This window comes from Lycorma delicatula, chromosome 7 (genome assembly GCF_047948215.1).
Source record: "Lycorma delicatula isolate Av1 chromosome 7, ASM4794821v1, whole genome shotgun sequence".
NCBI classification, from domain to species: domain Eukaryota; kingdom Metazoa; phylum Arthropoda; class Insecta; order Hemiptera; family Fulgoridae; genus Lycorma; species Lycorma delicatula.
Window position 1 is genome coordinate 35,483,839 of NC_134461.1, and position 288,358 is coordinate 35,772,196.

Sequence of the window (288,358 nt, forward strand, 5' to 3'; positions counted from 1 at the left end):
TTTCTTCAGGTTTTTAAACCCCAATCTACATTTCATTATCACCAAATTATGGTCGCTATCAATGTCTGCTCCAGGGTAAGTTTTGCAGTCCACGAGTTGATTTCTAAATCTTTGCTTAACCATGATATAATCTATCTGAAACCTTGCAGTATCGCCTGGCTTTTTCCAAGTGTATATTCTTCTATTATGATTTTTAAATTGGGTGTTGGCAATTACTAAATTATACTTCATGCAAAACTCTATAAGTCGGTCCCCTCTTTTATTCCTTTTGCCCAGCCCGTATTCACCCACTATATTTCCTTCCTTGCCTTTTCCAATGCTTGCATTCCAATCTCCAACTATTATTAAATTTTCATCTCCTTTTACGTGTTTAATTGCTTCATCAATCTCTTCGTATACACATTCTACCTCATCATCATCATGGGCGCTTGTAGGCATATAGACGTTAACAATCGTTGTCGGTTTAGGTTTTGATTTTATCCTTATTACAATGACTCTATCGCTATGCATCTTGAAATACTCCACTCTCCTCCCTATCTTCTTGTTCATCACGAAACCTACTCCTGCCTGCCCATTATTTGAAGCTGAGTTAATTACTCTAAAGTCACCTGACCAAAAGTCGCCTTCCTCTTCCCACCGAACCTCACTAATTCCTACTATATCCACGTTTACCCTATCCATTTCCCTTTTTAAATTCTCTAGCCTACCAACCTTTTTTAAGCTTCTAACATTCCACGCTCCGACTCGTAGAATGTTATTTTTTACTTTTCTGGTGACCCCTTCCTTAGTAGTCCCCACCTGGAGATCCGAACGGGGGACTATTTTACCTCCGGAATATTTTACCAAGGAAGGCGCCTCCATTATTGCTTTTGAAAATGCAGAGAGCCACATTTTCTTGGAAAAAAAAAAACAGCTGTAGTTTTCCATTGCTTTCAGCTGCGCAGTACTCAGAGGACTGAGTGATGTTGATATGACCGTTTAAGTCATTGTGACTCACGCCCCTAACAACTACTGAAAGAGCTGCTGCCCTCTTTCAGGAATCATTCCTTAGTCTGGCTCTCAACAGATACCTATCCGATATGGTTGCACCTTCGGTCCAGCTACTCTGTATCCCTGAGCACTCAAGCCCCCTCACCAACGGCAAGGTCTCATGATTCATAGAGAAGGATTTATTACATAAATAGTATTATTTTCTATATTATATAATAATATGAGTGGGGGGTCGTTCAGTGATACATTAAGTCGAACGAGATCCAAACGTTAATGTATGGATTGGAAATATCCGAGTTCGTCCGCCAGGAAAAATTAAAAAGTTACGCGTCAACCGATAAAATGATCCTTTTTTTGCTTTGGAATTATATAAGATAATAATTTATCGGATTATTTCGAAAAACAACGTACAATCAACAATGAGTTCTATTGTGACATACTAGAAAAATAAAGTGAAACCCACAATAACAGGAAACCTTGGTTTTCTCTCAAAAGGATTTATTTTGTATGATAACGCCTACCTCCCCACCCCATATCGCTCAAAACAGACGGGAGCTATTCAATAGTCAGGTCAGGAGGTCTTGCCATATATCCACCTTACAGTCCTACCTTGCACCATTATATTTTTTTGTTTGGTCCTGTCATAGAGTGTTTACATAGCAATGAGTCGGCTAAAATGAGCGGATCAAGAATGCGTTACAAGAATAGTTCAGACATCTGATTGAAATTCTTTGCTACTGGAATAAGAAAGCTCACAGAAAAATGGTCAAGTACTTAAATCTATCTGGGGTTGAAAAAAAGCGTTATTTTAATTGTCACTAAACAGAAATAATTTTCAACAACTATTATTTAACTCTTTAATTATTGAACAGTCCTCGTAAATAAATTAGATAAAAATTAGAAACTAAACAATAAATATAGAATTTGAAATAAAATAAAAATAACATTCTGATGTAATACATATTAGAAAATTTGTATGCTTAAAAATAAATCAATCATGCAAAAAAATAATAATACTTTTTCAATGTTGTACTACTAATACGTGATCTTAACAAAAAATAAATACGTGGTCTTTTATATTATTATAATCATGACACAGCAGTAGTTATAATCACAGATAATTCAGAAATATAAACAAACAACTGAACATCAATTTTAATAATAAATTATTAATTGATACATTTATTATTATTATTATATCATTCAATCCAATAATTAAAAATTACCTAAAAATGATAAAAAAGATAACGGACTTCGATTAGTTAGAGAACAAATATGTAAAATGTTACTGCATTTAGTCTTATCTAAAATAATAATGTTGTTACTTCAATATTCTCATAGTATATCATCAGCGCTGTAGAATACAAACTGACTTACTACAACTATATAGGCATTTTAAAAATAGTATATCACACAATTCAGTGCTGCCCTCTTTATAAAGACATGGAAAAATATTAAATGATACGGCGCCAAACCGTTTTAGTCCAGCATCACTGACTAGCAACATTTAGTATACAACTCGACCTCAGACCTGTTGCATTAACTGTTAATTTAAACGGTATTGTATATCAATTTATTACTGGTTTTTAACGAATAAAGTAATTAACTGTGCAGTGATAGGGAATAATTTTAAAAAAACTGAATAACTTTTAAAAAAAACACGTTCTGCTGTACCAGAAAAAAATATCCGTCCAGTTTTAAAAGTGAGTTTAAATTTTTATTTATTTTTATTATTACTTATTTTAATTTTTTTTTTCATATAAATAATCTGTTAATTAAGCTAATTTACTTATACCTATTTTATTAATTAATATTAATAAATAATAGTATAAAGAAATTATTAAAATTTAGTTGTTTATTTATTTAGTTAAGGTTAAAAAATGAACTGGTACGGTTATTTAACCTGTATGAAATTAAAGAAAGTACTTTGTTTAATAACTTACAAACAATAATTGAAGTATTAAATTTATTAAGAAAGTAAAATTTATAATTTTTTTTTTATTACATATGCTACATCTGTGCGATTTTTTTCAATGAAAGCATTTTTTGTAATGAAATAAACAGTATGAATTTTTAATAAAAACAAAACCATTGTAACATTTAAAAAAAAAAGCGTATCGTTTACATAACTATTACTCATTTAAATTAAGAGGTTTATTTACTTTTTTTAATTGTATTAATTTATTTAAATAATACAAATAATCTTAAATTAGCCTAATAAAATGTGTTTATTTATTTATGTATTATAAATCATTATTTATATTCTCTTTGTTTTTTTTTCAATTAAGTTAAAACTACAAAATAAAATTTAGTAAAATTATTGTTTGATTTACTAATTTTATCTATAATCTATTATATTTTTAAAAAAAATTACTAATTATTTTTTTCGAATAAAACACCCGCGATTCAATTCCACGTGGTATTAATTGTCTTCAAAACAAAAATGTGTTGTTCGTAAATCAAATTACTTTTTAAAAAAATACACATTATATAGAATTCGTTAGAGCTTTATTCTAAATAAAACACAAGCTCAATTTTACCCTATATATGTATATATACACATATTTTTTTTTTTTTTTTTAATAATTTTGGTTATTTTTTCTAACCGTGTAAAATTTAATCCAAAATTTAATATGTTATTTACAGGTTGTTTTTGGTTATACTGGAATTTATTTATAAAGTAGCTGGTTATCTTATTGTAATTATTTCACCCTCCTCTACCGGTTAATGAAAAAAAAAAATTAGGGTTTTATTCCATTAAAAAAATGTAATGAAAATAGATATAAAACCAATATAATTTCTGATCTTTACCCATAACATTTATTTTTCAACTCCATCTCCATTACTGTTATTGTTATCATATTGTAATTTCATGTGCTTTCATCACTCATAATGATTATGATTACTATTATTTTATTTACTATTCATCTTAAATTATACATCATTGTGAGTCTGGTTTCATTTGTTGCGTTATATTGTATTACAAGTCTATTGATTAGAGATTGTAATGTTGTAGATATAATACGAGTAATTAAAAAAATAGTGGAGATTCCAATCTTCTCTTGCAGAAAGGTATTTTTCTCTCTTACTTGGAGAAGTGAATGTTAGCTAACACTTCAGCACAGCGCAATACGAATTTACGCAATTACTTTAGAAACGGAATTTCAAAATTTCCTTTTTCAAAAACGATTTTGATAAAAATTAAATATATATATATATATTTTTTAATGTAAAGTAATATATAGTTTTTCACATATTTTCAATAGTTATTGAATGAATATATGTTTAATTATTAAAGAAATCGTTTACTTTTCTGACATATCTAAAACTATACTGCAAAAAAAAGGTATGGTAATCGATCAATAAATAGGTTATTTTTTTTTTAATTTCTCGAGATTTCATGACCCAGGGGCTCCAAAAAAAACAAAAAAGATGGGAGGGGTAATGTTCGTACATACACGTATTTGGAGTGTTTGAAGCTTAATAATCTTTGACTGGATAAACCGATTTTGATGAAATTTTGACTAGTGAATACGGGTAATTTGTTGGTAAAGTTTTGGGATCAATATCTCCGGGGGTTGTGGTAGGTAAATTTTCTCATAATTTTGCTAATACTCCTCTTTATATTAAACTCGGTACTCGCGTTCAAGCTTATCTTACCATTTTTAAAACGTTTTGCCCCAAAATGCATCCCCTTTCCTTAAAATAAAAAAGCTACCTTTTTATTTATTGCATATTTTTAACAAATTTTTTTTAATGGCTTTTTTTAATGACATAGTTGTAGTAGTGCACCTGACCCAAAAAAGTAATTTCGAGGAAATATAATGGTTTAAGGGGGAGAGGAATGGTAATGTTTAAAGTATGGATTTTTTAATTTTTTTAAACTTTTGATTTAATTTCATGTATCATTATTTTTCGTCAATATAAGAATGAATAACCAGTGCCAATAAAATATTACACCTTTGTTTTCAGCTTTCTTTTAATTAATTTATTTTTAACAATTCGTGTAACTTAAATTTTACATTTGAATATCTCAAAAACTGTTAACTGCTCATTGTTTACTACTTTATAACTAATAATAATGCCTAATGTTTAATACTTTGTTCTTTTATTTATATGTACAGGTAATTTTCACAAAATTAAATTCGTAAATATTAAAATATATATAATTTAAAGTATGAAGACGCAATTTAGAGCTCGTTTACATGATAGCGTTTGCAAACGCGCGTTAGTGAGGTACACAGAATTGCATGGAAGAGTACGCGTTGGGTTGGTACACGTTAGCTTGGGTACTCTTCCATGCAATTCTGTGTACCTCACTAACGCGCGTTAGCAACAGCGCGTTAGCAAACCCTATCATGTGGACGAGCCCTTTAAAATAAAATTAACCTAAATAATCCAAAACTCTGTCGTTCAAAAATGTCAAATTCTTTAAAAATTAATATTTTCAAAATTGGATTAAAAAACCGTCACATGCATTATTTGTTATTATAAAAAATATGATTATGGGAATTTCACTCTCTCTCACTCTCGCTCTCTCTCTCTCTCTGTCTGTCTGTCTGTCTGTCTGTCTGTCTCTCTCTCTCTCTCTCTCTCTCTCTCTCTCTCTCTCTCTCTCTGTGTGTGTGTGTGTGTGTGTGTGTGTGTGTGTGTGTGTGTGTGTGTGTGTGTGTGTCGGCGCGATCGCATGTGTAATCATGGGTTCGGAAACGATCCGTTTTAGCGTTATGTCTTACGAAAATGTTTCCCCTGACTTTTTGCTCCAGTGGTAAAATGACGTCTTACTGAAATTCAGATATATATTAAGGGATAGATTTGATTGTTTCATAATGTTTTTTAACTAAAAAATTGAATAAAACAAGTCTCAGAACAGTAGTTTTTAGAAAGTTGTTGTAAAACACAACAAAATGTACGAGTATGTCGTAAAACAAACTTTGTTAAGTTTAACCTATAAAAGGTTTGTTAAACTGCCAGTAAAGAAATAAAATTATACAATAAAATTTGTAGAGAATTAAATTTTTCGAATATTGTGCAAATGACGTTCAACTGAACATGAAGAAAAGTTTAAGAAATTTGGCTATTAATAAAAACAATATCGATCGAAACATGAAGAATATTATTATACATTAAAAAAACCATGGAAGGAATTTTAAATCGAGCAAAATATTATGTAAACAGTGTAAAAGGACATTTTGAACAATTATTAGTAAGTTTACAATACTTTATTTATTTTTAATAACTGGTTTTTTTGTTTAGATATTTTACAGTATTGAAATTATTGTTTCTTAGGTTTAAAATTAAGTATTTTTGTACAAAGTGGTGTAGTGAAGATTTATTTTTTAAACACCAAGTTTTTCTATTTTATAATTTTCTCAAAAAGATTACTACAGATTCTGGGACTTATTATTCAGTTTTTATAGTCAAAAAATATTTGAAACCATCAAAGTTAACACGGTATAATCTCTTTTTACCCTTGGAGTAAAAACAGAACGAAATTTTTCGCAAGCTATAACTCAAAAATGAAGTATTTCCAGACCGACATTTATACGAATGTTTTCCTTTATTTTCACTTGTAAAACATATTCTGAATTTTTTTACGGTTTCTTATTTTCTTCGTGAAGTACCTGTGTAAACATATATATAAAATTTGTATTATGATAAATTACTTCATTAATTCACCACTGATGCTTTTGAAGCTTGTATATATAAATATCGAGAATGGAATTTTTTAGCGTATAAACAATGTCATCCCTGACGGGGATCCAAACCCGGGATCTCCCGGCTGAAACCGAGACCACGAATTCTACGCCTCGCAGAACGGCGATTTATTTATTTAACAATGATAAAGCATCTTTTATTAATAATTTTTCTAAACTTGTAACGAACAATTCATATTATTTAGAGTTTTACTATATTTGTAAGAGAATTCCTTTGTTCGAGATTATTCTCATTTCTGTCTCTACTTAGTTGATAATAAAAATTATTCTTACTACGGATATAATGACTTAATTACAATGTTTAACTATTTTTATTGATTCATAACTATCTTTTGCCACAAGAAAACTTCTGAAACTTTTAATTTTATGCTAACAAAGGGAATATTTAAGAGATGGTTTTTTTGTCGAGAAAATATTAAAATAAAACTTCAGTTAAATTAATTAAGTTAATAAAAATACTTGATCCACCGGGTTGGTCTAGTGGTGAACGTGTCTTCGCAAATCAGCTGATTTCGAAATCGAGAGTTCCAACGTTCAAATCCTAATAAAGGCAGTTACTTTTATATGGATTTGAATACTAGATCGCGGATACCTGTGTTCTTTGCTGGTTAGGTTTCAATTAACCACACATCTCAGAAATGGTCGACCTGAGACTGTGCAAGACTGCAGTTCACTTACACTCATACATATCATCCTTTGAAATAATACCTGAAGGTGATTCCCGGAGGCTAAACATGAAAAAAATAAATAGAAAAATAAAAATACTTACAAGTATAGCTTGTCAGTTATATACTGAAAACAATTATGTTTGTATATCTTTTTTTTTCCTCTGGTTAGGGGAGTAATCCCAATTACGGACAAAGTGTCCGGCTCGCTAACAGGTTCCGCAGATGTTACGGCGTATGTACTCTCTTCTTTTTTCTTTTAGCCTCCGGTAATTACATTTCAGATAATACTTCAGAGGATGAACGAGGATGATATGTATGAGTGTAAATGAAGTGTAGTCTTGTACAGTCTCAGTTCGACCGTTCCTGAGATGTGTGGTTAATTGAAACTCAACCACCAAAGAACACAGGTATCCAAGATCTAGTATTCAAATCCGTGTAAAAATAACTGACTTTATTAGGACTTGAACGCTGGAACTCTCGACTTCCAAATCAGCTGATTTGGGAACACGCGTTCACTACTAGACCAGCCCGCTGGGTGGCGTATATAGCCTGCGCTCTACCGACTAAACCTCCACCTCACCAGCCCCCCTCCCAAGGCCGGAAACTGCATTTAAGCATTAGTCAGCCCTAGGAGTTGTCTTCGAGCTAAGTGTGTTCAGTCTCCGTGCGTTATAATTGTCGCCCACCCATGCAAGCACGAACGAGCGCCAGCTCTGCAGAGGGCTGTCTGTCCTCCCTTCGCTCTCCAGTCCGGTATCCTTCACCTCACTTCTTGAGGTTTTCGCTGGTCTGCTGGACGGTCCGAATGTAATTATCGGGGAGCCTTGCCTCCTCATTTGCGTTGAGTCAACCGTGGAACCTTGCTTTACTTTTATATTTATTTTTCAATAGATGTCTGTACATCTGTTGAAAAATAAATATAGTTGAGGGAAAGGAAAGGTCTCTTTGTATTTTAATGCAAAAGTAAAACAAGTTTTTTTTAATATTTCAAATAAAGTTCTACAAATTTCTCAATTCAATTCTTTTGTAATAAAACATCTCATCATTTAAGTACCTCCATTTAAAAAGTTTATTAAACTTTAATAAACTTAAAAAATAAAAAAGCTACCATAAGCTACCATATTAAATTTTATAGGTTTTTTAAGAAAGTTTTTGAGATATAAAAACATTAATTTTGTACATATACTCGTGTGTATATATATATGTATGTATGTATGTATGTATAATTTTTTAAATAAAAATGTTATTAATTTTGAATTAAGAGACGTCAAACGGTGATCAAGAAACATACAAATTTGGAGAAATATATTTTTAACTGTTACCTTAAATATTCAATAACAGTCAGGAATGTAAAAATTAATATATGTTTTAACTGTAGATTAATTTTATATGCAGTTGATGCTCTAAAATACAGTTAAACAGTTTGATTAATGCAGTTGCTGTCCGCTGGGAGTGGTTCAGATTATGTTGACAATACTACCTTTCTGTCGTAATGCTTAAGAACGATTGAGGTACTAATTAACAGAGTTGTTAAAAAGATTTTTTTTTTAAATCAGAAGAAAAAAATGCTAAACAATATTAAAAAAAATCTATGTTAATAAAGAAAAACCAAAATAACTTTTATATAAATCGACATCCTTAAAGGTCAATTTAATCAACGTACATAATTGGATAAATGGATAATGAGAATAAATTGTAGTTAAAATCTAAATTAATAAAAGAAAATGCTATTAACAAACTATTGAAATGTTATCGTTCTCCTGGAAAATAATTTATCCTGAGTCCCAACTTGGACTGCATTTAATTCTAGGGACCCGCATTAAATTTTTTATATTTAAGAACTGTTTTACCAGTAACAGACTGTATTATAATAATAAATACGTAACAACTTTATCTCGAAATCCCTATAAAAAAAAAAATAGCCGTTTAAGTATTATGTTACGTATCCATGTATTAAATTCGGAATTATTACGTCTGGCTTATTTTATGTATCAGGGCGTACGAGTAAAGGTTTGTTCTTCATATGTTCCTTGGTAAATATAATATTGCATTTAATCAGGCTAAAACTTTTCTAAATCCAGAAATACAAAATTATACTTAAGGTTTGTTTATGAAACACATAAAACTATTAGCTAAATGAAACGTAGTCACACATCAACAGAAATTTGTTATTTTAATGTTTTAAATGAGAAGGAAATTATTTGATTAAATTAACGATATTTATTCTTTTAATTAACAAATTCAAATAATAGTTTTTTTTTTCATTTTGTTTTTCTTTAGTTGCTTTTTAATCTGTAATATATATTAATTTTTTTTTTTGTTTGGTAATTGTTTTCACATTAAGTGAAGTGCAATAAGTAGATTTCATTACTGATATTAAAGAAATTTTAACGAGACGCGTAAAAGTTCAGGATGAAGAATGATATCGTAAGTGGAATTTGTGTAAGATTAATTGTTATATCAGTACCCTAAAATATTTATAGCGTAAATTATTTAAATTGTTATATAATAAACAAAACAATTATTTCGGAAAATTGAAAAAAAAATTATAAAATTAGAAATAATTTTAAAACAGCTGACAAAAGATCGCATAAATTTCCCGTCTTCACTGTTCAAGTTAAGTTAAAGTCTGCCTGCCTCCGTGGCACAAGTGGTAGCATCCCGGCCTTTCACCAGGAGGTCTCGGATTCGAATCTCGGTCAAGCATGGCATTTTCAAACACGCTACAAATCATTCATCTCGTTCTCGGAAGCAAAAATTTAAATCGAGGTATGGAATATAATATAGGTGGCAAAGCTACTTTAATTTTAATAATTTTTTAACTGATGAAGAAAAACACAAAATTATTTTTTAATAAAAATTAAAAAAAGTATGTATATTTTTTAGAGTTGGGAAATAAATTTTAAGAAAGATTTTTCTATTAATATTCATTCATAAGATAAATAATTTCGTTTACGTAAAGTTTTCTCTAAATCTAACACTTCCTTCAATAAAGAAAAAAATAATTTTCAAAAACTTTCCTGCAGTTTAGGTCCGGGATCTATAATTTAAAAAAGAATATAGACATTTGTTGATAACTGTATATATGAAGTATTAACTTTTAAAAAAGGTTTTGATAAATATTTACCCCGAAGGATGATACACAAAAAAAAAACGGTACTTGTTTGCCATCGCACCGCCAATTTTTTCACTTTTTGATGAAACTTCTTTGTCAAAAAACAACATATTATTAAATCAATGTATTAAATAAAATATATATCTATTAGCGAGCGAAGCGAGCGTAGGTAGTTTAGATTATGTTAACTCCGTGTACTAACGAATCGTACGTATATAAACGTAACCTAACCAAATATAACCTACGCTCGCTAATCTCGTCTAATTTACGTTAAATATGCATATTTACATTACTTTTAACGTTAATTAGACGCGGTTAGCGAGTGAAGCGAGAATAGGTTATGTTTGGTTAGGTTATTTTGATATACGTACAATTCATCAATACACGAGTCAACATAATCTAAAGTGTTTTGTAATTTTCATTTTTCAATAAAAAATGTAAATTTTTCACTTAAATAAACCTTATTATTCATTTTCTCATGAAATCTGAAGAAGTTGTATCAAAATAAGTGAAAAAAAGTAGTGGTGCGGTGATAAACAAGTACCCAAAAACATATATTTCAATTTTTAGAGGTTGAGGTTGATTTAAAACAATAATCGGATTTATATATGCATTGTCAGTAACAAATTTGCTTTAATAAAATTTCTCTGAAAAGACTGTTTTTTTTGCACTATCGCCCCACTCTCTTTACAAAATTTGAAAAAAATTAATATGATAATATTAATTTTTTTTTTATGTTTTCATATACAGAAATATTTGAATGAAATTTTAAGTAAATCGATTTAATCAATTCTGTTATATAAGACCAAAAGAACTGCGACTTAGATATAAATATTTTTTTGGTTTAGGTGAACTAGTTGGCACTCTAAAATGTAGATTTCCAATAAACCCGATATCCCATCTTTGACGTGATCAATATAATATACTCTAATACAGCTATTCTAGCTAAATTTTCTAGAAATGTAAAATGGAATATAATTAATTAAGTAAAAGTAATAAAAAAGAAAGAAATTAGGGCAAAGAGTATGTTATAAGCAATGCAGAAAGATAGATATCAATTTAAAGTCCAATATAATGTAGATTTATTTGCCAGCCTCTTCAGCAGAAGATAAGGAAGGTAGGAAATATATACCAAAAAACTGATGATCTAATAAAAAAAACCAGAAAAAATCAGATGTGAGCACCACATAACTTCCTTGTACGCCTATTAAATTACATACACACTTTTTTTTAAATGAAAAGTATATAAAATTCTATTTCACTAATAACTTCTGATATTTTTTCATATTATTATTTTTTTTTTTGTTATTATCGAGTTATTATTTATCGTATTTTTATTGTATTTTTTTACATTCAAGAGATTAATTGAACAATATAAATCAATATATTAAAATTAAAAAAAAAAGTTAAAAAAATATATGTACATTAATTAAAATTTATTTGGCTATAACTCTGGAATCGATGAAAATAAGTATCACTTACAATATATCGTTTAAATCTCTTAATAAGGGTTATTACTGCAGTTAAGAAAAAGTAAAAAAATCCACATTTTTTTGTATTTTGGGCTTTTTTGGACACTTTTGGTCACAAATTGATTGCAATCAAAAGGGGAGATGCACAACTAGATGTTACAACAGTCCTAAATCTAAAATTTCAACATCCTATGCCTAATCGTTTTTGAGTTATGTTAGATACATGCAGACGTCATGCGGAAACTAGTCAAATTGGATTCAGGGATAGCAAAATGGATATTTCCGTTGCAATCTGAAAACTAAAATTTTTCATGATCACAATACTTCCTTTATTTGTATAAGGAAGTAAAAAGAGGATTATAATTTATTATTAGATTGTTATACATAATATGGAATATAGTCTTTCTACTTACTAGTATAAACTAGAATGTCTGAGAATAAATTAAAGGAGAAAGTAAAGTAACTAAATTAAAGGATAAAAAAACCTAAGGGGTAGGTAAAAAAAATTAAAGAGGAACTAGGCATTTAAAACATTTTTTTTAAGTATGAACTAGTAATTACAATCACTATCTTTAAAAATCATAAAAAAAGAAAAGTACATAAAATTGATATGCAGAAAGATATTAGGTAAATTATATAAAGGTTAGGAATAAATTTTGAAAATAAATTATTGCAAATCGTACCCAGGTGGAGATATCAATTTTTACCATAATTTAATCATAGTAATAATGAAATGCAGATGAAATTCAAGAAATTAATGAAAATTATAAAGAAAGAAATGGGATGTAGGCAGGCAAAAAAGATTATCTAAAATAAAAATCTGAACAGTTCATAGGTTATGATCAAGAAGTTAGTGCGATGGAAATTCAGTTGAAACTGATTGGTTTAGACAGAAGATATTAGGCAGATGATTGACAGTAGTTAGAATAACAAGGATAATGAGAAATATATATTAAAACTTATGGATAAACACAGAAATTATAAAAACACAATTGATTATGAAAGCAGAAAATTATTTTAACATTATAAGCAATGAAATTAATTGGAAATATAAAGAAATAAAGATCTATTGAAATTGAGAAAAATATTATTACTGTAAAGCATATAGGAAAAATATTTTAAAATACATATAGAAAAATTATTGATAGTATGAGAAAATATTTAGGAAAATGATTCTGAATTGTTTTAAGTGTTATAAGAGGAAAACAACAACAATGATGGAGCTTTGTACCACATGATCTGAATTGGGTACAGCTCTAAAAGATTTAAACAAGAATAACAAAATTTTACTCATTGATATTCTGTATGACAGAAGTAGGACTGAAGCTTTATGCAATATTTATGAGATTGATGAAATATCCCCAAATTTTAAAGAAATTATAATCGTTACTAAACAAAGAAAACAGAATTAGGTAAATGTAAAAACTGATGAACTGTGTAGTTTAACATTTCATACAGCCTAAATGTATAATAGGATATTTTACTGGCAAACAGAGTATAAAATGATATATTTAAAAAAAAGAACAGTTTGGTTTCAAAAATAAAATGGGTATAAGAGAAAGACAGAGGACTTTCAGATCCTCAAATTAATTTTAGAAGGCAAAGAATAAAGCAAACTAAATAATATTTATTAATCTGGAAATGGTTTTTTTTTTGTAGAATTGAATTAAATATTTGAAAAATTTTAAAGAAATATTTGACTTGAATTTAGGAACAGAAGAGTTATTTAAAACAAGTACAAGAATCCACTTATAGTGGCAAGAGTAGAAAATGAAAGATATGCTCTATTTCAGAAACTAGTAAGAGTTTCTGAAATAGTATTGCTTTTCATCTTATATAGATATTGCTTTGACCAAACTTGGTCAAATTACTTCTATATTTGTGGCATTGATGCTATTAAATTTTCAACTTAAAAGGTTAAAGGGGTGAGGGTGTACAGCAATATAGAGATAGCTCACCCTCTTGGATGAGGCTGCAAAGCAAGGTCACCCTCAGTATCTCGAAATTTCTCCTAATTAAGGTCGTATTTTTCTTAGGCACATTTGTTAACAATTAAAAAATAACAATATTTGCAAAAAAATTTTCAAAATCGCACTCCCACCCAAAAAATGTTCTAAATTATTGCCGTGTTGTGACTTCACAGGTGAGTGATAGAATTAAATAAATGGATAATATTTAATGTATGAAAAAGTACTCCTTCTGGCTGGGTTAAAAACTCGATCGCCCGGTCGACACGGTATCTGGTGCGTTAACTCTCGCGGCTACACCAGTCTACCGACCGAACAAGCGAAATTTGTTCTATATAACTATTGAAAATACATTAGTAAGTGCAGACCGCGCCACACCCGCGCGTATTTAGTTAGAATCATTGAATTAAATAAACGAAAAAATATTATATTTAAATAAAATGATAAATATTTTCAATTAAGTTGTATGTGTAAGCCGTGTACAGAAATAACCATACAGTTATCAGCTTTATTTAAAGTCATTTACACATTTTACCTGAGCGTAAAATCGTATCATATAAAAAAAAAGAAAAGAGTTTATAAGAGCGTCGTTTATTTTTATGAAGGAAAATTTTCAGTAATGTAATGCAACTACATGTATTAATAAAACATTGATAGAGGATAAAATAAATCCATCTATTACCGTATTTATGAAAGAGTCTAGTATATTAGAATTGTCATTTTAAGTTGTGTATCACAAACGACCTATCAACAGATATTTTAAGTGTCATATCCATACTGATTGTAGGCGAACTGAGTGTTATGATTGTCAAAATTTACTACCGAAAATGACAGAGCCATTTTCTCGAATAAGAAGCATACCATCCCAAATGTTTTAGGAAAAAATGAGGAGGAAAGTGGTTTCTTGTTGAATTCCACCAAGCTGTTTATTAATGATTATCAGTATGCCAACGCCTACAAAAATACATTAGAGTAGAAAGAAGCATTAGATTCGAAACATGAATGTAAAGGCAAAAGCTGTCGATCAGACCAGGTGGAAAAGGTCTCTAGGCGTGCCTCAATTAACATACTAAACGTCGAGAGTCTCACTATCAAAAACATTTTGAGATATCCGGGGTGGTTCTAGTAAAATCTATATCGATGTAAACGTGTCGTAGTCCCGTTTTTCAGTTTTAACTAGTTAAATATTATTGAATTTATCGAAAAATGTATCAAACAAAAGTTGTAGAACGGGAAATTTTACCCAAAAAAACGTGTAGTAAAATTTTCATAAGTAAACGTGAGAATAATCTCTTATTTACATCAAAAACAAAAAAAATCTCGTTTTTCTATCTTAATTTTTTTGAAAATTTAAAAATAATGAAATCGAAGGTTAACTCTCAATAAAGTATATATTTCTAAAATTTAACCTAAAAATTCGTTTTTGTTAACTTTTTACAAACATTTATTTATATTGCTATTTTCACTGTTTTGTGCGCAGTGGCACATTTTACAAATATTACGCTCAAAAAACTCAGTCAAAAATTAAAATTTACGTAAAACTGATATTACAATGTAAAAGTATTTTTCCCTATCTATTGCTATTTTTAATATTTTAGTAAGTTATGATTGGTTTTTTGTACCTAGTAAAAGTCACTTTGAAGTATAATGATTTTTGAATTACTAATGTATATAAAAAAAAAAAAAAAAAAACATATTTTACTACGAAACTTATTAAACTCATACATAATCACCTTAAGAATATATTCCCGTAGTTTTTTTTTCGATTATTTGAATTTTTATTTCCATATGCAGGTCTTGGATAAACAAATTTGACAATACTTCGACCTGACAACATTATAATATAATATGTTATTCCTAAATGTAAAAAATTCTTTTAAATTTGCCAAAAGTTATTCTTTTGGTATCATCTATCGATGACATTTTTATTTTTTGCATTATCTATGGTAGATCAAAAGTTATAGGTATTTGATCATTGCGCGCGTGGGTCGAAACTGTGCCGTCGGCTATCAGATATCTCTCCGCATAGGCAGTTTATAGAGTGCTACTGTTTATTACACTACGTCATTTATTTATAATCTGATCGGAAATTGTCCATAAACTTTTTTGTGTAGAATTTTCCGCTCTACATTTTTGATAAGAATGATTTTTTTCTGTAAAATCAATATTTAACGACCTACAGCCAAAATAGTGAAAGAAAACATGGTTCCTAAATTTTATTTTGTTTATAAACAAATGTTGGATTGGTAGCGAGACTTTCGACTTACAGTATGTTATTGAGGCATGCTTACGAACCTTTTTCACCTGTTCTGATCGACAGGAAAATTTTTCCTTTATATAAAAAATTTGAATCTAATGCTTCTAGTCTAACAGGTGTTACATCTGTTACATATTTGGGACATCCTGCACTTTCGCTCTATTCACCGTAGGGACTGGGTGTATGGTGAACATTATTACTTTCAGAGAAATCAATCTGACTCTTGTGCTTTAGATGCTTTAGTTATAGCCATAATAAAAACTGAGACAGAGCGTCAAGTAATACGTCAAGTAATTACACTACTCCATTTTGTTGCAAAGATAGAGTACACTGCGCTTCAGTTCAATAGGTGAGATAAACAGATATAAATAATTTCCTGATATATTATTATTCAACATAAATCGGCTAATAAACTTTTATTTGACTTTTTTTTTCTTTCTTATTAATAAAAAACAATTTATTTAATTAATAATAAGGTATCGTATCTTCTTTCTTTTTTTAAAGAAAATTTCTGATAAAATCGAATAGTTTCCTGCGGCTAGATATTTTTCTAATAAATATTCTTTACAAAATTACAGAGTAGTATCATCAATTTGCCATACCGGCTTCATCAAAGTATAAAGTAGGAGTTTATAAATTACAGTTAATTTAAGAAATAAGTGTCGTTATTTTCTTAATTACTTAATCTTTCATTCTTTATTTCTTTCTTTGACATTCATATACAAATAAAAACGTATAAACTGTCAAGAATTTGTTTTTACTACGTAATATTGCAAAATCGATAAATATTTATCAAAATTACACAACTAACCAATAAAAAATATATTTTAACATTGTAAAGCTAAGCATTAATTAGTTGATTAATTAATAAAGAAACAAACCTTATAATAAAATTTAACCCTAATTCACCTCCCACCGCCAAAAATAAATTTTAGATATGTTTTTATTGGTTGTACGTTTTTCAATGGATTTTGTTTTTAGATTCTTCTATTTAATATAGTAAAAGATTGAAAAATCAAAAAAAAATTCTTGAAAGGAAATTTTGGCGTGTAGGTTAGCGGAAAACAATAAAAAATGATGTTTTGAATTTTTAAAACTTTTTTTTTACTTTTAAGGCCGCAAAGGACCACTTTAGTCAGAATAATTCAAGTCTTTTTTGCCGATCTTTTGGCTTTTAAGTTCTTAGCTTTTACTTTCTCCCAATATTTAGTCATTCTTAATGATCTCGCTTTACGATCCTCTTCTGAATAAACCCTTTTTTTATAATTAAAAGTTCTTACCTTAAAGTTGGTATTCGGATCTTTAATAACAAATTTTAATTTTTCGGATTTATTAAGTAAATCTTCGTAAGTCAAATTTAATTCTTTGATCCATAAGTAAATTTCTTTGATCCATAATGGGGGATTTTTTAAAGACCATATTTAATATTACATTTATTATTTTTTTATTTTTTTTTATTTCAGTGTTCTGAAAGATATAATAGTATTAAGAAAATACGAAATATTTGAAACTTACTTAAATCAAAAATTTAAAGAAAACGTATTTTTAAACAAAACAAGAACATTATAAATTATATTAATTTTTATATAAAATTCCATATTTTTAAACGTTTAAGTTACTTTAAAAAAAATATGAAATAATCTTCTTAAAATACAAAATTTTTTTTTGTATATAAATAATACTTATCGTTGTTTTTTTTAATATTTTTAAAAACTGTGCGAATTTTAACAAAATTTTAAAAATGTAATCTTGGTTAAAAAGACTATAAATACAATTTTCCGTTTTTACTAAAACAGTTTATTTAAAAATAAGTAAATGAAATAAAAAAAAATTTCTACCTGTATTACGAATAGATACATCCAATTAACACTAATTCTTTGTAACGTATCCGGGGAAGTAAGAGAGTCGTTGAAAGAACGACCTTGGAGATATACAAAGTGTCCCACGACGAAACGGAGAAACATTTAGGATACATTCTACTGGTTAAAATAATGAAAAAAAGTTCATACTGTTTAGACAACACGAGAATAGAGTTGCGGTGTAAGGCATGCAGAGAGAAGTAGCAGTCCCGGTTGTGAATGTCTCTATCGCAAACACATATGTAACGTCTGTCTCTCTCATACACCCGATAGTAGCTCGCCGCTACTGCATTCTTTAACAGTATAAACATATGACAGAAATAATATAGGTCTGGAAACGCTTCGTTTTCAAGTTACGGTTAGCGAAACATTTCGCCTGGATTTCTGCTCTTCTAATAAAAAGAAACCCTACTGTAATGTCTGGGACCCAAATTAAGGAGTAAAGCTGGTGGTTTTTTATGTAATTTGAGATGCGAAATAGGATAAAAGAGGTCCCAGAACTGTAACTCCAGTAGTTTTTAAGATATCCAACGTAAAACAAAATTCGGTGTCGAAAAGCAAGTGTTTTTAGGTTTTTAGTACAATAACTTTGTTAAATGTGGAAGATAAGTAATAAAATGGAACATTTAACTAACTAATAAATGTGGAAGATTTAGTAACAAAACTTGTAGAGAATTTACTTTTGAGAAAATTAACGTAAATACGAGTACAGCCAATAAAAAGTAAATAAAAATGTTTAAAAATCGGTTTTTTATTGAAGCAAAACAGACAGAAAATCGTATTGTTTTTTCTGTACCTAATAATCATTATTATTAATATAACAAAACAAAAAAAAATAAAATACATAAAATGATAAATGGTAACAAAATAATAAACCTCAGTTTCAGTAATTATTCGAAATTCCTTCCTTCGCATGTACACAGCACTCTGCCCGACGTAAAATATTTCCAATGGCTTTCCGTATCATCTTAGGATCGTTTCATATAAATTCAATATCATTTCGTATTTCAATGAGTAAATCTTTAATATTAACTTTTTGTCGGTTTACTATCGTTTTCAAATGGTCCCAAATGAATTAATCTAGTGGAGTTGTCAGGTGATCGTGGTGGCCAATCGATTGGACCACCACGTCCAATCCAGTTTAAGAAATGGATTCTAGCATTCAAATGGTTTCTAGCTACTAAAGAAAAATGTGGCGTTGCACCATCGTGCTGGAAAATGATTTGCAATCTAATTGGTAAAGATACATTCTCCAAAAAAAGCCGGCAAATTATTTTTAAAGAAATGATCGTATGCATCTCCCGCAACGTTTTCATTGAAAACAAACAGTCCCAAAATTTTGTCCTAAATAATACTACACAGAACATTAATGTGAAATCTTTGCTGGAAATTAGTTTCCACAGTACCACGTCGATTGTCTTCGTTCCAGAAATGACTATTTTTAGAATTGAAGAATCTGTTCATCAGTAAATAAAATTGAATTTACCTTATCAGTGTTGTCTAAAGGCCAATGACGCAAGTTTAACTGTTGAGGGTAGTCTATTGGCCACAAATTTTGAACCTTCTGCAGGCGGAAAAGATAAAAATTTTCTTTCCGTAGGATGCACCACACTTTGTTTTGGTAAACAAGTGCGACAAGAAATTAGTCGTGCACTAGTGCTTTGGTTTACACTGAATATGCTGAATCACACGACGTTCATTAACTACTTTGCGATCAACAGAAAACGAACACGTTGGAAATAACCCTTTCGTTGGTAAATACTGATACACCGAAGAATGTTTAAAATATTACTTCAGTAAAAACCATCTGATAAATAATCTGAAGCTCTCTGACGTTCAAGTCGGTACCTGAGACATAGTAAATTTCAGCTTTTTGAAAAGAATTTCCATTATTATAACTTCTTTTGTTAATTTCTAAATATCAGCTCCTCTTAAAATGTCTACGGTGGAAGAACAGTGTGCTGTGATAAACTGTATATTTTCTGAAGGTGTAAAACGGGCCGAAATTCTCTCCCCAATATTAAAACAGAAAGGTAAAAAGTGTATTAACCGTGTAAATAATTATAAGTTAATGGAACAATTTAAATTGGGCAGAACAAGTGTCGTCGATTTTCATCGCAGCGGAAGATCGGTGGCAGTTTCGACTGGCGCTTTGTGAAATCGCATTAATGAACTTATTCGCAAAACAAACGCATAAAAATTTGGAAAAATGTTTTATTTTTTTAGTGTAACGGTCCTATACAATACATTACCCATAAGCTGAATTGCTGGAAAACGTGTTCGAAAGTGGATTCCGAGATGATCGACTAAAAATCACAGACACCCGAATTCACATTTGTAAGGCATTTAAATGATGGTTCTTGTCATAAAAATGCCTTATTATTTTATTTAATAAAAGATAATTTCATAAAACTAATATTTACAAAGCTATTAATGTTTAAAAAAATTGAAATCTTGCTTTTTTAGAATTTTCAAAGGTAAAATCTTTAAACTTATTTATACTATAGCAGATATTGTTGGGTTCTTCTATAGAAGATCTGTTAATTTCATTAAAATATCTCGATCAGTTCTTAAAATATATTAAATTTTTATTAAATAAACAGAAAATAGCGGATAGAGGCCCCATGAAGACAGATATGACATGTGTCTACATGAATATTTTTATTGATTTAGATGCCCTAAATCAGTCTCTTAAGTTAAATGGAAACTAACAACTCCCAGAACACCTGAGTGGGTGTGTTTGTATATATTTTTTTTTTTTAAATATATATATATATATGCCAGATTTGCTGTTTTAATTTCGTGAAGATCGCCGGTCTGATTAGTATTGTAAGCCTAAATTTTGCATTTAATTAAACATTTTTTATATTGTAAATTTCTTTTGTTAGGAAATTTAATTTTTCTTATCTGGATTTCTGAATTTTAAAAGCTTTATCCAGTTTTTATTGATTATCTCTCAAATGGGTTGTGACATTTAATTTATTTTTCCATACTTACTTTCTCTCTCTAAGTTAATTTTTTTTTTTTGGATAGTCTTCGTAGTTTATGATTTCTGTTTTTTCTTTTTTTTGATCAGATTTTTTTAGATCTCGTTGCATTCCTTTCTTCTTTTCCTTGTTGTTTCCAGTACTTTTTGATTCCTATCAATTTTTGATTCCTGTGCTTATTTTGCCCTTTTGTAAATTTTCTGGAGCTGTTCTTCGGTTTTTCCTTTTCATCTAGTTTGAAATTCTCAATGGATTTTCAAAACTTTAATCCGTTTATTAATAATTTTTCCCAATTTTCATTTAGTTTTTCTAAATTTTGGTTTACTTACCAGTAACATCCTATCTTGATAAAGGTAAATGATTATTTTATACGTCTATTGTCGCTCATTCTATAAATACGGCCAAAAAGCCTCATTCTTCTTTTCCTCATTTACGTTATTGAATTTTAATAATTATATCTAAATTAAATTTTAATTTTAATTTATTAAATTTTAATTTTTTTATATCTGTCAGATATGAATGTATCCGTAACAAAGAGATGATAGCACCTCAAATCGGGACGATTTCTTCAAGGTGTCCAAATTCCATAAATAAATATAAAAAAACTAAAATACTAATATTTTAAGTTTAAAATGGATAAATACTTTAAATTTGAAATAATGTATCCATTTAATAAGAGAAAACGTGTTAAATGCAATGAACAAAATACGGAGTTCTTTAAATAAATAATTACACCTCTAATAACTGATAATAAAATAAATTCAGTTTTAACAAATTGATAACAGTCTTATATGTAATGAATTAAATTTTTTGTATTAACACGATAAAAAATTATTTCATTCAATAAATCAGAAATTAAAGTCAGCCTTAACAAATCTGTAATTACGATAGCAATGGTCACTTATGAATAATAACAATTATTATAATTAATACACCTTTAACTAATGCACATTTGTATGATAATCATTTGCTGTTGCAATATATTAAAATCGTGTTCACAAGACACGATAATAAAATTAATTTACATTTAAAGTAATTTAATAATTGCTAATAAATTTAACATACATGCGTTTTTAAAATAATTGATAAATGAAATGTTATTAATCACGTGACTTAAATCATTAAAAAATGAAATTTTTATTTATATAATCTACAGTCTGTATGAAAAAAATGATAGATAACTAAACAAAATTCTTGTTTAAAAACACGATGCTTATACACAAATTGTTTTACTTAAAATGATTTTGTCTAATTATTCCTAAAATCAACTTAGATCTTAACGTAATCTTTTTTCACTTGTTAAAATGTAAATCTTTAATGAAAGAAAGTTTAATGTAAAAAATGTTTTAAAAAATAAAGAAGAATCTTAAGGAAGGTTTTGGGGCCCCAAAAAAGAATAAAGGAAGCTTATAGGCTAAAATCTAACAAAGAAATTTATCAAAAAACAAAAAAATTAGTAACGGAAGTGTGGAAAAGAAGAATGAGGCTTTCTGGCCGTATTTACAGAATGAGCGACAATAAACGTACAAAATAATCATTTAACTTTTACAAAGATAGAAAACCAATTATAGGGTGTTACTGAGAAGTAAACCAAAATTTAGAAAAACTAAATGAAAATTGGGAAAAAATATTAATAAACGGAATAAAGTTTTGAAAAACAATTGAGAATTTCAAACTAGATGAAAAGGAAATCTGAAGAACAGTTCCAGAAAACTTACAAAAGGGCAAAATAAGCATAAGAATCAAAACGTACTGGAAACAACAAGAAAAAGAAGAAAGGAATGCAACGAGATCTAAAAAATCTGATCAAAAAAAAGTAAAAACAGAAATCATAAACTACGAAGACTATCCAAAAAAAAAAAAATTAACTTAGAGAGAGAAAGTAAGTATGGAAAAATAAATTAAATGTCACAACCCATTTGAGAGATAATCAGTAAAAATTGGATAAAGCTTTTAAAATTCAGAAATCCAGATAAGAAAAATTAAATTTCCTAAAAAAGAAATTTACAACATAAAAAATATTTAATTAAATGCAAAATTTAGGCTTACAATATTAATCAGACCGGTGATCTTACACAAAACTAAAACAACAAATATGGCTGACCTAAGAAAACCCCATGAAAATCGATAGGAAATTCCTAAGGAATATCTACTATCCTGGAAAAATAGAAGAAGGATAATAACTAAAATTAAATAATGAATGAAATTTATAAAACCCAAGAAGATTTGAAAAGGCGCAGTTATGAAATGGCGATAATAAACACGTGACCCTTTGGACATATGATCCTATTGAATCCAAAAAAAAAAATTAAATAAACAAATTTTCGAAAAACTTTGGAAACTAAAAAGCTAAAACAGGATTGCTAATATAGGCGTATTTGGATAGAACAGGCATGGCCAACATACGGCCCGCGAAAAATCTTTCAATATTAGCTTTTTTTTCTATAAGGAATTGAATAATGGAAAATACGAATATTTAAAAAACTTAACACGTCACATTAGTTTTTTTTTTTTGTTAATCTGTTGTAATAAATTACTTACATTTATTCATAAACATCGGTTTTGTATTTAACATTTTTTAATTTTAATATTTCGTTCGGCTCGTGAAAAAACTTTTCTTTCCAATTTGGCTCGGAGGCAAAAACTGTTGGCCACGCCTGGGATAGAATGAAGTTTACAAAAATTATTAATAATGTAAACGTTCTTGTGGATGAAGGAAAACAAATACCAGAAGAAAATCGACAGAAGAAGAAAAAACGTGTGCACTTCGTTTAAATGTAGGAAATATGGAAAAGAAGAAAAAAGGCAAAAAGATTAGCGTGATCCATAGTAGACCGCTTCGAGGAAAAACAAATTTAAAAAATCATTGAGTATTACAGTTAGATTCATGCGAGGACGGTTTGGAAAGTAACCTCCGTTGTAGCATAGCGCTAGAATTAATGACGCTGCCATTGACACATCGGCGTACTTTCTGAATCAGTGCGCTTCCAGCTGTGTCAGTCTGAGCTGCGTACTTTAGCCCGTTCGTTTATTATAACCTAAAAGCATGAGCGCTGCAATAGAAAATCCCGTGAAATGTGAGATTCGTGCTGTTATACGATTTCTTTTGGCAAGAAATGTTTCAGCAGATGACATCCATCGTCAGTTGTGTACTGTGTATGCCCAAACGTTATGAGTAACAGTGTTGCTGTTAAAGACGAAGTAAATTTCAATTTATGGATGTCATATATATTTTTAGTAGTTGACGGGGTGCGCTTACCTGTTTTAATAAATATATGACAAGTGAGCGGTTGGGACACATAAGCCGGTGGTGTATGGTACCATGCTTAATCCGCTCACGCTCTTAGGTAAACTCTAGGAGGTATTTACGACATTGGTGCTAAACTGTTTTGAGGCTCAGTAGCCGTTTGTGGCACAGACATTCGGTCTTACGCTTTAGGGCGACCGAATGGGGTGGTGGCGGGAGAAATGCCAAGCAAACCAATGAGTAACGGTGTAGTGCGGTCCGATTTTTAAAAAATAGGATAAACTTCCATGAAGAAAAGAGTGGTAGACCTTCTGTTGTGAGTGCTGATCTTGTCAGTAAATTGACGAAAAAATGCGTGAAAATCGAAGATTCACCATCTCTGAACTTTCCGAACGATTCCCGCAAATTTCTCGTACGGTTTTGTACGAGATTGTAATCGAGAAATTAGGCTACCGGAAGTTCTGTGCTCAGTAGATTCCAAAAATGCTCACAAAAATCCATAAAAATTAAACGAATGGGCTCTACCTTAAACTTCCTTTTACGCTTCAGTGCGGAAGGAGAAAGTCTTTTGAAGATAATTGTGACCGGGAATGAAACTCAGGTGGCCTACGTAAACGCTGAAACGAAACAACAGTCGATGGCCTGGGGTCATACCAGTTCTCCGTGCAAGCCTAAGAAAGCCCGCCAAACTTTGTCAGCGAGGAAGGTTATGGCTACGGATTTTTGGGATGTCAAGGTAGTTCTAGTCGAGTTTATGGAACGTGGTACGACAATTACTTCAGCAGTCTACTTTGAAGCTTTGAAGAAACTTAGGCGAGCCATTCAGAACAAACATCGCGGTATGCTGCCGTCCAGTATTGTTTCTTTTTCATGAAAACGCTCGTCCTCAGTGCTCGAAGAACTCAAGAACTTCTGAATCATTTCCAATGGGACATTTTTTATCATCCTCCTTAAAGCCCGGACTTAGCGCCGTGTGATTTTCATTTCTTCACTCGCATGAAAAAATGGCTTGCGTCGCAGCATTTCAATTACGATGACGACGAACTTCAAAATGCCATGAAAGGTTGGCTACGTACCTAAGCGGCTGAATTTTATGAAGAAGGTATTTTTAAATTAGTGAAATGCTATGACAAATTCTTGAATTCAAATGGCGACTATGTTGAAAAATAGTTAAAAGCTGTAGTTTTAATTTGTACATAATAAATTATTTTTATCTATGCAGGTTTTTGTTTTTATTTATAGCCAAACGGAGGTTACTTTTAGAACCGTCCTCGTATTTAATGTAGTAATGTAATGTAGTACCTTTGACCACCTTTACTAGTAAACCGTCTTTCGCGAAACCTATGTTACATAATAATGGCTGCATAAAAATTATCTATTGTTAAATAGAAAATTTAGAAGGTTATAATATTTTACTGCTAATGTAAATAATTATAAAAAAACCATTGATGTAGAGTTCAGAACATATCAGTATAATAATTCATCTACTTGATTGACATCTGATTTATTTGATTTGGCCATGACATTTGAAAATGTCATAGCCAAAGAAAAAAAAACTTGTTTGTTTATGCTCGTTTGTAGTTTAACTGGGCTCTAGTGTAGCGCACAATTGTTAAGTATTGTATTATAAGATTTTCCATTTGTAATTATTGCATTAGATTTTTTTTTAAATAGAAAGATAAATGTAAAAAAAAGAGTTTAAAAAATTAATTTAATTTAAATTATTTATTACTTATGTATTAATATAGTATAATTTCTTAAATTGAAATCATAATGTGGCTACAAAAATGAAGCTAATTGTTGATGAAAGTTACTTTTACAGACGTTTATTAAAAATTTACACTGTAACGTTTTAAACATTTTCTATTTTTAATAAATTTTTTAATTTTCACTATTAAAAAATGATTTTTTAAAAAATTTTTATTTGTAATTTTTCAATATCACGGCCGAAATACTGCATACTTATATTTTTTCATTATATATTTAAATTCATACAATTATTAAAATAATATTTTATTCGTATTAAAAAAAAGAAAAGAATATCAATACATTTTCCATATTTATTATTACTATTTTTGATCATTTTGCTATAATATAATGAGTAATTTTTTATTTTTTAGTTAATCTGGGAGTTAAATTATATATAACGTAAAATATATTAATTAATATATGATACTTTTAATGAAAATATAAAAAACTGAAATTTATTTTAAATTATTTCCTCACTAGGAAAGGGTTTATTTTTATCGTTATATTTTTCGAGGATTAGTTTAATAATTTCAAAATTTAGTTAATATTATCCAGTTAAGAAGACTATTTAGAACTATCACTATTTAAACTTCAAAATGTTATAAATGATTACAGTTCACATATGTTACTGAATTGTAATCCGAAAGAAACCCAAATGTAAAAGTAAAGCAGTTGCTGTTCTTTTAAGATAAATCATTTTCAATAATAGAATACCACTGGAACGAAATAAAGTTTTTAAAAATGTGTAGGATGCTACGTACGTATTTCCATACGATGAAATCGTTTTTATAGACGAGGCTTTCGAAAGGGACGATTATTTCCAGGAAACAATAAAAAATTTGAAATTGCATATGATTGAAAAAGCTAATTGAATAAGTTTCTGATTCTGTGGATTGAAAAATTTTAAAATGAGAGATTGTTTTTTAAACTTTGAGAGAATACGAGATTGATCAGAAAACTTTGAATTCATTAAAATCTTATCAAAAACACAATTTCTAAAGTTAAATTTATGATAGAAATAAGGGAAACTTTTCTGGTTACATCAGGGTTGAAAAAGTGATGAGCTATCACCAGTCCTATTCAGCTTGGTTTTGGATTAAATAATGAAAATCTTTTGGTAGATAAATGATTTTTGTTTACAATCAGGTTAATAATTATTAATAAATCAATATACATAAATTAAAAAAATAAAGTTAAAAAAGGGAAAAAAGTCTAATTTGAACCGATGTGCTTTCCCCTTGTAAGATCAGACTATTTCATTAATTAAACTTTTATTTGGCGATAGCTCTTGAACCAATGAAAATAAATACCACTTATGATATATTGTTGAAAAATGCAGTTCAGAAAATTCCAAAATCCAAATGTTTTGGATTTTTGGATACTTTTGGTCTAGTCGATTGTAATCAAAAGGGAAGGTGGACAACTAGATGTTACAACAGTCCTAAATCCAAAATTTCAACAGCCCGCTAATCGTTTTTGAGTTATGCGAGACTTCCTTTACTTCGTACAAGGAAGTAAAAATATCCGCTAAAAATTTCTGGCGGATAAACTTTACGTGTTCAACATAGTCCTGGACTCCCAGAAGTAATGTACACAACGGTAATATAATAGTGCGTTATTATAATGGTTACGTGATGAAATACACAAAGATTCTGATCCACTCCAATTGTGTAATGGCTAAAGCTGCACAATTTTTGTTCTTTCGTTATAATAAAATAAAAGTTGATTTCATTATTAACATAATACCACACAAGAACTCATAACATTTCATATTGTATTATACTTCCAACTTTTTTTCCGTAAAAAACAATTTTAAGCTAGTCACGGCTTGATTCACGCGTTCCGGTAATTAAGAATAACGAATATATTTGGCACCCAACATGAGATTAATACCACTTTGTCTATAATCATTTCAAAATTATTGGAATAATTTTTCCCCAATATTTAAAAGACCTAACTCATATTAAAACAGTGTTAAGAAAGAAATTATTTTGTTTTGATTACCTCTAGAAATATATATCTTAGTAATAATAAATAAAAATGTAATTAAAATAAATTTTTTTTAAATGTAAAAAATATAAATAGAATTAGTTGTGGGAACTCCGCCCATTGGACCCCACTGTTTCGATCTCCTCATGGTTATGATACTGATAAATAACAATTAAAGCCCGAAAAATTTTCTTTCCTCCAGCGTTTCCCTCCTCCTTCTTCTTCTAGAAGCTCTAATACGCTCCTGCTCTAGACGAGCTACAGATCGATTTTGGGCGTAGCACTCTCGGTAAGCAGCTAAACGAGAATCTCGCACTTCAGCTGATTCAGAGGACTGAGATACTCTCATTCTTTTAGTAGACTTTGAATAATAAGGAAGGTTAATCCTTTTTCTTGAAGGAATTTCTTTTAACTTTTGATAATCCAACATCGACAGCTAAAATAAATAACCAAAACCTACAGAAGTGCGATAAATGTGCTAATCTAAGCTTATTACAATAATAATTATAAACAAAATATTAAAATACTTTGCAGTGCCGTTGGCATTCATGACGTTAATATTTTACTAGTGATTGGAAGTCATGCATAAAGAACTTACAAATTTATTGTTAGAACTTTAACAGGTACACATAGTAAACTAAAACAGTTATATAAGAAAATATTATAATTCTGTTTAATGGAGATAAAAATAGTAAATCAGTCTAACTTATTTTCAAAGCCTTATTCTTAAATAGATAATAAAATATTCAGATTTGTTAAATTTTCCCGGATTTTAGTTAGATTCTATTTTAAAACTTCTTTGTAAATTTCATTTGTGGTTTTACTGTCAGGTGCTAATAGTATTAGATTGCAAGGTGTCAACCAACCAGCTTGATCTAGTGGTGAACGTGTCTTCCCAAATCAGTTGATTTGGAAGTCGAGAGTTCCAGCGTTCGTCCTAGTAAAGGCAGATATTTTTACACGGATTTAAATACTAGATCGTGGATACCGGTGTTCTTTGGTGGTTGGGTTTCAATTAACCACACATCTCATGAATGGTCGAACTGAGAGTGTACAAGATTACACTCATACATATCATCCTCTGAAATATTATCTGAATGGTAATTACCGGAGGCTAAACAGGAAAAAGAAAGAAAGATTGCAAGGTGTCCTCTCTCAAGTCAATGCCCGCAAACTTCAATGATTGTTTCTGAGGCTTGTTGTTAATCATAACAAAGCACTACTTAAGACGAAACTATAATTTCTTAAAAGGAATTTCGTAGTCAGATGAGATAAGTGGAATTCGAGGGATAAAAACAGACCTCCTCTTTGCATAGCTGAATAAAATTTAAACAATATTATTCTCAAATAATGCAACTGTTACGCTGTTTACTACTGTGTTTCATTTGCGGTAACGGAAGTCCTCTTAAAATATTTGATGAAATAAATAAAGAATTCATGAAAAAATTATACGCGCGCACACACACAGTTTTGGGTAAAACTGTTGTAGAACTATAACATAAATCAATAAAGATTTAAATCAATAAAACCCGATTGGTGCCACAACTTATAGAGATTTAATTAATTTTGTTTATAATTTAAAAAAATCTCTTTCGGCACGCCGGCAGGTAGATTTCACCGGTGCTAAGAAGGGCATAAAAAAGATTTCCACCTTAAAGTTAAGAAGAGCTTCAAATTTACTCAATACTACAATGGTTACATGTGAAAAAAATACACATGTTTAGCATACGACAAATCCCACCTTCTTACAATTCCAGCAACATTTTGATCATCCCTTACCGTAAGGGCTGGTCATATCAAAAACTGTTTCGGACAAAGATTTTAAGAAATATTTAGAGGACTAACGACCACGTTAAACCGATTCGATACTGTGCCTATTAAGGGAGGTAGGATTTTTTTTTTGTCTTAGAAACCCAATTTTTTCTACCCCCTGGGCCAGTGGTTGGTGATATCAAAAAACTTTACCCAGATAAGTTTTAGGCCCTTATCCAAAGAATTCGATATTTTACTTAATAAGAAAGTTACAGCGATATTCTGTTTTTTCGAAAAAGCACACCTCATTTCTACTCCCGATGGTCCGATTTTGCCCATTAACGAACTCGACCGAGATTTTGGATCGTTATATTTTATGTATCAATTTCAAATTGATTACGGCAGAAATTACGGCAGTTATTTTGTCCACAAGAAAGTGAAATATATATATATACAAATTTTTGAACTGACGGTGGTTTTGGGGTCTGGAGGATGTGAAACGCGAAGATATGTCGAAATTTTCCGCAAGTCGAATCATGAAACCAATTACAATAGGTAGCTTTCTTATGAAATCTACCTAAAACGCTGACAAAGTATGACATGACTACCCAGTTTAATAATAAAAATTAAAAAAGTTAGAGCCAAAGCAAAGAGACAGAATATTTATTTTTTAGAGGTTAAGAATAGATTTTAAGAGTTTTCTAAAAATACTCAGCTTAACAAATTTGCTTAAGTAAATGTTTCTCTAAATCTAATATCTCCTTCAGTTGAAGCTAAAATAAGAAAAAAAAATTAAGAAACCTTTTCTGCATTTTATGTCCGGGATTTATAATTTTAAAAAATTGTAGACATTTTTTGATAGCTCTCTATATAGCATTAATCATAATGTGTACGTTGCAATCTGTGAATAATAAGCAACCGTCCCCAGGACCCAACGAGATGAGGATGATATGTATGACATGTAAATGAGGTGTAGTCTTGTACAGATTCAGACTGACCATTCCTGAGAAGTGTGATTAATTGAACCCCAACCATTAAAGTACATCTTATCCACTGTCTATTCAAATACGTATGAAATTAACTTACTCTGACTAGATTTTTAACCTCCATCCGGAAGTCCCGGGTTCGAATCCCGGCCAGGCATGGCATTTTCACGCGCTACAAAAATTTCATTCCTCTGATCCTCTGAAGCAATATCTAACGGTGGTCCCGGAAGTTAAAAAAAAGAATAAGGTTTTTAACCTCAGAACCTTCGACTTCGAAAATAAACTGTTAAATAACTGATTTGCGATGACGAGTTAACCTCTAGACTAACCCGGTGGGCTATAGTTCTATATATGATGTATAAAACTTTCAAATAATTAAACGAAGGAAGAGAACGAAAAACAAAAAATAAAAATAATTAAATTTTAAGAGGTGAAGGCTGATTTTTAGAATTTTTTTATTATTATTTATATATCCATTTTAGTTCAGAAATTTGCTATAGTAAACTTTTTTCTGAAATACCTCTGATGAAAATCGAAATTGGTTTTTTCACGATATCAAAGAATTTTGAAAAAACTATGCTCAACGCCTCTTATTTTAAGTTTTATATGCAATTAATAAGTAATTTTTTAAATTGATTTAATTAATTTTATTTTGTATTCTTTGTTACTAAAGAAAATAAATTATTTAAAGATAAGAAAGTACTGTGAATGCGTTAAAATAAAAAAGAAAGGAAATGATAAACTATTACAACAAAATTCGATTTTTACTTTTTTTTTGTTTTTAAATATGGATCATTCCATACAGAAATAGATACAATATAAAATTAAATTATCTTTTACTTAATAAAGCAAAATATAAAACTTAAAATATTATCATTATTTATAATATAAGTAATTGACTATCGCTATATACTATTCTATGCGAGTACATAATTTAATATTTATTATTTTATAGAAAACGTGATAATACAAACATTTTACGTTTTACGGTGCGAATAATCAGTGTTGGAAATAAGTAACGCGCAATATCTCTCACTGAAGTAAAACTTTATTACTTAGCACGAAATGTAAATAAGTATGTATTTTATTGCTATTTAATAATAAAAGAAAAATTATAAAACTATTAAGTCGTCTTAACTAATACTTAATAAACATATTAATATTACATTTTTAAAACGTAAAAGAAAAAAATTTAAATTTACAAAGATTTTTCCTTATTTTTAAAATAAATTTTTTTTCTAAAACTGGAATATGGAATATGAAAGCTGGAATATGGAATTAAATTATTTTTACGATCGTTTTATTTTTCTTTAAAAATTGTCATAACACATTTTTAATCGATGATTTATTTCTTATCCCTAAAAAGTAATCTAAGATTAAGTACCGATTTAGAACAAACAAAAAAATCCGAAATTAGTTTAAATCTGTTACAAATAACCTTATTAAATCTTATTGGTTTGTTTGGCATTTCTCCCGCCACCACCCCATTCGGTCACCCTAAAGCATAAGACCGAATGTCTGTGCCACAAACGGCTACTGAGCCTCGAAACAGTTTAGCGACCAGTGTTCTAACTAGATCCTAGAGCTAACCTAAATGCGTGAGCGGAATAAGCGTGGTACCATACACCACTCGCTTGCGTGTCCCACCGCCCGCTTGTCATATATCACTAAAATAGATAGGCGCACCCCGTCAACTACTAAAACATACATGACTATCAATAATTAAATGTATCTTGTCAAAGACAGCAATTCGCTGCCACGCCTAGGCCGCTGAATGCCAGCAAGTATCTGTCCACCATTAAAGCGCTTGGAGCCTTAATCTGGCTGGTAGCCAGCCGTATCTCTCGGTTAGCTGTTACAGCAGCGCGGTAGGAGTCTTTTCCCTTAGGCAAACTGCTGATGTCGGTTGAACGAAACAATCGCATCAAGGAACTTACATACGGTCTGACAATGCTGCTCTCGCCACATTGACTCGCCGCTTGTGAGTGGCCAATTTTCCCCTTGACCTCTAAGTTCCAGGGTGGCCTGAGTTCTGGTCCCCCCTTCTAAGGCATACCACCACCCCCCCAAATCCTGTATAAACTTATACAAGGATCTTCCCTTAGTCGTGGCGTACCATTCTTGCTGTCATGCTTCCATCGCGAGGATGTAAAGTCTCCTCCGCCGGCGGGAGATGGGCAACTGTTCGAAATTATATTATATTATGTTAAATTATTATATTATATTATATTGTATTAAATATTATATAAAAAAATATTATTTTATTACATGACTACCTCAAAAAAGGAGTGTAATGTATTTAGGGTATATTTACATGTTTGTTCCACCGTGGGAGTTCAACGGCTGTACCGATTTAAATGTATGACCCCACGTTAGAATCCTTAGGTTACCGGGAGTATCATGGGCTATATAAATATGTATATATGTTTGTTTACTTGCAACTTAAACGCCACAAAGTCACACATAGGATTCTAAATCGATAACCGTAGTAATTTCAGTTTCGATTTATTGGTTTCGAAAATAGTTGTATTTTAAGATCTGGTACGATATTGAATGAAAGAATTACGGTAGAGTAAATTTTATTAATTTATTTCCCTGGCAGTGTCTTATATATGTATATGTATTATTTTTATATACTGTATATATGTTTTTTCTTTAAATAAATTTATAAAGTTTGAATTAAAACTTTTAAGTAATTAAAGTATAATTTTAAAAAAAAACTATTATATACAAATTGTCACTCGTACGTTCTTTAATTATCATATATTAGTAATTATCCTATATTTAAGAGCAGTGTTTGTCAGTGTTTTTTTTTTTAATTTTTAATATTTTATTTTTTGTTCTAATAAAAAATATATTTGCATAATTACAATTATATCTATCACCTGTTATTTGTGAAAAAGATTGCGTACTTGTTATTAGAAAATTAAGTAAAATACATTTTAAAGTAAAAGTGTGTTTTTTTTTAACGAAATTCTTATAAAAATAAACAAAATATATCTAAACTTATTTAACGGACAGCCAAAAATTAAAATCTTTTTCTATATTTTTAATCCTTTTAAATTCTAATTTATTAAACATTTTATATGATTCGTATTTTATACAACTCTTAAAATCATTAACAGCTGTATATCAACGTAGATACGTGTGTATGTGTGTGTGTGTGCGCGCGCGCACACACACACACTACACAAACCAGCTACGGCGTTCCTAAACTTTTGCTTGCATATGTTTTTTCGTTTATATAAACATATTTCACCTTTGTTCCAATTATTCTGACTGATTGTTTTTAAAAAATCGTACTATATTATGAATAATATATTTATAAATAATATAATAACAGTAATAAATATTAACAGATTAAGATACGTTTGATCATTTGAGTGATGATTTTCATTGAAAACCATTAAAATATGTAATTTACAATTTTTAATTTGTTGCTGTATGAATATCAGTGAAATCAAAAAGTTAAATTTTTAATTAAATATTATTTGAAAACGGTAGGAAAGTATTATTTATTCCAAAATTCACAATGGGATTATTAGGAATTTTGGACAACTAAGCTTCGAAATATAAAAGAAACTGATTTGTAGATTAAACTGTTGTTTACTATTTTGAGATCTAAAATCAAAATCTAACGGTAACAATATTTATAAATATATGTTAATGTACTAAATTTTACCAGAAAACACCAAATTTGGAAGAAGTTGAAAATTCCCGGTAAAATCGTTAATTTTCTTTAATGTGGTAGTAATTTTGAGAAACGTTTTATGGGGAAAAAATTATAAACTATTTATATATCGGCGGCAAAATTAACATATTACCACTCAAACGCATGCTAATCTCAGTAATCTCAAGTAGTAAAACTCGTCATCGTAAATCAGCTGTTTCGAAATTGAAAGTTCTAAGATTCAAATCCTAGTAAAGGCAGTTACGGATTTGAATACTAAATCGTGGATACCGGTATTTTTTGGTGGTTGGGTTTCAGTTAACCACACATCTCAGGAATGGTCGACCTGAGACTGTACAAGACTACACTTCGTTTACATTTATACATATAATCCTGTGAAGTAATATCTTACGGTGGTTGTGAAGGCTAAACAGAAAAATAGAACCCTACCACCAATAAACACCGGTATTCACGATCTAGTATTTAAATCCGAATAAAAATAACTAAATAAATAGTTATAAGTAAATAATATTAGGATTGGAACCTTAGAACTTTCGACTTCGAAGCTGATTTACGATGACGAGTTTTACTACTTGATCAACCCGGTAGATTATTTAATTTATTATTTTAAAAGTATGTTTAGTATAAATTATTATTTTTTATCTAATTAATTTTAACTTGTTTTACTGCATCTGAGTGGGCAAACCAAATTATTATGGTTCTTATTTACATTAATTTGGTTTCCAAAGTAACTTTTACTTTCATTATTCATGAGTGGCATTATTTACTCATTTATTACTACAGAAATAACAACAAGAATTTCTACCAAACCAGACCAATACTATTTTTACATAACAGCATATTTTCACATAGACTGCGAGAAAGGATTTTGTTATGCTTCCGTTGCAATTATTAGTAAATTGCTGATCAAGCTAAAAGATCGTATTATTAAATAATAAACTAATTTCTAATAAAATCTTCTAAATTATTATTTATTTTAAATCTTCATATATATATATTTCTTGACAATTCATAAATTTATTAATTTTATATATAAATATGAACTTTAATCAAATGGGTTTTCTCTTCTTTTTTTTATAATATAAATAAACTCTGAATTTTGTGTCTTAATTCTACAATGGTTTCCCTTGATCCGTTTAGGTGAATACTGAGGTAATTTCTCTATATATAATTCATAAAATTATTTACCTACATAAAATATTTTATATTTTTACCTGCATAAAATAATTTAGGAAAAATGAATGATTAATTTGCCAACGGAAAAACATTTATAAATGAATAAATCTGATAATTTATGACTATGATAAAATAAAATATCCTTTTATAAAAAAAAAAAGATACATTTTAAAATAATATAAATATAATCTCTTCATTGTGCAGTATGACACACTTAACGAGAAATATTTACCATATGTTTTGCATCTGTTTTAACCTATTGTGATAAGAATTTATTAAAAGTTACGTATGTTTATAATCAATCGTGAGTAGTTTTAAAATATCATCAAAACATAGATTTATTATCCTTATAATAAATAACTTTATATTGTACGGGTCTATAACAAAAAAAAAAATTTTTGTAGTAACCTTCTGCTAAAAAAAAGAAAAAAAAACTGTTTTAATGTAGGCTTAATTAATTAAATATGTAATTGGTTCTTAACAATTATCCACTTGATCAGTATCATATAACAACTAACTTAGACCGAATAAGGTCTACCGAATGCCATCCATACAAGATGAAATAAGGATAATTTTAATTTATAAAGGTTTTTTGTTATTAAATACAATGTCAAATTCATTATTAAACTAAATTTAGGATATTTAGCCCTGATTTTAATTTTTTTAAATAGAGCGTAATTGAATATTTCTTTATTTTAATTGATACCATTTCTATTCATTTTCCTCGTTCACTACAGCTTTTCCTTATTTTTTCGTTTTAAAATAGAGCGTAATTGAATATTTCTTTATTTTAAATGATACCATTTCTATACATTTTCCTCGTTCATTACAACTTTTCCATATACTTTCAACTAGTTTTCGATGATGAATTTCAGCTGGGAAAATGTTTTTCTACATTTAAAAGACAAATAATCATATATTGCCCTTTGTGAATGGTATATATATATATATTCCAAAATTATATTTTTGTTAGTGACCCACATTATCTAACTGATGAAAGATTTTAAAATACTTGTTTTCTTTTTTGTAAGAAATAATATAATTAGTAGCTATAAAATCGTCTGTAGAGGTTAAAATAATTTTATGAGTTCATAGAATTGAAAAGACGTATAAAAATTAAAATAGCTGGAAAATTTTATTAGTACTTTTGAATAACAATCTCCTTTTCTTCTAAGATGTGACATTTTTCTAGCAAATTTTACATCCATTATTTTTTTAGGAGCCAAAGATTCTTTTTAATTTTCCTTGTTTAACGCAGAGTACATTGTCATTCGATAAGATTAACATTTGATTGAAATGTATTCGATAATATACATAATATAGTTTCCCTGCAATAAGTTCTTTGAACTGTAATCAACCGCAAAATAGTTTAACATAGAAGTGAAATTTTTTTGTCATACTTAACCAAGGATTTTTTTTTTTATTTTTAAACATTACGTTTTTATATAATCGTGAACATTTTCGTATTATCATGGGATGGATTTATTTTTTTAATTAAATTCAGAAAATTTTTCATGAACGTTTACTTTCATTATTTAAGAATCCAAAAATTCTAAATCACCTGTTTAACATTAGGTTATTGAATGTAAAACTTTTTTGTTGTTTTTGTTTGTTTTTTTTTTATGTAACTGTTCCAGAAGAGTATTTTATTATTTGGGCTTTTATCATTTTATGATTTCCATCTTCTGAAAAGTTACACCAGATTTACATGAAAAAGATATCAAACAAATCGTTAAATTTTACAAATAACTGCCTTTTTATACAATTTTTTTTTCAAAAATATGTTTATCTTTTTCAGTTTTATAACTTGAACAAAGCGGAAATATGGGCAAGCCTACAAAAAAGACTGCTCGTAAGAGAAAAAAAACGTTCTCTTAAAACAATACAGACTTGTTCAAAACGACTTAAGATTCGAGGGAAAGGATGCGATATAATCACAATGATACATCTATACAAAGATAACTCTGTGAGTGTGTGTGTGTGTGTGTATCTTGCTTTATTAAAAAACATATTAAATCACCAATTTTGCTCCATTATTTGTTTATCAAGATTTTAGTAAGTCTCAGTTTATCATTGGGAAAAAGAAATCACGGCGAAATCTTTTGCTATCCGTAATTTGAAAATAAAGCATTTCTAAACCTATGTTTATATAAATATTTCCATTGTTTTAATCAAGGAATACGCCTACAAATTTTGGAACACCCGTATACGGAACAAGTAAAAATTTATATACAAATTACAGATTCATTTCAATTTTACGCGTTTAATCTTAGTCATTACTTTTATATAAAAAGTAATATGTATGTCGTACTACACTTATATTTTATTATTAAGTATTTATACTAAAAATATTGTTTCTTATTATAATACATACAGTTTTTGTTATTTAGACGTCTTCTTACCAGAGGCTCAGGTAATACTAACTATATATATCGGAGTCTTTCGCTCAGTAAATATACATTTTTTTAATGGTCCAGTATCAATCAATAATGATATGAGACGTTCTAGGATCCCTGTATAATTAAAAAAAAGCTCACCCAAATTGATGCACTTACTGAAAAGTTATGTCCGGGAAATTAACATAAAAATTTATTGATCAAATCGAAAACAATTTACTATTCGACATCGAATAAAAATTCACCAATATTCTTATGAAAAACAATCGGATTGAATATTTTCTAACTAAAATAACCAACTTAATATGAATTACATAATTAATTTCATATCTAACCTAATAAAAATTTACATATGCAAACTCTTCAAATTTTTATCTGTGAATAAATTCACGAAAGAAAATTAATTATGTATTTTACATAATATCTCGGTACAATGTGACAATTTCATATAATTAATCTAGAATCAGTTTCACTGTACAGTAAATAATCAACAAAAAAAGTGATAATTATATTTTCTTTTTTTTAGGCTACTTATATTTTAAAATATAATTTTTTTGTAAATAAATTATATACAATTATTATTTCAAATTATTTTTACCATTAAATTTTTTAATAATCATTAAATATGTATTTATAAAGAACAAATATCATGAAAAATGACAAGGATCAGTTACAGTTATATATTACGCAGTAAAAACTACTTTTTTCTGATGCAATTATTATTTATATTGAATAAGTGTAATATTAAATAGCCGGCCGGCATTTGTTATACAATTCTAACTACTTAATAAATATTGTTAAATAGGTTAATATGCATACAATCATACACGTGTTTTACGTTTTACGTTCAAACGTCCTTGGAAATTGAATATATATATATATAATAAAACTTCAAACAAGAAATACGTAGTGAAATTAAATTGAAAAAAAAATTAATAATGAAATAACTTTAAGATTTAACTCTTCTTTAATTAAATGTAAGGACAAATGTACACCGTTGCCAAACAGACTATTATTATCAATTACTAATTACTATGTTGTATTATTTATCTTACTCAACGTTTAATCTATGAATGAACCAAGTAATTTATTCATAATCTTCATTACTCAATCAGTAGTATACTGCTCTAATGTTTCCTCTATCAGGAAAAACCACTAGAATAAGAGTAAGCTTAATGAGGGAAAAAATAAATTTAAGTTATCCCCATATATTTACCCGCAAATTAACAAAGTTCTGTAATATCAAGAAAAAAAAAGAATACTGATAAAATGATGGAACTACAAAGAACGTTTTTTTATTCACTTATTTACATACAATTACTAGATGACTTTTAGCGTGTGAAAAATGTCATGCTTGTTCGGGATACGGACCCGTGACCTCCGGATGAAATGGGGAGTCGCTATCACTCCGCCATGGAGATCGATAAAGAATGAAAATTACAATGATATAGTATATCCGAAAAAGAAGTAACTATTATAAAAATAAGAAAAGGAAAAGAATAAGCAAAAGAAGGAAGAGGTGAAAGAATTTTTTAAAAGATGATTTCTATATGAAAGAGGACATATTGATAAGGTAATAATAGTATGATCCTCTTCAAGAAATGAATGAATGGGACAAACTATTACCCTTTGTTTTCACAAAGTAATGATGCAACTTAATGCTTCGTACGGAGTAAACAGGTATCCTTAATTTAGACACATATTGATGGAGCTACAGCGATATGTATTTAAGAAAAACGGCAACACCGATGTTTCGCTTCTATACCGGAAAAAAAATGTCCAGTTCAATTAGTCTCCATTACTTTCAGCGAAAGCGGGTGTTGTGGATTTTTAATTTTTTATAGTTGTGACAGCTAATTATTTGTATGAGTCATATCAATTACATATTTATACAATTGTCGTATCAAAAACATAAAACTTTTATTAAACGTATTTTAAATATGTTTTCCATTCAAAAGTAATTAAATAAAAATAAAAATATGTGTGCTTAAGACCGCACGGCCGAAGTGAAAATTTGTATGGGATCGCAATTGTTTCGAATTAATATATATTACAAGTACCATATAATGTTTATATTCAATAGCCACTTTAACCTTTGATCCCTAGAACCAATTTGACGCACAATTTGAACGCGTGTTTACCACGATTATCCCCTGTTTGTAGTTAAATTTTCACGCTGAAAGAGCGGGTTTACTGCAAAATACGTACTAAAACACGGGGTTTGAAATGCCCCAAAAATTACAACAAAGAAGTTGGCTATTGAAACTCCACGTCTCTTTTCACGGGTTTATTCGAATACATTAAAGAACGGTTACTTTCAATGATGAATGTGTGTTCACATGTTGAAACAGTTGATTTAATGAAAAATTCATAGTAAAACATATGTTTTAACTACAAACAGCATGAGGAATATTAAATTTATGATGACAATGTAGGTCATCATTACTTTCAGCGATATGTGTACATTTCATTGATCATTATTTAATATATGTAGTGATAATTATTTACGATTCAAACTTCAAAATTATTGTTGGTTTTTATAATCTAACAGCTACTCAGTTAACGCTGTAAATTTATAATGATGTTCTGCATCAGTCACCATTACTTTCAGCGAAAGCGGGTGTTGTGGATTTTTAAATTTTTATAGTTGTCATAGCTAATTATTGACAGCTGATGTTATTTTATTTATATTTTACATAAGAAACGGGATTTCTCAGACATATCTATTGTTAAATAAAATAAGGGCGTATCTAGGTGCATCCTAGGACATTTTTAACGCGATTTTGAAAGGCTTAAACCGAAAGGGGTGCTTTGCGATCACCCGGAACGATAGGTCCTAGTCCCATGCGTCTAGCGGCCACCGTTCTCGAGATACTAGCGCGAACGAAATTCGCCCCCGCAGAATTGCAGGACCAAAATATTTCTAAAGTAATTTTTTAACAATAAACAGCAATCTTTACCGACAATATTTTCAAGGTTAATGATATTAATAACAATAATATTTTCAAGGTTTAATGCATATAAATTAGGTATTGAAAATCTTCACACACGTTATCCAAACTCAATAAAACAATACTATAATATGTTACACTTCCATTGATTTTAAACAATTACTTTTTTTATTATTATGAGCGATAGAGATGGAGAATTATTATGAATCACCGGCAATTTTTTCTCCCACCTCCCGTTCTCTGCTACTACATATTATACTATACACTCGTATATTCTCGCTCTATGTCTTTTATATATATATATATATATATATGTATGTATGTATGCTTAGCGTCTTGCGTTACGTTACAGATTTTGATTACGAGTCGGCGATTTTTTTTCCATGTTCCCATGTAATTCGTATGTACAAAAAATTCTGACGCAACGCGCCTAAAGAAGTTTTCACTTCAAAAATTGTAATAATATATTGAAACCATTATAAAGACGTAGGATTACCATTTTCAAAAATAAATATAAAAATGCGTATTATATATTTCCTTTTGTATATTATACCGGGTGATTCAAAAAGGATTTCACAATTTTAAAAAAATGTAAAAATTTCTTGAAATATCTAACACATTCGATGGAGGTCTCATTTCAAAGAAAAACACATCAAGTTTGTCGCCAAACATTCATTTTTGATTCGATATAGCTTCCACACAACCCATCTGAAGTCGATTTCATTTGAGTACTATAGCCGGCAAGTCGAGCGTTACGTCTGCCTCTGCAGCTGCAGCGTTAATGCGCAGTCTTAGCTCAACAAGATTAGTAGGCAAAGGCGGTACATAAACTCGATCTTTAATGAAACCCCACAAGAAAAAATCTAGCAAGGTTAAATCTGGGGAGGGAGGTGGCCGTACAATTGGACCTTCTTGACCGATCCACCGACCTGGGAATGGAGTATCAAGAAAATCTTGGACTTCTAGGCGGTAGTGAGGTAGTGCCCGTCTTGATAGTAATGGCGTCCATCTTGGTCATCATCGTCTAACTGAGGAATTAGAAAATGTTGAATTATGTCCAGATAAACGATACAATTTACGGTTACCTCCTGGATGAAGAACGGCCGTACAATCTTTATTTGATTATAGCACAAAAGCATTGATCTTAGGGCCGTCATAAAAGTATCGCAAAGTTCATGAGGGTTTTCACTACCCCATGTTCAGTAGTTACGGTTGTTCACCTTGCCGCTGATTTAAATCGTTGAGTCGTCACTAAAAATTACATTGTCTAAAAATGTATCGTCTGTGCATCATTTCCACACAAAATTTCAGCCGAGTAACATTTTCGTCATCTGTAATGAGTTAAACCACGGTTAATTTGTATGGCTTCAAGTGCATTTGTCTATGTCAGTCTCCAATGACGCAGGTCGAGTCGATTTCTTCGAACTACATGCAAAGCTTTCTCTGAGTTGTTCCATAGTAGCTTCAGGGACGCGTGGGTATTCTGGTAATTTTGTGCGTTTAACAAACAACCTGTCCCATCGAAGGTTTAGTGCCAAGAGTAAATTGTATGCCTACTAGGAGCCTTCCTAGAGTACTTTACGAAGATTACGTTGAATTGCAGTTGTCGATTCAAATCGTGAAACCAATAGACACAGCGAGCACGTTCCGCACCAGTAAATGTATTCATTTTTAACAACGCTGGTGGTAAAATTAGCTGCTAAGGAACTACGAGAGTCAAAAGTTGATGTATTTTACTATAAAATGGGACCTTAACCGAATCTGTAAGTTATCTAAATAAAGTTTTATATGCTTTTTAAAGTTGTGAAGTTCTTTTTGAATGGCCCGGTATAATTAGATCATGATATGACAATCCTTTTTTTTCCTGTATGTTTTATAAATATTACAGATTACTCAACGTTTAATAGTTACACGCAAATATTACGTTTTTTTTTCAAAGTTTTGTCACTATCTTACGATTGGTAAACGCAGTGAAAATACCGCTTCAAATCTTACGAGGTAAATGATTTAAGCTATAATAGAATATCAAACAGACTGAGAGATCAGATTTAATTTAATTTCTGCGTATTAATCAAATTAAGAATTTAAGTTATCGTAATAAATTTATGGAAAAAGTTTTAAATTGAATATTCAATTCAAATGAAACGTATCGAAAATTTTGGTCGTATAATTTAGTATCAGTCGTCAAATGTTATTATTATTTTTTTAATCATATTCAGACCTTCTCTCAGATTATTATTTAAGAAACAGCAGTTTCTGACAAAGAATTATATTTTGTTAGCTGTGAGTAAGATCCCAAGCCAAATTTTGAAAAAAGGAATTAATTTATATTTTGGCAGAGTCGTTTATTTGTCGTATTTTACCATCGAAAAATTATGTATGACCCCGAATCATTTCTATTTAAAATAGGTAAACATTCTGAAGAAAATAAAGACTAAATAAGGATACTCTGTACAAAATATTTATAGAAAAAATAATATTTATAAAAGATAAAAAAAAAACTTCCGATTACAAAAATATTATAATAGCCACGACTAATTTTATCTAAAAAAAATACGAGTAAATAGATAAGATTATAATTTTATCTAATTTTTTTTTTTATCTCTAACATAAGATGGTCCAAAAGTGTTTATAGGATTTTGTTTGTCTATAAAAATCAAACTGTACGAAGTATTTCGGGTTTTGTCTATTTAAAATTTATAAACTATTGACTGCAATTAAACATGAAAGGTAATATCATTTAAGTCCACTACGGCTACGTTGGCAGGTATTGTTAGGAATATTGATATTTCGTAGGATATTTTCGAGCGCGGGAATTTCAATCTTCTTTATGGTGGCCTGGATGTTATCTTTTAGGGCTGAAATGTTTGCTGTATTATTAATATAAAATTTACTTTTTAAATAATCCAAAAACAGAAGTTTAAAGGGGTCAGGTAGTAAGATCTTATCGGCCAATACACATCACCATTCCATGCGAAAAACGTCTAGAGAATCTCGTGAGTAATAACGCGATGATTTCTCCTGTTATGTGGCATGTACCGCCATCTTGTTTAAAACAGGATCTTTAAAGCCGATTCAATTTAATTGAGGAAATACAAAGTTTGTTAGCATCTCATTTTAATGTTCTGCAATCCACGTAACAAAATAGACTTCAAAGAAAAATGGGTCGATGATTCCTTAGAACCATAAACCACCCCAAACCGTATATTTTTGCGTATAAGGTGTTTCTTTGTAAATCATTCAAGGGTTTTACTCCCCGCAAAGTTGTTTATTAACTACCGTTTAACGAAAATAAGCTTCATTGTTAAAGATGTTTTTTATGTGCAGAAAGTGGGTTTCGATCTGTTGCTTTTTTCTTTAACATCCAGTTAACAAACTGATGGTCCGTCACCTTCATCTCTTGGGTCAGCTGAATTTTTTATGAGTAGAAATGCAAGTCCTTGCATAAAATTCTATAAACTTGTCCGAGGAAAACGTAATTCTTGAGATCGCAATGAAATTGATGTTGATGGGTCATTTGGGACACTCTTTCTTGTTCAAGAGCAATGTTTTCAGCAGAACATGCAGTGTTTAGCCTCCCTGAGTGAGGTTTATTATGAACAGATCCAGTATTTTCATTTTTTTTCACTAAACTTCTTATTCTTTGTTCAGATGGACGATCGAAAGCTCCGAAAAAATTACGAATTTTACGATGCATGTATTTTACGAACTGATCATTTTCATAAGTTTTTATGATTTCAATACGCTGTTCTTGTAAAAGCGGCGGAAACATAGTTAAATCTGTACACTACTCAACTTGGTGATTATATAAAAGTTTTCTTGAAATAAAGAAAACATTTTACAATTACAGTCATTTAAAATTCTACAGCTATTTTTGGAACACCCATTATTATTATATCCATTTTTCAAAATAATTATAAAGAATAATAAAAATTAAATTATTTTACCATAATATTTGCGATTTAGAAAAAAGAGAAAGATATTTTAAACTTATCTAAATATTAGAGTGTATGTGCATCGAACCTTGATATTTAATTAAGATATTATTTAAATTACTTGTTTTAAATAATTCTTCCTAATTTATCGATAGAATTTTTTTTTTTTTTTTAAATCGTTACATTAATACTGGTAAAAGATTACTTCATTTAATCTTAATAATGTAACCTTAACAATAATATACATAATGAAACAAGAAATTAAATTTATTTCACTAATAATTTCAATTCTTTAATTTAGAACCACCAGTTTTAGAAACAAGTATTATCAAGAAAAATTGAATAAACGGAATGGTTTGGATTAAACTACTATTAAATTAAAAATTTTTAAAATACCTGACCTGAATATATATGTAAATAAATAAATATATATATATATACAGCGAGAGGGAGAAATTATATTGTGTACTACGGGTTCTAAGCAAAGTTAGTATTCAAATAGGTTGGTTAAGTGATTTTTAAATGCATTATGAAAGAATTTATTATATAATACACGCGTTACGTAATCTGAAATATATGTGACATATAGGTACAATAATTTTACCGATTTTAAAGGATTTGAATAAAAAGAACGTAAAACTAAACTTTTCAGGATTATTTTAACGTGTAAAATATAATACTATTTTCAGTGTAATTACATTTTGAAATGATTATTTTTCTCTTGCTTGTAAGTTTAATGTATTGGATCCAAGATGGTGGAAAAAATTATAAGATCTAAATAGGTTTATATTTAAAATTAATAATTTATTGAAAATTACACCAGAATTGTATTAAAAATAATAGTTTTGACGGAACAGATAAATATGTATATAACAAATTTAAAGAAACCAACGAATCTTAGCCTGAAATGCAGCTGCTCTGTTTCCTATCGAAGTAAAAAAAAATATATAAAAATATATATTTTTTACTTATATATATATATATATATATATATATATATAACATAAGAAATTATCATATTGAAATTATATTTATTTTACTGACTTTCGAAGAAATATGATATTATTTCGCTCGCAAGGCGGGATTAGGGGGTAAAAATGATTTTTCTTTACGTTTTGAGGTAGTAGAGGTACGAAAATATAATTTACTTAATATATATTTTCCTTCAGTCACGCTCAATTTAAAGTCGGCAACAGGCAACATGAGGTTATTTTGACGTTTACTGGTGTATTTTTCATATTCGCTTATGCTCCTTCATAAGCACTGTGACTCCCTAGTCACAGTTGTGAATAAGTTTATTTACCAGAATAGATAAGAGAGATAGAGAATCAGATAAGAAAAATCGTTCTTCTTCCACAAGAGTTTTTTTTATTGTTCTACTACTGAAGAAAAACATACAAACAAAATACGTGATGTAAATAGGAAAACTCATAATTTTTTCATTGGCTAAACAATAACATTTTATTAAAATAATGATAATTAATAACACAAAATATGTAATTAAGTGATCATAAAAAAAATTCACAAGGGATAAATATAATAATAGAGGGCTTAATATAATCACAGAGGAGAATAGTGAGAAACGAGCTTAACTAAATTACTTTATAAAAAAGATCTTTTTAACTGAAATATCTCGAAACCTTAAAATACGATAGGTAAACTCATTTTAATGAGTTGAAAAACCTTGTAAAGAAATAACGATTCGAATAAGTAGTAATAGTATAATCTGGTAGAAGTTGGAAATATCAGTTAAAGATTTGTTGAAAACCTTTAAAAATACATCGAATATAATAGCTGAGCTATACTTTATAGTAGAATTGAAAATAAAATCGAGTAGTTTCTGAAAATAAAACGAAATATGAAGCGCAAAAGAAGTACAACCGATTGATATTTTAAAATTCTTTTACAGTATGAGCAGAAATACAGAAAAAGCATTTAATGAGGATTTTTAATATTTTAAGAATGATGCAGGAAAGATAAAAAAGAGTTTTCATTAATTGAAGATTTAAAAAAAGGGTGTAGGCAATGAACAAGATGAAGACTGGCGTTATTTATCTTTTTTATATGCAATACTTCCGCTCAATATTAAAAAACAGTGAATGCATAAAATTGTTGTCAGCTATTTATCAACCTACAGGGCAAAGAAAAAGCGTTTTAATTATTTCATTTGAAAGGTCCCGGCTTTGAATCCTGGTCAGGCAAACATTTCTTTATACTACAAAATGTATATATTCTCACGTTCAGACTTCAAACTTAAATCGTGTTCATAAAAAACCTGCAATATCATCATAATTAAACAGAAAATAAAACGGAGGATACTACCATTGGATCATAAAGCAATCTTACTTTAAATAAAAATTTGTTTCTAACCCTTTCTTTTAGACTAGTGGTTTCAGAGTTTGTTTAAGGTGAAACAAGCGAAGCGAAGCAGACTTGGACGCCGGGTCTTAGGAAAAAGTCATTTAGCCATAATTCAACACCTAATTTTGTTTTTCGAAACTTGTATGTACTGCTCAAAATAAAATATTATAGATGGGACTGTATTTCAGAATAGTTTTTTTTATTAGGTTCTTACAGGCATAAGAAATCTCTTAAAGGGTTCGAGACTGTAGCTCCTTCATTACAGTCCATAGTATACATGCTATCCACCGTAAATAATTTGTTTTTAAGTTAAATATTTACTGTCTTTTCTCTCGGAATTTGGAATAGATAAGTTAAATATTTATAACTGATTTGAAGGAGAGAGTGTCCAACAGCAATTAATTGCTTTATATTCCGTTTTATTCTGGCTGGCAGCCTGCTACAGCTGCCGATGGATGATAATGGAGTTAATTTTTGGTAGTGTGTTAAAATATGTCATGCCTAATCGGGACTCTAATCAAAAATTTTCTAGATGAAAGGCGGAGACGCTATCACTCCTGCCACGTTCGGCTACTGTAGAAATAAACCATTAAAATCTCTTTTTATAATGGTATCGTCAATTTTTGCATTCGTCTCTAGTTAATCATTATCCTTTATTATTATCATTATACTTTACCACGTTCATTTTATATTATATTATGTTTCAAAAAATAACTAATAAAGCTAAGGTAGTTTAGATCTCCTAACACGGAAATTTATCAAAATCAAAAAGACATAAAAAACAGTGATTAGAAAAAGCAGGTTAATTTTCTTGGGGCATGTATGATCGGAGATAGAATTTAACAAATTAAATAAAGAAATCTTTGACAAGTTGTGAAACATGAAAAGCAGATTAAATTTCCTAAATTTAAGAGGATCTCCTAAGGATAGGCTTGAAAGAGAACGCTGCGGTAGAGATAACTTCCAAAGAATTAATATGCAATATAAAAGTTCCTGTGGCAGAAAAAAGAGCATTAGAAGGAAAATGGATAGATGAACAAAAACAGAATCCGTGCTAAAAAATAAGAAACTTATTTAACAAGAGAAAAAAATCCAGAAAGAAATGATATCAAGTTATCAAGTCTAGGACCTGTATCTTTTTTCTGTTTAGCCTCCGAAAGGTATTACTTCAGAGAATGAATTAGGATGATATGTATGAATATAAATGAAGTGTAGTCTTGTACAGACACAGGTCGACTATTCCTGAGACGTGTGGTTAATCGAAACCCCCCCCCCCAAAAAAAAAACCGAGTTAAACAAATAAAACCTATGATCTATTTAATACAAATCCTACTTCAAAAAATATTAAATTGGTAATAGATGTTTTACTACAATAAAATGAGATCTACAAAAATATCCAATAAATTGCGACGTACAAAAATATGATATAATAATACTTTATAGATGCTTAGGTACATGTATTATTACCAAGTATATATGCCTTATCGAACTCAAGATGAGATAAGATCGTGTTGAGACCCAACTTACATGTGGGAATCCCGTTTAGCTGCCTAGCGGTCGTTTGAGGTACTAACGTTACATAATTTATGTTTAATTTTGATTGGCTAAAATAATTATTTATTTTAAATACTTTTACTTTAGATAATAAATAAAGATATTATTATTTGTAAGTTTTTAGTACTATTATTTTTTGAAGTCTGTTTATATTTTATTTCATTATATTTATTGTTGTTACCCACTGGATTTGATTTACTTCAATAATTTTTACTTATAATTACATTTTTAATGTAATATAAAACGATTTTAACCTAAATCCTTCTTTTATTCAAATTTCTGTAACAGATTAAAAATTGATATGCTTATTTATTTATTGCCTAATTTTTTACTTTCATTGTTTACAATTTTTAGTGTTTGCGTCCTAATTAATAATTAATTAATTCCATTGTTTAGGTCACTTAATTCATATAATAAAAAGATAACAAAATTAAAAAAAAAAAAAAAACAAATAAATAAAATATATGTGAAGGACTGCATGGTATAAATAATTTATTCTAAATACGCTAAATTTAACTTTTACAAGTTTTATAGAAAAATATTAAAAATAATGAGGTCTTTAAAATACTTTAATATTATTTTGTATTAAAATATTCATTTCATACCACTGTACGTATACATTTTATACATAATACTTTTAATTTACTATAGATTATATTATTATTAATAAAAACCTTTTGGTTCAGAAATTGTCCTAAAAAGATTACAAATGACATACTGAATTATTATTTTTAAATTAAATATTTAGCCTATATTTGATCAATTAAATACATACACACGTGTTAATTCTTACATCTTCAAAAAAAAAAAAACTTATATATATGGCTATGAATTTGGGCTGCACGCTACAAATATTTAGTTACGCACTAATAATAAAATATAGTACAATAACTGAAAGGAAAAAGTATTAATAATAATTATGATAAAAAAATCTTGTTCATTTATAATTTGATTTGTTTTTTTACAACAACGGATACATACCGTATCATTTTTAAATGTACCGTGTTAACATTAATAAAATACACAGAATGTAGTAAATAAAATATTAATTGAAATAATATGGACTAAAAATAATTTTAAATGCTCCAATTCTCACTGTAATATTTATAAACGATTTTTTAAACGAAATAATATTTAATAATAAAAATAAAATTATTATTACATTTAAGCAATAATAACTTATATAATGTAAATAAAAATACACAGATATCCTTATAAAAATAAAACTTTTACTAATTGAAATGTCTAATCACACGAAGATAATAAAGGATTTACAATTATTATCAGATTTAATTTAAAAATGGTGGGCGGAACTATTAATCACGAAACTGTTGTAATTGGTGCATCAAGAAAAAAAAGGAATAGGGATCTTCAGGCAATAGCGAATGAACAGGCGTAATTGAAGAAGTCACATGTCTTGTATAATAACCAATAAAATTAAAAAAAGAAAACGATGATTTAATCAATTGAATATTGGCATTTGTTATTACTTTAATCAAAACTTCTTCGTTCAATATTGAAGAAAAGGATTAAATACAAGAGTACGGTACAATAAAATAGTAGAAATACTACTATTTTCTTAGCTGTAATAATAAACAATGATCACTCCCAGATTTTTGTTTTAAAATGATTTGACATTCCTGAGTATAAAAAAAAATCTGTTGTGGACACCACATTACTATCTATTAAATTACATATACACAATTTTTTCTGCACTTCATTTAATAAGCTGCGGCAAGGATATAATTATTATTTAATATCTGGCAAAGAAGCGATTAATACATTCCTAGAAAAACTCAAATTATACAGTCTTTATTAAGACTGTATAATATATACAGTCTGTATAATATATGCGTTTGATATATACAGTCAAACGCATGTATATGACTGTATATATCAAACGCATGGCGTGAGATATTTCTCACGCCATGCGTTTGACCGTTTTCCAAACTTTGCTTCAGTTAGCAGCGATTTAAAATATGATGATTGTGTTGTGCTTGTTGATAATTTAAATAAAAATTTATGAAGACATGCAAGTTCGGTTCAAGAACTTATTAGAACTGAACGTCCCAGTTTGGATTCTGATTCCGTTTGAGGTAAATTTTGCTGATGTTGAAATTGATTTACAAGAGACACTTGTTGAATTCCGGTCTGATGAGACAGTTCGAAGTATATTTAAAAATGGAAAGGACGGTGTGCGAATAATAGAATAATGATATTGTCTGTTAATATCCGTTTTTATGTGGAAAAGCTAAGATGCATATCATTGTTTTCCTATCATCTTAACTTGTGGAATCTGGCTTGTCTTGTAATACGTTGTTAACAAAAAATCGTTATCGATTTGTTATAGTAAAAAGAAGTAATCTTCGTCTGAGTCACAAAATTTGAGCCAGATGTTAAAATGCTAATATCGAAACATCAGCCGTTAGGATCTCATTAATCTAGGATCTATTTAATGGGATACTATTTAAAAGCCTTATGAATAAATTTATGTGTTGTTTGAGATAGTATTTTAATTTTTTCTACTTCAGTCATTACAAGTAAAAATAATTCTCAGTTTTATCAATTATAATTTACATTTTTTATATTATATTGGAAATGTTTAATTATAGTTTTTACTAACTTATAAATAAATATTTCATTTAGAAATATTACATATTCGTATATGGTGGTCCACATACGTAAAGTTAGGACTCAGGGGTCCAAAAATTAAAAAAAGGTTGGGAACCCTTGGTCTAGTTGAACCCAAAAACGTTAAGACTTGCAAAAAAATTCGAAATTCCATTTTTGACACGATCACTCATATCAAAGAAATAAGTTACAAATTTGTTATCGTCAAAGGTGTGTATACTTTAGTTACTGTTGCTAATATTATTCTCTTTCGTAATTTAGTTTCTTTTTCAGGTTTCTATAAAACCTGAATACTATAATTGTTATTTATCAGTATTAATCTAACAATCATAAGGATAACGAACTGTGCGGAGGTTCAGGGGGCGGAGTCCTCTGGGTAGACGGAAATGGCGACCGAAGCGAGCTCTGCGGGTGTCCAAGGCGCCGTTCCCCTGAAACACGGGAATGACGAGCGCAGCGAGCTCTCTGCGGCCCGGAGGTAGGCCCCGTAGCCCCGAGGAGCCCCTGCGTTGGCTCCGCGGTTCGCCTGGACCGACCTGGGCCCTAAGGGTCCAGATTTTGGCTAGACGGGCCGGCTAGTAATTAAATATAACTCCAAAAAATTATTTATCAAGTATTTATTAGATTTATTGTAACGTAAAATACTCAGACCTAAATTTATATGAAACTGATTGTAGACAATAAACAAAAATGGCAAATATAATTTAATTATATATATATTGCACATGTATTTTACTTTATACAAAAATCTCTCATTTCTTAAATGAATAACCATTTAAAAAGAAATAGTATCACAATAAATGGTACTTTCCAGCGCAATCAATATATAATAAATAAATAAATGTTTAATGTAGTTTCAGATGTTATTGTTAGGTTATAGTAATGAACAATCAGTTTTTAATATTTTGTTTAATTTTTTTTAACAGTAACCAGATAAGTAAAGACGCAGTTATTGATGTTGCTTTAACGAGAACGGTAAACTAATGATGAACAATGTGGTAACAGTTTTACCAACGTTTCAACGTCATAATAGTAGAAAAAAAATAGTAAATAATTTTTTTTTTTTTTAACATCCGTTAACTGAGACGTATACGTTACATTAATAATGAGGTGCGCAATATCTTAACCACCAACTAGACTGTGTACAGCTGTACAAATATTCTATAATTTATAACGTAACATAAAGTTGAAGTAGGGTTAAATACTGCATTATTCAAACTATTTAAATACAGCAGCCTACACTAGCTGTTTGAATGACAGAATTTATTTTTAACAAAATAAATAGATAAAAAATTATCTGCATCTGAATACGTTGATTTGATTTCATTTATAAAAATGTTTAAAGTTAAAAAATGTTAAAATATAAGTACTTTCAATAAGTAGAAGTAAGTACATAACACGATTCATTAATTAATTTATGATGCGTTTAAGATGTAAATATTCTGTTTGTAACACCTAGTTTTGACGTCAACACATATAATGCTTCATTGTAAAATATGTTAGAGAATTTTTGGTTTAAGCAATTTTTTTATTCCTCCCATTTTTTTTCAAAGAAAATTTCTTACCTTATATCCAAACTTCTAAAATTTAAGTGTGAAATAAAAATTGTGTTTTCTATATTTATAAGATTTAAACAAAATAAAAATATTAAAGTCGCCGTTTTATTTTAAAATGTATTACTAAATATCGCAAATTATTTTAAAATAATATAAAATTGTTTATTTTACCTTACATAAAGCAAGGAAATACTTAAGATAAGTTTGATAAATTTTATGTATAAAACATTTAGAGCGTATTAATTCAAGGTTCAGGACAACGTCATTTATTAATAGATTGTTTGTTTTTTTCTCAAAACGATTCTTAAAAAGTTAATTCTAAACTCAACGAATATTTTTAACGTTATTTGTTACGTAATATCTTACAATAAATAAAAAATTCGGAAAAGAGTGGCATAACTTTTCCAGTTTCGGTAGCTACTGAGGGCTCACCCTTAACAGAACGCTCCTTAGGAGGAAAATTAAGTCGAACATTAAATTATGTAAGAATGCAAATAAAAAAAGATATACTCTGAGTAAAATTTGAGGTACAGGACCCTTTTCTTTTTCCTGTTTAGCCACCGGTAACTACCGTTTAGATAATTCTTCAGAGGATGAATGAGGATGATATGTATGAGTGTAAATGAAGTGTAGTCTTGTACATTCTCAGTTCGACCATTCCTGATATGTGTGGTTAATTGAAACCCAACCAGCAAAGAACACCGGTATCCACGATCTAGTATTCAAATCCGTGTAAAAATAACTGGCTTTACTAGGTCTTGAACGCTGTAACTCTCGACTTCCAAATCAGCTGATTTGGGAAGACGCGTTAACCACTAGACCAACCCGGTAGGTTGAGGTACCGTATCTCCCCGCTTTCTCGACCAATTGTATTCACAATTAAACGACATCAGTGACCCACATTCAGAAGTCATCTTACAAAATTTCGTAAGAATTGGTTATTCAATCTGAATATATCGATCTAAACAATAACTGACGAAAAAAAGAAAAAATGCTTATTCCCCATTCGTAATTTGTTTTTTTAAATTGTTATTTTTTTGTAATTCATTATTTACTATCAGTTGTCTAATAGAAAGCCATAAGTAAATTTTATGTCAAATATTTCGTGAAAAAGGAGCTTCCAGTGATACTCCTCCAAAACAAAATAAAAAAACAATACATAATTAACCCTAATAATTTGATTTGAAAAACAAATAATTGTTAAATGCAGAAGTCCATAATACATAATCGAATATTAATAAATACATAAATAACTGTAAAGTCCAGAAAATAAACAACACATAATCAGAATTATAATAAGCTTCAAATATATTATCATCATAATTAACGTATATCTTATTTAGTTAGGATTCAAGTAAACAGACTGTGCGTACGGCCGGCCTATGTGGCGCGAGTGGTAGCGTCTCGGCCTTTCACCCAGAGGTCCCGGATTCGAATCCCGGTCAGGCATGGCATTTTCACACACGCTACAAATCATTCATCTCATCCTCTGAACTAATGCTTAACTGTGGACTCGGAGGTTAAACGAAAAAAAACAGACTATGCGTACGGGTGTTCAGGTGGACTATTTGCAAGCATTCTGTATCTCCTGATGGATATAAAAGAAACTAATATTCAGTAACCACGCGCTATTATATTTTACAAAAACTATTTATATATTTTACATTTAAATAAGTTAGGACATTTTATTTGAGTTTTTTACGAGTAATGAAATAGTCAACTGTCCACAAACAGTAAAATATCACTAATTTTAGATTAAATTTCTTTGATAATAAACGTACAATAAATTCAATTCAGTTTTCGTCATCTGATTGTGAGAAATCCTTAATGCCAGTACTAAGAGATATAACGGGAGGCTCAACCTTGTTTTCTATTATGTTATCCAATTCGCAATAATTTGGTTCAATAGTATCCGTTACATATTTTATACAGTTTTTCCATTCCTGCTGGTCCGTGCTTCTAAGCATAAATTTTTAACATCAGCTCTTTTAAAAGCAATATTTTCTGATGGTACGTAACTTTTGATTATTCTCCAAATAAACTCAGTTGGGTTGAGTACACAATAATAGGGAGGTAATAGAAGCACAATTTTGCCACTGGATCTTAGTTGGGTTGAGTACACAATAATAGGGAGGTAATAGAAGCACGATTTTGCCACTGGATCTTGCTAACTCATCAGCTTTATACACAATAAAATTACTTTTAATACGCGAAACCCTTTGCCATAATTGGACCTTAAGTTCATCCTCTTCAAAAGTCATTCTTTTTGAACAAAATCATTTTAATATCATTATTTTTCCAAGACACGGGTGAAAGTTTTTCTTTTTTACATGAATGATGAGAGGCGCTGCCTAAAACAATAACCGAATTATCTTCCAGAGGAGGTAATCCATCGCTAAACCATTTCTCAGTAAATCAAATTCGGGTACTGTATTACGAATCGCAATTTTATCAAAATCGTCAACCTTTCTTCAATTGCCTTGCGGGGTTTGGTTTTTTTTTAGAAAACCGTAATTCATTAACAGATTCAAACTCGAGAATCATTTGTACACTGAAGCAGCACAACTTTCACCAATGTTAGCACTTTATTAACGACATCCGAAATCAACTCCGTTGGATTACTCTGTAATTCACTTTCATAAGCATTTAAAATGATGTGTTTTTCGCACGACATAAGGGCTTTTATCGCGGCCTTATTTTTTTGGAGGGGATATCAATAATTGTGCACTAATATCAGCCGAATAAGTATCAGACATGTCAAAATAATGGTATAACTCAAGTCGTACAGACACAAATCTAGTACCACCAGGTTGGTCTAGCGGTGAACGCATCTTCGCAAATCAGCTGATTTCAAAGTCCTTTGGTCGTTCTTTGGTCGTTGAGTTTCAATTACGTATTCAGATTAAGAATTTAATACATTTGCTTAAGTAAAGTTTTCTCTAAATCTAACATCCCCTTCAATAGAGACTAGAATAAGAAAAAGAAAAGTTTTCAAAAAACTTTTCTACAATTTAGGTCCGGGATCTATTTTGGTCAGGCATGGTATTTTCACACGCTACAAATAATCCATCTCATCCTCTGAATCAATACCTAACAATTTGAAGTTAGGGGTAGCTACATCTATTCACTAGGGCAGGAAATCCTTTTCTAAGTGGTTGTTATTTAATTTACAGTTGGGGTTATGGGGTGGTCCCGGAGGTTAAAAAAAAAGGTCCGGGGTCTATAATTAAAAAAAAAAAACTGTAGACATTTCTTGATAGCTTTAAATATAAAATATAACCTTCAAAGAATTTTTGAAAAATATTTAAACCGACATGGAGATAAAGCAAAAGAACAAAAAACACATCTTCCAATTTTAATAGGTTGATATTTTAACAAAACGTTTTTGGATTATTTTGATGTACATTGCCGGTAACAAATTTTCTCTACAATGCCTCTGAAGAAAATTGAGATATTTGTTTTTTCCACCCCCTGCACAAATAAACAAAAAAATATATAATACGATCAATGCCTCATAATATTCGAGCCAAATTTGAAGGAAATCGAATCGATCTATCGTAAGATATTAGTCGCATTACTACGCCGTTCGTCCATACGTACAGGTTCGCATATAGATTTTTTTTTAGATGAATTAGTTCCCTAGTTAGTTTAGATGAGTTAGATACTAAAACGTAAAGAGTTCTAAAAAACCCACAATCCCATTTTTAACATAATCATCATACTTTCCCTTTTAATATAGCAATTCTAGCCATATTCGCCGGGAATATAATTTATTAATGAAAACAAAATTTTAAAAGTCTTATTATGCCTGTCTCTTCCATCTTCCATCTGCTTTCAAGTAAATATTTTATAACTGGTTATGTATAAACTGGCTTATATTAAAAAAATATTTATTATCATTTTATGAAAATTTTCCGTAACCATTACACGTGAAAAAAATTAATTTATCAAGTAACCATAAACACATTAAATTTATTTAATAATGAACAGTTAAGTGCTGCATATAATGTGGGAAAAACTAACATTAAAATATTAACAAAATTCCCACTCATTTGAATAATTTAACTTAAAAATCTTTTATTTGTAATAAAATATGATTTAATTTAAATTTACATCATTTGTATTCGTCTATACAAGAAAAGAACGTAGTAAAAAATATTAATTTTTCTTTCCTTTTATTTTAAGTGGCTTCGTTTGCTACGCTTATTATTCATTATAAATGCCGACATCATAGTGAAACTGCACCCAGATTTAATTAACTTCATTGAGCCACGGAAACCAGTTTATTACGTATATGATTCTTTAACTACTATCGTTTTATCTTTTATTCATGGTTTTTATTTTTAAAATTATTCTCTCAAGGTATCGTCAATTATTCTTGTTAAATATCTGTAAGCTGTTTTTTTACTACAAAAATTTCTTGGACTTATCCATCACGGAAAAATAATAGTATTTTTAAAAATAACTCAAAGAATTAAAAAATTAAATAGTTTTTGTTAATAATATACTTATAAATTATTTAATAATTTATAAATATATAATTAAAAATATATTAAAAATTTAAATATATTATTAAAAATATCCGGAAATTATAGATATAATTTTCGGATATTTTTCCGAATAAATATTTTCGTCAAAAATTAATCTGAGAATATATTATCATACATAATTACTCTTCTCAAAGAAAATATTAACTTTTTTTTTAAAGTAGTAATAAGATTTATTTTACAAAATATGAAATATGACCTTTATTTCAATAAATATGAAATAAAGGTCAATAATTTAAAAAGATTTTAGACATTTCTTGATAGTCTAAAGAAGGAAAGTATAGTAATCAGAAAAATATAGTAAGGGTTTTTTTCGACGTTTCATGACCAAGGGACCCCCAAAAAACAAAAAAAAAATAGTGTGCCGTAATGTTCGAACGTACGAGTATTGCCACGTATTTGTTGTTTATTAACTTTTGACTGAATAAACCGATTTTTATGTAATTTTGTACTCGTGTGTAAGGGACAATTTGTTGATGAAAAGTTTGGGGTCAATATCTTCAGGGGTGGGGATAGATATTTTTGGGCGTTAATTTCCTCAAAATTTTGCAACTTTATATAAGCTCAGAACATGCGTGCATGCTTATAGTATCATTTAAAAAAAACTTTGCCCCAAAATTCCCTCTTCTTCAAAACCGAAAAATCTTATTATTTATTGCGTATTTTTAACCGAATCTTTTTATGCCTTTCTAGACATAGTAATAGTATTAATACAAGTGACCCAAAAATAATACTTCCGTGCAATATTTATGGTGGGGGAGGCGATAAAAGTTTAAAAATATCGATTTTTAAAAAATTTTTTAAAACGTATTTTGGTTTAAAAGTCTAATATTGTAATTTACAATAAATTGTTATCATAATCCATCATCCACTCTCAAAAGAAAAAAAATCTTAGGTAAGTTTCTATTGGTTATACATTTTCAGTGAATTTGTTTTAGTTTCTACCATTTAACATGTTAAACATGGAAAAATAAAAAAAAAAATATTTAAGGTAAAGTTGGAGATTTAGGCGCAGAAAAAAATACCGATTTTTTTTATTTATAAACTTTTTGTGCTTTATTTAACGAGCTAATGATAATTTTATGATAAAACTTCATCATAAATTACTCGTACCCCAAAAATTTAGTAAATTGAGTAATATAAATTAAAATAGTTAAAAAAAAAAAAAAAATTTTTAGAGGTTGGGACCAAATTTTAAAAAAACTTTTCTAAAAAATATTCATATATATATATATATATATATATGTTTAATAAATTTGCTTAAGTAAAGATTTCTCTAAATTCGTATAACACTCCTTCGGTAAAGGGTAAAATAAGAAAACTTTCCTACATTTTTGGTCAGAGGTCAATAATTTAAAACGATTTTAGACATTTCTTGATAGTTTTATATATGAAGTATAAACTTAAAACAAAGTTGAAAAATATTTAAACCGAAGGGAGTGAAAGAACAAAAAACTTCTATTTCAATTTTAAGAGGATGGGGTTTTTTTGAAAAAAAACTTTTTTGATTACTTATATATTATAGGTAATAAATTTCCTTTAATAAAGTTTTCTCTGTAATGCCTCTGAAGAAAATCACATACCCCAACTCGGCGCAATGTATTTTGAAAAAAATGAAATGATCATTGCCCGATTTATAGAAGTATTTGAGTCAGATTTTAAAAAAAATTTGTTTAATAGCCCAGAGATATAAAGCCAAAAGCAGTTCGACACAATACGTACATACGTACGTAAATACATATACTTTTTTGGACTAGATGAACTAACTGGACCATAAAACGTAAATATTTTCAAAAACCCGATACCTGATTTTTGACATAATCACGATATTTTTCCTTCATTCCAGATATATTCGCCGTAAAGTAATAAAACGGTTGTATAAAGTATAAAAATTTAGTTAATTTCAAAACGTTCCGATGTTTTTTTTTATAAAATATCAATTGCATAAGTTCACGTGTTTGTTGCTAAGCAATGATAATTTTACAATACGAAAAAATAATTTCATAAGAATGGACTTCGATAAAATATAATCGACTTTTTTCTTTTAGAAAAAAACTTGTTTGGGAATATAATATTTTGGAAAATGTCCTGAACTAATTCAATTAATCTATTTCTAGTCATACCTAGGTAATTTTCACTTCTGATCGAAATATTTATTAATAATTAATAACGAAAATTTGTCAGAAAAAACTTTTTAATTGTAATTCTCTAAAACTATCACGGGATCTGTCTTATTCCTAAAACAAAATCTGTTGTAGACGCCACATGACTTCCTTGTACACCTATTAATTTACATATACAATTTTTTTTTTACAATCAGAGGTTAATAATTATTAATAAATCAATAAATTTAAATTTAAAAAAAAATTAGTTAAAAAGGTTAAACAAATTTGTTTACAATCAGAGGATTAATAATTAATAAATAAATATATTAAAATTAACCCACCGGGTTGGTCTAGTGGTGAACGTGTCTTCCCAGATCAGCTAATTCGGTACTCCAGAGTTCAAGTCCTAGTAGAGATAGTTACTTTTATATGAATTTGAAAACTAAATCGTGGATACCGTTGTTCTTTTGTGGTTTTTTCTTTTTTTTATCGGTGTTGCGGAGAAATACCATTTACGTAATCCCCACAAGTGGGGGAGTGTCGGAGTCGCACGGGTTCGGCTAGATGTTATTAAGAGCCTATGTGTGCCCGCACCCTACCGACTAAAACTCCTATTTCACCGTCCCTCTCTACCCGGGGTTGGGTTTGCAATTAAGTATAGCACAACTCGGGGGGTGCCAAAACAGGGAGGCCCAGGAGTCCCACAGCTTCACCACCGCCGCCCACCCGCGCAAGCACGGACAGACGACGGCTCCACTGAGGGCTGCCCCCCCCCCCCCATAGCAAGTCCCACCCTTTGGTGGTTGGGTTTCAATTAACCACACATCTCAGGAATGGTCAAACTGAGACCGTAGAAGAAGACTACATTTCATTTACATGTACATATTATCCTCATTCATCCTCTGAAGTAATACCTGAACGGTAATTCCCGGAGGCTAAACAGAAAAAGAAAAAAACAATTAAAATTAAAAAAAAAAAAAAAAGGTAATGAAGGCGGATTCGAACCGATGTGCCTTTCCGTTGTAAGATCCAGATACTTCATTAATTAAAATTTTGTTTGGCTATAACTCTGGAACCAATGAAAATAAGTGTATAAGTGTCATTTATGATATATCGTTGAAAAGCTCTCAATTAGGGCTTATTAGTGCAGTTAAGAAAAAGTCAAAAATGTAATTTGTTTTTTGATTTTCGACTTTTTTGAACATTTTTGGTAATGTCGATTGCAATCAAAATGGGAGGTTCACAACTAGATGTTTCAACAGTCCTAAATCTAAAATTTCAACATCCTATGACTAATCATTTTTGAGTTATGCGAGATACGTACATACGTACGTACAGACATCACGCCGAAACTAGACAAAATGACAATATTGATTCAGGGATAGTCAAACTGGATATTTCTGTTGAAATCTGAAATTTCTTTACTTAGTACAAGGAAGTAAAAAATTAATAATGAAAATAATTAGATTTATTAATCAATGCATTAAAAATAGTTTTATATACATAACTATTTTAAATGAAACTAAAATATCTTGAAAAAATCCACAAATTAATATTAGTATTTATAATGATTCCAATGAATAATTAAAAAATTTTTTCTTTTTTTTATTGACGTCATTTCCCTTCAATCTTGCTTCGGTGAAAGGAGTTCGTTTATTTGCCAATTAGGAAATTTTAACACGCCCAGAAAATTCCCCGGTGTCGAAAACAAATAAGTTATATCCTTTTTTAAATTAAATTATATATTCTGATTAATTTATATATTTATTTATGTATTCTAACAATAACAAATTACACTATTTAATAAGACTTTTAAATAATTACTACTGCTAATTATGTAAATAGTTCATTTAATTTAGTCTTGATATTTAAATTTTATCCGTATATTAAGCAATTAAATATCCTTTTTTTATTGAATTCGGTGAATCGGAGTACATCGTTCTAAAGATTTAATGATTTATTAAATACAAAAAAAAATCCAAGGTAACAGGAAATTCAACATCAGTAAATATACAACGGCAAATAAATATAGAACAATATATCTGGCCGATCGATCTGTTGTTCGAGTAGAAATTTCTAAGGGTTCTGCCAGCAACATTAGAAAGTGTATACGAATCGACCTTTTCTATGTTCTTTAAGGACAACTGACCACGATCTAATATATTACACCCGTACTTGTACGGTATTAAAAAATATGTTCAATAGAGTGCAGACATGTGTAATATTACAAGTCTTTCATTAACCCGATAACTTGTTTAAAAATGCTTGCTCTCTCTCTCTTTCAAATAGTTTTATATCAACGCTGAAGTTGAATTTTTTCTTGTATAACATAAATTTATATTCACAACCAAATAAATTAAAAATAACGAAATTGTATTAAAATATAATAAATTTACAATTTTATAAAAGTAGAACAATTAAATGACATACTAGTACAATTACAACGCGTTCTATCTTAAAATTCAATAAACTTTTTCTTTTCTGTTTAGCTTACGGAACAACCAAATATCAGAGGTATTACTTCAGAGTATGAGTGTAAATGAAGTGTAGTCCATTCCTGAGATCTGTGGTTAATTGAAATCCAACCACCAAAGAACACGATCTAGTACTCAAATCTACATAAAAGTAATTGTCTTTTCTAGGATGATTCAATAAACTGATGGCTTTTTTCCAGTAAATCGATAAATTGTTTATTAATTACTCATTACTTAACGCTATCGATTTTTTTACATTGAAAATTAACGATATTTAATGTGTATACCGAAATTTAATTTAATCTAGATTTGTATTAACGAGCCGGTTTCCGTGGCGCGAGTGGTAGCGTCTCGGCCTTTCATCCGAAAGAACCTGGTTCGAATCCCGGTCAGACTTGTCATTTTCACAAGCTACAAAAACTGTCGTTCATCTCATCCTCTAAAGCAATACTTAAGGTGGTCCCAGAGGTATAAAAACACATCGTATTAATGAATTTATTATCTTTTAAATAAAACTTCTTTTCCTATAATAACCCGTGTAAAGAAAATACAGTTAAAACAGAAATTGCGTGATAGGATTTTTTTCAGAACGACAATTAAATTTTCTCCTTTTTTCATATAAATTATAGAAAAAATGAACAGCCAAAAAAATTTACGGTACTGTGATTATTCGTCTAAAATTTGTTTTTTTCCTGCTTTCCGGAGCGGGATGCATATTGAAGCATCACACAGCTCCGGGAAGTGCCTTCTCTTCTAACCACGAGAGCGGGCAGCCAGGCCCGGCTATACCGTTCCTAGCCACCCCACCGCCGCAACCGGGTCTTGGTCTTTCGTGCCTTCCTTTAACAGGGATAATCCCGAGGGGAACCTTTGCCGGGTCTCGGTCTTAATAGCTCAGGGGCTCGAGAGTCCCCGACCTTCATCGCCGCCGCCCACCCGTGTAACACGTTTCCACGGACACGGGGGAACATTTGATATGTCAATAAATTGAGTATGCACATATGCACACGCGCATATGAGAAAAAATGTAAAATGTTAAAAAAATATATTATTTCCAAAGTAATTACTCATCACTTAATCAAATAACATAATTAATAATAATAATAATACGTTAAACAGTAACAATATTCGTACCAATAAAGAAAATCAAACAAGTGTAACTTTTTTAAAGAAATTAAGATTAAAACACAAAAATAAAGTGAACTAAAAAGCTTTTACAAGAAGAGAAAATCAACAGCATACATAAATTTACTAGAAAGAAAAAAATAACGGTTAATAAAATATTTTAATATAAAGAAGTAATATTAATTAAGAAATTAAATGGAGTTGAAAGTTGAGGAAGCGTCTTATGAAGTGTTATGTGTGGAGTCAATGACAAGAATCATACGAAATAAGAAAATGAGTAAAAGAAAGACTGGAGGTACATTAAAAACATGAAAATGTAAGAAATTTGATTATATTAAATGGGCAGATAAAATGAAAAATGAATAAATAATGAAAACAGAGAACGAGAATAAGAATTATAATTATAGCAATTGAGAGTAGAAAATCTAATTTGCTCGGATATATCATGAGAAGAGTAGGAATGATTAGAATAGTGTTGCAAGGATCAGTAAAATGATGCAAAAAAGAGAGAGCAAGAATTTAATACGGTTACTAATAAACCGAAGAAGAAACTGAGACATGAAAAATATGGTAAAGGAGGAAATTGGAAGAAAATAAATGGACAGACATAATGAAAAACGACAACTTGAAAAAAAAAATTAATGATAATATAAGCTTAATAAGAACACGTGAGAAATGTCGTCAGAGGTACAATAAAAGGCTGATTAAAACAGTGCTAGAATAATGAGTAGAAAATGTAAAAAAGAGGTCAGAAAAGAATAAAAGGTAAAGAGGAAGTAAAAGGAAACGGAGCTATTAAAACTCAAAAGTTTATATTGATGACTAATGTAGAATTTAATAGACTGAAATTGTGTCGGCTAATTAGATGAAGTTAGACTTAAGGAATTGTGTTGTGAAATTTTATGTTTGAAAAGGACAGAGTGATTCAAAACTATGGGGCAACTCTCTTGGGAGCTGATTCTACACCTAAAAATAGGAAAAAAAGTACATATAAACATAGGCCCAAAAACGCTTCGTTGGCGAGTTACGGTTAGTGAAAGATTTCGCCCGGATTTCTGCTCCTTTGCTTTAATGAAGTCCAACTGAAATTCTGAGAAGGTAAATTAAGGGGCGAATTTATTGATTTCTTATGGTCTTTGACCTGAAACTGAAAAGATTAGAAAAATGGTTTCCAGAACTGTGCCTACATTAGTTTTAAAAATATCTGACGTAAAACACAAAAATTCGGGGATATAAAAATAACACGTTTTTTTTTTGGTTTAACGTAAGAAAACTCTGTTAAATGGTTAATTATGTTGTTTTTTTTTTTTAATTAGAAATGTAGAAAATTTAATTCTGAAAAGATTCATGTAAATAAAAATCGTGGCGAAATCTTTCACTACCCGTAACTCACTAACGAATAGTCTTCGGGCCTATGTTTGTATGAACTTTTTTTCCTATCTTTAGCTATACAATCGGCTCCCGAGAGATTGCCGTATAGTTTTGAATCACTCTGTATATCTGTATGAATGTACACCGTGGATGAGTGGAAAATAAAGGTTTGGAAGCATATTTAAATATGAGCATGAGGTGGAAATGATGATGAAAATGAAATAGATAGAGTTAAAAATGGAAAAGTAGTGAGATCAATGAATATAGAGTTCAGAAAAGGAAAAAGCTAACTGGATAGAAACTATCATTACAGATGAAGGAAAAATTAAAACAGTAGTATAAGGATCAGCAAAATGTAATAACGGGAAGAATAAAAATTATAAACGATCTAAAAACAAACACGGCAGTTAAGTAGTTTTGTTGGAATTAAAAGAAAATGTAGGAGGAAATAGTGCAAGGGACCTGCCTCAGAGCTGATGAACTTTTGATTATATTAACACAAATTACTTGTTTTTAATTCTAAAGATTTCTAAAACCTCCCCTCCTCATTTATAAATAATTTTTATATTGTGGATTCATGTTTTTCAAAATTTAGACCGCTCAGAACATAAAATAAGGTTTTCAATTTTCTTCCCCTTTAATGATATTTAAAGTAGCTAGTGTAGATTACAATTATTTAATAATAATAGAAAACCACCAAAAATTATTGCATAATCAAATTCACGTTGCATGTGGACTAGATCGGCATAGCGGTGTGATCAATCTATAGCCTAACGAACTTAATATGCGGGAAAAATGTGAACTAACAGCTTACACCTGAAGAAATTTACCTGTTTTTACCGCCTTATCGAAGAAAAATACGGTATTACCTTCGGTCCCATGGTGGCATTTGGAGATAAAAATGAATTTTTCTTTGTGTTTTGATGAACGAGGATTACAAAAATACCATTAACTTAAATTGGAGTTTTCTTATATATTGAAGATTAGTCAAGTCGTTCTTGACTTCGCTCAATATAAGGTCAAAAAATTTAAGCGGAGCATAGAAGCGTGTGGTTCGTTATGACGCTGAAAGTTTGAACGTAGACGTTTATTTTTATAAATATTTTGAGTATTTATCAATAGGTAGTAGCACAAGATTGTTTAATTTACTAAAATTAAAAATTTTTACCATAGATAATAAATCATTTCAAACACCGTGTTTATTTTATATAAGAAAATAAAATAATTTATTTTTAAATTATTTTATTAAATCATGGTTATAATAATCTAATTTTCTTATAAACGGAAAATATATTTTAATATTAGAAAAAAAAAATTATATATATATACCACTTAGTTTTTTCATTTTTAAAAATTTTTAGATTACAATGACTTGATAACCTTTTAAAACAAAATAAAAAAATCTTACAACACAGTTGTTTCTGATGCACAGCTTACACACACAATTTAATTAAAAATATTTATCATTTTATTTAATTATAATATTTTTTTCATTTATTTAATTCAATGATTCTAACTAAAAACTGCGGGCATACCGTATTTAATTCGCGTGTGTGGCGGTACTAGCGTTGACAGTCGGTACTAACTAAACTAATGTAATTTCAAAACTTACATAGAACAAATTTTGCTTGTACGATTGGCATCTGGTGTAGCCGCGAGGCTTAACGCACTAGGTATCGAGTCAACCGGGCGATCGAGTTCGAGACACCAATAGTTACTTTTTTGCACTCTAAATATTATTCATGCATTTAATTCTACCGCTCACCTGTGACGTCCCAAACATAGCAGACGACTACAACAGCATTTTATGGGGTGGGGATGCGATTTTACAAACTTTTTTTGCAAATATTTTTATTTATTTTTTAATTGTTAACAAATGTGCTTAAGTAAAATATGATCTTAATTAGGTGAAATCTCGAGATATATTTAGGGTGACCTTGCCCTACAGCCTCACTCCCTTTACATTTCAAGTTGAAAATGTAATGCATCAATGCCCCATATATAAAAGTAATCTGACCAAGTTTGGCCAAAATCGGTCCTTAGTTTTGGAGATATAAGGTGATTTAGAGGCCATTATCAAACATATACGCATACATATGAACAAACATTCGAAAAAATTTCCATCCGTTTTTTGGGTTCCTTAGGTGTCAAAACGTTAATATCCGGTGAAAACCGTATATGCCCAAATTGAACCGATTAAAATACTTTCCCTTCTGGATTTGTAACTCTGCTGTAGCGCTATACGGGAAAGTAAGACCAAAAAACGGTCTACTTATGCGCAGAACTGCATAAGAATTATTTCTCTTCATCAAAATATTTAATAAAATTGCTAACTGCATTTCTGCTTTCGTTATGAATATATTGTTTGTTTCGTTATGAATATATTTTTGAGGCTCCTGGGAAAGCCTGATTGTATATATTGTAGAACGGAAGATACTCCGGAACATGTGTTCTTTGTTTGTGACAGATGGAATACTTTTAGGGTCTCGCCTGAAGTAACCAGCTTGACAACAGAAAATGTGATAGAATTTATGTTGAAAGATACTAGACAATGGGAACTGGTATCCATTTCATTTAAATACTTAGAAGACCATTTGAAAAATAACAACTAGTAAACTAAATTTAAAAACAACTGAAAATTCCAAAAATAAACAGTTAGAAATTAAATATTAATATGCGTACTAAATATAAACAACAATAAAAATAAATAATTTAATTTAGACTACATAAATAGCATTAAAAAAAGTTGGAAAATCGTCTGACTTTTAAGCGTATGACTATTTAATAAAATGGCGGTTTAAAAATATTTAATTCATATTTTTTCTCTATTAATATTAACTTGATCGAGCTTTATACGAGTAGTAATAGCTAGTTATAGACATAAGCAAGTAACGTGTTAAATTTTAGTGACATGAGCCAATTTACATTCTAGGGAGTATTTTTATTTTCTATAAATATGAAAAAATTTCTACGGTTGAGAAAAATTATAAGGTATTTCAATTAATCTGGAACCGTGAATAAAAGTTTTTTTTTTAGATTGCTTCTTAAATATAAATTTTTAACGATAAATAATAACCATCAATCAATAACTTAATGTAAAAATACAATAAAACAATTTAATTTATATATTTAACCCGTTTTAAATAAAGATAATTTCCATTCCATTGAAAGAAAAAAGATTCAGGCGATTTTTTTTTTACACTTTGTAAACAAACATCCTCTGATGATTTGTACAATCTTACTTTTTATACGAATAATAAGGTCAAACAGATGAATCAAAGATATTTATTTACTTTTCATGTCATTAAGATTAGAATTGGATTATTAAAAATAATTATATAATATTGAAATAGTTTTGATAATCTAAAAATATTCAAAGTATTTTCACTCCCAATTTTAAGAATATAATTAAAAATTTTAAGGTAAAAAATTATTATAATATATTCCTTCTGCATTCCAGACAGCTTTATCTTACGCTCAATAAAACATTGTTTCCCTGCAGTCATTTTATTATTATTTTTTATTAAGACGGAATTTTATCACCTTCTGCTTCTGCTTCTGTTTAAAATAAAATTAACTTTTTAAAGAAAAAAAACAAAATTTTTTAAATTAATTAAAATTTAAAAAATAATACTCTATAAAATTCTTTGTTTAGTATTTTACTTTTTATAGTTGGCAAATCTTTTTCCCTGTTCCGATTGTGCATTTTGCTGTAATCTATTCAACTTAGAATAAGCAACCCAAGGCCCAATAAGATGAGGATGAGATATATGTCATGTAAATTATGCCCTTTTATACACTAAGGCCGACCATTCCTGAGATGTTTAGTTAATTTTATCCCAACCAGCAAAGTACACCGGTATCCACTCAGATTAAGTTATAATTTAACGCCCTCGCCGGTTACTACGGTAGCAGTATAATCTGAATAGAAAAGCCAATAAAATTTACACCAATGGACAAGACTTGTCCTCTTTCTTATCTCAGATTACAGTTATCATTTAACACCCTCGCAGGTTACTACGGTAACAATATACCGTATTTATTCGAGTATCCCACGCCCGCCACCGAATAAGCCCAGCACCTAGATTTTCAATACATACCGGGCGATGATAATGCCCAAGCGTTTTTGCGTTTTTCGCCCACAAACAACCAAAAAAAAAACCTAGATTTTCCGGACCGAAAATCGAAAAAAATCGAGTATATACCGTTATTTTAAAGTGCAACAGATATGATAAAAAAATACGTAAATACAAAAATATTCAAAAAGTAAAGCATTTAATTTGTTTGTTTAGATTACAATATTAATATTACACTACTAATTAATTACCTAAGTACTAGTTTAGTTCAGAATCAGTAGGGCAGTAAAACGAAAAGATAGTATCATGTTGAAAAGGATCATTTCAATACACTTTTTAATATGAGATTTTATTTTTAATTAATCACTGTCACTGTCCAATATATGATGAAGAGTTACCGATAGTCTCCTCGTCGCTCTGCCAAAGGTGATCGTCTTCACTACCATCAAGATCATTAAATATTCCGCATTTTTTTAAAATTTTCCTTAGTAATTCTGTGAAAATACCTTCCCATGCATCTTTTATCAAAACACAAATCCGGTTAAAATCTGGGAGTTTGATTCTTCCTGTAGGCGTGAGAAAGAAATTTTCATCAGCCATCCATTTACTGTGCAGTTGTTTAATGCAGATTTTAACGGTTTATTAATTCAGACATCTAGTGGTTGCAATAGAGATGTCAATCCGCCTGGAATTATTGGTTGGTCTGTCATACCCTTTTTTAAAATGTCTTTCACTTTATCAGCCGTATGCCCCCGATAACTATCCATTACTAACATACCGGTATTTTTTTTATTAAGTAAATTTCCTGATCGCTTTTGCCATACACACCTGATCCAATCTAAAATTAAGGTTTTGTCTATTAATGTATAAACGTATATAAAGTGTAGTCTTGTACAGTCTCAGGTCGACAAGACTAACCCACCGGATTGGTCTAGTGGTGAACTCGTCATCGAAAATTAATTAATTTCAAGTCGAGAGTTCTAAGGTTCAAATCCTAGTAAACGCTTAGTTAAATCCTAGTAAATTTTTATAAGAATTTGAATACTTGATCGTGGATGCCGGTATTATTTGGTGGTTGAGTTTCAATTAACCACACTTCTCAGGAATGGTCATACATATCATCTGAAGTAATACCTTACGGTGGTTCTGGAGGCTAAACAGAATTATTAACAATATTTCATCAATCTCCTTGTCAAAGTAGTAGGATCTCTGTTTTTCATTCGGAGGTAATGGGTTCGAGACCCGGTCAGCTGTGATATTTTTTCATGAACTACAAAAAAAAAAATCGTTAATAATAGTATATTTCTAATTTCATGCTGCTTAAAAAAAATTCGAATTTTAAATAAAAATTTAATACTTTTTTAAAATAAGTTTTATAAAACTGATTTTAATTGTTTATTTTTATTAATAAAAAAGTAATATAATGTATTAAGGATGAAAGGAACGAACTAATATAGTTAAACTGCAGATATACACTAAATATTGCATGAAAAATTTCAACGTATTTAGTACAAATATTTATAGTATTTAGTTCTTATAATTTAATTAAAAAAACAAAACTTAACACAAAAATAATTACCCATAAATAATAATACTTATTATTAAACATAATATAAAATCAATGGCCTGCTTACAATTAACTTTAATGTGAATAAACAGTAAATCCAAAGTAAATAATTAAAATTAAGTATCTATTATTGATAAAATAATATTAAAGAATAATTAATTGCATTTTAAATATTATTCGTTTCCGTTATCTCCAATTTTTGCACCGTTCTACTTTTTAAAGTATATTAAAATTATTTCCATCAATAAAAGTTTAATAAACGACAAAAGAGATTAAGAAATTAATAACATTTTCATTTTAATAATAAATATTGTGCAACAAATGAATTTTAAATAAATAATCAAGATTTTGAAGGTGAATTAATATTAATATTTAATTAAATGAATTATTAACATTTTTTTTCATCATTTTTTATTATTATTTTTTAGTGTAATTTTCCATTTAATGGTGAAATGGAATCATACAAAGTAGCAACGTAAAATCGAACCCTTATTGAAACCGCTATCCAACACTGTGAAAAAGACTCTCGCACAACTAGCGCGACTGTTTGTGAGGTGGTTACGTGTCAGTGCAGTATACGTTATGTTGCAGTGCAGTTATGCTTGTGTAGACCCACCGGTTTAGGGACGGAAAGGGTAGCCTCTCAGTGGAGAGATGTAGTGGTCGTCCAGAAGGGAAGGCTACTGCATTTTGATGAAACTGGGAGGACCCCGATGGGATGCCACAGGAAAGGCAAGACAGGGAGGGCAGTCGACTGCCACGACACACCGACATTCCTGCGCATAGCCTAACGGCGGTGGCCGGGGATGTTGGGGGTGTTTAACAAGGTTGATAAAAAAAAAAATACCCACCGGGTTAGTCTAGTGGTGAACGCATCTTCCCAAATCAGCTGATTTGGAAGCCGAAAGTTCCAGCGATCAAGTCCTAGTAGTCAGTTATTTTTACACGGATTTGAATACTAGATCGTGGATACCGGTGTTCTTTTGGTGGTTGGGTTTCAATTAACCACACATCTCAGGAATGGTCTAACTGAGACTGTACAAAACTACGCTTCATTTACACTCATACATATCCTCGCTCATTCTTTGAAGTATTATTTGAACAGAATTACCGTAGGCTAAACAGGAAAAAGAAAGAAGAAGTTATGTTTGTGTAAAATGCCTTATCCACCGGCCTCCGTGGTACGAGTGGTAGCGTCTCGGCCTTTCATCCGGAGGTCCCGGGTTCGAATCCCGGTCAGGCATGGCATTATCATACACGCTACAAATCATTCATCTCATCCTCTGAAGCAATATCTAACGGTAGTCCTGGAGGTTAAAAAATAAAAAAAAGCCTTAATCAGTTCAGGAGAGAATAGATATAGTTGAGTCCTGTATTCGTTCTGGATCGTTTGAAGAATCACGTCAAGTATTCGTTGAAAAATTTCCGAGTGCCTGTATCCCAACAAAGAGTAGTATACAAGATTTAGTTAAAAAAAATGGCGTACAAGTTCGGTTTCAAATGTAAAACGAAATAGGCAACCTTCCGTTAGGACTTTACGGCCATTGCCGATATTGAAAGGTGAATTGCTGCCAGTCCAGAAGATGCCATTTTCAAAGAATTCTACGCGCAATTAACTAATAATGAAAAAGAATACAGCTTCTTCCAACAAGACAGATCAACATGTCGCACATCAAACGTTTCACTGAATCGCATTCTTGTAGCTTCCACAAATAAAAGTGGAGGCCACCGTCCTCTACGTTCCCCAGAGTTGTCTACTTGAGTTTTTTTCCCTTGGAGCTACTTAAAGGAAAGAGTTTATGTATCTAATTCCCACAATATTTATGAACTGAAGATGAACATTCAACGAGAAATCTACGCAATTGACAACAACCTTTAACGTCGATGACTCTTAATATGATAAGTCGTGCACAAAAGTGCATCGATGTCCAGGGTGGTCATTTTAAACACCTTTTGTAACAATAAAATAAATAAATGCCCCATTTAAATTACGATTTAGGTTTTTCTTACGTAATTTATACGTGCCATTCATAAAATTTCATTTCAACATAACCTAACGATTCTGCAGCGGTTTCGTTATGGGTTCGGTTTTATGTTGCTCACCTAACAAGCTCAGGAAATTGATAGGGGAAAAAATTTGTAGAATAGTAATAATAATCATATATAAAATCAACAAGAATAGTTTACCATGTGATTTCCATACCATCTTATTATATAAAATAAGGTACAGAATTATTTTCAGGGTTAAATCCTTCATAAACCAGAAAAACCGCTTTTATTATAAATGAAAAGTAATTTATTTATGTATTACGTAAATATAAAATTGCATACTACAATGTCAATCACCCACACCAATGCTACAATGTAAAATATAAAGACCCAGCTTTTTTCTTCTTAAATAAGAAATTTATCATTGACCTTTCCTTTTTTATTTAATTAGTTAATTTATACTCCATGTAAGCATTATATGAGTCTCATATTATAACAATAAATTATATCTGCAATTTTGACCTAATACGTACATATTTTGTAATAATTCCATACATTTTTTAATAATCCGGTTTACCTAGCAATCGTTCCTCAGCAAGTTTACCTAGTATTTACAGTCATTATTATAATTATTTGTTTTTTTTTTTTTTTTAATTTATAGACCATTTTTAAAAAATGTACATTACTTTATAATTACGTAATACTGTTAAATATTTTTAATTAAATATTTACATATATTGAATGATAGTGAAATCTCTTTTATATTGGTGTAAGGTCAAGCCGGATACATGACAGAATTGTTACAAATATCAACACGTAAGAAATTATCAATATATATATAAAATTATCGTAAAATTTCACGTAAATCTCATCTTTTTGGAATTTAATTATTTTATAAATACGTATCACTAGCCGGCTCTTCTAGCTAAAATTTGGATCCTCGGGGCTCAGGTCAGCCCGGGTGAATCCCGGGGCCAACTCAAGAGGTTCCCTGGGGCCAAGGGGCCTACTATATGGCCGCACAGGTCACTTCGCTTGTCATTCCCAATTTGCCATAGGGACCGGCGTCCTACACGCCCGCAGAGCTTGCTTCGGTCAACATTCCCATCTACACAGAGGGTTCCACCCCCTCGACCATCGTATTGTACATTATCCTCATGTTTGTAAGAGTAATACCGATAAATAATAATTATAGTATTCAGATTTTATAGAAACCTGAAAAAGAAACTAAATTACAAAAGATAGAATAATAGTAACTATGGTAACTAAAATACTCACACCTTTGACGAGGAAAAATTCATAACTTATTTCTTTGACATGGTGGTAGAAATATAATAACGATGAAAAGAATTAATTTGTTTTTCTTTAATGAATATATCTTAATTCACAATCACCCTCCTTCGAGGCGAAGATAATTATATCTTAACCTTCAAGGAAGCGAGGGCCTTGGTCGATGGCTTAAAATCTTCCTTGGGATAACACTAATATATCCTGTAAATTTGAAAGTAATCGGTCAGTTGGCTCTCGCGTGATGTGGTAACAAACAAGCAAACAAATTTTATATATAAATATATATAATTTAAATGTAATTATTTAATTTGATTGGATAAACTTAAATATAATAACAAGACATATTTTACTTAAAAATATTATCCTTATTAATATTTTCATGGGTTAACCATTCAACTATAAAAAATTATAAATTAAATTGTATTGTCACCTGAGAAAGGTTATTAGAGAATTCTAAGTGAAACGTAGTGAATTTAATTTATAGGTTTGTGTAGTTGATTGGTTAACCCCAGAGATTAATAAAGATAATATTTTTAAGTAAAATATGTCTTGTTATATATATATATATATATATATATATATATATATATATATATATACGTTTCCGAATAACTGTGATCTTTAATTCAATTCATTAAAGTTTATGCTTCAACCAGCAAATCTCTACTACTGCTTATATATATATATTTTAACGAAACAATCTTGCAATCAGTTATCAAAGAGCAAAATCAATACATCGAACGAAATAAACAATGTAATATAATTTCCAAGGTATAGATAATGGGACATTTATTTACACTGGCCGGATATCTTGTGTTTTTAGTTGTTTTTTTTTTTTTTTTTTGGCAATTGTGTTTTGTAATTCTTAACAAATCTTTAACTTGTCTATTTTTCCATACCTAGTTTTTAAAAAAGTTAGATATTATTGTATTTTACAAAAGATACTTGTAGGCCCTTTCTTTTTTCTATTTCTTTACAATATCTTTATTTGTTTTGTTGCTATTCGGGATCGTTCGACGAAATAATACATCTTTTTTTTACGCTTGCACCAACTGTGGATCATGCATACATAATTTCTTCTAGCTTCTTTTTCTTTCTTCGATAATTTTTTCCGCTTGCTTTGTCTTTCTCTCTTCCGAGCATTTCTCTTTGGTGAGATTCTATTTCTTCCTCATCGTTTCAAACTCAACTTCGTGTAAATTTTGCCTTAATATTGTTCATTTTTTCAATTAAGATAAAGATTAAAAAACAAATCACGAGTTATTTTATTTATGAATAAATATTCTATAAAACTTAAACGTTTTAATTTTATTATTTAAAATTTTGTTCAAAAAATAATGGAGGGAAACGAAAGAATTATACTTTTTTGAAAATATTAACATTACAAGTGAAAAAATTCTAAAAATAAGCATTTTTTGAATGTTTTTCGATCAACACTTTTTCAATTTATTGGAAATCTTCCAAGCAATGATCTGTATACAGGCACGTAGTAAGGATATTTTTTCGGGGGCGGACTAAGGGAGCTGATGATGTTAAAATAATAATAATAATAATGATAATCATTTTATATTGAATCGCTTTTTTATACTTTACTGCATTTGAAAAATACAAAACATACGTTGAGATTTAATACTATTTACTACGCAAGTATGGATCATAATGTTAGTATGGATCATAATATTATACACAAATAATATTTTTCATAATCCACATTTATACTTCACACTCATACATTTACATTACAATAAAAGTTATGAATTATCAGAAAGTTAGTCGTCGACTTTTCTTTCTCGCCATAACATCTAAAACTTTATCAGGCTTAACAGTAATATCTCTACGCATTGACAAAGAAACTAACGAACTTAATCTTCCAACCCCGACTTGTTACACTCAGTTGTTTTGAAATTCATTGTGAAAAACGAGCGTTCATGTTGTTACCGGAAGAATCGTTAAAACTTGCAAGAGATAATAGATATTCGGCAAATATTCTTTATTGTAGTGATCCAATACTTCAGTCACTTCTAGATCGCATTTTAAATTTAATGACTTTATCTCCTCACACTAAATAAGATACTCCGCTTGGAGGACAGACTCAGAACAATTATTATCATAATACACCGCTAAGATTTTTAGTTTATCCACTTTTCCAGTACTAGTTGAACCTGATAAAAGAAATTGAAAACTTTTTGAAGATTCTTGGAACGCCGTCTAGCTGCCTACGCACGTGTTTGGAATGCGATAAGCAAGCGTTGCATTTCTAACCTGCGGGAATTCCCCAGTAATCAATTATTTTTATTAGTATTGCGTCAGACTGAGCGCGGCGCTCACACCTCAAGTAACGGCGTTAGTCTTTCAGGGTCGAGTAACGGCGGGTTAAGGTATATGGGAGGGGATTAATGACTAGGGAGATGATTATGTACCGATTTATTCCCGAATTTTGTAAAAATATTTTTCAAATGTTATACATTACGAAAATGTAAAATGGTAAAAATGGATTTTTTGGTCCCAACTTACTAAATTTAACCCCTGAATGATTGTCTAATAATTGTCAGGATTAATTATTATTAATTGTCGGGCGAGGGGGACTATAGCCCCCTTGGCCCTCAGCTCGTTACGTGCGTGGTGTCTGTACTTAAATTAGGTTGAATTAAATTAAAAAATGTAAAAAATAAAATAAGCTAAAATCTGTAAATTTGTTTTGAATTTTTGCTCAAATTTTACACGGACTTAAGTTCGTACTAGGTTAAAAAAAAATTAATCAATAAATTGAATTTTTGTTTTTTTTGTGATAAAATAAATATCAGTTACAAAATAAAATTGAATGAATTAATAGAATAGTAATTGAAAAATAGATTACTATAAACTTTTTTCGTTATTTTAAAGCAACTAATCTTTTTTTTTTTTAATTTAATTACTTGCGTGATATGGTAATAAAGATAACTATTTGTTGAATAAATTATTTTAGATGACAGAATAATGGGCTATGTTTTTTATCACTTATGTTGTTTTGTTTTTTTTCTAATATGTTCAGAAGATGAATTTTATATATTTTTTTCAAATCTCCATAAAATTCCTTCTATATTCCGTAAAAGATAAGAACAATCTTAGTAACATAATTAATTTTTTTTTTTTTTGCTGAATTCGTTTATTTACAATTAGCTTTTATACTGAAGCTATAAGTAAGTCATTTGATAAACTATCACTTGGAATAGGATCATCCAGTGATTATCCTCGAGAACAAAAGCAATCTATATGAATAAATTCAAGATAAATACTACTAACTATGAAGTAAAATAATAATTGATAGTGCCTTTGAATATAGTTAAATGTTTTCACACCATTAATCAAATCAGATACGCAAATAGAACAAAATAAATAAAACATAACTTGTTTAATAAATGAAACATTAACTTGAAAACAACCATAGATAAATAATAATCATAAACATCCGTAAATTTGACTAACCGAAAATAAAACAAAAATAATTATAAGAAGTGGTATCTCCAAAAAACCGGATCACATAACGGTCCAGATCAAGACATCAACCAGATCAAGCACATGGAGTCTTTTCAGCCTCGTAACATCTCACTGTTGTTAAGTAAATTCAAAATGGTAGGTTTTATTGATTTTTTTTTTTTAATTTTACGGAATTTATTTTTAAAAGAATAAACAATAAAATTATTATCATAAGCAGTAAAAAGATAAATGTTGCACTGATTTATTACACGAAAGAGTACAATTTACCCAACTGGCAATACGTCTTTTGAGACAGAGATATATCATGGTTTAATTTCATGAACAATATTCAAGAGTATAATAAAACATAGTATTCTCCAAGGTCATTTAAGTAACGTAAGATACATATGTACGCTAAGATTAAAACAGAGGAACATATTTTAGTAACTAATTTCCTTTTAACATAAAATACAGAATGATAAATTTATTAAATTAAATCTTTTAATTTTGATGTCTTTTTATTAAAAAAAAAAGTAATAAAGTATGAAAAGAAAAGGTAATAAGATAAATGGATGATAAGGAAATGATTATTACTGAATCTAGTCATAAGGAAGTCAAACTAATTACGTAAAGATAAAATTCCGTATTTTTATTTTTGTTAAGTCTTCCCCCTTAAGTAAGGCTACATAATATTTCAGGACCTCATCATTCTTTTATTATATAAAATTTTAATGAATAAATTCCATTTTTTTTTTTTTAAATTAATTTATATTTTGAACGTGTATTCTTAATATGAAATCGACTGTAAGTTTTTAAAGAAGATTTCTAAACATAATTCCAGTCCGCAAAATGCATGCTTTAGTAAAGTATAAGAACATAAGACAATCGTCTTTCTCATTCAGGAGATCTTTTGATAATTCCGAAAGAAAATTAAGTAATGAAATGGTGCAACTTATCAGAGAAGATAATGGATTTAGAAAAATATGTCTGCTTAAAACAAACACTTCCCTTATGATTTCTGTTTTTTAGACGGAAATCAGTCGGAAAGAAAGAAAAAATGAGATTCAACTTTAGCTTATTACAGTGAAAATATAAGGAAATTTTATCCAGATCACCTTGTGTCGTACAAAACATATTTGTTACCAGAAAGAGCTGTCATCAGCAAAAGTTTATTATACATCTGTATAAATCACCAAAATAGAAACTAACACTAAAAGCAAAATTGGGCATGAAACATATCCCTGTGGTACCCCATAATTTACTTCCGAGAATCTACTTTTAACATTACCCATCCTGACTTCTATTTAATAAATAAGATTTAAGTTATAACAATTGTATTCTACGGATCTAATCTTTTGAGCTTGTCTATCAAAATATTATGTTAGACTTTATCAAACGTTTTGCTGATATCTAAAAATAACCTTGATGTTCTATTGCCGGAATTTAAAATATTGTACGTAAACATCAGAAAGAAGATATAACACCATTTCTGTTTTGAGATTACTCCTAAGGCCAAACTCCAACAAATTACAATATCTCAGAAACAAATAAACCAATTTTCTTGTGTAACCACTTACTGAATCTGGGATTGCAAGAGCTAACCTTTAAAACAGTAAAATTTGTAAAAAAGTTATTTTTGCAATAAATATTGGCTGTGCAAAAACCCGGCCATTTTTAGCGGGTTTTTCGGGGTTTTTCCAGTAATTAATTAACGAAATTCAACGTTTAAGGAATTAAAATATAGGTACTGCAAATTTCCGCAACTTATAATCAGAAGAAATCTTTTGCCTAGTTAATTTTTAACTTGGCTTACAAAATCGAAACACCGATTTTCACCGTCTTTGAGCGGTTGCCATTTTGTCCAGTTAACGAAAATTTTGTCCAGTCGCATATAAACAAGTTATTCTTACCTTAATCTATTTCATGGGGGGGGGGGAGAGGTAGTACAACCCCAATGTACTTCCCTAAACTCTACTAATTTTTTCAAAAATCGATCTTCCTCCCCATTGATTGGATTATTATCAACATTAATGATACACCCAAATAAAATGGTGTACAATTTTCACACTCAGGTGTCAATAAAATCTATTCATAAAAATCTTACTCATTTTAGTCATAATAACGATAAATATTAACTCTAAAATTTACATCGTACAAGACACATGACACCAAAAAAACAACTCCTAAAACATAGTAGTCAAAAACTATTGGGGCTAATGAATTGTGAACGTAAATGACATCATTAACCCTACTTTCAACATTATACTTGGTAAATGATTAAAAGTTTGAATGCAATTTAATAATGCTTCGGGTTGTTTTTAAAGTCACGGTTAAGAAATTACAATAAAATACCATCTTTAAGATAAAGATCTAATATGTGTAAACAAAAATAAATCGGAATTCTTTTTAACATTTCATACATTTTTATGCATAAAGATGTTGCTGCAATTAACATCTCAGAGGAAAAAATACATTAGTATTCATCAAAAACTATTTAGTAATCTCTTCATCTCGTAGTTAATATGAATAAATTAATATTAACAAATAAAATTCTATGTCCCAACGATAAATTCGTCTGCTATTCACAACTGTTGATAGATTAGTGTGAATCTAACAATTCATAAAATTTAAGTAAGGAATTGGATACCAGTCAATTGAAAATAACCTTAGAAATTTATGTAAAAATTCCAGTAAAACCAGTGCAAACTTTTTTAATCAAGATACATTTATTAATACCTATATTTTACAAAGCGTGCGAACACGATGTTAAGTCAGGACATAAAATACACACATATTCATTAATGTCATTCATTTCTAAAAGAATAAAAAATATCCAAACGTTATCTACCTTATTTATTTTGTTAAAAGAGACTTCAAATTCCAGTATCCTTACTAATTTATACTTAAAAAGAAAATGATTCTGATAACTTTAATCTAAAAAAAAATATTTTTTCGACAAATAATTGATTAAATAACGTTAGTATAAATTAAATGGTTGGTTCATTTACTTATTGTTATAAATGTGTAAAAATAAAAGTAAATTGTAATTGTCAAGCTTATAAGACAAGACAGATTTTATCAATACCAGAATATCACAGAGGTTATTTTTCCAGTATATAACAATAAAATTCACTTATCTGTATTAGATACAATCCAAAAAAGAAGGAAAATATTTCATAATATATTGTTAATATAATTTTGTTTGATTTTTTTCTTAAACTTAACTTGATGTTATATGTACGCATATAATTATTAAATGAAAAATAAACGAACACGTTTCTGTCACATATAGACACGCTCACGCACACATATATTTCCACACATCATGTTCACTTTATTTCATTACATTAAGTTTAAGACTTGGCACCGAACATAGATTTTTTATTTCATAAATTAACGAAAAAAAATCATAAAACAATATAACTTCACTAATGAAATCACTTAAATAAAATAATAAATGAGAAAAGTTATTTTCTTTAGAAGTAAATTCTTTAAATTAATAGCGTGATTTAGTTCAAATTTAATACATAAACTTGATATTTCCATTAACCTTCATTAACTTAGCAAGTCCTCCAGGGTTGTCAACCCGAATAAACCTGATAATTATGATTTTTTTTTTCTTGCCGAGATTTGGTGAACAAGATTCCTTCTATGTCGAATCAACGGTAGGTTTGTTTTTTATTTTTATTTTTTGTCTTCAGTTATTTGACCGGTTTGATGCAGCTCTCAAGATTCCCTATCTAGTTCTAGTCGTTTCATTTCAGTATACCCCCTACATCCTACATCCCTAACAATTTGATTTACATATTCCAAACGTTGCCTGCCTGCACAATTTTTTCCTTCTACCTGTCCCTCCAATATTAAATTGACTATTCCAGGATGCCTTAATATGTGGCCTATAAGTCTGTCTCTTCTTTTAACTATATTTTTGCAAATGCTTCTTTCTTCATCGATTTGCCGTAACCTCTTCATTTCTCACTTTATCCACCCATCTGATTTTTAACATTCTCCTGTACACCACATTTCAAAAGCTTCTATCTTTTCTTCTCAGCTACTCCTATCGTCCAAGTTTCACTTCCGTATAAACCTACCCTCCAAACATATACTTTCAAAAATCTTTTCCTGACGTTTAAATTAATTTTTGATGTAAACAAATTATATTTCAGACTGAAGTAGGTAGGTTTGTACAAGTCCTAATCGTATTTGTATAAGACCTACAATCGAAAGCTAAATCGAAGTATTTCAATATGGTATTTCAAGTACTCAGTATGGTTTAAATTGTTCTTTGACACCGATATAACTTTCCATGTATTATTACATGCAAAGTATTTATCACTCTACATGGAAGTATAATGATAAAGTGCAATAATTTCCAATCACTTTATATTTCTGAAATCATTTCACGCAAATTCTCTTAAATTTATTAACGTTTTACAATTAAAATTAGGATTATTGGCCCTCTCTTTTCCTGTTTAGTCTCCGGAACTACCGTAAGGTATTACTTCAGAGGATGATATGTATAAATGTAAATAAAGTGTAGTCTTGTACAGTCTCAGGTCGACCATTCCCCAGATGTGTGGTTAATTGAAATCCAACTACCAAAGATCACCGGTATCCACGATCTAGTATTCAAATCCGTATATAAAAGTAATTACCTTTAATTGGATTTGAACCTTAGAACTCTTCGAAATCAGGTGATTTGCGATGACGAGTTCATCACTAGATCAACCCGGTGGATTGAATTGTAGATCGTGACCCTTTATCGGTGGCTATCTGAAATATCGTGTGATGTTCAATTAATTAGGCGGAGTAGCAGCGACTCGGTCCTTTATCCGGAGGTACTGGGTTCGAATCCTGGTCAGGCATGGCATTTTTCATACGCTAAAAAATGTCATATTCCATACATACAAGCTTCTTTGTATGATTCTGTGTGAAAATAAAATAAACATAAATATTACTTTTTATGGACTGCGTTCATGTGTTTAGTAATTGAATGAAAGAACCTGCTTTTTTCTTTTACTTTATTTAATTGATTTTTATTTATAGTACAGGCAATTTGTCATCAAAATAGGCTGTATTTGAAAATCCTTACCTACCGATTGATCTTTTGACCATGCGTTAGGGATGATGAGCGAAGCTTAAGTCCAGATTTTTAACATCCCCCTCCAATAGGATTTTTGAAAAAATCGAATACTCAAAAACGTTTTGAAATGCGTTTTTCTCTGAATCTATGCATTTTAGAGAAAAGGTTTTTCAAACAAAAAATGTAGAGGACATTCTCCTCTACAATTAATAGTCTTTGAAGTTATGCCGTATAATTTGAAATTGAAATACTAGGTGGCGCTGAAGTTGTAAAAAACGTTGTAAACGAAGATGTAAACGAGAAGACCGGTTTCGAACACGTGCCCAATTCACAACATTTTTACACTTTCACAATCTACAGCTCCAAAACGGTAATTCGTACAAGAAAATTGTTTAAATAAAAGTTGTCTGTTTTTTTGAGATTAACAACTTTTCTAAATGCAATACAGACGAAAAACAATTTTTTCCGATGCAAAACCCGAAAAAACACTTTTTTACAACTTCAGCGCCACCTAGTATTTCAATTTCAAATTATACGGCATAACTTCAAAGACATTAATCAATTGTAAAGCAGAATGTCCCCTACATTTTTTGTTTGAAAAACAAAACTTAAATGAATCACTTGTTACAGAATCATAATTTATTATAAAAAACGTTTTCTAGGTTTTACATTAGAAAACGTATAACACAGATATCATTTTCTGATTACGAAAATATTTTCTTTCGATGAAGTTAAATAGTACTATATACGCAATTAATTAAATTTTTTATGTGTTTTAGCTATAATTAAGTAACAGCCGAAGGAAAGTCCAAATTACTAGTTATACCAGAAGAATTCTCAGAAGTCAATTATCGATTCTATAATTCTTATATAACATATTCACCCAAACATTATCTGTTACACAGAACGTTCGGAAAGTTACTGTGCACTGGAATTACGGAACTGTAATGACGTAACTCTCTTAATGATTACTTTATTGTTTTTATTAATTTTTATTTAATTATTTTATGTTGTTTTTATTATTATTCTCTTATCATTTTTGTATGTTTTTTTTTTTGTATTTTATATTATATATGATTTTATTTTATATTTTATTTTTATTTCATTATTTTCTTGAAAGAATTTATTTTTATTGTAATATTATAATAACTAGAACAACTAGTTGTTGATGTTACAATAACTAGAATAGTTGATAAAAGGTATTGAAAACGACCTCATCCAACATCAATAAAAAACTGCGCACGTTTCAATTTGTTTTCAACCAAATGCATTGGAATGTCTCGTACGTATGCCGTTATTGCGGTTTTTAGTCCTTCAAGTGTGCGTAGTCTATTGTCATACACTGCTTGTTTTGCTGCCCCCCATAGAAAGTAATTTGGGGGAGTCAGTACGGGTGATCGTGGAGGTCAAAAACTCTTGAAATGATTCGTTCACTGAAGATACGTCGTAAAAAAATCATTGACCTGTTAGTTATGTGAGCTGTAGGGCCATTTTGGAGGAACCAGCTGTGATTCAGTTCCACTTCTGTTAGCTGATCAATGAAGTTTGCTAAAACAGCACAATAACGATCACTATTAACTATATTTTCGCTTCGTATAATTCATGGTGGTTAGTTAACCCCCGTGAATTCATGGGGGATGAAAACACGCTTCATACGTAAAAAAACGTAATGTTTGGGATACCTACGGAATTTTGGTCAATAAAAACGTTTAAATCATAGACAATGGTTTAGTATTTAGGCATGATCTGACAGTTTCAGTTCTTGAACACACATTATTTTGCAGTGGAAAAGTTTCAGTTTTTACAGCTTTATGTACGGTAGCAAGTCCGATATCTTGCTGCTGCGCTAACTTACACATCCGAAATATCAATCAGCTGCTGTTCGTTTAGTTTAGGTGGTTTTCCACCACTTCGATCAGCTTTTTCAACAGAACCTGTTGCCCGAAACTTTTCAAATAGAGTTCAAACTGCATCCCGTTGAGGAACAGGAGTATTCGAAAGCTTTTCAGAAAACTTGTGCTTCACTAAATCTGTGTACTTGTCACCTTCACGAAAGACTTACTCAACGACAAAAATGAGTTCCTCTACCGAAAGAACTGTTATGTTTCTCGCCACTATTGATTCCGACAAACGAAACAACACGAAACGAAATCAAGCATGGTCTATCACAGGGGTCGGCAACCTTTTGAGTCGGAAGAGTCAAAAATTACAATTTACAAAATTTCAAAATTTTTAAAGAGCCACAAAATTTTTTTCGAAAATAGGTTTATTAAATAACAATTTATAGGTACTTACACTTATAATTATTATTTTAACTCTAATTTTTAAATAATAAAAGCTATAAAATAGATAAATAATAAAATAGATAATTTATTAAATATATATTTTAATAAAAACACTTTCGCGGTAATATCCAACAATAGTACTTTGTTTCTTTTTTGACAATTCTTATTGACTTCAAAAAAGGAGTTAGGTATCTTATTTGGAAAAAATATGTATAATATGTATTTTAAAAATATAATACTTATTATGTTACCTATCTTTACTTCGGTTTTATTATTATTATTATTATTATATATATGTACATACATAACTTTAAGAATATAATTCGCTTCTAACTCTTTTACTTGAAACAACAAACTATATGTCACAGCCAAAGCACTGGTGAAGACGCCAAATTGTCTTGCGTCGAAAGCGAATTAAAACCTACATAGAAACATCGGACGACGGCGTCATTCGAGAGCTTCTGACGCACTGACGACAGTGACGACGCGTGTCACGGGCGAGGGGTGCGGTGAAAAGCGAATACAAGTGGCAAAGAGATAGAATCGGTGCCTAATTCTCGTTAATCGATTCAGAACGATTTTTAAATGGTTTTTTTTTTATAAAATAAATAATATTTGCGTATGAAACTAAAGAGCCGCATGTGGCTCGCGAGCCGCAGGTTGCCGACCCCTGGTCTATCACAATTCATCAACTGACGTCTTGGTTTATTACTAAGCAACGCCCAACGAATCCACAGGCCAACTAGCCTAACTCCGAAAAAACATAATATACCAAGTAATTCTAAAGCATACTGCACAGCGACTTTCCGAACACTGTACAAGTGGAGTTTTGTAATACGCTTAACGATAATGATCATAAATAATTCATAAAAGACATACACAAGCCTTCGCCCTTAATCACCATACAAAAACGAAATATTTTCCTCTGCTCTCACCTCTTTAAGGTCCTTACGCGATTTATAAATTTCCCTCAGAAAATGCTTGTAGACTATAATACTAGACCACTCATATTTCAATCGGTTGAAGAAACAAGTGTAGAAGTTAAAAGAAGAAGAAAATTAAACAGATGGAGAATGTAAAACCCAAAATTAGAATGTAAGATATATCGCAAAAATTTCGGGATTAAAGTATTAGCGTATATTAGAAAATAGTAAAAATATGCTAATAAATTAAATTTTTAATGATGAAAATTTATTAGTTTTACAATCATGTTTTTGACGTAAAGGTTTATTTTTTCCACTTAATTTTCTATTAAAGAAGATACAAATCCGCGTTACAGTTATACAGTACATTAACATTTTTAAATATCGTAAATTGATTCGTGTTGAATGATTCTTTATTTTTATTGCAGTATTTAATTAATAAACTTTATTAACAGTAAACTTTAGACAATTGATTATTATTCTTAAAATGCAATAAATACCGAACGATAAAAACAATCAAAAAGGAATATTTTAAAATACACTCTACAGTTTAAATACTATATTATACCCTGGAAACAGTAAGTGCAAGTTTTCCCCAATTATTTTCTCTCGTTTCTATGTTTAGTACTGCTTACCTTTCATAGCTTCATTCTTTTATTTGACGCGTTTCGGAACCACTCCATTGTCAAAATTTATTGTACTCCTTAACAACAACTATTTTCTTTCAGTTTTTTAGCATTCTTTTAATTGGACTTTCATTCTTACTGAATTTATCTATAGACCCATATGTGTGTTACAAATTTAGTTTTCGTTATTAAAATCATCATCATATTCCCGTAATATCCTTGCCGATGTGATTTAAACTTAATAACTTACTTTAATTTTGGGTAAAAATAATCAAGTGATCTTATTTTTATTTTTTATTGTTTTCTCTCCTGAAATTTTCAATTTTATTTCATTACTAACATTTTCTACATCTTTATCCTCCTCTCTTAAACCATTCCGTTCTTCTGTCAGTTACTATAATTCTAATGTCTTTTTCCTCGCTTCCTTGCTTTTTCCCCGTATTTTATTTCCTTTCCTGCTACTTACGGTATACATAACCTATACTTAAAATTCATTTCCGGTGTTTTTCCCTGCATCAGGTCGTTTCTTTTGTTTTTATGAATAATGTATTTTTTTTATTCTTTGTAGTTAATTAACCCAACGATCAAACTAACTGTGTGAAAGAGCTATTCCGTTAAAACGTATTAGCATAATTAGATTTTTATTTACCCCCAACATTCACTTCACGATTCGGATATTAATGCATACAGCTATTATTTTCTGAAAAGCTGTAGTATATATTTTTTTTATGTTTAACCTCCGGGACCACCGTTAGGTATTGCTTCAGAGGATGAGATGAATGATTTGTAGCGTGTGTGAAAATGCCCAATTGGGATCTGAACCCGGGGCATCCGGATGAAAGGCCGAGACGCTACCCCTCGCGCCACGGAGGCCGGCTGAAGTAGTGTATCTGAAGTTGTGCAAGTGAAAATTTGATGAAGATTGGCGAGTCATTCTTGAGTTACGCATAATTTATTGTCTGCAACAAACAACATAGCCTCAAAACCTTATATTGAGGTTATGTTGACTGTGTAGTAATGTATTTTGTACGCGCCGTCACAGTGGTGAGTGTAACTTGATGCTTATGTGTAGGGTCTACTCGTCAATCAAACGTATACATTTTTTTATACTCTGAAAATCGGTGCGTTTCTGACTGAGAAAAGAAAAGTCTGTCATCTTGTGCAGAAGTGCGCAAGAGTTTTTTTATTATTATTTTCAATTAACTGGGTCGTTTTTTGACGAAATATTTTTCCCAGTAATTGCCTAACTTTTCAAGTTATAGGCTGTGTAATTCAGAACGATTATTTTTCGAAAATTAAAAACAAATCTGGTATGTTCATACTGATAATCCGAGAAAAAATTCTAAAAACTTTTAACATTTTTACGATATAGGTGAAGTGATAATTGCAAATAAAAAAATAAATAAATATTTCGCGCCAGTACCATAGATATAGAGTAAATTTTGTAAAAAAATGATTAATAGGCACTTACTCCTTTAAGCAGCATTCCACAAAATCGGCTACAAAGTATATATTATTAATTATTACTGTACTTTCCTATCTGCATCAATTAATGAAAAATTATTTTAAACCATTTTTTCTTTTTAATTTATAAAATCATATTTTCTTATTCAATTAACATTGAACATACGACAATCAAAACTTGTTGATTTGTAGGCAAATAATAATATAACATATATTTTACTTTCCTGACATTATAGCTACAGAAATATGCTGCAAGAAGTAAATAACTACTTACCATACTAATCAGTTAAATATGGATTATGGTTTGTTTTTGCATTTCTCGACGTTTCATGACCCAGAAACCCTCCCAAAAAAAAAAGAACAAAAAAAGGACGGGAAGTAATGTACGTACGTACGTACAGAAGCTTAATAACATTTGACTGGATAAATAAATTTTGATAAAACTTTGTACTGACTAGTGTATATGGGGCAATTTGTTAGTAAAATTTTGGGGTTTATATTTCCAGTAGGGGCTCAATTTTTTTTTTTAATTTTTCAAATTCAACGCCGCTTTATATTAAGTTCAGTACGTGCATAGTTATCTTACCATTTTAAAAATAATTTACCCCAAAATTACCCCTTTCCCAAAAATCGAAAAAAGCTATCATTTTATATATTTTTTAACCGAATTTTTTTAAAATCTTTTTTGGCCATAGTAGCAGTGCAAACGACCTAAAAAACAATACTTTGGGGGGCAATATTGAGAGGGGAGAACAGATCAATGTTTAAAAATATCGATGTCAATTGAATTTTTCAAAAGTTTTATTTTGTTTTATTTAAACTTTTAATAATATATAAAGTTAAAATAATAAACTTTTAGTAATAATATTATAATAAAATTTCATCATAATTCACCCCCCACCAATCACAAAAAAATCTTAGTTTACTTTTTATTGGTTGTACATTTTTTAGTGGAATATTTTTTAGTTTCTTCCATTTAACATATTAAGGATTGAAGAATCAAAAAACTTTCTTGGAAGGTGATTTTTCTGGGGGGAACAGAAAAAAAATCTTTAAATCCTTATTGAATTTATTTAAACATATAAATTATAATTTTATAATAAAACTTCATCATAAATTACCCCATCTCAAAAGAAAACTTTAAGTAACATTTTTCATGTATAATTATTTTTCAACTACGTAAAAATAAATAATTTATGCCAGTAAAATATTACAACTTAATGTCAGCTTTTTTTTTTTTTTTAATTATATTTGTCCTTTTCTTGCAGATGTCAATTCGAGTTAAGTTAAAAAGTGGAAAAAATGTTATTTTTCTTTTTAATAAAGTTTGAATTAATATAATATAAATTCCAAGGTTATCACAAAAGTGATTGAAGGATGACATAAAAATCAGACCATTTATTATTACCATGAAGCAAATTCTTATATTTCAAACTTATCGGCAAAGATATAAAGTGACTAGTATAGATTCTTTTAATTTTTAAAGTTATAGTTACTATTTATTACTATTATTTTCTCCTAATATTTATTTTTTTATTATATTATGTAATTATTATTAATCAGTATCGAATTGTATACCTGGAGTAACCTTGACTTGTAAACTTATGGGGTGATACTTCGATGTCATTAAAATGTAAATTGAATATGTAAAATTTTGACTTTCATATTTTTTTTTTTATCCTAAGAATAATTTTTTTTTTATAGATTATAAACAGAATTATTTTGTAACGTTTTTATAAATGATAAGTAAAAAATAAATTAGCAATTATACAAGATTAAGAAAAAAAACACGATTAATTATTTGAAATAGAATAAACTATGATAGAATTAATTAAACATAGAATTAATTAGATTACTTATTATATAATGATGTTTTGTTTTTTTTTAGGTAAGAGAAAAATAGCTGCATACTTTTCCTTATAATAAAAGTAAGTTAATTTTTTATTATTTCTATAATAAATCGAGGTCGTATTACAATATCCGTCCAGTTTACCTCGTTAATCGGGGTTATTAAATCAGCATATTAAAAATGAATATTTCACTCTGTATTAATTTATTGGTGTGAATAGTATTATATTCAGTGCTAGGTCAATAACATTTTAATAAATTTAATTCACTATACAGAATTCATTGAAAAAAGATGTCAATAATAATACTTACTATACTATATATAAATTACGTAATATTATTATTATTTTTTTTTTTTTAAGAACATTTGTTCTTAAAAAAATTTGTACTTTTGAAAAAAAAACTGAATTAAAAATCAAAACTAAACCTAAATATATATTTTATTAACACTTCTGCGGTATTATTTTTCACATTTCGTTATTAATTCTTTTTCTCTGATAACGGCCCATTAAAATTGTTTTTATAACAGATTTAGTGGATCTTACAATAAGCCGCTTATGTGATATTAAAACAAAATAATATGTCAATAAATTAACCTTATTTTGGATTATTATATTTTTTTAGTTCTTTATCATTCCAAAAGTTAATAAGTTGAAAAAAAAAATCTCGATTTATTTACTCGTATGTTTTCTTTCTTTTTACCTAAGAAATAATTAGAAAGATGAAATTTTGTTTGATAATTTATATATTAATACTAATAAAAATAAATCATAAACGTAGAAAGGTTACTTATTTATAGGGACGCTATGTTTAAAAGTAAATTGATTAACAAAAGAAAATTATTTCGAGTGTCTTTTTTAAGCTTATCAAAAAAACTGAAAACACTGTTGAAGGACCTCCCGTCCACGGATTTTTTCTGATGCACGGCTTACACACATATATACAAAACTTAATTTAAAATAGTTATAATTTTATTTAAATATAATATTTTTTGTTTATTGAATTCAATGATTCTAACTAAAGTGCGTGCGCATACCGTATTTCATACGCGCAGGTGTGGTGGTACTAGCGGGCACTTTAAATACGTTTTTACACTTTAAATATTATTCATTTATTTAATTCCAGCTCTAACGTTTGACGACACAACTTATCAGACGACTACAGCAGCTGTACGTCAATACTACTCTAGCGCTCCTTGTGGTGTTGTGGTGAGAGAGGGTATTAATAACCCACTGAGCCACTAGTTTATTTAGAAAATTTTTGGAATGGAGGTGCGATTTTGCAAAAACGGTTTTGGAGACATTATATTTTAATCGTTAACAAATTTGCCTAAGAAAAGTTAGATCGTATTAGGCGAAATTTCTAGATCCTTTGGAAAGGCTTCCTCTAAAGCCTCACCCTCTCGACCTTTTAAGTTGAAAATTTAATGGTATCAGTGCCCCATATTAAGAAGTAATCTGACCAAGTTTTGTCAAAATCGGCCCAGTAGTTATGAAGATATAAGGTGATTTAGAAGACAATACTGAATATAGTATTACGGTATTATATTAAGTACGTGTCTTAAGGAACATCCAGAAAATTTCCATCCGAGTTTTGGGTTTTTTGAGTTTCTTAGGTGACAAAATATAAAGATCCGGTGAAAATTGCATGTATCCAAATTACAATACTTTACCTTCTAAATATATAGCTCTGCACTAGTGCTATACGGGAAACTAAAAATGATACCTGTAGAACAAGTTTTCTTTTAATTAAATTTTTTTTAAAAATCAAATCCTTAAAAATTGTTATAATAATTTTTTGAATCTCGTTTAATTTGAAAACTATTTATTTTATTACTTTTATACCGAGTGATTCAAAGAAACGGGAAATTTTGAAAGTTGTGTTGGTAGCCGTGGGCGATTGGTACCACTTGATAAGTGGCGCCAGCCTCTCTAACCTAACCTGCCATTTAGTTGTCATGGATCCTTGGAGTGGTGCGCAACGTGCATTTGCTAACAAAGCGTTTTACAAAAACAATGACAGTGTGGAGGGAGCGCGTAGAGAATTTCGCCGCCATTTTAATGTGGGACGGCACGACCGTGTTCCATCATTGTCATGTTTTAATTGCACATGCAATTAAAACATGGATATCTAATTTTGAGGAAACCGGTTCGGCAATGAAAAAGAAACCTCCAGGCCGTGATCGAACCGTCCGTACACCACAGAATGTTCAAGCTTTACACGATGCTGTCACACGAAGTCCACATCGGTCAATCCGTCGTCTCTCAGGATCTTTACAATTGCATAGTTCAAGTGTTCGAAGAATGTTAGTGAAGGACTTACAATACCATCCGTACAAGTTGCAGATCGTCCAGGAACTGAAACCGAATGATGCAGTTGTGCGAGCACAATTCTGTAATGTAATGCTTCAGAAGATAAATGATAACGAAGAGTTTGTTCACGAACTGTGGATGTCAGACGAAGCGCATTTCCATCTCAGTGGATTTGTCAACGAGCAAAATTTCAGATACTGGGCACAAGAAAATCCTACGCAGTTACACCAGCATCCGTTGCACAGCCAGAAAGTGACCGCGTGGTGTGCTATGTCATCTTACGGTGTTATAGGCCCTTATTTTTTTGAGGATGACAACGGTCTTGCGATTACAGTGACGTCGGCTCGTTACGTAGCCGTGCTTGAAACCTTTATTGTGGAACAACAAAAGAGATTTCCACCGATTCTTAACACAGCCTGGTTTCAACAAGACGGAGCAACGTCACATACCGCACGAATATCGATGGCAGCTGTACGCCGATTGTTTGGACAACGTTCATTTCACGAAATGGTGACATTAGATGGCCTCCCAGATCGCCTGATCTCTCAGCTTGCTATTACTTTTTGCGGAGTCACCTTAAAAGCAAATTGTTCCACAGTAGACCTGCTACAACGGAAGAACTGAAGGCAAAGATCCGAGAAGCAATTGCGGAAATTCCAGCTGAGATGTTACGTCACACCATGAACAATTTAACGAAGAGACTTCGTGAGTGTTTACGTAGAAGAGGAGGTCACCTGCAAAATGTCATCTTTAAAAAAATAAACTAAAATGTATGTACCCTAAAATGGCAACATTTGTACAATTACATGAAATAAAATTCATTTTCTAAAAAAAATTTTTTATTAACGTTATTTAATTTTTTAAATTTCCCGTTTCTTTGAATCACCCTATATAAATTGATATTATTTGGGTGCTAAAAGTATTAAGTTCTTAATGGTGAAGTATGAGATAGTACACTCTACGCTTAAACCAACCAGATTAAAAATGGTTATGCAGTACAGCTGTCTGCTTGTACTAACAGGAAAATTGTAATAATGATCTGAAACTCGACTGTAAGCTTACAAAACAATACAATTACAATTCAGAAAAACTTAATTGTTGGACAGTTGTTATTGTATTGTTAACTAATGAAATAAAGATTTCTCAAAAAAAAATTATTCGTTATTTTAATTTTGTTAAAAAAAAATCAGAGTTTTTTTAACAGAACTTAAATTCACCGTTACGATCGTTGATTCGGTACTATCCCGTACGAAATAATTTATTTTTAAACTTATATTATATATTTTAAACCCCAGAAATTACTATTTTTTGTCATTTTTCTCCAATTTTGAAAAATAAATCGGTTTTCAATAAAAATCATTTTTCAGTTAAATTTTGCTTAGTATTGCTCTAAATAGAAGTCCATTTTATTTAACTGTTATTTGCTTTCTGTTTACTTTTATATTCTGTTTAGAATTTCCTACAAGTTGCGGGGGGTGGGGGGAGCAGAAAAAAAATCTTTAAATCCTTTTTGAATTTATTTAAACATAAATTATAATTTTGCAATAAAAATTCATCATAAATTACTCCATCTCAAAAAATACATTTTTAGTAACTTTTTTCATGTATAATTTTTTTTCAACTATGTAAAAATAAATAATGTATGCCATGAAAATATTACAACTTAGTGTCAGCTTTTTTTTAAAATTATATTTATCCTGGCAATTTAACAAAGATATTACAAGTCAAAAGTAAAAATTGCCGTTTTTTGCGTTTTTCGCCGGTTTTCTAAAAAACCACAGGGGTTACAGTTTTCGGACTCATTTTTCCTCAATTTATCAGATTGAATTTCTTATGATACCAACAAATTAGCTTACATTTTTGCGTCCCCAAGAATTTCTGTTTGGCTTCATTTCACTACAGGAGGTGAAATCTGGGCGAATTTTTTTGCCAGCCGTAACTTGTTAACGAAGCGTTTCCGGACCTATGTTTATATGTACTTTTTTCTTTATTTTTACATGTAGAATGACCTGCCAAATTATCTGTATAACATAGTAAAAGTTAATAACATGTTGCAAAGCTAATAACTTTGCAACCGCTGGTTTAATTAAATGTTATGTTACACAAAAAAATTTTAAGCGTTTAATGACAAAGAAAATGACATCTTATCTATTCTAATCCATTCATAAATAAAAATGGTATGGCAAAAATTCATGAAGCGAATCACTAGGTTAAAAAAAACAATCTTCATTTCGTTCCAAATAAAATGAAATAACTCGAAAGGATCTTAACTGGAATAATCTTATTAATTATATGTAAATACTAAAGTGCTGGTCTTAGGGTTCAATGTTAATAATGCAAAAGTTTGCGTAAGCATTAAGTTATTGCCGAGCACTATCAGCGAGTGCAAACTATTTTACCTAGAAATTATACTCACCGTTTTCGGCTATGTCAATAGCTTATCTGAAGATCTACTAATCCGAATTTGTTGAATATTTTCTTTACCAATGAATAACCGCCATTTTGAAATGGATTCAGAGATAAAGCTCATTATTTTTTCTTCAAGTAAATCTCTAAATACCCTAGTAGTATACGAAATTTCAGCTCGATAACCATTTCTGAGAAAGTAATTTTTATATTAAAAATACAAAATGGTGTACTCGGTAAACTAAGCGTTTTTGGACATATTTTGATACAAAGTTTTCTTTATTTTGATGTGAGGGATCATCCCCTGAATTCTTGAAACGATTTCTATAAACACTCTGTGTGTATATATACATACAGAGTATATACTCGTATATATAGATATACACAAATCGTATATTTAGGCAGTATAATTTTCATTAAAAAATGTTCCATTTGTAATATCTGGATAGAAATTACCTCGGGACTATTAGAGCGACAATTTTTACAAAATAAAAAAAGATTATCAGAATTGGTCCTTTCCATGAAGAGCAAGACGTGAAAATACAAAGAAAAAACATGTAGGTTAAATTGGAAACTTTATCAATAAAAACAAAAAGAATTCCAATGTAATTAGACAGAAATTTGCGGCTTTTTGAATAAATTTGGTGAATTTTTAAACTTTAGTGTCTCTGTGTGGTATACTATTCACCTAGATGTATCCAGGACTGGGATCTTAGGTGAAACAAGGGGAGTTAAACAGGACTGGACTAACGGAGAATCACCACTATGAGATCTTTTTTTAGAAACGTACAATATAATATAAACAGTCTATATATACAGTATTACTATAATTAGAGACATAGGCTTTTTAAGAATTTATAAATAGACTGTCTTTCTTTAAATCTACTAAGTTATGTCTAATTTGACGCCTGATGTTATAGTCGTTATTCTATAACAAAACATAATACTGAATAAGTAAGATTTTATTTTACATTTTATAAAAATAATATTTTTTTAAGAGTTCTTCCTCCCGCAGGATTAGGTTTCATTATAGGTCCTACTTTTATTATTATTATGTTCCTGGAAAGCTTTTTAGTAAATTTATTTTTAAAAAAACTTTTTTTTAATAACTTACAATTATACCATATTTCATATGCAGAACTTAAGTTATAAATCAAGATTTCAAACCTATGCCAATATTTGAACTCGAGATGTTTGTTACATCAATTGATTTCTTTACTAATTTTAATTTTAAAAAACGGATATTTTCTAATAATTAAACCTAATAAATGCGTTTTTATAGGTTTAACTAAATGTAAATAATTCTATTATTAATGTATACTTCCGTTTAATAAAATTAACTAATTTTCACTACAATTATTCTGAAAAATATAAAATACTAACCAAGTACTTTATCGCGGTTATCACTTATGTGTTTTTTTCTCTTCTTTTTCTGTTTAGCCTCCGGAATCACCGTAAGGTATTACTTTAGAGGATGAATGAGGATGATATGTATGAAAGTAAATGAAGTGTAGTCTTGTACAATCTCGGGTCAACCATTCTTGAGATGTGTGATTAATTGAAACCCAATTACCAAAGAACACGAATATCATGATCTAGTATTAAAATCCGTATAAAAGTAGGATTTTAACCTTAGAAGCCTCGACTTCAAAACGTCTACCATATCTTATTGTTATGAATTCATAAGGATTTTCTTGTTAAACTAGGCTAAAGAGAATGCCTATCATAATAATCTCACTTAGAATTATAAATAACAATATCATATTACTACACATAGTCAATCAAATTATAAAAAATTTGGATCTGCTTTCACAGTGAAAAATTCAAATAACGGTTAACATCACTCTTGTATAAAGAATTTGAATTGTGTAAGTTTGTTTATTGGAAGTTTATAATTGAGAAAATATTAAGTGTTTTCTTTAATATACAAATAACTGGCGTAAAAAAATGCATCTAGTTGATCAATTTATATCCGCTATTTCGGATTTATTTTAAAATGCCTCAATTTTACTTTCCCATCTAGATAGCGCTACACCAGAGCTATAGCTCTAGAAGATAAATATTGTAATCGGTCCAATTTGGGTATATGCGGTTTTCACCGCATCTTGACGTTTTGATACCTAAGGAACCCCAAAAACCGGATGAAAATTTTCGAATGTTAAGGTTCGTATGTACGTATGTGTGTGTTCGGTGTTGGCCTCTAAATCACCTTATATCTCCAGAACTACTGGACTGATTTTGCCCAAACTTGGTCAGGTTCTTCTACATATGAATAATTGATGAAAGGTCAAACAGATAAGGCTGTAGAGCAAGGTACCCTTAGTATCTCAAGATTTCGCCTAATTAAGGTCATATTTTGCTTAGGCACATTTTTTTAACAATTAAAAAGAAACAATATTAGCAAAATCGCATCCCCACCCCAAAAAATATTCTAAACTAGTGGTTAGGAGGCATACTGCGTCAATAGTATCCCCTCTCACCACAAGGAGCGCTAATTTCGCATTCCGCCATCTTGTAATTTCCCTTTTTCTTTGTAGGAAATTTCCTTTTTCTTCGTCCTCTTGGACCGGGAAATTTGAAATTCCACAAGATTGCCAAGCAAATTATTTTTTACACTTTAAATATTAATTATTTCATTTAATTTAGTTAATATTCAAATGGTGGTAGCATTGACGTACAGCTGTAGTAGTCGTTCTCAATGTTTTCACGTCACTGGTGAGCGGCAGAATTAAGTAAATGAATAATATTTAAAGAGTAAAAAAGTAACTCGGTCTGGCTGGGTTTCGAACTCAATTGCCCGGTTGTCGTGATACCTGGTGCGTTAAGCTTCCCGGCTACACTAGTCAGCGACCGTACAAACGAAATTTGATTTATGTGTGATATGTTGTGAAATTACATTAGTTTCCTTAGTACCGACTGTCGCCGCTAGTACCGCCACACTCGCGCGAATTAAATACAGTAAGCGCGCGCGCTTTAGTTAGAATCATTGAATTAAATAAACGAAAAAAATATTATATTTATATAAAATGATAAATATTTTAAATTAAGCTGTGTATTTAAGTCGTGCATCAGAAACAACCCGCAGCAGTAGCCTTTCCGGTTTTTTCACAGTTTTAGGACTCTAGGAACGCGGCTAAGCTGAGTTCCGGGAATGTCCTACAACTGTGTTGTCAGCTTTTTTTTTATACGCGAGTAATATGCAATTTACTCCTGCAAAAAATGAAAAATTGTGATTAACCTCAAATAGAAAACTTTTTACATCATAATTACAGTAAATTTAGTTACCATATTTTATTTAAAATATCTGATCGTGATCGAACTGTATTTTTGTAATTTGAAAATAACAACTTCCAATTTTATGGCCAAAAGGGTTTGATAGATTAGAAATGTAGTAATCAAAAATTAAGGTCGTACTTAATCGTTTACCAGAAATTAGAAACTATAGTTTTCGAATTTTAATTTTCCTCCTTTTTTGGGGCTTAAAACCCAATCGGGATTAAAATTAAACTATATTATAAGTTTCATCAAATTTGATTGTGCGGAACAGACGTGAATTACTAACAGATAGAAACAAACTTTTATTCTTATTAATGTAGATAATGCATAAATAAATTGATATTTTTTTCGAAAAGGTATTTTATGTATTTATTGAATATCCAATTAAAAATTTATAATAAGATTATAATAAATATATTATTTAATTTATAAACTCAGATTTTAGCTTCAGCGGTTAATCTCTATAGCCAATCTTTATCAAAACAGAATCGCCTCAGTTCATAATATTTATGTCCCAAAAATCATTCAAATCGGATAATTCGAGATGACTGTTGATTAAATAATTTTGCAAGGGAAACTTTGTATAAAAGCTTTTTTTCGCTCCAGTTATCACAGTTATTGATTTTATTTAAAAACACCGCTTTACAATTAAAGTTAAGTAAATCAGTCTCATCTATGAAAAGAAACTTTATTGATTTTTTTTTCTTCATTTCTTATATAAAAGTTATTTTAAATTAAACAGAACTGTGTATTTGGAATGTGTAATTGAAAATTGAAGATTTTCAATTACAGAGAAATTAGTTTTTTATTTCCTTGTACGTAGTAAAGGAAGTATTGTGATCGTGAAAAATTTCGGTTTTCAGATTTCAACGGAAATATCCATTCTGACTAGTTTCGGCGTGAAGTCTATACGTACATATGTATCTCGCATTTTTGAGTTTTGCGAGATATGTACGTACATATTTACATACGTATGTACAGACGTCGCGCCGAAACTAGTCAAACTGGATTCAGGGATGTTAAATGGATATTTCCGTTGAAACCTAAAAACGAAATTTTTCGCGATCACAATAATTTTTAATTATTATAAGGAAGTAAAAATCAGCAAATTTTACAGTGAATTTTCCTACTTACTACTGTATCGTACTGTACCGATCATTTCAATTTACTTATAGGATAGTTTTCGTGTACCGAACTCTACTGTAATGCCTGGGACCGAATTAATTTATATATAGGAGATGAACCTTACACTGTCCTGTTTCTTCACGTAGCTTTTTATTTGCGATTATTTATCAAGTAAAGGAAAACGTAATCACTGCTTTAATTTTATATCTCTGTTTGTGAAAGAAAAGAAAAGCCTTTTAAATTCAAAGAAAAATAATAATCCTATACTATGTTTAATAAGTTTAGGGTTTTTTATTATATTAATGGTTTTAATAAACGCAAATTTATTATTTATTTTTGTCCTACGTTGGTAGATAAGGAAAAATCGAGTTACGGAGCTACTTTTTGGATATTAAAATTAAGTCCATTGATACAATATAAAGCGCTACGTACACCTCTGTTTCAGCCACTAAGCCGCTAACACGTACCTTGTTTTCATTATTTTTTATTATAATAAGATGAGGCTTTCCCACATTCAAGTTGAAAACATATCAGGGAAGATCTTCACAAAAAAAAAGATCAGAAAATATTCGATAATAAATTATCAAGAGTTCTTCCCATGTAAGTAAATTCTTTTGCGAACTTGACCAAAAGTTTAGAATATTCTAGATGAGTCTTTGAGTGAATCCTGAATATTCTGAGATAATCAATATCACTGCTTGTGTTACTCATAATTTCCTTCGGGAAGACAAATGTGATTTCTTCAATGAAGATTCTGGGTAAAATAACTCGGTTATCAAAAACATTTACTTCCACCCGTATCATTGGACCCGAATTAATTCCTAGACCACAAAAGTAGTGAAAAAGTTGTCTACACAGATTTATTCCCGGTCTATAACAATTCAGATCCCATAACACGGGGTAAATACCGTAACGAATTGTATTTGATTTTTGACCTTGATAGCATTTTCAAAAGCGATCAATCTACGTTCAGTTGGAGAATGATATTACATGTTTAAATTAAAAACAGTCCATCCATTCAATTTAAATGAGAACATTTAGCGATTCAAACAATCCCGATAAGGTATTGATGCAGAAGACGCACAATATCATGCGCGTTAATTTATTTCTAATTAATTATCTGTGATCTATTTACGTTCATCAGATATAGCAATGACATAGATCTGCAGTGATTGTAAATTTTATCGACGTCATAGAATATCATTTCATCTAATTATGTGAATGGAGGTCAGTATTTGGATTTTTTAAACTTCTCTGTTATTTTATGCTTATCGTAAAGAGACATTATAAAATGTTGTTTTACAGCAAGCTTTGTTTATCGAAAAAGCTACAAGGTTCATCTTGTTTTCCTTTCTTTTCCAGTAATTTTAAATCCTTGTCAAGTTTATTTAATATAGATAGGTGTTTAGCAATAAAAAAAAATTAAACACAGATAAAAATATCAGAATAACTTCTGATATTTTTTCATATCGCATTATTTTTTTATTGTTATTATTGAATTATTATTTATCTGAAAAAACTTACAATCAGAGATTAATAATTATTAATAAATCAATATATTTAAATTAAAAAAAAAGAAGAGATGAAGTCGGATTTGAACTAATGTGCCTTCCCTTGTAAGATCAAAATATTTCATTAATTACAATTTTATTTAGCTATAACTCTGGAACCAATGAAAATAAGTTTCTCTTTTTTTCATATATCGTTGAAAAGCTATCAATGTGGGCTTATTACTGCAGTCAAGAAAAAGTCCAAAATCCAGATCTTTTTGGATTTTGGGCAATTTTGGTTCAGTCGATTGCAATCAGAGGGGAGGTTCATAACTAGATGTTACAACAGTCCTAAATCCAAAATTTCAACATCCTACGCCGAATCATTTTTGAGTTATGCGAGATACATATGTCCGTACAGACATCACGACGAAACTAGTCAAAATGGATTCAGGGATGATCAAAATGGATATTTCCGTTGAAATCTGAAAACCGAAATTTTTCGCGATCACAATACTTCCTTGTACGGTAAAAATCGATTAAAAATATACAATAAATAAAAATATAGTTTTTTCGATTATTACGGAAGTGGAAAATTTCATGAAAAATTAAAAAAAAAACATTTTAGATAAGCATGCATGCATGTTAATATAAAGAAGGTATGTCAAATTTTTGAGAAAATTGACCCCAAAGAAATTATTTACCCCACCACTAGGGATATTGACCCTAAACTTTTACCATGCTGATCTCCGCAGGGAAGCGGAGGGCACTTTTCTTAAGTGCCAAAATCCAAATTTTCTTTTTTGGATTTTGGGCTTTTTGGATACTTTTAGTGCATTCGATTGCAATCAAAAAGGGAGGTGCACAACTAGATGTTACAACAGTCCTAAATCCAAAATTTCAACATCCTACGGTTAACTGTTTTTGAGTTATGCGAGATATACACGTACGTACAGATGTCACGCCGAAACTAGTCAAATTGGATTCAGGGATGGTCAGAATGGATATTTCCGTTGAAATCTGAAAACCGAAATGAAGTAAAAATGTGGTTTATCTGAAATTGGTGTTTTTATTTGAAAGCCGTAATTTTGTTTCTTTAAATTCTAGAAGGTTGAAATTTTCACAGAACACTTTTTACATCCTTCGTTAAAAGGTTTGTAAAGTTGCAATGAAGTCGGTGAGGGGAATGGGCGAATGATACTATATCACAATACCTTTCCGTAGGACACGCTGTATGTGTTTATATATATACACATACACAAAGTTTAAAAATAATACACACAAGTCTGCGCGCGTGAGCGTGCGGACTTGTGTGTAGTATTATTATTATTTAATAACGAAATAATGTTTATTTAAATAATTTAATAATATCTTTATTTAAAAATTAAATATATAGACCCAATTTAAAAAAATAGAGTTACGAATTTTTTTAATAATTTGCTGGTAGATAAGAAGATGAATCAAATCATTATAATTAATGTAAAAATTAGCCTAATAACCTATATTATAATTTTTCCATTAAGCCATCTCAGTTGTACGTGTTTGTAGGTAATAAATAAATTAATATTTATTTAATTATGCTCTTTACATAATTCAATAAATCACTGCAGTAATTTTTAGGTAAAAAAATAAATAATTGTAGCATTTTCCTTGACGGATCAAGGGAAACCATAGGAAAACCTTGATCAGAACAAAATGAGACTAAAAATGAAAACTAATTAGTTGTATGTTTCTATAATTACTATACGTGCAAGTGAATTATAGTGTTGAAATGCATATTAATACTTAAATATAATAAATATATGAACTAATAGTAAACTAAATGTATAAATATTTCAAATTAATAAAACAAATAATAATAACAACTCGGAAGACTTTAATGAACGTTATTTATGTACACGTTTAACGGGATGCGAAAATTTAAGGTTTTTTAAATTAAAAAAAAAATCTTTTAATTATTTTTTTTTATTCGAAAGAGCGGGCATCAACACAGCTAAGATCATTAATCTTGTGAAAGGTGGTAGCGTATGAAAAGCTGTCATATGCCTGACCGAGATTCGAACCCGGGATCTCCGTACGAGATGCCAAGACGCTACCTACTCAGCCACGGAGGTCGGCACTAATTTTAAATCTATTTTAAATGTATTGGTGTGAATGGCTTTTAAATTGGATGATAATTTAAAATTGAAATAAAGTCATAATATCGCCGCTTTCCATATGATGGAATCTTTTCGCTGAGTTATCCGAAAAAAGGTTTTTATTTAACAAATTTTTGAAAAGCAGTACGTTCGTTCATAGATAAGTAATTTTTTTTTTTAATTTATTAAATATCTATATAGTTAATATTTATAAACGGCAAACAATGAAATGATAACCCCCTTTTTTGTATCTTGAAAACTCATTGTAATTTTTTTGTAAGAACCTAAGAGAAAATATTAATTTTTTTAAGTATATGTAAGTATAAGCCAAAAAAATGACAATGAAATTGTAAACCGTACGGTAAGAGTCTCGCAGATATTTCTTCCGCTCAAAAAACAAAAATTTCTGTAATATAAATAAAACTGCTTTCAACAAAATGATACTGATATCAAAAAAGGTAAGACAAGAAACTACATTTCTATTATCAAAATCTGTTATTAATTTAGAATTTTCTTTAAAAAACAATAATGTTAACGAATAATCATAAGAATTGTATTTCTATAAATGTGATATGAATTTCACATATAAACGAAATCGGGCCGGTAAGAGTTTTGTAACAAATTTTTATTTATTTTTTGCTTATTATATGGAACGCTTAAACATTGTTCATTATCTGTTATTGTATATCTATTGTCTTACATATATTTAACATGTATTTTTTTTAAACAAAATTCTAAATTAATAACAGATTTTGATAATAGAAATGTAGTATCTTACCTTTTTTTATATCAGTATCATTTTGTTGAAAGCAGTTTTATTTATATTACAGAAAGTTTTGTTTTTTGAGCGGGAGAAATGATATCTTTTTTCCCTTACACCCCTACGCCGGACCCACATTTAAGCATTTGATGCCCTCCCCCTTTGGTTATTCCTACTTCTCTGATGATTCCCTTTTCCTATTCACGAAACAGACCATGCCCAGTTAAAAATTGTACTGACCAGAAGTTGTGTTCTCCATGAGAACGGTTTATCCACCGTTCTACTTGTTTGATTAATCTATGGGTTCAGCAACCACTTGACACCAGGTCCCATCTCTCTTGCCATTTCTGAAAGGGTATTCTTTCTGACACCTCTCTGTCGTCACCCCTTGCAACTCTACTTCTCATTCTCGCCAGTTGTCAAATAGGCGGGGACCTATTTGACAATTACCAAAACGGCCTCCGTCGATACCGACAAGTAGGCTGACACAGTACGCAATTCTACGCACAGTAAGCGCAATTATACGTTGCACGCTCTCAATTATCCTTCTATAAGCCTTAACTTTTAGTGCCTTCTCCCAGATAACCACACCATACAATAGTACAGAGTTTAATTACAGTTGCATACAACTTCCTCTTAGAAGCCTTGGGACCTACTACATTGCCTATTAACATTTGTCTAGCCTTCACTGACGTCTCTCGCACATGCGTGGCAAAGGACCGTCTCTGGTCGAGCTGTATTCCTAAGTATTTAGTCAACTGTAGCTGTGGTATGACGTGCTCGTTCACCTTGATTTGCAAGGGAGGCACTGACCGCCTACCTGCTATACAAATAACTTTGGTTTTTTTTTATACAATATCTCTAGTCCTTTCGTCTCCATCCATCTCCGAACAATTTGGTTCGCCGAGTCGGCCTTCAGCGTACGGTTTACAATTTCATTGTAATTTTTTTGGATATCACTGCGTTTTATTTTATTTTATTTTTATGAATTACTGATTGTAATCTTATGGATTTATTATTAAAATTTATTGGCTTTTTAGAACAAACAAATATAGTCGTACATTTTTTGAATTTCACGGCCAATTTTTTTTGTTGATAATCATATCATTAGTATACTCGTTATCATATACTAGTATCACAATGGTATACTATTTTTTTTAATAAAAGTAGAATAATGACCTTCACGAATCGAAGATCCGTGATGTAATATTGCGTTTATTACTTTGTAAGTGTAACCCTCCATTTTTATCGTTAACTCGATTTTACCAATCGAATTTATTTCTGTTTTATTTATTCCTTTTTAATAAAACTAGTATAATCTCTAGTAAACTAATACTTTTTATTTTATTTTTTTAAGTGATGGGAATTAAAAAAATTGTTTCATATTCAGTACTTCATTTACATAAGAAAATTTACTATTAAAACAAGCTGTAGTATATTTTCGTTTAAATTTTATTATTTCAAGTACATTATCAAATTTATGTACGCTACCTAGCGGCGCCATTCGTAAAGTCACCTTAAAAAAATGACAAAAATAACATATTCGAGTTCCGCGGTTCATCAAATGGAAAAAAATGTATAACAAGATTCGAGGTATTTTTTGAAAGTATACTTTATTACAAATCTAACTGAACTGAAATATAATGTTTTCATGGTTATTTTTTATTTTTTTCTCCATTTTCATTTCACTTTTAGGTTAGGTCATGTTTAGAATTGTAAATGTAGTTCGTTAACTTCGCCGTCTGCGGACTTTTACCGGCGAAGTTCTAACGAACTCCGTGATAAATATCTAATTATGAACATAATTTTAGCAGCTAAAGACGCTTCAAAGCAAAACCATATGGTTTAATTATTTTTTGCAAATTAAACCTATTTTACAGTCCAACAATAATTTATTATCGAAAAAGACGCCCAGACATTTTATATTATGGTCAGCAGAAATATTATCAGTGGAAATATCCACTTCATAAATAATGTTAATAAAGTATATTAGTAATTTAACTGTTTTATCAATATTTTTAATTTATCGTTATAATCCAGCCAGTTAATTTTTTTTTATTACCAACTTAGAATTTTTTCAATTCTTTAAAGTAATTATCTTTCCATACAGATACAGTAGTATCATCTGAAAATAGGAAAATCATAAATAAATAATGAAAGAAAGCCCCTTTCTCTGGTCCACAGTTGGATTTTGGATAATTCTTGTGGAACTGCGTCCTAACATTTTTGAAGGAGTGTATCTATATATATATATATAACAAAAAAAAAAATATATATATATATATATATATATATATATATATATATATATATATAAAACAACTCGTGAGATTATGAGTAATTCATTATCAACACCCAATAAAAATACTGAAGATAAATCGATGAAAATTTGTACACACTTTCTTCTTACGGTGTAAGTACACACTAAAAAAGAATTTTTTTTTGAAATTCAAAATTTAAGGGTTTAAATTTAGTAACAATAAAACTGTTATTATTATTTTAACCTCTCTGTAAAAAATGTAAATATTAACTTGATTTTTGTTGTGTAATTTGCATGAGAATATCTAAAAATCAAGACTAGATTTACGAAATTCGACCTTGAACGGGATGAAGAAACATAAAAAAATGTTGAACAATGATTCTAAATTTTCCTCATTTCCGACTATACTAAACGAGAAAGGGCTTGCAAATACTCTTCACATAAATATTTAAAAACCATATTCGGTTTTTTTTAAATTAAAATTTTTTTAAGGCAAGCGACGGTGTATGGCGCGACGGCTCATTCGACACAGCCAATGCCATTGTTAATATAAGTGTGACGCGATTGCCTGTACCCGTCTCCGGTTACTTGACTAAAAAACATAAAATAAAAAAACACGTTATACGTTTGTATAACATACAACATTACTCATTTTTGTAAAAATTTAACACATTATGTAAATAAGAGATAAATATTAAAAATATAATAACACTACTGCCAAAAAAAAAACTGCTGACAAACATTGCCCTTTAATATAGGATAATTAAAGAGCGTGCGGATGACAATTTTTGTATATAGTATAGTCTTTTTTTCAATTTTTTAAATCTATTTATAACATATATATATTTTTTAAATCTATTTAAAATATGTATATATAAAAACGGGGAGCCCGTTTGTTCCTTGTTGGTAGTGGTGATTGGTGTAACCTCTCACGAAGTTCTTGCATCACCTTAACATTCTAGCCTTACACGCAGTCTCCACGGGAAGTCCAATATTATTAAACAGAAATTTATTTAATATTCTATTCAACGTAAATTTAATTCTATTATTTTTGTAATATTATTCATTCGATTGATTCGAATCGTTCAGTTCAAACCCAGCTCACACAGTGATAAAGGCTGACAGTTCACCGTTCATTAATTCAATTTAGTAAAGTTTATGCTTCAAATGACAAATCTCAATTACTACATAATTACATATATAAATATACATATCTATATAGCCTATGACACTCCCGATTACGTAAAGATTCCAACGCGGTGTCATACATCTAAATCGGTTCAGACGTTGAGCTATTACGGTGGAACAAACATACATCCTAAATACATTATTCTCCTTTTTGGGTAGTCGTGCTAAAAAGAGAGCTATACCAAACAGTTATAAAGAAACGTAAATTATTTTAATTAGAACAAAAACTGTGTTGAGGTAAAATATACAATTAATTTACATTCACCAATAACTGAATCATCACAATCGATATGGTTTTGTTTTTTTTTTTTTAATTATAACCAGCTAATTAAGTAAACAGGAAAATTACTACCAATCAAAAATAATGTCACACATTGTTGACTTTTTTCTACTGTAGTTATACGAATGAATGTAACAGTATTTACATTTCTCAAGTCCAAGGCGAGTTCAACTTGAATGTCGTTCAAACTTGTTTGTCCTCCGTACAAGGTTATATTACTTTTATATACCTTCATATAATACATATAAAGCTAAATAATTACAAACAAATTGAAGTTATTCGTCGATACCACTTTCTGTATCCTTACATAACTTATACTTATCTAGTAGTCTACAAGTAAAATATTTTATTGTATGTTAGATAAAATTCAATGCCCCTGGTAAAATATATACCGTAAATAGTAAAACTTGACATTTTAATACGAACACAATAATTTATGGTTTTTTAATATGTATTTTTATGACTCAATCATTGTGGAAGTAAAATCGTATAATACATAATACTGTAATCTATTCGGGAATCTTATCTGAAATCTAACCTAATTTAAATGTATGATACAACGTAGATTTTTTCTTCCACTGAAATACGCCCATGAATATTTAATAATTACGAGTATAATAAGTAAAAATGAAAGGTTATTTCACGATAAATAAAATATAGAATTAAATATTTCGAAAAACAAGGCAAACTTTCTCGGTTATATTTAACTCCATTATGAATTAATGGGAAACTATTCCCGTCTCTTACTCGTCCGATTTTCATGAAAAAATGAATTTCCTTATTTATATGATACACTTAAATATATAATTTTTTTTTTTTATAACCTCCTGGACCACCGTTAGGTATTGCTTCACAGGATGAGGTAGATGACAATGTAGCGTGTGAAAATAACATGCCAGGAGGTCCCGAGATTCGAACTCGGGACCTGCAGATGAAAGGCAGAAACGCTACCACTCGTTCCATGGAGACCGACGACTAAATATTAAATTACATGATTATATATTCACCGTTCATACAGAATTGACCCTAATTCTTTTAACATCCCCCTCCCATAGAATTTTGAAAAACTCAAAAGGTTTTTGAAATGCGTTTTTCTCTGAATCTATGCATTTTAGAGAAAAGTTTTTCAAACAAAAAATGTATTTTTTTTCATGTAAAAAATGTATTCTCCTCTACAATTAATGTCTTTGAAGTTATGCCGTATAATTTGAAATTGAAATACTAGGTGGCACTGAAGTTGTAAAAAACGTGTTTTTTCGGTTTTTTTACCGGAAAAAATTGTTTTTCATCTGTATTGCATTTGGAAAAGTTGTTAATCTCAAAAAAAACAGACAATTTTTATTTAAACAATTTTCTTGTACGACTTACCGTATTGAAGCTGTAGCTTGTGAAAGTGTGAAGATGTTGTGAATTGGGCACGTGTTCAAAACCGGTCTAGTCTCTGAACAATGCCGATCTCCCCGGCTACAGTAACAATAGGACCGCTGCGTTGCCATTGTACCGCTATAACTCTGGAATGCTAAGTCGTACAAGAAAATTGTTTGAATAAAAGTGGTCTGGTTTTTGAGATTAACAACGTTTCCAAATGAAATACAGACGAAAAACAATTTTTTCCTGTGAAAAAACCGAAAAAACACGTTTTTTACAACTTCAGTGCCACCTAGTATTTCAATTTCAAATTATACGGCATAACTTCAAGACATTAATTGTAGAGGAGAATGTCCTCTACAATTTTTGTTTGAAAAACTTTCCTCTAAAATGCATAGATTCAAAGAAAAAAGCATTTCAAAAACTTTTTGAGTTTTTAAAAAATCTATGGGAGGGGATGTTACAAATCTCGAGCTAAGCGTCCCTCATCACTCCTAACGCATGAACAAAAGATCAATCGGTAGGTAAGGATTTTCAAGCCTATTTTGATGACAAATTGCCTGTACTATTAAGTTCCGGTGCTCTTCTATCTGAATAATTTTTCCGGTATTCACGCACATCAGCCATCCATTTCTATTTACTCTACCATAAATTAACATATCCGTCAACTCTCCAAATGAAAACAAATTTGTAGTATTACATACTATGAATGACTGACCGAACAAGAACAACACAACCACCGCTCAAATCAATATTCAAATGTTAGATGCTAAACTTAATTGTTAATCAGCTGTTATTGCCAACCAATGAAAAATTAATATGTTTTAGAATGACATCTTTAAAATTTATTTTTTTAATTTTTAGCATATGTATGTAAGTTGTTCTGTTTAAAATCGTATCACTTTTCCGATCCACTTTGTGTGTCTTGTTTCTAATTAAAGTTGGACTTCTCAAATTTGTGTTTAATTTTAATAGAAGTTATTTGCATAAATTTTGTTAGAATTAAATTCTTTGTAAAGTTAACCACAAATTTTTATTTGTTTATTGATAAATCAATAAAGTTATTTTATTCCAGATCTTAAAAGTGTATTTATCGATAAAACCTTTTCGTATTTTATCCCTTTTTCTTAAAACCTTAGTGAGATAGAAATTTGGGATTACTTTTATTCAATTTCTTAAATAAAAACGTTAAGAAGCACCAAATTTACCTCTCGATTTTTACCCCAAGAATTTTAGTACGGTTTAATTTCACAGAGGAAGTAGAAAGTAGGGCTAAACGTTATTTCTTATTTTCGGCTTTAGAATCATCTCCGAGAGATTGCCATGCAGTTTGGAATCACTCTGTATATCTCGGTCACTTGTTTTCCTTATACGTTAAAAAGAGTCATCAATTTTTTATATTGCTATTGGCACTAAAGATTCTTAACACCATCACGAACCAATGAATAAATGTGAATTTATAAAATATGAATAATCGGAGGTAATTATAACATTTTTATATGTACAGGTTACGTTAGACGTGTGCATAACTGCACTTATATCTAAGATCTTGTAACGCTTTATGAATACTGATGAAAAATTACTCTCATGGTGCTAATTATGCTACTTTCTAAACTGCAGATAATTATCTGCAGTTTGAGAAAAAAAGGAAACGCGCACGCGCGCGCACACACACACACAATCACTTCTTCATGCATTATATTGCGACTTAGAAAATTATCATAATTTATTTTATTCAACTGTTCTTTTCTTAATAAATCAATTTAATAATTTTCTTTTTATCTAGTAAAGGCCTATTGTAATTATAAAAATACAGAATAAAAATCTCAATGCCATACAGTTCCCTGATTTATTAATAAATACCGAGAAATAAGGTTAGCATTAAATTTAATCTAAATACAGTATTAAAATTTCTATAATTTAAATAATAATAGAATTCATAAAATGAATTGTAATAGTATTATTATTAATAATAATTATAATAAATTAATAATTATAAATAAATTTGCCGATCTCCGTGGGAGAGTTGTAGCGTCTCGGTCTTTCATCCGGGGGTCTCGGGTTCGAATCCCGGTCTAGCATGGCATTTTACATATGCTACAAAATTTCTATTCATATTCTATTTCATATTCCCATGCACAAGCTTCAAGAGTATATGGTGAATTAATCATAAAAAAAATTATATATATATATATAAGAAAAAAGATACAAAATAAATCAATAAAAAAAACACGCCTTACAGTTTCCAAAACCTTTTTTATCACAAATATGCTCTTACTCAGAAGACAAAAATTTATTCCAATTTCTTATTCATCCCAAATCTTATTTCTAAACTTATAATACATATCCTATGTCCTATAACCAATGTCTACACACACTGTATGCTATTAAATTTTTTTAATACGTTTATTTTTAATCTAAAATATATTATTTATATACCATACTTCTTCTTTTTCCTGTTTAGCCTCCGGTAACTACCGTTTAGATAATTCTTCAGAGGATGAATGAGAATGATATGTATGAGTGTAAATGAAGTGTTAGTCTTGTACATTCTCAGTTCGACCATTCCTGAGATGTGTGGTTAATTGAAACCCAACCACCAAAGAACACCGGTATCCACGATCTAGTATTCAAATCCATGTAAAAAATGTATATACCATACTGTGTTATTCTTTATTTACTTAAAGTGATCATATATTCTAAGTTTTGCATACCGTTAATTGGAAATCATATATATACATTAATCTCATAGTAAAAATAATGGTACAAGTTATATTTAACAAAAATATAAAAATTAAATACTGTTTTCACATTCAATAACAGAATAATATATAAAATTATATGTATAAGCCAAACAACTAGCCTCGGGAAGGAGGCAAGTAAATGATAAGGAGATAAATGGTAAGGATAAGTAGATAAGGGAATAAGTATGTAATATCGAAAATTTTTGCTATAAAAGAAGAGAAAGAAAAGACACACACACGCGCACGCGCGGTAAATACTTCAAGATCCGCTGAAAACCGAATCTTGACGTTTTGATGACTAAGGAACCAAAAATCCAAAAACCCGGAGAAAGTTTTCCGGATGTTAAAGTTCGTATGTATGTATGTGTGTTCGATGTTGACCTCTAAATCACCTTATATCTCCAGAACTACGGAACCGATTTAGACCAAACTTGGTCAGATTACTTGTATATATGGGGTATAGATGCCATTAAATATTCAACTTATAAGGTCAAAGGGGTGAGGCTGTAGAACAAGGTTACCCTCAATATCTCGAGATTTCATCTAAGTAAAGTTACATTTTTCTTAGGTATATTTGTTAACAATTAAAAAATAACAATATCTGAACAGAAAACCTTTTGCAAAATCCCACCCCCACCCCAAAAAATACTGCTGTAGTCGTCTATTTTGTGACGTCACGGGTAAGCGGTAGAATTAAAAAAAATGAATAATGTTTAAAGAGAAAAAAAGTAACTTGATCTGGCTGGGTTTCGAACTCGATCGGCCGGTTGATTCGGAACCTGATGCGTTAAGTCTCGTGGCTACACCGATCTGCCGACCGTTACCGCTAATACCGCCATACCCGTGCGAATTAGATACGGTAAGCGCGCGCAATAAATTAAAAAATATTATATTTAAATAAAATTATAAATATTTCAAATTATGTTTTGTGTGTGTAAATGTGTGCCGCGTTCTGGGAAAGTCCTACAACTATATTGTCACCTTTTTTTTTCATTTCTTATTTACAATCGGTTACATTTACATAAACCTTTAGTAAATTAAATCGCATCCCAATTCACGTGATTAGGATTCCTCAGAAAAACTCCTCAAAAATTACATATTAGAATATTAAAAACCTTTATGCCAAGCACATACAATTAACAATTATGAAAGACTCTCAATAACGCTGGAATAACTGAAAGCAAAACAATATATCATGATAAATAGAAATAAAAAAAATGATGAACCAATATAAAAAAAAAGAAAAGTATATGTAACAAACTTAAAATTAAGAGTAATAGATAAGGCACAATACTCGCATCCGAGTTAACTACAAGCACATTAAGACACTATAGGAGATACTTAGATTTAAAACGTCCAGTCGGTTCAACCTTCTAATGTCATCCTCATTGTGTTGTAGGGTTACAGAGAAGTGATTTGTGTGGTAGTTAAGCCGAAGTTCGTACTTAGAAACTGAAACGTTATATCTCCTCCCGCACGGACCGTAATCCTAAATAATCCTGGACCTCATAGCTCCTTTTAACCAAGGTGTCTCTGTTATACACCTCGCTAGCTTATTCTGAAACCGCTAAGATATCGACATTTCTTCTGCTCGCCGTGCCCCATATTTCAGTGGCATAGGTTCAGATAGGTTTTAGAATTGTTGAGTATACCAGCAGCTTATTTGAAAATATATTTAGGAAAAAGAACAATGTAAAAACATATTCCAATCATATGAATTGGATTAGTTTTTATTGATTACTATAATATGGTAAAACTAGTTTTACAGTTAAGATTACTTAGAAAATACAGTGCGAGAAATATTTAAATAAATTTTATATTGATTCTCTTTGTTGTATCTATTGGGATATTGTCATGGAATATAAATTTAATATTTTGAATCAGCGCTGCCATAGAAATCTGGAATCCTCGAAGGTTTTTTTTTGAATATAAGAATTATTTGTTCTAAAATATTTAATTTAAATACGGATTTAGTATCTCTAAATTACAAGTAATCGAAAAAAATATTTTAAAATATATTTTTTTTTTGTCTTCAGTCATTTGACTGGTTTGATGCAGCTCTCCAAGATTCCCTATCTAGTGCTAGTCGTTTCATTTCAGTATACCCTCTACATCCTACATCCCTAACAATTTGTTTTACATATTCCAAACGTGGCCTGCCTACACAATTTTTCCCTTCTACCTGTCCTTCCAATATTAAAGCGACTACTCCAGGATGCCTTAGTATGTGGCCTATAAGTCTGTCTCTTCTTTTAACTATATTTTTTCAAATGCTTCTTTCTTCATCTATTTGCCCAATACGTCTTCATTTGTCACTTTATCCACCCATAATCAGATGGGTGGATAATCAGATGGGTTATCCATCTCAACATTTTATGCTGAACATAAAATGTTCAGCATTTTTTAAAATGCTGAATATGTTTTTCCAGTCTACGTTATCGAATGCCTTTTCTAGGTCTATAAACGCCAAGTATGTTGGTTTGTTTTTCTTTAATCTTCCTTTTACTATTAATCTGAGGCCTAAAATTGCTTCCCTTGTCCCTATACTTTTCCTGAAACCAAATTGGTCTTCTCCTAACACTTCTTCCACTCTCCTCTCAATTCTTCTGTATAGAATTCTAGTTATGATTTTTGATGCATGACTAGTTAAACTAATTGTTCTGTATTCTTAACATTTATCTGCCCCTGCTTTCTTTGGTATCATGACTATAACACTTTTTTTGAAGTCTGACGGAAATTCCCCTTAAAATATTATTTTTTTAAAAATTACAAATTCTACGTATTAGAAAATAATATTACAATTTTTTTTTAAATCTTGCTTTGTACATTTTATTCATACTTTAATCAAATTATCATCATACATTGCATGAGTTTAATTAGTAAGTTAATTTGGATTTTCAAAACCCCGCATAGCCGTTTTGCAGATTTTGCAATTTTTTTACACCCACACCCTTAATTTATCCCCGTACAGGAGGATGTTTGCAAAAGTAACGGTGGAATATTGTATTGCCACCCGACCTTAGTAACTGTGCAAAATTTCATCAATCGACAATGTCAGGAAGTATGTTAAATTAAGGATGCAAGATTTTAGGACATGAAAAAAAAATTGAGAATTGAAAAAAACATTGTGAGCTAAAATAAAGCAAGTAAAAAGTGGTATTTGCTCACCAATAATTATTTTCCAGATCAGCCCGTTTGTACCGACATAAAATCCAAATGTCACCATAGGTAAATAGGTAATAATATATAGCCATATAAACTCATGTGGAATTTTACACTAGAATTGTTATACCATTATATTATGACAGTCCAATAATAATATACGCCTAATAAAGTTAGGGTGTAATTCCAGTGATATACTGTACCACAACCGTCGACGGTTGAAACTGTCTTAATGAAATATTGTATGCATACATCAGTTATGTTCAATGGAAGAGAAAATTGGGGAAGAGGGTGGGAATATATAGGTGAATAACTCTTTCTTATTTACGGAAGATCAAAATAAAATTAAAATAAGATTAAAATTTTATGAAAAATATTAAATTAATTACGTTAGTATTGTTTTTTTAAGAATCATATTTAAACGTCAATCGATTATCTAAGTCAACCTTAAACTATTATAGAAGAAATGACACGTGTGTTTAGAAAATAGATCATTTTTTAGCTTAATCTATATTGACAGTTTTGTCATCTGTAAAATATATATATAAATGAAAATAATTTCTTAAAATTATTATTCTGCAAAAAGAAAATCACAAATCATCTTAGTTATGTTACATTTAAATCAATTATTAAGTATCGTATATTAAATATTTATTGGTTAAAAAGATTTATTGGTGTACAAAGAAAAACTCTTTTCTATATCATGCTGTTTTTAACTTAAAATTTATTTGTAGAGAAGATCGAACTGTAAACGATTTATAGCCTCGTTTTTTTTACTATCCGAATTCGTTTTACTCTTCCACTACTCGTACAGTTAATTCCAACACCTTAATTTTTTTGTTCTCGACATTTACCAATCTGAATTCCGTATTCCCAAGAGAAAAACTAAATTTTCTTTCTATTTTACATGTGAAAGTCTTAATTTACTTCATGTAATTTATTATTTTATGCACACACATATATATATTTTTATTTATTTATTTTTTTTTTTCTATATAATTGGATTCAAACTAATCTGGACCTACTTCAATAATAACTTAATCAACAAATTATAAATGATTAATCAACATTTAATCTTATTTTATATCTTTTTATCGACCAAACTATTACTTAAAAATATTATTTTTTATTTCAAAATCCGGGTATAAAAAAACGTTATATAAATACATACACAATCTAATATACAGCTGTCCGGAAAGTCTGGAAACGGCTTAATTGTAGAAAACTTAGTATGACTGCGCTACCAGAATAAATTTATTCGATTACTGTATAAAAGAAACTACTCACTTGTGTTTGAAATTATTGTCGGTTATCTTGAATCCGTCATACTGAATTCAACTTTATACTTTCTTGTATGAAGTAAAGGAAGTACTGTAATCGCGAAACTTTTTCCAGATTTCAACGGAAATATCCATTTTGACATCCCTGATTCCATTTTGACCAGTTCTCAGCGTGACGTACGTATATTTGTATCTCGCATAACTCAAAAACGATTAGCCGTAGAATGTTGAAATTCTGGATTTAAGACTGTTGTAACATCTAGTTTTGCAACTCCCCTTTTGATTGCAATCGACTGGGCCAAAAATGTGTATACAGTCAGACTTCTGAATAAATTTGGATTTTAGAGTTTTTCTTAACTGCAGTAATAAGCACTCGTTAAGAGATTCTCAAGGATTTATTATAAGTGAGAAAAAAGTAATTTTAAAAACATGCTTTTCTTAAAAATAAAACAATTCGTACTAAAAAAAAGTAAAAAAGTAAAAAAAAGAGAAATTTTTGTGTTCTAGAAAATTACTTTTAAAGAAATTTTCAATTTATGTACGACTACAAAGAAAACCGTGAGGCGCGCTTTTGTATAGAACGACTTAATAATTTGAACGCTCTCAACGCTTTTTTTTAGTCATCCATTAATTGAAAATTTTATTAAAAGTAATTTTCTTGAAACATTTATTTTTCTACTTATTTATTTAGTACGAATTGCTTTGTTTTCTTTGTTTTTGTTTATTTTAATTTTTTTTAAAAAAACCATGTTTATATATTTTTTTTTAATTCTACTTTTAAATTTTTTTACAATTTTTTTTTATAGATTATATCAGTACTTAATCTGAAAAGTAATCTTTTACTTTTAGTTTTTTAATTATTTAGCAAACAAAAAAATATTTATATGCAGTTTTATTCTATATTATAACCTGGAGAATCGTTTTCTAATGTTATAAATTAGTGTTATTTATAATTAAATCAGACGATTAGCGTAAATAATTTTGGAAGGTAAATTTACATTAATTATATTAAAGTCCACATCAACAGCCAGCTGATCTCTCATTCTAAATAGATAGACGGCTAATGAAATATTTCGCTTGGATTTCAGCTATCCCGGCTAATTAAGGTGCAGAATTAGTGATTTATAGTTTTTGACTTGAAAAATCGAATTAAATAGATTCCAGAACCGTAACTGCAGTATTTTTTTTTTTAGATATTTGGGGTGGAAACTAATAAATTGGGGTAAAAAACCCATGTTTTTTAGGTTTGACGTACAGTAACATTGTTAAATGGGTAATAAACACAAAAAGCTTTTAAACAAAACTTATAGAGAATTTAATTTTGAACAAAATAAATGATGTAGGATAAATTAACGAAGATAAGTTAGAAAAATACGAATTTTATTCAGAAACAGTACACTAGACTAAAGTGCATTACATTCGTACGTACCAGTTTATAGTAAATGTTAAAAAATGAGCCCGTCATTTTCAACAGATTTCTTGACACGCTTCTGAACTGCTTTTGTTGCTCTTCAGGGCTATCCATTCAAACTCTTCAGAGTACAGAGTACTCAGTACTTCTGAGTAACTATTCAGAGTTCTTCAGGGCTATCCTTAAGTTTCTCATCAGTATCCATAATGCAGACAATTAATCATTATGGATGATAAATATTGATTCAAAACAAAAATCAATCTTTATCATCCATCCCCAGACGCAAAAATCTAAAGGTGTTATATCGCGCGATCTTGGTAGCCAGGAATGCGAACCTCCTTGACCGATCCATTTCTCAGGGAAATGTTGATTTAACTGAGTGGAAATGGCACAAGAGAAGTGGGGAGGTGCACCATCGTGGTGGAAGTATACTTTACGTCTCATCGCTACAGGAATATCTTCAAGTAGCTGCGGCAATTTTTTTTTTAAGAAAGTGCAAGTAAACCTCAGCATTTAAGCGGCCAGAGAATATGAACGGTCCAAACAGTTGATTGTGATGAAGGTCGTAACATACATTGTCGCTAAATCGGTGTAGAAAATTGCCTTCCATCGTTTCAAAAGGATTAACTTCTGCCTATCTATGCGCTCATTCCTAAGTTGTTGACGCCATCTCGAGTTAAATTTGCCTTGTCGGTAAACAAAGCATACTTGTACAGTTGTCGATCTGTATCCAGCAATTGCAAAACTCCAAGGAAGTGGACCGTCTCCTTGGTGTAGATGTTGTATTGGCTGTTTATGAAAAGGATAAAAATGGTTTTATTTAAATGTTCTCCGAATCATTGAATGCAAAACTCCAATCCGCTTAGATAGATGTTGTGTACTGAAGTCTGCACTAAACTACATCGATAATAATTTCATCAATAACAGCGTCCTGTTGAACAGATCGTTCGTAGGCTGGTGCGAATACTAGGTAGTGAACCTGTTTACCGAAGATCGCGAAAAGTCACAATCGAAAACGTATTTAGATTGCGACTTTTCCGTATTTTTATAATACGGAAAACGTATTTCATATTCTACTGCAGCAGCTGTAGAATTACTATTACACACAGCCAAAATAAATACCCTATCAGCGTATTTCTCTGTTGTAAATAAGTACGACATTACTTCAATGCCAAACCGATCACGTTCAAAATAAAATTCACAGAAAACCTTCGCTAATGATAGCGCAGTTCATAATAGTACGTGATATACTTAATGTACCTTAAAGAATGATTTAAACACTAATACAGTATTGCGCATTGTTGATCAGCTGTTGTTTGTTATTTTATTGCCAACTTTGAAATAATAATTTTTCTAATAATTTATTGTATTTTTATCATTAATAAAAAAATTATTATCTAAGTAATTTTTATTTTAGAATTGTGTAATTTCCATTTTTTTTTTTTTTTTTTAACTGCAATCTTTAACAGTACAAATTTTTCATATCACCAAAAAAGAACTTTGTTTTTTTCCATTAAATAAGTACTTTTCTGACAAATGTAGAAATTCACAGTTTCTAAATATAATTCCAATTTTTCTAACTTTTCTTTGTTTTATTCAACTTACCTTAAACAATTTTGTTTATAATTAAATTCTCTACAAGTTTTATTTAAAATTTGTATGTGTTTATTACCCATTTGATAAAGTTACTGTACGTCAAACATAAAAAACATGTTTTTTTTTTTACCCCAAATCATTAGTTTTCACTCCAGAATTCTCAAAAACTACTGCAGATACGGCTCTGGGATCTATTTTATTATATTTTTCAAGTTAAAAACCATAGGAAATCACTAATTTTTGACCTTAATTAACATCCTAAAAATTTCAGTACGATCTCATTTAATCGGGACAGCTGAAATCCGACGAAATCTTTCACCAAAGCAATTAATTTTCAAACAAAGCATTTCAGGTCATATGTTTATATGAACCGTTTTCCATTATTTTCACGAGTAGAATAGTTTATGAAAGTTCCGAGAGGACTTCGTGATACATTCTGCATTTATTAAATATATAAATTAACAATGGAATATTGTTTAATCACCCGACTTACATCGCTGTGTAAAATCACTTACATCACTTAAATCACTTTCAGCGACTTACATCGCTGTGTACTACTGCAAGACGTCGGGGAATGGGTTTAATTACGGTTGCAAGGGTTGAGAACACAGTTGAACCGCTGTATATAAAAGTTAAAGATCGAAACTGGATAATGTTTTTCTTATACCAATCCTCAGGAATAGAATTTTTTAACCTCCTAATCAAAGAACTTGACTACTATCTTCCTGTCAGAATTAAATAGATACAGGAAAACATGGAAAAAATAAAAAGGAATGAAGAAGAATCAATGTTAAAGGAAGAAGCTGGGAAAATTTATTATAAGTTACATTTCCTGAACATATAAAAAAAAGGATTTTTACTGTTAATTTTCTTCATTGATGGTTATTTTCAGGGACTTTTAAACAATAGGTGTTAAATTATAATAGGTACTTAACAATTAACAAATATATTTTCTTCTTTCAAACGACTGCATAGCATTATTTTTATTTCCAACGGAAACTTAAAATTGCATTTATTATTCAGAAGTAGACTTAATTAAGTTTAAAAAATATAAATAACTAGGAGTAATTATTCTAATGATTAATATAACATTTAATGATAATGCTAATTGTAAAACTGCATAAATTCAATCATACAAATAACCTGAAGTCGATGAAATAATTTTTAAACGGTACTAATTATAATGTATTACATTAATAATATTAATAAAACATTTTTTTTTCATATTAAAAAAAAATGAAAGTAAGTACCACTACTTTCATATATCGTTGAAAAGGTCTCAATGAGGGCTTACTGCTGCAGTTAAGGAAAAGTCCAAAATCTATTTTTTTAGATTTTGGGCTTTTTTGGGCACTTTTACTTAGTCTATTACAATCAAAAGGAGAGGTGAATAACTAGATGTTACAACAGTCTAAATCCAAAGTTTCAACATCCGACGGCTAATCGTTTTTGATTTATGCGAGATACGTACGTGCATACAAACGTCACGTCGAAAACAGCCAAAATGGAGTCAGGGATGGTCAAAATAGATATTTCCGTTAAAAATTTGAAAACCAAAATTTTTTGCGATCACAATACTTCCCTTACTTCATACAATGAAGTAACAAGAATTAACTTAATACTTAAAGAAATATAATTAACAGCATATTTAAAGACCAAGTTGAAGGGGGTTTTCAAATAAAACTATGCAATAAAATATTAAATACAAGTAATCGTTTTCCTATTTTAATACCCGCATAGAATGGGCATTTAAAAAAGATTACCTCATGAGGTTTTTTTATTATTGGAATTAAAAATGTTTATGTTTTAATGACATTGGTGAAAACAAATCAATTAACAAGAAAAAATAAAACTTAAAAAAGCAAAAGGTTTGACTTTCCCGACTACGCCGGTCAAGTCATGATTACCAAAATAGATTTAAGTATCAGATCCCAAATTTCAAATAAAAGTTTTTTATTTTTTTATTTTAGGGACTTTGTTATTCTGTATAGAAAATTTATTTATAAAGAAGTAATCCCTAACAAAGATAAATTAATTTAAAAGAAAATTGTTTAAAAATATTGAAAAATTAAAGCGTAACTTTTATGGAAGTAATGAAAAATATTGCTTCTCATTTTGGGTCCAGAATATAATAAGGTGCCAAGATACTTTAATTTTAATAGCCCTTTAAATGATAAAAAACAATTTTTTTTTTAATAATAAAATTTAAGATAGAATCAAAAAACACAAAAAGAATTTATACCGGAGTGAGTAAAAAGTATGGAAACCTTCAACAACTTTAAAACCGTACCAGATAGAATATTTTTACTTTCAAGATACGGTATTGATCAACTACCTTCTGACTAGAATAGAATTTCAATTCCGTTTTGGGGGTGGCCCAGGTTTTGTAACACATATTTTTTAAATGGTAACATCCTTTGTCTAATATATCACTTTAAAGGTCTCTGTAAGACAAAAAAAAATTGGTATAAATAAAAAGTTGGTGCAATTTCTGTACAAAAAAGAGCGGCGTAATAAAATTTAGATTTTGAAAATTACTAAATTTAGTTTCAAATAATAAAATTAAATGCAACTGAATTAAATTAAAATTTCAAAAACGAAACTTACTTCATTGTTGTGTAACATTACATTTAGTTTTTCATTACTACTACACTGTTAGTCTCTTATGAGAATTTATTGTGATCGGTTGGCTGATAGATTTTGTCTACCTTTATCACAATGGTAAGTCACTTTTGTTATTTACATCTTTTTTACGTTTTTCGTAATTCTTTTTTTTTTTTTGCTGAATTAATTTTTTCTGTGTTACCTGCTAACGTTGCTATCACAAGTTCAATTTATAAATAAAAATATTTAAACCGAAAGAAGTTAGAGCAATTGAACATAAAAAAATATAATTCAATTTAAAGTGTTGGGGATTGATTATGAGATAAGATTAGGAGAAAAGATTATGGAGGTAGAAGAATTTTGTTATTTGGGAAGTAGAATTACTAATGAACATAAAAAAATATAATTCAATTTAAAGTGTTGGGGATTGATTATGAGATAAGATTAGGAGAAAAGATTATGGAGGTAGAAGAATTTTGTTATTTGGGAAGTAGAATTACTAAAGATGGACGAAGCAGGAGCGATATAAAATGCCGAATAGCACAAGCTAAACGAGCCTTCAGTAAGAAATATAATTTGTTTACATCAAAAATTAATTTAAATGTCACGAAAAGATTTTTGAAAGTGTATGTTTGGAGTGTCGCTTTATATGGAAGTGAAACTTGGACAATCGGAGTATCTGAGAAGAAAAGATTAGAATTTTTGAAATGCGGTGCTATAGGAGAATGTTAAAAATCAGATGGGTGGATAAAGTGACAAATGAAGAGGTATTGCGGCAAATAGATGAAGAAAGAAGCATTTGGAAAAATATAGTTAAAAGAAGAGACAGACTTATAGGCCACATACTAAGGCATCCTGGAATAGTCGCTTTAATATTGGAAGGACAGGTAGAAGGGAAAAATTGTGTAGGCAGGCCACGTTTGGAATATGTAAAACAAATTGTTAGGGATGTAGGATGTAGAGGGTATACTGAAATGAAACGACTAGCACTAGATAGGGAATCTTGGAGAGCTGCATCAAATGACTGAAGACAAAAAAAAAGGGGGGATTGATTTTTTGAAATACAGTTTTTGGATTATTTATATATGAATTGTAACAGATCGGCTTTAAATAAAGTTTTCTCTAAAATATCTCTGATGGAAACTGAAATTTTTTGCGGTAACCTCCCACCAACATAACGAATTTTGAAAAAAAAATTAATATGATCAATAACTAATATAACTATATAGTAAATGACTATAAATACTAAAAACTGTTCAGTATATACTATCCTATAGTATACCATATATTAATAATATATACTATACAAACAATAAATATATAGAAATATTTGAGTCAAATTTGAAAGTAATCGGGGGTCAATCCAAAGATATATGGCCAAAAGTAGTGCAACAGACGTACTTACATTAGAGTTTTTGTCTAGATAAACTAATTGGATCCTAATCGTAAAGATTTCCAAAAATTCCGGTACTTTATTTTAATATGATCATCATATTTTCCCCTTTAATGTAGCTGCTTTTTTTTACCTCCGGCACCATTATTACTTGATGAATGACAATTTTTGTAGCGTGTAAAACTTCCATGTCTGATCAGGATTCGAACCCGGGACTTCCGGATGAAAGGCCGAGACGCTACCATTCGCGCCACGGAAGCCGGTCCTTTAATTTTACCCATATTTGGCTGGAAAGTAAAACAATGAAGTTTTAGGAAAAAAATAAAATATTTATATTTTTCAATAATTTACAATATATCTCTCTCATGTATTATAAAATTTCAAGTTGATTCTAAATTATAAAAATTCAGTAACTCAAATTTATAAGTAGTCTGAACAACCTTTACATTAAATAGTTAAAATTTACTAAGTAATGCTAATATAACATTACGACTAAAAGCATTGGGATGAAAAAAATATATTACAGATAGAAATAATTGTTTACTGTACCAAATAAATCAATGACAAAATAGAAATTAACGATTAATACTGTCAAATTAATATCGTAGATAACATGATCAGTAATAAATATTATTTTTATTTACTATTTATTCGTTTTTAACTAATTATTCTAATGCTAACTTTTATTTTTTTAACTTCAAACATCACTGAGTTTACCATTTAAAAACTGAGTTACCTCGTCCCAATTTATTACATTTTAACAATTATAAACGAACACAAAATTCAAAACCCACATTAATGACCCGCTTACTATCATATCCCACGAACACCTGGACCCGGAAATTAAAAAAAAATGAAAGCTACATGCTTAATTCACAGGTAGAAAAAACCCGAATCAAGGTTATTTTTAAATTTATTTTAGTCCAAAATGGAGAAATTTTTATATTTGGCAAAAATCGTAAAAATTATAAAGAAAAAATATAGTTCTGTAAGCAAATATAAAGGGTTAATTTGGTGATGCAGGATTAAAACAGTAGCATAAAAATATATAATAAATGAAACATATAATAGATTATTTACTATTAAATAAATCTGCCCACCGGGCTGATCTAGTAGTAAAATTCATCTTTACAAATCACCTGTTTAAAGTTGATTTTTAAGTCAAAGGTTCTCAAGATCAAATCCTAGTAAACGTTTGTTACTTTAACAGATCTGAATATTATAAAATAGATACAGATGTACTTTGACGTTCAGGCTCAGGAATGGTCGGCCTTAACCCACCGGGTTTTTCTAGTGGTGAACGCTACTTCCCAAATCAGCTGATTTGGAAGTCGAGAGTTCCAGCGTTCAAGTCCTAGTAAAGCCAGTTATTTTTACACGGATTTGATTACTAAGTAGATACCGGTGTTCTTTGGTGGTTGGGTTTCAATTAACCACACATTTCAAGATTGGTCGAACTGAGACTGTACAAGACTACACTCATACATATCATCCTCTTAAGTATTATCTGAACGGTAATTACCGGAGGCTAAACAGGAAAAAGAAAGCTAAAGGAATGGTCAGCCTGAGTCTGCACAAGACTACATTTCATTTCATGCCACATGTCATCCTCATTTCATTGAGTTGCTTATTGTTTACTAGTTAAACAGTTTACAATATACATATTAGCAAAAAAATAAATCTATTGATTTCAAAAAATTAAGTTAGAACACAAGAGAATTAAATTTTTTTAAATCAGTCACTAGACTGACCATAAAAATTTGTAAAATGATTTTAATTTACGATTTAAAAACATATTAAAGTTGTAGAATAATTGACGGGAAGAACAATTATTGTTTATTTATGTTTCTCTAATTTAAATAAAAAAATATTAATGTCGTTAAAATTTAATTACCTTTAAGTTGATGATAATTATCCAACATTATAAAAATTCAATATTTTATTTCATCAGATGAACTAATTAACTTAATTGAAAGTTATTATTTTATTTCAAAAGATGAACTAATTAATTTAATTGGGCTTAATCTTATGATATGAGACAGTGTAACAGAAAATAAAAATAAAATAACACTTAAAATATAAAGTTATGAAAAAATAAACTTGTAGAAAAATAAAAAAGAACGTTTAAAAAGTAAATAAAATAAGCCGGCAACTTACATGCATTATTATGCAACTGCATAACTTTCCCAGCTAGGTCGGCCAAATTATGGAATTAATTTTTCATTTATTAAAATTTTCATGAAACTGACTGTAAATAAATTAAAATCGAAATAAAAAGTGTTTGTTCCATGTTTTTCAAATTTGTGTGCTTCCTGTTTGGGAAGCGATATCAAGTTATTTTATTAACAAAAAATTTTGAGCTTTAAAAATTTTAAATTGCGAAATTTTTGTTTGATTTTGTGGCTTCCATAATCAAAGGGGGAACATTCGGGTAAAATTAATATTTAAGAAAATAGTACCTAAGTGGTGATAATAAATTTAAAAAACTGATGTGAGCACCACGTGACTTCCTTATACGCCTATTAAATTACATATACACATTTTTTTAAATGAAAAGCACATAAAATTTTATTTCATTAATAACTTCTGATGTTTTTTTGTTGTTATTATTATTGATTTATTATTTATCGTAATTTTTTTTTACAGTTAGAGGTTAATAATTATTAAAAAATCAATATATTTAAATTAAAAAAAAGTTAAAAAAAAGAGATTAAGTCTGATTCCAACCGATATGCCTTCCCCTTCTAAGATCCAAATATTTCATTAATTAAAATTTCATTTGGCGATAACTCTGAAGCCAATAAAAATAAGTACCACTTACCAATATCGCTGAAAAGCTCTCAATGAGAGCTTATTTATTGCTGCAGTAAGAAATAGTCCAAAATTCAAAGTTTTTGGATTTTTGGACACTTTTGGTTCAGTCGATTGCAATCAAAAAGGGAGGTGCACAACTAGAAATTAAAACAGTCCTAAATCCAAAATTTCAACATCCTACTGCTAATCGTTTTTGAGTTAAGCCAGATACATACGTACGTACGTGCAGACGTCACGCCGAAACTAGTCAAAATGGATATTTTTGTTGAAATCTGGAAACCGACATTTTTCGCGATCACAATACTTCCTTTACTTCGTACAAGGAAGTAAAAATAAATTTTTTAAATTGTTTAAAAAGTACAAATATACAGTAATAATTCTAAATACGAAATTTGTAAGTTTCTAGGAAGGGAGCGAACATTTTTGAGTAATTTTTTTTTTTCAAGAAATATTAAAGGGTAAGAGTTATCAAAAAATCAATAATTTTACATTTTAAATTCGATGTACAACTCGCGAGACGAACATAAATTTAAAATAAATTAATTTTTTTTCAAAATTAAAAACGTTTTTGTTACCATAGACCATTGGAGATGGGATGGGAAAAACTTTTTATAGTACTTTGAACGCCTATTAATGTAGAAAATGTAGATGCAAAAATTCCCATTAATTTCTCTTCTAAAGCAAAATATAGCTAAAAAAAGAAAATTAAATTTATCGTCTTCTTGGAAAAAACATTAAATATTTATGTATAATTGCTTGATTTAGAGACCAGAATGATCTAGATTTTTAAAAAATATTCTATTCAAAATTTCATAACCTATTAAAGATCATCATCCTCTGCCGCGATGTATTAGGTTCTAAACCTGATCTGCCCATCTTAACCTCGGTCTTCCAATCTTTTGCCTTCTGCTTGGAGTAAAGTGCAATACATGTTTGGGTAATCTACTATCTTCCATTCTCTGGACATGAACCATCCAGTTATCTCTGTACTGTTTAATTGTTTCATTGACAGCCATCACCTTGAGTTTTTCCCTAATTCTGACGAAATTCCTGTATCTATTCAATCTAGTCACTCCCTTCAATCTTCTTAAAAATCACATTCCAACTGTTTGAACATGTTTTTATTTTTTTGACTCTCATAAAGCAGAGTAGGCAATGCTAATACTTCATAAAACGTTAATACTTCCTAATAGTATTAACGCGAGATTTATTTTTTTAATTTCTCATTAACTCCACAAACTTGTTGAAATCTACGAATTTTATTATCCATATCATTACTTTTTAAATAACAACTGACACATACTTGGTAAGTAAAATGTGCCACTTGTTCCAAAATCTGACCATTTACAATTATTTTAGATCGAACACATTCGTCGCCAAAAGCAAACCATTACTTTGGTTTTCATGGTGGAAACTTTATTGTTTTATTTTCCAACTATCTTAGTAAATCTGTAAACAAATAACTGGAGTTCATCTGATTCACCTAACATAACCAAATCACCGGCAAACAAAAGAGAATTTACAAAAAAAAATTATTATTAACTTGCACACGCAAATGTGCTTGTCTTTCCATTTTACAATTAAAGAGTTAATATACAGATTAAAAAACATCGGTGACAAAATGCAGCCTTGTCTAACATTTCTATTCGCATTAATATATCTTCTTCCATCAACAATCTTCCCCTATACAAACTCTGAATAATGAAGATAAGATGCTGAGATATTACTATTTCCTTCAATACGTAATATAATTTTGTTCTGTTGACAGTCAAAGGTCTTATCCAAATCCACGAATGCCAAGTGGGTTTCTACTTGAAACTCTCGTCTCTTTTCTTTTTGTACCTATTAAAGATTATCAATTTCATTGAAAAGAATGAGGAGGAAATCCTTGCAAATTTTTAAAATTTTTCTATCAGTTATCTGTAAAGGATGCAGTCAAACCAATTAAAAAGAGATTTTTTTTTTTTTTAATTTAACATTACTTTTATCATTCTTCAAAAATCCCCGTTTTTTTTTCAAATACCCATATATTTTATATTAAATATATGAACTTATTTGATTTTATGATAAAAGTTTACGTTTGTAAATGAAATTTTAACTTTCTAAGAAATAAAATAGGATAGATTTTTCTAAATTAAAACTTTAGGAAACATTTTTTAGGCGAATACCTAAAAGAAAAATCTCAAGATATATTTTTTTTCTACCAGTTGGGTTACACAAAATCTTAATGTTTAAAATTCCCGTTTTAGCACAGATAGAGGAGAGAAGTAATAAATAAAAAAAATATATATATTACGGTGTTCTGCGCAATAAGACCGGCTTTTTGTTATTTGTTTCCTTTTGAAAATGTATCAACTCATTGTAATGTGAAATTTTACAAATAACTCATGAAATAATCAACAAATCTTCATCAAATTTCCACATGCACAACTTTAGATACACTACTACAGCATATCTAAATTTCAATGAAATTGATTCAGTAGTTTTGTAGATTTTTGAGCCACAAAATCTTATACATATATATATATATATGTATGTAAACCTCATCTTAAATTAATGGTATTTTTGTACTCCTCATAACCTAAAAAGTAAAGAAAATCCATTTTCACCCTCATCAATCCCACCATGCGTCCAAAATTAATACCGTACATTTCTTCGAAAATTCAGTAATAACTACTAAAAATAAATGTATTTATTAAAAATAGAAAGAACTATCAAAAAAAAAAGCAAGAATCCAAGAAGAAGAAAATCGTAATGTTATTTAATTAACTTGTGAGTTCTAGTCACAGAAAATAATCTTAACAATTACTCGTGTTCTCTTGATACACTGTAAATTAAATAAAACTTTGTTTAGACGAAAGTTGTACTGTTCAGTTTCCTTTCTACTGATATGTTATCTTAGGACAAGTCAAATATTTACGGATATATTGAAAGGAAAACAAAAAACGGTACCTTATATTGTTTATCTTTCACATAAAAGGATTATTTTGTATATTTGCAGTCGATAAATCAATTATGTGAGTTTTAATATATAAATTTTGTGTTGTTTCATTACACTCGCTTTAACAGTACTAATGACGAATGTATTTATGAAATAAGATTTATTATACGCTTCTACTTCTTTCTTTTCCTGTTTAGCTTCCGGTACTAGCGTTCAGATAATACCTCAAAGGATGAATTAGGATGATATGTATAAGTGTAAATGATGTGTAGTCTTTGACGTTCTCAGTTCGACCATTCCTGAGATGTGTGGTTAATTGAAACCCAACCACCAAAGAACACCGGTATCCACGATCTAGTATTCAAATCCGAGTAAAAATAACTGACTTTACTAGGACTTGAACGCTGGAACTCTCGACTTCCAAATCAGCTGATTTGGGAAGACGCATTCACCACTAGACCAACCCAGTGGGTTTATACGCTTCTACTTGGAAATAAATTTTCGGAACAAGTTCACCGCATCCATGTATCCAGGGAGCTTCCATGCGGAGCAAATAATTTAAATGGAAATAGCAGGGTTGTGAAACATTATTTTAAAGGTCATTACAAAAATGTTTGACGTTAAAAACTTCGAACAGTGACAATTCTAACCAAAATGGTGCCCATTTAATGTTTTTCCTAATCTTAAATGTGGTCGAAAATACCTTTTATTTAAAAGTTCAAAAGCGAAACATTAATAAATGCAGCATTTTAAGAATGAATTCAATATTAATAATTGGTCAACAATGAAACATTAACAGAACAATATTTAGCAAATCCTCTCCTATCGTGTAATGATGTATTTTTCGGTATATCACTATTTTGGATGTTTTTTTTTAGTACTTTTGAGAATAGCTATGAAAAACATGCAGAATGGCCATCATTTTGTTAGATTTGTCGTTGCCTGAAGTTTTTTAAGTCAAAATTTTTTTGTTTTTCAGTGACCTTTTGAATTAAGCTTTTCATTTAAAATGTTTGAGTTGCCTCTGCGGAGACCCCATGAATTCTCGGGTACCGAAAAGATAGATCGTTTCGAGGTAGAAAAAAAGCTTTGCTAACGTTCATTTCTCTTTTATGTTTTTAAAATTGAAAAGTTATTTAATGGTTGCCATACTTTGTTAACATCCCTTGTATAATATGTGTGTGTGTGTGTGTGTGTGTGTGTGTGTGTGTGTGTGTGTGTGTGTGTGTGTGTGTGTGTGTGTGTGTGTGTGTGTGTGTGTGTGTGTGTGTGTGTGTGTGTGTGTGTGTGTGTGTGTGTGAGCTAGCGCTTGCGCGTACAGAAAGAGAAAGAATTAGGAAAATGTTTGTTGATAGATCGATACTAATTTTGTGCAATGACTTTAAACCTTTCTCAATATTGTTAAGGTATAATTGTTACAACAAAAATTTATTTAGAATTTTCAATTTATGCAATTTTTATATCTTCAACGGATAAAACTGTAATAGTTGAATTTTTTTACGTAACTTTCTGTTATGTTTACATCTATTTAGAAAAAATAATAATACCTTTCTTTTGAAATAATAAAAATAAAATTAAATCGTTTACTTAAATCCATATACTTAAAAATAATTGAAAAAATGTATATAAGTAGATAATTAAATAAAGAAAAAACAAAATAACTGAAACAGATTTTAAAAACGTAAAAAAATAGACTATTCCAACAATCTAAAATTTGACAGTTTAATATTTAACATTGAAATACATATATATATATATATATATATATATATATATATATATATATATATATATATATATATATATGTATTTATAACAGTACGCTGAATTTAGAAGTATTTTTTTTAAGTTTTTGTCACAAATTTCGTGATAACTTGCTTGAGACCTGTATTGGGAAATCAAATTGAAATAAAAAACTTAATAAACTTCATTTATGGGATTTAAATTTTAAAAAGAACCAGACTAATAATTTTAACTTGGCCAAAGGCAACCCATATATATAAATATATATTAAGAAATGTTACTAATAATTTCATAACTCTAAGAGAAAAACTCTTATCAAAAAAATTTTATTCGTTCCGGAACTTCCGTCTATAGATAAGTGGCCAGAAATCGGTCATCTATTTCATATATAACGAATTTTCTCCCTTTTTTTATCTATAACAGTACGCTGAATTTAGAAGTATTTTTTTTAAGTTTTTGTCACAAATTTCGTGATAACTTGCTTGAGACCTGTATTGGGAAATCAAATTGAAATAAAAAACTTAATAAACTTCATTTATGGGATTTAAATTTTAAAAAGAACCAGACTAATAATTTTAACTTGGCCAAAGGCAACCCATATATATAAATATATATTAAGAAATGTTACTAATAATTTCATAACTCTAAGAGAAAAACTCTTATCAAAAAAATTTTATTCGTTCCGGAACTTCCGTCTATAGATAAGTGGCCAGAAATCGGTCATCTATTTCATATATAACGAATTTTCTCCCTTTTTTTATCTATAACAGTACGCTGAATTTAGAAGTATTTTTTTTAAGTTTTTGTCACAAATTTCGTGATAACTTGCTTGAGACCTGTATTGGGAAATCAAATTGAAATAAAAAACTTAATAAACTTCATTTATGGGATTTAAATTTTAAAAAGAACCAGACTAATAATTTTAACTTGGCCAAAGGCAACCCATATATATAAATATATATTAAGAAATGTTACTAATAATTTCATAACTCTAAGAGAAAAACTCTTATCAAAAAAATTTTATTCGTTCCGGAACTTCCGTCTATAGATAAGTGGCCAGAAATCGGTCATCTATTTCATATATAACGAATTTTCTCCCTTTTTTTATCTATAACAGTACGCTGAATTTAGAAGTATTTTTTTTAAGTTTTTGTCACAAATTTCGTGATAACTTGCTTGAGACCTGTATTGGGAAATCAAATTGAAATAAAAAACTTAATAAACTTCATTTATGGGATTTAAATTTTAAAAAGAACCAGACTAATAATTTTAACTTGGCCAAAGGCAACCCATACACCTTATTTATTTCTTGAATATCTGGTTATAAGAAAAAATTATTTTAGATAACTCAATCACTTAAAGAGAAAGATAATTCTTTTAATTTTAATGAGCGTTCATAAACAATGTGTTATATTACAAATTAAGATGAACCGGGTCATCCATTTAAATTTTAGAAGAAGTATGGGCTTTTTAAATTATGAAAATACGCCTCGGTTTCGACTGAGGCGGTACTGGTGGTGACTGGGATGCCACCACTTCAACAGCTGGTGGCGGCTCGTGCGCAAGTTTATCAGGGTACCTAAGGACGATGCCAACGCAACTGTCTACAGAGGTTGGCAAGTTAGGTAGAATGCATCCGCAAAAGGGAGATGGACGCATTGTTTGTTCACGTACATTGAGCCGTGGGCGGGGAGGGAGTTTGGCGAACTGGGATTCTGGTTGACACAATTCCTGACCGGCCCTGGGGTCTTTCGTTCATACCTGTGTGGACGAAGAAAAGTGAAGATTCCTTCTGCCCCTACTGTCGAGGCTTAGATACGCCGGAGCACGTGATATTCCAGTGTCCGTGGTGGGACGGGGAACGCTGCGACTGTGATATCGTAACTGGATATCTCGAGGTAGGGACCATCGTTGGAACGATGTTACTCAGTCCGGTGGATTTTGACACTGTGGCGGATTTTGTGTCGGGAATACTTCAAATGAAAGATCGGGAAGCGAGGAGTTGAAAGACAGCTCCGTACAGAGCTGCCGTTCGCCCGTCCTTGCACACGGGTGGGCGGTGGTGATGAAGTGCGGGAATTCTCGTGCCCCTGAGCTAAAAGACTGAATCCCAGCGGGACCGCTCCTTCGGGGGTGTTAGAGGCGAAGCACAAAGGACCGAGTCTCGGTCCTAAATATATATAGTATATAGTGTAAAATCTGTTCGCAGAGGGTGCCAAAAACTCTAGAAAATAATACAAAACGAAAGGAATATTGTAAACAGCTTTTGAAACGTTATCGTGACGGGGGAATTGACTTGCTTTTCAATATTTTGACGGAGACGAACTTGGGCGCGTAATTACGACTCAGAAGGAAAACGGCAGAACATGAAATACTGGGATTAATTTTTACCACAATCAGAAAAATAGAAACCTAACCTGTAAGAACTCTGTAGTAGAAATTCAATAGCGTTGTGGGATGCCAAACACGAGAACATGACTGGCTAACTGGAAGCTAGATTTTAATTCTGTGCAAAAAATTCGAGGTTGAGACACACAACGAAGTATATTATTTAAGGTCAGTCCATCATCTACTCGAATCAATAGCAAACCCTCATACAACCTAGATGGGCATTTATAAGGAATAAAGATATTACAGATTTGGGGTCTACAGTTTGAATGCAAGAATTGAAGAGCATCGACGGAGTTGGTTCGAGTAAGTAAAAAGGGTAGATAATGATCATATTACTAAGAGGATCCTGTCATAAGCATCACGTGGTACCCGAAATGTGGGCAAACTAAGGAAGAAATGATTGGATGAAATTTGAAGCTGCAAAAGGGTTACAGGCCTAATTCTTGTAGTAGAGAGGAGAAGGAAAAATATACTTACATTAAAAATTTTAAATTTCATTACTTAAGTTTACTTATTTTATATCACATAACGGCTTTAAAATAAAAATCACAAAATAAAATACTAAAAAAAAAAAATGTATTTTATAGAAATTTTTAGAAAATACTATAGTGAATAAAAAAAAAAAATTAACATAATGTAAAATAAAAATAAAAACAATTTAGCGAGACGTATGTTGTCAAGGTCGTACAGAATATACTGTTCTTTTGCCAAGAAAATACAAGTTTTTCTTAAATTAAAGAAAAAAAGATTAATTGGAAAAAATCAACACATTCAAACAAAACTTTTTCCCTTTTTTTCAACAAATTCCATTATATCCTTAAAACATTGAAAATTTCATATAAAATAGTTTCATAACTATTATTATTAATAAATTGAATTAATAAACTGTTAAACTGGAAAATATAATTTAACTGATGGTTAATCTTTTTTGCTTTATGAAAATATAAATTATAACTTTTATTTTAAGGATTGACCTTCAGTCAAAGAGAGCCAGGTATTTTTTTTATTTTTTATTTATTACCATAATATTAAGCTTTTGTGATTTTGTTTTTTTTTTTATTAGATGATTAAATCACCTAATAAACTAACGATTTGAGCATAAGAATATATAAATTTAAATATTTGTAGCGTATCAAAACTGTCTATCTGACTGAAATTCCAACTTAGAACCTTCTGAATTTAATGAAAGACAAATAACGCTTCACCACGAAGCTCGGTACAGTTTTATCATTATAAATTAATTATAAAAATGATAACGTACAACCAACAACACAGACCTATTCAACTTAAAATGAGATTTATTAAAACTTTTAAAAAAACAAACATATATTAAGTACATTTATTTATTAATTAAAGGGTATTAAAAAAGCTTCCCGGCTGCGTCGATCAAGTCATACGATACTTTGCACAGCTTTTCTACACCAAAAAAATTTAAATATTAAGGGTCAAACTTTTACTTTTGTAATAAAATAATTTCATATTTTTATAAAACAATAAAAAAAACTTACTAACACGATTACAAAACTGTTTTGTAGCCAAATCTTTTAAGTTCTTAAGAAGACATAATGTTAATATAAAATTAAAAATTTACTCTTATAATAAAAATAAAACACAAACGCATAAGTTACATTTTATAACAGCCCAAAACGTTTTTGGGCTGTTGTAATATATACAGAATGATTCAAAGAAACGAGACAAACAAAGTGGTACCAATCGCCCACGGCTACCAACACAACTTTCAAAATTTCCCGTTTCTTTGAATCAGCCTGTATATGAAATTATAACATTAAAATAAAATACCTTATAAATTAATACGCTTTTTCCTAACTTTTAAAGATTTGTAGGTAATATGAAGTATAGAGGTTAAAACTTTGTTATTTACTTAAATTTCAAACCAACAAAAAAATAAAAATTAATAAAGATTAAATTTTTTATTACAAAATAATATCGGGTAATTCAAAAAAGACTTAAAAATTTATTCAGATAACTTACACATTCGGTTGAGATCTCAAATCATAGAAAAACACATTAAGTTTGTCGCTTGACTTTCACTTTGGTTCGATACGGCTTCCATATGTAATGCGACGTACATCCCACCGAAAATCAATTTTATTCCATACTAGCCAGCATGTCGGGCGTTACCTGTGCAGCTGCGACGTTAATTCAAAATGTTAGCTCAACAGCAGGCAAAAGCGATACATAAATCATACATTTTATGAAACCTCACAAGAAAAAATCTAGTGGAATCAAATCTAGGGAGCGAGATGGCCGTGCAATTGGATTTTCACGCCCGATCCACCGATCTGGAAATCAAATATCAAGAAAATCGCGGATTTCTAGGCGGTAGTGAGCTGGTGCTTCATGTTACTGATGTCATGGCGTTCATCTTGGTCATTGTCGTCTAACTGAGAAATTAGAAAATTTTGAAGCGTTTCCAGGGGATAAACAATACCATTTACGGTTGCTCCTAGAAGAAGAACGGACCGTACAGTCTTTGTTTGAGTAGGGCACAAAACCATTGACCTTAGGGCTACCACGAATCTGCTACAAAGTTTCATAAGGTTTTTCGTTATCCCATATTCGGCAGTTATGGGTGTTCATCTTGCCGCTGATCTGAAACACTAACTCATCACTAAAAATTACTTAACAAATGTGTTTTTTCGATTCAAAATCAACAAGCTCACCGTGTAACTGAGGAATTAGAAAATTCTAAAGTATATTCAGATAAACAATACCATTTACAGTTGCTCCTACAGGAAGACCGGGCCGTACAATTTTTGTTTGGTACATGTACACTACGTCTGCAACTACGTCAGGCCTGGCAAGTCGGTAGAGGTAATTTCAATTTGCTTACACACATGCGTGCGTGCTCACACACACACACACACACACAATCCCAGATCCGTTAATAGCTGGAAAACCGGTTAGAGAAAACAAACTTAAATCATATTTCATCTGTTGATATCCCTGTATTTATTTTTTAGTTTACAAAATGTTTTATCAACACGGTTAAAAGATTACTTTATCTCACTCAATCTTCTGTTACGTACGTTGTCATTATACGACTATATGGCGTTTTGATTCAATTAATACGTAACGGTTTTATAATTAATAATGATTTATAAACGTAATTATTTATTCATAACAACTGCCGATAAAATAATGCAGGGTTTTTTTTTTGATGAAATACAAACAAAACAATAAATATCAAAAAATTTTCATATCAAACAATAATTATTTTTAAGATAAATCCATGCTATAATTTCTATGAAAATTAAAACTGATACAGCTAATTGTATTAACCTCGTTATTTGTTGTTTTTCTTTTTTTCAATAATTTAAATTGAAGCTATCGCCATTTCTTTTCAGTTCAGCCAATTAGTTTATTTTTATAAATTCTACTATTCGTATAATAAAAAATTTCCATTTTTCTAGTATTAACAAAAAAAAATCATTTATATCAGTGTTTTAAAACAGAGTTAGTTGTATGTAGACTGCATGCATCTCGAACTGGTATAAATGTTTGTAATTTCTTAACTCCAAGGACTGCTGAGTGTAGTTTACAGTCATTGAAAGTAAACTGCACCCCGGGGCTTCGAGCTCTAAAAAAAGGATAGTTTTGTTACAGGTAGAATTGCCAAAGTAAATTATTTTAGAGTTACGATGACATTTGTCTTCAACATTGTGTAAACAGTCTCGGAGTCTGCCGGAGATTCGTGTTTAATGTAAAGAACTTGCATCGTAGTAGAGCTATCCTCATCTGGTTGGTAACTAGTTTCTCGGGACAACACACTCAACGCAACCACTTTGCTCCTGTTTGATAACTGGTTGCGTTGTTGATGCCTGGAGGATGTCTGCTGTAACGGGGACGAGAGCGGTACATTGAAAGACCCGGCTATTTTCAAATATAACAAAACGGTATCGGGTATCAACGCCATTATGTAAAACATGACTCCAATTCGTGCGGGCATCAGATGTATGAATGCAATTACATAAAATAATAATGTTTTAAACAGAGACCATTAACAATAATTTTACCAATATCATTAATACCCTTGTATTTTATATCGGATGCTACCTTCAATACTAAAAAAAATACCTTCTAGCAACTGATTATCTTTTACATACATTTTATGTAGCATATAAACATTATATGTAATATTTCATCTAACATACATTTTTATATAAAAAATCATCTCCAATAATAATAATTATACTTAAAAAAATAAAAAAATCAATAACCTGTCGGTAAAAACATTTACGTTTTAGGAAACGCAAGAATTAAAAAAAAGTCCCTTTCCGCACGCCTTCTGGCGTGCGGAATGTTCGCAACATATTTCACCGGTAGATTTCACCGGTGCTAAGTAGGGGATAAAGTAGATTTCCACCTTAAAGTTACGAAAAAACTTCATACTTATACAATATGACAATAGGTTCATGTGAAAAAATGTCTTCTTCCAATTCCTACAACATTTTGGTCATCCCTTGCCGTAAGGGTTGATCATATCAAAAATTGTTTCAGACAAAAGTTTTAAAGAAATATTTTGAGGACTAACGACCACTTTAAACCGATTCGATACTTTGCCTATTAAAGGAAGTATGATTTTTTTTTATCTTCGAAACCCCATTTTTTCCACCCCCTGGACCAACGGTTGGTGATATCGAAAAACTTTACTTAGGTAAATTTTAGGCCCTTATTCAAAGAGTAGTAGGAACTTAAATGAATTCGATATTTTACTTAATAGGAAAATTATAGCGATATTTTGTTTTTTTCGAAAAAGCCCCTCCATTTCCACCTCCATGGTCCGATTTTGTCCATTTACAAAATCGACCGAGATTTTGGGTCGTTATATTTTATGTATCAATTTGAAAATGATTGGCTCAAAATTACGGCAGTTATCGTGTCCACAAAAAAAGTGAAATATATACGAGTATATATAAATATATTCATAAAGTTTTGAACTGACAGTGGTTTTGAGGTCCGGAAGAACCTTATTATGAAATTTACCTAAAAACTGAACTTACTCGATTTAAATAAATACGTCAAATTATTTCGAAACATGGAAGAAATAAATAGATAAATAAGATGGACCACATGACATAAATGGTAATACATATTCAGCAACCGCCTAACGCCTACATTATGATGTAGTATTAATCCGATTACACTACTCGTGGAGAAAATATTACTCTGTAGAATATTGAGTAACTCCATTTAAATCATTTTAAGATAAATTTATTTTATTTCAATGAATCCAAATTGTTTTAACAGCTAAAACACAACTACTTTTATTATTTTTAACCTATTTCTTCGTTTCTCAAAGTAATATAACCAACTTCAATAGAATACAATATTACTACAGCATACAATATAATACATCGTTCAACGAAAGATGAAGCCTTCCTTTAAAACTGTTAGGTTTAGATTAATTAGTCATAAAATATCGTTTTAAAACCTGGTTTATTTTAAAATAGCATTTTAAAACTTCACAACTATTAATAAGGAGAAAAAAAACAGATTTTTAAGTCCATTTATAAAATATGTACCCTATACAAATGCCCTACAGCTGACTTATTACGGGAATTTAACGTGTTAAAAAAGAGACAGCTCTACGTCAAAATCATTGTTTTATATATTAACAAAAATATGGCTACAAATTATAAATTACCCTAAGTTTACCGTCCTTAGTTTGGATTACTACAGTTATAGGATTTTATTTAAAAAACCAAAACGTTATTACGATAGGATTAAAAAAATTAACTAATTATGTATCATTTAGACAGGATGACAAAAACTTGTTTAGAATAGCGATTCGTACACATCATTTGTCATTATCCACTCATATATTTCTTTAAGTTTATTGTTCACTCTGCTATACATAAATTTAGCAGGAATAAGATTTTAGGTTATTTCGGGGTATTATAAAGGTGATACTAGATGGGCTCAGATTATACTCCTATGATGAATCACTGTTATTAAAGAGGTTTAGTATGATTATTTTATATTGTTACAAAATTATGTTAAAAACATACAATATATAAAAATATTCATTTACTCCAATTGATACAATATACTAAGCACAAAAACATAAACTATATTAATATTATTTACGTGATCTTCATATTCTTATACCTTCTTGGTACTACTAAATCTAGAATGTTGAATTTTAATGCGTGGTTGCGGATGTCCATTTGTTATAGTATTATTATTCTCAATTTCTTTTTATTCTTTCGTCGTTTTTCTAAAATAATAAGTTTAAATTTTAATTGATATCTTTAACAATTAATTTTTTGATTGTAAGAACTTTTATTTATTTACATGCGAAATTTTAGTTACTACTACTTATTTTAAAAATAGTTTTAATTTTTATATTCCCTATTATATAAAGTGGTTCATACCTGGGCACAGGTTATTCTATGCAACCCACCGGCTTGGTCTAGTGGTGAACGCATTTTCCCAAATTAGCTGATTTTTAAGTCAATCGTTCCGGCGTTCAAGTCTTAGTAAAGTCAGTTATTTTTATACGGGTTTGAATAACAGATCTTGAATACCGGTGTTCTTTGGTGGTTGGGTTTCAAATTAACCACACATTTCAGGAATGGTCGAACTGTGACTGTACAAGACTATACTTCATTTACACTCATACGTATCATCCTCATTCATTTTCTGAAGTAATATTTGAACGGTAATTCCCGGAGGCTAAACAGTAAAAAGGAAAGGTTATCCTTTGCAGGTATTATGTTTCCTTAATTATATATTGTAATTCTTTTTTAGGTCATATTTTGTACAAGAGATTTATTCGATTAAGTGTTCTCTGAGTCTCCAACATCTCTTCTTCAGAAAAGACATTCTCGCAATTTTTTTAATCATATATTCTATATCTCCATTGCCGATTTTATTTTAAATCATTTATTTAGGAAAATATTATATTATTTAAAACTTCATAATAATCACGCGGTTTCTTAAATATGAATAAGTAAGATTACAAATTCAAAAATGTATATAGGCCTAAATAATTAACATATAATACTATACATCTCAGTATCCCGAAGTTGATATTTTTTAGGTCAATTGTTATCCCTAACGTAAATATTATCGTTTGCAATTCAAGAACTAAATATTTTTCATTCGAAATTTATTATCGTACAATCAGGAATTATAGTAGTAAGACAAATCAGCTGGCATAAATAGTTAATATTGCAACAAGACCAGGGTAACGGATTTCTTCCAATTTAGAGTAATGAGAAAATAATGAATAGTAAAATCCAGTAGGAACTAAAAGAGATCCTTTTTCTATTGTAGCAGGTATGTTTAGCCATATCCTGTTTTTAATACAGACAATGGCACTTCCAAAAGCTGTTGTTTGACCTGGAGGGTTACCAGACCGGAATAAAAATTTATGGGAAAACGTAAGCGCACGGGCGATGAAAATTATAACGTTTCACCAGTTAAGGAAAGAGACGGGTACTGGTTCTACAGGCCAGGGGTATAAATACTGCCAGGAACCAGCGGAAAGAGTCAGTAGTTTTGCGAGGCCGTGTTCGGCGTAGTCGTGATAACAAGCGATGACAGAGTAGTTCTGCAACCCATCGGGTTGGTCTAGTGTGAACGCATCTTCCCAAATCATCTTATTTCGAAGTAAAGAGTTCCAGCGTTCAAGTCCTAGTAAAGGCGGTTACTTTTTTACAGATTTGAATAACAGATCGTGAATACCGGTGTACTTTGGTGGTTGGGTTTCAATTAATCACACATCTCAGGAATGATCGAGTTGAGACTGTACAAGATTTCACTTCATTTACACTCATACATATCATCCTCACTCATCCTCTGAAGCAATACGTGAACGGTAATTCCCGGAGGCTAAACAGGAAAAAGGAAAGAATAGTTTTGCAAGCCCGAGTTCGACGCGGTTGCGGTTGACGGCGATATCAGTTAGCGTGTGGTAACAACGAGTGACGGGTACGTCACGAGCATTCCATTGTGGTGAGTGGGTGAATGCAGGAAGTTGTTCGGTGAATTATTGGTAAACAGTAGTGAAAGTATAGTATTACCAGTATATTCATTCATAAAGTGTAGGTTAGTTCTATTGTACACAGTAAAAGTAATAATTGCTGAAATTGAATTGTAAAATTTTAGACTTTTTAGTGTTATCCTGTTGTTAATGCAATGTTAGGTATTAATATTACCGGTCATTATAACATTTTTAATAAATTGGACTATTATGATTTTTATAATCTAACTGTCTTTTAAGCATTAACCGCGAACATACGAGAATATAATTTAGCTCACACTGGGTGTGGTATGTAGATCGACTAAGAACATTGACTGTCATCATGTTTTCGCAACTTATACCGGTAAATCTAGAAGTAAACTTGAAATAAATGACAATTTATTTAAAATAACTGATTAACTTCAAATTATAATGTAGTTAAAAGGCACTAATATCGATTTTTTATCTTTATTTGGATATACAACATTTAAAAAAGCTATAAATTATTATGAGAGTATAAATTATATTTTATTTATGTCAGATTTTTTATCACAACATTCTTTTACAAATTAGTTTACCGTGCATCCGTTTATTTGTTTTGTTTATACATTAATAAATAGATAAAAAAAAGAAGTTCTTTATTATGAAATTAAATGTAATAATTAAGTAAAATTAATAAAATAATTAGATAAATAATAATAAATATTTGTAACTATTATTTTGAAACGCACCGGAAAAATAAAAAGGTCAATGTCCTTATTTTATTACTAAATAAATGATAGATAAATTTTTAAAAATATAACCGATTACACCAAAAACAATAACAACTGTATAATATTATTATATAATATATGAGTACATCTGTTATTTCTTTTGTTACACTTGACCTTTTTGGTTTATTAAAATATAAACTACATATTACAATTTTTTTTTCTTTTTTATAAAAACTAATACAAGATTATAAAAATTACGATATGGTGTTACGCTATTAGTCTATATTTTATTAAAAAGTAACAGTTTAACAATAGAGTAACTAAACAGCACTGATACCAGATAAATTATGAATGAAATTAATTTATTACAAACGTGAAAATATCTGAATGACTATTATTCTTTTTATGTAAAGGTCATATCGTCATCGTCATCGTGCTTCCAAGGATTAAGTTATATTCCGTCCATCTTAACCTCGGTCTTCCAATCTTTCGTTTTCCTCTTGGAATTTAGTTCAATGCAATGTTTAGGTAACCTAATTTCTTCCATTTTATTGACATCCAATTATCTCTGTGCTTTTTAATTATTTCACTGGCCGCCAACACTCGGAATTTTTCCCTAATTCTATCATTCCTGTATCTGTCCAACCTAGTCACTCCTTTCATTCTCCTTAAAAATTTCATTCCAGCTGAACATGTTGTTTTTCTTTCTTTGTCATCGCCCAGGTTTCACTCTCATAAATAAGACTAGGCAATGCTAATGTTTTTAAAAGTTTTAAAATTGATTTTATAATAAACAACCAAACTCTTCTTCTCAGATATAATTTTTACGAATATACATCCGGTTTGTGTAGTGGTAAAATCGATGTCGTTAATCGAAGTCGAATGTTCTGAGGTTCAAATCCTGATAAAGATAAGTTACCTTTATACGGATACTAGTCAGTGGATACCGATGTACTTTGGTGGTTGGGGTTCAATTAACCACACATCTCAGGAATGATATAAGGCTATACAAGACTACACTTCATTTACATATCACCCTCATCTCATTAAGCTAAAGGGTTGCTTATTATTAAAGTTGAACAGATTATAATGAACACATTAAGGAATAGAGAATAAACAGTTAATTATATTAAAAAATAATATTTTACTTTTTTATACTTAACTATCCGACTCGTCTAGCCAGAACCTAAGCCCCGAGAGGCTTAGGTCAGCCCAGGCGAATCCTCGGGGCTTCCCGAGGCCGAGGGGCCTATCCCATGGCCACAGAGCTCGCTTTTCCCAATTTGCCAGGGGAACCGGCGCCATGAATATATGCAAAGCTTGCTTCGGTCACCATTCCCAACTACCCAGAGACTTTACCCCCTGGACTCCAGCACTGTACGTTTTTATACATTTCCGAATAATCGTGATAAGTTAGATCGAGAGTGTACCTGATGAATGCAAAAGTTAGCCTTCAACCAACTAAAAAATACCCCGTTTGAATTTTGAAAATCAGACGATTGTTTGCAGAGATACAAGAGCACCCCATAGCACCTCCCAAAACACCATTCTAGGGGCATGCCGTTTGTTACCGGTTGATGGTGGTGATCGGTCTAGCCTCCCACGAAGCTAGCATAGCTTCTCACTCCAGCCTCACACGCAGTCCCCACAGGAAGCCCATTATTGTTAAACGGAACTCTTTTAAATTTATTAATATTAATATATTTAAAGTAAATTTAATTCTGTTATTTTTGTAATATTATTCATTCGATTGATTCGAATCAAACTCATTCATTCAGTTCAAATCCAACTCACACAGTGATAGAGGTTCACAGTTCATTAATTTAATTCATTAAAGTTTGTGCTTCAACCGGGGAATCTCCACTACTATATTTTTTTGAGATAAAATAAATCTAAAAACCTTCTCAGTTATGTCAAGATAAAAATTTGTTTGGGATTGATCGAGTAGTTTTTTTGTATATCCTGAACAAACAAAAACCCTCTTACTCTTTATGCATATAAGTTTCCATATAAATTAAAATCGTATGCCTTGTAAAACGGTTTAATTATTTGTTAACCAATTAAATACGCCAAATCTGAATAGAATTCTAATGTGGGTCTTCCCTGGTTAAAAAAAAGGTATTGCTATCAATCAAATCACCAAAACGGGTTTATTTTAAAATTTTTGAAGTCTCCGAGTTGAAAACACAAAGTTCTGTATATAAGCATATGCTAAACATTTGGAATGGTACAAACTGCCCTAACCTGAAATTAAATTCATGATGAAACCCAATCCATCCTGAAAGTAAATTTCATAGTATTCTGGATAGGTATTCATTTGGAGTTTTTATTTTTTATGAAAAAATTAACATATAAATATTATTTGAAATAATTCAATCAAAAATCTTTTTTAAAGAGTTAATTAAATCAACCCTATTCTAAAACTTGATTATAATTTTTTTTACTATTTGAATATGTAGAAATTATTATTTTTTTAATTAGATTTTATTACACTGATAATAAAGGGCTTTCAGATATAATGGTGAGAGATAATAGATTACATTTTTAAAAAGATGAATTCTGATAATATTTTACCTTAATAAACAATCAACTTGAACTTTTACATTATTTTTTATTAAATGAGACGGTATCAGAGTGGAAATAATTATCGTTTTAAATTTTTATCAAAGAGAGTGGGGATAAATTTCTAAATGTTTAAACTGTATATGTATTAAATTTTTTATACATTTTTTAATAATAAAACTATCACTTTAGAATTTTTTTATTAGTTATCTCATTAGCTAATTAAAAAAATTTAGTATGATCTTAAGATTAAAAGTATATTTTAACTGTATTTCTGAGGAAACGATTTAATCTTAAGGTTAGCGGTTTATCTCTATATCTGCCTGTACTAGATTTGGCCTTCATTAATCGTTTATTATAATCACATTACAACTCATTCTGATAATGTCGATCGATTAGTTACATATCAGTGAAATCTTTTTCTAAATTAATCAGATAATTACCAGTGTAAGTTTAATGGTAATTATTTTACATCATTGATATCAGAAGTTTAATTTTTTTCTTAGTCCCCTGAAGAATAAAAATAATACATACGTAAGAATAACTTTAAAACTACATTTTTGTTATTTAACGAAAACTTTATTGAAATTTTCAATCTGTTCTCAATTACAGACACAATTTTTATTTTCAGAAGAGTTTAGGAAGACTCGACGTTACCCGATAAGCGCTTCAGTCAACAGATTTATTCTGTAACCCCCAAAGAATACGAGTACCCCAGCTCGAACCATACACATATCTTCGCTTCTCTGATCCATAAGAAACTACTGACCCCAAAGGTCCTGAAATCTTCAGTATAAACCAAGAAATGGTTAGTTAAACTTACCCCCAAATGATCGAAAATGAGAAAGAAAGAATTGTGAATGGATAAAAAAAGGATGATTGACTTATTGAGAACCGCGGTATAAGTTAAATGCCCCTTTCTTTTTCCTGTTTAGCCTCCGGTAATTACCTTTCAGATAATACTTGGGAGGATGAATGAGGATGATATGTATGAGTGTAAATGAAGTGTAGTCTTGTACAGTCTCAATTCAACCAATCCTGAGATGTGTGATTAATTGAAACCCAAATACCAAAGAACACCGGATCCACCATCTAGTATTCAAATCCGTGTAAAAATAACTGACTTTACTAGGACTTTTCAGTTATTTTAATGCCATAAATCAAATGCCCCATCCAGAAGAAAGCTTACGACCCCTAGAACAACGGAAGAAGAAGAATCGCCTAAACCTAGACTCCATTTCCTTCACCTATCTCTAATTAAGAAATAGATAAATGACTCCGGCTACCGTATACAACTCTTCGCGAAATTAGTACATTAAACATCCGCCCCAAATCTAGGACTCTACTAGACGCAATCCCGCTAGACAGAAAGACACTAACACACCAGGTTGGTCTAGTGATGAACTCGTCATCGCAAATCAGCCGATTTCGAAGTCGAGAGTTCTAAGGTTAAAATATCCTTGTAAAGGCAGTTACTTTTTTGTTGATTTGGATACTAGGTCGTGGATACCGGTGTTCTTTGGTGGTTGGATTTTAATTAACCACACATCTTAGGAATGGTTAACCTCAGACTGTATAAGACTATACTTCATTTACATTCATACATATCATCCTCATTAATCCTCAGAAGTAATAACTTACGATGGTTCCGGAGGCTAAACTGAAAAAAAAAGATCGAAAAGCACTATCACCAAAAGACCTTCAAAAGGCGGACTGAACGGGAATCGCGCCGGGAGATGGACGCATAACTGCAGATTCTTCCCAGGAATAACACCAGTAATTTTAAAAGTTCATGATACAGTAAAGGAATTCCAAACGCCATACATTTCAAAAACAAAATTAACTTAATTTATAACCGTTATCTAACATTAGATAGACCCAACAGAAAAAGACAAATGTCCAAGTTCTACAATAAGTTGGAAAATAAAATATCTTCCAAAACACTTGCGTTCTTTTGCAAGTACGGGCGCAAAAAATAAATAACGATTGATGGTTTATCTTTTATAATAATTATTTTTTTATTAATTTTTTTTTTTATAAAAAATATTTCATACAACCAATGGTTTCTAAATAATTCTAACATATTAGTGACTGATATAAGATACTGCAGTTGATTACTTTTATATTGTCTAAAGTTCCGAGCTAATTATCAATTAATTTCAATCACAAATTTATTAAATATTAAAATATTAAGTTTTATTCTGATTTAACATTGTTAAACTTATATTTTATTTATACTTTTTTTTTATACTTTTATTGAGCTCAGTAAAAGTATATTATATAATTATATAAAAATAAATTTTATTATACGAGTATTTTTATTGTTATTTATGCTATAAGCAAATTTGACCGCAAATTGTTATTGTTTATAAGCAAATTGTTTATATCCCTTGTCCAGTTAGCTGGCCAATCGAGTAACAGGTTGAACTTAAAAGGAAGAAATCTGATTGGCAGGAAAAATATAAGTTCCTTCCCACATCGTTATCACACCGCTACGCAATATCTTCTTTAATATGATATTTACAACTAACATAATACATTACTCTTTTAAGTAAAGAGTTGCAACATTTTTTTATATGATAAAGATGAGAAAGAAATAATTTTTTAACATATAAAAAAATTCAAAGGCTGATCGAGATTCGAATCTAGAACCTGATATATCCGAAAAACTTGCTTTCAAAATATGGGGTGTAACTACTTCCAAGATCAATACGTGCTTTTTCTTAATGTATAGTTAGAAAAGAATTTGAAATTATCAGATATTATTTTATGCAAAGATATAAATTATTACTTAGCTAATGACTATTTGCATTCTTATAACAAAAGATTTGTTTCAGATAAACAGAAAAAAACGTGAAATAATTTAATAAAGAATTTTTGTTCTTAAAATTGTTTTTTTTTTTTTTTCAATTCAGACATCTTTTTTAAAATATAATAAAAACGATCCAATTTAAATATAGAAGAGAAAAAGTTACCTAGGAAAACTAGCCTTGTTTCAGCTTGTATTTCTTTTTCAACCTATTAAGTTGAGAGTGAAAAATAATGGAGTTTGCGTTCCATTAATCCTGTAACATATACATACATAGATGTATAAGAATATTTAAGAACGAAAACCCGTTTTTTGGGTTTTATCTTTTTTTCATTTGAAGATAAAATTAAAGACATATACATTAAATAAAAGTTGACAATAAGGAGAAGATGCCCTTGAAAGGAAACAAGACGAATTTTTCAAGTCTTCGTATGGTTATATCGAACTACTTCTGAATCGATTACTTTAAACATACGCCAACCAATTTTATAGACAACATAAACAGTATTGAAATTTATATGAAAATTTTGTTTTTTTTGTTTTATAAAAACACAATAAATTAGAAAGAAAAAAATAATAAAAAAAGTCTGAGGAAAAAAATATATATCTGTACGTATACCTTTGTATAAAAATATTTTTTATAAATCTTCATACTGTGTATAAAAAGATGTATGTGTGTTTGTGTATGCTCCAGCATAACTCTAGAACGCCTGGAGCAATTTCAAACAAATTTGGTAAACATATGACTTATTATCTGGAAAAAATTATTACTGGGTTGCTAGCATTTAGCAGTTAATGATGTTAAAGAACAATTTAGATTCGGAGTAACAGTACAAGGTGAAAAGATAAAGATGCTACGATTTGCTGATGATATAGTAATTCTAGCCGAGAGTAAAAAGGATTTAGAAGAAACAATGAACGGCATAGATGAAGTCCTACGCAAGAACTATCGCATGAAAATAAACAAGAACAAAACAAAAGTAATGAAATGTAGTAGAAATAACAAAGATGGACCACTGAATGTGAAAATAGGAGGAGAAAAGATTATGGAGGTAGAAGAATTTTGTTATTTGGGAAGTAAAATTACTAAAGATGGACGAAGCAGGAGCGATATAAAATGCCGAATAGCACAAGCTAAACGAGCCTTCAGTAAGAAATATAATTTGTTTACATCAAAAATTAATTTAAATCTCAGGAAAAGATTTTTGAAAGTATATGTTTGGAGTGTCGCTTTATATGGAAGTGAAACTTGGACGATCGGAGTATCTGAGAAGAAAAGATTAGAATCTTTTGAAATGTGGTGCTATAGGAGAATGTTAAAAATCAGATGGGTGGATAAAGTGACAAATGAAGAGGTATTGCGGCAAATAGATGAAGAAAGAAGCATTTGGAAAAATATAGTTAAAAGAAGAGACAGACTTATAGGCCACATACTAAGGCATCCTGGAATAGTCGCTTTAATATTGGAAGGACAGGTAGAAGGGAAAAATTGTGTAGGCAGGCCACGTTTGGAGTATGTAAAACAAATTTTTGGGGATGTAGGATCTAGAGGGTATACTGAAATGAAACGACTAGCACTAGATAGGGAATCTTGGAGAGCTGCATCAAACCAGTCAAATGACTGAAGACAAAAAAAAAAGCTAGCATTTCTACGGGATAGAAGGGGTGATAAGTAAAAATAATCGTAAACGACCGATATTAGGGTGGAATCCAAAGTTTTTAGAATCGTTAGCTGATTGGTGACAGTCCCGATGACATTTAAATCCAAGTTTACTCGAGTAGAACGAATCTGTAGAACCTTCTGGAAATTATTAGAAATCATTATGCCCTTTTCTTGGACTCGTGATGTTCGAGAAAATTCCAGCACCCAACTAAATCTTAGGTGGTCGGATTTAAGGGAAGTTAACTCGACACGTCTTTTACTTTATCATCTTTCAGTCAATGTAACAGTTTCATTCGCTCTTTTTAGTTGATTGTACATTTTTTATCCCAGGGATACCATCATTCCGACGGATTTCCGTTTAACTTTAAAACATTGCAATTTCCAGTAAAGTTTGTGTTCTCGATTACGATCAACAAGTCACAGGAGCAGTCTATTTATTACTGCGAAATGAATTTTAGATCCCCATGTTTCTCCCACGAACAGCTTTACCTTGTTTGTTCAAGGATGGGTTCACCCAAAAATTTATTTATTCTTGCTCCTTAGAGGGGAAACCAACAATTGTTGTTTATAATCCAAGTTTTGTATTAATACTATACTGAATTTTTTTACTGAAATTTACTTTATAATTTATATACTGAACTTATACTATTAAAATCCTATAAATGAAATTACTTTGATTTTACGCTATAGATAAATTTGATTCCTTTGCTGTCTAATGGAAGATTGAGATAAATAAATACCTGGATAACTAGCTAGTTACCTATAAAATAAAAATTAAGTCTTTCTAATTTACACGGTTTTCCCTTACATTCGTTTCCCATTGGTTTTATATGAGGAGCAAAAAAGATGTTTACGGCTAGACTTCCATCGTAACTAGAAATAATTCAATACGGAAGTACTAAGCGCGTGAAAAATACCAAGCTTGACTAGAATTCAAACCTTTTTTCTGCTTAGCCTCCGGTAATTACTGTTCAGATAATACTTCAGAGGATGATATGTAATGAGTGTAGTCTTGTACAGTACAGTCTCAAGTTCGACCATTCCTGAGATATGTAGTTAATTGAAACCCAACCACCAAAGAACACCGGTATCCACGATCTAGTATTCAAATCCGTGTAAAAATAACTGACTTTATTAGGACTTGAACGCTGGAACTCTCGACTTCCAAATCAGCTGATTTGGGAAGATGCGTTCACCAGTAGTCCAAACCTGGTGGGTTAGAATTCAAACCTGAAACACTTACAGATGAAAAGTGAAATCGCTAAAGCTCCACCCCGAAGATTTTATCATCTTAATAAAATATAATTTAAATTTTACCAATATTCCCGACGAAAACTGTATTAAGATAGAATATTTTCCACGGCGTTATTGATGTAAATATCTATACGTAACTCAATCGTATTTTGCTCCAAAACAAATTGATTTTCTGAGAATAAATTTTTTTGAAACGGTTTCTTTTAAGTTTGGGTAAGAAAGTTTTTGAAATTTTTAACTCCTAAAATGGTTTAAAAAAAAATAGTCGACCCTTTAAACAGAAGTTAGTTTAAATTTAGAAGGCATTTACGGGTCAATGATTAAAACACATTCAAATTTAGAGAAAATCTTTCAGTTTTTTTTTTTTTTTTTGAGAGAATGATGAAACACAGGCCTAAGATATAGAAGTAAACCATAACCTAGAAAAAAGTATACTTTTTATGATATTTGGTTTGAGTAAGATAAATAATTATGAAATAAGAATGAATACTGATTGGAAATTAGATTTAAAATAATAAAAAAAATCACTGCGAATTGCGGGTATTTTATTAATTTATACGGTATCTTTTCCGTAGCCGTTGCTATATAAACGTATAGAATTTTCGGTACTTGTAAATTAAATAACAAAATGAATTCTAACGTTTCTTTTTACTGAAATCCCTATCTTAGTCATTCAATTCTCTAAAACCCCCTTTAGTGATGAAATCTGAAAAATTACATCGCAATATCTTTATTGATTCTTTCTCTACAGAAATAAAAATAAAATATTTATTATTATAAATTAAATTAAATTCATAAAATAAAATCATAGATAAGTTAAAGTTTTGAATTTACTAAATAAAGAGTACGTGATTCATTACTGACGTCAAACAGCTTGATGGTCCGACCTGCGTTTTAAAAAACCTGTTCTAACTTTTTATAAGAGCCCCGAGAAATAATATAATATTTCAGACGGGGATATTTTTTAGAGATAGTCTTAATTTAATGATGGAGTAATTAATTCCTTGTTTAAAAACTTCATTTTAATTTAAAATACTTAACTAATTTAGTACTAAAAAGTGTAGAAGAATTTATCCTTCTTAAATTTTTTATTAAAGATAACATAACCAAAAGGTGTTACGTTTCAACTAAAGATTGTTTTCGTTTTTTTTGTAACATTTGGTTGTGCAGATTTTAAATTAAAAAAAAAAATTTATTAATATAGTTTAAACATACTCCTTACTTATATTTGAGTAAAAAATCTTTCTACAGTTAGTATTTGGTTTTTGTAATTTTGTGTGATTTGAATTCTGACGACTTAAAGAGCTATTCAAAAATAAAAGAAATTGAAGGATTTTAAAGCAATTGAGATATTTCTTAAAAAAAAAAAATAGTTGAATAACTATATAATATATCAAGAGAGATGGTGAGGTAATATGCTTGTATACTCACAAAACCTCTTAGACAGACATGCTGAAAAGATTATCTCGCATTGTATATGTAAAGTACGTTATGGTTGTAAGAAAATACAATAAAACTCAAGAAAAACAATAATAGTCATTACCAGAAATAACTATTCTGTCAAGTTGATAAAAAAAAATTAATAAATAAAAAGAAATTAAGAGTAAAGTGATTTAACATCGATTTGTTCATTGTGTTGAATGTACTGTAACATATCAGTATCCCACCAAAAGTTCTATATATATTCATCTACAAACGTCATATTTTATTAACAAACAAAACTCCCCACAGAGATAGGCTGTAAAATGAACATCATTCCTCTTAAAGAAAGTACGTAGATTAATATTCCTTAACAACGGAAACTAAGAAATTAATGCGTGCATTCGTTTGTATACAAAACAATGGTTGTAACCCACCGGGTTGGTCTAGTGGTGAACGCGTCTTCGCAAATCAGCTGATTTCAAAGTCGAGAGTTGAAACGTTCAAATCCTAGTAAATGTAGGTACTTTTATACGGATTTAAATACTAAATCGTGGATACCGGTGTCCTTTGGTGGTTGGGTTTCAATTAACCACATATCTCAGAAACGGTCGACCTGAGACTGCGCAAGACTACATACACTTCACTTACACTTATATATATATCATCCTCTGAAGTCATACTGACGGTGATTCCCGGAGGCTACCAAGAAAAAAAAAACCACAACAGTTGTCTGAATTGTCTCGTCACCAGAAGAATGGAAATTTCCAGCAATATGTGATCAAATCTCTCCGTAAACACAATTAAAATTATTTATGAACCTTTTACGTTAGGAAATTAAAAATTATATTTTAATCATCCTACAAAACATAATGATTTGAATTCATTGAGTTCTGCATTTTTTTGAGATTATAATTAAATTTTTACGTAAAAGAAATGTGAATTAAAAAGATACTAACAAAATATAAATTATAGTCAAGCAAAAAAAATCTATAAAATTATTCTTTTTTTTTTTTTTATTAAGGTTATAAACAGGTATAATAACTAGTAAGTTATTGTTATACAGGAATATTTTACCTTTTACTTTTTTTAAGAGGTCACTAAGAAGGTTTTAATATTTCTAAATATCCTTGATAAGAGAAAGGAAAACGATTAGCCCAAAAACCCAAAAAAAAAAGTTTTCTTAACTATATGAAATATATTAATTAATTGCAGATTAAAAATTTTTTATTAAATGATTAAAATTAGTGTGGCTAGATATTTTTTTTTCAAGGACTGCTCCAAATGGAGATTGTATTTATAATATTTACATTCATTTACGGTATTATTACTTTCTTTAAATAATAGATTGATTATATGTTAGTATATCGAGACGTAATAATTGTTATTTGAGAAAAATATATGTATTATTAGTAGTAGTAGTAGTAGTTCGTGAACATTAGTCGGCCTAAATTTATAAAGTGAAAACTATAGTAAAGCACAAAACGGAGTTATAGAAAGTAATTTTTGAAGGTTTAAGCCGTATCAAGACAAGCTGATAACTGTATTATCACTGTATTACTTGTTTCCAGGAAGCTCCAGAAATTATTTATTGATGACTGTCGATGAAGTACCTTCAGTATCTCCCAATCTTTGGTTATTTTTGTTTTTCAATCTGTTATAAATAACTTGTACGAGAGGAAAACTACAAAAATTAAGCTTATCGAAAGCGTTTTAACTTTAGGTATTTGAATGGATGAATGAATAAACTTTAATTTCGCTTTTACAAAATATGACAAAAAAGAATTTCAATATATAATTAGGAAACATAATACCTGCAAAAAATAACCTGTGCGCAGGTATGAACCACTTTGTATAATATTTTTAAAAGGAGTATAAAAATTAAAACTACTTTTTTTTAAATACAGAGTGATTCAGGAGGATAAGCCAATACTCTGGCAACTCATTCTAGAGGCTAAAAATAAGAAAAAAGTTCATATAAACATAGGTCCGAAAACGCTTCGTTAGCGAGTTATACAGGTTGAAAGATTTCGCCCGAGTTTCAGTTCCTCCGGGTAAATTAAGGCTTTCTGAAATTCAGGGAAGGTCAATTAAGAGGCAAATTCAATTTTTTCTTATGGTTTTTGAGCTGGAAAATCGAATAAAATAGGTCCCAGAAATGTATCTCTCTTAGTTTCTAAGATATCCCATGTAAAACGCCAAAAATAGGGTCAAAAAACACATTTTTTACGTTTAACGTACAATAACGTTGTTAAATTGGCAATAAATCATACATTTTTTAAACATAAATTGTAGAGAATTTAATTATAAGAAGATTGATGTAAATAATGTCAACAGAAAACAAATAAAATTTTATACATATCGACTTTTATTAACAACAAAACAGATTTAAAAATCTTTTTCGTTCTGTACAGTAAGAAATAACTGGAGGAAGAAAGAATCCTGTTTTTTTTATGATAATGATAAAATGCTGCTTAAGTAGTATTTCATGTGGTTTAATAACTTTCAAAAATGCCACCGTTGTGTTCAATGCACATTTCAACGCGTTGTAGTAGATTTTGTGTTGCCAGTCTAACGGTATCTTTGCGTTCCTTAATTATAGCTGCAGCGTTGAGAATGCGAGCGATCAGTTCATCGCGTGTGTCTACTTTTTGCTTGTAAACCTCGTTTTTCAACCATCCCCACAAACATTAATCCAACGGAGTGAGGTCTGGGGATCTCGGTGGCCAATTAACCGACCCTCCACGTCCTATCCATTTACCAGCAAACGTTTCATCAAAACATTAATGTCAGTTATTTTTACACGGATTTGAATACTAGATCGTGAATACCGGTGTTCTTTGGTGGTTGGGTTTCAATTAACCACACATCTCAGGAATGGTCGAACTGAGAATGTACAAGACTACACTTCATCTACATTCATACATATCATCCTCATTCATCCTCTGAAGTATTACCTGAACGGTAGTTAACGGGGCTAAACAGGAAAAAGAAAGAAAGAACCACCAAAGAACACCGGCATCCACGATCTAGTATTCAAATCCGTGTAAAATAACTGACTTTACTAGGACTCGAACGCTGGAACTCTCGACTTCCAAATCGATATGATGAATCACTAGTTTTAAAGAAGTATATATTTTTGTTAATATATTATAAAACAATGCTCGGAACGTAGAGCTATCTCATTGTTAATACGTCAAATTCCCGGAATAGGTCAGCTGTAGGGTGAGCCTATTTAAGGCTGCTTTTATTAAGTGTTTTTGAAGCACATACGCTTTATTTAAGTACACGTTTCTTGCTCCACCCCGTGAATGTAATCCATTCTGCAATATTGATTGGGCATTCGCAAAATATGCGTGTCTAGCGATACTGTTATTTTTTAGTTTACTAATTTGGTGGAAATTAAGGATTAAGTGTTTTAATTCTTTTGCACATATTGTTAATGTGCGCGTCCCATTTAAGGAGAAGGTCTATTTAATAAGCTATTGAGAAGAGCATAATGCTGTTTAGTGGTAGAGGAACGGTCTGACGCAAAACGTTAGGTTTAAAGATGGATTAAAATAAAAAGAGTAAAGCGTACTCCTGAGAAACAGACTGGAAATACTGAATGACGTCATAACTGGAATAAAGAACACATGTTGGTGGCTTTGCGATGGAAACTACTTATTTAAGTAAAATTAGCAGTTATAATTTTGAAACGTATATTTTATAAATAGGTTGTTTTACCAAATAACGATGAAACTTATTACAAAATTATATAAAAATCTAAAAATGGTCATAATTATATCACAAACAAGCAGACGAAATGCACTGATTTAATTAATTTATTAATGATTTAAGATCAATTAAAATAGTAATTTGATTCGATCGGTGAAGTAAAAGAAAAATCAGAAAATTTAGCTGCAAACTAATATCAAAAATTCTAATAAAATTAAAAAAAAAAAATTAATTAAAAAAGCTCTTTCCGTCACTGTAATTCAAATATTAAAAAATAATATTCAAAATGTCATATTCAAAAAGTCATAAGATACACCTCCGTAATTGAGATAAGAGGTTATCAATTTGACCTGTATATCTGAATTTTTTTTTTTAAAGAATAACTAATATTAGTGGTCGACATATAAAACTTTAATATCACTCGTATTCTTTTTTAAATTGTTCCAGGCATAAGTAAACGACCTTAATTTTCTGAAAATTTTGAAAAAAAAATTTAATTTAATGAAAATTTATAAAAAATTTCTCTACTGATGTAATCAAAACAGTTTGATAAAAATTATTAATAGCTTTGTTATTTTATTAATTACAAATGGGAAATTTTTTGAATCGATTTCAAAACAAAGGAGAAGGTTTACAATTCATATAGCATTTTTTTAAACTGTTTTATTATCTTTGCCTTATTCATTAACAGATGCTCAGATTTCGAAGAATATTTTTTTAATTTTCATAGGAAGTTCTGGTGATAATCCTCTTGTAATTTTTTTAAGGATAATTTAAATAGTAAATTTAACAAAAGATTACATTTTTTCTTAGATAATTCTAAGATACTTTATTTTTTTTACTTTAATTCTCTTGATTTATTTAATCAATGTTTGCAGAATGATAAAATTCAGATTTTATTTATCTACTGAATACACGAAAAAGTAAATAAAATCAATTATTTCCTCTAAAAAAGCTACATTAATTTTTTTTTTATAACTTAATTCACTTCAACTTTGCTATAAGCAAAGCCAGGTAACAAATTTTGATTATAGCTTTGCTATAAGCAAAGCTTATTTCCCTTTACAAGCTTATAAGCTTGTACGTGGGAATATAAAAATGGAATTTTGTAGCGTATGAAATTTCCGATGTCTGACAGGGATTTGAATCCGGGACCCCCGGATGAAAGGTCGAGGTGCTATTACTCCGCCACAGAGATAGGCAGATTTATGGCATTAAACTATCTATTCTTATGATGCTCATGATTGTAAAACATATCATATACATGTGGAACTAATCAGAATTGCTTTCGATCAGAGTAATATTTATTATACATCCTAGTCCTTATGGTGAATAAACTGAAGGTACATCACTCGTAGAGTTTAATACAACTTATATTTCATCGGATTTGTCGTGCTTTTATCGGATGTTATATTACGCTATGTAAAAATGGCAAAGAGTAACCATTTCATTTATTATTTTCTACAGTAAACTTGGCATGGGATTCTATTTATTCAAGGATTTAAATAACGATTTTTCTCATAACAGATTACTTAAAATCATCAAGGATATAGCTTCTGACATACATACTCTTATTAAAAATATTCCCAAATAAAACTTCCTAAAAATAATTAATTGGGAAAATTAAGGTAAAAATAATACATATTTTCGCAACCAAGATAGCCTTCTCATAAACAGTGGCAGTTAATTAACTTCTATAATTTGTGTGTGTATAAATATATATATTTTAATTATATTCTCCGCGTATTTTTCCCGAAGGTTTTTTGTATCGACGAGTAATCTAACATCTTACAATTTTATTTTAATTTTAGAATAAAATTAATTTTTTGACCGATTTCAAAATAGGAGGTTACGTATTCAACCCGTACATATTTTTTATGTTTGTTCGTGCATAACAATTTTTCTGTTAATCCGATTGAAATAAATCTTGTTGCAATCGACGCAACTGTTTTTCGCGGTGATACTATGATGTTGAAAAGTTTTTTAGACACAAAACACCGACTAAAAATTGACAAAAAAAAGTTTTTCGCCGTCCGGCGGGAAGGTAGGGACAGAGGAAATCCTGATATTCTATATACCAGGGTTATTTTTTTTCAAGGTCCGATCGGTCACGAAATTAAAACCACAGTGAAAATAAAAAAAATGTTATTTGTAACAAGTACTTACGTAGTTACGCTATTTCTCTACGTAGTCGCCACTCCGATTTAGACATTTGCCGTAGCGTGGTACCAACTTTCCATACCCTCGTCATAGAATGGAGCCGCCTGTGTTTTCAGCCGCGTTTCTACACTGGTCTGCAGCTCGATGTCTATGCCAAAATGTTGTCCTCCTAGCCAGCGTTTCATGTGAGTAAAGAGGTAAAGATCGGATGGAGCCAAGTCCGGGCTGTATGGTGATGATCAAACACTTCCCAACAAAAACGCTGCAGGAGCTTCTTTGTTACAGCTGCAGTGTGCGGCCCAGCATTGACATGGAGAAAGACAGTGCCTGATGACAACATCACCTCTTCGCTTATTCTGAATTGCCCTTCGTAGACGTTGAAGAGTCACGCAGTGTGAGGCTGCAGTGATGGTCGTGCCATGTTCCATGAATTCCACCAAGAGAACTCTATTCTGGTCCCAGAACAGAGTAGCCATACACTTTCTGTTGGAGAAGGTTCGCTTGAACGTCTTTGGTTTACTGGGAGAATGAGAATGCATCCACTGTTTGGATTGTTCTTTTGTTTCTTCAGTTTCGAAATGGACCCATGTCACGTCCCCTGTGACAATTTTATTCAAAAAATCTCCTTCATTGTGGTAGCGCTGAAGAAACGTTAGGGAGGCGTCCATTCTCATTGTTTTGTGATGGTCGGACAGCATCTCACACACAGTTTGCGGTACTGACGTCTATCACTCACAATGGTGTAGAGAGCAGACCTTGAAATTTCAGGAAACTAATCACTCAATACAGAAATTGTACCGACGATTTTCTCGAATTGCCTCATCCAGTCGTTCAACGAGATCATCGGTTGACACTCGCTTTCTTCCCTGACCACCTGTATCATGAACATCTGCACGTCCTGTTTAAAGTTCCTGCACCATTGTCGCACTTTGCTGTCACTCATTGAAGTTTCGCCGTACACATTACTTATTCGTCGATGAATTTCAGATGCATTACACCCCTCAGCCTGAAGAAATCGAATTACCGTATGCAATTCACACTTGGCGGGAGATGCTATTGTTGTAGACATGTTTACGTACTAGCTACGTGTTCAGAACTAAACGAAGTGACGCGGCGTGATTGAAGGCCATACTAGGGACGCTGTGCAACACATATGCGCAAAGGTTCATCCGATTTTTACGCGGGTTTTTATTTAAAAAAATTAACCCTCGTGTATATATACATATATATATATATATACGTCACGTTAGATGATGTTATACGGTCTTCTTTAGAGCAGGTAATGTGAGTTTCTGCACAAAATATGTAGCACTGTTACTGAAATTATCAAAGATCCAAAGATCGATATATCTAGTCTTAAACCTTTCAGACCGAATGTACAATACGTTTAATATACAGCATCGGTAGGGACAGTGGGAATTTTATAATTCTATATACGCGCATCAAATTACATGGTCTTCATGTCGGTTACGTTTTTTTTAAAAATAATTATTAACGAATAAAAATGAAACCGATTTCAAAAAACGATCTAAATGCATAAACTAATAATAATTTGTTGTCGTAAATCAGCTGATTTCGAAGTCGAGAGATCTCAGGTTCAAATCCTAATAAAGTCTGTTGTTGTGTTTGTATGGATTTGAATACTAGATCATGGATACCGGTGTTCTTTGTAGTTGGGTTACAAGGGCACTCGTAACCGCCTTTCCTTTGCCATGTTAATTGGTATACTGAAGACCCATTATCTCTGGAACTATTAATGCTACAGGCTTCAAATATTTTCTAGGTATTTGATATTCTAAGTAGATTAGATGCATCTAGAATTATAACTATAAACCACTCTACTAATGAAATATTAATTAATAATAATAATTTTTTTAGGATTTGTTATTTTTTTTAAATGGATAATTGTATACATATCTTCACAATTTAGCAGTATTGGAAGATATATACATATAGAATAATGACAAAAAATTCAAGTTGTTATCTTCAGTGGTTCCTAAGATAATGGTTTATACATATAGAAAAATATGATTTTTGGAAAACGGGTTATAAAAATTACATAAACAATTTTTTTTAAGTTACCTGTTTTAAAATTGCCCAACTTCATAATTTGGGTCATCAATGTTAGCTTCCTGATCTTATAGCTTTAGCTTTTGATTTCTGCTTGTCTATCTTGACTTTTTTTTTGCATTTCTTAAACTGTTTTTTCCGCCACGATTGCCCGTACCTCGTCAGTCTTTTTTTTTAATTTTTACTGGAATAGATTCCAAGATGCTGCAGAACTTCACACTCGCTAACGTTTTCATTGTTAAATGTTGACTGCATCATGTACTCCAAACGCAAATATTTCCTTTCTCACAAAAATATTTTTTTAGTAACCGGTTCCAAATTATGTCATTGAAAGACTCGTTGTAGTTCTGCGTCTGTCTATTAAGACATTTTTTCAACAAATCTTCATTAGATAAACTTTGAAATATTGGTTTTATAACTTGAACAACAGAGAGAGACATTCGTAGAGAAGTTTTTTGTGAGTAAGAAAGTTTTTACTGGTAAATTTGAGCGTTGTTGTTTGCAAAACAGCTGTGACGCAATTTTTTTTTAAATCATAAATATTTATTTTTGTTAATAATCAAATGACTCAGAAAATATTGAATATATTACAAAAATTTTTAAAAGTATCCATACTATTTTTAGTCATACGTTAATCAAATTATTATTATACACTGCATGAGTTTAATTTGTAGGTTAATTTGGATTTAAAACTCCGCATAGCCGTTTTGCAGATTTTGCAATTTTTTACACCTGCACCCTTAATTTACCCCCGTACGGGTAATGTTTGCAAAAATAATGGTTGAATATTATATTGTCACCCGACCTTAGTAACTGCGCAAAATTTCATAAATCGGCAAGTCAGGAAGTATGTTAAATTAAGGATGCAAGATTTGAGTACAAACATGAAAAAAAAAATTGAAAATTGAAAAACATTGCGAGTTAAAATAAAACAAATAAAAATAAACTGGGAAGAGATTCTAAAAAACGATTTTTTTTCTACCCCTTAACGATTTTTTTTTTCTTTTCTTCTTCCCGGGCTGGATCCTGCAGTTAAGTATTATACAGCCCAGGGGAGTGTTCTTTACTCTAACAAGCTTCCACGTCTCGGCCCGCCGGTCGGATCTCACTTTGCGCCGGCCTCAAACCCCCAGAGTAGATCCACTAGGCCCGGCAAAGCCGTCCCTGGGTCCCCACTGCGGGAGCCGGGACTCGGTCTTTATTCCAATGCCTCTAACGGGGACACCCCGAGTGGGGCATCCCCGCCAGGACTAGGTCTTTTTCGCTCGGGAGTGCGAGAGTCCCCGTGCCTCATATCTACCGCCCACTCGTGTAAGCACGTGCGATCGGCAAATCCGCAGAAGGCTGTTCCTCATTTCCGAGCCCCCAGATCCTTCTCCTGAAGAACCCTCGCCACGAACCCTGCAATGGTATCAAAACTCTTGGGGCTCCGGAACATGGTGGCGATGAACTCTTACCGGTTACGATTACTTTTCCATACGTTTATAAATGGTCAGCCTGAGTTTGTTCAAGACTATACATTTACCGGTAAAGTTACATTACACTGATAAGTCGCTAATGACTTTAATCGTTGAGCGACTACAACTAAAAATTTATAAAAAAAGATTAATAATATTCATTTAATGTTTAATTTTTAAATCGCGCCGAATTAAGGATTATAAAGTTACTTTTATATTACTTTATTTTAATTTTTGGGTCCGAATTTAAAAATTCAATTTCTCCTGGTAAATATTATTTTATTTAAATTAAAATCGTCCTGTTAAAATCCAATTTCATTTAACAACTTTATACTTTCCCAACATCTAAAGCATTTTAAGATTAATTTCTTTATGTTTTTGAAGAAAGGATGAAATGCAAATAAATAAAACCTCGTTTTAATTATCTAACTTCTAGTAGATTAATACTTAAATGTCGCTCTACGTATGTGGTTTACATATACGATGATAGTATTTAGCAATGTTGAAATAATTAAAGTATTCGATGCTAATTTTGAAGGAAATTCAAGATAAGTAGCTACGGATAGGACAACTTTTTTTGTTTTAAAAATTAAGCTATTTACAGTATGGTTAGTTAAAAATAATAATAATAATAATAAATAGGTAGAACAAAAAGAAGAATAGATTTCAATTAAATGATTTTAATATTATTCTTACAACTTTTACAGGAAGTTCAGCAACAAAAAGGAACATAGTTAATGTACTTCCAATTCTATTGTACTCGAGTTTCATGTTATGTAAATATATTCTTATGAATAAATAAAATACATATAATTAAATATAGCAACAATATTTATTTTAAAACTCATTAGCGTCTTTAAATTTTAATATGTATTATAATAAACATTAATTCTATTATTCTATATATATTCATAAAAATAATTAATATTAAAATTTTTTATCGGATTGAATTTTGCAGAAATATAATTTTAAAAAACCTTCAAATAAACTTTTACTCCTAACAATAGTTATAAAATTTACTTTTTCTAACAAGTGAAATTAACGTTTAAAAATATTAAACCTACTTTAAAAAATAAAAAGGCAATAAAATGTTAACAAAAAAAAGTAGTATTTAACGCTTCTTTTGAATATAATATATTTCTTTAAAATATTTTTTATAGTAATTTCTGGCGAAATTACTATAAAAAAAGCGAATATCTAATAAATCAAATTTGGCGATAACTAAATCTTTGAACACAAAAAAAAATCCCATTGGGCCCGCCGGAAGGTGGAGGTAGATTCACCGGTGCTAAGTAGGGGATAAAAAAGATTTCCATCATAAAGTTAAGAAAAACTTCAAATTTAATCAATACGACAATGGTTGCATGTGAAAAAAATTTCGCTTGTTTAGTGTATGGACAAGCTACATCTTCTTACAATTCCAGCAACATTTTGGTCATCCCTTGCCGTAAGGATTGGTCATATAAAAATTGTTTCCAGACAAAAGATGTTTAAAGGACTAACGACCACTTTAAACCGATTCGATACTGTGCCTATTAAGGGAGGTATGCTTTTTGTCTTCGAAACTCAATTTTTTCCACCCCTGGGCCATTGGTTGATGATATCAAAAACCTTTACTTGATAAGTTTTTGGCTCTTATCCAAAGAATATTAGGAACGTTAAACGAATTCGATATTTTAGTTATTAAGAGAGTTATAGCGATATATTTTTTTTCGAAAAAACCCTCCCATTTCCACTCCCATGGTCTGATTACGCCCATTAACTCACTCGACCGAGAGTTTTGGTCGTTATATTTTATGTATCAATTTGAAAGTGATTGGCTCAAAATTACGGCAGTTATTGATTCCACAAGAAAGTGAAATATATATATTTATATAAACTTTTGAACTGACGGTGGTTTTGGGGTCTGGGGGATGTGGAACGCGAAGATATGTCGAAATTTTTTCCGGAAGTCGAATCATGGTACCCATTGCAAGAGTAGTTTTCTGATGAAATCTACCTAATACATTAAGGTTGAATTGAGAACTTCCTTTTCTTATTGTAATTGGTTAATAACAACCAAAATAAAAAAAAAAACTATACTGTGTAATTTCAATAAAACTAAACGTTAGATCCTTCAGAGTTTTATTTCATTTTTAGGATTAATGTTTTCATTAAGACCATTCATCTATTACTACGCCATTTAATCTTACCGTGGTTTTTTATTAACTAATCTGTTTATCAAAAACTAATGTTACGTTTTACGGATGCCATTGCCATGATTATTAAAAGCAAAAAAGAATTAAGGGAACAGTTATGTATGGTAGAGGAGGTTTTTTCTTCTTTCTGAAGAGGTGAAAAAGGTTTCTCGCGTTATCATCGCCCATAGCGGAGGAAATGCTGAGCAGACAATATAATCTGAGAATAAATACTTATTTAACAGTAACGATGGTAATCTTTACCATTAGTAAAGATTGGCGGTTTTCCCCACCGTCTATTGGTAGCATCTACTTCCCTTGTTCCCCCACTATGACACAACTCTCCTTTTTTTCCTGTTTAGCCTCTGGGCGTCAGGTATTACTTCCGAGGATGATATGCATGAATGTAAGTGAAGTTTAGTCTTGTACAGTCTCAGGTCGACCATTTCTGAGATGTGTGGTTAATTGAAACCCAACCACCAAAGAACACCGGTATCCACGATCTAGTATTCATATACACATAAAAGTAACTGCCTTGGATTTGAACTTTAGAACTCGACTTAATATCAACATAAACCACACTCGCTTCACTCGCTAACCTCGTCTGATTAACGTTAAAAATAGTGTAAATATTCATATTTAACGTTAATTAGACGAGATTAGCGAACGCAAGTTATATTTTGTTAGGTTATGTTGATATATGTACAATTCATCAAGTACACGGACTCAACATAATCCAAACAACCTACGCTCGCTAACAGACATAATTTTGTTTAATACATTGTAATAATACGTTTAATAAATTCTTTTTTGACAAAGAAGTTGCATCAAAAAAAGTTACAGTGGGTTAGCAACCAAGTACCGTTTTTTGTTCTTTTTCTCTATTTCCTTTTGTTTTAAAACTTTTTTGAAACTTAACATTTCTTATATAGAGCTATCAACAAATGTGTATATTCTTTTTTAAATTATAGACCCCGGACCTAAACTGCAGGAAAGTTTTTGGAAAGTTTTCTTTTTCTTATTTTATCTTTATTGAAGGGGGTGTTAGATTAGGGGAAAATGTACTTAAACGTATTTATTAAACATATAAATGCATATTAACAGAAAAATCTTTCTTAAAATTTATTTCCTACCTCTAAAAAGACCCAACTCTCCTACTCCGCGTGACCGTGTACAAATTACCGCGAAAACAGTGCCGTGCCTTTGTTGTGCAATGTACACGTACGCTATGAACTGTACAGAAATTACACAACGAGCAAATTATTCCATACTGTTTTAAACAGCCTGTGTGCAAGAGAGCATATGTGTGTATGAATGAGATCCTACGGCGCGGGCTGTATGCTGCGCGCGCAACCAGCCTATATTAATGTAACGAGAATACAATTAAGGTACGAGTATAGTATGCATGTAAGGTTTAACAGAAACAAGATATAAGAGATTAGAGAGTATACATACTTAGGAAGTAAATTACAAAAGCTGGAAAAAGAGAGATATGACATGTTCCCGCCATTGCAGTGCCCTGGTGTACCGAAGTATCGGGTTTCCTACCAGACGGATTCGGTACACCTACGTACCGCTGCCTGTGATTTTTGTAGTCGTCGCGGTGTACTGGTGTTCTGAATGACAAAGCTACTCCAATACTTTTGTTATAATCAGTTTAAAAACATATGTGCTGAATATATTCGGCTAGTGGAAATATTTGTACATCTGTAAACCGTACCGGCGCTCCTTTGGACTTCTGTATCCTTCAAAAGGCGCTTTTTTAATACAACACAATAACGAGACAAATAGCTCAAATTAAATCTGTTTTATATAGTTAATAATAATTTAATTATGTTAAATTTTAATTATAATTAAAATAAAAGTTAATAATTTAATTATATTGAATCTGTTTTATATACTAAAAAGATTATTATTTTTTTTAAATAATAAAATAATGGAAAATTGCAAGCAAGATTAGTAAATATTAAAAAAACTTGTAAACATATAAAAATTGTGAGATATCATCATAAGCATCTATCTTTGTTCTTCCTCTTTATTTTTTTTATTTCATATTTGGGCGTCAACTTCTCTTTTTTTATGTTTTTTTTATAAAATCTACAGGGTGGCCGTTTCTATCTGCCCGAAGAGTTCCGCAATAATATGTTTTTTCCAATATTTTTTTAACAAATGGTAAACTAGTATAGAAATTATCTCCATATAACAAACTTACTTCATCCACCAAACCTTCCATTATAAAAATTACGATTTTGTGTACATGTTCCATACCTTTACTTGAATCTGCAGATTTACCACAATAAATAATAATAATGTATGTACAACATGATAGTAAACAAAATTTATACAGTTTTATTCTGTATTTATGGGACTTGTCAGGAATATATTGATAGAAAATAAGCCACCCCTTCTCAGGGATTATTCTTTTGTCAATCACTAGCTCCATACCAGGTTTCACTGCGTTTTGTCCCTTACCTGTTTACCAGTAATGACCACCGGTGAAACGCAGTACAATGAGAAATAAACACGAAGCGGTTAACCCACTCGCCGAAAACTATTAGCCATTCTTTTTTTTTTTTTACGACAATATTCTATAAAATAATGTCAATATGGGTTATTAAAATTGTACTTGAATGCCACTTATAAAAAAATCAAAACGTCCGAAGGTAGAAATTTTCAAAATAATAGATGATTTTATAATCATTAGGCGATACATCGGCATACCAGTGTAACGAACGGCGGCAACGTGTTAAGTGTAGGTTTGGGCTGGCTTTTAATGACTAGAAACAATGCCTTTTATGAAATATCTGGGGGTATGATTCGACCAAAATGGGCTATACAACCGTCTTCCCAAATCAGCTGATTTGGAAGTCGAGAGTTACAGCGTTCAAGTCCTAGTAAAGCCAGTTATTTTTACACGGATTTGAATACTAAATCGTGGATACCGGTGTTCTTTGGTGGTTGGGTTTCAATTAACCACACATCTCAGGGATGGTCGAACTGAGAATGTACAAGACTACACTTCATTTACACTCATACATATCATCCTCATTCATCCTCTGAAGTATTATCTAAACGGTAGTTACCGGGGGCTAAACAGGAAAAAGAAAGGAAAGGGCTATACAACCGACACCTCGATGAAGTATGCAGTAAAGTGGAGCGGATCGTCAACGCTCTGAGTAGATTGATGGGCGCCAGCCAAGTGGGGATCCAGAGCAGCTAAAAGAAAGCTATCGATGATAGCAGCGACTTGTACATTACTGTATGCAGTGTCTGCCTGCTTTTCGGCACTAAAGAGCCAGAGGAATGTGAAGATGATAACATCACTGCAGAGACGAATGAATTTAAAGATCGTGGCGGCGTACCGAACGTTATCGGCGGGAGTACTGGCCGGGGTACCGCCGATCCAGTTACAGGCTACCAAATGAAACGGATCTATGAGGGCGTGGACATGGAAGATGGTCCTAACCTCTTGCTACAAGAATGGCAAGAGGAATGCTGCTACAACTGGGGCGTGGACAAAGAAGCTTATTCCTGAGATAGGACCGTGGCTGGGAAGCAAACACGGCGACGTGGAGAGTTACCTTTCATAATTCCTCTCCGGTTACGGGAGGATTTGATGTATATTTACACAGGTTTAAAAGAAGGGAGCTGCCAAATTGTGTGTACTGCGGTCAAGAGGTGTGGCAGGGAACTCCCTGCCACACCTTTTTTGAATGTGCGCGTTGGGAGGACCTAAAACCAAAATACAAATACAAGAGATTACCCCGGAAACTACAACAAGTATATGCTGAGAGGCAAAGAGGAATGGCTGACAATATAGAGATTCGTGGCTGAGGTTATACGAGCAAAGGAAGTGGATTACAAGAAGTGGGAGGAGTTACTTTAAGACAAAAAAAAAACATAACGACCGAGATCCGGCTGCTGGGACAGGGCCCGAGAACGGCATAGCCGGGCCCGGTGTCCCTGATGTTAGCGGTTATAGGCAGAGGCAAGGTGAAAATAAGAAAAAGATCCGGAACCGGTGAGCCGACCTGCCATGCCAGATGTACTACCGGTAGGCGGGGAGGCTCATTAGAGTGGCAAGGACACCCCGGGACTGAGTAATACTTGATTGTTGAGCCGGACCAGGGGAGCAAGAGAACAAAAACAAAACAAATTGCTTTTAATAATAAATGGAAGCTGTTAACCTTGAAAGATTTAACATTGAAAACAAGAAACATTTCTGAAGTGTTACATTTGGATCAGTATGGTTATGAGACGTCGACGATGGGATTAGAGGAGAGAAGAAGACTGGACGCTCTGGAGATATGGTTTTATAGGTTATTGATAGTGAAATGAATCGATAAACTCAGAAATGAAGAGATCTTGGAGAGAATAGGAGAAAAACGAAGTTTTTTGCAAAATATTGTGAAGAAAAGGGGTGATATTACTGGCCATATTTTGTTTGTCAAAGAGCTCATTGAAGACAATAACTGTAAGGAAAAGAGGAAGAGGAAGAGAAAGACCAAGCAAGACTTCAATATATGAAATAAATTGTTCATGATGTGGGATGTAATTCTTATGAGGAGATGAAACGGAGAGCGCAGAATAGAACAGAATGGAGGACTATCACAAACCAATATGAGGATTTTTAACCAAAGAAGAAGAAATTTTGTTTGTAGTTTTCCGATAAAGATTTCCTTGAAAGTCACTCGGCAGAGATGTTTTGTATCCCTAAAAACTGAGCTTTCAATATTGCTAGAAAAGTAAGATTTGGTTTGGAAATCTCCATAACCAATTACGATCGATTATTTTGTCCCCCCCCCCCCTCAGTATATAGTTATTCTGTATATCTATACAATATACTGTATAAGATAAAATATGCTAATCGGATCAAATGTTGCATGTCAGGGTTTTTACAGGTCTTGACGTCTCATGATGCCCCCTCTAGCTAAAAAAAAAAAGTTGTTGGAACAATATATGTACTGGAAGCCTGGTTGGCCTATTTTTTGCTTGATTTGATTGACTAAATAGGTCGATTAAAATGGAATTAGGCACTATTATTCCGTTATATGTAGCATTGATTCCATTTACTTTAGCTCAATTGATCAAGGGGTACGGAAATAGATCATAAGTTCCGTAACTCAAAATTTTACCCAAAGAATAAATAAATTTTTCAAATAAAAATATGTTAGGTAGCTACGACAGTTTCTAATGGTGAAAAATCTTGTTTAAACCCCCATCAAGAGGTGCGAACACAAAAAACTTTTATTAAATTACGCTTTTACGTTATTAAATCGTATACTTTTTTAAATTAAAATTTTTAGTTACTCAAATGCAGGGTTATTCACATAGTTAATAAACTAGAGTATTTAAAGGTTAAATCTCTCGTTTTCCAACTATCCTTCATTCATTCGTGTATTACGATGATACCGTTTCGTATAAGGAAAATAGAATAAATTATCAGCAAAGCCGAGCCGTTAAATTATGCAGCTCTTTTGATTTAATTTATTTTCATTCAATTAGAATTCATTGTAGAACTAAATACGTTAGATTCAGTACAAATTGAGCGAGCTCACGTCACTTTAAAACTTCAAAATGAGCAAGGTAGTTCTCTACCAGTTTAATTAAAAGTAAAATTAAATATAAATCACCTTAAAGAAAGAGCATTGGTTTTTTTTTAAATAATATTCTTTAAAAAAAATTTCGTTTTTCTCATGATTTAATCAATAATAATTTAACACTTACTAAAGGTCGTTAGCTAAAATATATATAAAAACCAGTTTTCATAAAAACAGTTTAAAATTTCATTTTTTTCTCTTAGTTTTATATTACTTTTTTTTGTATGTATGCAACTGCTTTTACGAATTACATTCGCGTGGGTATATGAATAGAAAAAAAAACTGTTATACTGCTAGAAAGCTAAATGAGGTCGACTGGGATACGTTTTGAAGTTCAAGGTTTAAAGATAAAATACTTTGTTGTTAAAAGGTAATGCGCAGGTATCAAACGATATACACAGAATAAAAACATGAACCAATATAAAATTTATACTTCTCTCATTACAAAATTCATACGCAGCTCATATTATTAATTACACGTCAACACTTTTAGTTGTCTGACATTAATTACTCTTCTGTAGATAAAAAATTACATTGTAATTATTATATATTAATCAAGATTTAATTATATATTTCAAATATTTTTTTCTAAACTAGCGCATATGATGGATTTTGAATTCTAACCCGCTCAATAAAATCAAAAAAGCTGTTACACAGTTTCTTAGCAGAATAATAAAAAAACATAAAAGTAACTATACATATACCAACATCCTCGTCGCGGGTTCGCCCGCGGTATATGGTTACCCGCATAACCCTTCGCGGTCAATTTTTTTAAAAATATTTTTTAGTCGAGTAACCGGAAGCAGGTGCAGCCAGCCGTGTCACACATACAATATCAGTGGCTATATTGGTTGATACCACGCCATACACCGTCGCATTCATTAAAAAAAACCTAGAAAATTGTTTTTTGATATTTATCTGAAGAGTATTTACAAGCCCACATCTACTGAATATCTCGTTTAGTACGGTCGGAAGTAAAGAAAATTTGCAATCATTGTTAAAATTTTTTTTAATCTTTCTTTATCCCTTTCAATATCGAATTTCAAAAATCTAGAAATTGATTTTTAGATATTCACATGAAAATTATACACGTCAAACATCAATTTGATATCTTCATTTTTTACAGAGAAATTAAAAAAAGAATCTGATGTGGACATTACATGATTTCCTTTTACGCCTATTAAATTACATATACAATTTTTTTTTTTTTTTAAATAAAAAGTACATAAAATTTTATTTCATTAATAACTTCTGATATTTTTTTCTTTTTTTTATTGTTATTATTGAATTATTATTTACTGAAAAAATTTTCTTACAATCAGAAGTTAATAATTATTAATAAATCAATATATTTAAATTAAAAAAAGGGAATACAAGAGATGAAGTCGGACTCGAACGGATGTTCCTTCCCCTTGTAAGGTCCAAATATTTCATTAATTACAATTTTATTTGGCTATAACTCTGGAACCAATGAAAATAAGAACCACTTATGATATGTCGTTGAACAGCTCTTAAAGGCTTATCGTTAAGCTAATATAGTTAAGAAAAAGTCCAAAATACAGATTTTTTTTGCATGTGGGCTTTTTTTGGACACTTTTGGTCAAGTTGATTGCAATCAAAAGGGGAGGTGGACAACTAGATGTTACAACAGTCCTAAATCCAAAATTTCAACATCCTACGGCTAATCGTTTTTTAGTTTGCGCGATATATACGTACGTACAGACATCACGCCGAAACTAGTCAAAATGGATATTTCCGTTGAAATCTCAGAACCGACATTTTTCGCTATCACAATATTTACTTTACTTCGTACAATAAAGTAAAAAAATAGCAGTTTCAAAAAAACCTTTTACGCTCGAATTTTCAAAAATCTAGAAACTTTTTTTTTAGACATTCACAAGAAGATTACACAAACAAAAGATCAAGTTGATATCTACATTTGTTACCGGGAACTTCAAAAAATATTAAATTTCATTGTTATGTTTTAAACTCGGAATCTCAAAAATTCTTTCTTAGTGTGCTCTTAAACCGTCAGAACGTGTATATAAATTTTCATCAAGTTATCTTCAGCAGTTTTGCCAAGCGTTGATTAAGAATTACTCATGTTGTTTTACATATATAGATATACTAGCATCCCCGTCGCGGCTTCGCCCGCGCTATATGGTTACTTGTATTTTCCGTCGCGGTCAGAGGATATTTAGCCGTTCAAGGGTCACTTTGCTCACCTTACCGTCTAGCCAGAGGGTTCTACTCCTTGAAATCCGTTGTGATTCATTAAACTCATGCTTGTGGGAATAATAATGATAAATAAAAATTAAAGCCTGTACAATTTATAAAAAAAAATCTGTATAGTCTATTGTAACTTGTTTAGAGCAACAGTTGGTCAATTCAGGACCCGAAACTTTGAGTGATCTAAGAAGTTGGTTTCTAAACAGTCGGCCTCCATCTTAAAAATATTAGTAATAACTGGTTACTCGTACTCCGTACGGGTAAAAATGTATTTTGCCCAGTTCTCAGCGTTACTCGACAAACATCATTGACAGACAACTTCATTTCTCTTTCTCTTTCACTTTTATTTTATGTTTTTTAGTCAAGCAATCGGAAGCAGGTGCAGCTAGTCACCCACCGGATTGGTCTAGTGATGAACGCGTCTTCGCAAATCAGCTGATTTCGACGTCCAGAGTTCCAACATTCAAATCCTAGTAAAGGCAGTTACTTTTATACGGATTTGAATACCAGATCGTGGATACTGGTGTTCTTTGGTTGTTGGGTTTCAATTAACCACACATCTCAGGAATGGTCGACCTGAGACTGTACAAGACTAAACTTCACTTAAACTCCTACATATCATCCTCTGAAGTATTACCTGACGGTGATTCACGGAGACTAAACAGAAAAAAAGTGCAGCTAGTTGTGTCGCATAAACAGTAATAGTGTCTGTTGGCTGAGCCGCCGCGCTGTACACCGTCATACCCCTTAAAAATCTGAATTCAGAAAAACCCGTAAATGGTTTTTAAATATTTAATGAAAATTTGCAAACCCCGATCTAGTCAATTTCATTTAGTATACTTAGAAAGAGTGGTGGGGAATTTGCTACAATCATTTTTCAAATTTCTTTTACCTTTTTTTATTCCTTTCTAGTCAAATTTCGAAAAATCTAGAAATTGGTTTTTAGATATTTACATTATAATTTATACCAAAAATCAAGTTTATTTCTTCATTAATTAACGAGAAATTAAAAAAATAAATAAATAACCGGGTTTCAAACATAATTCAAAATTCACTTTAACACTTTATAAACTCGGAATTTCAAAAATTAGAAAAAGTTTGTTTAAATATTCACATTATGATTACACATACTAAAAATCAAAACGATATTTTCATTTGTTACTAAAAAATTTAAAGAATAGTAAATTTCATTGTTATTTCATTTTAACCCTTTAATTCGAAATTTTAAAGAATCTTTTCTTAAAAACATGTATACTTATTTTCATTAATTTATCTTCAGTCGTTTTTGTTGGGCGTTTATGAATCAGTCAGTCAGGACAACTTGCTTTATACGTACAGATAAGTGTAACCAAAATAGCGGTTATTTAATTTTTTTATTGATGTTTTAAAAGTGGGCGTATAAATAGTGGTAATACAGAAAAATAGAGTTGTATAATAAATATGTATATGTGTGTATATATATATATATATATATATATATATAGAATCGTGTATCACATTTTTGACGCATGAGGTGGTAGCTTGTCATGTTATATTACATCACAAGCTAAACACCTTCTGAATTAAAGATATGATTTATTATTCTATCGTACAATCAGATATAAAAATCAGTTGTCTGGTGAGTATTTTTTATATATTTCAACAATTTTGAAATTACTTTTGATATAAATAAATTAAACAAAAAAAAACTAGTATTTTCTTATTTTGAAATAAGTCAGTTCTGATTTCGATACCATAATTTTATACTAATTTTTACACTACAGAACAAGAAAATACTAGATCAACATTTTGTTCGAGTGCGTAGTGTGGTTTGTTAGTTTATATTATGCTTCTGTTGAATGAAATGAATTTTAAATGATTACATCAGTTTATTAATTGATTCGTTATATTAAGTGATGATGGTATGTGATTTAATGTAATGTATGCAACAATTTAATATATTTTTATTGATTGTTTTTTTTTTTAATTTATTTTATTTTCTTTGCATCAATTATTCGCCGCCATTATATCCGAGTCAATGCTACGGTATAAAATTAGTCTGTCAGTGCTTGTAATTTCATTTTTCTTTTAAGTTTGTTTATTGCTAATTTTAATTTTAATTTATTTTTTTAAATTATAACTGCAACAAATAAGGAAAATAATTGTACGAATTTTATTCTATAGACGACATTTATTAGATAAGGTAAATCCAATTCTTCATCTAGCTTTACAATGCTGAATAAGTTTTTTAGTTTCAGTTTATTAGTTACCTTATATGAAAAAAAACCTTCGAGACATACAGAGGATGACTATTTTTTTAACAACCTTGATATGATTGAATTTATAAAAATTTTTAAAAGTATCTTTTTTAACTGTATTTTCAAAAACTTTTTTGTGACAAATGGAAAAATAATTCAAGAAAAATAAATTTTATAGCCTTAAAAAAACTACAATAGAAAAAAATTTTACTAATATTTTATATATTATATATTATTTTATTTTATATTATAATATATTATTTTTTTTTTACTAATATTTTTTTAAATCTAATTTACTTTATTATATTTACAATATTGACCGTTACAATATGGTTGCTGTTATATTTCTGTTCTATTATTTATGATTGCCAATCTTAATGTTTTCTACTGAAGGCTCCAGAAGAATTTTAAATTCTTAGAAATTGTATCGAGGTATTATATGAAATAAACTTTATTCCAGTTTTGGAAATACAGTAAAAAAAATTAATAATTACAAAAAAACAGAAGAAATTAAAATTTACATTATGATAAAGGTTTGAAACGTTTTAAGATTACTTTACTATTAATTACTTATTGAAAAGAAAGACAAAAATGGAATATTACAAACAAGGATGGAGAGAAAATAATTTGGAAAAATTAAGGCAGAAAGTCGAGAAAGTAAGTTGCAGTAGTTTGAAGATAAAAACTGAAAAAGAGTGAATTGAATATAAATCCTTCTTGACAAAACTTAATAGATGAGAAAATAATTGTAAGAAATTCCTTATGTTTGTTAGGTTGGAAGTTAATAAAAAAGAAAAATGAAGAAAAGCCTAAGAAATAACGAGTATAAATGGTGAAAGAGGATATGATGAGAAGGTATGAAGATGTACAAAGTTTGATGAAACAGAGGACCAAGTGAAGATCCTTGAGTCATTCCGAAACCAAAAGTGCGAGTGTATCTATTAAATAACGAGGCTGTATTTTTATCTTTTAGATAAAGTAGTGAGAACTGATGTTGAGGTCCTTGGTAGAAACTTTGAAGTATCTGAACCTGCAAACAAACACCAACACTCTCGGCTGGTCAACTAATTGTGAGCTGTCTTTTAGTACAGTTGTGTTTTCCGCTGTGTGCCTTGGTAATGCTAAGTTTAAAAGTCGAGCAACGTGTCAATTTGAAAATTTTATTAAAATTGAACATAATATCACCAAGTGAATTTTTTAAATATTTACTGACTTATGGGATAGAATGCATGTCTCTTTCCCGTGTATTTGTGTGACAGAGAAGATTTAATGAAGGACGTCAAAATGTGAAACATGATGAACACCCTGGACGACCTTCCATTTAAAGAAACGAAGAAACTGTTGAAAAATTTAGCCATGTTGTTTAAAAAGATCGCCGACTTAGCGTCCGATTGACATCTGAACCCATGAACATTGACAAAGATATCACGTTGAAAATTTTACCAGGATCTTAAAATGTAAAAATTTTGCGAAGGTGTCTAGTTTTTCGTATGGTAGAAAGAACGCTGCAAGGAGATTCGGGCTAACATGCTGCAGATACTTGTAGCCGACCCCAACGTTTCCAAAAATCTAACTCTTGTGATGAAGCTTGGATCTTCCATTATTATCCTGAGATGAAATGACAGTCAATACACTGGAAAAAACGTCATCACCGAGAATTAACAAACTCGTTAAAGCAAATTAAAAGCCATGCTCGTTATGTTTTTGATGTTAAAGGCGTAATTTTTTAATAATGGTTTCCAGAAGGTGCAATAGTGAATCAGCAAGGAATTTTTTTTATAAAACCGAAGGAAGGATACAGAAAAAACAACTGAAACTGTAAAAAAATGGTTTTATTCTTCATCAGAATAGTGCATCTGCATACGTAGCCCTTTCTGTTCATAGCACACTTAGCACTTATTGGACAAATTTATATTATAATGAAACAACCTTCACATTCACCAGATTTGGCATCACATAATTATTTTCTTTTCCCTAAAGTGAAATCTGGGCTTAAATGAACACGTTTTGAGTCGGTTCATGCAGTAAAGAAGAAAACTGCAGATATGTTAAAACAGCTGATAGAAACTGATCTGCTTCAAGCCTTCGATCATTGGAAAACAAGTTATATAGGTGTGTAAGAGAGAATGGTGACTATATTGAAGGGAGTAAGCATTAGAATATATATAAAGGTGAGTTATTGTACCAGTCTCGTTTTTTAATCGACACACCTCGTATACATTTTGATAATTGTATAATTCAAAGTTGATTGAACACATAAAAACTAGATTATAGAAATATTGGGATAGTTGTTACGTTAGTGAGTTCAAATGAGTTGACATACATGGCTGTTTATTTGCACATTGATTCCGCTCAGCAAATACATTACGTTTCTAAAAGCACGTTTATTATTAAGATATTATATTGAATTTAGGGATCAGGTTTTGATAAGATTATTATATGAGATTTGATAAGGTTATTATTATACTCGTATATTATTATCTTGCACAGAAAGTATCTACTTTTACAATCGCTCTTGCTCTACAGAACAGATCCCAAAGATTTATCATTTCTTTATTTACAACGCTTTAAACTTTTCCTGTTTAAGAAGCGAATTCTTTTGTCCATAATTAATTATTCAGCAAATTCCTCATAATTAACCCTAGTTAATCTTCCCCATTAAACCACCCGGTATAAGTTTTTCTCATTTACTCTTATAAACTAATTTAGTGAATATCGTATTTGGAATGTTTATTTTAATATAATGCTTGCAATAATTACAATTTAATCAGTGACGGCTCGCGTATAGGCACTGTGGAATTGCAGCACCCCTATTTCTACTTGATATTATCGGTAACATTTAATATAATGAGTCCCTTTTTCTTTAATTCTTTCTTTATGCTTGTGCAATATATAACCCTTAAACTTAATGTAGCCATCCCCCAAGTTTATGAAAAAGATACAAATATCTTTGTATAGAACTGTGCTCTTAACAGTTCCAGCGGCGTGGTGTTTGGCTGTTGTGTGCATGCGCATATAGGAAGCTGCATGCGAGGCTACAAGGGAGAGAAAGCACTGTCCCTCCCGCAGTGCCGAACCTGGCATGCTGGTGGAAGGTAGTTGTTTTTTTACTCCGTATGTGTATGGAACGTTCCTTGTTCGTTCCCTTTTCTAGTGTAGTCGGTAGAAGGAATATGAAAATGGTTTAGTAGTTTTTTCAGTAGTGATCAGAATATGGCGAAAAGCAAGGACTGTTTGACTGCCAAATCTGTGCAAAAACACGCGGAAAGGGCGAAAGAGGAGGAAATTAGTAAAAACTAATTATGTATTTGTTTCTGTGTATACAGAAATTTAGATCAAGCACCATTGGACTACAAAGTTTTTAACCGGATATTTTCTTAAGTTATTACCTAATAATATTAAAAAAATATTTAAAATATATTATCGGTGTTTAAGCACATATTCTCGTGTACTATATTCTTGAAAGTGATAAAGAGTAGAATTAGATTATTATCTTGCTTCCAGCTATTCTATTTGATTCATTTTTTCGGTTCTTTTATTTTACAGAAAACTTTAACCACGGCCTTGAAAAGGCCCAGCAAAAAATTTTCTAGAACAGCACTCCCACTAATTTTAGCTACGAGCCACCACTGAATACAATGCAATCAATAAGTAAATAGATTAAGAGTTATTTAGATGACCAAAGACGAAAGTAAGAAAAAAATAATATTCAAAATCCAATAAACGATAGACAAAAGAATGTTTAGCCAGCCCAACTAAAATTGGTAAATGTAAGAAAAAAAATGAATATTCACATAAAAATATTTTTGTAATTCTCAACTGCGAAATCTAATCAAATAACGCCTTGTTTAGTAGCATGCTTTACTACATCCGATCGATCGATCGATTAGAAAGGAGTTACTTACTTTACAATATATACATTTGATCGACCCATTTATTTTTACAGACTGTATACGTCTGTAGGAGTATACGTTATTGGATATCGACCTACGCTTACGACAGTCCACCGCTTACCGTATTTATTCTTTGTTTCACAGATTTATATTTAATAAAATGAAAAAAAAAACAGTGCATTTAAAACAATAGTTTAATGGTAATAATAATAATTTAAATTAAGAATTACATAAACCGGTTTTATTATCCCTGACATAAAATTTACTGGACCGCATGAAAATTAAATTAGAATAATAATGACTTCCGATTTAACTCTACAATTTAATTAAATTCAAGCTATTTTTTTTTTTTTTTTTATTTACTTATTTTTAATTAACAATTGCTGCATAATTTTTACTCTTATGAAAGATTTTTATTTAATGAGATAGGAATGAAATAATGATACTGAGCTTTTCAATGAATTTAAATTACAAAGCAAACAAGGTGACCATCCTCTTTTGCAAGGTCTTCGGTCTATTGCCCCTAAGCCAAATCATTAATTTTTAACAAACCATTACGCAAAAATAATTATAGATAAATCTTTTTAATAAGAGTTGTCCTTCGTATTAGTAGAAAACGATAAAAATCAAAACTAACATATTTATTATTTTTAAATATAAAAATAAAATAAATAAATAAATATGCTGTAGTCTTTTTTTCCGAGGAGGAAAAAGCTCTGCCAGCCACCGTCAGGCCCGTGCGGGGCTCTCGCCCACTAATAAACCTCTCCCTCTTATCAGGCCAGAGGGGTCTGTTCCTTGGAACCTGCTGTGTTCATTAAACTCATGCTTTTGAGAATAATAATGATAAATAAAAATTAAAGTATGGACAATCTATAAGAAAAAAAATTGTATATTGTTACTTCTTCAGAGCAACAGTTTGGTCAAGTACAGGACCCGAAACTTTGAGTGATCTAAGAAGATTGGTTTCAAAACAGTCAACCTCAATCTTAAAAGTATTAGTAATAACTGGTTACTCGTACTCCGTACGGGTAAAAATGTATTTTGCCCAGCGTTACCCGACAAACATTATTAGCAGGCAACTTCGTTTCTCTTTCACTTTTATTTTATATTTTTTAGTTAAGTAATTGGAAGCGAGTGCAGCTAGTCACCTACCGGGTTGGTAGGTCCTCGCAAATAACTCGTCCTCGCAAATCAGCTGATTTCGACGTCGAGAGTTCCAACATTCATATACTAGTAAAAGCAGTTACATTTATACGGATTTGAATACTAGATCGTGGATACCGGTGTTCTTTGGTTACTGGATTTCAATTAACTACATATCTCAGGAATGGTCGACCTGAGACTGTACAAGACTACACTTTATTTACATTTACACATATCATCCTCATTCGTCCTCTGAAGTAATACCTTACGGTGGTTAAACAGAAAAAGAAAGTCTACCTCTAAGGATCACCTCTTTCGTTTTAGAGTTAACCGCAGTATTTTCTATAAGTAAAATGTTTTGTAATTAACCAAGGTTCGAACAAATCCTCAAGACACTAAGCGTTCCAAAAATTGTTACAGTTTTACAACACGTATGTAAACAAAACTGTTACAAAATAAATTGAATTATGACCGAGTAAATAACACGTGATGTAAATAACAGAAAATTTCCGTAGTGCGGTGGTAGCGTCTCGGCCTTTCATCCGAGGGTCCCGGGTTCGAAACCCGGTCAGACCGTTTTTCATATCCTACAAAATTCAATTTCCTTATTCACACGTACAAGATTCTGTGGCGGTTTAATTCATCAAGCAAAATATTTTAATATAATTTAGGAATGTTAAAAACGCATAAATTACTCGACGAACAAATTAAAAATATTCTTGATTTCTACATTAGTTTCGAAGGAAAGTTAATGCGTTCCATAAAAGAAACTGATGCAATCTTAAATAATAAAAGTGTAAGAATCAGAAGTTATAAATCGTAAACTAATTAAGTGATACTTAAATTATTAATGTTATCAATTGACTAATTAATTAATATAATATACTAAATATACACATTATTACATCATAGTTTTATAGTTAAGTTGGCACTTAAATTAATAAATAAATATGTATTATATATATATTTTATTTGTCAATAAAATAACTTCAACTATTTTATAATAAAAATGTCACGAAATTAATTATTTTTAAAAGATTGACATTGGAAATCATAAAATTATAATATATTACAAGGGCATTAGATTAATTATACTAATAAGTTTGCAAGTTGGGGACTAGAAAAACAGATTTATCGATAGATAATTCTAAAAAAAAAATGATGATGATAGTAATAAAAATAATAATAAATTCAGAAGTAATCAAGGATAAAATAAATAAAAAAGATAATAATAATAATATAAAAACGAACGAGTCGTAATCAAGATGATTAATTTTAATAAAAATTGTTTAGCAACATTGATAAAATTATTGAAGTATGAATATTTAAAAATATTTATTTATACTTATTTAAATTTTAATACGTTTCCTAACACGTAGTTTGTATAAAAAGTCCTTGGGTTCAAATTAGTATATAATATTATGTTAATGAACATTTAAAATATTTATAATTTGTGTTATGTAAAATATCACGTAAATAAAGCAAATTTACTACTACGTAAAAAAAGCATAATGACGACACTTCTTCGGTTTAATTAAATAGTAACCAATACCAATACATTACGACATAAAATATTCTGAAGTTATAATCTATTTTCAAAGGATTTACTCAATAAGTTCCAGAGAAAAAAGTTTAAGTAAACTTAGTTACAGTCGCCGTAGAATTACAAAGCAGTAGCTTTAATATCAACTCCTTGATGAAGTAACACTTAAGCTTCTATTAAAAGACAGTTTGGATTCTCACTGATGTGGGATTGTCGTAAAGTACTTTTAGATCTTTTCCTTCAATGACGTAGAATTAAAATGGTGACTAGAATTAGAAGTTTAAAGTAACAGAGAAGGAGCATTAGATTCAAAACATGAATATAGGGGAAAACTTTCCCTGTCGGTCACACCAGGTAGAAAAGGGACCTTTTCCACCTGATGTATGGCTCAATTAACATACTGTTTTCTTTTTCCTGTTTAGCCTCCGGGAATTACCGTTCAGATATTACTTCAGAGGATGAATGAGGATGATATGTATGACTGTAAATGAAGTGTAGTCTTGTACAGTCTCAGTTCGACCATTCCAGAGATGTGTGGTTAATTGAAACCCAACCACCAAAGAACACCGATATCCAAGATCTAGTATTCAAATCCATATAAAAATAACTATCTTTACTAGGACTTGAACGGTGCAACTCTCGACTTCCAAATCAGCTGATTTAGGAAGACGCGTTCACCACTAGACCAACCCTGTGGGTCTCAGTTAACATACTAAAAGTCGAGAGTCTCACTACCAATCTGATATAAACAAAATAAAATTTAAGACCGTGTTTTCTTTCACTATTTTGGCTGTAGTTCGTTAAATATTGATTTTACAGAAAAAAATCATTCTTGTCAAAAATGTAGAGCGGAAAATTTTACACAAAAATGTTATGGGCATATTACGACCAGATAATAAATAAACGAGCTAGCGCAATAAACAATAGCGCTCTCTCTCTCTCTCTGAACACTTTCCTTTCTTTTTCCTGTTTAGCCTCCGGTAACTACCGTTTAGATAATTCTTCAGAGGATGAATGAGGATGATATGTATGAGTGTAAGTGAAGTGTAAGTCTTGTACATTCTCAGTTCGACCGTTCCTGAGATGTGTGGTTAATTGAAACCCAACCACCAAAGAACACCGGTATCCACGATCTAGTATTCAAATCCGTGTAAAAATACTCTCTCTCTAAACACTGCCTTTGCGGAGATGCATGAAGTAACCGGTGGCACCGTTTCAACATGTGCGCGCGTGATAAACAAATATCTACAATTTTTTATCTACGATAAATAATGCAAAAAATCAAATTGTTATCGATAAATGATACCTAACAGAATAAACTTTGGTAAATTTTAAAAAAATTTCCTACATTTAGGAATAAAATATTATAGCGCAATATATTATGTCGAAGTACGAGTATTTTCTAATTTGTTTATCAAAGGCCTGCGAATAAAAACGAAATTCAAAAAACTGAAAAGCAACTATGCAAATATATTTTTAAGGTGATTATTTATGAATTTTTCCTAGCAAAATACGTATATATTTTTTAAATATTAGTAATTTTAAAATCATTATATTTCCAAAAACGTATTTTGGGACTTTCACTAAGTAAAAAAACTAATTATAACTTACTAAACTTTTACGAAATTAAACATTAAACACTAGCAATATTTAGGAAAAACTATTTACTTTTAGATGGTAATATCAGTTTTTCGTAAACTTAATTTTTGGCTGAGTTTTGTGAGCGTAATGTTTGTAAAATGTGTCAGTGCGTATCAAGGTGTGAAAATAGCAATATAAATATATGTTTTTAAGAAGTTAATGAAAACAGATTTTTATTTTAAAACTTGATAAAGTTATCCAGAAATATGCGTGTTAACCTTCAATTTCATTTTTTGTTTTTAATTTTTCAAAAAATGTACTTGTTTAAGATAAAAATCTGATGCGGATACCACATGACTTCCTTGTATGCCTATTAAATTACATACACACATTTTTTTAAAAAGTACATAAAATTTTATTCCATTAATAATTTCTGATATTTTTTCTTTTTTTATCATTATTGAATTATTATTTATCGTAATTTTTTTTTACAATCAAAGGTTAATAATTATTTATAGATCAATATATTTAAATTAAAAAAAAAAGTTAAAAATAAACAGGAGATGATTCAAACCGATGTGCCTTTCACTTTAAGATCCAAGTATTTCATTAATTAAAGTTTCATTTGGCTATAACTCTGGAGCCAATGAAAATAAGTACCACTTATGATATATCGTTGAAACGCTCTCAATGAGGGCTTATTACTGCAGTTAAGAAATAGTCCAAAATCGAAATGTTTTTGGATTTTGGGCTTTTTGGACACTTTTGGTCCAGTCTATTGCAACCAAAAGAGGAGGTGCACAACTAGATGTTACAACAGTCCTAAATCCAAAATTTCAACATCCTATGGCTAATCGTTTTTTTATTTATGCGAGATACATACGTACATACAGAAGTCACGCCGAAATTAGTTAAAATTAATTCAAGGATGATCAAAATGGATATTTCCGCTGAAATCTGAAAACCGACATTTTTCGCGATCATAGTACTTCCTTTATACTTCGTACAAGGAAGTAAAAAACGAGTTTCTTTTGATTTTGATGCAAATAACAGATTGTTCTCGCGTTTATTTATGACCTTATGAAAATGTTATAGTTTTTTTACAAAGTTACAAGTTACAATGTTACATGTTTTTTGGGTAAAATTTCCCGTTCTACAGCTTTGTTTGAAACATTTTTCGTTAAATTCAATAATTAACTAGTTACAATTGAAAAACGGAACTGCGACACGTTTACATCGATATATCGTGTGCCATTCTACTATATCCACCCGGATATCTCAAATTTCAACAAATGTCGAAATGGTAGTGAGGCTCTCAACTTTCAGTATGTTGAGTCATGCTTAGAGACTTTTTCCACCTGGTCTGATCGACAGGAAAATTTTACCCTATAGGCCTATCAAGTTTTGAATTTAATGCTCCTACTCTATAATTAAAAGCCTCAATGCCTAACCAAAAAAGATACAAATGTTACTGCATTTATCGGTCTTGAACTACTATGTAAGGCTATACAAACTTGATCACGACAAACGTTAACTGTTTTCTGATAAAAACGAATAAATGTTGGAAAACAACTTTAGAAAAACTTTTTACTAGTTTTTGAGAATAAAATTCTGAAAAAAATATTTGGTACTGCAATTGAGGAACATTTTGGGCGGTGGAGAAGCGCACAAATTTGAGAACTCGATTATCAGAAATACAGTGTGTCCCATATAAAACGCAACCCATCAATCACTCATCCATGAAATTTCAAAAGTCAAGCTTACTCCCTTACTCGTTACTGAAATGGACTCGTCCAACATCTGAACATCGCGGCGACGCAGTAGAACACTACCGATAGTAACAACAATGCAATCATAACGTTCAGTGTATTGTTAGAGACAAGATGGTGTTTTCACTAGATGAACGTGTTTTTATTGTTGAATCGTAATTCAATACGAAATCAGCGGTTCCAGTGCAAGATTTGTTTCGCCATAAGTACCCAGATAAACCAGTTCCTAACAAAACATCAGTATTAAGGTTAGTCGCAAAATTTAGAGAGACCGGTTCTGTTAATAACAAGGAACACAAAAGATCTGCGTCAATGTTGAATACAGATACAGTCACTGAAATCAAAGACCGATTACTCGCCTCGCCAAATAAATCGATCAGACGTTTGTCTGCTGAGATTAATTTGTCTAAATCAACTGTTCATCGGGCGACCAAACGATTACAATTACGACCTTATCGCATTCAAACGGTTCATCGACTTCTTGAGCCCGACAAAGAAAAACGGCTACAATATTGTCAACGGTTCCGTCGATTTCTGCATGAGGGAATTAACGTTACGGATTCGTTATTTTTCACAGATGAAGCACGGTTTCATTTGGATGGCTACGTAAATAGCCAAAACAGTAGAATTTGGAGCGCTGAAAATTCCCACGTTTATCACGAAAAACAATTACACCCGCAGAAGTCGGGCGTGTGGTGCGCGATATTGCGGAAAAAAATAATCGGTCCTATTTTTTTCGAGTACAACATTAATGCAGAACGATATCAGGATATTTTATTTCAGTTCATCGCACTCTTGGAAGAGGAAGACAGACACTGCTGGCTACAACATGACGGTGCGACATCGCACTACGCAGGTTCAACTTCTGATTTCGTCGAGGAATTCTTTGGTAATCGTGTTATCGGTCGAGGCTTGTGGCCACCAAGATCTCCAGATTTGACTGCGGCGGATTTTTTTTCTATGGGGTTACCTCAAAGAAAAAGCCTACAGCAACAAACCACGAACACTTGAACAATTGAAAGTCAATATTGAACAAGCTGTATTAAATATCCAGCCACAAACTTTGAAAAAAGTTGCAAGAAACGCTGTAAAAAGAATTGAAGTTTGTATTCAAGAAGATGGCGGCCACTTCCATCATTTACCTTGATTGTAAGGTAATGGATGGTAATAATAAAAATAACATTTAAATTTACACATGCCTTTTTATTATTTCAATACCTACCAATATAAGGTTGGGTTGCGTTTTATATAGGACACCCTGGTACTATGGGAACAATCTTATAAGTGGAGGAACCGAACAAATTTTTAAAATATTGATTTTTGAATCTTTTAAAACTTCTTTAATTTATTTAAACTTTAATAATAATATTTTAATGGAATTTCATTATAATTCACCCCCTCATCGCCAAAAGAAGAAAGCTTGGGTAACTTTTTATTGGTTGTATATTTTTCAGTAAATTTTTTTTTAGTTTCTTCCGTTTAACATATTAAACTTAGACAAATTAAAAAAATATCTTGGAGGAGCAGAAAAAATAAAAAATAAATCATGTTTTTTTATTTTTTTTTCATGTTTCATTATTTTTCCATTATATAAAAATAAATAACCAATGCCAGGAAAGTATTATAACTTTTTTGTCAATTTTTTGCGGTATTTTAATTTGTGCTCACTGAAATTTGTGAAGCTTAAATTTATGTCTCACTTTTTTTTATTATAATTACCAAGAATTTAAGATAAAATTAAATTTTGTATAGAAAATGTATAGATTGAAAAAAAAAATGGGGAAAAAATATTTTGTATCTGGATAGTCAAATATCACTGTTTTTGCATGTGGTAAGTTAAAGGGGCCCGTTGAAAAAACATTTTAAGAATCATTGTTATTGACTAAATAGGATTATATGAGCTGATATTATTTAAATATCAAAAAAATTCTGTATTTAACTTTAATTTGGGACATTAAATTTTTTTTTAATTTGTATCACCGTACAGATTTAATTAATATGCTTATGATAATTACAAAATAACACAACTAATTGTGCAAAATGTTTTTGTTAAACATTATAACATTATGGAAAATTTCCATTGATCTGGTCCGTAACTGTATTTGCGATGTGTGTTTATTTACTGACAAACAAATTTTCTTAAATCAATAATATTGTTGCTAGTACTAATAAATCCTCTCCCATTCGTTTCCTCTTAAGATAAACGAAACATACAAATAAAAATTTTTCTGATCTCTTTGTTTTATTGACATAAATTAGTAAATATTGGAATAACCGTCCGATAACATATCAATAAAAAAAAAAAAAAACAAATAAAATTCCACAAGATCCACTAAAAATAAAATAAACGAATATTTGATCAAGAAGATTTAAAAATTATTATTAAAAAAAAATCTTTGTTTATCATGAAATTTTATCAACCTTTTTTTATCAAATAACCTTAACTACTAGTTAAAAAACTGACTTTTTCGGTTTACAACTATAATTTCTTATCTTAAATAATAAGAATTGAAAATAAAAATCCAAAACTTCTGTTTAATCATGAATTAAATAATTTTATAATTAAATAAAAAACACAATTTAAATAAAATAATAAGAAATTTTTCTGTTTTAAAGAATTTTATTTTTGTTAGCAAATTTTCGTAAAAATATAAATACATATACTAATAATTACAGAGTATGATAAATAATTGCTAAATAAAATTGCATTTACGCTACTTTACTCTAACGTGGATGCCCGTTAAAGTAAAAGACACTCGCCTGGGCTGTGTAATACTTAACTGCAGATCCAGCCCGGGGGAGAAGAAAAAAAAATTGCCTGATCCTTAACTTAATGAAATCAGTTTCATTTTGGAACCCCGTTTAATAGCGTTAGTAAATTACCCAGCCATAACTAAATTCGCCAAATCCTTTAAAATTAACAAAACTAATTACATCAAATTTTATAATTACTTTTAAAAATAAAAAGGTATTAAAAATTTCGCATTTCAACCTAATATTATTAAATAAAATCTATTTGAAATATTTCATTGAGGTTGGCTTTCTTTTTCCTCTTTAGCCTCCGGTAACTACCATTTAGATAATACTTCAGAGGATGAATGAGGATGATAATAAAGTCTTATACATTCTCAGTTCACCATTCCTGAGATGTGTGGTTAATTGAAACCCAACCACCAAAGAACACCGGTATCCACGATCTACTATTCAAATTTTTGTAAAAATAGCTGGTTTTACTAGGACTTGAACGCTGGATCTTTCGACTTCCAAATCAGCTGATATGGGAAAACACGTTCATAGACCAACCCGGTGGGTTTGCGTTGGGGTTGGTTAGAAAGTAATTTCTGTTTTCACAAATAGTTTACTTTATATTTCCTTTGAACGACTTCTGTTAGTGTTATAATTTTTTACTTTTGTCATTTAATAGCTTTTTAACGATATTTTAGAAGAAAATACAGCGTAATTTTGTTTGCAGTTGTTAATTTATTACCAATTTTAACATGGTTTGCAATAATTAACATTTTCGACATATTTTAATTTTTTATTTCCGTAAATATAAGAAAGCTAATGCGGTTCATAAAGCGGTATGTAAAGTTTATTGCGTTGATTGCCTAACAGAACACAAGTGTCAGAATCGATTTAAAAACTTCCGTAATGTAGATTTTTTTACTCAACGATGACCAATGAAATCGATGAAAACTAAATCAAAGCAATGAATCGGATCGTCATATAACTGTGCGAGAGATTTCAGAGAGGTTAAATGTATTACACACAACAATTGAAAATCATATCAAACGTCTTGAACTCATTAAGAAGCTCGATATTTGGGTTCCGCGTGAATTGAAAGAGATTAACTTAACGAATCAATATTTGCGATATGCATCTCAAACGCAATGAAGTCGATCCGTTTTTAATCATGAACCGTTGATAAAAAATCGATCGTGTACAATAACATCAATCGAAAGCGATCATGGTTCAAGCGTGATAAACCGGCACAAACCACATCGAGAGTTGAATTGCATAAAAAAAAATCACGATTTATGTAATTGCATAAATACAAAGGTGTTGTGTATTTTGATCAATTTCCGAGCAACCAAACGATCAATTTAGATGTTTACTATCAACTAATGAAAGTGGATGAAGCAATAAAAAAAAAGCGGCCAGAATTGGCAAATCGCAAAGGAATTGTGTTCAATCAAGGCAATGCAAGGTCTCATACATCTCTGGAAACTGATGGAATGTGATCGGGAAGTGATATCTCAACCCCCATATTGTACTGATCTTGCACCATCACATAACCATTTATTTCAAAGTTTGCAAAACTCTTTGAATGGTAAAATCTTTTATCATGATGATGATGACGACCTGAAATCTTCACTTGGTTAAGTTTTTGATGATAATGATAAGAAAGTGAGTGCAGAATCATGAAGTTGCCAGAAAGATGGCAAAAGATTATCAGACAAAATGGAAAATATATAATTGATTAGTTCATTCTTCGTATAAAAATTGAGTTTTATTTACGCTAAGTAAACGAGATTACTTTCTTGCCAACCCTTTTTTTTTTTATATCTATTAGACGTCAGTGAAGATAATGTAGGTGTAGTTAAAAAAATGTAGGTGCTCAAATTGTTTAAAAATTATAAAAGTAGCATTATAAATAATTTAATATATTACTTCTAAAAAAAGGCTTAACCTTACAAAAGGATTTAAATAAATTGAAATGATACAAAATTTTGTTTATACTAATCGACAAATTTTGTCCAAATCTTGGTGATATGATTAATAAAAAAAAAAGAAAAACCTCTAATATTTCTGTAAAAATTCCAGAGTTACCAAACTGACATTATGAATATTCTTAGTTGTTCTAATTACATTTATTAAAAAAAAGATTTAGTTTCTTTAAAATTTATTAAAAATGATTAAAAATATTCTACAATGTCCCTTAAGTTTCCATACATAGAAAAAATAAAAATTTTTTATGAAGGCTTGTAATTCCATTACAATCATACTCCTTTGTGCTTACACAGCTGAAGTATGCTTTTAATGGTGTTGCTGATAGATGATTTATCCTTCCTTGAGATGATTTATGTTTTGTATCTTTTCCTGATACGCCATAGCATTCATAAGAAAATGCTTATTTTTTTCCACGTATGAAAACTTATAAAACACTCGATAGATAGAATAGTCATTATTTCACTAAACCTTGGATTATAAAAAAAAATTCTGTAAAGAAACTACAGAAAAACTGCCATTCTAAATAATCTCAATGTTATTAATTAGTTGTAAAAAATAACTAAATGTTTATTTTTAAATTAATTTTAATCAATAAAGTAAAAACAGATTGTTATAGAGATATTAATTATCACATGATTAAACCTCAATATACCACGCAATTCAAATAAGCCTTCACAAATTTAAAAGCATTTAAAATTTTATCGAGATAACTTACAGATTAGGTTGAAGTCTCATTTCATAGACAAACACATCAAATTTATTACCCAACATTCAATTTGGTTTGACATGGCTTCCATTTGTAACGAGACATACATTTCACCTAAAGTCGATTCCATTCCAGACTGTAGCCAACAAGTTGGGCATTATTTCGAAGTCTTATCTCAACAAGATCACTTGTTGAGATAAGGCAAAGATCACTTGTTGAGAAAGGCGCAGGCAAAAGGCCTGCGCCTTTTGCCTGCGCCTGATCTTTAATAAATATCCACAAGAAAAAATCTAGCAAGGTCAAACCTGGGAAGCGAATTGGCCATACGATTTGATCTTTACTACTAACCCACCTTCCTGGGAATCGAGTATCAAAAAAAATCTCGGACTTCTAGGCGGTAGTGAGGTGGTACCCCATCTTCCTGACAGTAATAGCATCTAACTGAGGAATCAGAAAATTTTGAAGCATGTCCAAATAAATGATACCATTTGTGGTTGCTTCGTGGAAGAAAAACAGATCATTCTGTCTGGAAGAAGAACAACCTGTCTCTCGAAGGTTTAATGTCAAGAGTAAATTGTATGCCTAGTAGGAAGCTCCCTACCACATTCTCTACGAAAATTAAGTTAAACTGCAGTTTCTGATTACAAACCAAAACACAGAGTGAGCATGTCCCTCACCAGTAAATGTATCCATTTTAAACAACACTGGTGTCAGCGCTGGTGGTCAAATTCAGTACTAATGAACTACATTAAGTCAAAACTTAATGTTTTGTTATGAAATGAGACCTCAAACAAATCAGTAAGTTATCTCAATAAATTTGTATATGCTTTTTAAAGTTGTGAAGTGCTTTTTGATCACCTGGTACGTCAATCTTCAAATCATTAGTAAAAAATATATTATATTTTATTTTAAGTGTATGTTTAAAATATAAAAATACAGTGTAAGTTAGGGAATAATGATTTCTCCTGTAATTCTCCTGTGATTTCCTCTTAAAGAACACAGATAATGACCAACCAAATAAATCAAAATTCATTCCACTGATAGCAACTAGTATGGATTTAGCTACCATACTAAAAACTTTCATTGTACGCTAAATTATTTAAATAAAATTATATTCTGAAATCCACTAACATTAACAAATAATAAAAATTTAATAGATTATCAAATAAAAATCTGCACTTCTAAAGTATAAATGTACTGAGTCAAACGATTCAAAACCTGACCTGGAATAACAAAAACGTTATTACAGCTCAATAATTTGTTTGTTTGCCATTTAAAATAACGGACAGTTAGTTATTTATTAACTCTTCTGTTGTATTTATAGTAGGAGAATTCATTCTCCTAACTAGTACGGTACCTAAATAGCCTGGGAAACATACAATGGTATCCCATTGCAATCACGGTTCTCAGTAACATTCTGTTTCTCTACCCTAATTCTCTCTCTCCTTAATTTGACTGGCACTGCTCTCATTCTAACATACTATGGTGCTTTGAATGACAAGTAAATAATTGAATAAAATAGCAAGTTGATTCAGTTGAAAGGGTAGTCAATTTGTTTGGCTGGAATGAATAGTAAAATAGATATAACAGTAAAATTGATTAAGGAATGAATAAAAATGATGTGAATAAAAAATTAAGACGACTGATTTCATACTGGATACAATTATAGCATAAGGTTGATAAAATTTATAGATTGTACTTATAATCTTTTTTTTTATACAATTAAAAAAAAATAGAATAGAAATTAGTTTAAAAGCAGAAGAAAAATAATAATCATGAGAAAAGATTTACAGTAGTTAGTACTATTAAGAAGATTTGATCTTCTTAATAGAAAGGAAATTTAGTTCATTTCTCTTTCCTTTTAGTACTATTATGAAATGTATTAAAAACTGGTGTTTTTAATACACCAGAGGATGAAAAGGTAGATACCATACTCAGATCTGAATTTAATAGAGCATTAAAGGATTTGAATGGCAGAAAGGCTTCTGGGATAGACGAGATAACTGCAGAATTACTGTGCAGTGCAGGTAAGGAAGCAATATATAGATTGTACACACTGGTGTGTAGTATTTATAAAAAAGGGGAAATTCCATCAGACTTCAAAAAGAATATTATTGTTATGATACCAAAGGTAGCAGGAGCAGATAAATGTAAATACAGAACTTTTATATTAACTACTCGTGTATCAAGAATTTTAACTAGAATTCTGTACAAAAGTATTGAGAGGAGAATGGAAGAAGTGTTAGAAGACCAATTTGGTTTCTCCTAATCAGAAAAATTATTGGAACTAGGGAAGCAATTTAAGTGCTGAGATTAAATTAATTTTTAGATTAATAGTAGAAAGAAGATTAAAGAAAAACAAAACAACATACATGGCATTTATAGACTTAGAAAAAAAAGGCATTTGATAACGTAAACTGGAATAAAATGTTCAGCATTTTAAAAAATGTAGGGTTCAAGTATAGAGATAGAAAGAACCTTAGTTGTTAACATTTAATGGAACAAAACTGCAGCAGTAATAATCGAAGAGCATAAATAAGAAAGAAGCAGTAATAAAAAAGGGAGTCTGACAAGGATGTTCCCTATCCCCCATTACTTTTAAATATATTTGAATATAAAAATAGGAAGAGAAAAGATTACAGAGGTAGAAGAATTCTGTTATTTGGGAAGTGGAATTACTAAAGATGGACGAAGCAGGAGTAATATAAAAGCCGAATATCATAGATGAAACGAGCTTTCAGTCAGAAATATAATTTGCTTACATCATCAAAAATTAATTTAAACATCAGGAAACCATTTTTAAAAATATATGTTTGGAACATAGCTTTATATGGAAGTGAAATTTGGATGATCAGAGTACCTGAGAAGAAAAAAATTAGAAGCTTTTGAAATGAGGTGCTACAGCAGAATGTTAAAAATCAGATGGGTGGATAAAGTGACAACTAAAGAGGTGTTGCAGCAAACTGATGATGAAGAAAGAAGCATTCGGAAAAATATAGTTAAAAGAAGAGACAGACTTATAGGCCACGTATTAAGGCACTCTGGAATAGTCGCTTTGATACTGGAGGAACATGCAGGTGGAAAAAATTGTCCAGGCAGACAATATTTTTAACCCACCGGGTTGGTCTAGTGGTTAACGCGTCTTCCCAAATCAGCTGATTTGGAAGTCGAGAGTTCCAGCGTTCAAGTCCTAGTAAAGCCAGATATTTTTACATGGATTTGAATACTAGATCGTGGATACCGGTGTTCTTTGGTGGTTGGGTTTCAATTAACCACACATCTCAGGAATGGTCGAACTGAGAATGTACAAGACTACACTTCATTTACACTCATACATATCATCCTCATTCATCCTCTGAAGAATTATCTAAACGGTAGTTACCGGAGGCTAAACAGGAAAAAGAAAGAAGGCAGACAATATTTGGAATATGTAAAACAAATTGTTAGTGATATAGGATGTAGGGGTATATCGAAATAAAATGACTGGCACTATTTAGTGAATCTTGGAGAGCTGCATCAAATCAGTCAAATGACTGAAGACAAAAAAGTACTATTAATTCATATGAAAAAAAAGAAAACTAATATATTAACATTACATTTTATAAACTCACTGATTAGATGATTGATTATAATGATTATTAAAACATATGTATTGTTATAGCTCTAAAGCTAAAATCCAGCTTTAAGAATATGAATAAAAAATGAATCTTTTATTCTGGTTGGTACAAAACAATGTTTGAGCGTTATATTACATAGATTACGTTATCAATAAATAGATATGTTACTTCACGAATTAAAAAATAACTTTCCCAGAATTTTACTTGATGGATAAAGGGGCACTTTAATCAGAACCGCATCACAAAATACACAACTGCGAAAATAAATAAAACATTTGAAAAAGTATTGCATAATTTTTCGGCTTTGCCAGAGAGATTTTTATACTAAAACGTCATACGGTTTTTAAATATTACTGAAAAATTGCTGAAATCCGAGCGAAATCTTTCACTAGCCGTAACTTGCAAACGAAGCATTTTAGGGCATCCATTATTTTCATAAAGGTGGAATAGGTTATGAAATTCCCAGGAGAACTTCGTGATACACTCTGCATAAATAAATAAATTCAAAAGGCGATAATGAAAATTATTCAAGAGCATATTTATTTACACATTACATGGGTATACAAGAAAGAAAGGGTTTTTTTATTTAAATATTACTTTAAAATACATCAGACTAGTAATATTATTTATTTAAAAGAGAATCTTTTATTTTAAATAAATTGGTAGAAAGCTTGGTAATGATAAATAGTTTGGTAATGTTATAAAAATGGCACAGGAAGAGTTGTTAGGTAAATTGTAAGCTAAAATATTGTTTTGAGTTACACAAAAACAGTTCTTTTGCCTGATTTTATATCGTTATTTTTGAACAGTAGATGACTATTATTTTTACCAAAGATTGCATATTCATAAAAACATATGGATCGATTAAAAATTTTAGTTTACTTATCTATATTTATGTTCCATATGTTTGAGCGCCAAACAATGAGGTGCAAAAAACATTTTTTATTCTTGAAGATTCGTTCTAAATTTTTCAGTCGCCAAAAGGTGATATACACGAAATATTACACATTAGACGGGAATATCAGGTACTTTTTCGGGTACCAGATTTTATTTATTACCCGGAAACGAATGGTACGGTCAAAATTAAAAAAACTATTTGTTTGAACATTTTTTTTTATTTTTATTTGCTTTTAATTCTTTCCCTCAAATCATTTATACACTAAAATTCATCCACAGTGTGAATTGTCTATGCAAAATAGAGATAAAGAAATCCCGTTTGAAATTATTTGTCGAAATCCATCCTGAGGATGTAAATAAATAAAAAAATAGTTTTACCAAAAGGAAAGCAAGTTTAATTTTTTGTGCTGTTTCGTTTTTATTTTTATTATATTTATTTTTATTTTTTGTAAAATATCTTGAACTAGTAGAACACAAAAAATAATATTTCTCGTCAAGAGGGGCCGGTTGATTGTTAAATATTTAACGCTAAGTAGTAAGTAGTATTCATTGCTAAGATATCAACGAAATTGTTAATATAAAGTGTAAATAGTATTGCTTAATTCATTGTAATTTCATTAAAGTAGATTACGTCCTCCATTCATAATCTCTTAAAACAGTAAAACAATTTTAAACCTAAATAACGGGGTCAAACTGAAATAAACAGTCAATGAAGCAAAATCCCGTTTGATTTTGTGATAGTTAAAGATAACATGAAAATTAAACGTATATCAGCAATTGACAGATGTCTTTAATTATATATTGAGAATACAGATAGCGCTCGCTACGAAAAATTACGTCACTTGCCGACTACAAATATAATGATGCAATAAAACTTTTTATTACATATCTCGAGAATAATTTATTTGAATTTAATAAATGAGATACTAAAATAAAATTCTGTATATTTTTTCTACATTTTACTCGAAGTAATTGTATAACTACCTATTACGGAATGCGATTTAATCAGAAACTCAAATATTAATAGACGAAAATATGTTCTGTTTAAGCTTTACTGCTTCCCTAATGATGGATTTATCTAAATAAATTTAGACCTATAACCATTCCAAAGTTCATTAAATTGGTAAAAGAATCATTCAGATCAGTTTTGTGGTTCTCAACTTTTAAGTGTATATCAGAAAAAACACACACACGGATATTGTGATTCTAATTATAAATATTAATGTAACTTAACTAGATTTGAATGCCAACAATATAGTTTAATTAAACATCTCATCAATTATCATTAGATTAATGACACTCTTTCAAAAACTGCCTCCTCAGATTATAAAGACAAATTAAGGTATGTAACTGAGTTTAGAGTTTATTGTGAGGTAGTGCAATCTCAAACATTAAAAAATATTACCACCTAATTAAATACAAGGTATGGTATTTTTTAACAAGATATCTCTTTTCAAATACAGTACTCTGCGAAACAGGCTGTACAGTAATTAAGAGATTAAAGGATGTTAAAAGAAAACTTTGTTTCTTTAATTATGTACATGTTTCAAGTTCTTATTTTAATGTACTGATGAACACAACTTCTGAAACAACAGTTAAGAGACAGATACAGACTACAGTAGTCCAAGGTTGTTACAATAATAAATGTGTTTAAGTATCATATATATAACTAAGACGGATACCGAACAAATGCACAGTAATTAATTTATGACATCATATACCATAGAAAGTAAATGATAGAGATTTTCAAAAACATATTTTTAGGACAGGAATAATAACAATCTTCAAAAGGATAGCTTTAGAGCTATGTTTTATACCTTTCCGCATATCATATTTACATATATAACTTACATGTAATTCTAACATATCTCTTTGAAATTATTACCTTTTCTTTTATACATTACTTTTTAATCTTTTCATATTTCTATCAATCTTTAAATATCATTTTCATCTTACCCTGAGAATATTTGTCCTGATAAAGACAGGTTCCTAATCTCATATCAATCTCTATTTTTTTCAATTCAAGCTAAACTTTTGATTCCCTGATAGTTCTCATTTTCTTTTAGATAATTTCCTATAATTTTACTTAATTAATTAAAGTAATTTCACTATCTGGCTTTTCTTCTTTCCTTTTTCTATTAATCATTTTAGCTCTGTTTTATTCAATACTTTTCCTCTAATGATACCTCTCAGCCGATTAGCTTTCCTATTCTGGTTAAGCTTCTATTCTCATTCATTCTTCTCATTAAAAAATTTCTTAAAAATATTAAAAAAATTTCTTAAAATATTAATCATATTTTTTATTTGATCTATTATAAAATTTTCTCCAATTTCCTCTATTTCCATATCTCTATCGCCTCAAAATCTTTCTTTTTCCCTTCTTAGTGTTCATGTTTCACAACCCCAGAGGAACATTTCAAAATACACTTCCTCTGGTTTAATTCCATCTTACCACATTATAAATGTATCTTTTTTCTTTTTAAATTTTCATCGGTCATTGTTATTGTTGTTTTTATTTTGTTTTCACTTTTTCAAACTTCTGTAAATATTTACTTAAATACCTGTATTTTTTTAATTGTTTAAATATGGTACCTAAGCGTCTGTAATGCTTTAATTACTCAATTCAATTATTTTTTTTGTGTAGAGAATTGGTCAGTTTTCCTGTTCTCACTCAATCTGTTTTCTATACATTCATTCAGTCTATATTCTATTGAAACATCTAATTTTGAAAATGTCCTGTACGTAATCTCTTAAAAATATGTCATCTAAGAACATTATACAATTTATTCTTCTCCCTCCGACACTGACCCCTTCATTATCTTCTTGGGTATTTTTAATCATATTTCAAAATAAATATTAAATAAAGTTAGAATATTCAGCATGCTTGCTTTCTCCTGTATCTAGATTAAACCATTATTTTGTGTATCTTCTATTTTTGTAGTTATTTTCCGATTCAGGTTCTTTAATTAATCCCTTACCTTCCATTATAATTTTTGGCTTTGTAACATTTTTATTATCTGAAATGATATGGTCAAATGTTTTTTATTTGTGTAAATAAAGCAAATTCTTCTCCAACCATTTGCTCTGTTTTTTTTTTTTATTATTCTCCTGTTCATAATTTTTTGAAGAATGTTGGGTGAATACAAAATTAAATTAATTCACCTTTGATTGGATCTGGCTGTATTATGCTTTGTAGATAACATTACACAATTTCATTATAACATGCAGTTTTTTCCATTCATTCTACTGTTACAAATTATGAAATTCTTTAATAGTGTAAAAAAGTAATACTTGATAATATCTGGGCTGGGCTCTAGTCCGATAGATTTGTATTATGTAACAAAACAAAACGAAACTGTTCAGTGACTATAAATAAAACTGAACTGCTTCATATAAATGAAAACCAAAAGTTATAAGCAAAACAATTTATTTCATATACACTAACTGGCTTGCCAATTAATGTAATGGTTAGCTCGCTGGTTTCTAGATAGCTGATCTCAAATTCAATTCCTGACTTTTTCTGGACAATTATTCGTCTATAACTTTACCCATCTTATCTTAATTATTAATATATTTATATGTAAAACATATCCAGAGTCATAATACTAAAAATTATGATAAAAAAGGAAAATAGTTACTGATACTATGCGGAAAAAAAAAAAGAATCTCTTTCTTCGGTCATCTCATAAGGACACCGCAAACAAGACTGTCAAGAAATATCATTGAAAAGCTCTGGTTCCAAAAGCTAGAAGTAAGATGGATCAAAGAAATTAGAGAAGATATGAAAGAATTGGGAATTTCCCTGACTGACCTACAGAATAAAACTGGAAAAATTACAAAGCTAAAAGATAAAAGCATTAGATTTAAACAAAAGACAGACAAACGACAAAATACAACGAAGAGGGTGTTTACGGATGAAGAAAAGAAAGCAAGATCTGAACGGATGAAGAAATACTGGGCAGCTCGAAAGAGTAAAATAACACGCTTTTCTCAGAAAAGATCCAACTAAAATTGACTTAAGTGGTCCCATGTTGGCCATAAAAGCATAATAATAATAATAATAATAATAATAATAATAATAATAATAATAATAATAAAAGGAAAATAAATAAAATAAGAGAATAAAATAGAAAAATAATTAAATATAATATACCACCACATATAAAAAAGGTAAAACCATTTTTGTAGAGTTTTTTTATAAATAGATAGATGTCATATCAGTATTGAGTAGCAAATTAATTATTAAATGGGAGGAATCCACTACCTCCACCTGCTGGCAAATATGCTTATCAATAAATGATATGGTCTCATGAAATGGAAAAAAGTAAAATTAAATACACCACAATATACGCAATCATATTGTTTAAAAACAAAAAATCAAACTGGCAATAGTAAGCTGCATATATTGTTAAAGATTTTCTTTGTATTCATCATATTTATATTTTATTTACATATGTCAAATGAGCATTGATTTATGGTTATATTCCTGTAGAAAAATAATAACCAGTATTTATTTTAATTTGTGTTGTTTTAACAAAAAGAACGGGAAGCTTCAAGGTTTGAAGCGTTTATAAATTATTACATCATAAATTTTTCTTGCCGCAAATATCTTACTCATTGAACTAATCACTTCTTTCAAAATAAGATATAACTATATTGAAGTGTTCTTAAAGTAAGAATATAAATAATAATGAACATCTACAATGTAAATATCTGAATAAAGATTACAGGAAAAGAAGCTTGGCAAAATGATTTGTTTGAAGCATGGTACAATATCAAGCAGAAACTTGTATGCTGAAGAAAAAAGATGAAAAAAAGACTAGAAGTACTATAAATTAAAAAATGAAGAAAATGAAGTTGACAGATAAAGTAAGAAATGAAGAAAACCGGAACATAGTTGAATAGCAAGAGAAAAATAATTAAGTAATAAAGAATAGTAAGGCAAAGCATATAAAGCACTGACCATAAAGAAACTATGGTAATGGAACCTCTAGAAAATATGGTAGGAGGAAAGAAATAGAAGAAGGTTTCAATTAATTGATATCAAGGTAGAAGGAAAGTTTAGGTAGCAAAAAGATTGACAGAGGAATGAGCTTGGGAATTTGGTTGCATGTTAAAACCAGCCAGATAATAGAATATTCATCACCATGTAAAAATAGAGAAAAAATTACTTACATACAGCATAAAAAAAGTTCCCCTTGTCTGTTACTGAAGCAAAAATCCAAGAGTTTTTAGAATAACTGTAAGAGAAAAGAATATTAAAATTAAGTTAGATCTAAACTTAGATGACTAATGATTGTAATAACTCATATTCTTAAGTTGTATATATATGTATACATTCAAATGAATAAATTTCACATCATAGAAATCTTATTAAAATAAACAGACATTAAATGTATGCTGGGTATTATGTATTGATGAAAAGGTTAAAAAAATATAAAAAGTTGATGTTCTACTCATACACAAAAAGAATGTAGCTGCACATTTTGAAATACAAAAACATCAAATGATATTGTGTCTGCCTAATAACACACACCCACATGCATGCGTGCGCACACACACACACACACACACACACACACACACACACACACACACACACACACCAGCTGTAATATCAGCTGATTCCAGTGTCAATACATAGAAGCAGTCACTAAAAGCAATTTGACAAATGAAAACGTACAAACCTGATTTTTACATCAAATTTGGATAGACCAACAAAAGCAATTTGTATGAAAAAAAACGCTTCAGAAACTCTAAAGTAAGCAACCCACATCTTGATAAAACTAAGAAAAGGAATGTAGAGAAATGATGTAAAGGGACTACTACTGTACTGGCTACGACTCTCTCAAATCACTTTTTTTACTACATTTTAATAAAAATAAGAACAGAAATGCAGAAAATGATGTAAAAGAGTTCTTAAAAAAAGCTAGCGCTGTCTAGACAGCAGGAATATGTACTATTTTTTGCAATTAATTATCAAATAATTTTCATGTGAGACTTTAAATATTAGAATGACATCAGATTAAATATCATTACGCTATAGTAATACAATTCTAATCAATCATGACCGTGAAAAAGTGAATATTTTCAATCTATTTACATAGGGAATGTATTATTTTATTTATAACCAAAATAACATTTATAACAATATAAATATTCTTTTCCAATTTTTCATTGTATTAATATCAAAATCAAATTGAAATAGTAATAATAAAACAAGTAGCAAGTAAATTGATTCATCTGTACTTTAAGTATTATTGTGATCTTCATTTAAGCAATTATAATATGAAATATTTTCTACATATAATTTCATAAACTGTATTAACCACATATTGAGTTTTGTATTATACTCATATTGTATTATAAGCAGAACGAACTACTTTATCATTTTACTCTAATTTTTTTAATTTATATCACCTCATAAGCTTGAACCTTGTGTATGGGATATGAAAATTGAATTTTGTAGCATATGAAAAATGCCATCCCTGACCAGGATTGAAACCCAGGAACTCCATATGAAAGGTGAAGATGTTACCACTCTGCCACAGAGATCAGCGGAGTAATTGTTGAGCAGTCATTATTATTCTAAAATGAGTGTTGTAATACTCATTCTGGAGGGGAATTGGGTATTTATAAAACATTTGAAAAATTTCTTCGAATAATTTGTTCAATCGTCTTACATTTACTGTTGTTGATGTTGTAACAGATCTATTGTTATTTATATCGGATTATGATTATTTTTTCTATGAATCTGTTTATTTGGTTGTTTTTATATTAGAATATTTTGTGTAATTCAGAGAGATTTAAGGGTTTTAATTCGAGAGCCAATGACATCTTGCTCCTCTCCTTCAATACTACTTTGGAACTGAGGCATTGTTTGGGACATTGGCTATTTTTTCCAGAGCATAAATATTCAATAGGAGAAGGATATTACCATTTATCTGCTCCAATCACCAGGAGTATGAACAAATGTCGTTCATTAAATGTTAATTTTTTTTTGTTAAGTTATGTGGTATAAACTTAAAACAGGATCGCCAGAGAAACTTCCTGTACAGAAGAATGAATCATTAAAATCAGCCCATTTGATGAAGGGCTCGAACAACATTCAAAAAAAAAATTACATGTGCATCAATCTTGAGATCTTTTTCCATTTTTTAAATTCAGCTAAAAAAACAATTTTTTTATCAAATAAAAAAATTTTATAGAATAATTTCTTTCATGAAATATCATATAATTTTATTATGTCTCATAACTCATTTAGATACAAATAACTAATTTAATTACAAATAAATTATTCAATTAAGATCGGCTATGGCAATCATATCAAAATAGAATAAAGTTAGAATGATGTACGAGTTCTAATAAACAAAAAATACTCTTAACATCTGTAAATGATTTCTCATTTTCTTCCTTTTTTTATTTTAATGAATTAACTCATATCCAGCTGTGTTGTTAAAATGAAGTAAAGACAGTTTGATTAAAGCATGATTGCAGACTGCAGTATATATTGTTTTGTTTATCAATACCCTAGTATATTAAACACTCTGAACTATACAAACAAAATATATATATATATATATATATATATATAAACTAGGAGGACGATGATTAAAAAAGAGAAAAGAACCAAATAGATAAAATAACATGAACTAAAAAACTCAACCACTAAATAAAGGATGCTTTTCCTTAGGTTTTGTGATATGTATATACATATGGAAGTTTGCTACCAAGTTGACCATGGTACCAACTTGAAATATCTTAAAGTACAAAAATTCAAAACTTAACAAAGAAATTTATTGAAAAATATTACTGACTCACTTTCAAGATTAAATAATATATGTACTTCCAGATGATCTTTTTGGAGTTAATTATGCAGCTCCTTTTACAATTAAATTATAAATGTGTGACCACTAGCTGTACTGAAGATTTGGAACTACACCTTCATGCAATTTTAAATGTGAGGAATTAATAATTTTTAAAATGTGTTGTCATATTTAATTTTGCTGATCAATGAATATAAGTTAATTTTAGTAATAAAAGCTGGATGACATGAGTTAATCAATTACAGCTAAATTTACCAATTCAAGAATCAGAAGCAAAAAAAAAACAATTTTGTATTTCTCATAAAAATTTCAAGAATATCAATCTAAATTACTAAAACACTATATCGATTTTATGATAGTACATTTTTCAAACGTATGAATTAATATTTTTTAAAATATAATCATGGACCCCCTCAATTACTATATCAACCTACATGGTGGAGTAGTAGTATCTTTCATCCAGAAGTTCCCCAGATTTGAATCCCAGTTGGGGATGACATTTTTTTATATGCTAAAGGTACTATGCTCTAAATTTTGTCTTATAAATACGCATCAGAAAGGGCTTAAAGTTATAATATTAAACCAAATCAAAACTACCTAACACCAGTGAACTGTAAAAATCAAATATTAAAAAAAAAATCTAAGATTGCTAATCAGTTAAAAAGTAAATATTATAAGAATGATTAACTTCAGGCGGAAAAGATGATAATGCATCAATATTATTCTAGTTGCAAAAAACTCCATAGGTAAATTTTCACAATATTTTTTTTATCGTAATATAATTTTATTTATTTCACATTTCATATTTTGAATCCATTGTTTTTTTTTGTACTGGTTCATATGCATGTTTCGCCTGTACTGGTCAAGCTTAAATCTCTCTAAATAAAAATATGTACACAGCTACTTTTGTAAAACTGATAAACACATTTTCAGTTTATTAAATTTTTAATCAACAGATAAACAAAATTTAGTGGTACGAAAAAAAAATATTTCAAAAGCAGGTCATATAATATTGTACTGTGACACACAGAAATATTTCCTAATTTTTATATTTCAAAACAAAAATTGTGAAATAATCCTAATTAGATAAAAATACATGTGTGTGTATTGTGTTTAAATTTATCTTTGTAAAAATTCTATTTTTTATAAAATAGAAAACAATTTAATAGACAAAACTACTGAGATATATATTTGTGAATTGTGCAACTTCTTTCTTGATACAATTGTTCTTATTTTACAATGTAACTACTGCCAACATCAATTATAAAAACAAATATTTACACATTTTATGAATGTAAAATAGATAATAGAGGAGCAATGTCCTGGTTAATATATAGGTTATATCAGATCCTAAACAGCCTTAAAAATGTCTTAGATGGGAAGGGTTCTAAGTTCAAATTCTGGTCAGGATTGACAGTTTTTTACATGTTACAAATTTAATTAATTTTTTTTTTTTAAGTAGAAGGTTAGTTGTAATTGAGCAAAAGTTTTTAGTTGCTGCAGTATAATTAATAAATAAATATAATATGGGCTAGAAGGAAGATATTGCTATTGTCAAACTATAGAAACCTACCTTACATGAGACCAAAGTTTATTATGAAAAATTGATAAGACAAGTGAGAAAATCTGTAAATGAAAGAATATAAATTAATTCTACATTGAGGGTTTATTTTACTATTCTCAAAACTCATAAAACATTCTGAAGTCAATTATTAATAAAGGTATTGAAGGTAAATCATTGCAAACAGAACCTGCTTTTATATATATTTTAAATTACACAATTTATTACAAAAATCCAATTTATGAAGCAAAACCATCAATAAGAAAGAAATATTTCAAAGTTTAAAAACATATTTAAGAGAGATAAGTTTCACAAAAAACATTTACTTCAAACTAACACACATTAACTTAGATTTATTGAAAATAGTGAATCAATATTGAAAATGTCTTAATTTCTTGTTGAATTTTATGGTAAAATCATCATTTTACCACAAATTTTATGACAAAGGAGGCCAATTCCTGTTAATTCAACTATGAAATAACTTAGAATAACTTAACAAATAGGTACAAATACTGGTTTAAGTGAAACCGATTGACAAAACGCTAACGTTTTTAATTTATGAACTGAAAATATAATATTACATTAATACAATTATGTAAGTTTATTTATTTTATTCAATTAAAAAAAAATTACTCAATAATATTATAAAATTTCTTTAGTAATTTTCATTTTAGAACAATATAGAAGAATCAAGTTCAAATTTAGTTGGTATATAACATAATGAATCTAAAAAGAATGAAAAAACTCTTGCAAAGTTTTGCACATTTTCGTTAATTTAATTTGATTTAATATTATTAACATTAGAAACCGCAAACAAAGAAACATCAATGTTCCAACTTGCAGCATCATAATGAACCATTCTTCAACCTTGCCCTGCAAATTTTTTCAAGCTTAATTGAGCATAACTTAAGAATGACTGAACCAATCTTCATCAAATTTTCACACACACAACTACAGGTATACTTTAGATGTAGCATATCTAAATTTCAATGAAATTGATCAAGAAGTTCTGAAGATTTTCAAGCTACAAAATGTTATATGTAGGCCTATATATAATATATAATGAAACCTAATCTTAAGTGAATAGTATTTTTGTACTCCTCATACTTCAAAACAAAAAGAAAATTCATTTTCACTATCACTGCCACCATGTGACTGAAAGTAATACTGTATTTTTTTTCGAAAAGTCAGTAAAAAGTGTTCAATCTTTAAAATGTATTTTTTATCCTTTTTAATGGATCAACTAATACCATCTTATCAATAGTATTTGAGCAGCTACCAGAAGAATGGTGGCAGGCTTCAACTTTATAACCTATCCCAGATTATGTTGAGAAATAGTTTTTGCCAGGTGAAATATTAATTGTGTAGTACAGTGGTCCATTGTATTTACTTAGATAGTTTGGAACTAGCATATTGTTACTTCCAAGCTTCATTGTATAGTTGTTGAAATTTTTTTCTGGTTTAGGTTATTTTCGTTGTTCATCTTATGTTATTATGTTAACAAATTATTATCATCATTAATGGTGAATCTGTTCAAAGACAAGTCTACATAGAATTTTTTTCAGCCGTTTCTGTATCCTAAGCTTCCCTTTTCATATCCTTATAATTCCCTTTGTTCTTCAGATAAGTTCACATGTTATACCTTCTTTCATTGTTGTTATTTCTAGCCTTTTTCCTTTTAGTTTTTTAAACATCCTTCTCTCATGAGTATAGGTCCTATCAAACTTTGTTTTCTTTTCTTTATGCTCATAATATATTTATTCCTATTTTTGACTTTATTATTACACCTCTACATTAGTTGTCTTTTCTGATGTTTTTCTTTTGTTCCCTCCACACTCATATCAAATATTTCAACTTTCAAATATTTCTGTTCTTTTTTTCTTTCTTTCTATAAGTCCACATTTTAGAATAACATAACAATATACTCCTTATAAAACATTCAGGAAATTTTTTTTATCAATATTGATAAAATACTGATATTTTTGTTTATCAAACTTTTTTATTTTCCACTATGGTAATTTTCCTTACACTATCCTCGCTTTATTTCGATTGTACAAATATGACATGTAAAAATACTTTCTAAATATTTAAAACGTCTTAACTTTTCCAGTAATTTACCCTCTGTTTCAAAATTATCTTAGAATTTAACTACTTTAAAATATTTATTTACTCTGCAAGTATGGGAAACTAATACACTTGCATATAAAACAATTTGTTCCTCAATTGTTTCGTAACTTTTTATAGAGTTTCATATTCTTGTGATACACTCAATAAGCATATGTAAACCACTGACTCCAAAAAAATATTACTATAATAAAAGTAATAATACTATTATCTACTTTGGTATTTATTCTGTCTTTGCTGCAGTTTAGATTACTAGGTAATTGTGGTTGTTAGTGTTCTAAATATTACCTTGGCAAACTGATCACATTCACCCACAGATGCAAGGAACACAGACACACTACACACCACAGAATCAAATTACTTTTAATAAACATTTATAGAGGGGGCATTCTACCTCCTTTCAATAATTTATTTTAATCACTCACTATGATCACCTTTGATCATTCAGAATGAACAAAGGAGAGAAAACATAGTTAACAAATAAAACTAACTCATTTTTATCTACTGATCTTACAAGGGACACCTGAAATGCAAAGCAGATTGGAAGATAACAACAGAACAAAATATCGCACAAAGCCACAAGTGTTGCCATCTTCTACCCGTTTAACTGAGATCCAAAAACTCATTGACCCACTCCTCTCATTTTCTGTCAGTTACCATTGTTATGGAGTCCAATATGGCTGCTATATCAGCTTATCAAAAACAACATGCAGTGACTGAATTTTAACTGCGGGGAAAAATGAATGCTAGAGACATTCATTGTCATTTATAATGATTAAACTGTTGATAAGGGTATCAACACGTGAGTAGAGGGTAGTAACATTATGTACATTAGATCATAGAGGGTAGTAAAATTATATACATTAGGGTAGTACATTATATACATCAGAATCTGGTAAAGTTAATATTGAGAAGGAATCACACACAATGGTTGACTAATTTATGTGATTGATGAGAAGCACCAAAAAGAGGTGTTTCCTCCTCCTTTTGGTGCTTCTAAGACATATACTGAAACACATTAGAATATCTGTCATGTTCAACAATCTACAGAGTTGATAATTCTCCAACATGATAATGCTCACACATCATGTACAACTGCCAAAGCTCTTGTGAAGTTTAAATTTATTGGTTCAGATAATAAAAGCTATCATACTTCTTGGTTTTATGGTAAGATGCTGATAGTAAGATTACAACTCCCCAAATTAAGTTAGGTATTGCCATTTATAGTTTAATATAACATTTGTTTCATTAACAACTTAACTCCCTAACTGTTATTTTTGTTCAACATATACAATAATCGAAGTTTGTAAAATGTGTGTTGAAGTCAGCCTATATTATATTGGATTATTATTATTATCGAGATAATATTTTATTATAATTAGAATATACAGCATGATAAAGCTGTATAATTTGATTTATTTTAATAAATTTTCGTTTTTTGCTTTCAGGAATCTTGCGGATGCCTGATGCGGATAATAACAATCCAAGGTCACAACCCTTGGAAACTGAACGTTCAAAACAAGCAACCTATGAACCTCAGGCTGTTACAACTAATGTTATTGTACCACCAGATGGGGGGTGGGGCTGGGTAATTGTATTTGGTTCCTTTTTTTGCAATGTTTTTGTTGATGGTATTGTTTATTGTTTTGGTGTTCTTCTTGGAGAAATTACACGATCATTAGGGGAAAATAAAGCAAAGGTATCGCTTGTTGGATCTCTTCTATCTGGTTTCTACCTTGTAGCAGGTATTTATAGAATAAATATTTATAAAACTACTGATTAATTTTTATGTACATAAATTTAAAAAAAACTTTTATGTTCGTGGTATTTAAAAATTAAATATTTGAAAACAAATCAGTTATATAGTTACACCCATGTTCTCCTTCAAATTCTTCCAATGAAATTTAACCAATGTCATAGAAACCTCTTTTAACAAGTTCTTATATGAAATTCATGTGAGGAGGGGCGGAGAAATAAACTGACTGACAGTTCATTGGACAGATTAACAATAACAATTTGTTTTACAAGAATTATGAATACATTTCCAGTTTTGTGTTAATAGAAATATCTGAGCATGAAAGAAAATTCCCAACTATTAAATATATTACTGGGAATGAAGTTACGTTTCAAGGTCATACAACTATTATAACTCTAGTGCTCCCTTTCAGTTCTTTGGAACAAAGTGGGAAATGAGATGGCATATTTACAAAATTTGACTTGGTATTAATTTTGGGAGATAGCAATAGCAAAACATATTCAGAAACAAAACTGAATGATACATAAAATAAATTGAAAAAAAAAACTCAATGTTCTAGACGTACAACCAGTAGTAGTGGGTATGAGTATGAGAATACTTTTAAAAACAAGATTAGATAGTAAGCTTTTGAAAATAAATATGAAAATGTAATATCACAGTCTTCAAAGTTTCTTCTTTATTAATCAAACAATTTTTATTAACCCCTTTATCTGTAAATTGTAGAATATAGAGGCCATCTGTTGCAGTGTGTAAGAAAGCTGCAAATTTATTAAATTTGATGTATATGGAGTGGGCAGGAAGTCCCTTTGCACTAGTTATGAAATTATAACTAGTTATAGTAAGGTAATTATAGTGGTGCAGCATCTAAAACATCAGTGTAGGTTCCACCATTTTCAAAGCACAACTGTATGCACCTTCATGTCCAGCTATTCATCTTCAACAGCATATCAGATGTGATTATTTTAAATGATGACAGAACAGCATCTTGGAGCTGATTGTTGTTGACGTATCTGTGTTTTCAGATCTCTTCTTTTATAAAACTCCAGAGTGCATTGTCAGGTATATGGTGAGGACAGGACTTCATGCTGGTTAAGGCAACGGAGTCGGTAACTCTTCTGACCCTTGTCCAGTCCAGTGATTCCAAAAAATTTCATTTAGGTATCTGTGGACATTCAAAGCAAAATGTGCTGGAGCGCTGTCTTGTTGAAACATAATGATGTCAGCGATCCCTTTTGCCGATAATTCTAGAAGCAACCACTCGTTGATTATTTCAGATAACTGTGTTGATTAACTGCACCTTTGAAAAAAATATAGAGGACCAAGGAGAGTTTAGGTCATCCCAGTCTAAATCAAAATAAGGTGGATAGTGTTAGATTTCCTCAAAAAAGTGAGGATTGTTTTTCGCCCAGAAAAAATCATTTTAATTATAAGAGCTTCGGTAAATCGAAATTTTTTCGGAAAGCGTTTAAACAATAACTGACAGGAGTATACATGTCAGGGTACTTATGCAGTTTGCTCCACTCCAAACAAAACTTAACCTAACCGTAAATATTTAAATTCTTCGCAAAATGTTTCATCAAAAATAACGTTTTCAGCCATTGTAAATATGCATGGCCAAAAAGAAAAAATCGGCTGTGTCGGGGCGCACGGCCGTTGGTTTAATGTGAAACATTACAAACCTTGGATGAAATTCCTGCGAACTACAGGCCGACCAACTTATCTGTAGAGTTGAATGGGAGCGCCACCACCGTATTTTTTTTTAACAAAACTGAAAGTTTCCACTGGAAAATTTTAGTTCCGCCATTTGGCAAACTCTACAGATAAATTCGTCAGTCTGTATATCAGCGAGTTCCTTTTGGTGTATTGGATTGAAATAAAAACGAGACGCTGACTGCGTACCAAATTTAACAGACACTAAATGGTACACGATTTTTATTTCGACTAATATTAGACGATAATTGTGTTCAACATTGGTCTGTGATATGAGAAGTAAGAGACATAAGGCACATTATCAACATCAACGTGCCTGGTGAACGTACAGTCTCCGCGCTTCGTGAACGTGAACGTGTGCGTATGGTCTTTGTTCGCATACATCTCGCCGGGTAGATCGTTGCGATTGACAGAGCAGAGATCGAGTGGCTACGCTGAGATCGAGTCAAGTCGATTAACGCATCTTCAAGGTGCACGTGTTGGATGAGTCGCTGAGGTCTGCAGTATTTTGAGTAGCTTCGGCCAGTGGATCTCGTTGGCCCTCATAGTAAAAAAGACGGTGGGCTTACCAAGCTGGCGCATCATCGCAAAGAGATCTTTTTGCAATCCATCCAATATTGAATAGAGTTCGGTATTGACTTTAAGGGCGAGGTTCTTGTCGATGCAATCGTCCATAAAGTTTCTGTCCAGCATCTTGTGCGTGATCGACTCGGTTTGTCTTGCACAACGAAACATGTTATAGACACTTTCAACAACGCGGATGCGAAGTATCTTCATGGCCATATAGAGAATATGGTCCGGAGTTGCACCACGCCGAAAGGTACGTCGAATCTCGCTAGTTGACATTATGTATGGAGTGACTCGCACGTTGAGGTCGAACTGGCGGACCACACCGTAGTATATTTGAGGGAAGGATAGTTCCTCATCGTTAACATCGTAGATTATGTTAATCGTAGCCGAGTTCTGCCCCGGGGCAATGTCCAAACATTGCTCCTCATTCCATAGCATCGTACGTTGTCTGGTGAGTAGGAATCTCCGATTTGAGGTCAGAGTCAGGGTCGATAGACTCGATCTGATACTCGAGCCCGATACTGTCATCCTCGTCGTTGTCGAACGAACTCCAGTCTACTGTATGTTGTAGTGCTTGTACAGTGGCTGGTTTACCAAGTAGCGCAGCCACGCCTTGATCACCGACTTGCGTACGAAACCGCCGAGTTAATTAGATTTGTGGATGAGTTTCTTCTTTACGTTGATGTTGAAGGCAAAATCGTCGTCTATCCGCTTCGGTAGTTGCTGCACCATGTTGTTCACAACGACGGGTACGTTGATCACCAGGCTGACTACACCATAATTACCTTCGTAGCGTAGACGACGAATTTGCATAAAGGGTAAGCTCGGCGAAATCAACCGAACACTGATCGGATCAAGCTTGATCAAGTTATTAATTTCTTATGCATAATTGTAAGAGGATAGTAATTTTCAGTAACTCTTACAACAGACAATAATTAGTAATTAATAGTAAATAAATTAATATACTGTTTTAATTATTTGCAGGTCCATTTGTAAGTGCATTGGCTAACCGTTACGGATTCCGGTTGGTAACAATTCTAGGCAGTATAATTGCATGTATTGCATTTGTTATATCGTCATTTGCTACTAATGTAGAATTTCTCATCCTCTGGTATGGTATAATAGGAGGTAACAACAAACACCTTAATTTAATTAATTATTATTATTATTATATTTCATTTGTTGTTATTTTGTTTTTCTTTTTCACAAACACATTTACGATCTACTTTATCAGACAAATCGGTTTATTAAATTATTTATTCAAAATCTTTAATAAATAATATGATAAACTCAATAAAAACTCATTTATTAATGTCTAAAAAAATAAATTTAATAAATTCATGTCTGATGAAGCAATAGTTCACCAATTAAAAAAACGTTTTAGAACAAGAGGGAATACAAACATATTTGTAAGTAATAATTGAATAAAATATTTATCATAAACAATAATTTTTATCTTTTACAGGATAAAAAGTGTCTCAATCTTATCCACATCTTAAACAGACATTCAATCGCTCATAATTGATGAAGCAAATACAAGTACAGAGTTAACCTAAACTTTATCAAGAAGTATAAGATATGAAACCTATGTAGAATTTTTAAAAATCCTCTATTTATCAATTGGTATTAATAAAAGAGAATATAACGTACATAGCTTCATGGACATCACACATCTCAATCTTTCTGGATAGGAATGCATTTAAAAAATACTTCATATCCTGTAGTATATGTGTTTTCCAATATTTAAGAATAAGGGTTGTTTTCATGTTCCATAATCATAAGGGACTTATTGATAAAATCCCAAAAATTCTCATTTGCTTTGAGATCCGGCTGGTCATACAGAATTAATGAGAGAGATCAATACCGTTGTTTTGTAACAACTCCTTTGTTTCATTTATATCGAAACATGAAGTTCTGTCAGGAAGAACAATGAACCTTTTTTGGACCAATGAAATGTTAAATAGAATTATATTTTCTTGCAAAATGACATATTCACTATTCCATGACTTCTTCTTTGATAATCTATTTCTCTTCTTTGTAATCTATATAAATCAGTTCATTGTTCAGTATTAACTGTGAATATCCCAATGTAATATGGCTTTTTAAACATTTTTTGGTAATGCTAATTGTTTAAAATTTCTTCAAAGAAACTATTAGACCCTATCATTTTGGTAATTCATTCGCTAAATGATTCACATAAAGAAATTTTCACTGGATGCTAGATGATAAATACTCTTCATCATAGTTTTAGAGGTAATTACCACAAAATCAAATTCAGTCCTCTATGTTCAACGCAAATTTTTATTAGTTTGGGGAAAACATGAAAGTATTGAAAGCATGTTCAATCATACAATCGCAGCTTAAAGAGTTCACATGTGACCTCTTCCATAAAGTTTACATGCCAGGATTTAAATAATTGCACCCTTGTTTATTACTGTTACCTTCAATGATTGCTTTACTCTCATATAACATTTATTCAGATATCCTTCAATAAATTCAGTCTTGAGATTTTCATAATCGTTTTTCCAAATTTTGTTAACCAACTGGTAATTTTATGTCGCTCTTGCAACAATGTACTCATATTTGGAATTTTTTTTTTATCCTTTCAATTATACACTATATTTATCATTGTTTAGAGACTACAAAATAAATAAAAATTGTAATACTCTAGAATAGTTTCAGATTTGTCTTGCAAATCCCATTTTCTTTTCTTCAAATTCCTGGATAAAGTTTATGAACAATTTTATACAAAGAGGGCACTATTTCCATTAATAAAAAATAATACTTAATACTAATTACTGCTTTCAAAGTATTACGTAGGTGATTAATTTTTTTGTTATTTATTGAAATTAAATGCAATATTGTCAACCTGTATATGACAAAATATTGTGTACTGCTTAAAAAAAGATAGTATTTTTTTCCGAAGGATTAGCCAGACACTTGACTAATCCTTCTGTCACAAAACTGTGCAGCAGATATAAATATGAATTCAGCATGTATGAGTTATATCTCATTAATTTAGATTAAATCATTCTGTCACTCCCACGTACAAGTACAATTATTGTTTTATGTGTATAATAATATACTGTAAGCTATCACTTGTCTGGCGCCGTGGGATGCCAATCATAAGCAATGAAAAATCTTGTCGCGTCTTTGTTATTGATGTTTAATAATGATAACATCATTTGTAATGCTTCACACCATTATTCAGTTCACTGAAAGAAACTAATGAAAGAAAGTATTTCAGTCTGTGTTATTGTGTTACTCCATACTGTATGACAGTTTTATAGTTCATTTTTACAACAGTTTTATTCATTATTATTCTCATAAATTTTTACCCTGTGTTTTTACTGTGATAATACCAATTACAATTTATAAGAAAAAATAAAAACTATCAACTATATTGTATCAAAATATGATAATTAAGATTAGTAACTATTTTTTTGTATATAACATTAAATTGCTCTGATTTTTTAGTATTATTTCAACTCTAAATTAGGACATGTTATGACTGAACTGATTATCATTCATATTTTTATATTCTTTGATTATACCACAGTAGATTATACAGTATGAGTACTCTCAATAGTACTCTATATTATACTATTGAGAGTACTCTATACTTACTCTTCTCTAGAGTATATTAACTTCAAGTACTTAGTACTTGAACTAATTAAAAAATTAATACACCTGGATATTAAAATTACTGTTCAAGGTACACTACAGAAAACTAGAATTTAAATTCACTACATTTATATTATTAATAATACATAAAGTAATCTTAAAAATCTATTAACTGTATTGTTTTTTAAAAACATTTTTAATGTATTTTCTCTAGCAATAACATTCTGATGTCCAATAACACATATTATAATAATGATGAAAGATAATTTATGTAATAATTACAATAAATAATACTGTATCACTCAGTTGTTATAAAACCAACAAATGTGCATCAGACTTTGCAAAAATGATTGTTAGTAATTTTATGCTGATTTATACACTTCATGCTGACCATTATTGGTGAAGTTTTTACAACTGATGTGTCAAAACGAATTATAAAAAAAAATTATTTTTATTCTTTTAAAAAAGTATCTAAAGTTTTATCCCCTTATATTTGTAGCATGTTTTATTTTTTATTATTGATTTAAAGGTAAGAATATTTCATTGTATTAATAATTATAAGTAAATTAGTTCTGATTGATCTATTACTTTCATTATAATAAATTTATTTCAGGTATAGGATTTGGTATGATATATGTACCTGCTGTACTTACAACTGGATTTTATTTTGAAAAATGGCGTGCACTTGCAACAGGAATAGCTGTCTGTGGCTCTGGTATTGGTACATTTGTTTTGGCACCATTTACAACATATTTAATACGTGAATATGGCTGGAGAGGAGCTATTCTCATTCAAGGAGGTATGATAAAATTATAGATTATTTTCTTACCTACATATTTTTAAATTTAACTATTTATATCCTGTTACAATTCTACACCTAGTTGGTGATGTAAAATTTTATGTGAAGCATAAATAGCGTAGACATTAACAGAAAATTTTAAATGCTATAGATGATAGATTTGTCTAAGTAATAATTCTTCCAAGTGAACGGTAAATAACTAACAAATGTTAATTAACAAAAATAAAAAACAGATCAAGATGTTTTCAAACTGTTGATGGGTTGTATAAAACAAGACAACATGTTTTCATATTTAAAAGAATTATAAAATATTCTACTCAAAATTTGAATATTTTTCTATATTAAGTATTGTAAGAAATTGCTCATTTTAATTTAATTGACTATTCGAAGCTCATTCAATAATTTAATAGACAAATGACAATAGAAATATTATTACTTATTCAATGAAAATAAAATAATGGTACTTTTTAACATAAATCTCAGCTATGTTTAGGCACTTGTCCCATCTTTTCTTTTTGTCATTAGCTTTCTTATTCCATTACTAAAGAATTGTTCACTTTGGTGTCAGAGCCATTCTTGTACTGAATCATTCTTCACCCACTCTTTGTTACTGAAATTCGTGCCACACAAACACTCTTTGAAAAAATGAAACAAACAAAACTCTAACGATTAACATTGGGACTGTAAGGTGGATATGGCAACAACTCCCAACCCAACTTTTGAATATTTTGCGAGGTTTGGGGAAAGGCATGATCATGCAGATGTATTATGCCTTGAGAGAGAACCAGGATGTTTTTTCCTTATTGCAGTTTTTATTTCATTTTCTAGCATGTCATAATAGTATTCACTGCTGTTGTGTGTTATTCTTCCAAATAACTGCAAAAAATTGACCTTTATAGCCCCAAACCAGCTGATACTTAGATTTTGGATTTTTTCCTGGAAGGGTGAACATTCATGTTTTCAATCCATATTCTGATGTTTAGATTCTAGCACAAGATGATGAATCCAGGTTTCATCACAAGTTCTCATGTAATCTAAAAAAGAATTACATTTCACTAAAAACTATCGTTTAAGTCTGTACAAATGTGAAATCAATGTGATTTTCAGTCGACTGTGGAAACCACCTCATACACATTTACTGGTAATTCAGCTAATTATGGATAATGCAATGAACAGTGCCAATACACCATTACAAATCTCAGCATATTCCCAAATGTTCATATATCTGTCCTTGTGGGTAAAACCATTAATGAAAATTTTCAAAGTGTCAGTCAAAACTTCTACTGGTTTTCTTCTACAATGAAAATTGATGACATTTGTTTGATTTATTTAATTTGTCCAATTTAAACTGATCAATCCACTTATAAAAATGTGAATTCCACAAGTGAATTTCAGCCAGTCCGAAAATAAAAATCTTATCACAGCGCACTGTTCTATGAGGTATATGTTCCAAACAGTCTTCATGAAATAAAGAAAAGAGGATATTATAATTATGGAATTCTTTTTCAAACAGCTGATATTTTTTGTCAAGGATGTCAACTTGAACATCAGACAGTTTCAGTTTATTCTATTAAATAGTTTTTCTGCTGTTGCCATTTGTCTCTTTAATTATTGAACTTGTATGTCATATATTTAAAAGTATTTTCCTATATTGTTAAATGGAGACAGCGAATCACATACAATTTTTTTTTTCCCTAGAAAGGGGTACATTAATTTGTTGCTTTATGCTATCCATCCCAGTCATTCTTATGGCTGTGGTGGATACAAAGCTTCCAAGATACAAATGGCTTTAATGAAAGTTGATTTCTCTGAAAGTAATGATATTTACTATAGAGTGAACAGAATGAAAGTATCACTTGTAAACTGAAATCTCTTGAATTTTTGTAAGTTATCATCCTGCTGCTGTACAGCAGAACATTTAGTTGTGTGAAAAATTCAATGGGAGTTCACTTCCGATTTTCCTTAGTATGCCTGATACGGTATGAATGTTAACTAGAATTTGGCAATTCCAGTTTCAGAAATGATTTATGTCTTATTTTTCAACTTTTTTAGTAATGATACTTAACAAACACACATCATTTTTTTTACCAAATTTCATTAGGAGAGGATAGGATATGGTAGTTTATGCACCTGAAACAATCACAACAAATTTTCCTAAAGTCAGTACCAAATGATTTATTTTAAATGAGTAAAACTGAGATAATGACAACTGAAAAAAATGGAAATGGTTGGCAGTAAATATTTTCCCCAGTCAAAACTAAATTTTTTTTAAATTCATAGCTAGGATATCAAAATAAATGTGCTTTAAAATAAATTTTCAAAACCAAATATAATAGGAATCCGTAATGTTATGTAAACAAAACAGTTAACATGCTTAAAAGAAGTCATTTAATCAAAATAATCAAAAAGATATAAATAAAAATTAAGTTTAAAGTTAACATAATTTAATAATTTAGTTATGTAATTAATTATGTATAATTTAATAATTATTAATATTATTACTTACTTAGACTTTCCTCTTGAACCAATATGTATTACAGTTTTTTCCTACGTTTTATATCCTGCACTTATGCCCTACACTTTTTCAGTTTTCCTGTTTTCCACTAGCTCCTAAACACCAACCTCCATCTTGTTCATTGGCTATCCCTGTCTCTGGGATATCCTTTGTTTTATTTTTTTGCACTCCCATATAATTCTGGACAATCTTTTGGTCAACCAATCCTCCAGTACAGACCTAAAACATCACAGTTGTTGGTCTTCAATTTTTTTTTTTATAATTGGGATTTAATACTGAATGCACTTCTTAATGCTTCTAATTCCTAATTCCATCCCTAATAATATTACAATGAAAATGAAATTTAAAGTACATTTAATCTGAATCACTAGAAATTCTCTTTAAAAAATATTTAAAATTGTTCTGAAAGAATAGTAAAAGAAAGAGCTTTATCATTATACTCATAAACAATATTATATTTAACAACTTATTTATAAAAAAAAATTAACATATGACCTTTTGTTACCCCTATTATGTTTTCCTACCTAAAAATTATTACTTTTGTTATAAACATTACTTGTTTTGTTAATAAGAGGTTAATGAGACTAAATTTTACCCTTTTCTTTCAAAAGTACAATAGTAACAAATTAAAAGGTCCATGAAAATTAAAGAAACAATTTTTTAAGTTAGGATATCCTTTATAAAACTTAATAACATTCTCAAAATATATATTGTAGTGAAACTTAAATATAATGGAGAATAATTATATAACCAAATCATAAAATTAATAAATTTAACATTTCATTAAAACAAAAGATAATAAATAAATATCAACAACTAAACTTTAATAATGCAGATCACACGTCTGGTTTTTAAATAGTAATTGCATTAACATATAGACTTTATTGACTAATAAAATTTTTCATTACATATAGATAATTGTAATAATGTATTCATATAATGTCAACAACAATATCTATTCCTTAATATCAAATGAATTAATAAAGACTGATGAAGCAAAATAAGAACGAAAAAATATAAAACTAATTATTTAAATAACATTAAGAATAATTAAATATCTTTTATAGATATTTTTCTTCTTTTGTTTGATATCTCCAGACTGAAAAGAGTAATGTTTTGGTTGAAATTTGGCACGTGATTTCTGTATATGGAGGACTGAAGAGGTTTAATTTTGGTCACAAACAGTCAAGAGGTCAGAGAGATATGGACCGTATGGTTCCCTGTCTCGAAATTTTACTAAAACGTAAATTTTTTCATATAATTTAATGTTTGTTAAATAATTACGACACTTTTTAATTGTGTTTGGTTTTTCAAACCAATGTGACTTGATAAAAAAAAGAAAATAAATGCATAGAAACAATGTAAAAAGATTGTCATCAAGCATGAGGTAAGATTCTCTAGAATGCAGTATTACATATTATTTTTTACCCAAGTTTCCATATTATTTTCTTTAATATTTGAACAAAAAATCTTTAAATATCCATAAGAATCAGGAAAAATATGACTATTATATAATAAATTATTAATACATAATGGATGACCAAAAATAAGAAACTTTTTTTTCAAATTATTTATGTGAACAATGTAATTTTAGTTTAAAATCGTTTACTTCGATTATATGGAAAATCTATAAGACCACCAAAGGAACATCCTGTTTAAAATAAAATTAAAAAAAAAGATTTCATCTTTTTGGTGATGAAAAAGACTCAACATGCCTTTATAAGAATATATATATATATATATATATATATATATATATATAAGATCAAATTGACAACTTCTGATAAAAATTATGTAATCAACAACAATCTTACAAAATTACTGACAATTCTGAGAAAGAAGGTAACTATGTCACAGTCAGAGCAAATAAAATACACAAGATCATATAACAAAAGACAAAGACTGTATTCCTGAGTTTTGATAACCACAGTAACCTTGGAATACATATAAAAAATAGATAATTGCAGTAACTACAATATACTACACTAACAGATGGAAGGTACAAAACACTAACAGGCACTATGTAGCAACAAAATCATATTTTGTCCATAAAAACTGGGATATAAACAAACACATGAAACTGAACAAAACGCATATTAAATGGACAAATATCATGTAGTTAATTATTATTTAATTGTAAAATTAAAGGTTTACCAACTAACCCCTCATATTAAACATGACTGTAACAACTCTTGTTTGTCTCTTCCTGGAGATTTTCTTGAATTAGACTATTGCTTCTCAACAACCATTCCTTTTTCATACGTTTTATTCATTTTACCCCATTTTGAGTTTTATGGATGTAGTTCAAACCCTGCTGGATCCATGCAAGAATTTACAGTATAGCCATGGCTTACTGATAACAAAAATTAATTTTATAAAAACAAACTAGCTCCCAGTCACAGCTTCGCTTGCGCTATATGGTTACTTGCGTTTCCCGTGGTGATCAATCTTTTTATTTTATATTTATTAGTCAAGTAACCGGAGGCAGGTGCAGTCAGTCACACGTACAGTAATGGTGGCATATCGCATTTCCCGTTGCTCAGTTTCAGTCGAGCAGTATTGATCTGTGCGTATTCGGTCACTTTCTAAATGTATTTCCCGTTGCTCATTTGTTTCAGTCGAACAGGATTGGGCTGTGTGTATTCGATCGCTTTCCAATCTTGACTGTCTTTCGTCTTCAGTCTCTGCTGCATGAACAGTTTTCATCATATGTGCTTTTTTTGTATTTCTCCCAATTGAAGAATGTCTTTTAGGCATGGTATTATGTTTTGAAAAAAGATCACAGAATTTAAAAGATTGCAGTTAAATACTTTACACGATTTAAATTAGTAACACACATGATAAACAAAAGCAGCTATTTATTTATGTTTTTAAACAGATGTAAAAAATTGTAAATGAATGAATCGTAAAAATTACATATGCATGCGCACTAAATCAATTGAAACTTAGGAATAACTGAACGTTAAAACCTCAGCCCTTTTCAAAATTAATCAATTCAAAAAAATGTTAGCTAAAAATTATATTTTTCTTGAAAATCAAAGTCATTTTGAAAATTAAATAAGCTTAAGGAAGAAATAAAGTGTTTTAAATTTTGTTATGTCGGAGGTCCAAAAAAATTAGCCTATGTTCACCGCAGGGCTTCAAAGTGTAGGTGTGCAAAACTTTAGACAAATCTGTCTGGTAGATCTCGAGTTAAGTTGGAACAGACAGACAAACAAACATTGATTTTTATATATATAGATTATAAAACAAAGCATTTTTATTTTCATTTACTATGTTTACACACAAATAATTTGTGTTTAACTATTAAATGTTTATTATTAATATTAAATTATTATTTTGATTCCAATTATTATTATATAATCATTTTAATACAATAAATAGGATTAAATGAATATCTTTAAAAAAAACAAAAGAAAAATGATGAAGTACTAATAATATAATATTAATCATTTAATGACATTTATATAACATTAACTCAAAGTCACGTTTCTTTTTTGTCAATAAAATACACTAAAAGTAATTATATGACATAATATATCTTTTAGTTAATCATTCCAATGCCCAATATTAAAACAATCACATATATACTGCTAGTGAACTTATTTTGGCAAGAATCCAAAAAAAAATATATTACCATTATATTACATCAATACAGCACCATTTAATCTTGAAAAAAACATTTACACTTGAGAAATCTAAAATTAACACATTGAAGTCAATTGATAATAGTTATTTAATTATTTATCAATTATTTTTATTCAAAACGTTTTAAATAAGAATCATTTACTTTTCCAAGCATGCTCTCTAAACTATTTTACTTGATTATCAACAGATTTACAAGCTCATCCAAACCTGTCATCACATTTATTTTCATATCAGTAAATTCTTATTTATCACATTTAAATTTGCGTGATATAATATTAAAAATGTTTTTCTCAAAATAATTTTGAGATGCAGTATTATTAAACAGTTATTGTACTATAAAATATTTTTTTTATAATAAAACCTGTCAGCAACACTTAGTTTTACTGTATAATGTTTAATATATATAATCAAACCTATATATATATATATATATATATATATATTATGATTATTATTAAATAACTTTACATAAAACTATATTCATCTGAATTTATTGTTCATCTGTCTTTGACTCACCAATGGCTGTTGATCTCTGTGGCAAAGTGATACTAGTTCAGTGATACTACTTCAGATCTTGAACATCTTGACTTGAATTCCATTCAAGCTTGATATTTTTCACGTGCTATAAAATTTCCATTCACTTTTACCATTGATTATATGAAATTTATCTAAAAAAAAATAATAAATAAACAATAAATTATTTTAAAAATAAAAACAGGTTCAACAGAACTTATTTTTAAATGAAATAATACTGTCATCCGTAACTCTAAATGTAGAAAAAGTATTAAATGTAGATGAAAAAGTATATAAATGTAGTACTTATCAGATAATAGAATCCGGAAAATTAAATGCTGTAAGGTAAAGATAGAATATGAACATCTGAAGCCATGTTTAATAAACAGATTTCCCTAAGTTACTGTTATTAAACAATGCTATATACAATTACACTGTGTGCTGTTGGATTTATTAGTAACAAATGTCCATAAAATTTAATTCCACCTACAATTTGATTATTAAGTAATAATTGTTTATCATTGTTAATTCTATTTCAGGTCTTGTATTGAACTGTGCAGTATTTGGAGCACTGTTTCGACCATTACGTTCAACAAAAATAACAGTTGTAAATGATGATCATAATGATTTAGATGCAGATAGGAACAGCGTTTATAGAACACAAACATCAGAAAATTCCAATATAATACCTCTGCTTATGAGAATTAAAATGGCGAGACAACGGCTTGAAAAAGCTAGTTCATTACACAGTATTGATCATGAAACAGAACTTGCAATAAATGAACCATCAGAAATAAAGAATCATATTTTAAAAGCAAACAATAATGTATTATATCCAACTGTGAAGCAAATATTAAACAGTATGGATAGTAATCTAAATAAATCGTGTCATTCTTTACATACAACACACCATCGTATGAAAAAAACTAGTTTTGATTCATCGCATAGAACAGAAAAACGCATGAGTGTACCAATTTATCCAGAAAATTGTCGAGGTAGTCCTCAAAAAATTCGTCATAATACTGATGATGAAGAAACACTCAATAACTGCCATCCAGATGAAGCATTACTCAAAAAACCGATGAATGATGATGTATTTTGTATACAAAAGTCAATTCAAAATGGAAAAGTTAATGGAATACAAACAAATAAAGAGAATAATGGTGTACATTATCGATCAAGAACTATGTCAAACAGTAGCAGTTATCACAGTAGTCGTAGTAGAAGTCGAAGAATGACAGAAGCTGCAAACCGTCCTTTATATAGAGATGACATATTTTTTGGTGCAAGTCTAAATAGACTACCACAATATATGTCACATGTAAGTTACTTTTATTTTATTTTTTTAATCATATTAATCTACTTACATAAAACTAACTTCACAAAGCAAAAGCACTAGTATAAAGAATGCTTGTTTCAGAAAGTGGTGTAGTTATAAGAATCATCTGTCAGATGAAATAGTAGCAACATTTTAGGAAATTTTAATAAATGTTAAAAAGAACAGTGGGGACAAGAAATGTGCACTAAAATAGTTTTGATGTCGGATTTTAAGAACTTCATTTATTCAGACTTTTGGTACAGCTAAATTCTTTATCTTATTAAAGAAAAAATTATGAAAATTTTTTCATAAACATTTTCTGTCTCACTAATTTTTAATAACAATTTTTTTTCTTACAGAAATAATCAGAATAACAAAACCCAAATTTTTAAATCGCTATATAAAAATACTTTTTTTAATCAATTTCTATTTATTCACAAAAGCAAGTCCCAGTTTTGGTGAATCAAAAAGGGAAAATACAATTTAATTTTACTTAAATGTTTTATAGTACAACGCAATATAGTGATTTTTAACAAAATACAACTTTAATAGATTCAAACAAGTACTGATTTATATGTTTTGAAAACTTAAAAGATCTAAATGAAATCTTAAACATTATTATTGAATATAAGAATTGTAGTTAAAAAAAGATATTTTAAGTTTGATCTTACATTTTGATTTTATCTTAACTTTGATCAATGAGAAATAACAATGGAAGTTTTTAGAACCTGGATTCAGGAATTTAAATAGTTATTTCCATGTCATGATGGCTTCGTTATAGAAAATTGTAGCGTATCCATAAAATTAAAGAGAAATTTTTTTTAAGATTTGAATGCATTTTAGAAAAAAGTTATATTTTTCTCTGGCCCATGAGCGTGAAAACTGTCTAACAAATCAAATATCCTGTAAAATAAGCTACTTCCCTCATAATAAACTGTTTTCAATTCCTGTAATTTCAAAGTTAAAATTATAAGTAAATTATACATAAAATAGATTTTCATTATACATTGAAAGATATTAATAATCTAAGCAAATTTATTAATCAGCCAATAGTAAAAGAAGGTGAAAGTTTATGGGAAGAAAAACTTAAAGGTAAGTTTTTATAATTTAAAAAAATAATTAATTAAAGTAATTTTTATATTTAAAATTTACTAACAATAAAAACTATAAAAAAGTGTGAAAATAATAAAATATATTAAAAAAATGTATTCTAAAATTCTGTGGAAGTTGTTCTGTTCTTTGGGGCAATAATATATTTCATAAAAATATAAAGATATTTTCATAAAGATTTCTTTTTATTTATGATGTCACTTATCTATTTATTTCAAACTTTATTTCATCAATATATTTCAGCTTATAACTAGTTGATTTTTTAAAAACTTAATAATAACAGTAGTTAACTAATAACCACAATGAAGAAATTACTAGTAATTAGTTCCAAAAAAAACTTTTGAAAGAATGGATTGCGGTATTTTGAAAGCGAATCATTTAATATTTAATAATTTTAAGTTTAAATAACACTGTTTTATAGACCTTTTAAAATTTGTCATATACATTTAATTAATAATTTATAAATAAATTATAAACCGACTATCATTAATTATAGAACTATAAAAAAAATTATCTAAAAATTTCATATTCCTTAAATCTACTGTCTTTCTTACTGATTTTTTTTCTGTAGCCTATAAACATTTTATAAATAATACTTTCAAAATGATGTAAAAACATAGTAACAATTTTATATGAAAGGTTTTAGTCTGCATTACGTTTCATATCAACTGGTTTTCATCAAATGTAGATAATAATCTTAAAGCAAATGTTGAATTAGCGGCATTACACAAATATATATTTTTTTTTAAATAAACTTGTAACAACAATTAAACCAAATTTTTATTATAAAAGTTTTTAAAACATTATTTAAGAATGTTTTCAGTCACCTTTCACCCTTATATATTGGTGATGCTGTTCTTACACTGAGGTCAGTTGTTATTACTGGTGGCAGTACTTTTGAATTAGTCAGACATGTATATAAAATGTTGAAAAATATTTTATATTTATATCAAAAAGATTTGAATTATATCTCTTCATTTAGATTATTGTTCACTGTCATATATTTCATAATATTGAAGTGTTTACGGTTTACATAACATTCTATAATAAAATTTGGTTTGGTTTGTTATAAAAGTTTATGCGTTTTAATTAATATCACCAAACATCACGGATTAAACATAATTAATATATTTTATTTTTAATTAGACCTATTAGTATTATACCAAAAATTTAAATAAACTATCTATAAGTGAACAAGTAAGACTTAAATTTATTTATAAATATTTAAAATGTATTGTTATATTATAAATATGAATTAATTTCATTATGGTGTAATAACAAATTAAAGAGTAAAATTTAAAGTATTTTCACTCTTACAATGAAAATGGTTGAAGTCATTTTCATAAGAAAAAAAAATATTTACATTATATTTATAATGGAGTTAATTTATATGTGTTGTTTATATTGAATGGATAGGCTGATGTGAAATGGAATGACTCAGGTCAGCGGTTTGGACTACACAATGTCAGTGACAAGGCTACCGACATGGCATGATCTGGAAGAAGAGGAAAAAGGTTGTAAACTATGTCCCGAGGCAGTAAGAAGAATACTTGCTACCATGTTGGATATTAGTCTTCTGCAATCACCAACATTTCTTTTGCTTTGTGTCAGTGGATTTATCACGATGATGGGTTTCTTTGTACCATTCATGTTTCTAGCAGGTATGATATATAGCTTAATGTCCTTTTTCTTCTATTTATTATGATTTTTATAATATTTTTACATTTTATTAAAAAATATTTATCCATGCACAAATCACTGATGTTATTTAATAGTCCTTATTGATTCTCAAAACCAAGACTGAATTTAGCAACAAATTTTAAATATGATGAATTTATGGTTGGAATATGGAACGACTTTAAAGGATTTTTGTACAAAATCTACAATATATATAGTGTATACAAGTGTCACCAACTTATTGCTAAATTACTAGCAGACTCAATCAAGAGGACAATTGATCTCATCTGGTCTTACCAGATGATGGTAATACAAAGCCAAAACAGTACTTGTAAGCTGTATTAAGCTGAGCATTATGGAAAAGTTGACTATTTCCTTTCATTTTCAGAGGCTTACATAAGCAGCTCACGGTCAATTTATAACCACACTAAAGGTTAATGAATGAATGGTTACATCTCTTATTAATCACCATTAGTCAGCCAGTGGTACAGTTAAAATTCATAGAGAGCATGTAGTAGTATTTAAATGCATACTATATTGTTCATATTTTCTATTTTTTACTTTTATTTAATACATTGATGTTTCTAACTCTTTGTTTATGATCATTTGGTATGCGGTTCAGCAAAACTGATTGTTGATAGTGTTTTATTACTAATTAATTTATATGACTAATGACTAATTTATTACTTATTACTTAATTACTCATTTTATTTATATGATAAAAATTGTCTGTTTGGCCTGAATAAAAACAGAAAAATTTATTATAACCGCTCATATTTAGTAAAAGCGGTTTCATTCATTGCTTTTGTTTTATTTATCATGTAACAGTTAACAATGTTGTTTAATATAGTTTAGAATAACTTCTGAACTTTTCAGAAGAAAAAGATAAAAGATTTATTATATTATTGTATGTTATATTAAAACATAAATATGTTCGTTTTGTTTAAACAACTATATGAATGTGCATTATTTATCTTTTATAAAGACATGAAAAAATTGTGTGTAAGCCGTAAATGTGATAGTAATATATATGACTATTATCATATGAATGTGAAAAAACATGAGGGTGAAAAACCCAATAAAACTTTTCTCTGAACTGTCTTAACACTATTGCTTAAGTAAAATGTAAGTTAAACTGCAATAACTCACAATAATAGTACACACTAACGGTATGAAAGGTATCCTTATTAAATGGCTATTCAAGAAATTAGTATAAAAGTCACTGTTCACCATGAAACTGTGTTTACTCTCTGACATATTCTTTTAAATCCAAAATCACTAATCCAGAATGCTATAATATATTTGGGCATCTCAATTTCCCCCCCCCCCCCCCAGGGGAGAAGATCCCGCCTCGTAGCGTGTCAGGTGGTAATTCGTCATGAGAGATAGTATAGGGTTCTGCCTTCTGAAGAAGACAGCTGACACCTAACACTACCACGTTGCCCTCAGGAACTAAGCAAAAGTCTAAACCACGGAGAAGAAGACCCCACACCTACCATAATCGGCCTAAAAATATACTACGCCCCTAGCGCATAGATGCATCAAGTATACCACGACAGCATATCTTTCAGCAATTCAGTCACCGCAACGGATCGTAAGAATTTAAGTGATTGGAGCACAGCCGCAACAATAAACCTAGTCCCAGAGGTCCTAAAGTTTGGTCCGTCGGGAGCTGAGTATAACCTCTAATCTCCCATTACAGCTCCGGTTAGGAGGGCCTCTCAGAATACACCCAGGTCGACCGAAACCAGCATCACCCATCACCCTTAAGTGTGCACTCCAATTCGACAAATCGCCATGCTAAAGTAATATATTTGGGCAGCTAATCTTGTATTTTTTTTACATTTTCCATAATCTTCTCTATTCCCTAATTCATCTTAAATTTGTTTTATTTTGTCCACTACCAGCCAAATAATTTTAAAATTCCCATCTAACACCACCAACAAAAGCGAGAAAAAACAAAGAATCTGGTCTATCTTTTCTAATTGTACTAGAGGTGGTTGTTTCTATTGTTTCTGCCAAACAAAAACAAACTGTTCATTGAAAAAGCAACCATTTGTACAAACTGTTGGGAAAAAATAGATTGAATTAATCTGTTAATGTTCATGATTCATTTTTCATTACATTGCCAAACTGCTTGCTTTTTGTGTTTAAAAACAAGTCTCATTTTAATATTTTTCTCAACACGCTGGTTTCTGGTTGTTGGATGTTTTGGTTGATACCTGTGAATAACAAATCATTTTATCACAATATTTGACAGTTTTATGATGATTTTATTCTGCACTTTAATATTATAGTATTTTCATGAATACTGACTTATTTGGTTTTTGAAACTGTTCGATCTTAGCAGTTAGCTTACAGTGTATATTATTGATAAAAGAAGAGTTTGCTGAGTAAATGACCTGTTCTCAGCAAGTAGCAACAGTTTATTCAATCTATCTGTTTTCATTAACTTAATGTTCCGTTACAGTGAATTGACAGCTCTGTTTGGTGATTCAATGTGTTTGCTATGCAGTATTAGTATAGGGTGGAAAAAAAAACAGTTTGTATCAAAATGAAACAGCAGTTTATATTTATCTGAGAAACAACAGGAAGCAACAGTTTAGTCAAACTGATTTTCCAACATATCTCTAATTTGTGCTATTTAAGTAACAAAATTTTTCAAGTTCTATAATATTTTGTTCTTGATTCAACACATAACTTCTTATTATCCTACATTCTATCATATTTCATAACCTTTTTTAATCTTGTTTACTTTCAAACTGAATTTTTCCTAGCAAACAAACCATACTATTACTTTTAACTCGCTCCTAATTTTTGCCAGAATAATGAATAGTGAATCTTAATATTTCTATTTTTTATCCCTTGGCTGTTGCTATACTCTCAAATTTTTATTTATTTTTTTCTACGTACAGAATATAAAGCAAAATGGATAATTGCATCCTAGTCTTACTGCTTTCTGTGCAGCAGTTAATCATTATTGCCTGATTCTTGTATAAATTAATAACTCTTTTCACTAAATTTAAGTTAAACTTTTCTTAAAATTAAATTTTATCATTCTTTATTACAAAAAACGTTTTACAAATCCCAATACAATATAAAGTGGCTTCAATCTTTTTGGTTATACCTTCTACAATTAGTCTTAGAACCAAGTAGCTTCCCATCAACCCATGCTCTTCTGAAATTGAACTGGTCATCTCGTACATCTTTTATTTCAAGATCGCTTGCATGTAAACTATCTAAGCTAGTATTTTTAATAAAAATGAGATAGTAAAACAATATTTCAATAGTTTCTATACATTATCTAATTCTCCTTGCCATGTTAGGGGAAAAATAATAGTTTGATTGAAATCTGAAAATACTTCTCCAGTCTGATAATAATCTGGTTGTAGACAACGTATTCAATCTTATTTCTTCCAAACTGCAAGGTGATTCCTATCCAAAAGAGCTCTGTCAAATTCAGATTTTAACGTCTTACCTGCCAAGAGGAATAGGACATTAATAGTCAAACTCAGCATAAGAAAAAATGATAAGACAGATCTGAAATTTTATAAGGGTATAGCTTTGCCCAAACAAATGTATGGAAGTGAATCCTGGATTCCTAAAGAAATAAAATTAAGTAAATTGTAACCAAAACCAAACTCTGAGATTCCATCAGTCAGTGAAAGATTGTAGAAAGGAAGGCAGATTATCATATGTTGGTGATACTTTTTGAGGTTAGAGGTAAAAATTTCCTAATTCAAGAAGGAATGATGATTGTAATTTAATTTTTAAACTCCTCGGCTGTTGGGCTTAATAGTTGTATTTTGTAAATCTGTTATGTGATCTTGTGTATGTATTTTTATAATAATAGGTAACCATTTTACCTGCAATTTTATTGCAGTTTTGTGTGATTGATCTATTTTAGAGTTGTATATTTTCCATTGCTAGGCATGTTTTCCAGTTTTGATCTGATTGTTATTTAAACACTGTCTTTAAGTACGGGTAAGTACTTGTAAACGATGTAAGTACTTGTACGGGTAAGTAACTTGCGAAAGATTGTTATCGTACTGAATTCTTTAGAATAGTTCTACTATTTACATTACTTGCAAGGAAATAATATTTCTAAATAAATTACTCAATCTTCTAAATAATTAAAAAAAGTTACTATTACAGCTAAGCAGTGCTATTATCAAGCTGTCTTACAGGTATAAAATACTGTGTGGTAAAACAACAAAGTAAACATAACAGTACGAATAAATTCAGTACAAAAAAATAAAAAAATATATTAGCATATTTCATATACTAAATACATGCTATAATTTCCCAGATCGAGCTGAACAAATTGGAGGAATGGATACAACATTATCAGTATGGTTAGTATCAACAATTGGAATAACAAATACATTTGGACGGGTTGGATGTGGAATTTTAACAAGTTTACCAGGAGTCAATGCTTTGGTTATTAATAACATTGCTCTAACTATTGGAGGCATTGCAACTATACTGAGTGGTATATCAATGACACCAGTTTATCAATACAGTTATGCAGCAGTTTTTGGTTTGGCTATATGTAAGTATAAAAACAGTACTTTATAAACAATGTATGTATTTTTAAAATATTTTCAATTCTGTTATTTTATGTATATTATTTCAATGACGGCCCAAACTAACTTGTTCACAAATGAACAAAAGGATGTGCTTTTCTAATTTATAAAATCTTGAGTTAAAAATTATATGAAATGCAGAGAGCATAGAATATAACTGCTTTACTACAAATGAATATAGAATTTATTATAAAATAACAAAAGAAGAAATTTATTTAGAACAATTTAGTTAAATTGATTTTGACAGGATAAGGTGCATGAGGCCAACTCTGAACCCAGGAACATTCAGGGGCCTGAATATTAGATAGCACTGAGTTTATCAAACAGAGCTGGTAACTGCTAATCTCCCAAAAGGCTACAACAACATGAAGTGATCAGTGAGTCAGCCGACTTAGGTTTGGATTCTTGGGTAAAATAGTAGTTATAATCATTTCACAGTTAAATTGGAAGATTTTACTTTTAAATAATAATTGGCTCTATTATGTCCAGGTAATCTTGTGTTTCACCACAATTGATGAGGTTTATATAGAGCTGCCTGATAATACTAATAAGCTAAACCTGGTCTCTCTCATGCCATAGATATTAGAAATTAGAAATAAAGTCTTGATCAGTTGTTTCTTGATGGTTGCTTTCAGCAGAGTTGCTATGCCTCATGTAGCTCATAATTCTTCTAGATGTTTAATTTCCTGAGACAAAAAGTGCATTTTAAGTCATATTGATAATGTAGTAGTTCTGACATTGGCCTTAACAGATTTATTAATAAAATAAAGACTGATGTGTCAATTTCAGATGTAGTTTTTGAGTATATACCACATAATACTGAATACTTACTTATTTGTTGAAAAATATGTAGCCTTTTTTTATAATTCATTCTTATTTCAAGTATAATTTCAAATCAATAAAATTCTGTGGTCGGTCACCTTCTTTTTCATTTTATACTTTGTCCCAAAGCTGAAAAAAAAAAAATTCTATAACTGCCCAGCTATAATAATAATCAGAATTTAGAGCCTTTTTAATAGTTCAGATAATTTAATTTCTGGTTTCTTTTCACGAGCAGAGATTTGCGTTGTATAAAGTCTTTTTCAGTGCTATTTTTGAGTTGGTGATTGTGTGTGAACCTTCCCCAGTCTCACAATCTTGATGAGAACTGTTACAATGGTTTTGCGCCCTTATTGTTAAGACGATTCATACACTTTTCACGGGGATTCAGAGAATTTGGCGCACGACCTGTTCAAGCATCTGCCTCATTGTGGCGAAAAGAGTGACAATGACTTCTGGTTGCAAGTCCCTGTTACAAGCAAAGGGACCTTTTCCCTTAGTCCTGCTCACGCTCTTTTAGAGCAGGGGCCATAATCTGTAACTATGTGCGTATCTTTGATTTCACACATTTGATCCAGTAGCGGTGAAGAGGTGCAAAGAATGACAGGAGAGCACAGTCCACATAATTTGATAGAATGCAAGATGAACTTCACAGGCCTAATTTAATTTTAGATTTATTTTGTTTTTAATAAATATATGCACTGCTGTGTAGAATTACAGTTTTACAACAAGACCAATTAAATTTGGCAGTTGATCTTGTCAAGTTTCAGGTCACCCATTCTTCAGACAATGCTTATAAAGTTTACTGAAACAAATAACTGTAACAAATTGTTATTTTCATATTCTTGATTAAAAGCTAATCACAGATAATTCAATCTAAATTTAAAAACCCAACCATGACACTGATCAAATACTTACTAACTTCTAACTTCTAGGGTCTACATTACAATTTATATACAAAAATATATATATAATAATAGTTTATTTTCTTTAATTACTTTGTTATATATTTAATAATAAATAAAAATGTTAATAATATAGAGTTATAAGTAAACCAGAAGTAATTTTACTATTATTTATTTTCACTAATTCTTAATTAAATTATAAATATAAATAACATTCAATCTTATTGAATTAAAATATATTCAATGAAAATCTACATTACAAATATCATTCACTATTTTTTATCCAATGAGTGTGATACTGTCTGTAAATAATGGCAGTAAATGACAATTATGATAAAATAACAAATTTTTATTGGAACATGTATTGCATAAATAAATCTTTTTTTTTATTTCAGCTTGTTTTGCCTCACTAAGATCTATTATAATAGTGGATTTAATTGGATTGGAAAAATTAACAAACGCATTTGGTATCTTACTTCTATTTCAAGGATTGGCAGCTGCTATTGGTGCCCCAATTGCAAGTAATGACAAACTGTTATTATAAATTCATACAGAAAGCAAAACATTATTTCAGTAATGATAATAACTGTGCATTTATAGTATCATTAACATTTCAAGTGAAGTTTAAAAATAAATTCAACCCTTTGCAGCATGACAAACCATGATGCTTTAAAATTATTAAATTTAGTAAAGAATTGCTTTCAAAGTAATGGAACTTTTTCTTTCAAGTATCTTTCAGAGATAGTTAGCTAGCATCTTTTCAGTGAGTAGACAAGTAGACACTAATGACATCTCCTTAAAAGGTTTACAAATTCCTTAGCATGTAAGTAGTGTTTTTGTTATTATGTATGTTAGTAAATTTCACATTATACATAAATTATTCAGAAAATTGCTGATCCATAGGCATAAGCAAAATAGACAAAAAAAATTAAATTTTACACATCAGCTTTTAGAAACAAGGCAAAAACATAAACAAATGTCACGTGTAAATTTTACACTTGGCATAAGAATCTTGACACATATTTGAATAGTATGAAATCATAAATGTGTAAAATCTGACAAAAAACATTAACTGATTTTTTATTTGATATATATTTAAAGAGTTTTTTAACTTTTTAAAATGAGTGCCATTAATAATTAAATACTGCTGTAATACTACTGAAAGATATGCTGTTAATTACTATTTAAAGTTTCTTTAGTAGAAATGGTTCTAGTATTTTGAAAGTGAGTAATTTAATATTTATTAATTAAATACAATTTGCAAAAGTAGAGATTCTTTTTTTAATTAATTATGTAATTATTAACTACGTAATGAGTAGCAAAACAGTTAGACAATACGAAGAAAATGTTTTCCAATTTACAATTTTCCAATTTGTTTAATTTACAAAATAGAAAATTCTATTCAAATAACAGAAATATTATCTTGCAAAAACAGAGTTTTTAAGTTTGAAAATGTTAAGTGAAATGACACAATTACAGTTATTTAGGAATATGTTTGTAACATTTATCTTTAGTTGTATTTCAAATCAGCTCAATTTTAAAATGTAAAAAAATGTTTAATTCTACTTCTTAAAAAACAGTAAAACTAGTTTTAGTCATGTGCATGAATATATTTCAAAGTGAAAGATAGATAAGTAAATTGTAACACTATTTTAAAAATTCCATGCTACTGGCTAATTTAATACATAAATACAGATACAAGTACATACAGATTTAATGAAGTAAATCTGTATTATAGAAATTAAGATATACTTAATTGCAATTTCTCAAATAGGTTTGAGCTTTTCTTTAAGAACCTTTTATTCACATTCATTAAACATTAAAGTATTAAACAAGATATTATATTATATTCATTAAACATTCAAAATATAACTATGTGAAAATTTATCAATTAAAGTAAAAAGTACATTTTAGCAAAATAAACATACCAATTTTTTTTTTTGTTTCAGGTATATTTATGGAAAAAGTAGGAAATTATGATGCATCATTTTATTTATCAGGAGGGCTACTACTGATATCAGGAATAATGTGCTATCCATTAAATTGGTTAAATAAATGGGAAAAAAGAAAACAGCAACAAAGTACAACAGCAAATTCACCAAAAGTAATATAAGATAAGATATATTTTCTTAACAAATGAACGAATGAATGAATTATCATAAATCTATTTCATCCAATGTATATGAAACATTTTAAATCATTTAATGGCATAGACTTAACATGAATTTTTTTTATAAATAGTTGTTTTTAGTATTTAAACTTTTTGTATTAGAAAGTAGTATATCATTCCACAAAAAAAAAAAAACTTAAAAATTATAATGTTAATTATCCAAAGATAATGTCACTAACTATTTACTTTATCTGCCACTTGTATTTAGTGTAATTTATTATATTAATTTATTTTAAAAAATAAAGAATTGTAATCATTTATATATTTTGAGATTATATTTCAAAACACAAAATTTAATTATTGTTATTATTATTAGTGGACAGTTTCTTTTTTAAAAGTCCTTATTTGTTTGGATTTATAGTAAAATTATATTTTTACTTTAACACACAAAATCAGTTTATTTATAATAAAGCTTATAATTAAGTAAGAGTAATGATCTTACTTGAAAGATATTGCTTAAAAAAATGTAGATTAGTTGGTTTCATCTTTGGTTGCAAATGACTACAGTTAATACCATTTAAATTACACGTTTTTAGTTATTTCATTCACCATTGTTTTCTAAATTCTAGTTGCATAAAAGAGTTAATAATATTTAATTATATTTTATATACAGATTTACAAACCACTGAGAAACAATCTGAGCAATATAATTTTTTTATTTATTTTAATTTTATAAGTTTAACAGATCCTAAATTTAATTAACAAAGTAAAATATAACAGAAGAAAAGCTATCTGCAAACATTCTGAATCATACTTAACCTCAACTTTATATTTATGCAATTATAGTGAAAATATACTACAAAAATCATTAACGCTACTTACAATATTGCTCATGACCAGGTAAGCTTTTACCAGTAAATATAGATTTCTCTGAAGTATTTATAATTTTTTCTTAATGCGATTCTGTATACCTATGTTTCATTTTAAATCATTACACAACGCTTCAACTTTTTACATTTTACAGTTTTAAAGTTACATGTATAAACATTTTAAAAATGTTAAAATTTAGGAAAACAGTAGGTATCCATTCTAAGTAACTGTGTCATTTTTATTTTGGGAGCTGTGGATTTGTTCACTCTGGTCACTGACTGCCACAGTTATCAGAATTATGATGGATGGTATTCAGTTCACTTAATTTTATCGTGAATTTACAAAATAAGTTTTAAATTTAAATACTGACGTATGTTAATAAGCAGCTAAGTCTTATTTATTTTTCATAGTCTCTCACTTTTATAATTCAAATTTTGTAGTACAATCCTATAACATAAGTATTTTTTTAATAGGACAGCAAATTCACTTTAAATTTCTTGGTGATAAAACAATATGTAATGTCTAATACTTCATGAGAGAAAAGATATTAAGTTAATAGAAAAGATATTAAATTAATCAAATAAATTTATTCTTGATGAAAATTTTATGGTAGTAACAGATACAAACCACACAATTTCATGATTCTCTACAACATAAATGTACATAGGCATTTCGCTTTAAAATAAATCTGCAGCATTTTTATTTTTTTTTAATTTTAAAGAGCATAATAAAAAAGGAATAGTTCAGTTGAGAGCTAGATTCTCTTTATCTAAAATTTCATGCCTCTCTGTATATTTAGTAACTCTTGTCAACACACCAAAAAGATTTTAGTTTAGTATCTGTTTTATACATAAAAATGCAAAACAGTAAAAAAAAATTACTAAATAAAAAAGAAGAAAAAATAAGACTGTAGTATGTAAAAAAACTTTACTACTGTGATGTGGTAGGTGAAATTAAAACTTTGATTGGTATAACTGAAGAGTGATATACAATGAGTAATTGATGCTTGGTCACTACAAGGTAGCACATTCATATTTGAGCATTATTAGGGCATTCAGACATTTTCCTTTATCAGTGATTGTACCTTATAACAACATCAAAATACTGTAATTATACAATAAATAAAGTCTTTCTTTTTAAATTTATTATTAGTTTCACTCTTCTTGTAAAGATTACTTTTTTCAAATATTGAGTAAAATAACTGAATTTTCCTTTTTTCTTTCGCAATCTTTTTCTGTAATTTATTATACCGTACAGAGATACAATACACATTTACAAATGTAAATAGGTAGGCACATATTTAAATTTCTGTTCCTTTTACCTCAAAATACTCTTTTAAAAAAAAAATCAATAAATAAAGTTTAGTAATTAATTAAACTGAATTAATTTTGTTGATTTTCACAACGCAGATTTCTAAAATTACAAACTATCTGTAATCCCACTTAGTTTAACTTACAAACTTTTTATCAAACAATTAAATACAAAATAATGTAAAATCAAATATATAACATTAACATCAATGTGAATTGTAGTTAACCATATGTTATATTCTCCAAAGAGAATTAAAAAAAAATAATAAATCTTAAATTCAACTAGATAATACATAAACCAATAACTGTTTCAACTTTTACATGATTATCATCAGGATATTACATTCACCATGAAACTAACTGCATCACATTAAGTAAGCGTTTAAAAAATGTATTCTATAAAGTTACCTACATTTATGATTTTTTTTTAATATATAAAATATTTTGAGATCTATAATAACTGGTACATTTAGATGAGCCATTTTCAAGAATAATTATTCTGACTACTGAAGAGATGTATTATCACCAACTGTACAAATACTTCAAAATATGAGGTATTTATATAACTTCATCAACTTTGATATTTTAACGCTAATTACCCCACATACATCAGCCAATAAATTCTTTTTTTAATAGGTAATTTTATGAATTTTTTTCTGTTACCTCCACCTTGGGGATGGACCTGCTTTAATATGAACCAGTCCCATAGAAAAATCACTCCTGACATTTCTTCCGCCATCTTCATACGGATGAATTTCACTAACATCACAGACACTGTGTGCCGTGATAGTCTGCAGCATAGCCAACATGATGGATGTGGGGAAAGCATGCAAATTCCTTCCAGCATGCTTCCCTATGCTGCAGGAACCAATCACACATGAACACTGTGTTATTAATTTTACCTACCTCTATATATTTGTAATAACATGTCTTCCTCCATATTGGAGCAGCATTCAAAGGTTAATGTTTAACAAATTAAATGTTTCATTTTTTAATTTAAAATATTTAATGAAAGCAAAAAAGATTTCTGATGATGAAACTGCTAGCATAATAAATTTAATCTGAACTTTAAAAGTTTTTAATAAGTTATTTATTTGTAGTTTTACTAGCTAAAAATAAGGATATTAATTTTTATAGAAAATACAGTATTAATCACTTTACATGTTTCGTCTACATTCTTTTAGAAAAAACTCAAATTTTATATAAAACAACATAGCTCCTTCTGTATAAAAAATGTGAATAGTTTATTGTAAGTTTTAAATTACTGGCATGTAACAAACTAAAAGCTAACCTTCTGTCGACTAACACTAACCTCACTGTAAGGATTCATTTATAAACTCCATTACAGAATAATAACTTAAATTTTTGTAACGTATCTTTCAGAGTTCCTTACATGTTTCATAACTTAAATCTAAAATACTAACCTATTGTATATACACATTTCATAGTAAAATAACCCACCTTTTCAAACATAGTGAAGAAAATACTGTAAATCAAACTTATATACAGTTATAACTATGAATATTTATAATTTAAGAAAACTTGTCAAGATTATTCCTAAACTATTATATCCCAAAATACATTGTATTATTAATAATCCCCACAAGGCAAGATATTATTAGTAATGATCAACAAGAGTCTCTCTGACAAATTAATCATTATATGAACAATTTTTTTTTTCATTTTAAACACTCTGACAGCACTTGAAGAACCCAATATTTCAATCCACATTTAACAACTATAAAAATTTAACTGATAATATTAAGGGTAGTATATTATACCTAATATACTACCCCTAATATTATCAGTACAAACTATTGGGGTTAATATTTTTATTTAAACAGGATCCAAATTTAACTGCAATTTTTTTTTTTTCAATATTTAGGATTTAATAAATTCTTACCTATTTAATTTTAACCAATTAAAACAATTCTTTATTAATTAAATTTCATTTGTTGCTAATACTGTGATAAATTATTGAATTAAAAAGAACAACCATACCATCAACTAAAATAATTATTTTTGACTTAAATGACATTAATTAGTAGATCAATAAAACACGTACAAATAAACACTAGTCCTAGGACAAAACTAGAAAGATGCCACAATGTATTCTTCTCCATTATGAATTTGCAGCCATTCTCATTATTAATTAGATTAATAATACCATAAATTTCTAATTTGTTTTAATAGTAAATGTTTCTAACAATCTAATTCTCTGAATAGTTTGTAGAAGACATCTAAATCCCCCAATCAGTTATTGCTTCTTAACTCTACCCAGCTGGCTCTTGGCCAGTTACTTCGAAAGTGGATTATAAAATAGTTAGGACATTTAAAAAGGTTTTTAATAATAGCTACTGCTTTAAAAAAAATAATAATAAACTACAGTATATCTACTTTACAATATTAATATAGTAAAAGATCCACATAATAAAATCTACTATAATTTATATTATTCAATTACATAAATTGACAACATGTTATCAATTTTGTTTGTCAAGGTTTTAACACTAAACGGTTGTGTACTTGTACTGCTTGATGACTCCAATTTCTATTCTATAGTAAAGAAGAAGTAGTTATGCCACATACCATTCAATTTTATAATAAAAATATTAAAATTAAAGGACATTCAGAAATAATAATTCTTTTTTAAAAAAAAGATTGGAAAAATCTGAAAATAAAATCCATAAATTTATTAAAATAAATATGCTGGTTGGTCAAACTGGATAATATTAAACAAAGAACAAAAAATTTAATGTATCAACCAAATAATTAATAAAAAAGAAATAAATGACAGGATCTACTTAGTTTAGCATATAATTGAAGATAAAAAGTAAAATTGAATTGTTTCATCTGTCAGTATTATTAAAATATTTAAAAAAATTGATTAAAGATTTTTTTAAATATTTTCTTAATTTTATTTCTTAAAGTGCAACAAAGATATTTTTCTGTCATAGAGCAATTTAATTTTTGTTATTTTCTACCACATTAATAAAATCAATACTTAGATTTTAAACTAAACTGCAATGTAAGAACCCAGTAAAATAAAAAATAAAAATTTACACAGTAGCCATGAGCAACAAATTAAATGGGCGCTGATTAAGAAGGACTCGACTATAGTTGATTTGTCACACACATAACCATTTTGGTTTTCTCTCACTTAAGTGAATAAATCATATAATTATGTTAGCAAGTTGGTAGCTTATGTAAAAAAATGGTTTTTGTTACAAATAATAGTAGAAATTATTTACTGCTGTTATTTTTAATATCACTGCTTTCATATCTGTATATAATTCATCTTGAATTGTTAAATAGGTTTTCAAATTATAATTAATCAAATTTATTAGTATTAAGTTTGTATGAACAATAACAGAGAAGTATTTTGAGAAAAAGAGAGCTTTTTGAATAATTCCAATACTATTTGGTGATGTATCTTCCATTTTCTGTCCCTGATTTTTCAGAACCCTCCTTTCATATAGGAGGCTGTCCTTTACTACAGTATACAATGTCAAAAATCATAAATCATTTCATATTTGAAGCTATACATCCACAAGAATACTTTTGTACTAAATAGAAATTTGTCTCCAACCCACATTCCATTAAAATTTGTCTTTACAAATTCTGACATCAAAGCTCTGTAAACTAATTTCCTAGATCCCACCAGAAATCGAACAAAACTTTCAGGATTTACTTCTCCACTCTTATAAAATTGATGACATTAAACAAAGCATGATGTTTCCAATCAGTGATTCTCACTCAGTATTCAGTACAGTGATTCAATATTTCATCTTCCTCTCAACACTGCATTCCAAATAATTGAGTTTTTAAATCATAAGCATTAAAATCATAGAACCTACTCTAAAAACCACAAATATTTTTAATTTATATATATAAATTTCCCACTTGTTAATTTGCTTATTTAATTTGCTAATGCACAGAATTATATTCTTCAAGATTTCACTGTTGTGAAAATCTACTTAACTTTTTATTAAGAGTTCCTTCATTTTATTTATCTTTCCCTATTCTTCAAAACATGTAATATACCCAAAAAATTGAAATATTTTGCTGAGAACTTTATTCCTAGGGGTACTCTAAAATGATCCGATTCTCCTAATCAGTTGATGTAACTTACTAGGATTATTCTACCAATTAAAAGGCAATCATTAGATTTAAGTGTAAAGAATATCTTGCATACTGGACAGATAAATTATTTGCAGTATTTTAATCTAAATCTAGCTAACATTCCAACAATTAACATGTATCAGTTCTTAATAAAGGAACTGGTCAGTATTAAATAATTTGACCTCGAACATTTCTCTAATGCTGCTTAGGCTTTATTCACAAAAAAAAATTATGGTGATCTAGAACTAACAGTCATATACACAAATAAAGGATCACATTTATTTACAATATCCCATTTCCCAACATCTGTCAAACCCAATCATCTAAATAAACTGACTAGCTATATCTATTACGCAGAGAAAAATGTGTCTTTAGCTGAACTTTGTGAAAGAAATATATGTTTGCTGATATACAGAAACTCAATTCCAGTTCATTCGTAGGTTCTAGTGTTAAAAACTTAAATAAAAATATATAAGTGTTTAACACGTACAATAAACCTTTCACAAGTGATACTCAGGTAAAACTAAGATACAGTAAGTTTAAGTTTTGTTAAGCACAGTCAGTTAATGTGCAATAGTTTATTTTGCTTCCCTCTATATATATATATATATGAGCAAGTGTAGTGGGGATACATAGGATGGCAAGGGGATTATGCAGTATAAGACAATGTTCAATCTTTAGTCATTCTACATCACTTAACAGTGTTGTAATTATTGATTCTGACTGGACAGGTTTCAGTTGCCTGCAATAAGACACACACTCAGGCAAGTGCATATGTATGTTTTGTTCACTCTGACACTGCAACAGTGTAGTTCTCTCATCTGCATTTAAAATACCCCTACCAACCCGTGCAAAAAATACACTTACAAACTTAGGCTTAATGTACACATAATTAAACCTACAATAAATGTCAAGCAGAAAAAATATAATAAAAGAAAATATTAAATGCCAGCTGCAGATGCATTTCCATAGCAAAATACAATTACAAAATTGCACCAAATATTAGCATCTAAAATACAAAACTTGTTTCAAAGAAGGGTTAGATAACATTAAATATTTATAAATAATTAAACCTCTTTTTCAATTAATATAAATTATAATTTTCTAATTAAACATAAGTCAATCAAATTTAAATATTTATTGTCATATTTAAAATAAAAATTATCAAAACAAATTAAAATAAATAAAAAAGAATGCCTTCATAAAGTTTAATCATAAACATAGTTATAATTTCATTTTCATTTACATTAATGTATATTCAATGTATTTTTGAGATAACATTAAAAAATCATTATCACTAGATTAAAAAAAAATGTATATATGATGTTATTAAATTAGTGTGTAATGTATTTGCATAATTTTTATTCATAAATTATGATTAAGTAAAACTGTTTACTATTTATAATGAAAATTTAACCATTTATAACATTGTAATCTTAATATTTTCTAAATCAAATCTATGTAAATATGAAGGCTGTTACATAAAAGTATGATTTTTTTTTTAATAATTTCCTTTTTACCTTTTTACTTACATCTTAAATAGTACAAGTTTAAAGACATAAAGAAAGGGAAAATAAATTATGTTAAAAGAAACTTATTAAATGATAAGCATAGAGAAGGTTATGAAAAGGAACGATAAAACGGTTAAGGAAATGACAGTTAGTAGATTATGTAATGTCAAAAGAAAAATTTATAATTGTATTTAAAAAGTGATCACAGTACATTTAGGAGTAAGTTATAAAAACTTACTTGTGTTTGAGTTGGCTTCAATTCCTTGTAAAGCTTCTTTGGAAATTAATTTTAGTGTTGATGGATATGGCTATGCTGTTTAAATTGGATTTTGAAAGACCTTTGATCTTAAACTTAAGATCACACAGAATCTTGGGTAAGGCAAGAAACTACTATTACAGCTTAATAATTCTATGACCTACTGTGTTTCATTAAATACCATTTTGAATATAAGAAAAAAGGATATAAAGATAAATGTAATTAGTTAATGCCAATGACCTTGTACACCACTTCAGTGTTCTACATTCAACATTTGTACATAAAACTGATATAAGTTAAAACTGATATAGGTTACAACAAAAACTGCAGGTTTCAGTACTATTCCCAAATCTGGTGTGAATTAGATTCAAAGTTCAACTTCACAAGAACTTGGCAGTTGCACGTAATTTGTGTGGCCGAGTATTATTTTGTTGCAGAATTATTGTCTTCATGGATTGTTGAACACAACATATCTCCTAAGTTGTTTTAATGTCTCCATGCTTTGCACAGAATTTTTGGAATTCCAGAACAATGTCAAAAGGATCTTTTTTTGCAGAGGGTTGTGTTTTTAGCCTACCAGGCTGGTCCAGTGATTAACTCCATTGCAAATCAGTTGTTTAATAACTGATGTTCAAAGTCTGATGTACAAATCCCAGTAAAAGTTAGTGGCTTTTATATGGATATGAATACTAGACAGTGGATACTGGTGTACTTTGGTGGCTGGGTTCAATTAACCACAAGTTTCAGAAATAGTTGGCCAGAGTCTGTACAAGACTACCTCATTTACATGTCATACATATCATGCTCATCTCAGTGAGCCATTTGGGGGGGGGGGGGGGGGGTTGCTTAATTGTTCAATATTTGAACAGATTGCTATGTAGACATTAGGAAAATAAAAAAAGAAAAAGGGTTTTGAATTTTTTGATTGGATGTTTTTGACTGTGACCGACCATAGTGCTACTATTCCACTTTTTTCTTCTGAGCAATAATGAGGTATCCAATTCGTCTGTCACAATATTGAAAACAAAGGAATCTTCTCTCAGAACAACATTTCAGTAGCTGTATGCAGCATTCCTTTTGTTGTAGTTTGTTTTATTTTGTGAGTTTGCACGACACACTGTGTGAACAGATTTAACATTAGTTGTTGTGCAATAATGGTTTATTCTTTTGATATGCCTATGAGGTGCGACAATAAAGTAATGAGACTGATTTTTCTTTGCAAGATGTGGCAACCCTGCAGCTTGCGTAAACACACCATCTTTGACCTTGGTCTATAAGCTACTTCTAGTCCAAGCGGCACATTGATGCAACTGCTCAGTCGTGAGTTGTGCTGTAATAAGTGAACACGTGTTTGTGTCTCTCATCACAGAAATGAAACCGCAAAATATTGCGCAATGGTATGCCATTTCTTTTTGTGTTAAATTGGGTGAAAACGCGACGACAACTTATGGTAAGCTTCAGAAGGCTTTTGGAGAAGAGGTTATGTCAAGAGCTCAAGTTTTTGGTGGCATAAAATTTTTAGTGAAGGCAGAACGAATGTTGAAGATGAAGACCGCAGTGGACAACTATCAACCTCATGGACAGATGTCAACTTGACCAGGGTGTGTGAAATCGTACGATCTGATCGAAGATTATCCGTTAAAATGATTGCAGAAGAATTCAACATCAATCGAGAAACGGTTCGTCTAATATTAACTGAAGATCTTGGTATGAGAAAGATTTGTGCAAAAATGGTTCCAAAAATCTCACACAACAACAGCGAGAAACACGGAAAAATATGGCAGCCAATCTGTTAGAGCAAACGGAAATCAATCCAGATTTGTTGAGCCGTGTTATCACTGGTGATGAAGGTTGGTTTTTTCAATACAATCCACAGACAAAACGCCAAAGTTCGCAATGGTGCTCAAAGGGATCACCCAGACCAAAAAAAGCTCGCATGTCAAAGTCAAAAGTGAAATGCATGCTTGTGTGCTTCTTCGATTTCAAGGGAATTGTTCATAAAGAGTGGGTGCCTCCTGGACAAACAGTTAACCAATATTTCTACAAAGAAATTTTAGAAAGACTTCGTAAACGAGTTCTTCGTGCCCGTGACAACATTGCTGATAATTGGATTCTGCATCACGATAATGCGCCATCCCATACTGCTGTCAGTACAGCAATTTTTAACCTCAAAACAAATTTCAGTACTACCACAGCCACCTTATTCACCAGATATCGCTCCGTGTGACTTTTTTCTATTTCCAAGAGTCAAAATGGCGGTCAAGGGGCACCATTTTCAAACAACACAAGATGTGATGAGGGTCTTGGTGGATATTACAGAAGATCAGTTCCAGAAATGTTACCATCAATGGCAGAAGCACTGGAATAAGTGTGTGCAATCAGAGGGGAACTACTTTGAAGGAGACAACACTAAACATGACTAAAATGGTAAGCAACATTTTTTTTCACATCAGTCTCATTACTTTATTGTCGCACCTCGTATGTGAGTGATGATGTTTGTTGTGTAATGTGACATCATTTTGATTTTGAATAAATTCATCCATATCATTTTGATTCTGTCTCAACAGTCACAGTTTTGGTAAGCCTGTTGATCACAGCACAGTTTTTACAAATCATGGGATTAAACTGGACACAGCCATCATCATTTTCTTTTCCGAATTGATTTTGGACAATACTTAAATTTTATCACAGCAACTACTGAAGAAGACCGTGAGCTTCATAAAAATTTGAACAGCTTAGTAAAATAAGAAGTAAAATTATCTGAGCTTCACCATTTAGGATATTCATCTTTTATTGGAATCCAAAACTAAGTTAAATCCACGATGCTAGATTTTGTTTTCAACTTATTATCAGAAGACCACTCAATCACATTATTTTCTTCTGCAGCAAGAAATTCAGATGAAGCAGTTACATTAAATGGATCCAGAATTCGTGCAAATTTATCAATATTATCATTTTGAAAATACTTCTCAAAGCAGGTGAAGCTGTAATAAGTGTTCTTCAAAAATGGATTTCATACCTCAAAAGAAATCAACTCCAGTGGTGGTAAAACTTGTTGCAAAAAGTGGAAATATTCCTTACCTCAAACTTTATTCATTTTTCTTTTCCATTACTTTAGTTTTTTTATGAAAGCTAACATTTTCTCAGTCGTAAAAGGTGCATATTGCTTCCTTACAGGGAGAGATTCAGAACTTCAGATTTTTTTAAATGTTACAAATATGCTAATTTTACCAAAAAATCTTCATTTACAAATGACTATACTTGTATATTTGTGTTCCTTCTCTTTATGAAAAATATAAATTTTTTGTTACTGTTCAAATTTAAGAGACAAAACATTTCTATGAGAAAGCCTTCGCAAAGTGCTGCAGTACAAAAAAGACTTGTGTTTGGATCCCATATCCTCACATGGTTTTTTGAAAACTCTTGTCTTTAATGAACTAGTTTTTATGGTTTACAACATATTCTAAGACATGGTTCAATGTAAGACTCAAGATATTTTGATGTGAGTGTTTCCCTATGAATAACTCATGGGTACACAGACAATGCTTCAAGGGCCTTCCTTTGAATAAAAGCCTGCAATACTCCATAACAGCTGAACATAGAATGAGCACCATCAGTATGGATACCAATGCACTTAGTCCATTCCAATCTGTTTTTGGATGTAAAAGTGTCAAGGATCTCAAACATGTATTGAGTCTTTGCACTAGCAGTGATACTTTTAGTTTAAAAAAAGGTCTTCTACAATGTTATTACCATCAATAAACCGCACACAGCAAATCAAGTGACCATTATTATTATTATTATCTGTGGCCATATCCAATTGCAAGACAAATCCCTTCCTTTAAAATTTTTCACTTATTTCATCATTGAGATCCTCCTTTATAAGCTATATTCTGAGGCTAATGGTGTTATGGACACTTTTGAATATAGCTTTTCAGCAGACTCGCTGATTATAATTTTTAGAGGGCATCAAAGTTAACTTAGCATAAACACAATGATGTACAGTAGAACAACTTGGGGGGGGGGGAAGGCGACCATTGGTAGCATCCTGTCTAGTACTTCGCTTGCTTGTAATAAAATAGTATTGTCTTTTGTTAAAACAGTTTTTTTCAATACTGCTTTCACAGTGTAACTATAGTATTTTCATTACTACTTTCGCAGTTGGTGTATATTCAATTAAAATTACTTGTATAGAGTTACAAGTAATTTAGCCTCAACCAAAATCTAATTGTAGATTGGAACAAAGAGTGGCTATAAGAAGCCAGACTAAATATATTATAATGAACGTCTAAAAAAAAATTTCAAAAGAAAATCCTGTTATGTTACATTCAGAAACACAAGCTCGTGTTGCTGATTTATGTGGTGTATTAGTTAACATGGTGCAAAAAATTGTAACTGAAAAAAAATAAACTTGATGAAAAAGAAAGTATCACTTCACTAGGAAAATCTTGATAAAGAAAAAAGTTAATATCAACGATTTTCAAAGATGTGCATTAAGGAACATTGTACATAATGTTAATATAAGCCATAAAAATTATCGATGTTAAATAAGTTCTTAGTGCTTTTGAAAACAGAACTTAAAAGATTTGGATTTCCAATTTACCCATTAAGTGTTAAGAAAACTTTTATGGAATATGGGTTTTAGTTAGAAAAATACTGTTGATAACAGAGAGCTGTTAGTATAAATTCACAATATTAGTTTAAAACACGTAAATTATTATTTTCAAAATTTATGGAGGTATAGAAATGATGGCTAAGTAATTATTTTTTCTGACGAGTCAAACATTCATTCAACTCACACAAAAAGGTTTGGTCGGACTGATGACTGTTCACAGTTACAAAAAACTTATATCAAATGGACAGAGACTGATAATGGTGCACGCCGGAGGTGAAACTAGAGAAGTCCCTAATGCTCTTAATATTCAAATCGAGTTAGAAATAAGGTAATTACCCTGTCGATATTAATACTGATAACTATGAAAAATGACTGAAAACAAAATTGATTCCAAATCTTCTACCTTGTTCAGTTTTAGTTTGTGATAGTGCATCTTACCATAATAAAAAATTACACCAGGTTTGTAGAATGTAAATGCTATTAGAATGCTTGCACATTAGAAATATTCCATTGCCAGCACAAATGTTAAAAACCCAACTTTATCAATCGGTGAAGTTAAATAAAGTGTGCTATGAACAATTCTATTTTGATAAAGTATCGGAACATTACTGACACAGTGTTTTAAGATTGCCACCATACTATTCTGAATTTAACTCGATCGTTAGGGCAAGAGTAAAGAATCGGATAGCTGTAGGGAATGTTTTACCTCAGCAAAATATTTCTGAATTTAAGTAAATGGCAGAACAAGAATTTTCTGAATTAACGGCTGAAGATTGGAAATTTTGTTGAGATCATTCTTTAAAATTTGAAAAAGCATATTCAGAGACAGATACAGTTGCAGGTATGCAAACGGAAAATTTTATTATAGTGACCAATGATGAGACAGTAGTGCCGATGAGTCTGAAATGTCAGATAGCGATATGTATTATAATGTAACTGACGATTGTATGGATGGCACTGAGCCACTTGACTGACTAAAATAAAACATGGTTTATTAAAAAACAAAATAATACACTATCATCATATATTATCTACCCGAATCAATGCTATCCTATTTTTCCTTTCTGAAAAGTGAAATTGAGAATTTAAAAATAAAAGAACAAATAAAATGAAAAAAATAAAATTTCATGAAAAATAGAAACAGCGCGCTATCTGCTATTCACACGTACGTGTACTGAGTGCACCGATGGAATGCGTACACGCGTGCGGCCGCAAGCGTCGTATGTATACACCACAGACCCAATCTTACTCCCATCCGACTAGCATTCAATCACCATGCTGCGCGATGTTGCAGTAAGTTAACTTTGTTCTACTTTACATATCTACAACAGCAGGTAGATTGTATTCTGATGCCAAAACCTTTATGTACAGTTCACATTATCACACAATATTTATCAATATTTATGTAAACTAACCAATCAGCAATCAAGAAAAATATGAGGGAAAACTGTATTTTAACGTCCCACTATTACATACATAATAAATAATATTTCTATTATATTTTTTTAATGTACTTACATTTTCAGCAAGTAAAGTTTATCATTTACATTTTCATGAGAACTTAGCTCTACATGCATTGCATACCATCAAGGTGTCATAAATTTATCGAAATATCTAATTTTCTGTTGACGTCTGTCTGTAGCGACTCACGAAGTTGATCAACATGTATCATAATTATAAGGAATTTCTAAAGAAAAAACCTCTTCTTTCCAAAGAAAGAGGTTAAAGACCAATTAATTCATTCTACTACATTCGCTGATGTAGAAACTATCAATCAAATTTTTTTATAATTTGTAATAGTTTTTGTGTAGCTCGTATTTTATATTATTATTGTATTTTCTATTTGAATAGAAAACACCGAACGGCTGTTAGCCTGCCGAAACCAGTTAATACTAGAAATAACAAGACTCGCTATATCCCATGAGTTCTTCGGCGGAAGAGTGAACCGCCAAAACAAATGTTATAGGCTCTTGATTGTTTCTAAGTATCAGGGCATGTCGCGGTATCCTTTGTTTACAATCAACCAGATGTTGATTTCCTGGAGTGGGCAGTTTTTTTTACTTTTCAGACTTTGTTTTTTTTTTTTTTTTGAGCAAATTTTTTTTGTTCTTTATATATGAACAATTAAAATATGTTATAATTTTACGTAATTGTATTTATAAATATAAATAAACGTATAATTGTATTTGTAAATACAAATTCAATCGGACTTAACAAGAATATATCAATTTAATTTAAACATTCCAATTCTGTCTAAAAGTAAAAATTCATGCAGTGCATTTTTATGCTTAATTTTGTACGCGGTAAATAGATAAATGCTTTGTTTTGATCTGAAAATAAGTTTACATTATATGTCTCATCATTGTAAGATATAATGTAAATAAATATAAAGTATATGATAAAAGTAGATATGGTTAAAGTCCATTTTAATTATTTAAATATTGAAATATGAAATAGTGTTAAGGTGAAGATATTATATTTAAATTTTTTAAAAAATACAAAAAAAAAACAAAAAAAATAAAAAAATATATTTGGTACATATAAAAAATTATTTTTTAAAAAAGCTTTTATTTAACTAATATTAATATTAACATTAATAAAAAAAGGAAACAAATTAGAAAAACCCTCTAAAAAGTAAAAAATAAGAATTAAATCAAATTCAGAATTTTAAACAAAAAAATATAATATATTAACAAATATAAAAATACACTGATAATTAAAAAATAAATTATATAAATATCTAATAAATAACCAATAAATAAATTTGTAATATTAAATTTTAAAATTATTGAAAATATTTTAAAATTCCGACACCGTAGTGCTGTACTGTCATCGATGTACCAAATTTCATTGATTTTCATACGATAGATCAAAAGATATAGCGTATGAAGATTTGATTATTCTTAAAGCGAGTTAAATGAAAGCTTTGTTTGTTTATTAAGACTAAAAAAAAAGTAAAAATATTTATTTTTACACATCTAAGTTACATACGTGTATCAAATTTCATTGATTTTCATACGATAGTTGATGAGAAATAAAGGTTTTAAGCAACATGCATGAATTTAGCGTAGGGGTAGCGCGTGGGGGGGGGGCGTCATATCCAAATTCTAACACCGTAGTATTGTATTGTCATCGAAGTTACATACGTGTATCAAATTTCATTGATTTTCATACTATAGTTCATGAGAAATAAACATTTTCAGCAACATGCATGAATTTAGCGTAGGGGTAGCGCGTGGGGGGGGGGCGTCATATCCAAATTCTAACACCGTAGTATTGTATTGTCATCGAAGTTACATACGTGTATCAAATTTCATTGATTTTCATACTATAGTTCATGAGAAATAAACATTTTCAGCAACATGCATGAATTTAGCGTAGGGGTAGCGCGTGGGGGGGGGGCGTCATATCCAAATTCTAACACCGTAGTATTGTATTGTCATCGAAGTTACATACGTGTATCAAATTTCATTGATTTTCATACTATAGTTCATGAGAAATAAACATTTTCAGCAACATGCATGAATTTAGCGTAGGGGTAGCGCGTGGGGGGGGGGCGTCATATCCAAATTCTAACACCGTAGTATTGTATTGTCATCGAAGTTACATACGTGTACCAAATTTCATTGATTTTCATACTATAGTTCATGAGAAATAAACATTTTCAGCAACATGCATGAATTTAGCGTAGGGGTAGCGCGTGGGAGGTGGGTCATATCTGTGGGACCCCGATGGGAAGCCCTAGGAGAGGGCAAGACAGGGGGGTAGACGACTGCCACGACACCCTGGAGTGATTGTGTTAAAGCTTAACGGCGAGGACCGGTCACACTTCGGGGGTGTTAAAAAAAGAGGATTAGAAAAAAAAAAAAAAAAAGGTGGGTCACATCCAAATTCGGGAGGTGGGAGGTGGGTCATATCCAAATTCTAACACCTTAGTATTGTATTGTCATCGAAGTTACATACGTGTACCAAATTTCATTGATTTTCATACGATAGATCAAAAGATATAGCAGTTGCAAGATTTGATTATAACTAAAGCAAGTTAAATAAAAGCTTATAAAAAGTACAACAAAATAATTCAAAATTCAGTAGACGTTAATGGAAATTATTTTAAGCACATATGTACTCACTGAACGAGATGCAGGAAAATCAGTTTGTACAAATGCAGTAAAATCAAAAATTGTACAAGAGTAATATTGTTGTAAACCCACAGAGTTTGTCTAGTGATAAACACGTCGTCGTAATTTAGCTGATTTCAAAGTCGACAGTTCTCAGGTTAAAATTCTTATAAAGGCTTTTATTTGGATTTGAATACTAGATCGTGGTTACCGGTGTTTTTTGGTGGTTTGGTTTCATTCAATTAACCATACGTCTCAACCCACCGGGTTGGTCTAGTGGTGAATTCGTCATCGCAAATCTACTGATTTCGAAGTGGAGAGTTCTAAGGTTCAAATCCTAGTAAAGGCAATTACTTTTATACGGATTTAAATACTAGATCGTGATTACCGGTGTTCTTTGGGGGTTGGGTTTCAATTAACCACACATCTCAGGAACGGTACCTGAGACTAAACAAGACTACATTTCATATACATTCATTCATATCATCCTCATTAATCCTCTGAAGTAATTCCTTACGGTGGTTCCGGAGACTAAGCAGAAAAAGCAAAAAACATACGTCTGAGAAATAGTCAGCCTGAGTTTGTACAAGACTAAGCATTTGCAGGTACAGTTACATTGCAATCATAAGTCGTTTATGCCTTTAATTGTTGATGCGACTATAAATAAAAATATTTCAAAAAAGTTATCTTAAGAGAAAATCGTTTAATTGTATTTTAGATAAATTGTTAGAATATATTTTATATGGTTTAATATTAAAAATGGCAACGGAAACGTAAGACCCTTTCTCGTAATAAGCCGAAGTATTGTGCTGAATTATCCGAAAAGAGTTCCGCTGTTTGGTTTGGTAGAAGAATAACTTTATAAGAATAAATGATTTTTTTATTTACCAGTTTAGCAAGAGTAGCAATGTATTTAACTATAATGTATGTTTGTTCCTCTTTGTAGTTTCACAGATCCAACCGATTACAAGCAACTTTTAAGAAGTTGCTTAAATAAAATCTTCGGTCTAAAAACAAAATATCTTATCTTAAATTATATTATCTAGAAAAGGGCGCTACAATGGGGGGGACACAATTTTAAAAATACGCTATTTTCAAATTTTAATGATATATTTCATAAAGCGATAAAAAAGAAACAATTTTTTTCCTCGTGATTTTTTTTCGAAAATTCATCGTTCTTGAGATATAAACGAAAAATGTGATCAGTAAAATGAAGCAGAAATGCATAAACCTAAACCTATGCGCGATTTCTCTACCTATTTTCTAAAAAAATACCTATTTTCTAAAAAACATTTATACCAGTATCGTATTTCGAAGACTAGTAGTATATTGAATGGTAAAGTATAGAATCACAAAAAAAGCGCCAAGTAAAATAATTATAAAAAATCTGATGTAGACATCACATGACTTCCTTGTACGCCTATTAAATTACATATGCACATTTTTAAAAGTATATAAAATCTTATTTCACTAATAACTTCTCATTTTTTTCATATTTTTTTATTATTATTATTATTATTATTGAATTATTATTTATCGTAAAAGTTTTTTTTACAATCTGAGGTTAATCATTAATAAATCAATATATTCAAATTAAAAAAAAAAAAAAATTAAAAACAAAAAGTAGATGAAGTCTGATTCGAATCGATGTACCTTCCCTGTTGTGAAATCAAATATTTCATTAATTAAAGTTTTATTTGGCTATAACTCTAGAACCAATGAAAATAAGTACCGATATATCGTTGAAAATCTCTCAATGAGGGCTTGTTATTGCAGTTAAGAAAAAGTCCAAAATCCAAATTTATTTTGGATTTTGTGCTTTTTTGGACACTTTTGGTTCAGTCATTAGGGGAGGTGCACAACTAAATGTTACAACAGTCCTAAATCCAAAATTTCAACACCCGACGGCTAATCGTTTTTTTAGTTATGCGAGATACGTACGTACAGACGTCACAACGAAAGTAGTGAAAATGGATATTTCCGTTGAAATCTGAAAATCGAAATTTTTCTCGATCACAATACTTCCTTTACTTCATACAAGGAAGTAAAATTACACTTACTCGTAGTGTAGACTACATGATGCGTATAATATGGGCTATTTATTTTCATAAAATCTCGACAGATGGAAACCCTTTCCATGAGCTTTTGCCGAATAATGAAAATACGTGTTGTAAATATAACACAGCTATAATAAATAAAAAACAATATCCACATAAATAACCTATACTTAAACAGATTGCTACAGTAATAAAACCAATTTTTCAAAGTCTGCTGATATTACTCTTCTAAGGAAATGTTTGTGCGGTCTCATGCAGAATATAGGAGGTGTTAAAGTTATTCAAAAGTTTGGAATGGAACCAGGAAAATATGTTATGCGCGTTAAAAACTATGGACTATCATCGAATAAGAAATCCCGATAAGGAAGCAAAAATAGTTTATTTACATGAAACTAAGAAAAACAAAAAAAGTACTCAACCAGAATATATTAAGGATGAGAAAGAAGACTGATATAATCCGGAATATGGTGCTGGGACGCATTGACCTGCGGTAAATGATGTTCTTGACCGTTTTCCGAAAATTGCATGTTTTATAATTATAAGACCAATTATCTCATGAACCGCTTAAGTAGGAAAAATAAATTTTTACAATGTGTTTGTAAGACACAGCTACTGAGTTTTTTTTTAAGAATTAATGACCTATATTTTCTAAGAAACATAATTTTTTGTGCAAAAAATCAGCTTCAAAAATAGGAAAACTGGATAAAAATTGTAAGTGAAAACGTTTTTGTATTAAAAAACTCAGTTGCTAAAAAAATAAACACCTTAAAACAATTATACCTTAATTTTTATTTAGAAAATAATATCAGTTGATGTAGCCGTCTAATTTGTTGTGCTGTTAATTACACTGATAACATAATTTTTGTTTCCTAACATGCGATACATGATTTTAATCTATTTTTCTTATGTTGAAAACGAATATCAACTCAGAATCTTTCTATCGCCCACCATTTTTGAAAAGTTTTAAATTTTAATTAAAGGATTTTTTTTCATTTTTCTACGTATAATTAGCAGTTTAAGCTCCTATATTGTATTTTGTTAGCTCATTTTTTATTGTTTAACTTTGTTAACATAATTTGTAAGCTATAAATAATTGGTTAGGGATTTAAATTTATCAAAAAATCAAGCTGAACTGTTAGGATCAAGACTGCAAGATTGAAATTTACTTAAAAAGAATACACAACTTTCGGGCTTTCGAAATTGACAAAAAGAACTTTCTCAGTACTTTATTGATGAAAATAATTTGGTTTATTGCATAAATACTGATGAGCGTATGTTGCACTTAGGACAAGTTCATAAACCTGAGGACTGGCGGCTTTTCATAGATTCGTCGAAGTATAGTTTAAAAGTGGTTCTACTACACAACGGTAACAAATATTCTTCGATACCAATCGCTTATGGTATTAATTTGAAAGAGACATACGATGTGATGAAAGACGTTCTTGAAAAAATAAATTATAAAAATAAAACCATAGTTGGAACATATGTAGTGATTTTAAAGTTATAGTTATTTTGTTAGGCATGTAGTTAGGCTATTCTAAGAACATTTATTTTCTTTGAAAATGGGACAGCCGAGCTAGCGATAAACATTATGTTACCAGAGAGTGGAAGAAACGAGACAACTTAACTTCAAATGGGGAAAAAATTATTTACGAACCTTTAGTTGAACAAAAAAAAATATTTTTATCCCCTCTCTATATCAAGCTAGGACTAATGAAAAATTTTGTAAAAGTAATGAAGAAGAATAGTCCCGGATTTTTGTACATCAGGCAGAAATTTCCAAATGTAATTGAAATAAAAATTAAAGAAAGAGTATTTGTTGGTAATCAAATAAGAGAGTTGGTCAAAGATGATGTATTTAACTCAATGTTAAATAATGTAGAAAGTGCAGCTTGGGCTTCATTTAAAGATATTTGCAAACATTTTCTCGGCAAACAAAAATCCGACAATTACCACGATATTATTAATCAACTTCTTACTTCATACAGAGATTTTGGATGTAATATGTCTTTGAAATTACACTTCCTTCACTCACATCTTGATATTTCCCCGGACAATCTCGGAGACGTAAGTGACGAACACGGTGAACGTTTCAACCAAGACATTTCGGTAATGGAAAGCCGCTATAAAGGGAAATGGAATACTAACATGCTAGCCGATTACTGTTGGACATTAATTCGGGGTGTGCCTGAAGCTATTTATAAAAGAAAAGCATCAGCAAAATCATTTTAACACGGTTATGACTATGCAAAATTATACGTTTTACAGATTTTAACCATATTTTCCCTTAATTTTTTTTGAAACGTAATTTATTTAAAACTAAGGGTGATAGAAAATTTTTATTTACAGATCTGTAATGTACGCAAAAAATCAATTCAAGAAATGGTATCACACTTTGAGAAACATAAAAAAAATTTTTTTTTTATCTGCCAGTGTTATTAGTTATTGTTTAATATTACCAACATTATAGCACTATTCCTTATTTTATACATTACGAATGTAAAGTGAAATAAAATTGTTCATGCAGCGCGTTTTACTTTGTTTTATTGTTAATACGATTTTTCCAGCATTGCAGCTTTGAATGCTTATAACTTTATAACGACGGCATTAACAGAAAAACACGTTTCACCACTGTTTTTCTTGTAAAATTTTAAATCGAAATCATGTGTCATATACCACCTTCCTATTTAAAAAAAATAAGTTTCATTCAATATGGCGGACAAAAATGAAAAACCCACCATAATGCAGATTTTTTTAAAAATTATGTAGAACCCCATTTCTTTCTGCCTCCAAATACCTCTCAGATGTATAGTATAAAACTGTTTCCATAGTTAAATCACTCTGTATATCTCATATTATGTATTAATCATACTTCTATTGTTTGTATTTAGCTTACGTGAGAATTGCTGCTAATACAGCAATTACTCTTAAATATGAATAGAATTTGCGCGCGTGCGTGTGTGAACATGCGACGAGTTAAAACAAAAAAAGAAAGGCAGCTACAGTATAGTTCTTAATTTTATTTTTATATGAAAAAAAAATGTTCTTTGCTATTGTCTGGATATAGAGAATAAGTCTGTGTTGCGTAGATGTTAACAATTTAAAAAAAAAATTAATAAAAAATGCCCTTCAGTCAATGTTCAAGGATAAAAATGAGTACGTGCCGTAGGAAATTAGATACACATACTACAGCTTATAATAAAAACACACAGGGGAATGTATAAGGAGGGGGTAGAAAAACTATACTAAATAGACAACACGTTTAATATTTTTAACTGTTTTTACCACAGTAGCAATTATTCAGCTATACGATGAAGAAATAAATCAACCATCTTAGTATATTATTTTAAATGTTAGTTTACCCACACATACGCAACGCACATGCATGCATACAAATTATTTTTTATATAACAATCTGATCAGATATAATTAATGCATTTTTTAAACTCAGATATTTGTGGTTATGTTATATAAGTAGTGTTTTTTACTGAATAGTTAAATTTAAAAATTACATGTGCAATTAAATACAAAAATATTTTGTGATTGATAGATAATATTTGCTATTTTAGTGTACTTTAATCAAAGCAATCCAAAAATCGAAAGGTAACAATATTTTTCTAAATTATCGTTAAATGTTCATAATGATTGGTAAAATGTTAAATTTATCTACAACATGGTAAGTGTTTAATTAAATTGTTTTGTTTTTTATATATTTAACTGAAAATTAGTTTAAACACAGATAATCTAAATTCTTAATACTTTTTTTATAGTAATATGATCTTTACTACTTCTCCGTTAATCTTCGTTGCGGAATGGTTACAGCTCAGCCTTTCACACAGAACTCATCAGGACCGAATCTCATTTAGGCATAGTATTTATTTCTAATACTACAAATTTCCATCTTATATTTCGAATCACAAGCTTCTAACAACGTGGTGAATTAATCATTTTAAAATAAAATGAAAAGGTGTTTGTTATTACAAACTTTCGAAACAATTCTGTTAAATTAACGTAATGGCTGAGTGTTAAAATTATACAATTTATAGACATTGAAGCTGTAATATGTATAATACAAAATACAACAATTATAATCTATAGCATCTCTTTTACGTAGAATTGTAATTTATGTTCTCATTACAACAGAGAATTTAAATTTATGAAATATTAAACTTATGACAGATTAAAATCTATTCTTAACCTAACTGAAAGTTGCATTAGTCTATCAAACATGATTTTTACAAGACGTATTTAGTTAAAAATAATATTAAATAAAATGAAAAACTTAAAATACAGTCTTACCTGAAAACTGAACCATTACAAAAAAAGAAGGTTATCAGTACTTCTGTAAACCAAGTTTTAAGACATTAAAACATCTTCTACGCGCGGGATTAACCGTTTTTCTTTTAGCGGGGATAAACAGCTGACTACTAAAACTACTGACTACTAAGAGAGGGTTGTTAGACCAAGTAAACAACTGTAATACAATTGACCAATCAGAAACACAGAAAAGCAATAAACTTGTTTGTGATTTTTTTTTTTTATCATCGAACCAAATAGAGACATCTTTCAGTTTCGTCGAATCGCTTACTTGTGTGCGCGTTATTTGTGTGGTAATTTTGAAAAACTGTTTAGAAGGAAAAACCACACAATTAGGGCATTATTTTAAAGTGAGGAACATTTATTTCACTGCGTTCAACATAGATTTTTTTTAACTTCGTATCAGATTAAACATTTTTTTTTAAATCTATTGTTTAATGAAAATTATAAATTTGGTTTCAACATGGTTTTTACTAAAACTTATATCATCCACTTTTTTACATACGATATCGTTTTTTCAGTGATTTTTTTTAAATTTAAGATCTATTCTAATAGATTTTTAGATAATAATCATCTGTTTCATTATAAAAAAAATATGAAGTGATTTAATGTTTCATTTGATGTGAGCACATCAATATGGCGAAATTTTTACAAAATTAATTGCCAATTGGTTTTATAAATAAAATACACTTTATTTAGGAAAAATAAATATGAAATATATTAATATTTTTCAGTTTTATAGGAACTGCCTAATTTTTCTATCGCACCTGGGATACATTTGTACAAATAGTAAATGTAATTTATAGATATTGAACGGACAGGTTTTTGCTTGGCTATCTTTAATAGTCGTTGAAAAGAAGTACAAAATACCTTGGTACACTGAATATCTTGCAGGAACTATCAGATTTTTTTGTTTGATGTATGTGAATACTTTATTATTATTGTTGAAATAGTTAATACTTTTGTGTTGTAAATTATTTTTTTGGAAACTATTAAGTATTATTTTAATTATTACATTATTAACCACTTAATAATGTAATAATAATTCTTTAGTATATCTGTCGACAGACTTAGGTCTGATGGATGATCATTAAGTTTTAAATTGTAAATAAATAAAATTGTAAATTGCTTTTGAATTAGGAAAATTATAATGTGCAGTTCTATATAAATTTAAAATATATTAATTTTTAATTAGATACTTTATTTTGCATACTAATGAGTAAAAAAATAAAGTAAACGAGTTTAGAAATGGTAGTTAATAACAAACAGCATCAAATTCTGTGGAATGTTGCCTAATGGTAGTAGCCTGAGAATGTGGATGTCTTGTTCATTATATATTTATGTATGTATTAATCGAATACTTGAAATTATTACTACATAAATTTAAATATTTTTTTAACTTTTATTTTTAAACTTCTATCATTTCATTTTTTTTTCAGATTACAACATTGTTGCCTCCACTAGAGCAATTTAAATTTTTTTCCCTACAATATCATTGAACCAAATCTTACTGGACAGAACTACTACACAGAACTATTTTATCCAAATCTTTGATAATGCTTTTTATTGTGCAATTTCAATTTTATAGAGAATTCTAGAAATAAAAACTAGTGGCAATTATTATTACTTCTACCGATATTTTTTGTTATTACAAATACATTCTTCATTTATTTCTCAAGATTTTATAATAAGTAATTATCTTGTATTTTAATTAAAATAAATAAATAAATAAATTTTAATTAAAAATAATTAAAATTTATTTTTGTTTCCTGGATGTCAGTTGAACTGCATTCATTCCTGGTTTCTCAAATGTAACCCGATAAGAAATCTTTTATAAGGCTATTTTATTGTGTAATCGACCAATTCTGTTTTTAATTATTTAGCCTAACTTTTTTTTCAGTTCACTAATAGATATCAACAGAATATAATAAACAAATATATTCAAATTAAAAAAAAACTTGTTCTAATCCATTTTCAATATTCTGGTTTGATCTATTATCATCAGTAATGAATTTATCCACCTGCACACTAATTTCAGACTACTGTAATACATTAAAAAAAAATCTATATATAAATCATTTTTTAATTATTTTCAAGCAAGGGTACCTTTTTTATCTCTTTTTTATTACTTGAGTGTCTTTGTAAAGAAGAAAATAAGCGCTTTAATTGCTCTTTCATTTTCATTTTTTTTTTCCAAATTAATTTTAGTTTATGCTCTAATATATTTTTTATGTTATTCTTAACTTTTATAATGTTTTTTTGTGAATAAGGTACTGATGGCCTGTATCTCTCTTATCACTAGATTTATATCATATGGCTAGATAATTATTTTAAACAGATTTTTCATTGAAATCATTTATAATTATTCACTCTGATTTTTCATTTTCATTACAATCATTTTATCAAGTTTAATCTATTTCATTAATTATGTTCATAGCCATTTGTGAACATCTCTTCAAACTTCATATAGGAAGAAACATACAACTCAAATTTATATCCATTGCTTTAGACTATATATTGTAACAGTTCCTTTTATTTTCATAATATTATCTAAATGTTTTATTGTCATTGTACATGAATACATTTTATATACTTTTAAATAAAAGTAATTCTATTTATAATGATAGTATGAACAATATGGTAAAACGTGAAAATTCTTTAAAATAATTAAGTATTAAAAACCTCTCTTAGAAAGTAGAAAATATTGAAAATTTTCATTCAAAGGACCAGTAACTGTGCTTTAATTTTGTTCTTTATATGAACTCTCAGTTGTTTTTTTAATTACTGTAAATAGGGTTTTTCAATAACGGTACACTAAGGGAGCTGACCGTTTCCCTTTTTCAACCAAACTATAAGCTGGCTTAGGTGGTATGGACAAGTGGGGTTTGTTTTATTATCTAATCAGATGACATCATCCGATTACTAACATGCCACATTTGTACATAAAATGTAAATACAACAGACTAGAACAATACAATGACTACGACTAGTACAGTAGACACAGCAGTTGGCAAGGGAAAATTTTTCAGCTCGCTGAAAATACTTTAAGTGTTATTTTCCTAACCTTTAATCAAATATTCAAGTTTAGCCTCTTTGGAGAGACATTGGAGAATTTTTAATTTATATTTAACTAATACTAATATTTATAATTTACTTTACTAATATTAATTACTAATCAACACTAACACGGCTTAATTAACTTAGTTAATTAATGAACTTAGTTAATTATAGATTAACACATTAATAAATGGGAGGAAATCAAAAATAATAATCTAAAAACAACCTCAAGACTGAAACTAGATTTATAGCCTATTTCAAACTATATAATCTGATAAAAATTGTAATCTAAATTCAATGACAATTTTATGGTGGTTTTTTTTTACAATAAACTCAATTTTGACTAACTGTTTAACTTTTCACTGCAACTGTTACAACATATTGTGCTCTGCTGTGATGAGTAAATCACTTTTTTCAACAGTTTTTTAATTCTGAATTTAAGGATTTTTTTAATTCTGAATTGTATTTATACATTTTTTAATGTGCTACCATCTATTTTTTCATGCAGTACTGCACTTTGTAGGACTCATCCAAGGAATAAGCACTGTTTACAGCAGGTTATAATAAACCTGATACCACCCATACTAACTTCAACTATTCTTATTTTCTAGTCTGAAAGCAAAATTCACTTACCTTGCTATTTAATTCACTAATGGTTAAAATAAAACCAGGTAATTTATAATTAGAGACTCGACTCCACTTTTGATGAAATTTGGAATTACCTTAATTTGCAACTAAATTATTCATTAATATTGAAACTTTTCATCGGACATGCCTTTCACCAGAGTTATGTCCTTTGTAAGTTACACAGTAGTTGGCAAAAATTTTGTAATTCAGCACAATACAGGTGTAAAATACATTATTTTCTGACCAAATTGGTTAGTGCACATAATTATGGACTCTGCCGAACAATCGGTCAATTAAATATATAAGGGTAATTAGACGAGGTTAGCAAGCAAAGTAAGCATTAGGTTATGCTGATATATTAAGTTCAGTACACGGAATTGTTAGTTACCTAATCTACATCTAACTAAACTCAAGTTTCACTTAAACAAAGATATTTATAAATAATATATATCACATTTATTTTACACTCATGCGTGTTGAATTATAAAATTTTTGTTGAGGGTACTGTTTAACTTAACAAGGATTGTACCTAGGTGAAAGATATTTCAAACAAAATAAACAAATTGTTTATTCAAACAACTGAATTTTTTTTTCAAACAAAAAAATTCAATTGTAATGAATAACTTAGCTCCTAAATAAAGTACAGTTCAAATTTCATAAAAATCTGAGATGAGTCTGTAATAGTAAATAATTACCTAAAATCATATTTTGACATGTATAGTTCTGATGAAAACATTCAATTTTTATGAAATCAGTTGACCATTAAAAGAGATGTGGCTAAAATATAATGCAGTCACTCATTACTAGCAAATAAAAAGAGATATTCAAAAAACAAATACGGCATAAAACTAAATTTTATTTGCTACAAAAACCCTTACATTCTTTCACATAGTAACCATTTTTCGCTACATATTTCACCCAGTGATGAACTAGTTTTCTCATTCCGACAATGAAGAATGCTAGTGATCAATCATTCCTTGATTCATAAGTTCACTGTGTCCTCTTTATTTGCAGAAAGAAGTGAAAATCACAGGGCGCCAAATCTAGTGAATACTGAGAGTGTAGAATAGGTTCAAATTTTAACTTCACAAGAGCCTCGGCAGATACATGCAATGTGTGCGGCTGAGTATTATTGTGTTGCAAATTATCACCTCCATGGACTGTTGAATGTAACTGATCTCCTTTTTTCTGTTTAACCATCATAAGGTATTACTTCAGAGGATGAGTGAGGATGGTATGTATAAATGTAAATGAAGTGTAGTCTTTGGAGTCTACATTCCTAAGATTTGTGGTTAATTGAAACCCAACCACCAAAGAACACCAGTATCCATGATCTAGTATTCAAATCCAAATAAAAGTTACTACCTTTACTAGGATTTGAACCTTAGAACTCTCGACTTCAAAATCAGCTGATCTGCGATGATGAGTTTAACCATTACACCATCTGGTAGGTTGCAACTCATCTCCTAAGGTGTTTTAATGTCGCTATGCTTTCCACAGAATTTACAATTAACCTAATGTAAGTTTTAATGTCATATTTTGTTTTTATTTAAAAATATTGTAATGACAGTAATTGACGTAATTCTTTTTCTCGCCACTCAGCTGACTCAATTGTAAACACACAAGACATGATGATATGTAACAGTACGGTTATACACAATGTATTCATCTATTCAATTCATTTATTACATTAATACTACTCAATATATTCAATGTGTTATTATTAAACTAAAATGCAATTACGACAAATAAGATTACCAGAATTTAATCAAAAATTTTCTTTACAAAATGTAATTCAATCAATAAATAATGCATAAACTTAATACATATTCGTCTATAATCATTCATACTTCAAATAATCAACATATTTATTGGTGCCCCAATCCGGATATTGAACTTCAGCAACGTATTCAATACGACTTATTTAATTTTAAATTGTAAGTTTCAAAATGGACTTAATGCGTAACCCATTGTTCATCTTATTAATTAATTTTACTATTCTTATTATTATGTCTAATTTCTTATTATTAATGTTTACGTTAATATAATTAAATTCAAAATGACTGACCAGGAGGGACTCAACAGTAAGACTTTGCAGACTAATAGCAAGGAACTTTTTAAAAAACATGGTATAATGAAGGCATCAATCACACGAATCAATACCTTTGCTGATAATTTTAACCCCACAAAAAATGAAATATATTCTTTACAAATAAAATTAAGAAATTTGTTAGAATTACAAGTTAAATATGATGACATTCAGTCTCAGTTGGAAGCTATTGATGAGGATACTGACGACAGAATACAAACTGAAGATAATCTATGTAACACAGAATGTAAATTAAAATCTTTGTTAGATAAAATGTCTATAAAACCTCCTGATAAATCAGATCGTACCGATATGAAACCAATTAATAATCAAATGCAGTTTTTACAGCCAATTAAATTGCCATGTTTTAGTGAAAATTTACTTGAATGGCAGCATTACTTTAATACATTTAATGACTTAATTCATTCTAGAAATGACCTTTCTGATATTCAAAAATTATACTACTTAAAGTCATCTTTAAGGGATGAGGCCCTTAATATCATCAAAGACTTACCAATTACAAAGGAAAATTATTCAATCGCCTTAAATCTCCTTAAAAAAAGATATGAAAATAAATACATAATCTCTGTTCATCTTATTGAAAATATTTTAAAAATTGGTTTCATTGAAAAGGAATCTGCAGATAATTTAGATCATTTTATTAATAAAATTAATTCTTGTATAAGTTCATTGGAGGCAATGAATTTACCTGTAAATCCTTATGAGCTCATTGTTATGTAATTACTAGCATCAAAATTAGACAAAAATTGGAAGGAAAGACTTTCTAATGAAAACTTTCCTTATTTTGAAAAAATTTCAAATACTTTGTTGAGTTTCTTAATAATAGAAGACAAATACTTTAAAATGTTGCATCTAAACTTGAGTATAATTCGCAATCAAATAACACTCACTCTTTTAACAAACAAGTATTTAACAAACCCTTTAAAGGTTAAGGGAAATATAACAATACAAATAAAATTTACAGAAGAAATTTAGTTAGTTACCATGCAAATTCAAAAATTATTCAATGTACTATGTGTAAAATCGATCATTATTTATATACATGTAAAAAATTTCTTAATTTAACAGTAGATGAACGCAAGGAATTTTTAGTCTAGAATAAGTGTTGCTTTAATTGTTTTCGAACAGGTCACTCTGTAAATAATTGTATGAATAAGCATGTATGTAAAACATGTTCCAAAAGGCATCATTCCTTAATCCATACAGAGGAAATTAATAAATCTAGCTCTAAGCCTGAAAATAATACTTATCGTGTATTAAAATTACAAACAAACAAAAATGTTTTATTGTCTACTGCTGTGTGCAATACTGTGGACAAACATGGAAATTATCAGACATGTAGAGTGTTGCTTGATTCTGGCAGTCAAGCCAATTTTTGCACAACGGAATTTGCTCGTAAACTTGGGCTAACCTTAACAAAAAATAATCTTCCAATTTCTGGAATTAATAACTCATTATGTCAATCAAATGACAGTGTCACAGTTAAACTATACTCTCGCTATGAAAACTTTACATAAGACATTGTTTGTGCTGTATTACCAAACCTAACTGGCAATCTTCCTGCTGAATCATTTTATTCATCTCATCTTAATTTACCTGAAAACTTATTTCTTGCGGACCCAAACTTTAACATTCTTCAAATATTGATGTCCTTTTAGGTGCACAGTACTTCCTAAACCTTATTCTGCCGAATAAATTTGTACGTAACCAGCATTTTCCCTTGATACAAGAAACAAGACTAGGATATATATTAGCTGGAAACCTTCCTTTAAATGTTACATGCACCAATTCCGTTTCTTCCTTTTTCATTCGTAATGACAATAAACTTCTTTCATCACAGATAGAAAAATTCTGGGAGATAGAAGAACCTATTTTAGTCAAACAAACCTCTCATGATAACTCAATATGTGAAAGGAATTTCATAGAAAATACAATTAGAAATAAGGATGGTAGATTTATAGTTACGTTACCTCGTAAATCAGATAACATCAAACTTGGTGATTCTCTTAATAACGCCAAAAATAGATTTTTGTCTTTAGAATGTAAGCTTATTCAAGACCCTAGTTTTAAGAAGGGATACTCTAATTTTATTAATGAATATATAGACCTAGGTCATATGTCTGAACTTAATTCAAAGGATTTATTGATACCTGACTCAGAAGTTTTCTATCTACCTCATCACGCTGTTTTCAAGGAAACAAGCTTAACAACCAAACTAAGAGTTGTGTTTGACGGCTCAGCCAAATCCAGTAATGGTCTATCTCTAAATGATACACTAATGATAGGACCTACGGTCCAACAAGACTTATTTTCAATAATTTTAAGATTTAGAGTCCATAATTATGTTATCACATCTGATATCACAAAAATGTACAGACAGATTCTAGTTACTCAAAAGGACAGTAATTTACAAAGAATACTGTGGCGCGAAAACCCTGAACAAGACTTAAAGCATTATGCCTTAAGAACAGGTACAACTAGTGCCTCATTTTTAGCTACTCGTTGTTTAGTTCAAATTCCTAATGCCTGCAGAGCCATATTAAATGATTATGTTGATGACCTTATTACAGGAGCTGATAGTGTACATGAAATTAAGCAGTTAAAAACTAATGTATGTAACTTATTAAAACAGTATGGCTTTCTCCTTCATAAGTGGTTCTCCAACTGTCAAAATATTGTTTTCTCCACTGATGATACTGTATTATTAAATACACCTATATCATTAAATAAAAATGAAAACATACGTACTTTAGGTATATTATGGAATAATTACTTATATAAATTAACTTATGAAGTCAATCAAAGGGAAGTTAAAATATTCACTAAAAGACATATTTTATCAATTATTTCTGGTATCTGTGATCCATCAGGTCTTATTGGACCCATTATATTTTTATGCAAACATTTTATGCAAAGCCTTTGGCTAGTCAAGTGCAATTGGGATGATACTTTACCCAATAATTTACTATCGCAGTGGCAAATTGTATATAATCAATTAAGTTTAGTTAGTTCTATAAATGTTGACAGATGTGTAAAGTTAAACATTGATAGTAGCATCAAATCCTTTCAACTCCATGGACTTCCAGATGCATCTCTTAACGGTTTCGGATGTTGTATATATGTTAGAATTACTTACTGTAATGATAAGGTTTCATGTAATTTATTGTGTTCCAAATCACGAGTTGCCCCTTTAAAACAAATGACTCTTCCAAGACTTGAACTCTGTGCTTGTTTGCTCTTATCACGTTTACTTAATCAAGTTACATTAGCTTTAAATGAAAGAATCAATGAAATTCATTTATATTCTGATTCCATGATTGCACTCCATTGGATTCATGGTCAATCCACCAATTGGAAAGTGTTTGTAGCCAATCGAGTTTCAGAAATTCAACAGTTGACTTTTAATGTGAAGTGGCATCATATTGAATCACCTTCGAATCCTGCCGATATACTCTCTCGGGGTTGTCTTCCGGAAAAATTAATTAATTTTATATTATGGTGGCATGGTCCAAGCTGGCTTTGGCTTTTGCAAGATTCTTTCTGTTGGCCAACTAATCACCACTTTAATTCTACTGAAACAAACGTTGATCCTCAATGCCTTGTTCAAAAACGTCAAACTGTTCAGGTATCTCTTTTGACCTCTAATATTACTGATTATACTGAGAAATACTCATCGCTGTCTAAACTAATTCGTGTCTTTACTTATTGTTTTAGATTCATTCAAAATATTAAGCATAAGTCTACTAACGATAGAAAATTTGATGCATTATCTTCAAATGAATTTGAATTCACTCTTGAATTTTTCATTCATCAATCTCAGCATATTTTAAATCTGAAATTAATGATCTTCAAAACCAATGTTTCATTTCAAAACAAAGTAAACTCAGTTCGCTAGATCCATTTTTAGACTATAAAGGTTTACTTCGTGTAGGAGGTAGACTGAAACATTCTAATTTGTCATTCGATAAAAAACATCAATTAATACTACATCCTCATGCAAACATAACAAGGTTAATCATCCACAGTGAACATTTACGTCTTTTACATGCTGGACTCCAATTAACTCGCAGTTCTCTTCGTCAAAGATTTTGGATTGTGAATGCAAAAATAGCTATTCGTTCTATAGTTAGGAAATGCCTAAAATGTTTTCGTTTTAATGCTGATAACCAGCAACTTGGTCAATTACCCTCTTCTAGAATCACGCCTTCGCGAGCCTTTTCTACTTGCGCTATTGACTATAGTGGCCCTATTGTGATTCGCCATGGCGGGCAGAAATCTAAAATTCTTTCAAAGGCCTATATTGCACTTTTTGCTTAGTTACTAAGGCTATTCATTTAGAACTTGTTTCAGATTTAAAAACTGAATCCTTCACTGCTGCCTTAAGACGATTTATTGCTCGCAGGGGTATTTGTAATCAATTTTTTTTTTTTACACCTCTTCTTCCCCTGGTCGGTTATCCATTTAAGTATTCTCAACCCGGGGAAGTGTCCATTTACTCTAAGGAGGCCTTCCCGTCCACCGGCTAAACTTCCGGCACGGCAGGTTAGCCTCCCCGGTCGTATCTTTTGTTGTTGCCTGCCTCTGATCCCCGAGACAGGAAAACCAGGTCCGGCTTCGCCGTTCCCAGCCCCGTCCCGGGACTCGGTCTTGATAATTTGCCTGCCTGAAATCCCGCCATGAGGCACCAGGACGGCGATGCCGCCCCAGACCCTCGCAGCGAGGCCGGGTCTCGGTTTTTATATTACCCAATAAACCGATCACATAACGCCTACTCACAGTCATGACTTTCATAAGGAGACAATATACATGAATATCTTTGTACTACAATTACTACCATCGTTTATTAGTACCCCATACGTCTTTCGATGTCGTCCTTCTCTTTTAAGACTAAAAAAGAGAACTTTTCAAATATACTCCAGTTTTTTCCAGAGCCCAATATGAAACTGATTAGATCCTCGGGTGTAAGATTTTGTATTTCCATTTGGAACCTAGATAGTGTCTATTTGTTGCATTCAAAAATTGTATGCTCAGCTGTGTCGTCGCTTTCACAAAACCCACAACGTGGAGAGCTCCTTTTGCCAAAACGAAATAGATATTGTTCAAAATTTCCAAGTCCAGAAAGCATCTGAGATACGTAGTAACTGACCTCGCCGTGTTTTCGATTGATCCACTGTCTAATGTCTGGTATCAGCTTTTTTGTCCACACAGACCCGTCGTGTTGACTCCATCTCCGCTGCCATGACTGCTTGACCACGTCAGAAGCATCACACCGTTCCATGCCCTGGAATCGAAGCCATCGCTCCAATACTTGGAGTTCTATGGGCATTGACGACGCCAGGACACATGCAGTTTCATAAGATATTGTACGGTAACCGGACGTCACCCCAACCAAAGCATGTCTATGTAGACTCCTTATTCGTCTGGCGTTTCTCTCCGTAAATACTGCTCTATACCAAACCGGCGCAGAATACAGTAAGGCCGAAGTGCAAGCGGAGACTAAAACCTTGCGTTTGGACGAACGTGGGGCTTCACGTCTATTCATTAACAATAAAATGGCCTTGAGTGTTTTTTCAGCAGTTTTGCATCTTTCAACGATGTGGGGACCAAAATATAAGGACTTATCTATAATCAAGTCAAGATATTTAGTTTGTACTACCCTTCTCAATCTATGATCTCCAATTTTCAGTTCGAGGTCTCGTAGTTGTCTTCTGCCCGCGATCATTATATACTCACACTTAATCAAAGATAACGTCAGTCCCTGTTCTGTTAGCCATTCACTGACCATTTCAAGTGCTCTATTCCCAGAGGTCTCAAGTTCTGACTCAGTCTTGGCGCTAACCATAATCGCTAAGTCGTCCGCATAATCGACGACCTCGGCCCCGGCAGGTAATTGCAATCGTAGTACCCCGTCGAAAGCAATAAGCCACAACAGTGGCTCCAGGATCGATCCTTGGGGGACTCCTCCATGAATTTGATAATCTAATGTTCCCTCCAGCGTATTTACCCTGGTCCATCTGTCGGAAAGGTACTCAGCAATCTGTCTCCGAAGACCTGAACTAACACTTCTTCTACTGAGCGCTGTCGTAATTACATCCCATCTGACAAAACCGAAGGCATTCTTAACGTCTAGAGTTATCAAGAGCGGGATCTGTCTGGTCCGCCATGTACCGCTTCTGACTGTAATAGCCCATTTAATTATTTTGTTCATGGCATCCAGGGCGGATTTTCCTTTAATAAAACCATACTGATTCTTATGCAGCCCATCGCTGATTTTCAATTCTTGCATTAACCTATTTGCGATAAGTCGTTCCGCCACTTTGCCCATTCCATTAATGAGACAGAGCGGACGGTATCCGATCTCAGAAGAATCAGCAGTATTTTTTGGTAGAAAAACCGTCCGCGAGGATTTCCAGCACTTAGGAAAAGTCTTATTCTGTGCACCAAAATTGGCCACATCGGTTATCTCCCAAGGGACTCTTTTAAAAAGTCCCTTGAAAATCGCGGCAGGAATGCCATCCGGACCTGGGCTCTTTTTTTCCTTAAGTCTTGACATAGCCAAGGCGACTTCTTGCTGAGTGAAACGACCAGCTTCGCAATTCACCAATTCCAGAGGGTCCGATTCAGGTACCGGAAAGACCCTGTTTAGCTGTTCCACAGCGGTCTCCGCCATAAGGAGGGGCAATCGTCTTCTTAGTTTACCAGCGACACCTCCAACTCTGCGTAGTCTGTACTTTTTCTACGCCAATACTGTAAAGTCCGTCTCTGATCAGCGATGTCAGCAGTCCACCAGTATGCCGGTTGATGCTCCCTGTTGTTGTGGGGTATCCTCGCCATCTCCGCAGCTATAAGTTCCTGCAATACGAACGGCGTGACCTTCCTACCATCCGACAACTTGCAGACTACTCTATTCGCCACAATTTACACTTGCCTTTTGGATAGTCTCGGCAGTGCCGGTATACTCCTGTTCACCGATCGGCCATCGTCAAAGGATAATAACGTAGCTGAATCATCACTTCCAGTTTCAGATTTAAGGACACTCCAACAAAAAAGGAAAGAACTCCATCTATCGTCTACCAGTGTAAGATCCAACACTGCACGATGTCCTCTCGCCTCATAAGTGAAGGTGCCGTCATTAAGGCAAATCAGCCCTGTAGCCATCATCATATCAACGAAAATCTGTCCCCTAGCGTTAGTATACGAACTACCAGTTATGGTGGATTTGCAATTAAAATCGCCCATTAGTATTGGTCTTCCAGGTAACTTGTTGTAAGTCACTAAGTCGCGGATAGTTAAATTTGGACTGAGATAACCAGCAATAAGAACAATTTCCGGAAGAGCAACCACTAGGATCCCCTCACTTCTATGTAGCAGGTGCCAGCCAAAACGGTCAGAGATATTATTAATGGCATCATTCCCAACCGCGTCAGCCCACCAGTCATTTCTTGCCGCCGTTCTCAGATTAGGCTCTGTGGTGACAATCAGATCGGCCTCGAGGTCTTTCGCAATCTCTCCCACCAAATCGTGTGATAGTATGCTCCTATTGGCATTTCATAAAATTATTTTAACCATTATTTAGGTAGGCAACACTGCACTCCTCCGGTGCGATGATCTGTGCCGTTGCAGTCTAGGCATTTTGTTGCCTCTTTGCAATCTCTTATCACATGGCCTTTCTGACCACAATTGTAACAAAGGGTTGACCTATCCGGACCCTTACATACCGTACTCGTATGATCAGAGGCCCAACATCTTTGACACCTCACATTATCAGTTCTAATATAAGCCCGGCAGTGGACCCAGCCGACCTTAATTCTACTAGAAATTAATTTAGTTGCAGCCCTATGATTAGTTATTACTGTCGCATTTCGAGTATTTTCATATGCCTGCCGCAATGAGGTAATTCTGAAGGATTCAGTGACGCCAATAACAGCCGTTATAGCCCCGCTTAATTCTTGCGCTGTGGTGCCCTCTTCCATGTCTTTAACATGCACCACTGCACGTCGGTCGCCCCTAGTTCGAATATCAACTTGAAGGTCAGAAGCCCTGTCTCTCAACATTGCAGTAAACCGAGCCGCATCTTCAGCCCCTTTAATTCTGACTTCTAAGACTTCATCTCTACCTTTACGAAGGGATAGGACTTCCCCTGCCTCGTCTTTAAATATCTTGTTCTTTACGGTCCGGAGTAGGTCTGCATACGTCTTGCCCTGTGATGACCTGACAACCACCACTTTGCTGCCCTCCACAGGAGGTGTTGATCGCCGAGCAGAAGCGGACCTAGAACGCGTCCTACTCTCTTCAGTCTTTTTCGGCGCTACCATCAATGCAGGCGTCTCATTAGCCCTGAACAAATAAATAATTATCTTCTTGACCACGACACCAAAAGGACCACCTGGCAGAACAAACACCACATTGGGGCCCTTAATAATATATTTTTGACCGCGCCTAGTATACACCCAGCCAAAGCCCTGTCGAGTCGTAAAAAACAGTATATTTATTGGTCTGAGTATCGAATTCGTCATCCATAATGACAGAAGTGTCTACAGCTATCGTTCCAGGATTCTTGCCCTCTGCCGTTGCCCTTTTGGACTTAATGATATCAATAAATTGACAGGTATCTGTAACGCCCTCTGCGGGCAAGGTAATTAATTTGGCTTTGGACATTGTCCAAGCAGACCATCTCTTAGCGGTCATATCCAGAAGTTCCTCATCAGTTAGTTCAAGACTTATATGTCTTCCTGATCTGCACCAGGGGGCATATCAGTCTGTGTATATTGCAAACTGGTTTCTGGAGTAGTCATAGTCTCCTGCAGATGTTTTAAAGCGGTGTATATTTCTCTTAATTCTTTACTATGGTCATACATATAATTTAACATGTTTTTTTCCAGATGTTGTTTGAAACGCATCATCGCTTGTCCTAGTCGAAGAGTAACCTCCTTTAAGCCACTAGTATAGACCTCTTCTTCAGAGGAGGATTGTCTAATTCTTTTTTTTTCCTTTGGGATCAGTCGGTTTCAGCAGCGGAAGGCCTGAGGATCCCTGTCCACTAGCAGAACTTTGTTCTGCTCTATCCACCATGGATGATAAATAAACTCAACAACTATGTAGCAGTTGTGTTCTCAAAGTAATTCCCTTTAATTTGATACACCACACATGGGGTAGTCAAAAATAAGAAGGGTCAACCGTCCCCCAAAATCGAAACAAAATTAGGGGGATCAATCAATCGGGAATGATCCAATTCGTATAGATCCTGAACGGTTTTGGTCTACGACCAACGGGTAACAAGATATGAACGTTTAAAGTTACCCCTATAAAAGTCTGTAAACACTTAGAAAATAATTCAGTAAACTTACTGTTATTAGTGGAAAATTTTCCAATTCCTTGTTTACGTTAAATACAGTGACGTCACTCTACTGTATTAACTTGCACGAAAATGTCCACTATAAAAAACAGAAATAACTCAGTGTCCGTTGTCTAATTTTCACAAAATTTTAAACACTTATTTGTATATCCATCCTCGATGTGAATCCAAAATTTCAGTTTAAAAAAAAACAAAAGTTTTTTTAAAAAACTTAGTAATCCGTTAACCAAAAATTCTATTTTTTCTTTAGACTTGTCCAGTAATCCAATCACAATGTTAAACAGCACTTTCCTGATAGATGAAGCCGAAAAAACCCGATCAAAAAGCAAAAAACAGCGGAGCGAAAATAGCACGTCTTAACAGTCAGAGTTCTCCCACTCATTTGTAATCAAATGTATTCAGATAACGCTACTGACTTTTGTTGTGCTAGGAACACTCTTTATGAATTTTTTCAATATTTTAAATCGAAGGACTTCAATTCCCCTATTCAATCTTTCTCAAATTCTCAAATGGTCATTTATTCCCCCTTCCTCGCCCAACTTTGGTGGCTTGTGGGAAAGCGGAATCAAGAGTGTTAAATTTCATCTTCGCCATGTCGTTGGACAAACCATTCTTACCTTCGAGGAATTTTATACAATTTTAACTCAAATCAAAGCATGTCTAAATTCTCGCCCATGTTTTGCTATTTCTAATGACCCTAAAGATCCTGAACCGCTTACTCCTGGCCATTTCTTAATCGGTTATCTCTTACTTCATTTCCTGACCCAGACTTTTCTGAAATTCCAGAAAATCGTTTAGGTAGGTGGCAATTATTGCAGAAATTTATTCAAGTTATATGGAAAAGATGGTCTAAAGATTATTTGCAACAACACAATAAATCGTGTTTTCCTAATAGAAATCTATGTAAGGGGGATTTAGTTTTAATTTGTAATGACAATACTTCTTCATTATTTTGGAAATCTGGAATTGTTACTCATGCTTTCATGGGTTCTGATAATTTAGTTAGAGTTGTTGACATTCGTACATCAAATGGTGTATTTCATAGACCAATACATAAATTGTGTCTGCTACCCTTATCAGATAATTAATTAAAATGTTAAGTTTTTATTCAATGTTCTTTTTTTATGTATTCATTTTGTTATACCTATTACTTATGTATATCTTATTAAGTGTTATGATACTACCTAATATTTGTATTATTTGTCAGTTATGTTTTGTTCAAAATTGTATCATATTCGTATTACATTACATTCTTTATATTTTAATTATTTATGTTTATATTCAATATCAATAGTTTATATTCAAAATCCGCAGATTTTGACGGGCAGTCATGTTAAGTTTTAATGTCATATTTTGTTTTTATTTTAAAATATTGTAATGGCAGTCTTAATTGTCGTAATTCTTTTTCTCGCCGCTCAGCTGACTCAATTGTAGACACACAAGACATGATGATATGTCTTAATAAGTACGGTTATGCACAATGTATTCATCTATTCAATTCATTTATTACATTAATACTACTCAATATATTCAATGTGTTATTATTAAACTAAAATGCAATTACGACAAATAAGATTACCAGAATTTAATCAAAAATTTTCTTTACAAAATGTAATTCAATCAATAAATAATGCATAAACTTAATACATATTTGTCTACAATCATTCAAACTTCAACACCTAATTTCCAGACGATCACTTATGTAAATATGTTTGGAATCCCAGAACACTGTCAAAAGAATTTTTTTTGTAGAGGGTTGTTTTGAATTTTTTGATTGTGAACAACCATATTGCCAGTATCCATACTTGCTGTTTTTTTTTCTGAGACATAATGATCCATCCAAGTTTTGTCTCGCACTACAATACTGAAAAGAAAGGAATTTTCCCTTATCACAATAACATTTCAGACGCTGACAGTATTCTTTTTGTTTGTGTGCTCCTTTTTGCGAGTTTGTGTGGCACTCACTGCAAATTGTGGAATTAAACTGGACACAGCTATTATTAACATTTCCTTCTACACATTGATTTTTTCACAATACTTAGGTTTTATCAGAGCAACTACTGAAAACCCAGGTTGTACAATTAAGAAGTCACAAACAGAATAAAAATTATCTGAGGTTGACTACTTAAGAGTGGAAAATCATCTTTTATAGATATTCAAAATTAATTATATGTTGCTAAATTTTGCTTTCAACAAATTATCACCAGACCACTCAATCACATTCTCTTTTTATGCAGCAGTAAATTCAGATGGGAGAAGTAGCATTAAATGGATCTAATATGACAGTCATTTTGAATAAATTCATCCACCTCCTTCTGGAGCTCTTTCGTCAGTCACAGTTTCTCATCACAAACTGGTGAACCATCACAAAGTTCATCATCAATATTGTTTATCAGTTTCTGATGCATAAAATTTTATGGCCACCTCACAGTTCTTTGATCACCATAAAAACTGTTTTTAAAGGAGGATGAATGTCACACACGTAAACTTTTCTGCTACTAAAAATTCAATTGCTGCATGTTGTTTTAGATTCACTGAAAAAGCAGGCAACCTCGACTTGATAACAATGGTGACTTACAGAAAATGAAAATGCATGGTTCAACAAATTTTGGAATGTTAGTCATAGGACCAATGAAACTACAAGAAGGCAGCACCTGTCATTTTAAACTACGTTCTGTAATGTTCCAGTAAGTATTATATTTCACCCCCCCCCCCCTTGTAATATTCCATATAAAGAAAATGACTGGAAGGAAGAAGATATTACAAAAAAAAGAAGACTAATATGAAACAATAAAAAAAAGAAAAAATTCACCAATGAGCAACAAAAATAATCCCCAAAAATATTTTATTTTCAATAATTAATTGTTCATAAAATTGTTTAATACTATATCATGGAATGTAAAAAGTTAAATTTTGTCTTTAGTAAATGCATATCTCTTTTAATAAAAAAAAAAAGACAAACAAATAACTAACAAATCAATAAATAAACTACACAAATAACAATTTATTACAATGATAACCAATAATTAATAAGTATTACTAATAATTAATTATTATAACAATAAATATTAACAGTAACACATAAACATCAAACATTACAATTAACGAAAAATCATATAAAAAATATACATCTAAAATTACAACAAGAAATGAAGAAAACCATAAAATCACATAAAAGAAAAAAACAAACATAAATTATTAATTGGAAGATCGTTAATATAGTAACAACAGTATTTACTAATTAAATTCTCTATCCTAAACTAGAGATATTACTATAGACTAGAAAAATTCTAAAATGTAAGTAATCGTTTACTTAATAATTTACACAGAAACAATTGAGTATTTATGTGCCAATTAATATATTTATATATCTGAATAAGACTTTATGAATACTACTGCAATTTCTACAGCAACTTTATTCATGCAAATACTGCATATACATAAAACAATATTACACAGCAATATTAAGTAATTTTATTTTATTTTTTTTTTACATTTGGCACTAAAAATATTTTTTAATTTATTTTTAATGTTGTACTGAATTTACCAAAAAATAAATCTATATTTTCTGGTGTAATTTTATTAATTTAAATACTTATAGGCATGCGGTGAATTAGTCTTAACAATATAATTAATCATATATACAAATGTTATGGGTGAAGCAAAGAAATCAAGATTCCTCTAATAATGAAGGCTAAACGAAATCTATTGAACAGGAAGAAAGTTCCAAATTGATGCTTCACTAAATAAAAACTGCACAAGACATCAAATTTACTTTACCTTTTCTAACATATTATTTTAAATTGGTGCTGCATTTTATATATATTTACTTCCAAAAATAGGGAGTGTACATATTTTATTTTGCAATAAAGCAAAATTTATTTCGGTACAGTAATTTATGTAAATCATTGGATAATCCTACTTTAAAAAAGATTTTACATCTTTCATCATTAGTAATTTTTTATTACTTAGGAGGCAATCCCCAAACACCATTTTTAAAAACTAATTAAAAGTAAGGAATGAATCGATAAATTGACCGTAAAAAAGCTAAAATCACTAAAAGTGTTTTCTGTTATGTTGTAATAAAATGGGGTCAGGAAAAAGTGATTGTTGAAGCAGTAGATCTCTATAGTAATCTCAACTGCTAAAACAAGCAGTATTAGATTAATTCAATAATTTTTTTCCAGGTGAAAAATGTTTCACATTATCATCACCCGGAAACGAAATATTTGTTGTAAAAACCTAAATGTTGAAAATTCACAACTAAAAACTAAAACCCAGCAATATAAAAATAAATTTTAAAATGAAGAAACCTGTAGTGTATACTAAAATTAAAACACAAAGATATATCACACTATATATTTCAATTAAAATAATGACATTACCATTGCTTTATGGCAAATGACATAAATAGCTGAAACACATTACAGTAATTCAAATATTTGAATATAAATATTCATGAGAAGATATCCATGAGTGAACCTAGTTTGGCCTGTTCGCAAACAACAAATAATAACCTCCTCTTGACAGTTATTTCTGTATGAGAAGTTCCAGAGTGACACAATGTCTTTAATTGGACGAAGTTTATTGTTAATATTAATATACTATTCACTCTGCCACTCATCATGAACAACTTTCTTCAGGAAACAGACAAGATCACTGGAAGTGGGATGATTGGTAAAAGGAGCCTCCTTTGCTGCACTATCAGCACACTATTGCCTGAAATCCAAATATGGCTGGGGATCCGGCAGAAGCTCACAGTTGTATTAGTATGGTTCATTTGCGAAATAATACACTAAATCTCAAGACAACAATAATATTTTATGTATCAAAAGTGTCATATATTTTTCTAAGAAAAAAAAAGTGAATCAAAGTTAATGGATATTGATTGATTAGCACAAGTAGTTTACTAGTAATATAATCAAAAGATAAATATACCCAAGAATTGTCTAAGCTGTTGATTCAACTGTAATTACTTCAACATGTATTGCTATTAAAAATATTATTTAATATTTATTTAGAGATAATTTTAAAAATAGATCAAATTCCTGCAAATTAAGAAAAGAACCAAAAGACCACTTTCATCAGCACTATGGCCCAATTTTTTTTAGAAAAATCTATTTCCTCAAAAGAATTTTGAAAACATTCATTATGTAGACTAATAAACACAATTATATATTAATATATTTTTAACGATAACCATAAAGAGTAAACACACTCTAATAATTTTCACATAGTAAATTTTGCCTGTTTAGCAACAAAGGATGACAGAATAAACCTTTTTTAGACATGTTCTTAAAATTTTTTTATATTAATTTTAAACTTGAATGTTTGTTATAGAAATGATTTTTAATTTATTTTAAATAGAAGCTGTACAAATTTATTAGTTCAAAATTCATTTTTTGGGCCACCTTTTCCCCAAAAATAATAATATAAAACTTTAGTAACAAAATTAATCACTCATTAATGCTTAATGTATAATCAAAAAAAATCACTAAAACCAAATTATTTAGTCCAACCATAATGTATATTACATTGATACAGTGCTGATTAACTTTTTGGTGAGGGCACGGTATAATTTTTGAGGGATGTAACTCCGATGAAAGGTGTTTCCGACAAATAATTTCAAACGTTATGAATAACTTAGGTCCTAAATAAGAATAGGTCAAATTTCAACAAAATCAGAGACTAGTCCATAATTGTTTATAATTACCAAATATACATTAATTGTTTTAAAAATTATTTGATCGTCACATTTTTTTATATAAATGCGGGAAAAAATAATATACTGAATAGTTACATAATCACATCTGCTCAAATATATACAAACACATTATATACATATGTTTTGAACAGATGTTTTTTTATGATAATTTTTTTTAAATGCTAGAACAATACTTTAGCAAGATCTTATGAAGATTTAATTAATGAAAAGCAGGAAAAATTGAATGGTATGATGCAAAGACTAAATTTTAATGAAAAATAATGATTTAATGATTTAGGGTAAAAGGTGGGCACCTTCTACCCTAATAGAATGCAAATGCTTGTCTAAATCTAGTGATAATTGCTGAATTAATATCCAGTTTTATTCAGTCTGTCGGTTTTGTTTATGAGAGTTTATAAATGCTTCCTAATTCAGATCTAATTTAACTATTCCAGCCTGACAATTTATTATTAAACCTCTTCCTCATTACTAATGATTAAAGCAAAGCTATAATGTACTCTAAGAAGAAAAATCAATTTATCTATATGAATTCTATTAGTAACTAAAATTTAAATAGTAAATGTATCCACATGCAATACCAACAAAATAAAAAGGATTCTACATTAGCCAAAACTAAACCAGTAATTTACTTTTATTCAACTGAAGCACAATTCAGAATTTTCTTTTTGGTTTATCCAAATATTTTATGGCATACATTACCAAGATAATTCTTGCATTAGTTACTTTCAGGCTTTATCCATAACATATACTGTATAATGACAGATTCCTACTATCTTAATAATTTACATAATTTTTTTTTTTTTTACTACCTAGAAAGTATAACAAGACACAGATCAACAAATAAATAATGATTTTTAATACAAATTCAAACGATGAGTTTGATCAAGATAAAAATTAACTTAATTTTAATATTAAACCTTTAAACACAGAAAGTCTGAACAGAGCAGTACTTCTGTATGCAGCTGTATTCCAAAACTTGTTCTTTATTTGAACATTGTATTGTCCCATTCGTGTACACTCAGATTATTTTATCGAAAGATTATTTTAAAAAAATCACATGATTTCTAATTTTTTTGTAAAAGTGTCTGTAAAATTTCAAAGGTATATTTATTTCAATACTTACAGCTACCAAAGAGTTACAAAAATGTAAGTTCATAAAATCTTTATTTTAACTTGTACCTCTTTTCTGTTTTTGCAGATAGATTTAATATTAATAATTATTATAAAATGCATAATACATAATAATTTATATATTATATGAAATTATAAAAAAAATCTGGTATAAAAATCATGCTTGAAAGTTTAAAATAATTGGTTTTAAAATGTTAAAAGTCATTACAAGTTTTCCTACATGTTACTTCTTTACAATAAAAAAATGAATGTTCCAGAAATGTATAAAAATCTTCATTACTAATGCAATATTTATTTAAAAATTGAACATATATTTTGTTATACGCTTTATTAAGAATTTTTCCAAAGTTATTAAGATAAATTCTAATTTTTTAATTAAATACGTGTTTCATATTTCCACAAATTGAATGATAAAAAAAATATATTAAATACGTTAATAAAACTTATATTACCAGTTAATATTGTAATCAGCCCTCATTAATTAATCAACAACTTTACTGTCACTCATATGTAATAATAAATTGTCAGTAAATGAATTACACAGATCAAGGTAAAATTTTAAAAGAAGTATTTGTTCATTACATAGAAACATATTAATTCCAATTAAAAATGAATAAAATAATTATCAGTAAAATTCATGTAATTGTAAATAAAGTAAAATAATATAAAAGAATGTTCAATGAAAATATGAAAAACTCCAGAGTACTGAACATATGAATAATAAAAAATTATTAAAACAGCCTTACATGCTTTTGAATGAAATAGATGATTTTGAAATATTTTTTTAAACTATTCTGAAATATTTTGAATAATATTAGACTATGAACTTACTGATTTGTAGGCATTACAGCTTTAGTATATTACTACTATTATAATAAAGTAAGTATCAAATAAGCTGTTCCTTGTTTTTTTTTTATAGAGCACGACATCTTTATTTTTAGCAGTCTCTAACTAAATCGTATTTCTTTTTGAAATTTATTTCACTCTGCTAATAAAGAGTCAAAATTTGAAAAGAATTAAAATTTTAGTTATAAAAAATACATTATTTGTAATTGTATAATGAAAAATGTAAAATATATTAACGGCTAAAAAGATACAACTCCTTGGTTATAAAACAATTAATGCTGAATTGGTAGAAAGAATTGGTCCATTGGTTTCAGCATGGAAAAAACTAGTTATCTTTTTTCCCCAATATGTACATTTGAAAAGCTTACACTATGCAAATATTAAACAATTTGTTATTTATAAATGAATGATGAAAAACAGAGGTAAAAAGTAGTAGTATTAAACTGATTTATGTTTCCTGAAATACATGTGCAGTCAGCCGCATACTGTAATCTACAGAAAGCAAAGCGGTTAATAAACAGTAAAAAAAAAAAAAAATTGAATGTTTTAAATTAATTCTTATGCACACATTTTAAAATTCTGAATTCAAGCCTAAATTAATAGAAGGGTAAAGTTTTCACCTCTACTGGTAACCTCATAATTCTCAATTATTAACTGGTAGCTTTATAATTCAGTAAACACAGTAGATTTTCTAGGATTAGAAAAAAAAGGTTGAAATCAGGAATGAAAACTTTTGTCACTAAGAATACTTAAACATATTAGAACTTGTTCTAGTATACTCAGTATATTAGAACTTGTTCTAATATGTTCTAAATAACTTGTTCTTTAAAATAAGGCTTCTTCTACAAATAATATCCATGAGACTTAATGCAAGTCACACTGTCTCTGTCTTTCTTTTTTCTGTTTAGCTTTGGAACCACTGTAAGATATTACTTCAGAGGATGAATGAGATGATATTGTATGAATTTAAATGAAGTAGTCTTGTGTAGTCTCAGGCCAATCATTCCTGAGATATTTGGTTAATTGAAACCCAACCACCAAAGAACACAGTTATCCATGACCTAGTATTCCAATCCATATAAAAGTAACTGCCTTTACTAAGATTTAAATCTTAGAACTCTCGACTAGGGTCATTAAGTCATGTAGTCTGCCATAACTCAAAATAATGACCAAATATCTAGTGTATGATCCACAATTAATACATTAAAACATTTCATTTTATAGTTACAGAAAATTTTTACTCATCTGTAATCAAAACAATACATGCTAACTGTGTAAATAATTATGTTATACTTTCTCAGTAACAAAAATAATAATACATAACTATATAAAATATTTTAAAAGGCCTCTTTTACCTCAATTATGTACCTACTCAAAAGGTTAAAGAGGTCTCACTTATGAAGACTAAACTAACAGCTTAGTATTATTATTAATAATAATAATAATAATAATATATATATATATATATATATATATATATATATATATATGTTTTTAAACATTTTAGTCCATATTTTAATTAAGATAAAATTTTAATATTTATTTCTTTTGAAATCAACAAAAACTAGTGTTAAAATAATGTGTCAAAACATTTACCATATACAATTGTGCTTTCAGAGTCCTCAATTCCATTCAAACTGTTAAAATAATTAAACACAAATTAAGAGCAATTTTTATAATGCCATATATTAATAATGTTCTTTGCAATTGTAACTGATTTAAAATCAGATAACATTTTCTGGTTTGCAAGCTTGCAAGGAACTATGCTTTTACTCATATTATTACTACGGTTATTAACCACTAATTAAAAAGAATTAATAAATTATGAAACATTACTACTTTAATAAAAATGGAATTTTAATTTAATATTTTTAATTGGCTGATAGTGCAGTTGAGAACTATGTACCTGTATGGTAAATGGTTTAGGCACACTATTCTGCATCATGCCTGTACTTAGATGGTTTCAAAAGAAATACATACAATTATTTTATATAATATACAAATATATATTTGTGCAATTAAATGAAGATACATAAGAAAGACAATTTTAAAATAATACTGGCTGAAACAAAAGATTATAAATAATTATGCAATATTTATTTTTAAAAGAGTTAACTATAATCAGAAACATTAAATTATCAAAGTCATTGTCATATTTTTTAATCCATAAATGTACAAAACTAAATAAAATTGTAAGCCAAATTATTTATAATAAAAGTAAAGTGCCATGATGTCATAGAGTTAAATTTATAGACAATTTTTAAATGTCCATAATTTTTATTATTTTAAATAACAGACTATCAAAGTGAAATTATATTTTTTAAGTTAATCAATTCAGTTTTAGGATAATGTTAAAAAAAATAAGATCTAAATTTACATGCTGAACTGTTTTATACTTTACATAAATATAATAAGATATGTAATATAAATGTTTTGCAATCATAAGTATGTTCGTTTTCTGTTAAAACACTTGAAAAGAAATTTCACAAAAGACTGCATTGAGAATCTTTTCCTAAATAGAAATAAATAAAATCCTCTAATCTATGCTATAAGTGCCTGTCTTGATTTTTGGTCATTTTGGGAGTGACAGATTAGAAAGCAAAAATTCTTAATTTTCTCATGCTACAACAATCAATTTTCTACCTACAAGCATTATTGAAACAGTATTTTTTTGACACTGGTTAAATATGCTTTCCCCTTGACCTCAACCTCAACCTCAATATGCTTGAAGTACCAAGCTTGACTTAAGTTAACAAAACTAAAAAAACATTTATGTAAGATCTATTTTTGGGAGACTAAGGTTCACATTGGACTGCAGTGCTGGTGAGATAAGAAGAAAAGAAGATAATTTCTTTTGATATTAAAATCAGAAATCTTTGCACATTGTTCCTTCTTGCTACTTCTTAAATATTTTATGACAGAAATATCTGAATATTACTGCACTGATCTTTATCATTTTTAAATTTAGGTTATAAGTTAAATCCACTACAAAATGTACCAATGTTAATGCACATTGTTTTTTAATGTAGCTGTAAAATGGTTAGCATTCTACAAGAGAATTTTGTGGACATTTACTCTCTTGTTCGTTTACGGAACAACAAGCACTAACTGCTCAGTGTATAATTGGAATGAAACAAGTGCAGGTCAATTATGTCTTGTGTTTTTGTGTTTATCATCACCATAACTTCTGTGATAGCTGTAAATAAATTAATATGTTCAGCATTTAATGACCTGAACAAAAGTAAAATATTCATTTCCTTGATACAATTAATCACGTTCTCTAAAGGATGCAAAAATCTGGAAATAAATCTGATATAGTAAACCGAAGATAGACATTATTAGTTTTATTAATCATTAATTATTTTTTGTTTGTATTTTAATAAAATAAAGTCTGGTATGAAAAATACCAGAAAAACAAAATTGATGGGTGAAAAGGCTACTAACATTAAACATAAGGGAACTTCTTTTATGCACGCCAATGTTTTCCTTAAAAAAATTAGGTTCAACAATATATTAATTTTTGAATCATTTAAAAGCCTTGAGATCAACAAATACAAGTTCAATTTAAAGTCTCATTTCCCACAAAGCAGATTTTTTTTAGTTTGGTAGTTATAGCACCAAGCCACAGATATTTTATATCAACCACATTATTCTATTGAATTTTAGCTACTCATAATTAATTAGTAACAAAAAACTAATAAAACATTTAGAATTTTTTTAAACAACATGAAATATAATATTAGAAAAATAATAAGACTTCACTTAATTGTTAACTATATAATTCCATTTCCTCAAAAGTTTAGATAAAGTTTTAAAGTATCTATTACCCTCTCCATAAACAATAAGAGAAAACAGTAGGAGGAACATTATTTATCAGGCTGCCATTAATTTAGAGTTTACTTTTTTGAGAATTTATAAAAAATAACATACAATTTAATATTGATTGTAAAGTTATTAACAATACTGAACAATCTTGTAGGATAAAACACTTTATGAATACAAAAGCAAATGATCAACTTTTGAAGCTTTAAAAAGAGGAAGACAACAGAAAGTTTTTTCACCAGACATAAAAGATACATGATGTAATTAAATATATATTCTTCATCTATAATAAATATGCAACTTAGGTGATTGTTGTACAATTGGATCTATGATTTCCAGTTTACTTTTCTAGTAAAAATTCTTAACGAACAATGAGCGTTGAAGCGCCTCTCACAATTTAATTCATATTATTTGTTTTATAAATGATTTCATTTTATTAGATATATTTATTTTGCTTTACTGTTTGATTTATTTTGGACTCTTGTCTCAACATCAGGAAATGTAAACAATATTAGAACAAATGTAATGAATATGCATAATGAATCAAAAATCATAATCAATAACTTAAATACAAAAAATCTCTTCAAAGTTGGACATTTAACCATACTACAATTATTAGATTATAATTTAAAACTGTAGAGTACCTAAAGGTTAAAATTCTTAAAAAATTATACCTTCCAATTAAAAAAAAATTGCATATTAGCTTTAAAAAAATTATGACAATGACTATCCTTACAATAAAATTGATGAATTTATAGAATATCTCAAGAAACTAAATTAAGGCAGCCTATCTGAGGAGGAAAACTCTACCACATGCTTTCATCATCAATCTTAGTTTAGTTATTATTCAGTACATTACTAGTTTCAGTTAAAATATAGAAATATAATTATTTACAAAAATAACACCATAAGGTTGAAAATTAGATGAATAAGATGGTGTTTGTTTCACGTCAAGTGACCACAATTTATTGGTTGACTTATTATTTGTAACTTTACAAACATTATTCAGCTTAAGCTGCCTTAATTTTGATTGAGACAGCCTATTATTATCAGAGGTACAAAAACAGAAGTAAGAAAAAAATCTCTAGCACCTTTTTAGCAATGAAAATTAACTTATACATTAGAACTAGATTATAATTTAAAAAATTCCCTTATAAGAATAATTTTGATGATTGGATCTAATAATGTTACTATATAACCTAGTGGTAACCTATCTTAACTATAATTTTTAAGGTTAAAAACCTGACAGAGGTTTTCTTATCATTAACTAACGATACTATATTGTAATTTTAAAATTGGAATAACAATAACACTATGCTAATAATCTTCATCATAGTTATAAAATTATCCAGTATAATAATTAATTATTATTATTCAAACAGGCACAAGACAAAACTGTTACAACTCTAGGCATTAATACTGATAAATTAAAGAAAAGAAAAATATTAAAAACAAAATATAAAGACATGCAGTTTTTAATCTAATTACGAATAAAAAATTTAGATAACATTTACAATATTTTTAAAAATGATGAGTGAATACACATACGATACAAATATTGAATACAAAGATTACATGAAAAAAAGGCAAGTAACAAATCTATACATACAACATTCAATGAAATTTGCTATGAGAAAATCTTACATACATCTTAATCTACTTACTTAACAAGAAATATCAGTTTTCAAAAACCAATTAAAATACTAGTTTACATTATAATTCTATCAGAAAAATTAATAAATAACATATGAGAAAAAAACAAAAAATGAGATTTACACATTTTTCAGTACAAGTTAAATGGATATTAATCTATTTCCACCAGCAAAGAATTTAACTGCAAGAGTCCACTGAATACATTATTATACAAAAAAATTAAACTCCATAAGGAGTCCTTTTATATCAACTTTCCTCTATATTCACTGACTAAACAATTACATTAAAAGAACAGAAACTCTTTAAAAATTTGTTTAGTCTGATGATTTCTGAAAAGTAATGGTTTAATAACAACAGGGAAATTTTATCAAATTTATGATGAACTAATAAAAATAACAGTAAAAGCTTTATAGCAGAAAGAAAGTACAAGTAACGTTACAATACACCAAAACTATGGATGGTGTCCAAACAGTACTCAACAGCTTTAGATGACTTCACATACAACAGAGTTGAACCAAAAATTTACATTAAGATTCACGAGATACGCAAGTATACCATTCCAGGATCATTAAAGAAACTAAGTTGTTATGCTGACTTCAATTTTTTCTGGGAGCCATTATCAGCGTTCAGACACAAAATTATCAATGACTGAAAATAAAAATATTAAAAATCTAGTATGAAACAATAAAATTTCCGAATGTCAAATGGCAGAATCATGAACGTCTTAAATGTTTGAATCCAGATGCACAGCCTTAAGAAATTGTAACACATCATACAACATTGATACATTGTTGCCTAAGATATTTCATATGTTAGGCCTAATTTAAACTTTCAATACAGTGCCACACAACAGACACAGTTCACAAGGATGTGGTGCACCATTTAGTTAGCAGTTGCATCAAACATAAACAGGTGCATCAATCTGAGTCATCAGATATTCATGAGTAAGCCTTGTGTGCCCTATTTGCAAACAGTAAATAATAACCTCCTCCGGTTATTCCTACATGAAGAGCCCCACAGTGACATAGTGTTTAAACTAGACAAAGTTTATTGTTGATGGTAGCATTCCATTCACTTTGCGACTCATCATGAACGATCCTCTTCAGAAAACAGACAAGATCATTCGAAACAATGCAAGTAGTAAAAGGGGTCTGCAAACAGGCCTCTTTTGCTGCTCAATCAGCACACTCACTGCCTGAAATTCCAATATAACTAGCGATCCAATAGAAGCTATGCTGAGTCATTTCAGAGATAACAGACTGTGTATCACAGACAATATGTTGTCTGAAGTACATGTCACTAATTGACTGCAAAGCGCTCATGGAATCTGAACAGACAAATACATGTCTGAATGATGGGCTAAGTATATTTAAGGTCTTGTTAATAGCACACAGCTCCGCGACAAAAACACTGGCAATGCTGGAAGGCCAAACAAGAATGTTCTATTGGCAACTATGAAAGCACAACGCACAGAATTATCGTGTCTAAAACCATTTGTATAAACTATAGCATCTTGATTTATGCTATTTACAATATTGAAAACTTTTTCTCGTAAGATAACTGGATTTGTGTCCTTTTTATGGTATCAGCTGAAACTAAGCCAATAATTCACGAAGGAGGGCTGCCAAGGGGGGTAATAACGTTGAGTAACAGGAGGTAGTGGAGGCAATTGTATATTTCGAGATAAGAAAAGCTGATGAGCTGTGATTGCTAGAGGAGCAGTAGATCTTGGCCGTTCCTCATATCAATTAACATGCTGGTTGGAGAATATCGCAGCAAAGGTAGAATAACTTCAAAGTGAATGTACATTATACTTCAGTATGTCACTCACACCTACATAAATGCAATAGATATTTAGCTATTTAAATGACATTCATTTTACCCACCATAACATCTGATTGTATATTAAACATCATTATTCTCAGCGGATAGACATTTTATATAATAGACAGGTCAAAGCTAATTTATTCAGGTAATAAAATAGAACTTACTCTATTTAAATTTTACTACAAAGACAGAGAAATAGTTATACAGTGATGTGAGCATAGATTTGGTTTACCTTATCATTATCATACCATCAACAACCAAAATGAATACAACAAATAGCATTATTAGTCTGTAATTTATAAGTACATTTATGTACTGTATTTATTGTACATTTATAAGCAATATTGACATCATGTGTTTAAGCTTTAATTGAATTGATAATTAATAAACTTTAATTCATTAAACATAATCAAAATATTTATTTCATAATAACAACAGTAAATATTTATGTAACAGATGGCTTTAAAACAAATATATCAATAAAGTTGTTTAGATTGAAAAATACAATATATCAAATTACGTTAAGTTATTAATATATGATGTTTCTGAAAATAATAACAAATACTACATTATAAAGAATGAAATTAGAAACAACCAAACAATACTAAAAGACATGTGATTAAGTCACCCAAAAATGGTACAATAGTAAATCTGTAACAATAAAACATCGTCTATGATGTAACATTTATACAAATAAATTTCATTCTCCAAACAGCTTGCTTGTCAGTTGACGTTGCAAAATATTTACAGCACCATCCAAAGGTAAATAGGTAATTTCTAATGTATACAAAACTTTTTCCCCTTCCCTTTCTTTAAGTAATACAAAAATTAATATTAGCTTTATACAAATTATTTTAATTTTATGACAGCTTGCTCCATTTAACTAATACTGAAAAATTTCCCTAAATAAGATTTGTATAAAAAGTTTTTCTTTTTCAAATCTAATGGTGAATTCCTGAATACTTTTAATAAATAAAAATTATACTATTTACAGTTATTAATCACTACTAGAAGAACTGGCGTGGATTTCATGTTTTGCATTTTTATGTTAAGGATATATTTAATTAGCTAAGATGGACAAGAAAATAAATAGAAAAAATGAATTTCATCTTACAAAACATGAAAATAAAAATAATAGTAAATAAACTTTTCTGATAATGCAGACTAATTTTAAAAAAAAATGCTACAACAGAATAAAAATAAATAATAGCGAGTGTGCAATTATTGTATCCATTTATGTACTGGTCACACCTATATAATAACACCATCCAAATTTTAAAAATATTTTTCCAGAGAAAATAATTTTTAAAAACATTTTAATTAAAAAATATAATAGTTTTAAAATAATAATTAAACAATATGTATTTTACTAAAAAATGTTTACATATCAATTTATAAATTTTGACACCGATTTGTATCATGCCATATAAAAATCAAAATAGATTTAGATATTGGAACATTTAGATTAAACTGCAACAGCCTCCCAACAATACCAGAAACATTTCGCTCAAGGTAAAAGTGATTATAATAGCAGTGTTTTTTCAACCAGTTTTAAATTGTATGAATTTATAGCTAATTACAATAACATTAGTTGACAATTACTAATGGGAAAAAAGCAAGCTATATCATATAAGGTCTTAACATAGTTGCAAAAAAATGGCAGTGAATGGCTATTTGAAAGCAGTTGTAATCAATAGATCATGTTATGGTTCAACAATATATATAAATTAATGCTTTTTATTTTTTGCAGATTTCTACATAACTTATATTGATTTTGTGTGCTTATACATGAGGTTTCAGTTATAGTATCACTCCAATAATAATAATAAGTTATTTTATCAATTTATGAGTTTCAGAAGTCAACCAAAAAGCAATCTGTAGTTCAGTAGAGGTGTAATATTAACATGCTGTAATACAACTGATATCTATCCTAATTTTAATAAGGATCTTTTAACAAGGTCATTTTTCAATAGATTTCTACAAAATGCTAATACATATTTCAATGGAAAAAATATGTAATTTATTTGATTTTAAATCATCTAATAATAATAATTTAAAATAACAATTGCTTCATTCATAGGATACAATTATAATACAATACATTCTTGATAAATTTTATTATAATAATACTTAGAAAAACTTTTCTTTTTCTTTTGTTTTTCCCCATTTATATGTATGTAATGGACAATATACAGAACTGGAACAATAAGAACTAACCGAACATTAAGAAAATATCATGTTCTAGAACCATCAATTTATGAAAACAAAACCTTTCATCACAAATTGAAAACACCAGTTTGATCCAATGTGCCAAAAAATACAATCACAACCGCTACTGTAGGAAATATAGGCAAAAAAAAGTTGTACCATCATAATTGCCATTACAGAAAATGGTAGAAAACTCCTCCCATATTTAGTGTTTAAAGTAGTATATAATTAAAAGAGAAATTTCCACAAAGATTATTGTCTGGATACTTGATTTTAATCAATTTGTTTACAAAGACTACAAATATCTAGGATGTGGAACAGGATAACTGATGGTTTATTACAACAAAAATCAATGTTGGTTCTAGATCAGCGGAACATCATAGCCAAAGTAAACTCCTTAATACAGAATTCACTGATCTAGTAATCAAAGCTTTCAGAATGACTGAAATGAAATAATATAATCCCTTGATATAGTAATAAGTAGTCTTCATTCAAAAAATACTTTGCAAGACACTATAATGAGTGTATGCGGATGATCAAATATTAAGATATAATATCATGACCTGTAAAACCTGCCTTACTGCATGAAGTTTTTGCAGCTGGATTCCCTGTCTAGGAATGTCATTTTTATAGAAGTAATTGCAAAAAGCTTTTAGGTGATATAAATTTCAAATGCCTTGAATAAGGATATTATTAATCTGCAGCTGTGTGATAAGTGCACAAAGTGAATATGGTTCAGAAGATCCAAATGATAGAGAATACAGAATTTATTAAAATCAGATAATACTGTAATTATCAGTAACTTTTAAATTGTGTTTACAAAAGTGGTTAAATTGCTTACTTTAATACTGGATTTGAAAGATTTTTTAGTTTCTTGGTAATTAATTTGTTTAAATAAATTTGTGACTCTCATAACTGCTGATATCATTAAATTAGTTATTGTATTACCAGCCAATAAATATAAACCTACTACCAATAAACAACCAATTGGAAGATTTGTTATTCTGATTTTTTTTGCATTGTTTTTTCTGGACTGGAATCGATCAGAATAATTGTAATTCTGACCAGTAATACCATACACTAATATCCAATCAAGAATCTCTTTGTCATTGCATTCCAACAACTATAAGAGAGTTGATGGATCAAATTAGAATGCCATCAATGGAAAGACCTGGACATCACAGAAAGAAAATGGTGGAGAAAATGCTCAATATATAGCTGCTTCACCACTATAACTACTGTAGTAACTTTTCATGAAAAGAATCACTTAAAGGTTAAAGCCGACCACTATAGTCAAGCTTCTAACTCTGGTTAGCTGATGGTAAAACAGAAATGGTTCTTTTCAGTGCCTGTGCTAACTCCACTAACTAAACATTCAAGAAGCTTCTTGTCACTATTCAGTAATGCAAGAGATGTGACTACTTTAAAATTAACAAAATTATTACTATTATTTTATTAATAGAATGATACATAATCATATGGTGAGTGATTTAAGAATGCTATTTAATTGCAAGAAAATTGGCACTAAAAATTTTATTATTTTAATTACTTAAAATAAGATTTTTGGGGATTACATAATGTTGACATAAAATTTTATTGAAGCATGCAGTTGTTGCTAAGATTCCTTACGCAGAACTTTATGTAATGGATTTAGAATTTGATGCAATTTTAGTATGTTATGGTTAAGAAATTCTCACTGTAAAGTCAAGGATAAAAAACTCCCTGGCATGATAAAATCCCTTATGAATCCTTCAAAAACGCTCCTGAAGAATTTCTGAACAAATTATTGGATT

The 288,358-nt window shown here is 29.9% G+C and overlaps 2 protein-coding genes across 3 annotated transcripts; both read left to right on the forward strand.

Moving 5' to 3' along the window:
- The first annotated feature begins 2,463 nt into the window (after window positions 1-2,463).
- Window positions 2,464-231,279, forward strand: LOC142327751 (uncharacterized). Of its 2 annotated transcripts, XM_075371057.1 has the most exons (10): window positions 2,464-2,693; window positions 89,276-89,315; window positions 204,817-205,113; window positions 208,389-208,532; window positions 211,642-211,827; window positions 219,043-219,824; window positions 222,373-222,592; window positions 226,918-227,160; window positions 229,314-229,439; window positions 230,868-231,279. In XM_075371057.1, the coding sequence occupies exons 3-10, from the start codon at window positions 204,828-204,830 to the stop codon at window positions 231,029-231,031; spliced, it is 2,151 nt and encodes a 716-aa protein (XP_075227172.1). In that variant the 5' UTR covers window positions 2,464-2,693; window positions 89,276-89,315; window positions 204,817-204,827; the 3' UTR covers window positions 231,032-231,279. The 2 variants fall into 2 exon arrangements, with proteins under 2 accessions (XP_075227172.1, XP_075227171.1); XM_075371056.1 differs by lacking the exon at window positions 89,276-89,315.
- A 26,634-nt stretch (window positions 231,280-257,913) lies between these two features.
- On the forward strand, window positions 257,914-263,730 carry LOC142327976 (uncharacterized). The gene is made up of 5 exons (XM_075371399.1): window positions 257,914-257,932; window positions 260,123-260,466; window positions 261,839-262,613; window positions 262,752-263,623; window positions 263,713-263,730. Exons 1-5 carry the CDS (start codon window positions 257,914-257,916, stop codon window positions 263,728-263,730), a joined length of 2,028 nt encoding a protein of 675 aa, XP_075227514.1.
- The last annotated feature ends 24,628 nt before the right edge of the window (window positions 263,731-288,358 follow it).

Coding starts and splice junctions, on each gene's coding strand:
- LOC142327751 (XM_075371057.1), top strand. CDS start 204,828: ATGCCTGATGCGGATAATAACAATCCAAGGTCACAACCCTTGGAAACT. Junction 211,828..219,042: donor AGCTATTCTCATTCAAGGAG/GTATGATAAAAT, acceptor ATTCTATTTCAG/GTCTTGTATTGAACTGTGCA. Junction 229,440..230,867: donor TATTGGTGCCCCAATTGCAA/GTAATGACAAAC, acceptor TTTTTGTTTCAG/GTATATTTATGGAAAAAGTA.
- LOC142327976 (XM_075371399.1), top strand. Junction 260,467..261,838: donor AGTCATCTTTAAGGGATGAG/GCCCTTAATATC, acceptor CTTTCATCACAG/ATAGAAAAATTCTGGGAGAT. Junction 262,614..262,751: donor GCAGTTAAAAACTAATGTAT/GTAACTTATTAA, acceptor TACGTACTTTAG/GTATATTATGGAATAATTAC.